This window comes from Bombus pyrosoma, linkage group LG11, assembly GCF_014825855.1.
Source record: "Bombus pyrosoma isolate SC7728 linkage group LG11, ASM1482585v1, whole genome shotgun sequence".
Classification (NCBI taxonomy): Eukaryota; Metazoa; Arthropoda; class Insecta; order Hymenoptera; family Apidae; genus Bombus; species Bombus pyrosoma.
This window is the reverse complement of record NC_057780.1, coordinates 1,005,661-1,258,411: the sequence shown is the minus strand read 5'-3', so window position 1 is coordinate 1,258,411 and position 252,751 is coordinate 1,005,661. Positions and strand designations below refer to the sequence as shown.

At 35.8% G+C, this 252,751-nt stretch overlaps 22 protein-coding genes, 3 long non-coding RNA genes and 5 other non-coding genes across 58 annotated transcripts in view; 12 read left to right on the top strand and 18 right to left on the bottom strand.

Moving 5' to 3' along the window:
- Positions 1–19,080: 19,080 nt before the first annotated feature.
- On the bottom strand, positions 19,081–27,439 carry LOC122573053 (ubiquitin-conjugating enzyme E2 Q2). The gene is made up of 6 exons (XM_043738965.1): positions 27,074–27,439; positions 24,936–25,283; positions 24,687–24,846; positions 24,422–24,573; positions 23,868–24,162; positions 19,081–23,395 (listed from the first exon to the last, which is right to left on the bottom strand). Exons 1-6 carry the CDS (start codon positions 27,233–27,235, stop codon positions 23,364–23,366), a joined length of 1,149 nt encoding a protein of 382 aa, XP_043594900.1. The 5' UTR covers positions 27,236–27,439; the 3' UTR covers positions 19,081–23,363.
- Positions 27,440–29,635: 2,196 nt separating this feature from the next.
- LOC122573050 lies at positions 29,636–45,620 on the bottom strand. Of its 7 annotated transcripts, none has more exons than XM_043738956.1 (7): positions 44,003–45,620; positions 34,344–35,695; positions 33,322–33,500; positions 32,612–32,638; positions 31,554–31,784; positions 31,174–31,431; positions 29,636–30,995 (listed from the first exon to the last, which is right to left on the bottom strand). In XM_043738956.1, the coding sequence occupies exons 1-7, from the start codon at positions 44,097–44,099 to the stop codon at positions 30,797–30,799; spliced, it is 2,343 nt and encodes a 780-aa protein (XP_043594891.1). In that variant the 5' UTR covers positions 44,100–45,620; the 3' UTR covers positions 29,636–30,796. The 7 variants fall into 7 exon arrangements, with proteins under 7 accessions (XP_043594891.1, XP_043594894.1, XP_043594889.1 ...); XM_043738959.1 differs by lacking the exon at positions 44,003–45,620 and adding an exon at positions 37,838–37,970; XM_043738954.1 differs by lacking the exon at positions 44,003–45,620 and adding an exon at positions 37,329–37,467.
- Positions 37,978–43,996, top strand: LOC122573052. The gene is made up of 3 exons (XR_006318647.1): positions 37,978–38,079; positions 38,195–41,506; positions 43,426–43,996. It is a non-coding gene; the product is annotated as an uncharacterized LOC122573052 (long non-coding RNA).
- A 208-nt stretch (positions 45,621–45,828) lies between the features above and the next one.
- Positions 45,829–54,284, bottom strand: LOC122573051 (serine/threonine-protein kinase ULK3). 2 transcript variants are annotated; one of them, XM_043738962.1, is made up of 8 exons: positions 53,895–54,284; positions 52,617–52,768; positions 51,865–52,079; positions 51,102–51,328; positions 49,002–49,263; positions 48,716–48,910; positions 47,775–47,959; positions 45,829–46,132 (listed from the first exon to the last, which is right to left on the bottom strand). In XM_043738962.1, the coding sequence occupies exons 1-8, from the start codon at positions 53,979–53,981 to the stop codon at positions 46,019–46,021; spliced, it is 1,437 nt and encodes a 478-aa protein (XP_043594897.1). In that variant the 5' UTR covers positions 53,982–54,284; the 3' UTR covers positions 45,829–46,018. The 2 variants fall into 2 exon arrangements, with proteins under 2 accessions (XP_043594897.1, XP_043594898.1); XM_043738963.1 differs by lacking the exon at positions 53,895–54,284 and having other exon boundaries at positions 51,865–52,089; positions 52,617–52,755.
- Positions 54,285–55,170: 886 nt separating this feature from the next.
- LOC122572424 (E3 ubiquitin-protein ligase ariadne-1) lies at positions 55,171–59,595 on the top strand. 3 transcript variants are annotated; one of them, XM_043737369.1, is made up of 8 exons: positions 55,171–55,538; positions 56,854–57,127; positions 57,205–57,378; positions 57,483–57,548; positions 57,639–57,854; positions 57,928–58,485; positions 58,562–58,788; positions 58,910–59,595. In XM_043737369.1, exons 2-8 carry the CDS (start codon positions 56,921–56,923, stop codon positions 58,989–58,991), a joined length of 1,530 nt encoding a protein of 509 aa, XP_043593304.1. In that variant the 5' UTR covers positions 55,171–55,538; positions 56,854–56,920; the 3' UTR covers positions 58,992–59,595. The 3 variants fall into 3 exon arrangements, with proteins under 3 accessions (XP_043593304.1, XP_043593305.1, XP_043593303.1); XM_043737370.1 differs by lacking the exon at positions 55,171–55,538 and adding an exon at positions 55,585–56,418; XM_043737368.1 differs by lacking the exon at positions 55,171–55,538 and adding an exon at positions 55,585–56,428.
- A 2,290-nt stretch (positions 59,596–61,885) lies between these two features.
- LOC122572425 lies at positions 61,886–64,470 on the bottom strand. The gene is made up of 3 exons (XM_043737371.1): positions 63,892–64,470; positions 62,860–63,321; positions 61,886–62,741 (listed from the first exon to the last, which is right to left on the bottom strand). Exons 1-3 carry the CDS (start codon positions 64,201–64,203, stop codon positions 62,622–62,624), a joined length of 894 nt encoding a protein of 297 aa, XP_043593306.1. The 5' UTR covers positions 64,204–64,470; the 3' UTR covers positions 61,886–62,621.
- A 173-nt stretch (positions 64,471–64,643) lies between these two features.
- On the top strand, positions 64,644–66,270 carry LOC122572427. 2 transcript variants are annotated; one of them, XR_006318450.1, is made up of 3 exons: positions 64,644–64,861; positions 65,223–65,390; positions 65,474–66,270. It is a non-coding gene; the product is annotated as an uncharacterized LOC122572427 (long non-coding RNA). The 2 variants fall into 2 exon arrangements; XR_006318449.1 differs by having other exon boundaries at positions 64,644–65,390.
- Positions 66,271–72,693: 6,423 nt separating this feature from the next.
- Positions 72,694–98,971, top strand: LOC122573066 (synaptic vesicle glycoprotein 2B). Its single transcript, XM_043738992.1, has 10 exons — positions 72,694–72,888; positions 94,308–94,546; positions 95,132–95,191; positions 95,308–95,391; positions 95,462–95,786; positions 96,218–96,339; positions 96,498–96,736; positions 96,893–97,334; positions 97,845–98,132; positions 98,620–98,971. Exons 2-10 carry the CDS (start codon positions 94,510–94,512, stop codon positions 98,673–98,675), a joined length of 1,653 nt encoding a protein of 550 aa, XP_043594927.1. The 5' UTR covers positions 72,694–72,888; positions 94,308–94,509; the 3' UTR covers positions 98,676–98,971.
- On the top strand, positions 92,537–92,609 carry Trnar-ucg. The gene has a single exon. It is a non-coding gene; the product is annotated as a tRNA-Arg (tRNA).
- Positions 98,972–99,452: 481 nt separating the features above from the next.
- On the bottom strand, positions 99,453–100,659 carry LOC122573068 (60S ribosomal protein L17). 2 transcript variants are annotated; one of them, XM_043738995.1, is made up of 5 exons: positions 100,616–100,659; positions 100,285–100,371; positions 99,993–100,152; positions 99,745–99,915; positions 99,453–99,661 (listed from the first exon to the last, which is right to left on the bottom strand). In XM_043738995.1, exons 2-5 carry the CDS (start codon positions 100,363–100,365, stop codon positions 99,516–99,518), a joined length of 558 nt encoding a protein of 185 aa, XP_043594930.1. In that variant the 5' UTR covers positions 100,366–100,371; positions 100,616–100,659; the 3' UTR covers positions 99,453–99,515. The 2 variants fall into 2 exon arrangements, with proteins under 2 accessions (XP_043594930.1, XP_043594929.1); XM_043738994.1 differs by lacking the exon at positions 100,616–100,659 and having other exon boundaries at positions 100,285–100,595.
- Positions 100,660–100,866: 207 nt separating this feature from the next.
- Positions 100,867–110,031, top strand: LOC122573067 (dual specificity mitogen-activated protein kinase kinase dSOR1). Its single transcript, XM_043738993.1, has 8 exons — positions 100,867–101,618; positions 101,716–101,941; positions 102,018–102,130; positions 102,230–102,341; positions 105,847–106,023; positions 106,799–107,012; positions 107,098–107,264; positions 107,356–110,031. Exons 1-8 carry the CDS (start codon positions 101,497–101,499, stop codon positions 107,470–107,472), a joined length of 1,248 nt encoding a protein of 415 aa, XP_043594928.1. The 5' UTR covers positions 100,867–101,496; the 3' UTR covers positions 107,473–110,031.
- On the bottom strand, positions 102,358–105,837 carry LOC122573063 (sodium/potassium-transporting ATPase subunit alpha-like). The gene is made up of 2 exons (XM_043738987.1): positions 105,234–105,837; positions 102,358–105,091 (listed from the first exon to the last, which is right to left on the bottom strand). Exons 1-2 carry the CDS (start codon positions 105,678–105,680, stop codon positions 102,485–102,487), a joined length of 3,054 nt encoding a protein of 1,017 aa, XP_043594922.1. The 5' UTR covers positions 105,681–105,837; the 3' UTR covers positions 102,358–102,484.
- Positions 109,034–113,061, bottom strand: LOC122573065 (F-box/LRR-repeat protein 7-like). 2 transcript variants are annotated; one of them, XR_006318654.1, is made up of 9 exons: positions 112,928–113,061; positions 112,532–112,769; positions 112,376–112,452; positions 112,157–112,284; positions 111,807–112,075; positions 111,167–111,672; positions 110,549–110,825; positions 109,802–110,485; positions 109,034–109,693 (listed from the first exon to the last, which is right to left on the bottom strand). XR_006318654.1 is itself a non-coding variant. In XM_043738991.1 (8 exons), the coding sequence occupies exons 2-8, from the start codon at positions 112,596–112,598 to the stop codon at positions 110,067–110,069; spliced, it is 1,743 nt and encodes a 580-aa protein (XP_043594926.1). In that variant the 5' UTR covers positions 112,599–112,769; positions 112,928–113,061; the 3' UTR covers positions 109,034–110,066. The 2 variants fall into 2 exon arrangements, 1 of the variants encoding a protein (XP_043594926.1); XM_043738991.1 differs by having other exon boundaries at positions 109,034–110,485.
- A 111-nt stretch (positions 113,062–113,172) lies between these two features.
- Positions 113,173–116,526, bottom strand: LOC122573064 (SET and MYND domain-containing protein 4-like). 2 transcript variants are annotated; one of them, XM_043738988.1, is made up of 11 exons: positions 116,170–116,526; positions 115,796–116,027; positions 115,489–115,672; positions 115,092–115,416; positions 114,767–115,016; positions 114,361–114,689; positions 114,203–114,276; positions 114,019–114,131; positions 113,631–113,922; positions 113,413–113,575; positions 113,173–113,340 (listed from the first exon to the last, which is right to left on the bottom strand). In XM_043738988.1, the coding sequence occupies exons 1-11, from the start codon at positions 116,283–116,285 to the stop codon at positions 113,208–113,210; spliced, it is 2,211 nt and encodes a 736-aa protein (XP_043594923.1). In that variant the 5' UTR covers positions 116,286–116,526; the 3' UTR covers positions 113,173–113,207. The 2 variants fall into 2 exon arrangements, with proteins under 2 accessions (XP_043594923.1, XP_043594924.1); XM_043738989.1 differs by having other exon boundaries at positions 115,092–115,263.
- A 363-nt stretch (positions 116,527–116,889) lies between these two features.
- LOC122572465 lies at positions 116,890–122,170 on the bottom strand. Of its 2 annotated transcripts, XM_043737428.1 has the most exons (3): positions 122,063–122,170; positions 118,237–118,312; positions 116,890–117,820 (listed from the first exon to the last, which is right to left on the bottom strand). In XM_043737428.1, exons 2-3 carry the CDS (start codon positions 118,282–118,284, stop codon positions 117,587–117,589), a joined length of 282 nt encoding a protein of 93 aa, XP_043593363.1. In that variant the 5' UTR covers positions 118,285–118,312; positions 122,063–122,170; the 3' UTR covers positions 116,890–117,586. The 2 variants fall into 2 exon arrangements, with proteins under 2 accessions (XP_043593363.1, XP_043593365.1); XM_043737430.1 differs by lacking the exon at positions 122,063–122,170 and having other exon boundaries at positions 118,237–118,374.
- Positions 122,171–122,763: 593 nt separating this feature from the next.
- On the top strand, positions 122,764–127,486 carry LOC122572463 (solute carrier family 22 member 8-like). Its single transcript, XM_043737426.1, has 8 exons — positions 122,764–122,939; positions 123,785–124,126; positions 124,545–124,792; positions 124,883–125,169; positions 125,590–125,956; positions 126,098–126,339; positions 126,485–126,657; positions 126,896–127,486. The coding sequence occupies exons 1-8, from the start codon at positions 122,805–122,807 to the stop codon at positions 127,202–127,204; spliced, it is 2,103 nt and encodes a 700-aa protein (XP_043593361.1). The 5' UTR covers positions 122,764–122,804; the 3' UTR covers positions 127,205–127,486.
- Positions 127,487–127,638: 152 nt separating this feature from the next.
- On the bottom strand, positions 127,639–130,140 carry LOC122572464 (mediator of RNA polymerase II transcription subunit 31). Its single transcript, XM_043737427.1, has 4 exons — positions 129,735–130,140; positions 129,229–129,318; positions 128,860–129,147; positions 127,639–128,319 (listed from the first exon to the last, which is right to left on the bottom strand). Exons 1-4 carry the CDS (start codon positions 129,799–129,801, stop codon positions 128,282–128,284), a joined length of 483 nt encoding a protein of 160 aa, XP_043593362.1. The 5' UTR covers positions 129,802–130,140; the 3' UTR covers positions 127,639–128,281.
- Positions 130,141–130,393: 253 nt separating this feature from the next.
- On the bottom strand, positions 130,394–132,908 carry LOC122572721 (transmembrane protein 18). 2 transcript variants are annotated; one of them, XM_043738079.1, is made up of 6 exons: positions 132,599–132,613; positions 132,074–132,158; positions 131,676–131,793; positions 131,549–131,603; positions 131,375–131,468; positions 130,394–131,276 (listed from the first exon to the last, which is right to left on the bottom strand). In XM_043738079.1, the coding sequence occupies exons 2-6, from the start codon at positions 132,107–132,109 to the stop codon at positions 131,139–131,141; spliced, it is 441 nt and encodes a 146-aa protein (XP_043594014.1). In that variant the 5' UTR covers positions 132,110–132,158; positions 132,599–132,613; the 3' UTR covers positions 130,394–131,138. The 2 variants fall into 2 exon arrangements, with proteins under 2 accessions (XP_043594014.1, XP_043594013.1); XM_043738078.1 differs by lacking the exon at positions 132,074–132,158 and having other exon boundaries at positions 132,599–132,908.
- Positions 132,909–133,138: 230 nt separating this feature from the next.
- Positions 133,139–136,582, bottom strand: LOC122572722. Its single transcript, XR_006318539.1, has 3 exons — positions 136,449–136,582; positions 135,244–135,682; positions 133,139–135,171 (listed from the first exon to the last, which is right to left on the bottom strand). It is a non-coding gene; the product is annotated as an uncharacterized LOC122572722 (long non-coding RNA).
- Positions 136,583–136,658: 76 nt separating this feature from the next.
- Positions 136,659–145,149, top strand: LOC122572720 (clavesin-2). The gene is made up of 5 exons (XM_043738077.1): positions 136,659–136,953; positions 143,306–143,646; positions 143,837–143,965; positions 144,378–144,612; positions 144,906–145,149. The coding sequence occupies exons 1-5, from the start codon at positions 136,830–136,832 to the stop codon at positions 144,938–144,940; spliced, it is 864 nt and encodes a 287-aa protein (XP_043594012.1). The 5' UTR covers positions 136,659–136,829; the 3' UTR covers positions 144,941–145,149.
- Positions 145,150–146,823: 1,674 nt separating this feature from the next.
- On the top strand, positions 146,824–155,878 carry LOC122572718 (alpha-tocopherol transfer protein-like). Of its 3 annotated transcripts, none has more exons than XM_043738073.1 (7): positions 146,824–146,867; positions 149,215–149,454; positions 151,516–151,607; positions 151,871–152,116; positions 152,769–152,963; positions 153,529–153,700; positions 155,412–155,878. In XM_043738073.1, exons 2-7 carry the CDS (start codon positions 149,253–149,255, stop codon positions 155,447–155,449), a joined length of 945 nt encoding a protein of 314 aa, XP_043594008.1. In that variant the 5' UTR covers positions 146,824–146,867; positions 149,215–149,252; the 3' UTR covers positions 155,450–155,878. The 3 variants fall into 3 exon arrangements, with proteins under 3 accessions (XP_043594008.1, XP_043594007.1, XP_043594006.1); XM_043738072.1 differs by lacking the exon at positions 146,824–146,867 and adding an exon at positions 146,913–147,203; XM_043738071.1 differs by lacking the exon at positions 146,824–146,867 and adding an exon at positions 146,913–147,219.
- Positions 155,879–155,993: 115 nt separating this feature from the next.
- LOC122572719 (alpha-tocopherol transfer protein-like) lies at positions 155,994–171,951 on the bottom strand. Of its 3 annotated transcripts, none has more exons than XM_043738074.1 (5): positions 171,787–171,951; positions 158,382–158,555; positions 157,668–158,221; positions 157,080–157,230; positions 155,994–156,692 (listed from the first exon to the last, which is right to left on the bottom strand). In XM_043738074.1, the coding sequence occupies exons 1-5, from the start codon at positions 171,806–171,808 to the stop codon at positions 156,664–156,666; spliced, it is 930 nt and encodes a 309-aa protein (XP_043594009.1). In that variant the 5' UTR covers positions 171,809–171,951; the 3' UTR covers positions 155,994–156,663. The 3 variants fall into 3 exon arrangements, with proteins under 3 accessions (XP_043594009.1, XP_043594011.1, XP_043594010.1); XM_043738076.1 differs by lacking the exon at positions 171,787–171,951 and adding an exon at positions 168,731–169,196; XM_043738075.1 differs by lacking the exon at positions 171,787–171,951 and adding an exon at positions 159,148–159,169.
- On the top strand, positions 166,771–188,990 carry LOC122572717 (alpha-tocopherol transfer protein-like). 7 transcript variants are annotated; one of them, XM_043738067.1, is made up of 6 exons: positions 173,780–178,505; positions 178,647–178,669; positions 184,082–184,391; positions 184,971–185,065; positions 186,917–187,231; positions 188,569–188,990. In XM_043738067.1, the coding sequence occupies exons 3-6, from the start codon at positions 184,229–184,231 to the stop codon at positions 188,923–188,925; spliced, it is 930 nt and encodes a 309-aa protein (XP_043594002.1). In that variant the 5' UTR covers positions 173,780–178,505; positions 178,647–178,669; positions 184,082–184,228; the 3' UTR covers positions 188,926–188,990. The 7 variants fall into 7 exon arrangements, with proteins under 7 accessions (XP_043594005.1, XP_043594002.1, XP_043594003.1 ...); XM_043738068.1 differs by having other exon boundaries at positions 178,623–178,669; XM_043738070.1 differs by lacking the exons at positions 173,780–178,505; positions 178,647–178,669 and adding an exon at positions 166,771–167,345.
- Positions 188,991–190,355: 1,365 nt separating this feature from the next.
- Positions 190,356–209,205, top strand: LOC122572716 (adenylate cyclase type 3). 4 transcript variants are annotated; one of them, XR_006318538.1, is made up of 10 exons: positions 190,373–191,808; positions 197,229–197,608; positions 199,574–199,858; positions 201,225–201,505; positions 201,850–202,178; positions 202,732–203,064; positions 203,909–204,214; positions 204,525–204,860; positions 204,980–205,722; positions 207,778–209,205. XR_006318538.1 is itself a non-coding variant. In XM_043738061.1 (9 exons), exons 1-9 carry the CDS (start codon positions 191,257–191,259, stop codon positions 205,160–205,162), a joined length of 2,985 nt encoding a protein of 994 aa, XP_043593996.1. In that variant the 5' UTR covers positions 190,373–191,256; the 3' UTR covers positions 205,163–209,205. The 4 variants fall into 4 exon arrangements, 3 of the variants coding, with proteins under 3 accessions (XP_043593998.1, XP_043593997.1, XP_043593996.1); XM_043738061.1 differs by having other exon boundaries at positions 204,980–209,205; XM_043738063.1 differs by lacking the exons at positions 203,909–204,214; positions 204,525–204,860; positions 204,980–205,722; positions 207,778–209,205 and adding exons at positions 203,142–203,320; positions 203,460–203,901 and having other exon boundaries at positions 190,356–191,808.
- A 1,324-nt stretch (positions 209,206–210,529) lies between these two features.
- Positions 210,530–224,549, bottom strand: LOC122572470 (palmitoyltransferase ZDHHC5-A). Its single transcript, XM_043737435.1, has 4 exons — positions 224,440–224,549; positions 215,324–215,539; positions 214,458–214,747; positions 210,530–213,038 (listed from the first exon to the last, which is right to left on the bottom strand). The coding sequence occupies exons 1-4, from the start codon at positions 224,443–224,445 to the stop codon at positions 212,744–212,746; spliced, it is 807 nt and encodes a 268-aa protein (XP_043593370.1). The 5' UTR covers positions 224,446–224,549; the 3' UTR covers positions 210,530–212,743.
- A 14,632-nt stretch (positions 224,550–239,181) lies between these two features.
- Positions 239,182–247,224, top strand: LOC122572953 (chitin deacetylase 1). The gene is made up of 5 exons (XM_043738723.1): positions 239,182–239,567; positions 243,428–243,826; positions 244,249–244,570; positions 244,866–245,165; positions 245,652–247,224. The coding sequence occupies exons 1-5, from the start codon at positions 239,519–239,521 to the stop codon at positions 246,178–246,180; spliced, it is 1,599 nt and encodes a 532-aa protein (XP_043594658.1). The 5' UTR covers positions 239,182–239,518; the 3' UTR covers positions 246,181–247,224.
- Positions 247,225–251,837: 4,613 nt separating this feature from the next.
- Positions 251,838–251,934, bottom strand: Trnay-gua. The gene is made up of 2 exons: positions 251,898–251,934; positions 251,838–251,873 (listed from the first exon to the last, which is right to left on the bottom strand). It is a non-coding gene; the product is annotated as a tRNA-Tyr (tRNA).
- Positions 251,935–252,330: 396 nt separating this feature from the next.
- Trnay-gua lies at positions 252,331–252,436 on the bottom strand. The gene is made up of 2 exons: positions 252,400–252,436; positions 252,331–252,366 (listed from the first exon to the last, which is right to left on the bottom strand). It is a non-coding gene; the product is annotated as a tRNA-Tyr (tRNA).
- Positions 252,437–252,525: 89 nt separating this feature from the next.
- On the bottom strand, positions 252,526–252,629 carry Trnay-gua. Its single transcript has 2 exons — positions 252,593–252,629; positions 252,526–252,561 (listed from the first exon to the last, which is right to left on the bottom strand). It is a non-coding gene; the product is annotated as a tRNA-Tyr (tRNA).
- Positions 252,630–252,718: 89 nt separating this feature from the next.
- Trnay-gua overlaps positions 252,719–252,751 on the bottom strand; it is a 101-nt gene continuing 68 nt past the window's right edge. Inside the window, exon 2 of the tRNA in view lies at positions 252,719–252,751. This exon is cut by the window's right edge and continues 3 nt beyond it. This is a non-coding gene — a tRNA (tRNA-Tyr).

Sequence of the window (252,751 nt, the reverse complement as noted above, 5' to 3'; positions counted from 1 at the left end):
AAGTATTTGAACAGGTAGCGTAAAAAACTTTTATATTCATATCGTATTGAAATGTTTCGCAATTTCGTTTACGCTGTAACGAGACACGCAACTTATTATTATTATATCGAGTGATATGAAAATCTAAATAGAAGTTACGCGACATTTGCTACAAATATATATTTTTTTAAATATAATTCTATTCTATTAAATCGTAGATTTACATTAAAATGTAACTTACCAATAATTCTCTCAAATTATTCGTCACTTGCACTATCGTCCTTCGAGCTTCTCAATTTGTAAGACGAAACAATATGCCTGTAACAATTATTAACCTCTTATTATAAGTTTCAGATTAAATTAAAGAAACTATGATTACAATTAAAATAAATTCTCTCTCATAAACAAACACTTTAGTGATTGAGGTTAACTTACTTCAAAAGTCGTATATACGAATATATAAACGTATACACGGAGTAGTGGTAACACGTATTGAAAAATGAACATGTGTTTGTATTACTATAGAAAATATTTCAAAACTTCTATATACATCTGCCATTTGACAAATTAACAAACACGTTAATGTAGCTTATTACCTCGTTATTATTAACAAACTGACAGACACTTATGAATCTTTGACGTAATTGCCAGTTGTAATTTATTATCGTTGCAATTGCAGCACACCATTTTTCAAATTGTAAGAGCTATGAAACTTTATTGCGTCTGATATCCAAGCTGACATGGGACACTAAATTAAAAGATAAATAAATGATTTACCGATGATATCGTGATACATGTTGAAGATGGATCCTCTTATAAACCACTGAAGGCACAATAAACACGCGAAAAGAATACTTTACACTAAAAAACCGTAAAAATATGACAGCATCACAACGCGCGCGAAATGTGACGCTTCTCTCCGGTGAGCAGACTGACTTCAGCGCCGCGCTTGGTATAGGATTGAACTAACGATTGGCGCCAATCATTTTCCTCGCAATTTTGAATACGAATTCCCGCAAAATTTAAATTCCATGATTGATAAGAAAGAAGTAAGAGTAATTCTAAATTACTAATTAATTGTCTATTATAATGTAAGAGCAATATGTAGAAATAAAGTAATCTCGTAAAGCAAAGCACAGAGATAAATAATATATATACATGTTATGAAAGTATAGAAATTTATACTTCGTTTACCATTATAGGTATATATTTTATTTACTATCGCTATTAACGTTGTAATTAATACGAAAATCACTCGGTATAAAGATAAATAAGTAAAGATATAAAACTGTATCGTTTCATTTATAACTTTATATCTGATTTTAGTTTTGTTTGCAAACAATACCGATACTTTATACTTCTTGTGTCTAATTATAATTTTTTGAATACTGATAATATTTTATAATTTTGTATCTAATTCTAATTTCGATTCTAAACACTATTAATGATGATATTCGAAATAAACGTGTTTATAAAATTTATTATTTTTATCGCCGAAAGACGATATTGTCCAAAAGGCATAGATGCACGAATCAGTAAAATATTTATCCGTTTTTATTTCAAATCCACTAAAATGGTAATAGAAATTTTATCCTCGTCAAACTTAGAAGTTTCTGGTTCTCGAGAAACTCGGTATTCATTGGAGTTTCAATGTTTGCTTGCTCTTTCCGCAAACCAAGATGAATTACGTCGATCCTATTATAATATGTAACAATGAATGTTATGTGAAGTGAAAATTATTAATCGTCAGTTGTTCACAGAGAATTATGCGTCTTGCAGTGTCGCAAATTAAGCCGATATAATTAAAATACTGCGATGCATGTATAACACAAAAACAACTGCTTCAACTAACAAATATATCGGCATACCAGTCTCAAAAGAGTATTTTGAACAAAATTTGTTAAAAATGTATGAATGACGTAGTAATCATGTAAAATATACATATAGTGCATTATGAGGAAATTGAAGTGCAAAATACTTGCGCTCGAAAGAATTTATACAACGAAAATTACAATTTCCATGAACAACGAGACTGCAAAATAATCTATTGAAACTCAAAGCACGATATGTTAATCGCTTTTCCGCGTTCTTTGTCTATTTATACTATATTTCTCTATTTACCATTTACCGTTCAACCGGACGGTGCATTTATTCTTTACAATTAATATCAGTCTAAAAATACATTGATAAAGTTTCGACGATTCTTGACAATAATTCGTAACATACGTTTCGTTTTCGGACAAAATTATTTCGCATCGTAAGATGAACCATTACGATAGATATCGAGTAACAATTAATAGAAGACTAGTTCTCTCGGTTTCTAGATTTAAAGGTAATAATGAGTAAACGGTGATTCTGCAAAGAGAAGAAATTGACGCGGCGATATCGAGCGATCGTCCAAAGTAAGCGAAAAACTTTCAATATCTCAAATATCTGCCAAGTGTACAAACAAGAGATAATAATGATAGAAAGGATGATATCGTTCTATCGATTCTACGTAGAAAACGATATGTTTGTTCGGCAAGAAATTAATTCGAAATTACACGATTTAATAAAGGAAAGAAAATATCAATTTGTTTAATATTGTGTTTTACGAGAAAGAAATTAAATATTCTACTCCGTTTCAATAATAATTTTTTTCTTCCACGTCCACGTTTATTACGAACTATTCCTTTGTACCTATAATTGTTTATAATCTCTTGCACGGTGAAACGAGTTCCGTCAACAATTCCCTCCACTTTGGAAGAAATCTTTTCTTCGGGACACAATTTCATAATTAATTTTTGCATTGAAACGACTGTCTCCAAGCACAACTATGTTCTTTGACGAATCATTTTTCGCACGCAAGAGTGCAAGTACATTAAATTCTCTCTATTTCAAAAGAAATATTTCAACGATTCTTGCGAAACGATCATTAACGATAAATAAAATAAAATATAGAGTAACAAAGGATCACAGAAGGAGCGCGAACGAAATTTTTCATACAATTCCTTTTTAGGTAAGCTACCTGCAGCTTTAAAGTAAATAGAAACCGACGAACTGAATATAAAATTCTTGAATTACTCCGTGAAGCATTTCGTGAAAGATGGTGGATTTTCAAAAATCGAGGTAAAAGGAGCGCTTGACGAATCGAAGAGCTTCGATAAAAAGTTGAAAATCCCCTAAAGGAAAAAGAACACACACACATATATATATATATATATATATATTACTCGCTTTCCATAATAAAATAAATAAACTTTGATAATAATTAAGTTATTTGGAATTAGTAAGAGTTCAGGGAGCTATTTACACGTGACATGAAACCACGTAACTGGTTGATGAGATTTATGCAAATTATCGTCATTATTTGTAGCGTAACAAACGTTCGAAACTAGAATTTCATATGTGTTCCGACTAAAATTAATAATAAAGTGATTGATCGTGTAGAATAAATAAATTACGTGTATAAACCGGCTAACAAGTTACGAATGAAGTGGATACGCGTTCTTTTTATCGATATCCCTTTCATTCGATAGAAATCGTCGATAGAAATCAGCAACGTTTAAAGAACCCGAGTTTTCACCAGCGAAAAATCAATTCGCCGATATTTTCTCTAACCGATGAACATTTCCTACATGTCGCCACATCTCCGAGTTAGAACTCGAACCTGTGTTTCATCGATAAGCGATTGGGATGAACCCCCGAGTTCACTTGAAACTCCAATCCGAACTTCAAACGTTCGTCCGCAAAGTTTTTGGAAGCTGCACGGAAGAGCTTTCCAAGTAATATGGGACGTGCAATCGCAGATTACTTCGATAGTACTTTGATCATACTTTCTTCCAAACTTGCCACCGTACACGCAACACACTGGATAACAGCTTTGCTTTAAATGAATCTATTCTTTGGCTCCGCCGTTATCTGGTAAAACTAATCATTTTTAAACACTGTAATTCGAAAACAAAGAAGTAATTGATATTTAACGTTCGTTGACTTTCCTCCGACGTTCTTCGATTCTTCTATCTCGTTTTACATGCTCGTCGAACATTGTACGAACGTAAATGTACGATTAATATGCGCGTTCGTAAAAGAATGAAAAGTGACCGGCTGAAAATATATTATACCGAATGGAGCGCTCCATTTTTCATAACGGCTTCCGAGTAGCTATCCAACTTCTCTAAATGATTCGACTTTTTTACTTGCATTCGATCTTACTGGGATTTTCGGGTCGCTGATGTAATTGTAGAATTTTATTAAAAGCTTTATATAAATGTACATTTAAAATCACGTGAAACTTTGTTTCACGAATTAGTTTCTAGCTTCTTATTAATTCGACAAAATTTAGAATAATATACGCAGTGCGATAGAGAAATTGACGATTTTACCTGAAAGTTCCAAGTAACGAGAAACCGTCGAGTTAGAAATATTTCAATAATTTACTGAGAGAGAGAGAGAGAGAGAGCAAAGTACACGTTTAAAAAACGCCGTGGTAAAGCAACGACGTAATATTTAGGATGGAAATGCGAAACGGATACCTATCAGAATAGGAGCGAACCAAGAGGACCAGGATAATAGATAGTGTACCTGCGGAGTGGCCATGAACTCCCATAGGAAATTAAACTTCAGCGTGAAAGCGAACCATCAAAGAGAAAGACAAGCTAAATGAAACGGTTTCCTCCGCGTCTATTTTTATTTGACCGTGTAATGCATGATTTACGACTTACGATGGAATTGGAAAATTATTCCCGATTCTATTTAGACGTAATTCTATCGATCAAATTCGTATCGTAATTAATCGATATCGTCGCGGAAACGCGTTGCGTACAGAAAGAACATCCAGGGAACACAATTGTAGGATTCTATTTATTTATTTGAAATGGATTAAACAGGAAACGATGGTTATTTAACGTGAATTAAATATAGCAATGTGCTATAACTAAGACAACTAAATAGTTAATTTACAACTCCGACGCTCTCTTTCGCGCGGACCATCCTCCTCGACAACGATGATGTCACGTAAACTTGTGACTTAGATTATAAAAAAAAAAGAAGATTGAGCCGTAGCCCAACTCTTAACTTTCTTTCATCAAACTTTATTATAAATTTAATGATTACAATAATCTTACAGAGGTAATATAATATACTGAACCAGAGGAAGGCTGAACAACAGCTGCCTGAGCTTGTTGAAGTCTCGGCTTATATATGTTTTGCTTTGGGGATGTTGAGCGGCTCGGTGTAGGTTATGACGATAAGGTGGTGACCTGTGCAAAAGAGACCAAAGGTCGGGGAAGAAGTCTTATCTCTGATGTAGATTAAGATGTGGTCGATGTCACACTCACAACACTCCGACTTCTCAACTAACCATTGCCTGTTAATTCGTCTTTCTCCCTTAAGCATCCCTTTGTCTTTTCTCGTAGGCCCACCACCTACGTGTTCCGCAATTGTCCTCGGCCATGGTCAGGGTGGCCTTTCTTCCACGTAACTATTCGACCGAAGGACCGACGACACATTGATGAACCTGTCGGCACTTAGGCTTTCTCGCGACATTGTTTATGATTCAGCCGATATTTCTCGGACCGTTTGTTCACGATACTACACAATTATACGTCATTTTATTTCTCGTCCGGTCATCCTAATTCGCAAAAAAATTGCATCGACGAATATTTAAATTTACGAACACCCAATTTCGTCTCAACCCATCGCTCAGCCTATCGATTTTCGTATAATTCTTACAAACGTACGGCGCGAGATCGACACGTGACATCGCACATATCGTATCGCAGACGTATTTCGGAAGCGTTGGACAAGTCGGTCTATCGTATTGTCCATCTGATCCTTCCGTTTTGCTTTCCTTCCTGCGTTCGACGCTGTAATCCAGTCGACCGTCAATCATTATCAACACGCACAAACAGAGAAGCGTTATGCGGTCAGTGTGTGTGCGAAAAACTGTACAATCATGGCACAAGGGCAAGAGGATTGAGGTGATTAACGCGTAGGCTTGTTTGATAAAGAAACGAATGGATGAATTGGTAATGGCAAAATATATTGAAATAAGTACAGAGTATAGTGCATGCAAATTTGATCTTCTCTCAGTCAATGCTACAATACCAAAAGAATGTCATAGGGAGCACGTTCTGAGATTTATATTAAATGTATGTTAGCAGAAAAAGTTAAGCTTCTTGTGTAATTCCAGCTGAAAATTACAAGAAACAGCAATAACAATCTAGTCCATGTAACCCAAAACAACGTCAGCATTCAAGGGCACAATAATACGGATCTCTGCCAGTTTTGAATATTTTCCATTTCAACTTGAAACTTTTTTTACGGCCATGTGCCGCCACAGGACTATCGTACGTGGCGAAATAAGTCGAAAATACAACGTACAACGCTTCGCTTTCGAAAATATGAATCAAGTTTGGAAATGTATTAGCTTGTCCGAAAGGTTTCTTTCGTTTTACAAGGAAATAATAGACGCACGATGTTCTTTGTCTTGTATCAGTTTATTGAATTATGCACGAACATAATAATGGAAATAGAACGAAATGGATCGCACCTAATTCAATGAAATAATATAAGACAGAAATTGTTGTTCATCTATCATCACCTTATGAAACGAAAGAAACTGCTCGGACAACCTAATACATATGTATATGACGAAAGTTTGAGAAGCGAAGGACGACCCGTTCCGGAGGATACCGATGAATCGAAAATAGAAATGACAGTTGGTCAGCTATGACAGAGTTACGTTATTAAGCTATAAATAGGGAGCGAAGCAAAGGAAAGAAAGTAGAAAAGGGCGAATGGCGCGTAGAAAGAGGTTGGCACCGGCGTAAGTTGTTTGACATTCGTTTGGCGTGCAATGCCGACCTCGTTCCAAGATTGAATCCCGCAAAACTGGCTGCACCACGGCGTTATAATTAATTTATAATACCTCTAATTACGTGGCCATGTCGGATGCGGCTGCCCCGACGTTTAATTTGTTCGCTAATTAAACAGGATACGCGCGCGCCTTGCAAGGCAGCAAACGCGACTGTCTCGTTTCTCTGCTTTTCTCCGTTTCTCTTCAACCTTCGTCGTTCGCCGTTTCCAACGACCTACCAAACCTCGCATCCACTCGTGCACGGGTTACGCGCTTACGAACGATGAACACACGACCACTCGTTGCGGTCGCGGTTCAACACGCGGATGCATCACTCTGCCGCTTCGACGCTGCGTGCTTATCGACGATCATTTTAATCTTCACACTTTATAATATGCTCCTCGAAGATTACGTTCTCTGCACCGATGGAACGGATGATCGAATAATTCATCTCGAGTTTTGTATCGTCTACCTACGGTCAGTGCTTAACATGGCGAGCTAAAGTTCTTTCTCTATAGGAGAGAATTCGCCCTGCAAATAATTAGCAGAAGGCATTGATAATATAGTATCGTGGACAGAACCATAAACAATGTTGCGAGAAAGTCTAGGTGCCGACAGGCCGAAAGGGTCTGGAAACTTCAATGGGCCGAGCGGCCCATCAATGTGTCGTTCTACCTGACCATGGCCGCGGACAGTTGCGGAACACGTACCTGATGGAGCTATGAAAAAAGACAAAGGGATGCTTAAGGAAGAAAGACGAATTAATAGGCAATAGTTAGTTGAGAAGTCAGAGTGTTGTCAGCGTTGTCGAGGAGGATGGTCCGCGTGAAAGAGAGCGTTGGTACCGTGGTGACGAGAGTTGTCAATTAACTATTTAGTCATCTGAGTTATAGCACATTACTGTAACTAGTTCACGTTAAATAACCATCGTTTTCTGTTCAATTCATTGTAAATTGATCTATCGATCAATAAAAAATCCTACAGGAACAATTCTGAGAATTAAAAAATACCTACATCCGTGCTAAGCTAAAAACGATGTTCTTTAAGGAGAGAACGTATACGTATATCTTGAGGAAAATGCGATTTAAGCAAACCGTAAACAAAGCGTAGTTTAGGCAACTTATCGTTTAAAAATCACAAAATCGCCTATTTGGAGAAACGATTTCAATTTCCACGAAATACGTCTTTCCACCAGATATTATTTACAAGATCGCTTGCGAATCGACTTCCGTAGTTGTTTGAATGATAGAAATGGGAAATTTTCCTGTCCGTAGATTTCTCAAGAAGAGAATTATTTTCGTAAATTCAATCGGTAGTAATCGCGTAGCGGACGATTTCGAAAAACGATCGGATAATTCCACCCGCCTTAAGACAATGGAATCGCATCGACTCGATTCCCTGGAGACTCGCGTATCACCGAAAGGGTGGAGCTTAGAAGTCTCCGTCACAGAATAGAAACCGATTAAGCGAAACAACCAACTGACTGCACCTGTTGATATTTCCCTAGCCACTGCACACTCGTATCCACCTACGTGTACGGTATACAACCGTACACACGTGTACACCAACGCTTCTCAAGCCTCGTTCCGCGAAACGAGCAACGCTTGAAAAAGTAGTGTACGATTAGCCGCGAATGGTCTCTCGTTCCATTCGAATTCAGCAATTATTCGCCGTATCGACGATGTCTTGCGCAATTGAACCAATTGTTATTACCGATATCGTTTTGGAAATCACTGGTTACACGTTACCAGTATTAACAGTCCAATATCTACGAATCCGATGATGTTAACTCTAACACCGATCCGATTTTTTAACGTTCCAATTTTATAATAAAGCAAAACCGTACGCGCAGACACGTACTATCAATTTTGTCCTATAACATCGACTTGCACAAACTAATCGATATTTTATTCGTTTCGAAATATTTTTCGAAAAATACTGCAAAGCTGTCACGCGATAGATTTATATAAAAGCAAGTATAGAACGAACCGGTGTGCACGTTTCGCCATAGTTTAACGCAACACGCCGTAAAGCCGAAATTGATCGAAACGAATACTTTTAATTCTCATTGGCGATGCACTGCCAACAAACTTTATTCGTGAACTATTGTTGTGTGCGAACGATATGCATCGATGCCTCCGCAATATTCGTGTGCCTATAGTATCATATATATAGCAATACAAAATGCATCGACAAGGATACAGCGTATATAAGGTAAAATTACATCGGTATATTGGATTATTGAAAATCTTTCGTCGACCCAGTTAATCTGCAATACGGCGATAGTAGTGGCGGCCAAATAAACGAAACCGAGCGAATAACGGTGAAAAGATCATTTACGCGGCGAGCTAACAAACGTCGGATAGATAGGTCTTAGCAATGATACGTTCGAGGAAATATTATCGAAGAAATCGAAAGAGGCGAGTACTTTAAATTAATAATAATAAATTTCTCTTCGTTCGTGAGAGAAGATATTTTTTCTTGAAGTAATTGCTTCAAGAAAAATTCTACACCTTTTTCATTTTGTGTATCCGTGACCTGGAGACCGCCGTTACGAAGAGAACAGAATTTAGTGAAACAAAAAATTCGGAATAAGCAGAGGTCCGTATTATCGTGCCCTTGAATATAAATTTTGTTTTGGATTACAAGGTCTAGAAACAAAAGAGCTACAAGTAGATTTCTATTGCTGTTTGTGAGCTACAAGGCTAACTTTTTGGTAATGTCCTGTGCTATAAATATATGAACGTGCCCTTCATTGTCACGTGGAATTCAGGGTTGAATGATAAAAGAAGAGAATACTGGGTCGTAACCCAACCACTAAGCTCTTTTATTACAAATTCACCACTTACAATAGACTGACGCTGAACCGGAGAAAGGGCTGCGCAAGAACTGCCCGAGCTGTCTAAAGTCTCGGCTTATATACATTTTGGTTTTAGGATGTTGAGGGGTTTGGTGTAGGTTATGATGAGGAGAAGTATCCAAAGGTCGAGGGTTGATGTCTCATCTATGTAGACTAAAGTGTGTCATAGCTTCTGTATAGGCTATGACGATAGGATGGTGATGTGTCCAAGCGAGTCCGAAGCTCGGAGTCTATGTCTTATCTCTGATTACTGTTTCTGAGCGGATGACCTTCTTGAGCGCGTGACACCATCGTAGCTCTTTTTCTGTTGTATTGCGACACTGTAAGAGTGAGGATCTGGATCAACGTACACTAATACTTATATTTATTTCAATATATTTTTCTATCACAAGTTCATCCACTCGTTCCTCTGTCAGTTAACCTGAACATTTTCTATTCGTTATTAACGATAGAAACTACATAGCACAAGTTGCAGAGGGACGATCCAATTTCAAAAGAAGGTTTGCCTTTCCGTTTCGAGCCATCGTACCAGATTAATGAAATAGCATCGATCCATCGTTTCCCGCCATACAATTTTTAACATTTACTTTGTCCCCTTAAGACGTTAAACGAACGATTGTTCTTCGACGTTGCACCATCTTCGCCGATCATTTTGTGCTCCTTGCCATATTTACGATACTTCGCTTCACAATCTTATGGAAGCGTGTATGTTGTGCTAATTGTGATAGCTTCCTGGCGGTAGATGTCGCTGCTGAGGTACCGTCGTAATTTTCTTCCTATTTACGTAGCATCTTCAATGGATCCTAATATTTGTAGTTTATTTACAATGAATGGATTGTACAAATATAGACAGAAAAACGATGAGATAGTTTAATTTGAACTAATCGCAATAACACGCTACAATCTAGACAACTACTCTCGACATAACGGATCCAACGTTCTCTCGCGCGGACCACACACTCTCTCTCGACAACGCTAACAGCACTATATCGACAACGCATCTCGCACCCTCTCTGACTTCTCAACTCATACTGCCCTGCTCTCGCATGTCTTTTGTCTTCCCATAGACCCACCACACACGTGTTCTGCGACCGCTCGTGGCCAAAGCCATGTAGACCTTTTCTATGAAACTATTCATTTGAAGAGGACCGACGACACATTTACGGGCCCATCGGCGCCTCGGCTCTCGGGACATTGTTTATGGTTTAAAAACGCCTCGGCTCTCGCGACATTGTATGTGGTTCACCCGCTAACTCCTAGGCCTTATGTGCGCGATACTACATTTATGTATCGTGGAAGAAAAATATCGGAACTACGGGCGACGGGATTCGAACTCGGGTCCCAAACGTTCGTAACGTAACCTATGTCGCTAACCACTGCGCTATCGTCGTCCAGTTATTCGTTAGTGTCGAATGACGGTATTTGTGCTGTCGAGTGCCGCCACACTTATTTACTCGGCCAATTTAAGGAGAAAATTATTGCAAGTATTTCATATAACTTTTTATCTTCTTCTCCGTATTAAACTTACGAAATTTCTTAACTGTAAAAAAATAAGCCCCTTTGGAAAATTAACCCATAACGCGGAAATCGTATAAAAGCAGGATTACGTGGAAAATAGACGTGACAGAGCTAATGGCAAAGACAAGGATCGCCCGTGTGTATCTTTGCGCGGAAAGCTGCACGTTCGATACAACCGGACCGACTGATTGCGTCGAAACACATCTCTAACAGTGGCCGATAGACGTTGTTACAAATTCATTCGCCACGTAGCCGACAAGTCTGACAATTTACCGAGTTACTCGCCACCGGATTTGACCATCGCTACGGAAGCAATAAGGAGCAAGGTTGCCCTGACTTTCGTGCGACGAGACTGCAACACCGAACCGTTAAACGTCGAATCGATTCACCGGAAAACTTGACGATGTTGTCACGTGGAATTCAGGGTTGAATGATAAAAGAAGAGAACACTGAGTCGCAACCCAACTACTAAGCTCTTTCATTGCAAATTCACCACTTACAATAGACTGACACTGAACCAGAGAAAGGGCTGCGCAAGAACTGCACGAGCTGAAGTCTCGGCTTATATACATTTTGGTTTTAGGATGTTGAGGGGTTTGGTGTAGGTTATGATGAGGAGAAGTATCCAAAGGTCGAGGGTTGATGTAGACTAAAATGTGTCATAGTTTCTGTATAGACTATAATGATAGGATGGTGATGTATCCAAGGGAGTCCGGAGTTCGGTGGTCGATGACCTATCTTGATGTGGACTAAGGTGCGTCACAGCCTTGATGTAGATTATGATAATAAGGTGGTGATGTGTCGAAAGTAGTCCGAAGCTCGGAGTCTATGTCTTATCTCTGATTACTGTTTCTGAGCGGATGACAATGTCGATGTCACACGCGCAAGAAGAAAGCTACGCGATGCAATTGTCTCGTCCACTCTTCATCACGACAAAATCAACAATCACCAATTGTTTAGCAAGAAAAGGTGAATGGCGAAGTTGATTTCAAAGCTGCTCTTTTTCCACTTTTAATACGACGACGATCGGACGCTAGAAGAATCCTCACTGATCGCAGGTAATTTGTCTTTTCTCGATGCAACGAAATTGGACCATCGAAGAATCAAAGGTGATTTGTCAAAAATTGTCAGTAAACTGTAAAATTCATAATTGATGTTTAATTAGAAGAGCAGTATTTTATTTTCTTTGATAGTTGGGACATAGTACAGACAAAGCTTGTACGTAGACCGAACGTGCTAAGCATCGACATATACATCGTTCGTAAAAGTTTGAAAAATTCTGAATCTAATGATAGCACGCGCGTGCTTATCCACGAATGAACAAAATAAAACTCGTAGCTGGAAACTCTGGCAAGTATATTTTAACAAGACGAGATATTTTTAAACACCGACTCGCTATGAAAATATTTTTATCAACGAGCGGACCCTTTATTGCGAGTTAATAATATAATCGATAATCGGATAAAAGATACGCGAGTGTTTATGTATAAATATGAGGCGGCTGAATCTCTTCGGACCCTTTGAAACCCTTCTTCTAGAACGTCATTACGAAGCATAGCATAAAAAATATCTACGACTCGTACCACGGTAGACATCATTTTTCTCCATGTTACGAAGAAAAGCGGTTCGTTTCCCCGGACGACTTTTTATGCAGGATATATACGCTGAGTAATCAGAGAAAATAGATTCCCTTCTGCGTCCAGCTTCTCTTCCCAAATCCTTCTACGAATACAGAGAAGAAAACGCGGACTAATCGTAACGTGACGTTTTAATCAAATTTCCTAAATTTTCTACCTTTAGAATAAACATTTTTTTCTTGGCAACTAAGTGATTGCACACTTTGTCAATACCATCTAATGACAAAATTCGCAATCACTTAGTTGCCAAGCCAATACATTTTTAACACCCAACCAATTTTCCTGTATACCGTTCTATTTAATCGGTACGAGGTAACGAATAATTAATTGGTTTGATAAAACAATAGTAGCGGCTAAAGGTCGTTGGTTTTAAGGAGCCGTTCGAGGTAAGACAAACGCAGCATCTCATTAGCAATACCGGAAAGAAAGGCGAAGATTTTCGCGCGTGAACGCCACTCGCGGTAACAACCTCCTAACGCGATACGATCGTTATACGACTTCTCTACTGGCCGACTTTTTCCTCTCTTTACTACTTCGTGTCCGGCCAACGATTCGCTGGTTTTTTCATTCGTGTGCACCGCGCGTCCTTTCGCACAAAACCAATGTTTTTCTTGTGTCGGCGAAACAAAAAATGCTCAACGAGATCCCCTGTAACGATTAATTAAATCGCAACGATAATCGCTTCCACTTGGTCCATTGAATTTCATTTTTCGATCTCTTATTTGAATCGTTTAATCGATCGAGGGTCGAACAATAAGGCAACGCGTAAAAGTAAACGCGAAATTGTGGAAAAGAGTAAGTCAAGTACTTCTCATACGTTTCATAAAAATGTCTGGAAATAAGACAATTATTAAAGGCTTCGTCGAGATAGCGGAACAAAGTGTATTGGAACGATAGATTCTTGATAGAAGACCGCTACAACAATTGGAGGCACGAAATAGATTTTTATGAATCGAAAGTTCATTTCCACGATAAAATTATAGAATCGAAGTAAAAGAGATGGCGAGTGAAATGAAGAAATATTCTCATTTCAAAAAGATTTCATTTATATATGTCGGAGACGGAAGGACACTGGAGCCTGCCCTTTGGAACTTTGGCAAAACCCCGTAACATTGTAATCTGGATTCTACCATAGCTGTAATTAAACAATTGTAGTCATCCAGTCAGATTGTAATTGGTCGAAACTTGTGATAGTGAGCTTGGGCTCGAAGCGATAGCCAGTCGCCGAACGAGACCGCGGTCAAGGGATAAACGTTTTGCCTAACAAGAATATGAAGTAATAGTATAGCTCCCCTTAAAAAGGAAATAGTTGTAAACTACTCGACAGTAAACATTCCAACGGTCTCTGTCCCGTGGCCCGCCACACGCAGACCCCATTCTTCGAGTAAGATGGGTACCAGATGTCGACGCATCTCCACAGTACACGTTCAGCTAGCTCGAGGGCCCGTTACAAATCTTAAGATTTAGTTAACTAAATTCCTTCAAACAGACAAACGATCTTTGTCCCAATTACGAGAAGATAGGGGAAACCTATTTTCTCACGAACGGCGCCTCCCGCTAGCAACTTTCCCTCAAGGGCGACTAGCATCCTTTTTTAACCACCGATATGGAAATCGACCAACTAACAGCAACGTCAATTTCCCTCGCCTTCCGAGCGAAGGCTTTCCTCGAGACGAATCCGAGGATCTCGTGTCCTTAGACACACCCCATATAGTTTTCTTCTGCAGCGTCACCGGGACGGAGAAACACTCTCTCGTACGACCCCATCGGCGAGTTACGTGGTGTCTTTACGACCTGTGAATCCAACAGAGAGTGAGTCCAACTTAGACTTTGACGAAAGTAATAAGTTTGCTATCCCGTTGACCGCGGATTCGTTATCGAACCTTAGGCCATTGTCACTAGTGTCCAATCACCGCGGTTACTTATCAACTCTGTAAAATCCATACTTGTGTCAATAAACGTCGCTTCGATTGTACAAGGAAGATGTATAGATGTATAGTTCAGTATATGTATGTGGGATAGTGTGACATCAGAGAAGGACGTGGCGTGAGGGGTAATTGTTTATTAGCGTTGTCAAGATATGTTAACGTTGTCAAGGAGTGTTGTGAACGTTACCAAGGTATGTTAAGGGAAAAATGAGCATGGTAAATGCTTTCAGAGTTGAATTTATCGTGGTCGTGTGAAGATCGTTGTGCCGTAATAGTAGTGAGAAATAAATACGCGAAACGGGGTATTGTATTCGTTTTCGTGTGAGTGCAAACGATATTGTATTTATCATACTGTAACCTACAAACTAATTTAATAACATTCCTGCATGTATATGGATGATTCATAATTTAAGATTCAATTTTTAAGATTCAAAAATTGCAAGGTGGTTTAATAAAATTGATTTCATAGAAATGTTACTGTATTATCATAGTAAGTCCCGTAAATTTTATAGACGGAATTTGTTTCGCCGAAATATTAAAAAATGTAATGCAACGTACGATCCGTATGAAATAAGACACGAAACTTCTTTCATAAATCATATTAAAATCGTAAGAAACAGCGATACGAAGAGAATAAACGAGCAGACTTGCCGGTGGCGAGTTTTAAAAGCTTAAAAAACACTTTTATCATTTGCAAGCATGTCATTAAGAAATACAAGCTGAGTAAATATGTAGCAGGCAAACACTGCAACGTCAGAACACCAATTTAATTTGTACCTTTTCTAATTAGCAGCTTGTTTGTAGAATTTACCCTCGTTTCTTGAGATTAAACGTTAAATTGTCATTTTGTCCCCATTGCGAACTGTGATTTAAACAAAGAACGAATTTGTTTCTTAACCGTGTCGTAAGCAACTTGAAAGATATGCTTCTCCCACGAATAAGTATCGCTTGATTTACCGAAACAAGAGAAAATTACGCATTTCAATACGTTCGCGTCTTTTGTTCGTATCCTTTATCGTTCATTTATTTTTAAAATAATACAGAACGGAATTTTTATTATTGAAAAATAGCTTCGTTCGTGACGTTATTTCGAACGTTCTTCCAATCGATGAAAAGCCAAATATATTCTAAATATCTAAAGTTTTGCCTATCGCAGTTTCAATACGATTCCATAAAAGAAACTCGAAGAAAGTAGAAACAGCGGATGTTTTGACATGATTTCCCAAATTTGTATTCTATTCACCCACAGTTTAGAAGATTCCAAGTTCCGTTACGTTAAAGTTCCAAGTGACCTTATCGTTGGTCACAACACGTACAATCTTTTGGGACAACTTTCGCATAAACAAATAAAAATTTACAAAGCTTCTTCACTGACGCTATTGATTTCCAAAGTGCAAGAACATGCTTAAATCGATACTTCTAAAAATAACAAAAGTATAATTCCCTTAGAATGATCGATAATCAATAATCACACGGAAATATCTTTGTGCTTTTTAGAATTCTCATCCAACGATGAATAAAATAACTCTGCAAAATTTCTTCGTCGTTTAGTAGCTCCATTACGACATTGTACTTTCTTCTTTTTTTTTAACACGTGGGGAAATCCTCATGGACACCCCCGCTCTTCTGGCAAACGGCGGGGTAGTGTCAGACTAAAACCCTACGACGGACCGTTTGACGCTCAGCTGAGATGCCCCGGGACCTCTTTCGAATTATTGCCGAATCACTCCTGCGTCTTCTCCTGTCTGAGGGAGTCATTCCTTGGTTAGTTCGAGCACTGGGAGGGACCACCCCTCTCAACGCTAACCCCTGGGCCGTCGTGCAAGTCTGAGGAGATCCAGATCCTCCTCGGCGTGCCGGTCCCTATTACCTAGGGTGGCGCAGGACCGTCCTTCGACGTGAAACCCTGCAAGGGTGAGATGCTCTCACCCTCTTCCGCTCTGTTCGTTCCTTTACGAGCATTACGTCTTCGCAATATGAACGGACTCTCGTTGCCCCCTCAGCATCGCTTTCACAACTGACGAGGGGTCTAATCTCTCGCCAATCGCTAGCCGTAGAGCACGACGTGGGCCCTCCCACGCCGGACAAAATTCCAACGTGTGCTGGGCCGTGTCCTTGCCCTCACCGCAGTGGTGACAGGTGTTCGTCACCTCTCTTCCGATTTTCTGCAGGTATTCCACGAATACTCCATGTCCTGCGAGCACCTGCGTCATCCGGAAGGATAGCGGAAGCCCTCCGCGGTCCCTCAAAGCCTCCCAATTATTACGACATTGTACTTGCGCGTTGATTAATCGAGTGGTTGTTGCATTGTTCGTCGTAAATTTTCAACTGTTCCCGTTCGCTCGATTCGTTGCAACAAATCCAGGACATTTGCGCGTTTAAATATGAATATTATCCAAGCTGCTTTGCAATATAAGCATTATCGATCGAAATACAATTGAAATGATCAAAAGTCATAAATATATCTTTTTTGACAAAACGTTATTGAAGGAATTACAGCAAAAATCAATAAAGAAAATTTTCTTCGTGTATCTGTTACTAAAAAGCGCTATTAATAAAATAAAATAAAATAAAAATACACTTGTTATGTCGCACAAGACATCTGCACTCCATCCCGCGCGACTTGACCACCGACGGTCTACGCACCGTCCTTTCGACCCTCGATAAATCCAAGGACCCGCCGTAAAACGTTAACATTTTAACGTCATTGTTTCGATATGTTTTCACTTCACATGTTTGACCTGGAGGAATTACTCATCCTAGAAATATTTTCGGTACGTAGCTGGTACTTAAAACGGTCCTTGGGTTTATTATATGTTCTTACAAATTACGGAGAAAGCAGGTAGTCACCTAACGGAAAAGTGGATAAGTGTCTAACAGAAAAGCCGATTTTTCCTATAAATAAAGTCGATCCCGAGTCAGGCCGATCGGAGGCTTCCTCCTCCAATCGTCATCTGTTCACGTTGGCTATAATCAATGGTCATCGCAGATCGTTGCCCTCACTCTGCTAACGAAAAGTGTGAGCAACGAATCCGTTTTCTTAGTTCAAAAGACACACCCATAGCGACCTTTCCTCCGTAATCACACAAGAACGAAACTTACTTGTTCTCAACACGAGAGAGCGGTCGCTCTCTCCGATCTCTATCTCAAGCACTAGAACAGTCGAATTCACCTCCTCGATTCGTATTCGTCGATCACGCTGTATCTCTTTAGTGTATTAAGCGTTGGAAATATATAAATGTATAACCCTGTAAATCGCAGCGTTATACTACAACAACTACCCCTATTATCCTAACCGAAATAAGGGGATCGATCCATTCGTGGTGTCGATTCTTGCAATCGTAACGGGAATTTACGACTCCCGTTGACGCGTATTCTCGCGACCGCGTCTCCCCGCGATTGATCGAAAATACAACACTATTAATAAAATAAAATCACAAAAGCAGAATTTACGATAGATCATATAAAAGAATCGTATTTATCATTATTATTATTACTATTATTATACGTATTATCTCATCCTCGAAGAAATAAAGGGGGAATGAAGAAAATTAACTGGCACCAAAAGAACCATCTTTTTTGCCTTTATTATCGAAATTCTTTATTTTCTGTGTCTTGTAGCCACCTATGCGTAGGTGTGCATGTGTATGGAGTAGGAGGAGGAGAGAGAAAGAGACAAAGTACAATCTTCGTTTATGCTAGAAATATCGAAATATTCAATTAACGAGATATACACACAGATTACGTGGCGGTTTATCTTTACTTTTCTTTCTTCCTAAGACGCGTAAGACCACCTTAAGATCATAGATCGACGATCAAGCGACCAGCGAGCCGATTTCACTTTCCTTTATTAATCGATTAACTCATTAATTGAATAGGCAGATACAGCGGATAGGGAAAGTCGTGTGTAATGATTGTTCTTTGTCTTGTTTCTTCGTTTATTCTACGTATCCTATCTTCGTCGTTTTTTTTTTTGTAAAAAGAAACTGTTTGGCTAAAAAGAAATTTGGCTAAAAACGATAGTCTGCTGCCCGTCCCTAGTGCGGAAAAAAGATGAGTAAAAGAATTAACCCATCAAGAACCGAGCAGCGAAACAATGTGCAAGAGTGAAGAAAGTACTGGAGAACGTAAGTAAAGTAACTGACAACGTTGATTTGTCCTTTGTCAGGCTAAATATATATCAGAACACTACTCATATTGGCAAACGCCGGTGTTCAATGCGAAATTCCTTATAGCGCCACGAATAATGAAATTTGAACTTTATAAAGTTGTAGGATCTAAATGGAAAAAGAAACAGCGACCAAAAAAATATTACATAAATGCTTACAAATCCTTTTTATAATCATAATGTTAAGAGACAGAATTCAAATACAAGTAAACCGACCGCAAATAAATTGCAAATGGAATGTTGGCCCTTAATGGACTAAGAAAACTAGTTTTCAGAAAACCTTTTAGAAAAGCACGGTGTCGGGAAAGCAAGGGAGAACTTGAGACCCTCTAATAACAAATTCACTATTTTTGCCACAAATACATTCGAAAACTAGGCACATTTATATTCGCAAATCTTTCTTCCGATCTGTTTAACCGGAAACACCAGTATCGTCCTATATTTTACACGAAATCAAATACATAAAAAATAGAGCTTTCATTACGATACAGGCCGATCGTTTAGCGTTCGGTTACTCGCCCATAGCAATCAGAGAATAGAACGTCGTGACAACGCACAAATCTTAAGAATGGAAAAAGGAACGCAAGAAGTGTTTTCATTTTTTTTTTTAACCAGTCTTCAAATCGACAGTTCATTGTAAAATCATTGTGAAAAATTCCAAGTTTCGTTCAAGCATATCGCAGATATACAAACTACTCTCGTTATTTAAGAAGCGAATCCGTAAAAAGTCATTTACTTTTACTTACTACGCTTTTCTTTCAAACGCGCTCTTCTCCGTTTTCTTTGTGATTACAACCAAAGGGAAATTCGATCTACTTTGATCAAAGAAACACAGTATATTTCCTTTCTGTAAATTATATTATAATTTCGATGCAAAAGTAAGGAGAAATTTTGCTTAATATCTTTCTATCGTTAGTAAACTCCATCATTTGTTGTAAGATATCTTTTTAATGAATTTTAACAAATCACAAAAGAGCCAAGACTTCGATTTGGAAATTCGTGTGCATTCAATTTTGTATTCGTGTATTTCATCACGAATGTTGATAACGATCAAATAATTCTTTTTTTTTTTTTTTTACAAAAATTCTCATTACTTCTGCATCTACGAAGGAGTTCGTCTCGTTTAACAGCTAAGAAAAATGAGCATGGATTTACGGATAATTGATATAAACCATTAAATATAATTCGCTTTTAATCGATCTTATTACGTCGGTATTTCATCAGCTCTTTTAGTTTTTCTCTAAGAACTTCGAATGAGTTATATGAAAGAAAAAAGAGAGAGATAATAGTAATTACTTTTATAATAATAAGAAGAAACGTAAGAACGTTTAATTTTTAAAAACGGGTACTACTAACGATATTTGTAGCAAAAATATACAAGCCACGTGGCTGCTTACAATATACGCTCCGCAAATTCTTAAAAGGAAAGAAAAACTTAACAAACGCGAGAGAAATGAAAAGTTATTTTTCTTCTTTTTTGTTTTTTTTTTTTTTCTTCTTTTGACAAAGAACATAACGGTTAACGACGTCAAAACAACCATCACTCAGTGTCAGTCAGGTGCGGCTGTACAAATCATTGATACCCACTGACAATGAGCTCATCGATTGTACACCTATACTTAAGAATCTAGATTTTATTACGAAACTGCTCGCACGAATTTCACAAACGATTTCTTATTTTCTTTTTGCTTTACTTTTTTCTTCTTTTTCCTTTAATTACACCACGAAAAAGAAACTATTGACCCATGCTACTTCGCTCGATTATTCCAATAATTATATTTACGGATGCATCGTACATGCGTTATTGCCAATAACATATGTACCGCTTCATCTTCGTACCGTTGTTTGCTGAACAACCTCACAGACATAAACTGAGATACATATTATATTTTCCCGTGCAATTCGGTGTGTCGAACATTAAAAAAAATTAGTTACAATTATTTAAATTACACGATGAAAATATTATATTATTCGTTGAAATTCACGTACGTTTCAAATCCATATCTTTTTTCCCAATTTACAGATACGATAGCGCAGTGATCAAACGAATCGCCGTTCGAACGTGTTTCGTCGACTAATTGATACAAATTTGCATATGTACAACGTACGAAGATGAAACACAAGGAACGGAATATGTATATTTATATACACGAATCGGAGCGTGTGTTATGAATGCATAATATGCACGCATGTAAATGTATATCTCTGTATAATATGACGTGTGTAGAGTCTGTCTGTATTTATGTGTGTGTGTGTTTATGCGTTTGCGCGCGCGCGCTAATAAGCGTGCGTGTATGTATGTGTGTGTGTGTGTGTGTGTGTGTGTGTATCCTTGTAAAATGTACGTCGCGTTTCATGTACGTATGTATGTATGTACGAAACATTTCGCATAGACGTTCTGGGAGTGGAATCAAGATATATCGAGTATATGAAAAGCAATCGTTTTTAAAAATGTAGAAATTCACTTGTTAATAAACGTATACGCAATAGTTTGGCCATCGGTCTTTGCCATACAACGATAATAATTTGTATCGACTACTATCGTTAACTAGGGATGAAGTCATCGTGAAAAAAGAACCGGAAGTCCATAATTGTTTGTTTCTTTTATAGACAGGGGAACGATATCCGTTCAGTTAGAAGAAAATGTTTTCACGAAGAAAAACGCACGAGGATAGCATAGTCTCATAAATTTCAAATACATGTGCAATAATACATGTGTATATAATTTTTTTTTTTTTCTTAAGAAGCGGTAATTCGTTTTTCGCGATCCTAATGGTGCCTTTAATGTACGCGTGTTCGCTTGTTATGCCTTGTCGTTTCGTTTAACTGGCCAGTGTAAACTCTACTGTGGCACAAAGAAATTTCGACGATTACACGCGTAATTTCACGTTCAATACGTCGTGTAAATAGAGCTTCGATTGCAAATAAATTGTCACGATATATATTTATGTGTATATATATGTATATAGAATACCACTAAAAATTCGCTTGAGCGTACGCCCAACATACAGACCAAACCTTCATATCAACCTCAAGCACACATCAACCGCTTTGTAAAGGATATAACAGAAGTAGCTTAACAAACGAAGCACACAACCAAATGGCGAATCCTACATTGTTTTGCATATTTTTAGTTTTAGATTTAAGAAAAAATAATACGGACTTCAAAGAACATTAGGGTTTCGAGAAATTAACACAGGAACGTGTATCTGTACATCTATACAACCCTTAACTGTGTAGTAGTCAATTATATTAAGGAAATACATACTACCTAGTATTGCTATACGATTTCTTTATTTATAAGAATGTTTGACAATTAAAACGTAAATTATAAAATATTTTGCTGAATGTAACCTCGAATAAAGTTTAGTTAAAGATTAAATATGAATAATTAGAAAGCGGACAACGTAAAGTATTAGAAATATATACGTTTATTATTTTAATATATAACAAAATAAAAATGTAAAAAGTTTCTACTTGATAAAAGAAAATATATAATTTCATTAGTCTGTTAAATTAAATCGTTCGTGAATAAGATATTTTCATCTTTTGCATAGTATGTAGAATTACAAGTAATACTATAACCTCTAAAGCCTCGTCGTATGTGATGTTAATTTTCTTAAAATCATGTTAGTACATGATTATGTACTCGAAATACTCTAGAACTGTGATGATTTAGTTGTGTGCTCGTTCACATTATCGAATCATGTTGATCAATGAATGAAAGCATCGAGTAAATACAAAAGGTAATAGCAAAATTCGCTTTACCCCCAGAAACATCGCTATTCTCATATCAGATTCGTTTACTGTCTACCTTTAACAAATGTATATGTCCAAACAAACTTACTTATGAATTGCACAATGAAAAAATTAAGATACAATAAGATAGAATGGAACGAATGAAAGCTCACAATGATAAAAAAACACTTAGAAAAATTGTCAATATAACTATCTAAGTTGATAATCGTCGTGTTCCCTCTGTTGAAAGAAAGGAAGCACGGATTGCGCAAACGCATTTTCACAGAGAATGTTTACACTGTTTCGTACGTACGTACAACATGTGTACTCACAAAAAGAGAACTAAGATTAATGTTATTTGGAATAATTATGATCCTTAGTAATTCCAAACGTAAGAATCAATTCCAGATAAAAATGATTACATCTCACATTCACAAATGCGATTGGCGATTTAATCACTAATTACTGAAAAATCTATGCATACATAATCAAACACTTCACTGTTTGCGCGGCAGCCTTTTCAGCTATAAAAGGAATTACGCGTTAGATTAATTCAGTATCTTAAGTTACCACCTAGTTAATGTTGTGTTTTGTGTATCAAATCATTATCGTAACAATTATTTGTTGGGCACACACCGAATTAAAGTCTCAGCTGTAAGCACGCGTCAAACTTTTCTTTCTCCGTGATTCATGTTCATTAGCCATCCTCTTTTGGAGGGGTAAACCAACCTATAAGAATATATAACAATATAATACCATGTATATAGATATTTCAGAAACAAATATTTCAGAAAGAGATGGAGAAACATATGTCAAAAGTAAAAGATTAAGAGCCACGTGATACAAAGATTTACTAACATAACAGAATCTTATAGAATTGCATCGTTAAATCTCAAGTTAGGAATGCAAATAGTAATAGTAAACGTATAAATATCGACGTTATATTAATGAAAAAAAAAAAAAAAGGAAAGGAAAAAAAGAAGCAGCGTATGATTCTAAAATTATCCTTCCCAAATTATTTTAGTCGATATTGTTAAAGAAACGCGCATTAAAAAACATATTATATAATAACGATAGTGGAAAATTCATCATCTAAATAACACTAGACATTAAACTCATCATCTTCTCATCAAATATTCTTCCTATTGCAAAAGTTCCTATTACATACACGATGAAATGAGAAATAAAATGACCGTCTTACCATTTTTTTCATGTATTTGTACAAGAGACTTGAATGACTGTTGTGCACGGGCTAGACTGTATTGACCTTGACCACACACTTTGCTAGCACTACCTGGTCCTTGAAATTGTATGCGTGCTTTTCCCTTCACTAGTGTCGCTGAAATCTGCATGATAACTGCTTCCACTGTATAAGCTGAACTCCAACCTTGTTTCGTTAAGAGTTCCATGCAAATTGCACCTCCTATAAGGACGTAACCACCAGAGATCATGGGATGCACAACTCTGACAAATGGGGGTTCGAATGGGTAAGTTTCCTGCAATCACAAGAATAGAGAATTTTTACTTAATTTTACAAAATCAATAACCTAAATATCAATATCATGCGAATTAACAAAATTTCCAAAGTATTTACCAAACTACATTGATATCATATGTAATTAAAACATCAAGATATAATAAACAGATTCTTAAAAGTGATGATGTATTACTTATTATCTAAAACACAACTAGAATCAATAATTTTGATTTACACAAAATTCATACAATAAAAACGCTTGCAAGTTAATGACATACCTTAAAAAGCATGTTAAGGAGAATACTGTCTTTGCCTTCCTTTTCTTTTAGAAGTATGAGATCGCTGTGTAAAGGTGAATCAGGATCAACACACATCAGCCTGACATTCCATTCATACAAACTGTCATTTACTAATTCTATGCTGTACATTCCTACAACAAATTTAAGTAAATACTTGAATATGTCGATAAATCTGCATTTTTCTTTTATAATATAATTATTAAGCTGTCTTAATACAACTATAGAATGAAAAACATGTGACTACCTTTTTTGAAACTGTCACTCCGATAAATGTCGCGCAATTCTTTCATAAGTCTGTCTGTGGCTTGCACACTGCCACAGACAGATCCTTTTAAGTAATCTTGTCTTTGATTTTGTCTCAACCTTTCTAACGTTGCAAGATGTTCCAATTCTATTTCTTCACCCTTAAAAATTCAATTCGTATCAATATAAACCAATACAAGTATAATCTACATATTAAAACAATTATTTTATTTAATGTTACTTTATTTACCTTACTCTTTGCATTGGCATCCCCTTCGTCCATATCTAAATGTAGGTCTTCCTCCGCATCGCTTTCTTCATCATCATCAATATCTTCTACATCTTCAGCTTCCATCCTTTGTGCCGCTGCTTCATTCGATCCTCCTAAACGTAATGGATCCAAAGCTGTCCTTAACCGTTCAACATCGGGTGGTTCAGGTAATGAGTGGAGTCTACATAATTCTTTCAAGAGAATCCCAACTTGGTTAATGACATGGTTGTCACGGCCTGTAGTAGTACTTAAAATTTGTACCGCATTTGTAACACTTGTTTCCTCTGATTCCGCAAACCAAACTGGTGGTGTAGAAGGATAGGTTTCCTATGACATTCATTAGAGTTCATATAATCACTTTATAGAGCAAAACCGTAATAATCATAATTTAATTTTTATAATATGTAATATATGTAATGATATATTACTTCACATAATACTGAATAACAATAATGAATATTTATATAATATATTTCCATAAACTTGATAGTTTTCAATATTGCAATTAACTACTTTATTCAAAAAATGTTATAATTTTCCTCAACGTAGTTCATTTGTTATTTCAACTAAAACAGAAAATTGTCTATAAAATGAACTACTACTACTTCAAAGTATATGTACAATAACAAAATCCTCCAACAAATTAAAAAATATGTTTTCCAATTGTTATGCATATAAAAATTACTGATCAAAATTAGTTACTTAGTTGAGTGTTTAAAGCTGACTCATAAAGTAGAAAATATTTTAAGATTCTTAAAAAAAAAAAAAAAAGCTGTAGTAAAAAAGATAATGGACATGAAAATTCTTATATTGTAAAATAGTTGTGTTCGACGATAATTCGTGAAATAAAAGATTACATTAAAAAGCAACTATAATACACGGCGAATGTTTATCGCGGCCGTATACACGATATTTAAATATGGATTTATCGGCAATTGCAGTTAGCTCAGCGTCGGTGCACGTCCATGCATGTGCGTAACAGAAATCACATATTATTAATTAGCAAATACCAGACCGTATCTTCTCAATGAAACAAATGAACAAAAATTGTCAATTTTGTAACAAACGAATAGATAAAACAAGAACAATAACGCGTTTCACTAATATCTATTTGAATCAAATTTTTAAGTCCAACATTTGTTTTGATACACGCAAGATGAGAAGATAGGTTTGAATACGCTCGAATTGTTAAAACGCTAAATAATTTTATTCACAATCGACCTTTAATGAAAGAAAATACAACCATTATAAATTTCGATTTGCATTCAGAGTTCCATAACAAAAGAAACAGAACGTAAATTTTTTTTAAACACACGTGATTATACGCGATGACTTATTGTTTACACAGGCTGATAATAATCTTTCTGCATGGATCCGAATCTAAAATTAATCGCTACAAATTAATGAACTCGACTCTAAATAACATAAACCGCTATATAGTAAAGAATAAACAATTATTTACTTTTAGCATTGATATGTTAACTATCATAATTTCGTAGTAGTCAAATGAAAATTGAAAGTAATTTCATAATAAAAAAGCAAACGATGATGGCAACGATGGTGAGAGGAACGTACATACATGGATATGCTCATTGTTATCTAATTTATCTATAAATATTATCTGGCGTACACAAAATTAGTAAGTAGTTTGGTAATCGTGATATAACTGTCTAAATGGCACCGATTCTAAACGAATGACTTGTTTGTTGCAAATTGCAAACACAAAAATGGACAGAGAGAACAGATACCATTACGAGGGGCTTACCCTCTATTTGTGACATACATTGACCTCTAGCGCAATATTAATTCGTCTGAAAATCTCCACGGAAACTAGCTGATTGAGGTGAGAAAGGATCGATCGTAACTACAACAAAACGTACAGAACAATAAGAAACTATGGAGAGGACAATGCGTACATGATAGACACGGTATACGTGCTCCCGAGCATGGCTCTTGTCAAAAGCCTCAAATAACAACACGACTGTTATTGTTTCTTTGTCCGATCGGTCGTAGACAGCGACGAAACTTAACACGCTATCCATATAAAAATGAAAATACTGTCGATTGTTCCGAATCGATTTACTGTCTCAAATCGCATCCATGCTTGGTACACTTACTGTAATATTGGCGTGTATTTCGTATTTCTTCCCATTTTTACCGACGAACCTGCAGCTGAGTTCGTCCACACTCGCAGACATTATCTGAAATCTCTCATGGCTCTTAGGGAAGACGGACTCAAGAGTTTTAATCTCCTGCTTAAGGGTGTTCAAACAAGCCATTTGGGGGAGCGAACGAACGTGCCGGACCCCAAATTTTTCGGCGATGCTTGTTCCAAAAAGTACAGCAACCCGAAAGAAACACGACGTACCCGATGACTGCCCGACAAAATGGCGACCGCAACTGACCAATTCGGCTAGTCTCGTACAATTTCGTCCTCTCTCGTCACAGATGGCAGCACTGAAACATTCAAACACTCATGACGTCTTTCCGGTACAGCTGAGTGCCGCTCAACGTGTTGTGGCATTTAAAACGAAATCCGGATAATATACAATTGCTCACGAAAGTATTCGTACGTTTATAAAAATGTATTATCAATATATTATTTATTGAAATTTCGTTAGGACGGTAATGAACACGACTATCTGATATGTATTAATAAAGTTCAAAATAAATCTAAAAATTTGTAAAAATATAATCACATATTCTTTATATTTAAAAATCAATGATTAAGTATTTTATTAGTTGTAGAGCTCCGAAAATAATATTGTATTTGTACTTGAGATTACTTGAAATATACTATACGTACTTAAAATATTAAAAATTCGGTTGCTAATTAATCTCGATTTAAACGCTTAAATATTGTATTAATAAACTCTACCGATTATATTATATCAATAAATATCAATAAATCAGAAGTTAAAATGATCAACTCCACTTTTTATCAATTCCACAATTTCATTACATGAACATATTCAATTTTCAAGAGACAAATAATTTATTTCCGTAAGTTCATTCGTTGCAAAGAAAATGACATAAACGATACTAAATTCTAAAGTAAGTTTAAAAAATAGTATTTGTTACCTTCTTCTGTTTTTCATTTTATAGAGTAGATCAATGCAACTTCTGATTAACTCAAATGTAAATCTTCCTTTTAGTCAGTATAATGTATTTAACTTTAACATAAAACAACCAACACTCGTTAATTATATCATGAATTTATTTGAAATGTCTAGTATGTCTAGTTCTTACGATCTATATGTACAGATGATAGTGTGATAAAGTATAATACACGCATGTTAACATGTTAACAAATAAATGCTCTAATCTAACATACTAAAAATAATTGAGTTCTAATTTTTCGACTGGGCCCACAAATTTCTTCCTTCTTTTCCTTTTAATTTCAGAATATAGTGCACACTGCATTCTATGTACTTCATGGGACAACATGAAGCAATTATTAAAATAATTCAAGAAATTCTTCCAGCTTGGATATTTATTTACCAGTTTGTATTCGTATTCTCTTCAGTGGCATACATCTTTTTGTAGTAATATTTTTGTTCTCGCTTAGTTGTATACATACATAAGAAATAATTAATATTTATTTATAACAGCGCTCAATATAACACAAACATATTAGTACAAGAAACGTTGTTCATATTGTACTTAATTTATTAAATAAAGTAGCCATGATGCACGCGCTTAAAATTAAAACGGGCTAAAATGATACTAATTGCAATTGTATTTCCTTCTCTGTTTCTAACAATAAGTTTTTTTTTACGAAAGTACAAAAATCAAGACCCGACATGTTATAAAACGTAAATAATAAATATATTATTTTACATATTGTACAGACGTTTTTCACTGAATGCTTTTCGTGTATGAATTTCTTGGGTTATTTTTTTTATCATCTTTTTCGTTGACATTAGAAAAGAGTAGACACCAGTCCGTGGTACATAGTCTTTTTAATGGCAATAGAATCTTTAAAGTCGTGATATGACTAAGTGTAATTTATAAATAACAAAATATACCATTTCCACCGTAACAGGATGCCTAAGCCTTTTTTATTATATGAAAATCCATAATGGTCAACATTAATTTATCACTAGAATTATTTTCATACATATACATATATATACACATGTTTCTTTCTTTGCATATACATAGCTTTTTCTGTTTCATGTAATAGTAAAAGCGAATGTGAAAGTTAATCAGTCAATAATATTAATTTAAGCCTCTTTTTTTCAAAGTCAGGATCAGCAGAAATAGCGTACTTACACCCAAATTCGTTTTTCTTAGTTACCTTCCATTTAATTAAACGAATTAAAAAACATGCACGTAAACGGAAATTATATTACATAATTATTTCAAATAATTTTACTTCCGTGCCTACATTATTTTTAAAGCGGAAGACCATCTCAGGTGGCTTTATAAGTTTAACAATTTGTAAGTTTTCTAAATGTTTTTTCTGCGATACTTGTTTTCATATAAATAAATGTTTTATATACATATACATATATAAAATATATTATATATATATAATTATTAATATATATATAGTATTTAATTAATTTAATTAATATATATATACATATATATATATTAATAATTTATGTTCGCTTTATGAAATATGTTTTAATAAATAATAATCATGAAATTTGCTAATACAAAAAATAAGACAATTTATGCTTTACGTAATATAAATTTGTATTTTTTTTACATAACTTTCTACATAATTAATAATTATTTTGTTCATTTTATAAAAAATAAAAGAAGCCAATTACATCCTTTAAATGATTGTATTCACATTTGAAATAGTTATGAAGCCTTCACAAACACTGGTAGTAGATATCTCACCAACTGTTAATATGTGTCATATTTTTAATGATATTCTAAATTGCATTTCTTTTTATTGACTTAGATATTTACACAGACAATACTTGAACAAAATTATTTGCATCACTGTGTACGGTGTCTCTGATAAGTGAACTTTAGAAAATAGAGTTTTCCAAGATTCAAAACTTAGAATACTTTTTCTCTAGTAAGATTCACTAAACTTATGTCACAATTTATGTTAAACCATTGTTGTGAATTAGTAACAGTTTTAAATTATTTTTCAGCAATTATCAGGATACATATTAGTAATAACTAGGAACTTGAAGAAGCATTACCTCCGTCTCTTTAAATATACAAATGCCAAATCTTTTTGATATCCGTTAAACGTGCAATATAAGCAAGTTCAAACAACCTCCTTCTTGTATTTCGCATCTGTTAATGAGTTATCGCATGGCGGCACTTTCTTTCTCCGAATCACATTAATGTTAAAACTTTCATTTTATTTATAAAGAAATACTATACGTAAGATACTTTATAGTAGAGGTAGAAAAATAAAATGAGGACAAACAAAGAAGAAAGGAATGGTCTTGTGTGTATGTGTGATAGTCACAGTATTTATATTGTTCGTTCGACAACTTCTAGTTGTAAACGAAAAATCTTAAAGAAAAGTATTAATAATCTTAATATATAAAAGCATATCTAAACTGCCAACTGTGCAACACTAGTTTTATACATCTCCGTTTTATTTACAAGTATTCTTTCGTCGATAGATACACTTTGGAGAAAGAAATAGCTCACAGTATGTCACAGATTCCTTGTATTATAAAAGGTAATCTTCATTTGCGTGCACTCTTTCTGGCACATGACGTCAATACGGAATAATCTGGTTTACGTTTTTTCAGGGCATATAATAATGCTGATTTGTTGCATTAGAGTAAAGGTAACGGCTTTTTTTAAAATGCCGAATGATAGTAATCATAAGTAGGCCAGTAAGGCTGTAGCCAGTCCTAGCTGGTGCGTTGACGTTTTTTGGCAGGGTGTTCCTCAGAAGAATGTGCAGGTGCAGGCATTACCATCTCACCACCTCTATTAAACATATATTTCAATTGAGGCATGTATTTCATTATACTTTTTACTTGTATTAATGGTAGTTCTTCGTTTAAAGATGAACACTTCCCTGCTTCCATTAACATTTTCATTTGTAGCCTTTAAAAGAAAGTATCTTAAATTAAAAGTTATTTACATCAGTCATAATGTGAAATAAATGTACATTCCTATACAATATTTTAAGGTAAATAAAAAGGGATATACTTGCAAAATTCTTACTATTGACAAAGTTAAGAGCATTGTGTACAGACATATGCAAAAAATAGTACTTTTTTACCTATTTCCTTGATATAAGTCTATATGCAAGACATCTGTTAGGACTTGCCGACAGCTATTAATGTCACAGATAGGAAAATACTGAGCGACGAAGTCAGGAAGCGTCATCAGTAATTCAGAATATATATATGGCTTGAAATTAATACAAGGTACCATTTTGTCTTCTACAAGCGCTTTCTGAATTTGATAAGGTTGAACTTGACAGGTTGATATATGTGTTTCTGATATTGGGATCAATGGCTTTCTGCCTCTTGAATCCCTAGAAATAAATACTTCAATACAATAATAAAATATTTATTTATTCCCTTTAAAGTAGTTCAGTTCCTATTAAAAATATAAATATAATAATATGATAATATAATAAAGTAGATAATGTCATACCTGGAACTATTATTACTACCATTAACTGGTATTAATGGTGGTGGATATTTCGCATGAGATGTGTTATGTACGGATGGTGTATGCCTTTGTGAGTGTAATAGCGTAGATACCTGAGTAGGTGACGGCATCAGAGCTTGTACTTGTTCGCTTAAACCTAGCATTTGAGGGTATGTACTTGCTGTAACAGCATTTGGTACACCTAAAGTAGGCGTAGTATATGTTGATGTAACCCTAAAATGGAAACATTCTATGATAAATCTTAAGGAACATACAAATTAGAAAATATATATGATCAACTATAATTATGTAATTTACACCAACTACAGTACTTAATAAAGTTACAAAATGTTTATGTAAGATACAATATTGTACAGAAAATCTACACATTGTTGAATAGTTTGGGAAACTTAAAAGTGTATACTAGTTCAAAAGAATATAAATAGAGAAATATGTACATGAGATATTAATCATTGTAATCAGATTCCCTACAAAATGTATATATTGATTTACTATATTTATACTTAAATGTATAATAGCATCAAGAGTATTTTATGTATTATATAAATTTCAATATTTCATTAACTAATATTTTAAACAACAAATAAATAACTAAAATAAAAAATTAACATAGTTCATTATTTAAAATAATAAACAAAGAAAATATAGAAATCAGTCATATACGTATATAAATAATAATAATAATAATAATAATAATAATAATAATAATAATAATAAATACAAATTATTCACATTTTTCACATATATCAATATCTCATTTAATAGCATTTCTATGAAAAAAGTTTGATAATAATATGATTTACAAAAAAACGAAAATAAAAGTATATCTAGGAAAATATAAAGTAGATATATGTGTATAGTAAATAAAAGAAATAAAAACATTAGAAAGAATGTAAGTACTGTTTGAAGAGGCAACACAGGCAATATATAGTTATTGCAGATTTATATAAATCAAAAATTTGTTAATTATAATGTTCTTGTGCATGCTATCTTACTTTTGTGTAGTAATCATGACTATAGTACATTTTACAGGGACTCACCAGTCATCCTTCCCATAGGTTGGATAACTATACAAAAAAATCATACGTTGTATGTACAAATGCAAAAAGCTATAGTGCAGGTTTTCCAGATAATAAATAATAACATTTTTGCAAATAGTATAATTATATACTTCAAATAAATAAGTGGTTCCCTAAAATTCGACACTGCATGCTCATTTTATTCTAGTATACATCATATTAAGATCACTTTTCAAATAAAGCTATTATGAACTTTTAATATGCATTGATAAACTATATACAGTGTGAGTAATAAATATAATAAACATTTTTACACTAATGTAACTACTATATGAATGAAGTTGTATTGAATTAACGATTAATTTCACCTTGAATTTGAGCAACACATCAAGAAGAAAGATAAATTGTAATTAATTGTCAAATGGTAAACGATATTTAACATATGTGTATGATTTGTTATTTAAATAGATTTGAGCAAAATATTCCATAACATGCTTTTTAACAATAAAAACTCACATCTAATATATAATTTACTGTTTTCAATCACTAAATTGGAAGCAAGCATAAAATATTGATAATGCTGTGTAAGAAGAGAGAATGCTTAATATTAAAAATGAAAAGTTGCTCTGAATATTCTAAAGCTTCATTTTAAAAAACATATACATAGATATCGTATATTAAGAAACAAAGAAGAATAAAGAAGACTTTTAAGAAAACTTTTTATTGCTTACCCAAGATTAGGTTGATTGGAGTGAACTGTTGCTCTGACAAGAGGGGGTGGTTGGGCCTGAACAACATTCTGCATAGTTGTAACTGGATAAACTCCAGGGTACTGAGCTGCTGCACTACCTCCACCCCCTCTACTCCTACTAGATTGTTGTGAATAATTTTTTGGTGCTGTAGATATTTGCTATAATAAAAAATCTTGAACTATTATTAATGAAAAACTCATTAGTATATTATTTCAATTTGTCTTTGTTTGTTAAAATATAATTTTATATATATATGTCGGAGATGAAAGGACATCGGGGCCTTTCTTTTGGAGTGATTAGGAAAATCTCCAATACCCTAGCCCGGACTTTTATTGTAGCTACCCTTAAGCAATAAAAATAGGAAATAATTGTAAGACGCTAATCCGATTATGTGTACTCAGGGTTTATGACGATGGGCTTGGGCTCGAGGTAATATAATAAGTCACCGAACGTAGCCGCGGTCACGGGACGGACATGTAACAACAGAGGTATGAAATAATTATGCAGGTCTCCTTAAAAACAAAGATTGACTCGAGAGGTGGGGAGAAGACTATATAAGGGCAGTTCCATTTGTACGGGGAATTAGTTACCTGTAACCTCTTGTAATCATCAGTTCGGAACTAATAACGATCTGCGAGAATACATAACCACGATGGTCAATTCGAGTGAAGGTTCATCAGACGCCCATACTTCAAAACTTTCTCCGACATATATATAATATATATACTATATATATATTATACTAACGCAACATTGACCCTTACTGGGTTTTCAACTTTTTCAAAAAGAAATAGAAAAGAAATAGAAGGAATAGAAATTTCAAAAAGAACTAGAAAAAATAGCTAATTATAATGATGTATTTAAAAAATATTCTTACATATTCTAACTTTAATAAAATTTTAATAATATTACAACAAAAATGTATAATATTATGAATGTATTTTTAAACAACTGAACACTTGAATTATATAAAAGCGGAAATATTGTAGAGAGCGACTTACATTGTGCATGCTTAGGGACGAAGGCATTCGTACAATAGAACTAGGTTGAGAAACAAGCGCCGCCGTTTGAAAGGTGGGTTGACCACCGACGAGGCCTGTCCAGCCATTAACACTTTGCACTGTGTTCAACATCGGCTGTGTGACGATATTCGACCTGCCTGAAGGTAGTGCTGTTGGCGAAGAATGTGCTGGATGGGTGGTCGCAACGGGTCTAGGTTGGCTGACTCGTTGCTGCACTTGCGATGTGTTTGCGACAGATCCACGTGGTAGCATGTTATGCATAGGGGCAGCACGTGCGTTAACAGTCGCTTTATTCGCACTATTTTGCACGGGAACTGGTTTGGTCGCTGGCGGTGTGGGTTGTTTGGTCCAGCCGCCACCGCTACCACCACCTTTGCTATTCACTAACAACTGAGAGTCCATCACTTTCGTCGGCCAATAATCTTCGAACCCCGTGCCGGGCGGGAAATAACTTTTAATGTCATTCAAACTAATCACTGAACATGTTTCACTGGCGAACAATTCGTTACGAATACCCTGTACTTTGCAACAAAACTTTAAATACGATAAGTCCCAACCCTCGAGCTTTTCCGCTTTCAACTTGAGATTCTCGGTCTCGCCCTCGAAGTAAAAGAGAGGGACGTATTGAAGGCCGTCCTTCACCGTGTAAGGAACAACGGATTCCTTATTTATCCGAATGAATCCACATTTATCAGCCTTTTGCCCATTTGACACGTTTGGATTCGTCCCGGCCGTTAATTTCGTGTAACACACGTCCAAAAACGTATAAAACTCCTTTGCGTCCGAAAGTCGAACCACTAAGTCTTTACACGTGAATGGATCTCTTCCAAACTGATTCTCGCAGTGTTTCACGTTTATGTCGGTGAACAACTTACTCTCCGCTTCCGTTATATAGTAACTCCTTATACACGTACAACTGTAGATATCCGAGTGCAGGTAACTCAGGTACTTGTTCAGCAACTTAGATTCTAAAATTCGTACAGCACAATACTTTTCGCCAGAGCGAAATATATAAGGTATGTGACAATCGTCGAAACTGGTCCATCCGAATCGGCCTCTTTGGCTTTCATCATCAGGCGGTACTTTGCCTTCCGTCGTAGGAGGTTTCGTTGATACGGCAGTTGACGAATCCGCTGGTCGTTTGTTCAAGTATCCCAGGATACCAGGAAGATTTGATTGTGGAAGGAGACATTGTGGGGGCCTTTGTTGTGGTGGTGCCCCTGGTACTCCTGTGACCATTTTCGCCTTGTTTGCTTCCACCATTTTGGCAGCCAGTTCTCGGATCTCCGCCTCATCGGGATGTTCTTGCTTAACTACGACTTTATCAAAAGCTGGAAAATATATAATATACTCTTATTATTTTTGATAATTACAAAATAGAATATTGAACTCTAGATAAAATTATTTTATGGCTTAAATGGTTTGTTATTTAACGCTTAAGTGGTACCCATAGGTAACCATAGTAGTCTAAGTTAGATTACTTAATCCCGACATTTAATTTGAATGTGTATTCTACATTTATTAATAATTTTCACCACGAAAAATGCTTGTGGAATACAAACTAAAATAAAATACTTTAAAATTAAACAACTTAATCCAAATTACTAAACAATACCAATCGAGAATTAATTAAAATTATATTTTAATCTTATATGCATAATTCTTTTCTTTAACACATTATTTACAATAACAAAGCCCACTTAACTATTACAATAACAAAGCCCACCTAACTATTACAATAACTTATATTCGTTATAAATACTAGACCATAACTGAAATACATAATGTCAGTATATTATCAAGTTTTAGTGAATTAAATAACAATAAATAACCATTATGAATTCTATTTATTTCTCAACAAAATCAAAAGATATTAACAAAATCTGTAGAAATCAAAATAATGAAAAAATTAATTATTTTTTATCGTTTTAGATGATTGTGTATAAAAATTACAGACGACGATCGATGGAGAAGAGCGCGGGAAAATACATTTATCGTATGCCACTAACGATTACAATATATGATCAGTAATGAATTCAAGCAATTATGAATTCAAACGATTATTCCGCGGAACGAACTCCCACAAAAATAATAACCCACTAAATTGTCAATTTTATCCATCTTAAACAAGATTTATAAGGTTCGTTTCTACATAAAGACATATTTCGTATTATACGAAATTTGACGCTGTTAATTTGTACGAAAGCATACACGTGTTCAAGACCTACGCGCAAGACACGCACTATCCAATCGAAGTTATTTTTGCACTGTAATCATCGATATTTAATTTAAGTTTATGAATACGAATGACAACTATTCATTTTTCTTATACAAATTTTAATTGTTTTTCTTTTCATACAGAACATAGACAAAGAAAATAAGTATAGAAACATTTTCGTAATAGTTCATTTTCAATTAAACATTACAATTCAACTAAATTGCAAAAGATGAATATAATAACACAGCACAAGATTGGTACCGGCAATTTGCGTGATATATGCACATATCTAAGATTTGTAATGTACACAGGACTGCAAAATTGTCTAATGTCGGATTAGAAACCATATTTTCCGAGAATTCACAAATTCGAAACTGTAGTTGCGCACTCGCAGTTTTGTAAAACGTCAGGCACTTCAAAACACTGTACACTGTACACGTGACATGTGTGAATTGATTATTCATTGTTTAATCGATTTGAATACCCTGTCATTTACATCGACATTTAAATAAAACAACCATAAATTACCTTCTGTAAAAAATTAAAACGTTTCTTTTCTTTGAAATCGATGGAAAAAATACTCTCGCGCTCTTTTCAACCGACATCGATTATCAAACGAAAACATGGGGCTAATCAAGAGTACGCGCACGTGTACATTAAGATACGAGAAAAATTCAGCACACTAGGATTTACAAAGACACAACGCATCTTTCGTTAATGATGGAAAGACGCATTTGAAAACGTACTGAGTGACACTTGATCGGGTGCCGTCTGCAACGGACTCCTTTTCTCGAGCCATATGGCGTCCGTGCTGCTATCAGCGTTCACCGTATGCATGTCTGTAATATCGTTCCTCATCCTTGACGATCAACGATGCTTTCTAGCCGAGTCGAAATCACATATCGGTTGGATGAGTTGTAAACCAGCGAAGAGGTTATACGCGGTGCGTCTACTGATGTGCACTGTCGATGGGACGACACACGACCATGTTACACGACGAGACGAGAAACAGGCTCAGACAGAGGAAAAGTTCTATCCTCCTCCTCTGTTTCGACTCTCTCGGCTTCGAAGTTTTCACGCTTTCCCTCGACGACGTTTTCACTTTGCCTCTGTCGATTGCAATTATTATAGCAGGTGGCGCGAAAGAGTTTCCGACTCGACTCTCGAGGGATACATTTTGAGGGTAGATAAACGTACGTAGACGGTGGTATCGTTCACACTGACTATGTACATGCTGTTCGTAACACGGGCGTACCTCTGGACCCCGGCGAAGCTCTGCCGTTGATTAAGGAGCTCTCAATCGAGGATAGCGCCATTTTACGCGGACTTCGCCTCTGTAAAACTGTGATTTCAGGCCGCCCAGTAGGCCATGCCGTAGCATCGAGCTGTCTGCCTGCAGTTGCACGGGACACTAGGCATTCCGCGGTCTAGCCGACCGCCAATCCTTACGGACTAGAGAGGCACGCTTAGTTTTCCGCGCTGACTGTACTCCGTTAGGTATGTGCCAGTATCGTCCTCCGCGACGTATCACCACCCGTTGGCTTTAACTTTCCATTTTTAGGAATCTGACGTTACTGTTGCACTCCCTAATGTCCATCGATAATTCTTTCAGATACCCCAATTTTATATCATTGCGGTATTTTTAAACGACAACTTCGTAAATCTGCATTGTATCTTAGTGCGCGAAATGTGGAAGTACAAAATACAATGAATTTTATCGAGTATTCGATAAAACACTGAGTTGTATATGTACATTACTTGAAAAAATATATACACAACATACTTGAAAGTATATGTATTACTTGAAAAACAAATGACAATGATTTCTTTAAAAAAGTTCTTAAAAAAAAACACAATTCAGAATATTAACCTATTATAATGTAATTTGTCTATATTTTGTATTTAATTAATTGACAATTTGAATTAAAATTGTGTACAGTATACAAAGATTTCTATTGCTCTGGGTAAAAGGGGATCGGTAGTCTTTCCAATAACTGTCGCCATCTATCCGTCGCATTCAATATTATTAATTATGTTGAATTTTATTTCCATACATAAAATACATACATGTTGCGCATGCGCCGATAATTTAAATAAACATAACGGTAAATATAAATAACTTAAAATTGAATAATATTGCAACAAAATCCTTAAATTAATTCTAATAATAATTCATTCGCTACGAAGAAATGTCCATTAACTTACATGAAATGAATGCTTTATAAGATAGAAGGTAGGTTCTGTTTATACTAATTACTATACTTTGGTGTTCGATACGAGAGCTATATAAGACCGTTGCCTGGCAGCAGTCTTTAGTCGAAGCCGATCAGTGACAAGTGAAGGATGTACTTAACATTCTCTCCCAAAGACAATAAAATTTCGAAGGCGGTAGAAATTATTCCAGTATTTACGATTTTTTAAATCGTGATTATACAATTTACACATAAGGTATAATTTTGTGATATAAATAAATAAAAAGCATAAATAAAATGCGTAAGATCATCTCAGTTTTCAAATTTCGTAGTAAATAAGTATTTAAATACCGGAAATTGGAAAATAAAATTAAAAAATCTTTATACGCTATGTTAATACGCATGCTTGTCACGTGTTACATTCATCACTCATACTTCCAACTAAGAAATATTTATTGTTCCCTCTATATTATCGCGTTTTATAAATTGAGATTTTAATTAAATTTCGGCGATAATACATATAACAAATATGTATTATTAATATGTAAAACTGCACAACGGTAATAATGGAATATACATACAGCAAAATTGGATTTCTTAGATGTTTACGAACGAATAGGTCATTCAAACTTCTTATTTTCATTACAACCATAGCAATATCACGTGGTATTTAATTAAATTTTATCTATAAATCCATATATATTTCATTAATTCAAAATTCTTTTCTGCACAACTCTCAGAAATCATCGAAATCGTGATCAACTGCAATTTTCAACTGCTTTTAATCTTCAGTGTAATATCATTATCACTTGGTCGTACTTCTCACTTCACTTATTTCAAGAGATTCAGGAAATTATGAAATTTTATACTAGATACGTCACTGAATCTTATAAATAGGTGAACCATATCCTCAATCGGATTTCGCATCGTGTGTCAGGGATCGGCTGCAGCAGCTAGGTACATACCGCTCAAAGAGTGGCCAGGGCCAGCGCGTAAGATCGCGCAGACGATGTGACAACGTTGCACGGTCGATATGCTCTTTCAGGCAAAGTGCCAAGATTGGTAAACGCACGCGGCGGTATATAGTCGTGGTTTCAGGTGCCCTTCCCTCCTCTAACGCCCGCGTTTCACCCCCACCGTCATTCCTGGAACTTACCCGTGAGATTCTGCGTGATGGTGGGGGTTAAATAACAAAGGTGGGGGAACTGAAGCTGCGCAGAACGTTGCCAGACATACGTCGCTGTTTGTGCCTCTGCGCAGCCTTACATACATATACTCGACAGCCTCCTATGTACTACATATGTATTATACTTATTATTTTAATCATGATTTACGGCTGCAACGTTGCCGGTTCTCGCTGCAGGCACGCCCACTCGGTCTCCCTTTTTTCACTTTTCAGTCGTACATACTAATACATAGATGTATGCGGGGAAAAGCAACGTCGCTTGATCGATACTTAAAGAAACATATAAAAACAAAAAGATGTACAAAGTTGTATTTATCAGCATCGTATGAGCATATTTACGAATAAAGATACGTCTTTATTGAGATACAAAATAAAAAATCGTTAGCTTTCGTGCATAGATTAAGCAACTAAAACTAAAATAAAGAATATTTAAAAAATCATAACTATATACGTTGTAATTAAAATATTTATATGTTTGTTACTCTTTTATTTCGATTGCGTTTTTCTATAAATAATTATATATATAACAGGAATAACAAAGATGTTAATCTATATTACCGTGCAACGTTGCCATTACAAAATGGCCGTCGCGGCCTTGATTGGCCCGATTTCTTCTATGGCATACGCTGGGCCAGTCGTTTTGGCAACACTGGAAGGTCATAACAATCTATTTATAGCAGCCCTCTATTGCTGCTGTTGCTATGCCAAGTGAAGGCACAGTTCGCGGGGAGGGGAGGCAGTGGAAATGGAGGGGGAAGAGATTACTGAAGAACAATATGGCGTTGAACAGGATATACCCTGTACCGATCTATCCATTCTCTTTGCCATAACTGCATTGTCCTTCTTTCTTTCTAACGTTCACCATCTTTCTCTTACAATTTCCTTCTTCTTCCTAATAGCAACGTATATCATTCATTTTGTTCAATTATGAAATCAAAAGAGCAAACATTACATAACGCTATGAAATATAGTACAGAAGAGACACAATTAAATATGATAGCCTTAATCTTGATAAGACGTATGGGACGAGGTTACCATCGCCTTAGTGTTCTGTGACGAGGAAAACAAGGATGATTCGAAGAGTGGGGAGAACGAATATTCGACATATTCACAATAATGAAAGAGGACCATCTAAATATGTTGCATCATTTTTCTAAATGTAATTTTTTGCGCAACTCAGTAGAATTGCATATGGCGGCGTGCACTTGCAGCAGCTGACAAGCATCGTGGTGTGCGTTTTCATGGTACACAAGCACGCATGCGACTTGCACGAAGCCGCGCCGCTTCGGGAATGCTCGGCAAACTTCGTGAAACTGCCTCTTTGTTACATCATTCTTTAGCTCTTATGTAGTACATAGAGGCGGATACATTATATACTGCGTCTGCACATATTTCCCTCCCAGCTCTCGCTCTCGTATGTACAGTGTATATAGCTGCCTTTGCATATATGTGCCGGCGAAGCAAACGGGCGGACGGTCGGAGGAGTGAGATCAGCTCCATGTTACACGAGGCGCACAAATGTAAATCAACTAGAACGGACACTAGAGTATGTAATATGTATATGCGTTTTATCATCTATAATTTTATCAATTATAATAAAGAAAATTCTTAATAATCTTATTCCATATTAAACTATTACTAACTTCACTAGACCTAAATAAATCGTAACTTTAAATAAATTATTATTTGTTTTCACTGTAATATATAATAGTGCTTTTTGCATTTTAAAAATTTGATTATTCCATTACTCAGAATATATATATATTAAACTTTTATTAAAAAATATATTTTGCTGAAGTACTCAAAATTACGGAATAAAGATAAACGACATTACTTTGAAAGAACAAAATCCCGGGGCCTCTTGCATAATAATTTACGAACTAATGATAGTAGTGAATTCATATGTTGTTGGTTATAAACGTCTCCTTTACGATTTCATAATTTTTTATTAAACAGGATAATCATATAACGCGACTTTTTTAATTTAATTGTAAAACTTGTTACTATTATGCAAGGACATTTATTAATATTGATAATTTGTAAAATTTAGTTCAATTGCAAGAGGGTAAATGGAAGTTTATATGTATCATTTACAAAAGCTAATAAAAAAGCATTATTGAAAAAATGTTTTTACTGATAGATAGATCTATCCTGCAACTAATAACTGACATCAACAATGTTTATTTTTCATCACGCTTTGTGGCGCCAAAAAACTTTTGGAATACTTCACATATAAAAAGGACATAATCTATAATAATCTCAAAGACAATTTCCACATCTTTTTTATTTACGGTTGATTAATTTTCTTTGCTTTTCCATCTTTTTATTTCAGTTATTTCTTTACTTAATAATAACGGAATTACACATCGATACCGGTAGTAATATACATTATGTTATATTTATATGTAATATTATGGCAAGGTAAACCTAACCATAAATCATTAAAAAGATTATAGTTACTTATAGGAAAATAGTTGTAAAACAGAAAGCAAAAATTCTTACGAGCGTTTTCAATAATGAATGACTAAACTTACTTTTTCATTGTACTGATACAAAACAGCTTATATATTATTTTTATATAATAAAATAACCATCTACATAATGTATGTCATACAATATAATAGTATGTTATTTTCTTATCCTAACCTTAATTTATTCGCGATGCACACAAAGCTCAAAAAATAAGCTATCTATGAATAAATGTAACTTGTTATTATCTGACCGTAATTAAATTTTCATAAAAGAATATACCTACATATAATCTTTCATTAATATAAAAAAGTTTTTAATAAAAGACGACATGCTTTAAGCTTCTCGTAATATTTTTTGTTTATGGAAGTTATACGGTTCTGTAATTTAAGTATTCATTACACACTTTCTTCCCAAAAAAATATCTACGATATTGCCAGGATCATCTTACCGTTTACTTTAAATAAACCGTGACGTCATCTTCTGCAAGCACACGCGGATAAAATGAAATGTGAATTAACATCCTTTTATTGGTCATACATCGAAACGTATTGCAAATAAGTCTTGTTATTAACGATTTATCGTTCGTGTAAATATTAAATAGTAATAATCAATACAATGTGTGTATATTTAACAGGATATAGACATATTTTTGAAAACACCGAGCACCGTGCATATGTCACCAATAATGTTTCCTATGTGTATTCTTTACTTTTATATGTACAAACACATAGCGTAAATACAATAATCGGTAAACATAAACAATCTTAATGAGTTCTTTCCCAGCATCTGCAATCGATGTCTGTATGTATGTCATTCAAATACGATAATGCATGCTGATATTCAAACTCAATTAGGATTACGCTGATATGTGTTTTAAAAGTCAATTCACAACAAACATGTATCCACGTGCACGTAAACGAACCTTAGTATTATATTGAAGTTAATAGACATTAGATGTTTTATATAACCGTGAATTTATATATGCCCAAACAGGGTAACTATGGTATATATAGCGTTTTAAAATGACCGAAGAAAAATCTTTAAAAGAGAAAGAAAAATAAAATAGTTTCAATCGTTGCGTTGTATGGAACAAGAAAAGGAATGCAATAGAAGGTAAAAAGTATACGTCAGATTTTAAGAGAACAAGACGTGTATTTAGATTCAATGTGTCGTTGTTGCAACGGTATATTGTCAACACGTGAGATGCAGATGTTGACAGGTAGTCGCATCGGGGAACCACGTTTCGCCGGGTCTGCACGAGGCGCAGCTCATAGAAAACAGAAAACACGACGTGTACCTTCTAGGCACTGGGCGCTGGTACAACCCGTATAACAGAGCGAGAGGGTACTGAGATTGGATGTGGTAGAAAATCAAGCGAGGAGTACACAGGAGTACCAAGAAAGGTAAAGAAGGATAGAAGATGAGAATTTAAACGAGAGAGGAATACAGATGGATAGGAAGAGAAAAAGAGACGGGGAATACTGGGAGAAAGAGAGGGGGAAACGATACGCGCGAGTCTGTTGTCGCCGCCACCGCGACCACCGCCGCCACCCATAACCTCAAAGCTTACCTCTGTTGATTCGGGCTTCGACGATTTGTACGTCTTCGTCGATGCTCCTGTCGTTCATCTTCTCCTTCTTCTCGTTAACCTGAATGTCCATGCACATAATTCCACAGAACAAAATAACACTTCCGCCACACGGATACGCTACCCTTACGTTCCCGTGACATTTACATGAAACTGTGTGTACGCGCGCGCGAAATATAATATACCACAGTTACAGCGGGGAAAGCGAATGGGTCGTCGCACGAGGGCGCCGCGAAATGCGCCTCTGTGAGTTGCGAATCTATTTTGTGGTTGTTGTACTTGACAATGGAGGAGAGATAGACATAGAGACACGACCGATAAGCACGAGGAAGGAAAACGAGAAGAAGCTTAAACAGTTTAGTCGGTTGCCTCGTTCGTTATACACGCAATTCTCTCGCGGCCCGCGTTTTCTGCTGTTTTGTGCGGAGGTGAACCGAGAGGCCGACCGGGTTCCGTCCAGATTTGAATGTGGTACACGTTGCCAGTTCTTTCTCATACCCCCCTTCGTCCCCCTCCCATTCGTCCTTATGTACTTAACGGTTGCGACGTTGCCGCACATCCGGTACCATTGGGCAGGTGGTGGGGGAAGAGAATTTTGCAAAAGAGTGGGGGATGTACATAAGTACCTGACAACGACATAGTGGGGACTGTGAAAGGGTGGGGGAGAGCAGGGGGTATGTACATAGGGAAGGGGAGAGGGTTGTTGCTCGGCAATAGGAATTTTCCATGACGCCTCGGGGCAACAGCGACCGTTAGCTAGATCACGTGGCTTCACCGGAAGTTGTAAGGGCGACGCGCCATGATGCGCGCGCCCTCCTTTTCCGCTTTCAAATTTTTCCTTTCGAAATTTTTTTCCTTTAAAATATTTAATTATATTTTACGATACTTTTTTTCTTTTCCGTGCTTGTCATCATTTATTGTACGAGTCATCCGAAAGTCACATTAATCAATTTCATAAATTGAAAATAGAGGAAAATTTGTATGTTTGTATAAATATACAGCATTATTATTATTATTGTTTGCAAAAAATTGTTGCAAAAAGGTGATACTCTCAAATGTGCCTTTTCAAATTTGTCAGAGAATACAAGTAGTTTTAACATTTTTTTTTTGTATATATATATACAAAATATATATATATATTTGTGACAAGTAATCTTATAGAAATGAATTATCTGCTTTTTGAAGATTGGATATTAAACAAAAGGTGTCATTGTGAATACTTGACGAAAACTATAGTTGATCAATTTTATCAGTATTTGTAGGGTAAATTTCAAAACTATATTTCCTTCGAAATGTCAAGGACGAGTTAACGTGACACCAAGCCTAAGTATGCATACTTCACATTAAAAGTAATGTAAGCAAAGTATAACAAAGATAATATAAACAGTTTATGTAATTTTACTTCAGTTGAAACTACGTACAATATAGATAACTTATAAATAAAACAGAAATTGTATGTGTCTTAAATATTGGTGTTTCGAAAATAAATGTAAATAGGTTTGCAAGGCTCTAAGTGAATTTGATAGAATGAAGTAAATAAATAAACTGTCACACACATATGTGCACATATATTGTTATAAAAAATATGTATGTATACGAGAATTAATTTATTAAAATTGAAAATTAATTAAGTATGATATGTTTCCCTTTCACTGCTCTTTCTTATCTTAATGGAAAACTAGTTACTCTACGCACTATCTTTTCGTGCACCGTTTTAGAGGAGGTTTTAATAAATAAAGAAGCAATGACATATTGCTGCTTTTACGTGCTGTATGATGTTATGGGTAACATATTACCGAGGAATACCATTTGCATTGAAAAATGAAATATAAAATTATTTATTTTTTCCATAAATAAATGGAAACATTCTATATATATATGTATATATAGATACATTATAATACAAGTGACACAGTAAGTACTCATATTTGTCTCGGAAAAAATTTCAGAACGTGCTACCAGTACAAATAATACTTTATATTAAATGTAAATTTTGAATTACTGCATTATGCATTGCTCGTACGTATCAGAGGCATGTTGTGCGGACTCCTCGATATCTTTAGTAGCTAAAAGCCCTTTGGTACTTTCGGCTCCTTTCATCCAATATTGTACCTGTCAATTAGCATAACATTATAAAATGAAAAAAAGAATTGTGCAATACACATATATGTATACATATTCTGTGTTACTAATTACTAAAAGCGCGCAATAAATGTTGCGAGTAATCATAAAATTTAATTACGACGTTGTATCGAATTATTTGTCTCACGATATTGAAATCGTTCGATCGTTGAAATCGTTAGTTATTGCACAAAATAACGTGAAAAATGGCATGGTAAATTTACAATATAAAGAAAGAGTTTCAATACATATGTATGTATACATATTTTTTAACACACTTGTAAATTGTAGGAATTATCTATGTAACAAGATATCTATTAGAAACCAGAGGTACTGAAACGGACACCATAATTAATTACAATAGCCCATCTTGATATGTTATAAGATATTAAATTAATGGTGTCTAATGATCGTCTGTCATTTAATAGATGTTATATATGGTCGTTGGAAATTATTTATTTGAATTGGTATACGCGAAACCTCAGAGATGATGCATAATATATGAATGGCACAATAATTAAGATAACCACATGTAATTTGCTTGTAACGCTGTTATTAACATGCAGTTCTATGATTATAATATAACGTTCACTAAATAATGACAAAAGTACGTTTATAAATTATATTAATTGCAGCGAAAATTATTCTGATATTTATAAAAGGATCAAATAAATTAAATACAAACGATTAACAACGAAGGATATTGAATCGAAGGAAGTTAAATAGAAATGATTTTTGTCGGAATAAATAAATACATGTTCAAATAGTCGCCATGCAAACTGGTAATTAGAAAAGTACACAATTATTCCACGACTTTATATTTAAAGAACTAAGTACAATAGTTAGAAATGAAAAATTTAGCACTGTCAACAATTTGTCCTATTTAAACGTTGTAAACCAACGAAACGAATAAGGAAAACAATAAATATCATAAAGAGGCTTCAATGAAATTTAGAATTTAGGATATCTTCTATGTTTTATATAAAAAGAATTTTTAGGTTAATCAATTTTTCTCGTTATTTTTACAATATACGCCAGACTCTGTAGAATTAAATTGAAAATGATTAAAAACATTTACTGAATTAATTAAAAAGTAGACGCAAATGGAAATTTCGCCCCAGTTGGCGTAATCAAATATTAAAATCAAATAATTTTAAAAGGAGGAGAGATTATTAGATAAATAAAAATATTGATTCTACATCCGATTAATCCGACTTCGAGTTGCCGCATTTATGGCTGAAACGTTAAAAACGCACTATTGTAAGTAAGCCATCAAAGTAGCCGAATTTTCCTCCATTTCGCTGTCCCACTTTCGAGCTGTGTAGGTATATTTTATATCATAATTTTATACTCCGCAAAACAGACCATCAAATAAAAGAAATGCTTTTACATGGTTCCACTTATCCTCAATTTTTTATTCCAACAGTTAACGCGAAAAACCGATTAATACAAGAAAGTGACAATGAGGTTAAGGGATTCGCAACGAAAACAACCCTTTTCCATGATAGAGTCTAGAACATTTAATGTATGTTCTATATATTTGTTGCCTAAGTTCTATTCCTTGAATTGCATTTGGAAAAATATGAAATTGCATAAACATCCACATTCACTATTAATTATGAGAATTAATCACCTGTTTATGTAACAAATCTCTTCTTCGACCTGGAGGTTCTTTTCGCAAAAGAGGTACCAATATTCCTAGACAAGATTGAAATTTTTCTAACGCAAGCGCATAATTTCCTTCCGCAAGATACAGTTCGGCGACTGCTCCTATTTCAAGCCCATCCGCCATACTGGTTGTACTTTTGCTAAGCGTTCCTATCGATAAATAACCACGATAATTATCCATAATATAATAAAATATATCATACACACACGTAATCTTTTAGTAAATAAGAAACAAATCTTTATTCATATACCGAAATTTTATAAATTCGCTAATAAGAAATTATAAAAAATTGACGCTTAGTAAAAAAATAATCATAAAATAATATCTCTTGGTGACGAGACCGATTGTTGAATCAGGAGTTGCTATCAATTACAGGTTATGCTAGATGGATGAAGAAGTTTTCTGTTGAAACGAAGCACACACCCCGTTTCATCTCAAAAGGTGTAATTACTCTTAAAGCCATATTGCTTTTTCTTATTTTATTGGAATTTTATAAGAATATTTTATTACATTTTCGTAATGATGAATAACGAATAAATTGGAAACTAATATGTTGGAAACTTCCTCGTACCTAATTAGAACTATACAATGGCGTGCAACTACTTTATATAGATATTTTTAATTTCAACGAACTTTATGTGTTATAGCACCTATATGAAACATTCTAATTATAAATTCAATTTAAAACGAATTAAAAATCTTATCTGTTTTTGTATTTTACATTTTACGATTCAAAGTAATTATTAAATAATAATAAACTATCTCAGTTAATGTAATGTAATTTCTGCAACAGAAGAAATATTATTCTATGAATTCTTCTATATAAATTAACAATTAATTTGAATAAATTATATTATTTTCACATTTTATTGAAAAGGTCGTATTGTAAAAATTTTGATACAAACGTAGTTCATGATACACAAAAGACGCCTCATTTAAAGATGATATCCTCTGAATAGAATATTCTTTATGCTCCGCAGGAACACATTTATCTTTATCATTACTATTATCTATACAGGATGCTTTCAATACCTCTGCTCTTTTAATATAATCATTTATGCGTGATCTTAAACTTTCTTTCCTCTTTAAATCAGTCTCACCTAATAAATTCATAATATAGTTAAAATATCAATGTAATTAATTAACAGTGAACAACATCAAATTTGTGTCATTTGTATTACTCTTTCTTACTTGTTACAATAGGAATAAAGTATCTAAGAGCTTCACAATATAAATGTAAAGCTTCTTTCGAATTTTTTTCTGCATCCATTTTCACAGCCTTTTGAACTAACTCTACCGCCTTGTCGTAATTTTCCTTTGTTGGCGCATGAGCCAAATCCAGGAAATCATGGGCGAAGAATTCATCAAACGTTATCCTCTCGTCAGGGTTGTGCCTCAACAAGGACATCAATAAATCCTTGCACTCCGATGAGACATGCGAGCCTTTCGGTAACTGTGATTTCACCACATCGACAAACACAAGAATAAATAATTTTCGAACGCAAGAAAGATACAAAAAATATGAGAACTAACGGACAATAAAGAAATAAAAGAGATTCTTTATATTTAGTAATATTCCGTATATTTTGTACAGATCTTATACATCGTACGTTTCTTGAATGAAATTAAAAGATTTATAGAAACACACAGAAACATCATATAAATCATTCGTAAATGTTTGCATAAAAGATACTAAAGAAAAATGCCCGAATATTTCTGATATTTTTAAAGGTAAACTAAAAGTTATGTAGATAATTTTTATCTAATCTATCTATTTAATTTCATTACTGTAAAAATCACTTTCTTCAAAGATATTTAATTTTCTGGTCTTTTGCTTTTAATAGAGCGAATTATCTTTTGATAGTTTATTTAAAGCTCTTCATATCGTTTTATTTATATTTTCAATCCATAATTCTTATCATGGAAAATTCTTTACAACTATTTACGTATTCTCAATTGAAAGAATGTTGTTTAAATAACCCAGATTATTCTTTCCAAATGTCGGCAAACATCAACAGTCAACTACGATAGTTTCCTATCTAAAATGTCGGGTACTTGTCTTTATTAACTAAAGATGTCTCTTGAAATAAAATTGATTGATTACTTGATTGCAGGATTTTCTAAGTTTGTTTTCCAGATGTTATGGTTTCAAAATTAGAAACAGTAATGCTATTCATTTGCATTACCTTTATCCTTGCAATTATATAATAAGTGATTTAAATCAGATTGTCATTGCTTTTTTTACCTGCATATATGCATTATACTACATTGTAACAAAAAAGAAATATATTATACAATACTGAAAAAACTCATCATACTTTCAACGTATACAAACGTCCAAAGTCAACATCTTTCTTAAACGCACAATTAAGAAATAACATATCACCGTAGCACCTCGAACAAATTTATACTTATGTACGTATTTACTTCAATTCACATGTTCAATTCACAATCACACACTGTTCGGACAATTATAATTTTCGAATAATCAAATACTTCACTTTCTTTTCACATAAGGAAAGACTATTTATTTTGGATCATTTTATACAAATATAGTAATATAATATTTCAATGAGAACAATAGCTTTTCACTAAAAACTATTTTTATCCTCACTTTACAATTTCTTATAAGAGACCGTTTCTTTGTCAATCAATGTTGCGTTACTGTAACATTTAATTACCAATTTTCAAATGTTCAAATATTCGAACCTTCAGACTTTCAAATTCTCAAATTTGTTGTTGTTAGATCGCGGATATTTATGCATTTATAAGGAATTTAAAAATCTCGAAATGTATAGGACGCCCATAATACACGAGAATATATGAAATATCCAAAATAAAGTGTTCACTATACTATTTAACGGGTAAAACAAACTTCTATCTATGTTTCATTTTTTTAGTCACGTTACTAAAAATATGAGATTGCATAAAAATCCTCAACCTGGTTATTGTTGCAATTACGTATCTTTTATGCATTATTTATGCGTTATTTCGCAGCTTATTAATTCTTAATAGACCGATCGTTGCTCGAATAATTAAAGTTCTACTATCTTTAATATCTTCTTCATAAAATTTGCCTGATCTTGGAACTTCTTTGAGTACAAAATATACCAAATAATTTAAGCATGCAAAGAGGAGATATAGTTTGAGCGAAAACACATAATTTATTGAGAAACTAAAAGTGACGAAAAATATAAGACAAATACAGTAACGAAGCAGTGCATTCTAATTATTCGATAATACTAATTATTCATTATATGTACACATAAAACAGATGAACAACGTAATCACCTTAATAGGTCGGCAGTCCTTGATCTTCTCAGCTAGCTCCTGGAAGCTGTTGCTGGAATACGGAGCTTCGCCAAAAAGGCATTCGTACATGATCACACCGACGCTCCACAAATCAACACGAGCATCATATTTGTTCTTCAATAAAATTTCCGGCGCCATGTAAAGTGGAGAACCACAAATCGCAAATTTTGTTTGCGAATTCGAAAGAAATTGAGCGAAACCGAAATCTAAAATGAACGTAGACAAAAGTCGTCGAATTCCAATTGAAGAAGTTGATATATAAAGAGGCAGCTCCACTTTACAGCAATTTGAGTATATAACTAGAAATCAATTGAAAATCATCTGCCGGGTTAATCAAAAAGTTTCTAGCGTTTTTAATAGTCTATCTATTTTACTATATATTCGATGAAGCTAACAAGATTGTTTGTTTCACCATTTCCGAATTATATTTAAGAAATAATTTTCCTGATCTTTATTTAAGTAAATGAAACCTAATATCAGGAAAATTCTATTATTGGATAATCTTTAAATTTTTTTAAATTACGCTACAAATTTTTTATCAAACAATCCAATATTTTTCCAAATGTGCTGAAAATTCATAATCAATTAATATTCGTAGTAATAAACTTTTGTACCTTTAAACATGAAACCTACACGTTTCTTTCTCTTCCAAGAAATACAGTTTGAATATTGGAGCTGTCTCCTTATTACTGGAAACTTCAACTGTATGAAACGAAATAAGAGTTCGGAATGTAGAACGGACCTCCAACTTTTAATGTTAATTGTGGCCTTCTCATTAGCAATAAATTTTGGGGTTTCAAGTCCATATGACAAACATTATTATTACGTAGATATTTTAGAGCGAGTGCAAGTTGTTGCAAAAATCGACGACAAATTTGCTCGGGTAACTTGTGCCTCTTCCTTATAAAACTCGATAGATCGCCACCATCACAGTATTCCATTACGATGTATATGTGCCTGTATTATGCTGAACGATAGATATACTTTTCTGCGTTTTTCAGATTAATTAGAGGATTATACCGCTCTTGAAAACGTTTTACAAAGGTATTTCGTGTATATAATTTAGATATTAGTAATTTTACATTAAATAAAAATGAAATTAATGCCTTTATAAATGTAAATCCCCTAATTATTCTAAATAATGATTTCGACTAAATTTTACATATAAAATGACCAGTAATAAAAAAGAACTGTGCCGCCACCACTTGAAAATCTAATCCATCAATTAAGATCCTAAATAATAATATATATTCGAGTATAGTAAATTATTAATATTTTAAACAATATTAATAGAATATTAATGACGTATTTCCTTTCTATTATCTTCCATTTCGGAAATAAAACTGCAAATAAATCTTAACTCCGTATATTTCATGTCATGTATGTTCATATACATATAAATATACATGTACATATGTATATATGTACGTGATATTTTTTTATGGCGTTCATAGTCTTTTTTTACTCTGAATGTTGGATGTTCAACGAACTAACCCTTCGTCCCAAAAAAAATCCCTCATTTCGACGATATTCTCGTGGCGCAGTATTTTTAGGAGATAGATCTCCCTGACGATATTATCGATAGCCGACTTGGAGAGTGATGATTTGTCTACACACTTGATTGCGACTACCTCTCGGCATCCATCCTATAAAACGACCAACAATAGCATAGGGTTAGCCTCGCCTTGAGATAACGCTACTTTCAAACATCTTTTTCTGGCCACCTCTCAATTCTGCGCTAACAATCGATACAGTTCAATGTTCAGTCATAGAAATACATTAAAACAAGTTGAATTTGAATGGATGACCTGTTACATTTTCTTGCTGTGTTTATCAATGCCGGGAAAAAAATAGTGTAAAGGTTAGTATAATCTCGTAAACGATCGACGACGGAAACATCAGAAATATGTGCAATATGTTCTTAAAATTATTTACACGATACTAATGCTGTGGATTATCATTCTTGCTTAAATCAGTTAATATTAATTTATTAATTCTTTTGATAATAAAAACGTACTTCCTTTAATAAAAATCTTACTTACTTAAACTTTTTATTAATATGTTATAAAAAAATGTCAATAATTGTAACCAATTTGTTTATTGTATGCAAAGATATTTTATTTTTCATAAGAGGACCATTAATTAAAAAGTTAAAACATGTGTACTATGTTTCTCCGTGCTGTATGCCACAGTTTTAAGTGTATTATATGCAGCACGCTTAAAATTCACAATAGTCGTAGTACGTACAAAATACATTAATCTTTCATTAAATTCAAATTAATTCAAAACTGTCAGAATCAGAATTCTGTTAAAGTCATTTCGTTTACCGAATTATATGACATACATATATGCATATCTCATGAACCTCCATTATTGGAAATACATAACACAAATATTGCAAATGCGTATATACAAAAAATTAATAATATTAATACATATATTAATCTAGTAAGTTTTACTGTTATATAATAAAATCACTAGAAATATAACTAAATACATCATATAACGTTAAGCAACTTTTTATCTTAAACCAATAATTTATTAACACAGTATTAATTTTCTGCGGTATAGTTCAGATATATTTAAACCTAAACAACATGAAAATTTACTATTATGATTTCATGCATATTAAAGGAAAGCTGTGAAATAGAAATTATACATATTTTATGTTACAATGAATCACATGTGCAATTGTGACGCCTGTTAACCTAATTACAACAATGTCATCATATGATTTGTATGTGTACGTATTAAATCTCAAAATATACGTACCTTCTTAAAAGCTTTGTAAACAGTCGCGTAACTCCCCGCACCGATTTTTTCTAATAAAGAATAATCACTTACGCTGGGTAAACTCATTTTACCCTGTAACTCTTATTCAATTCACTTCGACATTTGTCCCGAATATTACTACACTATGAGGTTAACGTAACTTGACAGAACGCCGCGCTGTGAGCTTCTGCTTCTTCACTTATCGTTCGTACACACATTGGCGTAATATTCCGAAATTTCAAACGATTCTTTAAACTTTAATTTCTCACTCCTCACGTATAATGTATATAACATATATACAGGGTATATACCACGCAATTGTGTCTGGTTACAACTTTGTCACTAGCACAGTTAGAGAAAAATGTAAAAGGAGAAAGATGAATGGTTCAAAGAATACTATACCCATAGGGCCATGTTTGTATAGAAGTGTAATAGTGCACGTGCAATCAACAATTCTATTACTTTTTTTAATGGAATTGGTTACTTCTTTTTTTTACATAAAGAGATTCTACGTAAAAGAGTATTGAAGTACAATGATAAAATAATTATTAGTTATCGAGATATTTTTAAAAAATATCTTTTGTTGATTGCACACATGTGCCATTGCGCTTCTAAAAAGCACATGATCCTACGGATGTAGTATTCTTCGAACCATTCATCTTTCGCCTTTCACATTTTTCTATAACTGTACTGGTAACGGAGTTATAACCTGAAACAATAGCATAGACCACCCTATATGCATACATTACATATAATTAATTGTATATAATCGTCCTTTATATACTCAATTTGGAAAATAAGATTTAACATACTTTTATGCCTCTATATAAAACTGAAGTTTGTATTAAGAAATAGCTTAAACATTCATAGTTTATGTAGAATGTGAAACAATGTTATTACTTCTACAGATTATAAGAATTGCAACTTTATGGTTGTAATCATTAATTTATTCAAAAAATTGACATCTTGACATCTATTTCCCTATGCAAAATAAGTAAGAGAATTGGAGTTTGTATAACGTTCGTAACTTAAGATCTCGATCGAAAGTTAAAAGCTTTGTAATTTATTTACAATTAGTAACTTATTTAGAAACTATTACTCTGAAAGGTTATAAAAATTGCAACTTCATTGTAATAATTATTAATTTGCTAAAAAAAATCGACGTATTGTTATTGTCATATTATAATAGTAATTTGAAAATTATTTTCAAAACATTTTTGTGTAAAGACGCCCATGTGTGTCAGTTGTACGTCGCGTAAGAAGCTAACTTCAGGTAGTTGACTAAAGTCAGTAAAAACGGTACTTGGTGACGAGACATTTCGTTGTCACGTCCCTCTTAGGTTCTCAATTCCTCGGATAGTATCACGTGAAATTTAGTGTCTATTGTCGTCCATCGATCAACTCAAATCTTGCGTTTTTGAGAGCGAGCGCAAAAAAAAAAAAAAAAAATAACGTATTTGACTCGATAGAAGAAAAAAAGTCATCGCACGTACTGCTATGGACGTGACAGTAGTGTTCGAGCTATAAGCTCGTCTCTTTCTTCATGGCAAGCGGTGCATTCTAGATTAATTTATGGTTTTACTCGATTAGTCTACTGATTTGGTGATTTGTCCAGTGCAATGGCTAAAAAGATTATCGTGCATGGTAATATATCTGTGATGTGTTTCAACATCGATATATATTTAGCATAAAGTGTATCTGGTGTTCATTAAAATCCTTAATCGAACTTCAATTTCATCTTACTAGTCTTTTTACATTCAGAACGATATCAAAGTGAATTTTCCTTAGTTATCTTTCTGCTATTCGTGGAAAATTGTTGTGATTGTTATATTCGTCAAGTATATAATAATATTTATATATTCAGTTTATCGTTTTCATTAATTTCCATAATATGTCAAAAGTGAAGTATACTGTACGTCATAAAATAACAAGATATTTTTATTTATTTATATATTTTCATAAACATTACCAGTTACTTAAAATAATTGAAGCGTTTGGGAGTAAAAAATAGTTAAGCCTCAATTCAGTCTCAAACACTAAAGGTGTTAGTATGTCTTCTTTTCCCAATCTAATATATGGATAATGTTTCTTTCAATATAAGATATAGTTGAACAAATTATGTTAAACCAATTTTCTTACGTCGACGTATAATTATCCGTAATTATGTAAATCAGTTGATCACAATATAAAATCTAAAATTGTGCAAAATAAATGGACTTTAAAGGAAAAAATTAATAGTAAGAAAAGGACAATATAAAATATCAATTCAATAAACAGACGATGTCATTGGATAGTATGTATACAGAAGTGTTCTGATTGGCTAACAACACGATGGCTCATTCATCCTTACTCCGTGAAAATAGCGTTCAGTGTATCAGCTGCCGGAGTTCAACTCGGATGTTTTGGCAGCTGATTTTATTCTTGCTTACGTTGATGGCAAAAATATTTTGAAGTTTTAACTGTTCATATTATTTTGAGAATCGTTTAGTATCGTGACTGTAAATTTCGCTAGTTACTATCGACAGTAAGTTAAGGTAAACTCATGACGAAGTTTCTTGCTTTATTCGAGAAGTAGCGAACGATGACGTCATGTGTTGAACATAAGCTGTTTTCACCTTGTTCCGCTACAACAGTATTTCGCGGGTGCAGGTGTGATAGCTTTTCGAATCAAAATTGTGTCGAAATTCATCAAGTGCAATACCAAACCAGTTGCAAATACATTTGTGTTCACACTATTATTTTTTGCATAATTTCGTGGCCATTTAAGTTGGAGTATAAATTGAAATAAAAATGTGTCAGTGTACTGTTTTTATTTAACTATCATATACGTACACCAGACAGTTTAATTGTTTTCAATTACAATATAGTGGAACAAATGAATCAAGTGAACGTTCACAAGATTTGTTTTAAAAGTCAAAATACTGCATATAATATAAATTGTATTTCTTTCTTTATACAGGTACAAAATATATAAAGTAAGTGGATATATTAGTATTTCAATTATTTAATAAATCAGAAGATTCACAATGGATTCCGAAGAAGAAACATACGATGATGTTGATTCTGGTAATGAGTCTAGCGGAGATGATGTTGATTTTGCGATGGAAATTGAGGCTGGAAATCTAAGAGAACGGGCTACGGATGTTGACGATTATCCATTTGAAGTCTTGTCAACAGAGGAAATAGTGCAACACATGGTTGATTCTATTAAGGAAGTTAACACAGTTGTAGAAGTATGTTTTATTCACAAGATAAAAAAAACTTTTAATTTTCGTTATTACAGTTGAAATATTTTATTGTTTGATTATAGATACCAGCCACAACTACACGTATTTTATTAAATCATTTTAAATGGGATAAAGAAAAATTAATGGAGCGTTTTTATGATGGTGATCAGGAAAAGTTGTTTGCAGAAGCACGAGTCGTTAATCCATTTAGAAAGGGTCCATTAATAAATAGAACTCAATCTTCTCAAAATTCACTAGTACATAAAATTCTATACTATTCACTATGTATAAAAACAAATGTGTGTGCGTGTGTATGTGTATGTGTGTATAATTGCATTAACAATATATTTAAAATTTTTAGACCAGAAGAACTTCAACAAATGGTACAGAAGAATGTGGAATTTGTTTTACTGTTCAACCATCTGCAGTATGTATATGAATACCTACAAAATACTAATTTGTGTTAAAATCTGAAATCGATGCTTGTATGCATTAAATATATCCAAAACAAATTTAGATGATGACTGGACTCGAATGTGGACATCGCTTTTGTACTGGCTGTTGGGGAGAGTATCTCACAACCAAAATTATGGAAGAAGGAGTTGGCCAAACGATTGCATGTGCAGCACATGCTTGTGACATTTTAGTTGATGATGCCAGTGTTATGCGTCTTATAAAAGACTCAAAAGTGAAATTGAAATATCAACATTTAATAACAAATAGTTTTGTTGAAGTACATATTTTTTAATCTTTCATTTTATTGAAAAATTATGTGACAACAATACTATTTAATATTCTTTTTATAGTGCAATAGGTTATTAAGGTGGTGTCCATCTCCAGACTGTAATAATGCAATAAAAGTGCAGTATGTAGAAGCAAGACCAGTAACTTGTAAATGTGGACATACATTCTGTTTCCATTGTGGTGAAAATTGGCATGATCCAGTAAAATGCCATTTGTTGCGGAAATGGATAAAGAAGTGTGATGATGATTCTGAAACGTCAAATTGGATTGCAGCAAACACAAAAGAATGCCCAAAATGTAACGTCACTATCGAAAAAGATGGTGGATGCAATCATATGGTATGCAAAAATCAAAATTGTAAAACTGACTTTTGTTGGGTGTGTCTTGGACCATGGGAACCACATGGTTCAAGCTGGTATAATTGTAACCGTTATGATGAGGAAGAAGCTAAAGCAGCACGAGATGCTCAAGAAAAATCGCGATCTGCATTACAAAGATATCTATTCTATTGTAATAGATATATAAATCACATGCAATCATTGAAATTTGAAAGTAAACTATATGCAAGTGTAAAAGAAAAAATGGAAGAAATGCAGCAACATAACATGTCATGGATTGAGGTAAAATTACTTATAGCTAAATCGAATGTAGTTTAATGAAACGAAAAGCAGCATTTTATAAAAGAGTCTTTTTCAGGTACAATTTTTAAAGAAAGCAGTAGACATTTTGTGTTCCTGTAGACAGACTCTTATGTATACTTATGTTTTTGCTTATTACGTGCGAAAAAATAACCAATCTGTGATTTTTGAAGACAACCAAAAGGATCTAGAGGGCACTACAGAACGCCTCTCTGAATACCTCGAACGAGATATTACAAGTGAAAATCTTGCTGATATTAAACAAAAGGTTCAAGACAAATATAGGTAGGTCATTAATTAGTAAACACATTTTTTCATTCTTTTATCATTATAGCATAATTCTATTAAATTATATAAGATATAGAGCATATATATATATATGTGTGTGTATTATTTTTATTTCAAGATATTGCGATAGCCGGAGGAAAGTGCTTTTGGAACATGTACATGAAGGTTATGAAAAAGATTGGTGGGACTATGTCGAATAGAGACCTGAACCAACTTTGTTTTTTGGGCATACGAGACAAGATTTCACTGTTGACACTTTTGCCCCAGCTGTGATAAATCAAGAAAGCTGACAGAAAACAAAAATAGAGCATGTCATCAAGTGATTTACATGTTACATATACTTTAAACGTAATATGATCTGTGGCAACACATATATCGTTATGAATTTTTGAATTTATTAAAATTGAATCCTATTACCATCAGGCTAATTGTAAAATACTTTCGCATTAATTAACGATGCTAATTTGCGCTTGCTGTGTGCTGTTTATCGTTACATATTTCAATCCCTCATAAACATGCCTTGCAATAATATTTTCAAGTCTCAAATGAATTTTATATATTAAATATGTCGAATGATAAATGATGATATAAAAGAAATCGAAGTGTGTTGCTGTATTGAAAAAAAAAGGATTATCGAAAAATTTGCTTAATATATTTTAATGCCATAGTATAATACATTGTGTATCCCTTTTCATACTACTATAAGATTCTCCGGAAAGGTGTTATTTGATCCATGGATAAAAACTTTTCGAGAATGCTTTGAATAGTACATGAAAAGGCTAATATAGAACTAGACTACCCTGATCTGTCTTTTATTGTCAATCCTGTGCACTCGATTTATAAAGGGATAATTGGATATAACAGGATACTGGTGCAGATAAGATTCATAAAATGTCTTACCATTTTTGCTCTGTTTTGGACAGTAATACGTCCAGGCTATAACTGCCAATCTTTATGAGAAACTGAACTAAAGTGATCATGTCGTCAGTATTGTGTGCAATATCTAGATAAAATTATATTTCTTTACCTTTTACTCTGTTTCTGTTTACATAATTTCAATGAAATTATACTCTTAAAACGAATACTTCTTGTATTTGTAAAAATAAACGATTGAAAATTGTCTCACAAGTAAAAAATAAAGATACTTAAATTATTAGTATACTATAATATTTTCTTGCTATGATAAGTTACTAGAGCCGAGCAAGCAAATTATTAAAACAGGGTCCAACATTCGTAGGGATTAATAATTCACATTATTCAACATTAATATACCGAATAGGAAATTGAATGTTATTTATACCCGAACCACTCAATTTTAAAGGTATGGAAATATCAAATATTTTCGTTTATTTCTTCATTTAAAATCAAGAAGAAATTAAACATTTCCCTTTTACTTAATATGCGATCGTTGCTTCTTTAAAATTTATTTCATGTTTGGTGAGAGATATTCTTAATACTGACGATATGTTTCATATATCATTAATCAAGTAATTGATGGTTAATGATTGTGGTACGTTGGTCACTTACTGTTATATAAGTGGGGAACGAAATGAGTTCCGTTTGTATAGTTATATAGTTATATATTCACACGTAAATGCATAATACATACTTATACATAGTTGTAATATCGATATTAGCAACCTTAAAGTAGAAACATTTGAAGGTTTATTAAAAAGAATTGTTGATTCTTACTATTATCCTCGTTAGGATATAACAATTAAAAGAAAATAAAAAAAGCAATTGTGTTCTGTACAGTCACAAGATCTGAGTAGAAATAAGAAAAACTGTTAGATATATTCACAGCAAATTATTCTCAAGTTTATGATTTTGTATTGTATGTTCATGTAATGCATAAAGTTATAAACTATAATCAAGGAATTATTTCTTTTTTTATATTCAAACGTTAAAAAGTATTTAAAGAAATTTAACAAATTTTGTGTAATTTATACGTACATCGATCATTCGATTATTATTATTAAGACCTGTACGATAAATTTCAGTAGTTGGTTTTAGATTTGAATTGTTAAACATATCTGGAAAAACATAATGCATTCAAACAATGCTGAGATTTTTGAATAGCAACAAGAATTTCATAAAAGTAATGGTATTATTCGAAGAAACAAATACCCGGTTTACAAATTTTTTAATAGTTTTCAATAACTGGTGATATGTGTACAGAAATTGCGTAAAGTATTTTATTAGTAAAGTATGTCATTAGTAAAAGTATGTGTTTAATTTTAAATTTAAAAGATTATCTTAATCTAAAGATTAAACATGTCGATACTTTACGCTGGTACCGTATTATTCGGAAGGTAAAAGGATACAGGACATATTATAGATACTCTCTCATTACTAGTTATTCTGTATTTTAGAAATTTTTGTGGTTTGAAATCTTTGCATTCTGGTATCAAATAATAAATCAATATATTTTGAGTAGTACGTAGATTGTATTTACGTTTGAATAAGTATGCTATTTTAAATAAAACTATATCAATAACTACTAAATATATTTTTAATAATTCTGCCGCGAAAACATTAATTCTTCTTTAAGATAATATCTTTTTTAAAATCGAATTTTTTTGGTAGTAATACGATTTTCACACGAATCAGTTTCTGCAAAGTATTATAATACATATAAGCAAGTATATTTAAGAGTAATCGTTTTTATTTAATACATAATTAGTTTTCATTCTTTTTAAATGTATCAAGGTTTTATATTTTTCGTGATATATTTTATATATGACATCGATAACATTTAGAATGTATTATCAAGTAATACTATAGTCAATACAATCGTTAAGTGTACAATAAGACATTAAAATCTTCGATTAGATCCACTGAATGAACATTTGTTATAAAAATCAGCTACTTGGATTTGATTATCTAGCCTCCTTTGCATTTGCTAATGTTTTATATTTAAAAAGTTGGAAATATATCACCTAAATATTTCATTCATGCAAAATATAGTACCAAGTATATATATATATAATATTATATATATAATAATATATATATAATATTAAACCTATCACATTATTTTGTAAATGATTTTTCTTGTTACAGGTTTAAAAATAACTGATACAACTAACAGAACTGAGGTTTTGTGGAAATATTTATTCCGAATACTCATATAAAAATTTTTGCAATATCATTAGAAACTATCACGTATAATATTCATTACTGTTTAAGAAAATGTTGCTGTATATTCAGTGAGCATTGTTATTTTAACTGCTTTTTTTTTAATAAGTTCTAAGCATTTATTATGATGGTCTTTGATTGACAAGGAAATTTATTAATATATTTTCTACCTAGAATAAATTATAAATAAATACATTTAGATTGATTCTACCTAAATTCAATAGAATTTTGAGATTCTTGTTTGGTATAAATATCTAGAACGTCAATTTTGAGTATTATATGAAATTACTTTGATAGAATATCTAGATTAACATTAAATAAAATTTGTTTTCTCGCTAATTTAACTAGTCCATCGAGCTGCAGTTGTTACAAAATATGAATATAATAGGAAACTTGTATCGTTATCGTTCACTTATGTTACATATTTGTTGGAGTTATATAAAATGTAGGATGATTCTAAGTTGAGTGACATTGATACGACAATTGTGCAGGCTGCAAGGTTGAAACTTAATTTATATCCTGTACTTATTCTTTAAGATACCTTTTGGATCACACGATTTCACTTTCGGTGCCAATATAGAAACTTATGTAAGCTTCCAGAAATCGTTTCTCAACATATTTTGGTAAAAAATAAGTACACTGGAAGATCTCACACGAAACGTACCCTGTATACATTAATTTCTAAGAGTATATCAGGAGGTCACTGTTAAGATCGTTGCAACCAAACCAAGTGTAGCACCTGTCATTATAAGACTTCTCCAAATTGCTCCACTTATTTCTTCTGCCACAGGGTATTCTATACACAGTTGCTCCTAAGGAAATACAGTATGTGCATATGTCAATATGTGTATAATGTAACAAAAACTTGTGTGTCCAAACTATAACAATTTCTATGTATTTGTATCCTAATTTTGAAAACACAGCACTTACCCATCCTCCGTATCCTTTGATGAAATGTGCAACTTTCTCACCAATAAATCTAGAGACGTAAAGAGGTAATTTTTTCTTTAGAGTGTGCATTCGTCTATCCCGTGCCCACAGAGCGAGTCTACCCATGAATGCATATAGACAAACGATTCTCGCCCATGTAACTCCACCGTGTAAGAACAATTCGTCCGCAACTCCCATGAATGCTTCGTATGCCGTATCTGGCACAACGTTTAGACGATTTACCATACTTGCGAAGAGAATGCTATGTTTATTCAACATTTGATACACGTTGTGTCTCATACTACGGGAAACTGGGTCTCGAGATATCAGATATATATCTTCCTTTAGTAGATACCGTATCACATCGTTGGCTAAACATTCTGCTGTCCGCTCTATGGAATCTTCGCAGAGAGTATACCGCGAAGACGAAATCAGCTGCGGAAAAAAGTTCTGCAATCGGATCTGAAAGAGATCATTTCTTTATTTTAACAAATTAGTCACACTCAATTTTTTGAAGTAAATACACATATGTGTGAGAAAGCGGAATAGTAACTAGACGATTAACGGTGCTTCGCTCTCATTACTTAGAACATCGAATAGTTTAGTGTTTTCGTATGTTAAATCTTAACATATCATCAGGGAGTCAACAATCTAGGATTAGATTATTTAATTTGGGAATTTTTAATCTCTATTACGGCGAATGTAAAATACGAAATAGAATTAAATATTCTAAATTTCAGTAATTTGACGAAGATCATCAAAGTCAGTTATTAAGAAGACGGTTATTAGTAACTAAGTTACAAAAATAAACAAGAGAGCGAGAGGTTTAATTTTGAAATCCGACTTTATTGACCTTTCCCGAAAACGCGGCAAGAGATACGCGCGAGTTAGAAGAAGAAAGAAACAGGCGCGAAAGAGAGGAAATTCGAGGATATAGCTTATTGACAACGGAGTCGAATTAAATGAAAGTTTAGTTCGGTGACTTAATACCTAAGTTAACTAAAGCGAAAGTATCGATATGTGTGTGGTTACCTGACAAACTTCGATAAAAGACATAGCGGTATGTGCAGTGCCGATAGCATATCGGCACAGAGCGCCGTTATCACCGGCAATCGGTGTTTCACCGCCTCCGTTACGATCCTGTGGAATCACAGTATCAGCGCTTCCGCCGGCGTAGTCGTTGTCGTTAGAGACTCGCTGGCTCGACGAATTCTTGTTACCGGGGGGATCGCATTCCAGGATGCCGCCCACTCTGGAATGTGGTTCCCCCCGCACTGACGCACCCTGCCCCTCTCCATCCGTGAGGATCTCATTGTCCGGTGGTGCACCGTCGTCGCCGGCCATCCTCGTGCACGCACTCTCTGATCTCTTTGAGACACCGGTGTGTGTGTCAGAAGTTGGAACCACTCTCACCAGAGAGAGGGACCAGATTAGTCGTAAGCACTAATCGCGATCCTTAAAAATCGAACCTCCTTTCTCGGTTTTTTAAAACATGGTTGTCTGTTGAAGAGTGAGCTGCTGAACTAACGCTCGAAGCGCCGGGTTAACGAGCGCTCTACACGAAAAACTTCGGCTCGCCTGCCAGACGACGTAACGCTCTCTACTTTCCCGCGGCCATTTCCGAAGCCGAACCTTTAACCGCTCCTCACTCCTCCGTCTGCTTATCCCCACTCCGAGTTTTACGTTTCCCACCAGACTCCACTACTAGTCCATTCCCTTCCATCTATACATCGCGCGTTGTATAGGACGTTGCAAAGTACAATGGCTCGCGAAGGTGTTTGGATTCATATCATAAAAAATTTTGACGAACGTGTTATGTGTATTGCAGTTCTAACAATAATCGTGCATAGTCGCTAATAATTCTGATATTTTACATAGTTCAAAGTTCGTAGTTCTCTAACGATAAGAAAGTTGGAGAGTTCAACTATATGTAATTCGTGAAATATCTGATTATTAATAGTCCAAAACAATGCCAATTTTAAAAGTTCGCTGTTCTAAAAAGGTTAATTCAATGTCGAAAAGTCCAAATATTTCTTGTTTGATTCTGTACATTCTGTATATAAGAATTTTATTACTTTTATTTTGCTTGTACATTGATGTCACAATAATGAAGTTTCATACTTTTGTTATAAATCTTCTTAATATTGGACATCCGTGATATAAATTTCTTTTTCTTTGACACGCTTGATAATTAACGATAGGGCAAGATTGAACGGATGGTATTAACACGCCATATTCAAATTTCAAAGAAACGATATTTCACATTTCTCACTCTGATATAGCGGTCAAAATTTTATCAGCATGGCTTCTGAGAGACTGAAATATGCACTACATATTTTGTAACCCTCTGTATACTAACACAGGTTACTTGAATGGTGCACACAACGGTACAGACTTCTATGGATCATTCACGATTTCTCCCCACCATTGACCATTGGTGTATTCCGGCACGCGGTTCACACTGTTATCCACTGCTCCATACAAACTTACTGTACATGTACGTTTGAATGCAGCTTGCATATTGTAAATGTGTAAGTGACTCAACTATCTCTTCTATATTTCCTCTCTCGTCTCTACCCTCTGTTCACCTTTCTCTCTTTACTCTCCTTCTCAGCGAGGCGCCGTCGATAACCTCCTTCCCCTCGAAAGAGTGCTCTCGCGCACGTGCACGGTCACAAGCGCGAATACCTGTGTGCGCCCTGGGAATCGAACGAACGGAATTTTCGATGGAACGCGGAGTTCGCCTGGTATCGGCCACCGTTCTTAGCCGTATTCTCGCCGCTGTATTATTCACGGAGAATGTTCCTTCAGAGATTAAGCCACTATAATCGGATATACGATACAGTGAGGTTTTGTTTGGAACTAATTTCTTATTGTTCGTTTATCGAATTCGTTTTGTATACATACGCGATAACAAGTATATTATTATAGTTGATACTAAGTATTGAAAGTTAATTGTTATAGTTGCTACAGTGGTTGGTGCAATCATGACAACGAAGTGTGATAATGTATCGATCTTGAAAATTTGATATAGTATTTATTCTTTTCTTTTTGGCAGCATTTGAATCATTGTAGCAATTCAAATTCCATAGAGAAGTAATGCAACGGAACGATATCTATTACCATTTAACAAACTGTTTGCCATAGAGGTTACCAATGATCACCTTTAGATTTATCGATGCTGTTATGGGAGATATAGTGACCAACACTAACGAAATTAATTAGAATACTTGAATAAAAAGGGCAGTAACAAATATATTCTTTCCTCGTAAAAAATTTGTAGTAATTTTAATATTGAAATAACAGTATAAAATTACTTAATGCACCAGGAAGTGCTCACAAAATGAAGCGTGTACTCAATTTAAAATTACCCGGCAGTCAACGTGTTATGCAATAAATGATTTGCTACTATTTTTGTGAAATATAAAATATGTTAATTTGAGAGAAATGATAATGACAGAAGATATAACTTTATCGAGCAATAAGATTATATTGTATTATAAGATTATATTAATCAAAATTGTATATGGATTTCAAGAAATTGCAACACTTATTCCAATGCCGCTGGCGCGCTTGGTGAAAGCCAGCCACGTCACAGTTGCTAACCTAAAGGTGACGTAGAGATCGTTGGGGATGACGATAGTATTCCAGTCATTGGTAGTTTCCCATTTCATTGATGCCGTGCTCCCTGTTATTATAACTTCCTGCTGTGCAGTCGCATGGGTCCACCATTCATATTGTTTGTCTTCCATTGAATTGTCGGTAGATAGCTTTCTTTTTAAGAGAAACTTCTTTTAATGAGAAACGTATTTCAAAAGAATTATTTCAAATGATCCATGAATTTTAAGGAAGCTAACAAGTTTTAAAATTATTTGCTAATTTTAAGTAATGTTATCTATTAATTTTAAAGAACTAGAACTCTATTAATCTCTACTCAAATATATTTTTTTAAATATTATATTTGCTTGTTAAAATGAAATCTGTAATACACTTGAATCTAATTACTTAGTACGTAAAGTTTACAATAAATACAACAAATACTTTCTACAGTCATCAGTCATCTACGGTGTAAAGTTTTCTAGATTCTACGTCGTCATATTAGAATCTTTATTAGTAAGTAATTATAAATACGTTCACCCTTCCGTCGTTATACAATTAAGGTTTACATAACCTTAAAATTTCCTACTCGTACTAAATTGTATGATTGAGAAATTTCTCAATTATCTTTCCTTATATTACCAAAAATATAATGTCCAATTTAAAAAAAGAAACATAATTTTACTTTCGTATGAAATTTGTTTTCACCATAGTAGTAAGATTTCTACGGTTACATAACCACGTAATTGTTTGAACGATATTTCTCGATAGGACAAAAAGAGAGACAAAAACGCCTGGAAAGAAGACGATCGTCGCAAAGTGTTGGCGCGTCGATTCACATATAACGAATACGATTGGTATTCGCGATGGTGCAGAATGTAGTGGTAGTCACGGTGTATTTCCAAGAAGGAATTATTATGTTGAAACTGGTCGGCGCGGCGCGGCGTGCACGCCGACTGACTCTGATCGGCGGCGCGCGACCGTGCCCGCTCTTTTCTGCCTGTGCAACCTTCAAAGGCCACAGAATGCGTCGATGAATGAAGTAGGAAAGTTGCAGAGTACCGAGCCGACCGGATGTGTATACTAGGTGGTCAAGAAAATGAGAGCTACTACGTCATTCAGCAACGAGCTAGTTTTGCGCCCCCTCTCAGTGGTTAGAGTCGCTGTTAGACGTTCTAACGACAATTATCAGTCACTCTATTTTTACATTGTCTCGATATTAACCCATCTTTAATCGCTCTTTGTCTTTTACTTGTCACTTAGCGTATAGACTTCTTTTTTTAATTCTTCGCACGATATATGAAAGACGTAGAAAAGAAGTTTAAGGTAAAATAGTTAGTGCAAAATAGATTAAAAAGGATGGAATGTGTTAAAAGTTGAATAAAATAATGATATATGTTTATGTAATATGAATAGCGGAAGTTCAACTGCTTCTGATGAAGGTTGTTTAAGACTTATTTGCTCCATCTTCTCCAATGTACAGTGAACGCAAAAAGTAGGTTTATATTTTTCTCTTCCTGACGCGAATACGGTAAAGTTTGGTTTATACTTATGGATTTCTCAATGGACGATCGATAATTTTATCTCAGTGTGGCGGTTTTGAAATAGGACTTGAAGTACGACAATTTTTTATAAGCTTCTTGATATTGCGCATAACTTGGCACTACAAATATCTACGATTATTATCAACAACAATCTTTTCAACTTCCGTCTTTGTCCTTGCTTCTTGCCTCTTTGGTTTTCTGCAACTAGTTTATTCTCCTTCCTAAATTATTCAAAGAACAAGTAGTTTATAGGTTCTTCCCACTATTTATGATTTTTCGTTTCTAGGGTAGGAGTTTATTTCAGAATAATCGCGTACCAAATAAAACTTCAAATAGCGTTCAGATAAATGAAATTCATGTAAACTGATTTCTATTGATTTCTATATTCAGAAATATTTAGAAAATATTTGTTAAACTACCGACTTATTAAATACCACCGTTTTGTGTCCCTTATATACTTAAACGCTATAGAAACATTTGCTCAAACATTATACTGTAGTATTTAAACACAGATTCTTTTTAAAGACGTGTATCTTTAAAGGATCAAGCTTGATCTATGAATTTCGGTCTTTCTCATCGCGAATGGTAACTATCTACGAGATTATAAATATTTGCTGATGGAAGGTCTTGTAAGCCGTACGTACGATAAACGATTTCTCCTAATCAAAACTCGCAGGTGTCTATCGACGTTGTCTATGCGTTATTCGAGGCGGTTTACCTTTCTATACCAAATGTGGATAATCACACACGTAAGGCATTAATGCTTGGCAGCCGGACATGGATAAATTGGCAATATGAGTCACGTATAAATGACATCTAATTGGGTCATTATCTCACAGTTGCTTCTTAAAGTGGCAAGAGACGCAATAAGAAGCTTTGTGGATTGGCAACGTTTCGCGCGACGAATTCCTTAAGAAAAATTTAAATGTATCCCATTCTCGCGCTTCTCATAAAATACTATTTAAAGCCCACTTCTGATTTAACTGGCCAAAAATATAACGTACAGTGCAGTTATATTTTACATTCTTTAAAGTATTTGAACATTTATAATAGAATATTTTTATTTATTTAATCGAACTTTTCGAGAAGTTGTATTCAAACAATCTTTTTCTGTTTGTCAATATAAAGAATTGTTTTTAGAAGATGAGCTTCTTAACTTCCGCTACGAATTTTCTAAACATAACCTAATATTATTAGCGAATTGCAAGTTTATTATTTCCCTTGTTGCGTACTACTTCTATATTGCTTTTTGAAAACTACTCTATTACTTCTCATGGTTTAGGGTGGTTTTTGTTAGTCTTTTATTGCATTTGCTGATAACGTTATTTCAATAAAGAATTAAATAAACCAAAATGTTTTACCCATATTGTATATGTACATATATATTGAAAACTTTTTTGTGTTTATAATTCGTAATTGTTAAGCTTCTACATACTGAAGTGCTTCTCATTCTTGTTTTATTTCTTTGTTGTTCGCGATAGGAGATTGCACGCGTATCGTTTGTCTCTCTCGATAACCCATCCGTTCTCGAATTACCTTAGATTGGTAACAATTGTGCTTTATCCTTCTCTGGCCCATTAAAATGTCAGCCAGTCGCTGACAAACATATCAACTAGCGCGACATCCGTCAAGTCGGACCACGTGTCTTGATAGTGGTCTGCAGCTACGATTGAAAATATCGTTTCACTTTGTTTTCTCGCCGCGAAGTGGACCGTGGGAATACAAGTGAGTGAGCGGCACACAGTATTTCAGGGGAACTCGTGGCAACCGGCTCTCGGTAGCTTTTCTTACCATCATTCATGATACTATGGTACGGCAATAGGATGATTGCCTGACGGCCGATGCCTAAAGTGGATAAAGTCTTCTATAGTAATTTAACTCGAACAGGGCACAGGGGTGTGTTAGATAACCAGCCTTTTACATTTTACTATCACTGAGTTGGCCTAACGACCAGCCGTGTTTGACCTCTACGTCCAAAAGCATGTTGCTCATCATTTGGATAGTTGTCCCTTTGAGGTTTCGATATTGGTCGAAGCTTGAGTTTACAATGTTATTGGCTAAGAATGAAGGTTATGTTTATTCATCCGGAACTCGGTACTTTTGTAAGCGTCAAAAAATCTGGTCAACTTATTATTCAATATTATATTGTATGTTTGAAACTATCTTGTATAATTTGTGAATAAACATTCGTATTCACTGAATAATCTGACGTATCTATCAATCTACACGGAATAATCTAAGTCAATAAGTTTGTTATTTAGTCCTTTGGGCAGTTTCACAAAAATTGATATATTTGAATATAAATGATGAATTATAGTAAATTATATCACATGTATCACTCCTGGCGGATGGCGGATCTATTCGGACCTAGACGTACGTCGCAATTATTTTAATGTATATGCTATATTTGCAAAAACGTTGAAGGCAACACGAACTCTTTGCACGTTGCTAAGATCATCCGCTGTTCGAGGGTTAATTAAGATCCGTGAATTATTTCCCTAAATTAGATTTTGGGAGCGACAGATCTCTATCAGATTTCTGTAAATCTTCATAACTAGATGGAGGTTATGCCTGAAGAGTATCACTCGTGTCGAGTGAATGAAAGTAATTTTAAGCCAACAAAACAATCTATGGATCCTACTACAATGGAAAAATTATTTCATAAACCAGCTATTCAGATAGTTGGTTTATTATTTATTTTTAATTCGTTCTCATAGATTAGTATGACTTAACAAATTTTGGCTAAATACAAAATTCAAACAATGGTAAGAGAACTACTTTTAGAGAAGATTTGGTTTCCTGTTGGAATTATGGTAAAAAATCTTTTTAAATCCAGACATACATCTACCATATCTCACTATTCACAGACAAGTGGTGCACTCGTGAGCTACCATTTAAGTAATAAAGACTACCTTAAGCGCTATATTAAACCGAATCAAACAGGCTGGAGCCAGTATATACAATTTGAATATTTAGTTATAATAAGGAACCTTATTCGGTCATTTTTATTCAGTATCCTTCATACATTGCCAAAAATGTATAAATTTAAAAAACGTAGGCTAAAATAAACAGTTAGGTTTTAATTATTGATTATATATTTTTAGTATTATAATGTGCAATTTTAATTAATTGCTAATTTCATTAAATGCTAATGAAAATACTATGAATGCTAATAAACCCTATTAATAAATTTTCCATTTTTTATCTGTATATTTTACATTTTTCTATTACTATAGATAAGCTGTTCCAATGATAAGTCTTACTTGAAATCTGTGTTACTTAGTTAGAGATCGATGACTGTTTCATCAAATTTGTGACATCAATTAATCACTAAATATATTATTTACTAGATTATTAAATTTACTAGATATACCATTACTAGATTATTAGATAACAATCAAGTTCATTTTTTCTTATTTATACCGTTTACGAGATATTTCTGTATCTTTATAGTATCATTTCGTAAAAATTTTGTTGCAATAAATATTTACTAAAAATTCATTAAAATGCATTGTATACGCGTCTATTGAAGTAATTGGTGCATGTTTGTAAACCTGATTGGAACAAGTGCATAGGTTGAGTCGTTCGGTGACCTCTTTCTTTCGCATGGTTACTTTTCTGTCGTGTATGCATACAACGTTGAATAATCACGACAATATAGCAGCCTCGAGTAATTAAGGAGTTATACGCTTAGGAAAATTGAATCAACGTTACGATCGTTTCGCGTAACGTTTCGCTAATTGGATCCTCGGATGTAATTTCATTCGTTTGTTTCATTGGACTCCATCAAGAAGACAATGTTCTATAAAAAGTTAAGATAATTATTATTAACATGTGTAAAACGAATATTACACTCAACAAATCAATAAAATTATTAAGTTTATGTAAATTAAAATAATGTTTAGATAAATTATTCCTACAAAATTTTAGAACAATACTTTTAATAACTTACGAGAACGCTAAAGATATTTCAATATGGTAACTTAAATTGAATTTTAATAAAAATTAATCACGACTTCTTATTTTCAATTGCCAATAGTTACTTTACTAGTTCTTAATCTTCTATGTTACAGATAATGATAATATGAAGTGAAGAGTTTGGAAGAAAAGCTGTGTTAGTAATAAAATCTTTTATTTGAAAAATCTATGCACAAAATTAAATTCTAATGAAGGAAATATCGAAAAACATTACGTATGAGATATGTCGACACTTTGATGCGTGTTATATTCTTCATTTGCTGCCACATATAGAAATGTTACATATTAAGGAAATTCATAATTAGATTTTGTAGATAAATAATACGAATCTACATAACACAAATCTCATATCATTTTCTATACTTTTTTTTTTTTCAAAAAAGAATTTACCTGTGCCACTTTTTCCCTAAAATTCTAGTATACAATCGAAATCAAAAAGTGATCGATTTAGAGGGTGCAAAGAAAGTTCTTCCGGTCCGGCGTAAATTTATTTATCCAGCGACAAGTTCGCGCTTAGCTAGTTATCCTTAACCGTGAGTTTTATTACTTCCGTGAAGCTGTCAATGGTCGTCTATTATCCCCCTTCGCGTGAGGTATACCTTTTTTCTAGTGCTGTGCACAAAGGAAAGGAGGGGGAAGGGGCCGCCTGATTTCGCGGTCCCGTGCGACGTCCCTGAGTTGGCAGTTGTACTAACAGATTGACAGACGTACTCGCCGCGAACTGACCCCTTCGTAGTGATTTAGTTATCTCTCCATCGACGCCTCGCCAACTTCTATAACTTGGACCGTAATAAAAAGAAAGAGGAAAAAAAGTGTTACCGGAAGTGTTGTATCAAAAGGTAACGCGAATTCTACGCTGAATGAGCTCCTGCCGGTTTGAAATCGTCTCGAGACGAGATATTATGATTAGGTGAGTAACTAAATTAGGCTTGATCTTCTTTTGAGTGGTCGTCCCGTCGTTCCGCAATTCAGTGGTTGTTAGAGATTTTTCAGTGACTTTGGTCCTAGTGACAAATTTTTAGATACAACGATACATGTGTGTTCTTCGACCCAAAGTAGTCGCTAAAAATCTGGTAGTTGATGCGACTATAAATAAACGAATAAGAAGAAGAAGAAATTCTACGATATAAGATCGTTTGAATAAAGTTTGTTAGGTAATTGTATTAGTATTAATGATACAAGTTAAATTAAGTAATATTAAGTAATGTTTCAAGTATAATATATAATTCGCTATAAGGAGGTTTTAATATTAACGTGGAACCATTTATTCAGTTGGATAAAACGATGATCATATCGTAACATCCAGTTTCCTTAATCCATATTTAATCTCGGTAATGTTTAAGCTATTAATTACGAGGTAATGTATGATTAGTCAAAACTACAGAATTACCAGTTATAAAATAGTAATATCCTTTAAATATTCTTTTTCCGATATTTCTTAAATAATTTTTTATATTCTTTCCTCTATAAAATTAGATTAGAGTTAATTAATACAATATCGTGGTTGTACTAATTTGAAACTTTATTATCGTGTTTTAAACGTTTTTTAAACAAAATATAAATTGATTATTTTATAACATTTCCAGCAAAAAAATTAGGTTGATGTATAACTCAAATTAAAATAGAAAAAAAGCTCGATGGTTATATATCAGTGTGAAACTTTGTTATTGGCTTGATCTCTTTAAATCCATTACTTAATTCAAACTTCCTTATTGCTTTAAGTAAAGATTCGCTGCGTTTTCGTGAAGTGCATTCCATTCATGAGCGAGTAAATTAAATGAACTGATGTAAGTAGTAGTATTTCGTGTGCATCCTAGCATTTGCAAGTGTCTAATAGGGTGCTAGTAGATCAAATGAATTCGTGGTGAAATCAGCTTACAGTGCTCGATAATAAGTCTAGTGGATTTCGAGCGGAAATAGATCATACCGGTCATTTGTGACACGTATGAACACTCGGGATAGTTGCAATGGTGTTTCAAGTAGCAAGTTCTGATACATTTTATACACAGAAAATTCGAATAATATTTTACTTAAGTCTGCTGTTCTCGCTTTTTCTTCACATTTGTATGTACGTCTTTAAATATTTTCTATTCTTGAGATATTTTATTCATAAAAAGCATGGAATACGCAAAAGGTAAAATTACATTGAATATTAAAATTAAATATTTAAAAACACATTGATCCAGTGAAAGCAACAGGGGTTATGTTGTTTACCGTTCTTTTTAGTTTTTCGTAAACTTACCTGAATCAAATATCATTATGAAAATGTACAACGTCCATTTTGTTTAATAGTCACATTTTGTTTAGTAATGACAAGGATCAGAAAATATTTCGTTTAATTTTTCCTATATAGATAAGAGGCCTATGAGAAATTTAGACCAGCCATATGCGTTATGTAACAACATTAACAAGTCAGAGTTGACGATTGAGTAATGCATTAGATAATTAAGGTTTGAAGCTCGGTGCTAGACACTTTTCCATTCGAAACGACGTAATTTTCCGACCTCTAAATTTGATTTACGTGATTCAATAAATCGATGGAAAAGAAGTTTATTCAGCATTGAAATATTGCCTAACCTACAAAAACCGTATATGCCTATACCGTATATACCGTAAGAATCAAGATCGTGTCTATATCGTAAATTTCAAAATTCTTCTTCATAAGTACAATTTGCGATAGATCGCGAAGTAAGAATATGGCATGATGTGATGCAAATTGTTAATTTGATGGAAAGAATAAAGAAAGCAGAATATTATTAAATATGAAATGATTGAATCTTTCGAAAATTAATTACGTGGTGCTTTATTCTGACTTTTCGTTGATATAAGAGAATAATTTCTTTTTTAGAACTTCCCCACGATTTTATAATTATATTATAATCTGATAACGATACACGAAAATATAATTTTATTATTTTATAACTTTTTAATTTTATCATTTTCCTAAGACTTCTTTCGAGTAGCTTGATTCTGTATCTCACTTTTTGAAAGCACAAATTTAGTATTTTAGTAAACTGTAGTTGAGAAAACAAAATTACAATTGCGGATCTGGTTTCTTTAAAAGGAGTACGTTTTGCTTGCTAGTTTTCGAAACGGTTTGGTAAACACAGATAACAGCCCATTATTATCATATTTTGCACGGTGACATGAAAAGATGAGCACAATCAAATTGCAATTTTCTTTGAAAACTTAAGCAACAGTAAAAAAAATTACGACACCCGGAAGAATGGATTTTAAAAAAAAATCGACAAAAAACAGATGTTGAACAATTCAACGTCTTACAATAATTAAATGATAATTGCGCAAAGTTACAGCTGTTCGCAATTACAGTAGATGCAACAATTCTCAAAATTCTAGAACTTTACATCATTTACTTAAAGATATATCTTCGATTTGAAAAATTTTAATATCGAAAAATCAGATAGATGAATGAAAAAAGAATCGAGAGTCATAATAACAAAAACTAACAGAAGCACGTGCTTATTATACATACTTGGTATGTGTAGCGCAGAGTTGATCCTTTCGAGAAAAATCATACGTCCAACGTCAGAAATTCAAATTTATTCGCGTTGGAAAATCAGATAAATCCGTGAGACGAACAAATTGAAATCTTGCAACAGTAGTAAAACGAGGTAAACGTAATAGTTCACCGTAGGTATGGCGGAAATCTAGCACAGCAACAACTGGATTTCCAGTCTGATTTCCATCGATTGGTTGATTCTGGCCTCATTGATCGACAGATTTATTATCAGAAGTATACAATCGATCTACTGCGATTTTATTCAATTCAGACGGGATGGTTGATGCGATATTTTTGTATCCTTCTGTTTATTCGTTTAAAATTAGCCAATGTTTGTAAAATATCACGATCGTAAAATGTAATTTTTGTAAATAATACTTTGTTTAGATAATACGCACACATATATATATTTTCAAGACAAATATTTAAACGGGTGATCAAAATATTAAAATACGTTTTCCACAATGCAAGTCACGATAAAGCAAGAGTAACCAAAAGCGAGACAGATAAACATACGAAGAGTTTAAATATTTTAAATATTTCATTATATCACGATTGATCGAATCAAGTCATGCATGACAGACACGTGTGGTTTAACATACGTAAACCTAATATAGCATCCTAACAGGCGAAAATATTGGTTTACCTTTAGCTTGAAATGCAAATGCCGCGATTTCGCAATGAAACCGATTTTCTCATATGGATCGCTATTTGAACCAGGATGTCATTGCCAACGAGTTACAGCGTGTACCGCCCTCGAGTCCTAGATCCTAGAAATTCAAGAATGCTGTCTTTTCCAGCACCTTTATCGAGAAAATTAGACTCCTATGTGAATTCATTCAATCAGAATGAAAGATAATCTCTTTGAACTGAACGTAAGTAAACAAAATTAACATACCTGGTTAATTAAATTCTGCAAATTAAAATCCATTTTACCTCGTTTTTTCAACGACGAATATAGGTATAATAAGTGGACGGCGGATTTTTATGTATTTATGCGTTGTTTGAAGGTGCAAGGATGCATAATATGCAAAAATATACGAAATGCTCAAAGTATAGTGCTCGTTGTAATATTTGATAAGTATCGAGATACTTTTGTCGCTCACTGTATATATGAGAAGAGTTTATTGAGAAGAGAACGTTGTATGACGCGAACTGCATCGAATTTCTTGGGTTCCGCCGAAACGACGCGCATTCAGCTCCCATTCAACTCGCAACATCCACCCACGCAATCACGCTGCAACCGTGCAGTACGTGACGCGTGATCCGCAAGATTTTTACGCTGCTTGCCGGTTGATTGCCCCCAGAGCACGTTGATGACGTCAGTACGCTCGATGATTCACTACGAGCAACTCGTGTACACGACGCCGGACACACATGACCGTGCGTGTGCATAATTCGCATTACTTTCACGCGTCTGTGTACACTGTACACCTGAACGCATTTACCGCGTTGATACATTCGGCCACGTTCGCATTTCTTACCATGTTCGATTGTTTTTCATGTTACTACTTTATTCTATTTCCGTCGATTTAGAGCAATCCGTGCGCGATAAAATTCACAGTCATGCGAAGCGTTATGCTTTTTTTTTATTATTTAATTGCGATTTTACAATTTGTCCAGTGGGACATTAGGTAAAATGTTATATCTTATAAATACATAGCATGTGGATGGTTACCCCCAGCGGGGTACCATCTTCGTGTTTGTTAGGTTATATCCTTTGTGAGATCAGCTGGGTTGTTTCCTTTTTTGTCTTCTTTCTATGTTTGTGCTGATCGTTCCCGCAGCCAGCCGGTTTGGGTGTGTTGTTATTTTTTCTCTGTACCTTCCCGCGCATCTAAGTGTTATGTCGCGCAAGACATTTGCACTCCATCCCGCGCGACTTGACCACCGACGGTCTACGCACCGTCCTTTCGACCCTCGATAAATCCAAGGACCCGCCGTAAAACGTTAACATTTTAACGTCATTGTTTCGATATGTTTTCACTTCACATGTTTGACCTGGAGGAATTACTCATCCTAGAAATATTTTCGGTACGTAGCTGGTACTTAAAACAATCCTTGGGTTTATTATATGTTCTTACAAATTACGGAGAAAGCAGGTAGTCACCTAACGGAAAAGTGGATAAGTGTCTAACAGAAAAGCCGATTTTTCCTATGAATAAAGTCGATCCCGAGTCACGCCGATCGGAGGCTTCCTCCTCCAATCGTTATCTGTTCACGTTGGCTATAATCAATGGTCATCGTAGATCGTTGCCCTCACTCTGCTAACGAAAAGTGTGAGCAACGAATTCGTTTTCTTAGTTCAAAAGACACACCCATAGCGAGCTTTCCTCCGTAATCACACAAGAACGAAACTTACTTGTTCTCAACCCGAGAAAGCGGTCGCTCTCTCCGATCTCTATCTCAAACACTAGAACAGTCAAATTCACCTCCTCGATTCGTATTCGTCGATCACGCTGTATCTCTTTAGTGTATTAAGCGTTGGAAATATATAAATGTATAACCATGTAAATCGCAGCGTTATACTACAACAACTACCCCTATTATCCTAACCGAAATAAGGGGATCGATCCATTCGTGGTGTCGATTCTTGCAATCGTAACGGGAATTTACGACTCCCGTTGACGCGTATTCTCGCGACCGCGTCTCCCCGCGATTGGTCGAAAAGACACGAAGACTGCAGATGAAAAGCACGATTCATATTTCTCGTCTTTTGTAGAAAAGGAATTTTAAAAATTAACACGTACATTTTGGCGATCGGTGCAACATCAAATCTGTCTCTGCATTTGATTTTCATTCTGCAACGATTTGTTCAATTTGCTGTGCTCTTTGGTCCATTTCCTACTCGCATTTTCTATTCATTGTCAGTCGTATTTCTCTGTTATTAAGAGATTTCTTAACCCTCGCATAGTATCCTCACAGATTGTACACTACAATGATTTAAATGTCGTAAACTTAAATGATCCAACATAAATTTCGTATTTTTTATTCTCAGTGTTAAAGACTAGTGATAAAGTATTCTTCCATTTCTGTTTCTATCGCTAAGAAAAATTTCTGAAGTATGCGGATAACATAGAAGGATCATTTATCGATACGCTGTTATTTTACATCCCAATTTAATTGCATGTATATGATCAGATCTTCGGGAAATATCTCAAATGTTTGCCGAGACTGTATCATATATGTGTTAACTGGAAAGTATGTAGTATAATGGCCATTTTATTACGTAGACGATATCGTAGGCTTCATAGGACTGGATACTACCGATACATCGCCTTGCGGTCTCTCAAGTTCAACAAAGTTCGATAACATCATCGTTGGTTAGAATGCCAAAGACCATAGTCCGGAAAATATTTATTGCGTATCGTTTCGATCACGACTCCATTGTTTCGCGTTCTTAATCAGCCAGGAGCTAATGAAATCTATTTCTTGCTAACCGATATCCCTAGTTCTTTCTCTTCTTTTGTACTTTTATTTCAAGATTGATATTTCTTATCTTACATTTTCATTTATCGAAATAAATATTTATGCGACAAATATTTCGATAAAATAGTTTTAATGTATTGTTAGAGCCATTTTTTAATCAGAAGCCTCGTCAGAATCACGAAGTTAATTCTTCCTTAGAAAACCAATAAAAATCCTGTATTTGAACGCTAACCATAGAAAAATTCTATATCCACGTTAGGCATATATGTTATATATGTAATGCGACGCAATTTATATCGGTATATCTGAAATTACATTGGTTAAATTCGAAAGTAATCTGAAAATGTATATAGAAATTAGAAGGTATTTGTTGCAAACCGATTATCGAGCTTTATTAAAATATAATGGATAATCGACCGTTTAAATAGATCTGTGATCTTTGCGAAATAATTATACACACGTTTGTACTAAATATTTTGTAACTCCGATATACATCAAGAACCTAAATTCGTAGCACGAGGGAAGTCTTAGCCCGAAATAGGACGAAAATCAAGAATACCAAAATTGCGTTCGGGGCTTCGTTTTCGAGAACATCGAGCTTGAAAAGTTGCTATCGCGAAGGACACCGCGACGAATGAAACAGAAACGAATAGAAACAATCATTGCGCGGCGAGACAATCGATTACATGATAGTCATATATCATTGCGTATATTAATGCCGAGTAAGATTGTAAGACAATGCAACCATGTTCCTGTCCGTGTATTACGCCTGGTATCTCGATGACTGTGAGTGTAAGACACGTTTCATTTGTCCGTAAAAGTTTGCAACAATATCGCGAAGGTGGTGGAAGACACAAGACACGTACGAACAGTTATAGGCTGACGGAAATTCAGGCGACCTCGGTTCTGGAATTATGGGCTAAACAGGTTGACTAAAATTCAATAGAGTAGGATTCAATGAAATGAAATATGGCCGACTATGCCAACAAACTATAACTATATTTCTAGTATTATTATTATTATTATTATTATTATTATTATTATTTATTTTAGTCCGTGCCTTTCGGCTTTGGACGAACTTTCGATTTACATTTCTTACATATATTTCTAGTAAATTCTTTCTTAATTCAAAATTATATGTAAAATCTAACTCTCTTTATAATTCCTCTAATACACCATAGCCAGAATGAATATCAAGTAGTTTGAAATAAATATCGAATTTATCATCTGATTCTATTTCATAGGATCGTAGAAGTTGGAAGTTCTAAAGGTTGGTTCGTACACGGTCAGTAGTTTAGTGAAGTAGCATGTAAAAGCGAATTTACACCGCTTTCATTCTCGTTTCATTCGCAATGATCATCGAAAGTTAAGAGTGTAGATTCGGCTTTACTTGCTATTTGACGGATACTGGCCGTGTCTGAATCAGCCTTTAGGTTAGTGGCGAGCTCGCAACGGTTTGTAGTTCGTGTGCATAAGACTCGAAAAGCTGGTTCCACTTTGGCGCTTGTTAAGCCGCCGTAAGATTTACTACAAACAGTGTCTCCATTATCACGTTTCTTTCAACACGAGTTGACGTGTATCTTTTTAAAGTTGGTAAACCCACATGATTGACGACACGATTGCTGCGCAATTAGCGATACATTCTCGTTCAATTTCGACTCTGTTCTTACCGTTGATTGATTTTATGAACCACCAATTTGTCTTCTGGAAAACGCACAATCGTCTATCCGCGATGTTTTGCTTTACCAAAAATATTGAAATATATTCTTCGAAAATCAAGCAATGTAACTGTTAAACATTCCATTTGCAAACTTGCGTTAAAATTATTTTTCAATCTCTCTGTATGATATTTATTTTCAGATTATTTGTGGATACAACCGAAGGCTGAGTTCACTTTCCCATAATAATTAAAACAGAGAACCTTGAATGTTTCCTAATATATTTTCCTAATTATTGTAATTTCCTAATGTATAATAACTACATGGTAGCTGTTAACTTTAACTAGTTTAGTCGAGGCAAATAGGTTATATGCTTTGTGCCAGGAAGAAATAGCAGATAGGTTAAGCAATAAGATGGATATGGAATATAAACGAATGGGGATTAGGATTTTCGAGATCGATAGCAAGAACGTGAAGACTCGTCGGTGATTTCGGCGAGTCGTTTCCGGAAATTTGTATCCCGCCATACCATACCATGAAGTACTACCATGATATTGTAAATAAATAATTATGGAAGAAGACCAGCATCGATATATTGTCGTGGTTCCTAGTTATTGAGAAAGAAACATATTTTAACGTAACGTCTCTACAAGAGGAAAATCGCAAAAATACCGGTATTTATTTCGGTTTTCGATAATATATTGATTTCGATATAGCTTCGATGGTATAATAGCGGTATCAAAATCATACAGGATTTAAAGTAACAATGAAAAGGAACTCGTGTAAAAAGATTTTATGAGAAGCTGTTTTATTTTTTCGTCGGTAATGCGATTAAGTAATATTGCGTAAGACGAAGAACAAGAAAATAAGACCGAGTATTACGGTACTTTTTATTGTTCGCCAGATACATTTGTCGAATTAATTCAATTTATCATTTGTTTATTCGTTAAGCGACTCGTAAAATTTGCTCTTCTCGAACGGCGAGATTCTTTTTAAGGTGAAATTTTTTTCTTAGCTAATGACCAGCAAAATTGTTGGCAGGAGAGCAAGTTCAGAAAAGTATAATAAATCTGTCTAGATGTTCTTGTCTAAATTTATGATTGCACAACATGGAACAACGTGCAGATGGCGCGGAAGAATTCAAAACGTGTCCTTCGCTGTGCTTCGCGAATTAATTTATACGAAGATACCAAATTAATCTGATACCAATACCGCAATTAGCTTTGATTTTGAATCAACACTGAATTCTACTAGCTGCTGGTCGGAATTCCCATTTCGATCAAACGTCGATAGCCGATAACGCGAAATAACTAGAGAACTGATTTAAAGGAATTGAACGTCTCGATTGATCCTCGTTTCGAACCGACTGTTGGGCCACGTGTGCGATTAAGATTGCCGTTCTGACGAATCAACGCTCTGCTACTGCTCTATTCTTTGCATATTTTTTGCATCTTGAAATTTTCCATATATTCCGCAATTTACCGTAATGTACCGTGTATCTTATGGAATATTACGCTTCTAAATTTCCCACGAATGTATAAAAATTCGCAGTCTACTAATAATTGACCTTCCAATAGTATCCACTGTTTTTCTATATCTTTGCATACGACGCGTATTTTGTGCAATATCGCAGTTTCAAAATTCCCCATAAACGCAGAAAAATCCACCATCTTACTGATAATCCATCTAGTAAATATTATACGAACGATATAATGTTTAGCAGGATAACTTACTAAACCGCAAGAAACGTGCAGTGTCGAACGAAAGATGGTACTCGGTCGTGTATAGTAAATAAGTGTCGGTGTAATAAAATAATTAATACTAATATTAATCCACTGACAATGCATCATCGATTTTCCAACTATCGGTTAGCTATCGATAGACAATCGATTAAAGCGGAAAAAATGCTTTCTCGTGGCCGTCCAACGACCGACTCCTGCTATCGATGTCGTGGCGATATTCGCGGGAATCGTTTACACGAGGTTACGCAACTGATGGTCGCGTCGTCGCGAGTACCGCGAATTTCTTCAGCGCCATGCGCTTTTATGTTTCTCTCGAAGAGCATTCGCAAGCTGACACTCGCACAACACGAAGTGTGTCAGAACGAAACTTCGCTATAAACTCATATAAAGTAATTTATTCATCAAAAGATGGATGTCGGTTTTCGTGATCTCGTTTGCTCTTTTTCCAACGACTCGTCGTTGACTCTCTGGATGCAGATACGTTTGTGTGTGGCTCCTACGAACGAAGAGTGGGGAATATTGGTGCCTCGTGGCCTCCCCTATATAAGGTTTGCGCTCTCCCATTGCCTCTCGGTTCCCCAATTCGGGCAACTTCTCCGAGACTTGGCAAACCGCACACTGTAAGTTTTACAATTCTTTTTTCTTCTATTTAACTACCGTTAAACGTAAAATTTCATGTCGATTTTTGGCTCAGACATGCCCGTTGAGATTGCAAAGAGAAACTTTTCGTAATATTCTGCGCTAATAATACGAAATAGCGCAAAAGACCGTGGTCTATCGATGTCAATGTTAAATGTGAAATTTGTATGAAACGCAAAGAAACGATTGTAGCAGTCGATTCGTATTTATATTTAACGTATTTTTATCGATATTGGTTATACCGATTATCGGTCGATCAAGATGTATCAATATCACGATGTTTGAGTACAGTTGGAATATTTACGTTTGTTGATTATCTTTTGAAATTGTTAATATCTTTGTGTTTTCTGTTTCGTACAAATGGCACAATTAGCTTCTTCGATTCTATCGTGTTATTTTGAGAGATGATGGCGAGAAGGAACGAACGTCTTCTTTCTTGTTTGCCAGATCGAGCTTAGAACGTTCAATAGAAGCAGAGGACGCAGTTGTTCATGATTGTCTATGCTCCTGTTACTTGTCAATGTAATTGAATCTTCAAGAATTAAAGATCTTATAGTGATGTTTACGTTTCGTCTATTTTATTACCCGATTTCCATAATTCGAGCTATGGAAACGAACCAGTTTGTCACGACTCTGCATTCGTATAAATAACGTCGGCCATTGAACTGTTTGAAAAATGTCAGTAAAAAGCCTACTTTCGCTCAATACGCTAAACACGTTATTCAAGATCAAAATTGACCGACAATTACGTCGACTGACATCACGTCGAATGAATCTTAATCTCAATCAATAAATTAAAACCGCACGCCGGGAGTTAGCCATCGAGATGGCGAACGTCTGCGAAGTAAACATACGGCGTTTCATGTAAACACATAATAATTAAAGATGCAGGATCGCGAAACGTGGACATTGAGACTAGAGCATCTTATTCTATTCGGGACGTAACCGGTTGAAACTACTTTTGAAAGGTTTTGGCGTGCAAACACACGTTAAATAGGGTTATAACTTATTCCATGGTTTGTTGATTCGTTGCAAGACGTGTCGGAATATCGACAATATTTCATTAATTTTGACGTTACTGTCGAGAATTATAAATTTTTTAACAAATTTGTCATCCTATGGATACGATAAAGTTTAAAGTCATAACGTTTATGAATAAATTACAGCAGTATTTCAGTAAAGTTTTATTCACCAATACCGTAATTACGTTTCCCTCAAATTCAATTCAAAATCGTTTCGGCGTGCGAGTTTCACGAATGACACGCTAAGATACAGTTATTTGTTCCAGCGATTCTAGGAAGTGATTCCAATAGATTATAGAATCTGGATATGACAGAAATTTATGGTACTTTTAAATTTAAAACTCGGATTCATTTATCTGTAGTTCTCTGAATTTCTACATATTTCTTAAGAACTTCACAGCCTTTTGTCTGTACAATTAATTAACATTAATGGGAAAAGATTAAACTATGCTTTGTTACAGAACATAAGAGAATATAGCGTAAGGAATTACGATGATTCTTGGAGCGTAGACGGAATAAACCTTGCCCTAGTGACGACGAGGTCGACATATTTATTTCCATTTTTTATATCACCTTAGGCGAAAAATCGCTTTCCCCCACTGTCACCAGTTACGCTTACATTTGATCACTCTCTTAATTGATAAGCTAACAAACGATTAATTCATCAGAGGCGTATTTTCGTTAACGTTAGAACGCGTTATAATGATTTTGCAAAAATAAGCGCACTCTTTCTTGCGTAAAAACTAAAAGCATGGCTGCTTCAATAAGAAACTTCATCAACTTCGTTTAGCTTGTTAAACTTAGATCAATCTTCAACATATATACTTACGTACGTTCATTTCGATTCTATTAATCCAATAATATTAGTTTGTTACTTCGGAGATATATATTTAGCGCGAGCGTACATAAATGAGCTGCAATGAACGATAGAACGCTTATCGTAATTAATTAGTCGCGGATATTTATGCAAATTCGTAGATATATTTGCAAATATAATTTTATAGAAAAAATAGAATCTAAACACATGCTTGTTTCGCTTCGAAAATATCTTTAATAATTGGACTGTGAATGTTTATGCGATTCATATCTTCATGAACAACTGAAGAATTAGGATCTGAATATAAAAAATGTGCTTTAGCTATTAGATATCTATTTAGCCGTAATATCGATAATAATTTCTTTTCGTTCTAATGGCATCGTCGGTGGAAAGTATCGTTTGTGTTAACTTTAATGAAAATTTTAATTTCACGAGCAATCGTAACCTACTAAGATCTGCTAAAATTTCGCTAGTAAAATTCAACTTAACTTATTAACATGTTCATCCCTCGATCAGAAACTTTTGTAATATAATTCAAAGTAAACAAAGCTACATAAATGTTAAGTAGATCAGATTCAATCGTTCCGCGTACAAATACGATGCAATTTATTTTCAATAGAAATAAAATATCAGGAAGAAGAAGATACTATTTACTATTGTTCGTAATTCTTGTCTTTCGGCTTGAGATAACTTCCGGTTTACGCTTCCTCTTACAGAAGATATAATTTCCTATAGGATTAAGCGTTGTAATTCGTTATAATTGAAATATAGGAAAATAACAAATTATATCCAAGGAATTAACGATCTACGTATAGCGTAAGTAACAGTTAACTCAATTTTCTCTCTTAACAAATTAATATGATATAGCGTGACAACAGGAGCGTTCACGAGTCGATGAAACAACGAGTCGAAACGAAAGGATCAAAGGATTTGATATCCTTTGAAGCGAATCGAGCAAAGTAACGGGGGCATCTCCCTTCATGGCCACACCATCAGCATGTCATTCGATAGACTAGGAAACGAACGGGAACGTTTGCAAACCGAGTGATAGGAGGTGGCAGTTTGCTTTTACTCTTCGATACTCTCTGACAGTCACTTCATTTCCAAACGCCGCACCGTCTCTCGCGGATCGAATATTATTTTATTATACGTAGAAGCCGCGTGTAACACGATAAAACACGTTCTTACTCGTCAAATCGGTGCGTCGCGAATTTTTGTGCATTTTTATGTTCTTTCTTATTAGATCGTCGATTCGAAGCTTCTTTTCCAGACTTTCGAACAAGTGTATTTTACTTATCGTAAAGAGATTATTTTTGAAAATTCTTAACTTTTAACTCTGTTATTCCTCCTCGTACTATTACATACTGTTTAATAAAAAAAAAAAAGAAAAAACAACTGTTCGAATAGTTTGCTTCGTTCAAGTTTTGCTACTTTTTACAAACGCGAAGAATAAGTGGAACAGTAGCAGAGTTAATTATTTTGTAGAATCATTTGTCATCGTTCGTAGACGGTAGAGGAAAGATCAAAGCTAGAAATTCATCGAAAATCGATGTTTGAATATTTTTCGAAAGAAGGACGATGTCCATAATCGCGAAGAAGATACTTTATTAATTTATTTATTAATAGTAATAAGCATGTTTCGGAAAATTACTTTCGAAATTTTGAGTGCACGAAGTTCTTATCGATTTGCGCACTTTAATCGCTTTTTCTAACAAACCGGTGGTTCGCTATGATAATTACAGCTTTAAACAATTAAACGACAACCTTGACGAAATGTTATATAATTTCGATAAGTTTAAGGATTTACATATGCGATATTTATCATTTCTCAGCGTACCTGATTTTTATCATTCTATTTACGGTATTTCCACGTTGCTTAAACGCGACCACCCTCTAACTGGTATGCAACATCAGTTGATCGATTAATTGATCCTTTCGTTTTGGACCACGGATCCTTGGATCGTAATTTGATGAAATTCCACGCTTCTTCCAGGAGTAAGTAATTTATTTTTTCGTTCTTAATTGCAAAGATCAATTTTTCAATAAAGGCTGTTTTTCGCGTGTCTCGTCGAAGATCTTCGATCGACAAAATTTAATTATTAGAATATTAGATAAGACACGAGATATTAAATGTCAAATTACGCTGTGAGTGATTTAATCATTCGCTGAAACGTCCTTCTTACTTTATCATTCGCAAATCGAGTGAAATACAGTGGCTTGTTAAATCAGATTCCAAGTAGGCTATGGAAGATTTAAAAGTATTCAACGTGTTGATACGATGCGCAATTTAAAAGTATTCCACGTGCGAAATAAATCTTTTCTCGAGTTCCACTTTTTTAATTGCGTTTATTTTCATACAAATCTGAATAAAAATGTGCAATCTACTTAGTAACAAAAAAAAAAAAAAGAAAAAAAAAAGAAATATTATTACTTTGATATCTCGAACGTTCTTCATAAAATATTCAACGATTCAGAAATTTCTGTTCTTACTCGATCAGGCTGGTTTACATTGGTCTATTCCCGAGATAAGGGAAATTATAAAGCATGCAACAAAACAGGAACGCAAAGGAGCGAAGAAATCCATTTACCATAGGTTTATTTTTGATTGAGAGCGATCATGAATCAACGATACGCTTATCGAAAACGTGCCAATTAGTTAGCGGTGGTAGCGTGGTGTGAACCAGTCTTAACGAGTATGATGACACCGCTTTTCAACGACGGCATCGCTTCTCTGCCGCCGGTAAATTTGTCGACAACGAGACTGATTATTATGTCCTTGCGAGACTGACGATAATTATAAACCGCTTTACTTTCAGTGCCACACGCTTGACACGCCGATTAGAGCTTTCGAGAGCAGCTTGACCTCGTTTCCTTTTCGCACCGTTCGATCCGCAATCGCGGTCCACGTTTTTAATCAAACGCGATCCCCCGATTAACAGTCGCGTGACGGAGATGAACGCTCGACGTTGACACTGATCGCGAATTTCACCAATTTTTTCTATCTACAATGGCCTTTATCTATTTCAGTCAGCCCGTTTATCTTTATTTCAGTCAGCACGATGTTCCAGTCGAGCTAAGTAATTTGGTTACGAACAATTTTTAAGCTACCTATATTGACAAATAGATTACATATTTAACTTGGTATTTATTAGCGGCGTGATAAATAGCGAAATGTATCGTAGATATACATTGACAGTTCGACGATCAAATTTTCTGTTTATTTATCATTCATAGTTCTTGCTTTTGCGGTTTCGACGAACTTTCCCATTTACTTCGCGTTATGTTGTATGCGTTTTTCTTCAAATTTACATTCACTTTCGTGCAAAAGACCTTAGAATATAACACTTTCGTACGAGGATGTAACTTGCACTGGTTAAAAGAAAATTTGTTCGACTTGTAATTATCGTAAGTCACCAACGTGTGTAAATTATTCTTATTTAATAATTAATATTTATTATTATTTATTCTAGTCCGTGCCTTTCGACTTTGGACGAACTTTCGGTTTACATGTCTTACATTTAATGTATTGCACTCCTTGGCATATTCTTACCTCTAGCATCTAAAACTAATGGCTACGAACTATTGCAACTTATGACTACACATTATTTAATAATTAACAATTCTTACAAATAAATGGTACGATAATTCGATAGAGCAATATTAACAATAATAATAGAGTAATATTAACTTGGAAGCCTCGAAACGCAATCCTATAAGAGAATTAATTTATGTTAATTCGATATCAATATCGTTTCAGTTCCATCACTTTTATGGGAAAATCGGCAAGGTCGAAGTAGTTCTATGATGGAGGAAGAACGAAGGTGTAGCAACTGTTTTCGTGTGACCGGATTGAAAAACAATAGGTGTAACAGCGAGAATGATCGTTCGATGTAGAATGTAGGGGATTGATACAAGTGTCGTATGTTACGAAGATGTCTTGTTTAAATAAAAAGATATTACAGTATTGCTACTGTTTCACAGATTACTTCGTCTTACAGAAGAAAAGGAAAATATAAAATTACTAAGAATCACGTGGAACCAAAGTTGCAATTAATAAGAATGAACTTCCTAGTTGAAATTACAGCAACTTTTCGTATTTTCTCGTTTCTCATACAGCAGAAATCCCCTCCATCTACGTTAAATAACTAGGAATCTCAGTAAAAACGCGAGGAGTGTTAAAAGATCATTCGCAACTCAAGTAATCTATAAATACACGTTTCACACGTGTAATATTACACAGTTCTTCGCATTTTTCCATTCCGTCGTGCCGTTATTACTATTTGATTATCGACGAAGATTTTTCAAGAAACCATATTTTTCGTAAAAATAACAGGAAATTGTAAAAATACAGATGTCAATTGCTTGGGAATTTATGAAATAGCAAAACAATGGTTCGGAACGTAGTTCGACGATAGTAGAGACTATGGCCTTTGCAGCCGCTTATAGTCATTGCAGGCACAAGAACACTGACCAATTCGAGTCTGTGTTCTTGAAACTGTCGACCTTCCCGTTTCTATTTTCAGCATTTCCGTATCCATCTTGTTAGGTCACGAGATATTTAAAAAACAATTTCATTCAAATCAGTGTTTTCTGAAAATTGTCAACGAATTGGCTACTCGTTCCTATTATCACGGTTTATGATTCATCCTCGTGATAAACAACGTTGTTTTCTATTCTGTTATTCAGCTGATATTTGATAAAGCTGGAAAGAAAAGCTCTACGATTTCTTCTTCAAGGTTTCTCTTGTTTCTTTTTTTTCCTGTACAGAGTTACAATTTGAGTTGAGATCTCTTTAATCGCCTTTCTACCTTAGCTTTTGTCGTAAATGTCGAAAAGTTCGTCGAAGAGCTCGCGATATTAGAACTCTCGCGAGTTATATAATAAATGGAAATAAGAGTAAGATTACCTTTGCATATTCTAAGAAACAGCGTTTTCCTGTATGAAAGGAAGTTTTCACACTCTAAAAGATATTGGTATAAACTATTCCAACTAAGTAAACTTCCAGGGCACACTGTACATGTAAAATTTATCGCACAACAGACATAATTGACGTATATCTAAAAAATTCGAATCGTAAATTATATGCGCAAACATTTATACAGATGACAATTTATAAATATTGTTATCAGCTGAAAGTACTATTATGTCTCGTTTTATGTTTTATGTTCTGTAACGGCCTCTATGTCGATAATGAATCACGTACGAAAAGTTACAATCATTGTAATGACCGATGTAAAACGTGTAATTAACTGAAAAATATATTGTAGCAAATTGGAGAGAAAGAATGATAGTAAATTCTTTTCTGATACATATTCGTTAGAACCTGGGACGTCAAAAAATAATCGTCGAACGATTTTTCTATTTTCTATCAACCTACGATACTTGATATTTTGCTAAATTTAATAAAAATTACGATAAATACAATTTGAAGGTACGAAATATCTTCGAATTTTTCAATGAAAGATCAATTTTCTTTATGTCTGCAAGTAACGATATTTCGCAAAATCAAGCGACGATCAAGTCAATAAAAGATCTTTCAAAAATTGTAAGATTTCTTATAGCAAAGGGGATAAAAGGGAATTCGATTTTTAATTCTCTGGTCGCTGTTTGCGTCGATTAAATTTATTCCAGCGATACCATAGAACACATTCTATCTAAATTCGCTCAGTTTAAATTCCCAAGAAAGGAAATAAATAATTGACGTACTAGATTCTCTATAGATTCTCCGCTTAAAAGGTTTTCTGTATTAGTGCCAAGAGTGCACGTGGTGCACAGATCGCACCTGCAGCACGCATCATCGTAGATGGCAATTACATTACGACGGATCATTGAACTTAATTTCACAACGGATAATTGACAGTTTAACCGATGTAGTTAATTACGGTGTGTCGTTCAACGACCTGAATGCGATATCGCCAACTATTTGTTAAACCTTTTAAAGACACGATATAGTTGATATAAGTCATTTAAAATCGAATTCATCTTTTTGTAAATATTTATTTGCGTATAAAATTAATGAAATAATACCGGAAACAGAAAAATGTTTAAATATTAGATTTTACTGTTAATTTTCACGCGCGAAGATCTTCAAATGTAGAATCACGAGTTAAAGGAATTCTTTTCTCGAGGTAAAGGCATACTTATCTTGCATTATTGAAAAATAACAGGCACGCGTTAGTCCACGTTTTAATGTAATCTATTGGAAGAAAATATTTGTCCAAAAATTTGTTCGCACACGTTTCGCGCAAGTAAAGCTTCTTTACATAAGCGAAATCATCTTGTTATCAAGGAAGAGTAATTAAACTTCCTAATGTCAGCTTTCGGGTGTTACTTTTTACCACTACGATCGTAATTACAAGAACGCTATACGCACATAGTTTGTACGTTTATTTCAATTCAATTGTTTGTTTTAATTCGAGTGAATTAGTAGAGAGAAATTCTACGATAGAATGTTCGACGCAAGACATGCAACACTTTACAAGAAAATGCGATGATACGAGGTACTCGGAAATTGAACGAATGAAATTTCTATTGTTAAATATATACTTTACATTAACCTGATTAATATTAATAATAATAACGTTGCTATTAGGTATAGAATTGGAATACTTTAGACGAAGGTATTAAGTTATCGTACTATTTGCATTTACAATCGAACGAGTAACTAACGCGATTAATTTCCTACCCAACTCAACCGTGCACATAATTTTGTCACGATAATGCTTAAAAGCCTGAAGATTTTGATCGTATAGAAACTTTATATTTATATAGCTGGCAAAACAACTTATCACGATAAGCATCCGAAAAGATGTTTAAATCTCGCTTTTTTCTATTCGGAACGCTCTTATCAATGTTCTCGCGGCAATTAAAAACGTTATAAGATATATCAAGAAACGTGCATATGTTAAAATGATGAAATATATATTTCTGACTGATGAAAATTATAAAATCAACAGATTACGGTGGGATAAATGTTCACGAGGAGAAAATGCGCGCGTAGAACGAAACAAAAGAGGAAGTTAATATGTAAAATGATTTCCGAATGAACGCGATTCGCGAAGTCTGCAGAACGTTTGCAAGAGACGCGCGTGATATCGTCTACTTAGCGAGTATTTGGTACAGGATGTCCGTCAATGTCTGCTAATATTCAGTCGTTTTCTAGAACGAGACGAAGACACGCCTCCCTCGCAATTATGTCGTTGAGCTTTTCAGGGTCTGTAATGGGATTTGCCAAGCTATTCGATTTAACATTTTCTCGAAATTCTCCTTTTTCCTATATCTCATTGCGTTGGATATCGTCTGATATCAATTACATGAAATTCCAAGGTAGCATAACCACGTGCAAACTTATCAGTTCCAAACTTGTTCAATTCAATTGCGAATCTAACCGCAGGATTACAAGATCTAATTTATATCTACTACGATAAAAATTCCATCTTACAATTATGAAAAAGAAACGATAAGCTACGTAATTTAAAGTAGTTTTCAAAATAGCCAGGTCACTCTATAATTATTATATAAATCATCGCTAAATTACCTACATTCCGATAAATGCAGATTTATAATCGTTTATGCGTTAGAGTAGCAACGTAGAGCATTTATTTTTATCAAATAATATCGTGTATTAGAAGCTGAAGTGTTTACGCGATAGCATTAATTCGTATTAAACGATAATAGGGGTGACATTTTCTTTAGCATTGAAATTTCAATTTCAGAAAACTACCCTTCAACGACCGTGTGGCCTAACGGATAAGGCGTCGGACTTCGGATCCGAAGATTGCAGGTTCGAGTCCTGTCACGGTCGATCCTTTCATTTTTTATTTTTTTTCTTTTCGCTTTGATCGCCCAATTTAATTTCTTTCTCTCTACTCGTAAACATAATTATTTTCCTCAAATCGATCGTTTACAACCCTGATCCAGTCGTATCACCTACTATAAAAAATATGTCAGTTGAAATTATACAGGGTGTCCCAAAATATAGATTCAATTCAAAAAAAAAAAGAAAGAGAGAAAGTTTATGTATAAAAATTTCATTCGAGATTTATCTCTCCAGTTGTAAACAATATACACCCCATAGATCGAGTTTGAAGCAAAAATATAATCGCCAGAGACTTCAAAACCAGTGCTTTATTTTAAATAATAGCAGTCGTATAAAATTCATTGATCATAAGATATAAATTTGTCAACGTTGAACAACGTTCTGTAAAAGAATAAACGAAGATTTGTATTTATGTGACACACGTTTTTATCGATCCGTGTTAGAAACGTTGCCAGAGCTTCTATACTCTAACATTAATCACACGAATAGTAAAAACACAAACGACATTAGCAAAAAGTTTCGCAAAAAATTAATAACTGATTTGAAATAGTTGTACTAAAGATAAAGATATTCTTGTTAGAGTAAACGAGAAACCCGGTTTCCCGGCATCCAGTTTCAGGAAAAATTGATTCCAGTTCGTTCCTTTTATTTGGATAAATATGTATCACTCGAGTTTGTTTTCACGTTAGATTGTATCGAGGCTGTTATGATAATTCAAGAAATTATTCATAGCCTGATCTGTTCAGCCATGACGATATTCTCAGCGTGTAGTTTACGAGACTTTGTTCAGTCGAAAGATAGCGCGGAAAACCGACTGTTACGTATGCGATGGCTAGTTGCATCGAGCATAGAATTGTGGGAACACATAATAATTAAAGTGATCATAGTGTTTATATGTTAAACGAGTGCAGTCATCAGTGAATCAAGGTCAATCTTCGTAACTCTATAGACGATACAAATTTTTCGTTTTATTTTAATTGACGTTTCGTCTCGCGTCTAAAAATTCGGTTCTTCGCCGATAAAAGGAACAGTGTCTTAACTTAAAATGAACGAAGATTTCGAAAGGGAAAAATCCTCGACAATGTTTATAAATTACACATTTATACGTAGCATTTTCCTTGGTATTAAAGAGGGACTGAAGCTTAAGTACCCTCGTGACACGCGAATCACGTCCCTCTTGCAAGATGCTTCGTGCAGACCTAACTATCATTTCGTTTCGCCTCTGATTTCGAATCGTTGCCTTTCGGAATGTTACGACCCACGCCCACTATTATCGCTGCAACTACGAATTCGCCCTACTTAAACCCTCGATATTGTTTCGAATGGAAAAAGCAAATTCCTTCCGACTTGTCTATTCTTAATTCACCGTCGAACATTGCAATCTTCGTAAAATATAGTGGGAAATTAATTAATCGATATTGAGGATTTCAAATGTACACGTCAAATTATTAAAGCCAATTTTATTACGAATGTATCGTTTATGGTAGCGACAGATCTGTACATATATCTTGCCTGTATATGTTAATAAGACAATCGTTCGTTTAACGGAGCAAGGCTTTATTACTTTCACTAGCTTTCGTATCTCTGTTTAGTGCTCTTAGTGAAAAGTAACGCGAAATACGTACCCTTTTTCTGTTTATATAATCTGTTGTATACGTTATGTGTTTTTATATCGCGTTTCAGCTCACAAGTGAGCGTAGAACCTAGCCCCGCCGACGAGCAGCAGCAGATCAGCACAGATTCAGCAGAAAGACTTCGCCGAGATCCAGCAGCCCGCAAAAACAACATCAATCTAATATCGAACGAAGCCCGTCGTCGAGCACGAAGATTTCTCATCTAACTCAATTACAAAGCCAAATTCACCCAACTGCGCCGACATCGTAGAATGGTAGAGAGTGAACTTAATTCAAAGCACAATCATAGTACGTAACTTTCAAAATTTATTTCTCAAAGTATCTCATTTTTAAAGCAATATACATAGTATAGTGTGACGAATTTGTTTACTGGTTACTTAAGTTTAGATTTTAAATGTCTTGGATTCGTCTGGCTCGAACCGTGTTATTGATACATCGCGTACAAAACAATTGAAATCCGAAGAGTCGTAATCCAAAAGGATCATAAAATTGCTAAAATTCCGAAAGCAATTCTTTTACAATGGATCTTCGTATAATTAAGTAGTAAATGTCTTATATCCATGCGTTCAACGCTGTGTTTATAAAACAGCAAAGGTTAAAAGTACCACGGATGTTTAATGAATCCTTCTAGAAGAAACTGTTCATTCTTTATTAGAAACAATAATACGATCGATGAAAGATCCGTTTTAAACGGAATGTCCCGAATGTATTGTAATGCGATGTATGAATTTAAAGAAAATATCATAAATATTAAATACGATTATCATATTTCGCACTGATTTAAATAATATGCAATTCTTATTTCGAAATCATTAAGTGGTACAGTTATATAGGAATAAATTAAACACAAACCTGTTTTCTCATTTATTTCAGAGTGTGATGTAAAAGACGAGCGGCTAAACGGCTGTGGCTCTAAGGATCTCGAACTTGCCCGTAAGTATTATACAGAAATTCTGTCTATATATTAAGAAAAATTAAAACGCCATATTATCTAGTGCATCGCTTAAATGTACTAAATGTATTGAATATATTACAATCTTCTGTAACAGGTATTGGAACGACGGGCAAGACCCTAGACCCAGAGAAAGGATCCATCGTTAAAGCTGACTTTGAAAAGGCCATCGAACTTACCGGTAACTTTATTATTTCTTTTCTTTCTCTATATTAGAATACATATATACTAATTTACTTGATTCTTTTCAGACTATGGCAAATTTCACTACTTCCTCCTCACGGTGTGCGGCTTCGTCAGCACCAGCGAGGAGATGGACGTAATCTCTATGTCCTTCATTCTACCTAGTGCACAATGTGACCTAAAGCTCGATACCCAAGCCAAGGGATGGCTCAACTCGATCATCTTTATTGGTATGATGGCGGGTGCTTACGCCTGGGGCTCCGTAGCGGATGCCTTAGGTCGTCGAAAGGTTCTCATCGCCATCTCTTTCACGAATGCCCTTTGCATCGTTGCCTCCAGCTTCAGCCAGTCCTATGAACTTTTCATGTTCTTCCGTTTTTTAAATGGCGCTGCGTAAGTCTATCCGTTTACGCTTTACATCTAAATTATTAACATCGTTCGTTCTTGTATTATATGTATATACTCTGGCCAATTTCATTGACGTACAATAAAATTACAACAAACTGTTGAATATTTGTAACAGCGATTTCACCGACGATTTCGTCGATTACTTCGATATGCTACATACTGAGAAGCATATAGAATAGGGTGGAACGAAATATGGGGGAGAAATTATTTTGCGTTATTCGTAACTTCTAATTATCAGACTTGATATTCTTAGACTCTTAATATTCTTTAATAATACACGCTTGTGTTGAGTTAAAATACTATATTAAAATGGATCGTAGATTATTAAAAGATACTAAAGTTTTGTATTATATTATAGTTTAATAGTGATATTTTAAAGGATATGCCAAATTTTATAAGAATTCACTGATTTTTAGACTTGGCGGCAGCGGACCTGTAATCTGGTCATATTTTGCTGAATTTCAACCAAAAGCGAAACGAGGCTCCATGCTGTCCTTCATGGCTGCATTCTGGACGCTTGGAAACCTCTTTGTTGCTGGTAAATCTGCGTGATCTTCTGATTAAATTTAATTATTATTAAATCAATATCACACTATACTCACGTCATTACCGTTTTCTTCTTACATAATAACATCGTTGTTTTGGTCTAAAAAGAAATTTGTAGTTTAATAAATGTATGCTTCTTTTTATCACCAGGTTTAGCATGGTTGATCATCCCTAACGACATCGGTATCGTAAGCTCATCGTTCACGTACAATTCTTGGCGAATCTTCCTGCTGATCTGCGCTGCTCCGTCGTTTATCGTCGCGGGGCTACTCCTGCTGCTCCCTGAATCCCCCAAATACCTCTTGTCCTGCGGAAGATACGAAGAGGCACTCGATATTTTCCGTGGGATCTATGCCATTAACACTGGCAAACCGCGTGATAGTTACACGGTAAAAACTATATATTCGTTATCTTAATTAGCACTAAAAAAAATTTATATATTTATATTTAGATACGTAATGATATAGACCATCTTATGTTTTATGGATATAGAAATTCAGAAAATTCGAAAGAGTGTAATTTTAATTGTTATGATACGGGTTTAGGTAAAGGAATTAATTTTGGATGACTTCCAAGAACCGGAACCGAAGAAGAATAGCGTCGAAAAAAACAAATATAAAACAATGCTCGCTGACATCGTAGACAATAGCAAGCAACTGTTCGTTTCACCGATACTTCGTTTCACCGTAATATCGATCATCATCAATTTCACTTTTCACATCGGTTATTACGGTCTCATGATGTGGTTTCCGGAATTATTCAATCGTTTCGACGAATTCCATCGTGATCATCCTGATGAAGTCGCTTCGATATGCCAAGTAACCGAATATGTAGTTCAAAAAGGTTCTCAAAGTATCGAGAATTTTTGCTTGGATAAAATTGGCGCTTCCGTTTTTATGGAATCGTTGATTACCGTTGCATCCGCCATACCCGCAAATATCGTTGCTGTTTTAGGAATGGATCGTCTTGGTCGTAAATTCTTTTTAGGTAAGCATTATGTAATATTTGTATAAATACTTTATCACACGCTATTAAATTTCTAACGATTTTTGAGAAAGGTAGAAGAGGAAAGACTTTATTATTTTTTACACTCGATAGATTTTTTAATACTACATACTTAATATACAACATGTTCAGTGTCAATTTTGATATAAAACTTTAATTTTCTATAGTTGTTAATAGATTTAATCTAATTTAGTAGTCTAAAGTAACAGAATTTTACAATTGTACTCGATAAATGTAGGTAGTCTTCTGAAATGAAATCCTTGGATGTTAAAGTAAACCTTCGAACTCTATTGTAATGTATAACTAACAATTTAATATTTAACAATTTTTTCTCTTTATTCCGACGATAGTATTTTGTGTAAAAGATACTTCTAAATGTCCTCTTCTATTTTTTTTAACGAATCTACTATTCACAAGGAGAACGCTGAGAATAACGTATAACTACTTAGCATTTATGCAAATGGCGATGTAAATAAAATACATTATTTGCAGTGTTCAGTACATTTTCATCAGGGCTCTGTTCAATCGGACTGTATTTCGTATACAACAAGCACCATAATCTGATCGTTTCGGCAATCTTTAGCGGTGTGATAAGCTGCGGAAACGCAGCCTTAGACTGTCTAATAACCGAAGTTTTCCCGACGCCACTTCGCGCTACAGGAATTGCTATTTCCATGGTCGCGGCGCGTCTCGGTGGAATTATTGGTAACATCGTAATAGCTCAACTCCTGGACATGTATTGTCCAGCACCAACTTTTATTGTTGCTGCTCTTCTAATAGGTAGATATTTTTAAGTTTTTTAATTGCTAATCAAAATGCCATTAACGTTAAAATTTATGTTACATCGATTTGTATACGTCATGTAAATAGTTACATGGAAATCGATACATATTTTACAAGGAAAATGAGCAAAAATGTCATCATCTTTTATATATTGCTTAAACTCATTTTAGCAAATGAATTTGTTAAAATCTATTTATACATCCATATTATGCCATGGGCATAATTCTTCTATCTCTAATAGTTTCTAAGATAGTTTCCAAAAAATGCACTTCCAATTTTAAACTCAAAACAGAAGAAAATTACTTTTGACTACTTGTTAAGACAAGCTCGCTTACTATACATATAGATGATATGTTTATTGAACAAAAAATATCTTTTTTAGATTTCTACATTTTGAAACAATTTGTATTTTTTTCATTTTTATCTTTTAATTAATAAATGACTTGAATTTTACTAAATAATATAAATTATATTTCTCTTGCAGGTGGAGGATTACTGTGCTTATTCTTACCAAACACAACACGGGAACCACTTTCTTGACACCAGTGGAAAGTTACATCAAACCAACTAAATCAATGTACAATCATACACGTGCCCTTCCAATTGCTAAACTTACCATATTTCAAAACAACACATTATATGTTCATGCATTTGTTCGCATTTACTCATGAAACGATTCATTGTAAACAACGTATGTCGTGACGATTGAGCATCACATTCCTATATTACATATCAATCTCGAATGACAATAAACAAAGTTGTACTAACAATTAGAATTCATAGTAGATAGTAGAGGATATGTTTTTCAAGAATAAATGAAACACGAATGCACAATTTCCTACAGTATCTTTCTTTGTAGAAAAACAAAGATATATTATTTCTATTATATGTTCAAATATTAGATATATTGTGACACTCCAATCGTGTGTGAATTTTGTGTATTGTTCGCTAAACGTGAAATGTAGATACAGCATTTACGCTGATAATTCATGTGGTGTTTGTAAAATTTTTGTTATGTACTTTTGTATCTCTTGTCCATACTTCCGACACAGCCATCATATTTATAAGATGTAACAATTACAAAATGTCTGAAATGTAAAACAACAATGTAACTATGAAAGAAAGTAAAGAAATTAAAAAAAAATTGAGCCTTTTCCTCTATAGTGTGCCCATAATTCTTTCAGATTCTTATCTTAAATTTTATTATTATAGAAATATTATTAAATTTCAATAGAATTTGGCCTGAATTATTTATTTCTTTGTTAAGAAAAATGTACATACATGATAATGAAAAAGGATAGAAATGAAGTGAAAAAATTAGAGACCAATGTAATTTTCATTTTTTCCATTATACATTCAATATCGAGCTAATATTTAAAATTATTCTCTCATCATTTTCTCCTTTTGTCTGGCGAGTTTTTTCTTACTGAGCTTCTTTTTTGATGGCTCTTCTTCCGGACTCTTTACTACAAAATCTTCTTTCTCGGTCAAAATTACCTCAATGTGACACGGTGAACTCATGTAAGCTATGGAAACATACAAAATTTTACTGAACTATTGATTAAATTGTGAAATGCATATATTTTAAATGAATGTTCTAAATACGTACGGTTAATACGACCATGAGCTCTGTATGTTCTTCTACGTAAACAAGGGGCATGATTCACTTGAATGTGATTGATTACAAGACGGTCAAGATCTAGTCCACTGGCATCAGCGTTACTCTCAGCATTTTTTAACAGCTGGAGTAAAAATTCTGCTGACTTTTTGGGCCAACGACCTGAATTTAAATATAATAAAAGTAATTTTAAGTATTAGGAAGAATTAGTAAATTATTAATGATTTATTGTGATTTACCTTGTGTGGTACCGAATTGTTTTGCTTGAGCACACCTGCCAACACCACCATTAAATCTACGGAATGGTACACACTCCTTGTGTTCAATAACGTTTTTTAGGTATTTCTGCGCCCTTCGCAGGGGCATGTTCTTAATAGCACGTGCCGTTTCATGCGTATTCTAGAACATAGAATAGGAGTAAACAACTAGAAAATTTATGAAATAAAACAAACCATTCCAGTATAGAATTTTGTAAACACAACTTAGGCTGTGAGGTTAAGTTTTCTGAAATATAGTTGTTGTTTTATTTACTTTGAAATGCACTCGCAGATTCGATCCACGTGCTTTGCACGATTTGCTTGCATTTACCGGTTCGTGAGAGTAACGTCCCATCGTGTTCTGAAATTACAGAAGATAATTTTTCACATCGGCCTTTTGCAATAGCTGTCGCGACTTAATCCTGCCATCACGTATATTTGGTCTCCGATAATTATCGTTTACCAAATATTTTTGTTACACTTTTTCCACAATATTATTATTTGGTATCACGTCTTTAGAGATTTCACGGTTTTAATGAACTTGTAAAAATGAAATCGAAGATGTAAGCAGATTCCAAAATTGCTATTATACAGGTCATACATACCTTTTAACAGCACGATTTTAAAGGAAAAAGCATCACTCGTGTAACTAGAAACTAGAAAGACATTTCCTGTGACGCACGTACTACCAACCTAAAATATGTCGAGTAAAAAAACCATAAACAATACTATTTACTTTATTTTAATTAAATATGATACAAATGCGGCTAGATTAGACCATAATTTCAATATATAATTTTATTTTGAATTATACTTGAAAGTTTTACATACTTTATATAATTCCATGTTTGAATAATTTAATTCTTGATTGTGGAAATTAATCACATTTTAAATAATAATTTATAATTAATGGATGGTTATTTATATGTTTACATTGATATTAATGGCATTAAGGAGTACTGTATTCTAATTGAAGTCTTATTGTATCAGGTCAAATTATTACAATTTTTAGATAATTTATTTCTAGGAACTTTTTAAACGAGTAATATACGTGTTTGTCGTTGTCCCGGGAAGATTCGTATAACCTCTTCTTATTTGCACAATATTTATAAAAAATGTGCATACTTGTGCTATTTCGTGATTGTTGTTATTAAATTAACAATTTTTCTAAACAAAATATACATTATTTTGTTGTTCGCCAAAAAATCTAATTAAACAAAGAATTTGACAGATCGGAGACTGACAGTTCAGCTTTAACAACATTTCGAGCTGGGGCTACTCCTTACAAAATTTTCGAATGAAATTCACAATGAGAACGTATATGATTGTATATGTATTATAATTTACAAATACGATTAGGAAAACTTTCGATCGATAGGAAAATTTTCGATTGACTAGATAGCTGTATTTAATCTACAATAACATTATTGACAAGTGTAATATTTGTAAGAATTGTGAAAGATAGTTATTCAACCTTACAATCCAAATGTCAAAAAACAAGTTAAATTTGACACTGCCACCTGGTTCGATAGAACCAGTTCCAGTTGTGTCACCGTCCCCACCAGTACCACCATTACCCATTTATTCTGAGCCACCAGTAATTCCAGAGTAATTAATTCTTTCATTAAAATTTTTATTATTAAAGACAAATATTGTATTTATTTATTTATATGCAAATGCTAATTTTCATTTATTTCAATTACAGCGGAGTTATGGGAAAGATGAGCATAGATGCCATTCAAGAAAGATTAAAGGAATTAGAAATGGATGAGGAACAAAAGAAGAGGCTAGAAAGCTTTTTAGGTCAAAAAGAAAAGGTCGGAGAATTATGTGATGAAGATTTTGAAAAGCTCGGAGAACTTGGTGCTGGTAATGGCGGCGTTGTCATGAAAGTGAGGCACAAAAAATATGGACTTATAATGGCAAGAAAGGTGTGACTTATCTACATTCAATGTGTTTATTTGCTTCAACTTGAAATTCATTGTATTATAATGATCATAATTTCAGCTAATACATTTAGAAGTCAAACCTGCCATTAAGAAACAAATAATTAGAGAACTGAAAGTTCTGCATGAGTGCAATTTTGCACACATAGTTGGCTTCTATGGTGCTTTCTACAGGTATGACGTTTTTATCTAATATAGTAATTACCTACAAAGTTAACATATTCAACACATTAACATATTTACATTAAATATAAAATATTTCGCCTGTTATAGTGATGGAGAAATTAGTATATGTATGGAATATATGGATGGTGGTTCATTAGATTTAATACTGAAAAAAGCTGGAAGAATTCCAGAACCTATATTAAGCACAATTACTTCAGCAGTAAGTACACTCACTCTTCGTTATTCCACCCTATTTTGCTTAAGGATACAATTTTAGCTTTTATACTTATTGATAGCATAAACAAAACCATGACATCATTAATTGAATTACTTCAACATTAGTTATGAACTTTAAGCAAATATTCAGTAGTAAGTTTCCTGTTCTATAATTCCACCAGGAATCTTCCGAATACATAGTCTTCTTAATTCGTCATATATCCAAAGAAATGCACCAAGTGGTAGACATGGCCAGTACCAATAAGAACTCAATGGCATGGTTTTAAATATCTTCTCAGTTCCTGGCACATATAGCAATATACCAGTTAAGATAATTTCGAAAATGAAGGCAAAATTTAAAAACCAATTATCCATTCCTTGCTGTAGAATCGAGTTAACTCTCGTTTTGCACATTATCAAATCTATAAGTTGTGTTATAACGATAGTTAAGAAATATCCGGTACGAGCTTCATTTAATAAATCCATTCTAGTATCATAGGTCCAAGTTTGACCATAAGAATCTTGCAAGTCGTTTATTGACTTATTTTCCCAATCTAATCTTAATCCTAGCAAACGATCAGGTAAAAATCCATTTAACATAAGAATTAGGAAAAAAGTGTAAAATGCAGCTAAAGATTGAGTCATTCCAATCTGACCATAGGCTACAGATATTAAACGTTTGTTTACAAGTTGATCATATTGAGGATTCCTCGGTGGCCGATACATGATATCGGATTCGGCTTTTTCATATGCTAATGCTATAGCAGGAAGTAAATCCGTTCCTATATCTATGCAGAGGATCATCTCAAGAATAAAGGGTAAAGGAATGACGAATAGAATACTGCTCAACATTGGCAACATTTCAGGCACACTAGACGTCAAAGTGTAAACGATGGATTTCTTGAGATTGTCAAATATCAATCTACCTTCTTCAATACCAGTCACGATCGATGCAAAGTTATCGTCCATCAGGATCATATCGGCTGCATTTTTCGCTACGTCAGAACCAGTAATACCCATAGCCACGCCAATATCTGCTTTTCTTAATGCTGGTGAATCATTTACACCATCGCCAGTCACTGCGACAATTTCACCCAATCGCTGGCAACTTTCCACAATATACAGTTTTTGTTGCGGAGATGTTCTTGCGAAAACAATCTCTTGGTACTTCTTTATAAGGTCATCTAATTCTATAGTGTCCATATTCCGTAATTCGCAACCGGTAATGATAGTCGCGTGTTCGTCAGAATTGGTTATTTGAGAATACGATTTGCTCTGTATTAACTTACGCTCGTACCTAGTTTCGTGTCCTTCACTTATTATACCGACCTTTTTCGCTATAGCCATTGCAGTTACCGGATGGTCGCCCGTTACCATGATCACTTTGATACCAGCTGTGCGACATTTTCTCACAGCTTCAGGAACAGCTGGTCTTGGTGGATCTAAGAGACTTATTAATCCAACGAATCTGTAACCTTCATTAGGAAAATTGTATGAACTTGGAGAATCAGTGTTAAACTCATAGTCTAGACCATAAGTATAATTGGGCAGATGAAGATCACAGTACGCTAACACACGTTCACCCAGGTAGCCTAATTCTTCACAAGCTTGTCGACATGTTGAGTGGTCTAATGGTGTCATTTCTTTTGTTTCTCCTTCCGTGGTCAGTATGTGAGTGCACTTCTCCAAGATCACCTCTGGAGCACCTTTCAGGATTATAATATATCCATTGCTGTCTCTGTGTATCGACATGTGATACTTATTTATAGAGCTAAAAGGAATTTCTGCAACTTTTGGATACATATCTCGGAATGGCCCTGTTGAGTGGATGTGCTCACAGAATTTGAGGATACCTGTTTCAGAAGCATCACCAATCACATTTCGTTCCTCGATTGGTTTCAATAAGACAGATTCAGTGATGAATTCTGCCCGCAAACAAAGGGTGGCATTCTTGAGTATCACTCGGAAAGCTGGTTTCTCCATTAGTAAAGTTTTTTCAATACCTAACATCTGATCAGGGGGACAATTATATCTGGTGAAGCCAACCCATAAATTGGACACGGTCATCCTGTTTTGTGTAAGAGTTCCTGTCTTATCTGAACATATAATCGATGTGGATCCTAATGTCTCCACTGCTTCTAAATTCTTAACCAAACAATTCTTATTAGCCATTTTCTGGGCTGTTAATGTCAAACTTGTAGTAACAGTTACCAATAAAACTTCTGGCACGTTGGCTATGATGATGCCAAGTAAATAAGTGGATGCTTTCACTATGTTGGGAGTAAGTAACAATGATAAGCCAAAGAATAATACCCCAAATAATACAGCAATAGTGATGATTATTTGAACAAAATGTTTGATCTCTTTGGCTATTGGCGTTTCGGATTTTTCAAGGTATGTTGTAAGTCCAGCAAGACGACCTATCATTGTTTGGTCACCAGTAGTCATTACAATCCCAACGCCAGTGCCATCCACAGCAAAAGAGGAAAAGAAGGCAACATTAGAGGATTCTAAGGGATTCTCGTCGGTAGGATAGTCTGTACGAGGTACTGGTTCGCTTTCACCAGTGATACTCGAATTTTCGACTCGAAGTCCTCGACATTCGATAATTCTGATATCGCCTGGTATTTTATCCCCAGTTTTAATTTCCACTAAATCGCCTGGGACTATGTCTTCAGCTGGAATCCGCATTCTAACACCTTCCCGTATTACCATAGCAAAAGTTGGAACCATTTTTTGAAAAGATTCCATCACCTGTAAGATATTATAGAAAAAGATTCATTAATATCATACTTTGGATGTTTTTTACGTTATATGCATTCTGTGCATTTTAACATGATTAAACTTGCTGTAAATGCATAAACATCCGCAGTATAACAACGAGTGATTTGTTTACCTTTGTATTTTTGCTCTCCTGTATATACGAGCAAAAACCAGAAAATAGGCAGATTAGCATGATAATAAGTCCTAACCATTCTGTGCCACCACCCTCACCTTCTGTTGCCATGCTAATTCCATACAAAATATAGCATAATAATGAACAGACCCACAACAAACCAGCGAATCCATGAAACATACACTTTATAAGTTTGATATATTCCGGAATTACTTTTGGTGGTGTCAGAGCATTTGAACCCACTTCAAGAAGAACTTTGGTTGCTTCTTCTTTAGTTAGACCAGTAACTACATTGGTATTTAATTTCTTACATAACTCTTCCAAAGGAATCATATGATCTTGTGTTGTCAATTCTTGTTGAAGTTCTCTGATTTCTTCATCAGTAAGCTTTTTCTTACTGATTTGACTAGGTGATTTTTTTAGAACCTTATTTGCTGCATGGAACATCTCGAAATATATAAAATTCACCACATTAGGTATAATGATATTGTACTTCTGCAAAATCTGTTTTTTTTTCCTTTTCTTTTTTTTCAGAATTCAGCTTTTTTAATGGCAGACATTTTCATGGCCTCCTTGTTCTACTTGTTGATTACAATTTTGTTTTCTGTCACAGGTTTTAAAAGGTTTGAGCTATTTGCGAGATAAACATGCAATTATGCATCGGGACGTAAAACCAAGCAATATCTTGGTAAATAGTGCTGGAGAAATAAAAATTTGTGATTTTGGTGTCTCCGGGCAATTGATTGATTCCATGGCTAATTCGTTTGTTGGAACGAGAAGTTATATGTCGGTAAGAGTTTATATAGTTATAATTGCATTATTCTCTTTAATTTTAATAAATATCATGCATATATAAGGAATATTAAAATATGTGAAACTGCAGACAAGCTATCTCATCTCTGATTTTAATGACTTTTGCATAGGTTGTAAAACTCAACATTTTGAACAACTTTTTCCTATACGTATAACCGGCGATCTCGCTTACTTTTCGAGATATTTCGTAAAAACCTGTCAGTACCATTGCGTGAATTCTACCTATAGCTGTATGTCAGCGTATGTGTCAGTAATGGTTGCCGGTCGCTGGCATCTTACCTTCTGTTTATAAACGAGAGTTGGGTGAGCTTAAAGCCTCATGCACAACTGCATATACGACGCTGTAAGATATGTCTGTTATAATTTATAACTCAATTAAAAATGAATATCATCAATGTATTGGGTTTGGGTTAGACCTTTCAACGTCGTAAAGAGATCGGCAATGCTTAAGTAAAATAATATCAATTGTTTATTCGTCTATTATTTTCATAACTAACTTGTTATTATTCCATGCTATTGAAAAACCTTAGAATCTCAGACTCACAACCTATAGGCAGAATTCAATGTTATGGTACCAAAAGTTTGCTGTGAATATCTCGGACGATAAGCAAGACCGTCAGTTATATGTATAGAAAAAGGTTGTTCAAAATGTTGATTTATGTGACATATCTCAAAATTATTGAAATTGAAGATGAGGTAGCTTTTCTGTAGTTCCACCTTAAAATGTTTGATATAAATATTTGCATTTTTAGCCAGAGAGATTACAAGGCACACATTACTCTGTACAAAGTGATATTTGGTCCCTAGGATTATCACTTGTGGAAATGGCAATTGGAATGTATCCAATTCCACCTCCTGATGAAAAAACTTTAGCTGCGATATTCAGCTCTCCACCAGGTCAACCACCTGTGGAGAATGTTGCTACAAATAATGCTTCTACTCCAACAACGCAATCACCTGGACACAGTTAGTTTACTATCTTTTTTTTTTTTTTTTTTGTATCTATTATATGGAATGTTTTATACATTTTATTTTTTTATATTTTTTATAGATTCAGGTAGCCCAAGACCAATGGCTATATTTGAATTGTTGGATTATATTGTAAATGAACCACCACCAAAATTGCCTGCTGGTATCTTCAGTGATGCTTTTACAGATTTTGTGGATCGTTGCTTGAAGAAAAATCCCGCTGAAAGAGCAGATTTAAAAACGTTAATGGTATGTGTTTTATTTCACATGGCTGTCTATTTAAATGAAACAATTATTGTTCTTTTGTCTTTCCTAAATTGCTCTTTCTTTTAATTCTTAGAACCACGAATGGATAAAGAAAGCTGAATCTGAAAATGTAGATATCGCTGGTTGGGTATGTCGTACAATGGATCTACAACCAACTACTCCAACCCGTTTGGCGAACGTACAATCCTGAATAAATGTCACTCTTACATACTTGACTACCTATATACGCGTTCAGTACTCTTAAGTAAATTTTCGTTTCTTTTCGTTAGATTAATATAAACAGTGACGTTCATAAATTTCATTTCTTTCTCTTTTTTAGCATTCTAATAATTCATGAAACGAAAATCTCTCGCGATTTTAAAAACAGACTTATTTACTAGAATTTATGGTAGTTCTTTCTTTTACTATATTTTATATAATATTGCTCAAATATTCGTAAACCGTTTGAGCGACAGCATTTACCGAGTAGAACTTAAGAGTATTAATATAGGTTTCGATATACGTATCACTGATTTATTCCTTTTTAAATAATCGTGTTTAGTGATTTAAATGTTGTAAGCTTTTAGTTATTAATTGTATCAGAATGTATTTTACGTAAAGTGCCGAATTTTTGTTTGATATTAAATTATTTTTCATCGTACGTTACAGTCTGATTTTGAAGTCGCGATAACAATCGCGTTAGAACATGGTTGAATAATATAATCATTTTTAATGTATATACGATTATCGTGAAGTACAGAAATATTATATTGACATATTTGCATGCAACGCGTCACTGTGCTTGATCCTTATTTCGTTTTCCGGGTATTTCGTACCTTTATCTTATGATTCTGTTGAAAGTATGTAAGATAAACAATTATCCTTATAAGTTTAACGTTTATTGTACACTCATGGGCAAGTTGTGTTTCCTATGATGATATTAGGATACATATGGGCATCGGATTTATGAAGACATAATTTGAAGAGAGAAGTGTTAACTAGAGAACAAGTTACTAGTATAACATTTGTACCTGACATTCGTAGAGCATTATTCACACCATTGAAAAAGAACTTTTATTTAGTCATTGTGAGAATACTATGAAACATCGGTCCGCGATTGAACAAAATTTCAAATTACAGCTAAATAAAATAGTATTTCAACAAATTGATGAAAACTTTTGTATTTCTATTGTTTTAAAAAGTTCTAAATCTTTCACGATAATAATAATAATGATAATGTATTTAAAATACCGTTATATAAAGATTGTATCATCAACCATAATATTTATTATAATCATTGTATAATATGGTTACAATAATTATGAAATACTATTTTATTAAACATCAACCAATGTGAGATTTTCAAATCATAAGGAAGACATATTAAAAAACGATAAACAAATACCTTTTTAAATATTTTATCTCTTCTCTCAACAGTGCATGTTAGATCCATATCTTTTTAAAAACACGTAAGTTTATCGTATTTTCTCACATATATCGCGGTCTGAGACGTTACACTTCGTAGGTGAAATTAACAACATAACTTTGATGCGCGTCCATGTGTTCACACGATAACGAACATACATGACTGTATGTACTGTATAGCTGTGAATCAAGTCTTTCTTGTGCAATTTTTGCGAACTGTGTTTGAAAGATTCAGAGCCACTGTCTGGCTATCTTCGTATTTACACATACTTCAACAATTACATGTAATTAAAAGGTGTTAATAATTTTTATTGTATCTATGATTAAGGGAAACAATTTGAAAAAGGTTGAAATTTCTTGAATCTTTATTCAAACAAAGCGTTCAATCAAAATACTACAAACGTAGAAATCAATAATTCTTTTTGTTACGAATTATCAGTTGTTTCTCTTAGTCAAACAATATTTGGTCCATAATAATAGACAAATGTTTAATATTGTACAATCCAGTAGACATAGTTGCTTATCATTGTAATGTGCCGATAAAAAATGTCTATATGTACATAGTATAACAATATTATAAGCATTCTTATTCTATTGTATGTAAATGTTATACGTTACGATTTTTGTTTCCTATCGAAAGTATCGTAATGAAATTATTAATTGAGAATAATGAGAAAGATCCGTTATATATATGTATGGAGGTTCTAGTTATAGTATATCAACCCCATAGATATTCATGTTTGCTTAGCCATTACTTTTTTACATGTGCGATCGCCAGTTTAGGTGTTAGCCTTTTTCCGATTTGGCTTAAAAAAATATCGGAGTGTACTACGAGCGTATTGTGATGTTTGCAAGCACAGTGGGAATATCCACTTTGTGCCTAAGCGTAAGACGCTCAAGAACTGATCTTTCATATTATGTTTATATGTCCTATAGCAATGTGCGTTATCCTATTTACTATATTTCGTGATATATCGTAAACAGAAAGAAACATTTTTCGATAAATCCTGTTAAGAAAATTATGTAAGATATTATTAACATACAACCATAAAAAGATTCTATTCACCGAACAGCGAATTTTAATTGTCAAAAGGATAATTACTTCTGGCACTTACTCAGAATATATGGATATTCCTTGTTGCAAATTTGTGCATAATAATTGCCGCTGTATCGATTCACTGTCTAAATGTTGTAATTATTCAAAGAATAAATTTATCCTACATTGAAGCATACTCTTTATACATTGAAATCCGAATATTAGAAATAAAATATACACTACGTATATGAAAATATTAATTTGTCTCACTAAATGCAAAGTAATAAATTTCGTTTTTATTAACATTAATTTGAGCACGTCGCTATAATACACAGTATTCTGATTTAGATTGAGGTGGAGTTCTCTACCTTTACTTCTCTCTTAGATAGATCTATATTTACTATTTGCAGAAACGGTGATACCTTATCAAATGTACTAAGATCTACTGAAGTTCCGCCGACAAATACTTTCAAAATGGTGTTGTTAGTTCGATTAACCGTAATCGTGGCAGCTTCTTTTAGCGTTTCATTCGTAATATTCCGACATCCTGATAGATCTAGTAATTCCAACTGTGGCGCGTATTCAAGAAAATTAATCATTGTTTTATCTGTAAATTTGCAAGCCCGACATTCTAGCTGTTTTAAGTTGCACGTATCTTGTAAATTTATATCGGTTACTAATCCTAAGTAGTTGATTATTAATACTTCTAATTTGGGTAAAGCTGTTACAGCGGCTATACTAATATCTGTAACGAGCAAACATTCTGCAACAGATAAAAAATTATGTGTATTACACGTAAATTATTTTCAAATGATATTTGACTTACCAGCAATGTCTAGATATTTGAGTCGCAGGCATTTTGATGCCAAATTAGAAAAAAATTCGTCTGTGACTAACGCATTCATACTGATTTTCAGCACTTCAAGATTAGTCAATTGCGCAATATGTAACATATCTTTCGATTGTAATAAAAACGAAATACAGGAAACTTCTAATGCTTTTAAATTTGTACAATTTGTACCGATAGCCTGGATAACGTTACCAGATATATCAATACATCTATTCATCGTAAGTGATTTCAAGTTTTGTAATTTCGCAAATGCCTGAAAAGTAGACATTGTTTGTTAAAATCAAAATTTTTAACCGTTTGAGTCCCAAGCAACGCGATCGCGCTGTTTAGATTTTGTGTCGAAAAGTCCCAGCACATTTGAACGCTACGGACGACTGACTGTATTTTATATTTCATTGTTATCTTCTCAATAATTTTTATTGAACAAAACTTGAAATATTTATAAACTAATAGTACCCATATATAATAATATAGATGTATTTCATAAAGTAACAGACGTGACGAGTGCTATTCGGCATTTTTCGACCCTGTTTTTTCAATGACCCCTGGGACTCAAACGGTTAAGAGGTAAATAAAAAAAACTGAGAAGTTTACTTGTGCTAACAGATGTTCTTGAAGACAGATACAATATTCTAAGACAATTTCTTCCATTGCTTCTAATGGCAAATACAGTAAACACCGCCCGTTTATTTTACTGTTATACGCTTTAAAATATCGCAACTTTGGATTCATTTTAAATAATTTTTGTAGATCCAGATCACAAACGTAAGTGGTAGAACCAAGACTAAATTTTGTAATGTCGTGACAATTATTGATTAATGAATTGATACCAGATGTAGAAACTACAAGACCAGTAATATCTATTCTTTGTAAGTTAGGACACAGTTTCGCAACAATAGTTGCTGTACTCTGACGTAAAGGATATGGTACTATGGACAGATTTATTTCGTTTAAATATGAACCACATCGCAGTAATACTTTGCGAATGGCTGATGTACTAATTTCTCTTTGATTTAAGCCAGATAAGCCCCACATAGACAAATCCAGTCTTTTTACACTACTCCAGGACTCTTGACTTAATGCTTTCCATCTTTTGCACACTATAATTATTGAAAAAATTTTGTATTTACTTTGTGTATAATATATACACTAACTAACTACATATAAATAAAATTTAAGTATTAAAATACAATTTAAAACAATAATAATATTATAAAAAAATGTATGTGCTTACCTCTTTCTATTCTAACTCTATCTATAATTGGCAATTGAAGAAAAATGTGTATTAAACAATCGTCATTTAATGTTTGAATATTAGTATCTGTAATGCCATCTTGTGTGTAATCAAAATTATATACAATGTCATTTGATATTTTGTTAGATTTTGATTTATCTTTTATGTTATAACATCGATTTTCTATGTTATCTGGTTGATGCCACGAATCAGCTGGCAAGACTCTTAAATCTCTGTTGTGTAATCTTATTCTTTCATCATATCTAGCACTACGAATCACCGTATATCATCAAAACTATAATCCTCTTACTTGTAATTTCATCTTCATGTTTATTGGAATTGAAGTTTACCTTGCGGCTGCTTCTACACTGTTAAACGTAATGAATGCATAGTTAGTGTTTCCTTGATTTCTTCGTAAGAAGCAACTTTCAACATTTCCATACTTGGAAAATAATTTTATAAGATCTTTAAATGATGTCTAAAAAAGAAACAGCCTGTTGTTAGATTTGAGATACACTGATTTGTATATTTCAGGAAAACATTGTAATGTTAAAAATATATATACAAACCCTCCCTGCTAAGTTACTGACAAATAATTTTCTAATTGGTACACCATCTTCAGTAACGAGTGAAAAAAGTGAAATATCTGTAATAAATGAATCAAACGTGAAAAAGTAGCTATGTCAAAACGTACGAATTAACCAAACAATTTCATATTTTATTACTGGTTTCTTCCATGATGTGACTGTGATATAAACTGTTAGCAAGATATTCCTCTATGTAATCGGTCATTTTTATGGTTGATAATTCCTTTTCTCCCTTACTCTATTTTTATTGGTATGATCTTCGTTCATACTCTTGTAATCGATATAATTCAAAAATAAAGATACGCTCATTTGCTCACATATATATATATATGTGTGGCTGACTCAAGTCAACGTCACGCCATGTAACCTTTAAATCCTTAACATAAATACATAAGAAAAAATAGAATATTTCAAGCATATTTCATTATTTTTTATTTACAACATAATAAATACTAAGAGACAAGAGAAAGAAAGAAAGAATATTAATTTAAAGTAAAATTGTTTACAGATATTAAAATTCACTCAGTTTATTACCTTATATGTAAAGTTACATTTTATTTATTTCTTTTTGCCACTGATGTTCGTAAATATATGTAATAAATTATCTCGTTACGCACGTCGTGAAATGCTTTATTAGAATGTATTCATTGTTTTAGATAAGATAAATTTCTCTCCATATATGTATCTATATATATATATATATATACACACACACACACACACACACATAATAAATGCATGAAAAAGGAAGTACATAAATGAAGTAATAAATATACACATTTTTATAAAATATGTTTATTTATTCATTTAAGTTTTACGTATTATAATAGTCGATTTTCATTTGCTTTTGTTTTATGTCTTCATAAACTTTATTCCACGATCCATAATTAAAATTGGCAATTTCTTCTAATTGATTTAAATAATTTTGAGTTTTCTTTAGTATCTTTCTGTAACAAAAAGCCACAAATATTATAACTTTGAAATACTTATAATTTATAGAGAACTTCAAAAATATTTACTTATATGTGTCTGTATTAGTATTTAGTTTCTTTTCTAGATATATAAGACATATATCTGTAAGATCATTTAATTGGTTAAGAAGTTCTATACTAGAGGAACCGAATTTTTCTCTCATTGTTGCAAGCGTGTTTTCAAAACACGTTATACTATCTATCCATTGTCCTAAAAATTAATTTTATCATTATTGTACTACTATATTATCCTTGAGCATACAAACCCATTGTTTTATATATTTCTCCCATAAGAATTAATGTATCTGTAATATCTTCATTATATTTGTATAACACTGTTCTTCTAATATGTAAACATTTTTTTAATTTATTTAGTGCTTCTTTCATTTTTCCTAAATCAACAGAAACTTGGGCTGCTTCAAAAATTTCTTTAGCTTGTATTATTTTACTTGGGGAATAAATTTGAGATTTGTCACCACAATCCAAACAATATATAGAATCTTTTATATTACATACTGGACCATTACATTTCAGGCATTTCACAGCATTAAATCTTTCCTGTAATTATAATCCTATTATACAATTATAATGTGACACAGTATATATGTTATAACAAAACTGGATTCAAAAATCGAAAATAATTTTTGTACTCACTATAAAATATTGTAATTTTGGTAGAGTGCATGCTTTACACTTACAAGTAAAACAGTATTGACCTTTTAAAATCTTTTGTCTATCTTCTGTTGTCATATGTCTATAATGTGGCCCTAATGATAATTTTATCATATTAGTAAATTCCTTGCACAATTAAAACAAGATACATTCTTAAACAGTGTACCATAGCAGTTGAAGATTTCTTCACTTTCACCAATGTCTCTTGAAGCTCTGACAATAAGATATTGACCCACAAAGCTAAAATTTAATAAGACAAATGTATTTGATATTGAAGTATATAAATAAATATATATATACATATTAAATAAATTTCAGGATTACATGTTAATTATATTGGGATCACACGAATGGTTCATCATACTTGCAGAAGGATAAATTCCTGTAGCTACAATATCTTGTTGTTTCATAGAAGAGTCATTTTTACTTAATAGTGTATTTGATTTTGTAATTGCATGTCCATTAGCAATAAGTTGAAGAATATATCGTAAAAGTAAAGAACTTACATAAAGTTGCTCGTCATTGGTTGTTAAAATATTAAACGAAGTGTTCAATGAATTATTCGGAAATTTTTTCTTTAAACAATCTTCAAGATTACTTGATTGAAAAAAGTTCGTATATTTCAATAAATATATGGTGAGCATAACAGCTGTCTGTAGAAGTTATGGTTAGATAATTACACAAAACTTTTTGTTTCTTTAACGTATTTTTTGTCTTGAAATATACATACAATTCCATATACTGTTAAGTCATCCATAGATAATTTATCGAAATTAGTAACTAAATTTTGTATTTCATTAAATTTGATTTCATCTGTCATAGTTGAACAAGTTAATAAAACTTTTAAGGCTAAATGCCCTATTCCAATTTCTTTCCAAAGTTCCATTTGATTTCCTGGACATTCCCAGCAATGATACAAAGACCATGCTTTAGTTAAACAGTGTTCATTGCAATAAAAGGTATTTAAACATGTTGTACACCTGAAGTAATATAATACTATAAATCTCTTGTACTGTGGAGAAAATATTTAATATCAAAGTGAACATACTACTTACGGAACAGGAATGTCTGTGTTTGAGCAATTACAATGTGGACAAAGATTATATATGTCATGACTTAGTAACACAAAACTTACAGGTTTTTCCAGAAAAAGAATATCACCTTTCTTAATAGATTTGTTTGCTATTACGTGCCTTCCTAATTCCTGGTTGTATATTTTATCTATAGCTACAGATGCATTAGGGAAATTAGTATTTTCTTCAAACATAATGTGGGATTTTAATTTTAACAAATCATCAGTATTTTGTACAGAATTTTGTACAATATTTTGTTGAAATGACTCGGTAAATGTTATATTATTTATCTTTTTTTCAATACTACCTAGAAGTTAATAAAATATTTGATTATAAAGAAATTACTATAAATTTGTAATCATAGTTATTTACTATTTACCTTTCATAGAAGGTGCAAGATAATCAGAATCATGAATCATTTTCTGTATCTTGGAAAGTGTTTCTTTAGCTAATTGCTGTTCGCCTAATTTCAAATAACACTGTGCTGCGCGTAAATACAATTTATACTGCAACTGTCTAGGATAATTTAAATTAGTTGCTAGTTCAATATCTTTTATGCAATCCTTTTTATCATCAAATTGTATTAACCATGTATAAAATGCACATAAAAACAAAATTATAACATAATATTAAAATATATCATATATTGATACATATTTTTAAAATATTATTTACTTTTTACTCACATGATATCTATTTAAATAAAATAATGAAGCAGATCTATTTGCGATTGCAACTGCCAATTCGCAACTATTTACAGGAGCATACAATGCACATTTTGTGTATAATTCTATGCTTTTAATATAGTTTTTTTCCTGAAATTCTTTATTACCCATTTTCTTAAAAATTTGTGCTTTGGAAACAGATTTACATTCTTTCCTGTCATAATGATCTTCCAACCATAAATACACAAGTTTCCTAAACATCAAATAAAATAAAATTTTAGATAGTAAAATGTAATAATATAAATTAAACAATAATAATAAATAAAAAATAATAACAATTAATATAGTTTTATAAAAAATATGAATTATTCTTTAAGATAAATTTTGCTACTTACTTTATATTTTGATCATTCCATAAAATTGACATAAGTTCATCTTCACGTTTTACCTTTTTCTTTAGAACAGGTTTTAATTGATGTGTAAGAATTTCTAATACTTTTTGCCACTCCATTTTAAATACATTGAACGAGATATTAAATCAGAATTTTAGGTTATTTTATTTTTCACAAATCTTTAAAATGCTAATATACTTCATACACTTTTATTATCTATGTTATATTAAACAATACATTATATCATTCATCTATAATTTATACATTGAAAAAACATGTTTTTACATTATATACATATATAAATTTTTATTCTTTATATTAACTGTAATGTATATAAGGACAACATAGTAATCGCGAATATTGTCGTTTGTATCAATTTTGACAGAATGTATATACATATATATATATATATATATATATATATCGAATATTATATGGTGATTTATTATGAATAAAAATTTCAAAATTATTATGATACATATATATAATTATTTTGCCAACTTATGTATAAACTTATATTACGAAAAGTACTTTAGTACAAAAATATATGTACATACATTTACGGTAATAAAATGATTATACCATTTAATAAATGAATAATTTATAAAATGTATATATATATTTTGTTTTTGATAATCTTTTTTGTTTTTAAGTCTTACAAGAAACACAATCTACATAATTATTTAAGAACATAATTTTCAAATTATTTTTAAATTGAACAATTATTAGGTACATAATTTTGTAATATTAGAAAACAAATAAAAGCAGCGATTTGTCTTTTTACTAAAACCTTAATATGTACAAAGAGCAATTTAAATTGCATATTTAATATAAGACGCCTTTTGACGCAAGGTTTCGTTTTTTCATAGTTATGCTGATAAATAAATAATAAATATAAATAATATATTATTTACAAATAATAATAAAATAATTACTGTTTGTCATAGGAAGTGTGATACAATAGATTTAGTTATAGATTTAGTTAGTAAAAATATTAAGAAAAATGTTGAATTAATTTTAAATTTAGAATAAATTAACCAAAATTCCTAATTCATATTAACTAAATTTTCTAAAGATAATCGAGTGTAATTATTTGAAGATAAGAATAAAACAATATATCTTTATTTCTGCACATAAGAATACTAAGTTGTTCGAATTAGAAATATTTTCATTAACAATAATAAAACAGAAGGTGATAGTAGAGACCGCTAATGATGCATCTTCGGTTATTGTACATTTCAAGTGTTGTATACGGAAAATATGACGAATAACGGTATAAAAGCGTAAGTATATACATACACTTTGGTTGAGACTTTGTGCATCAATTTTAGGACGAAACAGAATCAAATGCAAAATCATAATTCGAATTGGTTGATGTTCGCAATTGTATGTTCGAATTGCTGTTTAACGTGCACTATTATTAAAACAAATCTGATATGAAATCATCATCGGCATAGTCACTGTAATCATCTGCTCCAGGAGGTACGAAAATCCCTCCGAGCACACCGGACAAATTTTCACCGAGACCCATCGCCGATGCAACTCCAAACACAAGTCTCATCACGAGTAATCTCATGAAGTTCACTACGTTCGTTTCTTTGCTTTGTAGAGACAACTGTGTTGTCTTCTTTACTTTGCTCTCAACGCATTGAATCTGTCGAGCATTACAGAGATAAATTATTACGAACTAATAAAGGAAAGAATCATTATATTAAATTATAATTTCTTGAAAAAATATCTATACTTTTTATGTAAAATTGTACATTAATGTAAGATATCTGAATTTTTATTAGATGTTACTAATAAACATTTAATTGGAGTTATAAATGTATAGAACAAGAAATAAATTCTTATGATTATACAAAATTATAATTTTGATTACTTCTGGGATTTATATTTTTTGTCTACACATTTGAAAATTTTAAAGCGATTAAATAAATCTTTAACCAAATAAAAATGTCCGATTACGTTTTCCCATGATCGGTGACTAACAAATAGCGGGAACGTACATTCTGATGTCACAATTAATTTATCGAATATGAAGATTAAGTATATTCACGCATTACTTACGCTGATACAAACAATGAGGATTACAGCTAAGGCGAGCGTAACTCTCATCTTGCACTTCCGATGTGTTGATCACTTCCTGCGAATATCAGTGAATGCCTTAACGATCGTTGATGTGTTTTCTTTGTATTTTATGTTTCGTTTCCCGCCGATTCGTTTGTAAGTATCGATGGGATCGTTTCAACTGACCACGCAGAGTGAGCAACGAGAACTGGACTGAACAACGTTTCCGCGGGAGAAACTCGTTCGGTTCCTATTCTCGTTAAACCTTGATACTAATAGAGCACAGGTCGTAACATACAATCGAACAGGTGAACGATGGGGACAAAGTAAAATAAGTGGCATGATCGCAGAAGTTATTCTACGGTAACGGTACACGACGAAAAAAGGCATCCAGGCCATCTCTTCAGGTTACGCGATACGTGCTCGGCCACTGGCCCACTGTGTGTATAGTCACGGCTACGGCTGTTAGAGGATCTATTCGAATTGAGCGCGTGAAAGAAAAGATATACATATGTAAGTATTTATGAATATGTACAGTGCGAACAAAAAGTATTTGCACTTTTATAAAAACTAATAACTAGGATTGTGAAATCACCAAATGGCAGGCAGCAAGGTGCGTGAATGATCTTTTTATCAGGTTCTAAAGTACATGATACGACATTTAATATATTTCGATCTAATTAATAGTATGTAAATACTGTAATAAATATAATGGTGTGCAAATACTTCTTGGAGCTATTGTATGAACATTCTCTTAGTCTGTCAAAGTATGCATTTTACATATTGTTCTAAAGGCTAGTATATATGTAGTTGCTAGGAATTCTTTTTATAAATTTCAAATTTCATTGATATTTGACTTTGAAGAAAATACTTGTAATAATTTTCTTAGTAACTCTTGTTAAATTACCATCTAAAAAACGAATTGTTATATCGAATGTAATATAACTAATAAGAATAAAGAAATTGATACGAAGAATACCAAAAACGTTATACATTAATGAAAAACGGTTTTTGGTTGAAATGAACACAGACTCATCATTTACATATTAGAAGACCTATAACCTAAAATGTGTATTTTATGCTTCGTTTGAATGCCAAGAATTGAACTGAACGTGAGGATATCACATATTAAAAACGATTCAAGAATTTGGCCTGAAGTATGGGTACCATTGCTGACACGAATTGTTGGTTTTTATGTTACTGTTGTCTAACGTAAAAAGTGCTTTAATTTTTAATAATGAACTATTCCATATATATTCCATACATATTTATATACATACATATATATACATATTAATATATATTTATGTATAGAAATCACAAGAGAAAAGCACGATAAGTACATGTTTATGATTAAACAGATTAAAGAATCTGTCCAAATATATCTAGTTCTTTTACGAAGGTATCTAGGTCTTAACGAAATAAATTGATAAATTGGTGAAATTTTACGGAAATCAAAGAGATATAAAGATATTACCAAGCAAGCAATATTTTATTGTCTTCGATATTGTAACATTATGATGAGCAATATCTTGAAAATTTTGAAAAGGATGAAAAAATACATGCTTAACTCTGAAACCAAATATAAAGACAATTTTGTTAATATAGAATTAATTGATAACGTAATGAATTGTAAAACTGTTTTCCTGTAAAAAAAAATAAGAGATATAATTTATTATGTTTTTCTTTGTAATTTTCATATGATCAGTATAGATTTATAATATATCATAAAAAATTATGTATGAAAAATGATGTATGAACTAAAATGTAAATATACGTGATAAACCATAAAATTATTTATAACTTTTTATTTTCATTCTATCGATATCTGTAAGCGTGGTCAATTTTATGGTTCACTGTCGTCACTATACCATTATTGATTGTGCTTAGAATGGTGGTTTCATTACCATTCAATCGTTTGCGATCGTTAAATTGTTCTTCAATCATTTGTCGTCATAATGAGTCTTACCTGTCTACCATGTAGGTTTGTCGGACAAAGAATAGAGTTAATGAATGTTAACAGATTATTTTCTAAAAATGTTTACTACGGGTCTATACATCAAATATTGATAAATTTATCGTCCAAATCTTCATCTTTTTAAAATTTGTAAAATAATGGACATATAGATATATCGCATGTGTATACGTTATATAAGAGAGTTTATTAGCACTAGGAACTTGTAACTTGTGACTTATAAAATATCTTCATACAATAATAATAATAATTCAGTGGTGAAAAATGAACCAGGAGCGTGAATATAAAAAATATAAAACTTTCCTACTTTCACTTTTATTTATCCAGTACTTCTTCCATCTTAGGTTAATGCATCCTTCGGAATCATCAACAAGCATGTATCAATAGACAGAAATAGATGATCACCAACATAGTGGAGAATCGATTGGTTTAAAACGATTGAATGGAAATGAAAGTCGTTCAGAAGTAGCGGCTGTGACAATGGCCGGGGTACGATCACCTCGACGACGATGCTAATGGCAAGGTTTGATTTGCGGTGAAAGACGAAGGACAGCCAGCAGGAGGATTCAGCTGGGGTTTCCTTTGGAATCGGCGATTGGGCGAACACGGGGAGCTTGTAATGAAAGGCAGGATGCGCTCGGGACCGGACGTGATGTTCTTCGCATACAGAAACAGTTCCAGAAACGAAGGAAACACCATCGCATGGACTATGATGATTGGTACCCCTCCATCAAGATAACCGTGTCCTAAGTATGGCATGGTAAGAAGACGACACCGGATAGGTTTTTATGCCTTCTCAACTGTTTGTACATTTATTTATGACGCGATACTAATTTCGTTTTGATCAAGCCGGAGATTGCTGATCTTTGAAGATCTTACTGGGGTTTTATATTTTATTATCGGGGCACGTTGTTAAATATATTTGCATGGAAACGTAACGTAGGAACGTATCTTTTTGCTTAGAATTTTAAGTTTCTTTTATTTGGAACTTTCTGAAATCGAATTCCGACGTTTCGTCTGATTTTGAATTTAAATAAGGGCGTGATCAAGGTCTTCTTGCACAATCAAAATGATATTAGTAGTTTTACAAGTATTACAAATTACAAGTCATCTGATTATCATATTTAGTGAAAAATTATAAAATCGTAAGGAAGAAGTTTAGAATTTATTGCCTCCAACTTGTTAATTTTGTTTTACATTTTATTAATGTTAACGTTTTAAATCTTATTAATAGTAAATGAAGACATAATTAATCAGGACAGGGACTACAAAGTGGATAATAAATTATGTAAGAAAAGCAAATAATAAATCGGCGATTGAAATGCTGCGTGCATTCAACCGTAAGGAAGATTTTTGCTGGGAAAAGCGATTGAATAAAATGAAACGATCAATACCTATCAATGAGACTTTCTGTTGCAACCCATACAGGTGAACATAGAATGAAGTAAACGCGCGTTAAGAGTTCATAGACCCAGTCAGCCTATTATTTCAGTTTATGCATTTGAATTTGCGCGTGTCAACTGGACGACATGTAAATACTATGTGTTTTACATTTCCTGATAATGTTTTACACATTCTCTTGAAAATTTTGTACGTCTTTTGTGTACGATTCTTTTTTCACGAATACTGCAATTTTTATCGACTTTTAATCGAATAATACGATCTTTATTATAAAGTTAAGATTGTGAATGATTATATGAATTAAATGATAGAAGATTACAGTACAAATTATATGAATGATATTTAATCGGGTAATTCATGCAAATTACGAACGTACATCCACATATTTAGGCATTATGTTTTATACAAACATAAACATATTTTACATAAAAAATCAATGACCTAACTTACACCATTCCGATTTTCAGCCAATCGTATATACGTATGGAAAGAAATGAAAAGAAACATATTTCCTTATCTTCACAGACTCTTATGATTCTTCTTGCATCCCATTCAGACTCCGGAAGTAGCGGCCACGTCACCGTGTTTCCCAGAAATGCAAAATTCATATTACGTCAATTTAAAAATCGATTATTATTGACAGAAGATCGTTTTCTCGTGACGTGCGTGCGTTAATGGGATACGTGTCGCCAAGCGTAAAACAATAGCACGGGTTTCTGTCCTTCTCTGATTCACCGCTAGGAATCGGTTCCTCGCTATCCTTCGAGAGAGAGGACCCCGTCTCTGTTAGTGCGTGCTTCACCCTCACCGATGACACTTTGTTCGGGCTCCGCGACAAGTTTCACTTGTTGCCACGAATTTCCATTTTGTCACTCCTCACAGTGACATGCGTTTATCAAACTTCTTTTAACTTTGTAAAATCTCATTCTTACGCGTATTTCTCTCTTTTTTACTCTCTTTTTCATTTTGTATTTTCGCCTTACAAATGGAGAAGTGGATCGTTCTTCGTGTAATAGGAATTTCAGTATTGATTTCTTCACTTGGTTGGACTATCATTGTTCATTTGTGAATTGTACGATAAATTGTGAATTTATTAGGACACCATTATTATTATTACTTTTGTTCTGTGTTTATCATCTCTCGTGATTTATATCCTGCGAAAGACAGAATTGGTACAGGATTGTTTGAAGAAATGAATGCGGAGGAAGTAAAGGTTGGATGCTTTCAAATAGTCATCGTGCTGTTACTTGGCATCAATTATGTCATCGTTGCAATGAGCCACGCGCTCCCGGTGTTTCACAATTATACGCCTAAATTTTATTGTCAGGTAAGTTTCTTTTGTCTCAGTTATCTAGGTATTTCTTTTTTCATTAATTATATCTTATATACGTTTCATAGCTTATTAATTCGATTAATTATGTGGCAAGTACATATGTATTAAAATAGCGAGTGTAACGAATTCTTATTTACAAATTTTGTTATAATTCATTCTTTCCAACACTCTTTTGACCTAAATTCATCTGAAGTGACTCATTTATTTACAATCATAGAAATATTTGACATTTACGTATTATTTACGTATGTGTTCTGCTTTAGCTTACAGAGTTTTGAATAATTTTTCTGTATAACTACTCTCTATCATTGTCTCGCGTATATAAATTATTTCAAATAAAACAGTAAGATATTAAGTGTTCAACTAAGTGAATAAGGTACATGTATCTTGAGAAATGTCATGAATTATTAATTCGAATAATTCGCTAACTTTTGTCTTCTGCAAAGTTTGAGACTCCTTTTGAATTTCAAATTATTCATTAACTTACTGAAAAATGCAAAATTAATTCATAAATTTACATGAATGAATATAAAAGTACATGTGTATTATTAATTACTCTCATTATTAGTTTTGTTATTGTTGTTTATGTGAGAAACTAATTTATGTAAATAGAAATTTGGCTATTCTTTTACTGTTCTGTGTACGAAATTATGTGTATCTATGTAATTAATTATTATTTTTGTAGCGTTATGTAAAAGAAATTACTAAACAGAAGTTTCTCCAATTTTTATTGCTCAATGTTTTAATGTCTAACACAGTGTTGAACAAACATTGAATTATTTAGTTAGCATGAGCTACTTAGTTAAAATTTTACAAAACGATTTATTTGCATATTACAGCCAAAGAATGGAACGAAACGAATATATGGTTGCCAAGAGCTTGGCAACGTGACTGTTGCAGTTAACGAGACTTCCGGTCTTAAAGAATCTTCGAGTACAGACTTGTGCTTCGGCAAGTATCAATTTGCAACTGAATTCGGAGAAAATAGCGTAGTAACAGAATGGAGTTTAGTTTGTGAGAAACGGTATTTGACGTTTCTTGGACCGGCAGTTTATTACGTCGGGATTTTAATGGGCGCTTGGATCGCTGGACTTTTAGCAGATCGAATAGGAAGACTTCCGGTTCAAGCGATTTGCCTCTATACTCAGGGCACGATGGCTGTTGCACTATATGTTGTGCAGGTATAGAAATTGTTCAATTTAAACGAAATAATTCAAAATTATGAAGAAGACGAACAAGTAAATTTTAACTTAATTCTTAATTTATGTAAAAAAATGAACCAAAGTGGAGATTTTATCAAAATTTCTTTTTCATATATTCCATCAAATTTTATAATTTATTGGAAATGATAATAGAAGATAAAAATGAACTGTATTCAAATAAAAAAGGAAACTGATACGTTATTTCGCTCTTAATTTACATTAAAAATGTATTTGAATGTATATAAGTGGAATAATGAATGAAATAAATGTATCGTGTTAATTAAATCTTTTGTTCGATATGGAAAGTAAAACGAGAAAGAAATAAAGAAACAGTCGTTGAATACCAACTTGACGAGAATAATTTCCTTTTTCTTGCTGAATAAAGTGTCCATTTCAGAATTATCCCACGTTTCTGGCTCTTCGAGGACTACAAGGAGTTTTTGTTCAGGGTCTACAAAATTCGACGTACATCCTTTCTTTGGAACTGTTTCCTGTAAAAGCACGGACTTTCGTTGCATTGGTTATGCAAATTGCGTGGGCTATTGGTTTGATGCTCTTAGCCGCACTTAGTTACGTTATACCCGATTGGAGAATTTTACAATTAGCTGTCTCAGTTCCCACTGCTATAACCGTGCTCTACATTTGGTAAATTATTATTGTTTCTAATAGAATGAAAAATAAGATTTTAGTATTGAAACACATCCTTTGGGAAACTATGATAGATATTGCTTTCAGGATAATACCAGAATCACCAAGGTGGCTACTAGCAAAGGGTAAAACCACGGAAGCAGATATGGCAGTGGAACGTATCACGAAATACAATGTCTGTTGCACTAGATCGCGAAGGGAAAATGTTAAAACAGAGACAAACATTTCTGAGAACACGACGCCGGTTAAACCGGAACGAAAGTCACGTGTTTCATGTGCAGACCTAAAGAAATCGAAAACCGATAACGAAATGAAAGAAGAAGCTGCGAATTTACTAAATAGCAACACGGATGCGGCTCAACAAAAAGTTCAAAGTAAAAGACAAAAATTGTTGACGAATTTTATCTATTGTTTCCTTAGCATGTTATCTTATACATACATATTATATAATGTATGATAGTACGAATTTTATCTATTGTTTCCTTAGCATGTTATCTTATACATACATATTATATAATGTATGATAGTACAATGTAATATATTAGGTTGTGACATATTCTGTCCATTTTCTCCATTTATACAATAAATATAAAAACAGGGTGAATTTATGTTACCATTCAATATAATAGTATGGTATTAATATAAGCTTCTTCTTTTATAATTTCAAGTATAATAAAAAGTTTATATTGGAAATATCCGTTAGATTAGAACCAACATTGTTTTGATGAAGGAAATATGAATCGTTATTATTAAAAATGTACATTATATTAATACCTTACATATACACTTTTCAGAAACGAGTTTGAGAGAAATATCTGAATATTTGGAAAGTAAGCTGCCTAAAACGGAATCGGAACCGGACTCTGCACAATGTGAGAACGGAGAAACAAATAAGAGGAATGCTCCATTGAAGTCGAAGAGCCATCGGAAGTCGAAATCGATATCACAGTCTGCTGGTAATCAACGACTTTCCATGAAAAATACTTACGACATCATAGAGCTACGTACCCCAGTAAAAAAAGAAATGTCAAATAAGGATGACGAGAAGAAATTTAGCAAAATCAAAGAAAAATCTAGTAACGCGCAAACGAAAGAAGAATTGTTGAAACTATTTAAATCCACGCTGTTAAAAAAATATGGCATTGTGATCATTTATCAATGGTAAAAAATTTTCAAAATTTGACCACTTCAAAATTATATTCTTAATATAAATTCATATAATTAGACTGTGAATATTTATGCGAATTTGTTTTTATAAATACTACAGTTTTTCAAACTTGTAATTAATATTATCTGTCTTAGGTTCACGTCTTCTATAGCGTGTTATGTCTTCATGACGCTCGAGCCGAATCTTTGGGCAATCAATAGACATGTCACTTTTGCGCTAGGAGGAGCGTTAGAAATTGCAACTTACGCGTTTCTCTACTTCATATTGTCTAGATATGGCAGACGACTACCGATGTCCGCGTATCAATCAATTACTGGTGCAATTTGCATCTTTTTTGCAGTTATAATTATCTTTTCAAATTCCACCATTACATCCAGTACGTGATTGTAACGAGAAATACCTCGTATTAAAATTTCTGTAACATATGAAGCGTAGACATTATACATTGAAAAAATTGATTAATTTTCGATATAAGTACCTACTTTGTAGATTCTTACTAATTTCGTATATCATCTTTGTAGATCTCATGAAGACCATTATATCCTTGATCGGAAGAGTAGCAGTGATGAGTACCGTTTCCATAACATATTTGTATACGATTGAGATATTTCCAACTGTTGTACGAGGAACCTGCTTAGGCTTGTGCACTGTTTTCGCAAAAATTGGCAGTTTGTGCACGCCATACATACTATCAGTAAGATCTGCATACTGTGTTTTTAGAATTAAAATGGAACGTATAAAACCACTACTATTAAATTAAATTCAATGCAATACGAATTTCTACTTCCTCTCTAAAATATTCTAATTCAACACGAGTATGCGAAATAAATTATTTAGAAAATTAAATAAAATGTTAAGCTAAATAAGAAATTATAGTTAAAAAAATATAAATTCACATGGCATAAAACAATGAATACAATTTTCTTTTTTAGGGAGAGCATTTTCCAATAACCATTCCATTAATAATAATTGGAATGCTCTGCTTAGGATCTGGAGCAGTTGCTTTAATTTTACCGGAAACTTTAAGTCAAGTTTTACCTGACGCGATAGAAGATTCCGAATTGTTGACTGTAAAAAGGAGAGAAAAGAAGAATAATGAGAATTTAAATAATGAAGATGCATCTACTACTGAAGATGCTTCAGAAAGGGAGATACTTAGAGCAAAATTATTCTCTGAAGATTGGGTGGATGCAGGAAATGGTATATTAGTGAATTTCTCGGAGAATAAAAATTCTGAATGAAATTTTTAATGTTTTATATAGAAGAAATTAATGCCACATTTTTATATTGATGAGTTATAACCGACAGTTTGACGATCATTATGATTATTGACGTTCTGTTGCAAAATGTGATTATTTTGTATTATTTATCGCAAAGATTTATTGTTAATGATATCTTTTATTGAGTTGGATTACGTGTAATTAAGGATTTAAAATAATGATTTAATTTATAATTAGAAAATATTTTATATATGAATATAAATTGCAAGGGTGAAAAATAATATAATATTTTTTATAAATTTATAGCTGTTTTCATAAACATGTATCATTGTGTATTATATTCTTCACGTATATTAGAATTTTGTAATAGTTTATATTGACAAATATTTATTATATGTTAAGTTCAGTATTTAGAATTTTAGAAAAATTACGATACAATCAGTTGTCACTGCCTATCATAAAGTAAATTTATATAATGCTTAAAAGTTAAGGCAATGAATTGTGAGTGATATAAATTTCTGAATATTTGCAGTTTAGAGGCTGAAATAACGAAGCGTAATAGTTTATTAGCTCTTTTAGATATATTACAATTCGTATACTAAATAAACATATTTGTATATACAATTATGAAACTAATTTTGAAAAATTTTATGGAAGTAATATCAAACTTTCTCTCTCTCTCTCTCCTTTTATTGATTATATACCAATATTATATTAATAATTGTATATATCTATATGTCTAATAGGTGCCAAAGTTTGCATTTACTTGTAATAACTACAACATAAGAATTAAGTATTGTAAAGATAGATTAGTTTTACATAATAATTATTGAAACATACAGATATATACATACTTTTCATTATTCTGTCGTAAATATATTCTTTTATTGTCATCTTTTAGTAAAAAAAAAAAGTTTTATTTATACAAAGCTTTATGTAAAAGATGTACAATGTTTCGAGATGAATTAAATTCTATAAATGAATACAGAGAATGGACTTACTAAAATCATTAAAATTCGCATCTTCTATCCTTGTCTTCGATAATTTCCCTTTTTTTCCAGTCTTGAAGCATAAAGAGTCATAAACATTTATGAACAGCTATTCATGTTTCAGCATCATTCGTCCAAAATCAGATTCTACAAGTGGAGGGCCTTTATTTCAGTTTGTTTTCACAGAATGTTTACAATATTATACTTCTCTAAACTCGATACTTATTATTATTGGAATTATTATAATGTTCTTCGTTTATTTAAAAGAGTTAGTGTTTTTTTATTTATAAAAATGTCTTTTTATAATTATTAGATGCATGAATAAATTCTTTCAGATTTTTATGCAAAATGGAAGTTTTATTGTTGGATAGAATTTATTTCCACACCTATTATTTTAAATATAGTATTAAATATTTTTAAGTTTCCTAATAAATGATATACGAATAAATGATATAGCAACAGATAGAAGGAAAGAGGGAGAAGTGTAATCACAGATATATTGAGAACATAGAAAAGTACTTTATTTATGACTTATCACAGCCAAAAAACATAACTAAAACAATTCTGATAAGGAACTACAGTTGTAGACAACATTATATAGCGTTATTTTAATATTGTAGTTCTGATGGACCCATTTAATAGTGAGTTTCTCATATATTACTCAAGGAACTTTAGGTTGTACAATACCATTATTCTGAGGATTTGCATGTTGCGTTTGCTCTGCTGCAGTCTGTAACAGTCTTGTTCTACGTCTGGTATAATGTTGCCATAATAAAATTTGCTGATCATCTATAAACTTTGTACATTGAGAGTTTACTACTTCTCTTCTAAAGTGCTCGTATTGTAATAAATCTAAGAAATACAAACACATAGGATATTTCAAATACTTTGCATACTCTGGTTCCTTCCAGTATAACAGATATTTAAGGTAATTTATAAATGTTGCATCCTTAAAATATCCACGTTGTGCTAAAACTGAAAAATAATAATTATTAGTATTATCATAACAATCACGTTGGTTATTATAACAAATATACTGCTCATTGTTCAAAGTACAATTTAAGTAATTTGGATTTGCAAGACACTGAACAAACTCTAATTCAACTTGAAATCTTAAGCGTTGTTGATCGTCTGTTTCTGGACCTCCTGAAAATCAAATTATGCATTTAGTAAAAAGTATTGTACTCAACACCTAATATATAATAAATTATCTACGTTTAGTTTCAGCATGAACTAACACTTAAATTAAAATTCAGACTAAATTACGATTTAATAACTAAACTTTATGTATAGTAATCTAACCTAAAAATTATTAAAGAACAAGTAAATTATGACTATTATATCTCCAAAAATTTAATTTTAAAGTATATAAATATGAAAGAAATTTTCTCTTCCAATTTAATAACTTAATAAAATAAAACTTGGCCTAATAGAGTGTCATTCATTCTACAATTATAATACATGCATTAATAGAAATAAGGAAAAATAATAATATGATAAATGTTTTTGGGAAGGAAAAACTTCATTAATTTTAAGAATGGTAAGAACGTAATGAAAAATACCGTTCATTCCAATGAAAGATGGTTTTCTGCCTTTCATGAGACCCGGAGGATCATCCAAACGGTTCATAGTACATTAATTCGTAACTGTCGATTATTTTCAATCACACTAGTTATAGAAACACTATATACTTTCTTTATGATAGAGAAAACGACGTATAGTTAAATTTCTTTGAAACGTTTGTACAGATTTCCGGAGTAGTTTTTCTAAAATTCCTTACGGTTCTTAAGATTTTCGTATACATATCGGAGCTTATTTCGAAGTAGGTGAGTTGTATTGTATTGTAAGTTGTAACCACGACCGTGTTGTAAAAGAGACCAGTGGGAAGATGGCCGATACTTATGGGCGAATTCAGCCAAATGTACGGTCCATGAACTACTGCCTCTAGTGATCAGATGGACGAACTATACACACGTGTTTCTTTCTCCGGCGCGTTTGGTGCACGATTTTGCCAATAAGCACCGGCGATCTGCCTAATCATCTCCGACTCTATCTGATATCATAATCTTGTAATGAGTCGGTAATACAGGAAATGACAGGAAATCCTTGGTTTGGTTCTTGATTTAAAAATTTACTACGTGTTAAATTAATGCTCCTACGATAATATTTGGGTAATCAGAATTAAGTTCGAAAGCAGATAATGAAAAAAAAATACACAATATTAAGAAGAAATATTTTATTACTTAAATTTAATCACGCGTTCAATATTGCAACGGCAAGAAATTTTTCATTTACACAAATGTACAACAAAAGAAATTTTTAACTGTAGATATACTATATTCGTTACATCTTTCAAAATTTCGGTTCTGAGAAAATTATACTCATTCACACGTACATACACACTTACACATATATCTAGAGCCATTATTATGTAATTATGCCTTTTTTCTAATCAGTTTGCGCAATAAGCAATATGTGTTACAATAGTAAGTACACCGGTAATGTTTTAAGAACACTGATCCATAATGAACATTTCAATGCTAAAATAAAAGTAGAGAACCGTTGGAATGTACCTTAATATAAGATAACAGTATTCTCTCGAGAATTATATAATATCTTGTAATTTTCAAATTGCGTGCCATGCCGCAATTTAGCATATCGTTGATTTTGAATAAATAAATTGTTTCCAAGCTTCTGAATTCACTTCCTAATCATTATATATACACGACATAATATTGGAAAGACAATCAACCGACAGTGGAGCTAGTCAATTTCAATATGAATGACAGTAATGATTATGTCGGCAGTAATGTTTTAAAAAAATGCTATGTTGAATATTCGCCAAATTTTACAATGCTGTTATATACTACTCTATTTGAGGTAAAAACAAGCCAATGCTTGTTTAACAGTATGTAATTTACATTTTTATATTTCGTGTATTCCATTCTTATTATCGGACTAGAATGTTATTCTTGCTTTTCTCTTACAACAGTCCCATTTGCGTTCACAGATTCATCTTCTATTTCTCGGTTCCTTGCTTGTTGCCTCAATTGTGCTCTCTTCAAACTGGTCATTAATTGACTAGATTGATAAAGCCAGCTTGCCTAAAGATGAGAATCGAGGAAACAATACATACTGTTAAAAAAATATATACATATATATAGGTTTGTTTTAAACGTTATAGGCATTTTTATCTACTTACAATCATAATCATGCAATTCATCAAGATAGGCACAGAGAACACTACAGATATAAAGAGCCCATTGGAATCAAAATATTGCTGCCTTGAGAACAACCTATTAAGATCAAATAAATATATTATCTCAAATACTTATCAAAATAATATGATAATTCTTAGTAACTTAAAGATTCTTACATCCAGTTAGATGCGGCAACTTCATTGATGCTTTCAGAGAAATATACCAAAAGTACTGCAACATGAACACTTCATTGCAATAACTATATACAGTAAACAAATTATTTTTAGTACGAAATATACTTACGCAGAGCAAGGAATAACATAATTTGAAAATTGGCATGGTTTCTTGTCATTAATGCAGTCATTGTGACAGCAATATGAAAAGTTAACAATAATGCAAGCCATGGATCTCGCCATTCAATCTGTTTAATTCAATTCTTCAATGAATTATAATTTAATTCAAATACGTAAATTGCTTGTTTATATGCTCTTTACAATGGTATATGTCACACAATGAAACAAAAATATCTAATAACAATCAGGTATACAAAATACCAGCAAGTTGTTAAGAGAATAAGACAAAAACACTTTCTACACAGTTACAATTTAACATACATATCTATAATTACACATTTATATATTGTCGCATTGTACATATATATTAAATAACGTGAGTCTGCTGTTCGTGTGTAATATACATACTGCCAAATCACGTTTAACGAATGAACGCGGGAACATGTCACTTTGATGATTGACATATAAAACTGGGCCTATAATTTATCCGCATCTAGAAATGAGACGGAAAAAACGGCTTGTAAGCCGTGCATCGAATAAGCAAACTATGATGCATGCACCAAAAATAAATTCTCGGCGAAAATATCGGTCAATAGTTAATATTTATTCTGTATTTCATAACTGCTATTGCGAGCAAACCCAAGTTAAGCCATACAAACGTGACCGAATAACGAAATAAATTCTTGAAAAATGCAGGTATAATAATCAAATCACCGACTGAAATGATTAACATTTGTGTCAGTATTTTTACATCGATGCTTTTTTGCCGGCGGTACTGAAAATGAAAGTGATCGAGAACGAAAGGGAAATAAGGAACGTCCTTTCAAAAACTTGAACACGTCCAGAGAACAAAATAAATTAAGGGGCATCAGTCGTGGACGAATAAAACGAAACTTACGTAGCAAAAATGAAATGAAAATTTTCGTTACTTACGCTTTGTAAAAACGGAAGAATACCGTCGATCGGAGATTTGACTTGATCCTCCGACATGGTGTCGTTAGTTAATAAAATTTGGGCCACAGCGCCCTACGACAACCTCCTTTTGGTCGATTTGGACGCCAAAAGAAATAACGAACAACGCAAATGTAGATAAATGTCGCGAACACGGCGACACGCGGAAAAAACAATGATCGTAGAGTCGTAGCAAGAACGATTTCGCCTCTTTCTCTTTCGTTGTTCTCGTCTTTCTCGTTTTGACGCATACACACGACTTTATGGAACTTAACAACGTTACCCGTTTGAGACGTACATAGAGAATTCACCGTGTGTGCATACAGCGGCATCTATGAGCATGGTGCAGATTTAAATACAGCATTCGCCGTCGTCGATATGATATCGACATTGTGGTACACAATGGCTTAATTTTCGAGAAAATCGAGTTCGGAGATTTATCAAGTATACTTGTGCATGGCTAATTCCGACTTGGACAGCATTAGATAATCGACGGAAGGTTACTCTATCTGTGAAGATAATGTAGAATAAAATTTGTCCACCTAAGACTTCATTTTTAACAATAAATTCACAAATTTATTTTCCTCGGAAACAAATCGTCTCGTGAGCGAATTTTACCTTCATACGGAGCAATCGATTTCTTTGATATTTTATCGGTAAATGTAAATTAATTCACTAGTTGATAAAAAGCTTGATCTTACGACTTTTCTAATAAAATTGATATTGTAATAATGTAATTATCTTTTTTCCATTTGTAGGTAAGGACATGAATTTAAAAAACAAAATTGATTCTGGAATTCTGAATAATGGTATAAAAATGTGATACTCAGCTTGCTTTAAAGTAAACAATCGATTTGATTGCATTACCAAACACTATGAAGAGAAAAGTTTCTTTGCACGTATTTGGTCATGTGCTGCGCAATGCAGATATGTATATATGTAAATGTGAATGCGGTAAGTTTAATATAGCCTTTAACCCTTTGATCATCCATTTAATTTTGCAGGAACGAGGAACGTAATTTATAATTTGTACTCGAAATAAAAATTTAAAAATCGCTCCACGTCAATCTGGTGTTTTAAAATACAAGAAAGGTATTTTTAAAAAACCTTATATTATGGGAAAGATATAGAAATACCATTTTTTACAATATAACTCTATTTACGAGAAGCATCTTTTTATTCATGTGTTGTTATTGGTTAGTTAGTATATACAAACACGGAAAAAGGATGAAATATGTAAAATTTCTACGAGCCTGTTAGTTCCAAATAGAATTTATAATGGATGATATGCTTGCGTAATCTGAATAATGTAATGTCATAATTCCTAATAATTATGATTCCTATGATTATTCTATTTCTAAGCTAGAAGTAAAGGAATTGAAGCGTCGATTTCGAAATCAGAAAAAAAAAATTGGGAAATCTTTTAATTAATCAAGATAAGTAACGAGGACAGGCTGATTTCGTTTAGTCCTGGTAAATGTAAATGTAAATGTAAAAAGGTAGACGACCATTAAATAAAGAAATTATTTTTTGAACAACGAACCTCGTGTAAATTCATGTCGTTGTTAATACAACTAAATAATTACGATCTATGATGTTTAGGATATATGTTTCTGTATATTACGTACATTCGATTATAATGTACGTTTTCCGTCCATTCGATATCTTCTTCCATTATTAAACGACTAACTAATGCCACAATTAATGCAAAGGAAAGATATCAATCAATCGACGTAATCTGATTATAATAATTACAAGGAATAAAGCGATACATTACCTTAACAACGACATAAAAAAACACTTGAAAATATATACAACGTGCTATTTCCAAGTTGTAATTGCAACATCGAAGTCTATTAGTTGTTGTAACATGTTATGAAGATTGTAACACAGTTAATTCGTTATTTTGAATCGAAGGAATACATAAATTAACACAGTTAATTCGTTATTTTGAATCGAAGGAATACATAAAGTACCGGACTTTAGTCGTGACCTATTTCACTGCTCGGATATACACAATTCATGGAAAACTGCCATAAATGACTGTAACATATTGCTAAAGTATATTATGTTGAAATTGCTCTATAAGACAAATTTTCTGCGTATTTTTGAACGTGAAATTATCGTTCATTTCATTACTATTGTATCTACTTTGTTAAGAAGTAAATTATGAAAATATTATAAGAATACTATTATATTAGCGATTATAATTATACGTGTAGTAAGTATTATAACTTATTGTTTATTGGAAGAAAAAGAAATTGACGTTTTACCAAGAATATGCATTCGTTCGTTGGATAAATCGAAGGACGCGCGTATCGATATATATTGCGTTAATTGTGTTAAAACTTTCTACTACACTTTTATTACAATCGTAGTTTCTTTATTAAAAGGCGAATTTTAGAGAATATTTTTCCGACAGTTGCTTTTTAAGAAAATCAAAAATTCGTGAATCAAGAACGATATGTGATAACGATTAATGTTGATATGATTTTATTAAAATCAGACTTACTATGCACAAATCTTCATAAATGCGCATGATGAATTTCAAATACCTAGAATTTAAAAGTATAAATCTTATAACTTTTTTAATATGCTTTGGTTTAGTATGAGTTAAGTCCTCTTACGTCTGAAGAAATTCAGCTTTCGGTCACCTTCGATTATTCTTACATCTTCGTGCGATTGTGAAACTCGCTGGTTCAAGAAGTCAACTCATTACGTAATTTCCTTATTTTAATGTAATCAACTACATATTCAATTATAAAGTGAAGAAGATCAATTTTTCTATCCGCTTTTCATCATTCGATTCTTCTTCGCGATGCAACTAGTTTCGAGCGACGCAAGTTTCAAAATTAGCTTCTTCAGTAAATCCTTTTTTTCTCGATAGAGTGGAAGAGGCTCGAAATGTCTATATTTATATGGAACTTTCGTTCATTTTCCAATGTAACCAATTTCACGCGAAGGAAATTCCGAAATCTCATTCCCTCGGCTTCCGACTCCATTCCAATTCTAAATTCATTCTCGCGTATCCCACGTAACGATGAAGTCAGATTTAAGTAAAAAAGGCTGAAAAAACCCAATTCTGATTAGTACGAAATTTAGAAAATTTCCTTTTTTCTTCATTTCGCAGATAAGATTATATAGTTCAACTCAATTGCAGACAACAATGGTCACTGAGAGACGCGATCGCGAGGAAGCGCGTCAACGAAAGTCGTAAATTCCCGTTACGATTCGAATAATCGACGCCACGAACAGATCGATCACCTTATTTCTGTTAGGATAATAGGAGTGAATAGGAGTGAGTATAACACTGCGGTTAACAGGTTATAATATATATTTTCAACAACTATGTACGGAAGATATTTACGCTGTTGCGTAAGGTAAAGAGAAGTAGATGGATGATTGACGGGTGGAAACCCGGTAAAGAAATGTCAACTGATCTGTAGTCGTAGATCAAGCGAAGTCCGGTGACAATGTTATCGCAAAGGAAAACACTTGTTCGGTGGTGATCGGCCCACCACTGGTCGCTTGCGGGTGGAATCCCGGGAAACATGAGAGAACCCATACCTATGTTATATATATAAACCGATTTCCCCTATTTTCATCTGATTTTTATTTTATCTGATTGTACAATAACCAGAAGGAACCTCTTGACTCGAAGATGTCTTATGCCAATTGATGGATTCAACGGCAAATCAAAAGGCCTCGTTTTATGAGGGTTCCTTGGGATTATTGCCACCCGATTAATTATATGTGCACGGCTGGTGGACGCCTCGACCGTAGAGAGTCACCGGACGTAACAGTCACTGTTCAATATAGCGATTCTAATTACTTTGTATTGCTCCGATATAAATATAATAGACGATCGGTTCCTCCGTTCGACCGCTGCTTATCAATCGATGACTCGCCAGTGTACGCGATCACTGTGTTCCGGGTGACAGTTTTATCAAGTGACACGCGTCCAATGTGTCTCGGTTTCAGTGTACAGTGTATATTAAGCGACACGAAATCAACTGGCGGAAGAGTCATAAAATCGGACCGTCGTCACTGCGTGCCGATTGGACTTTGAGCGGTCAAAGATTGGATTGAGATGGTGGACTTCTTCTTGTACAAGATATGTCAGGTCACAGATATATCGTGGTTGTCCTGCAGTGAGGATCGTTTTGTCGGTTGTTAGACGTTTGATACACTGTTGTGAATATTCAGCCGAAGCATGTCGTTTGAATTGGATACAACGACACCAGGACCGGAAGCCCTGGCTATCGCTGAGAAGGAGCTTCGGGAGACCGAGAATAACAAGAAAGAGGGGCTCGCAGCCTTAAAGAAGTATATCGAGGGTGAATTTCCAGCAAATTTCTTTCAATGTTCTTTTTGGTGATCCTCTTTGCTTTTGGCTTTATCACATGTTTAATTCCGAAATATTTTCTCATGTAATTCTCTCGTTATTTTTCTGTAACGCGAAACAGCGTGATTTTTATGATCGGGCTTACGAGAGGGATTCGCTTTCGAATTTCAAGCTTTCTGCTATTCGCAGCTTTGCCTTTAGGCGATTCTATCGCCATTTTCCCTTACGCGATGATGGATTCTGTAAGAGTTTACAGAATACTTTTGTTTTCAATATTCGACGGTTGGCTAGGGTTTTAGCGAAATCTGTTAGTTTTTGATATTAATCAAAAATTGGCAGCGATCTAATGGGGAAATGTGGGATGTCCGTGATCTGAAATTTTATCTTCGCCTTGAAACTTTCGTCTCTTAAGGGAAGAATGTTAGACGCACGATGCGATAGTTTTCTTTTATGCGAAAAGTCGAAGATTATTTACCTCGATGTGAAGCTTCTACTAGTCGATACGATAAATCGATGAAAGCGACCTTAATCTTCGCGGCCACCAACGCTCGTAAACAGGTGTACCATTAGATTTTGACGTCGGGTTACGTAGCCGTTGCCGAACAAAGATATTTGACAGTTTAAACAAGCTCGATCGACTATCTCACTTCAGATTCTTTAATAAACGAAATCAGTCGAAAACATTACATACTACATACTGGATTTGTTTTTCTTTCGATTGTCATTCATACTATGTTGAGAAATTATCTTATATTTAAGAAAACAACCAACTGGCGATAATGCGCATAACAAACAGACAGTTTATAACAAACTTCAAAAATATGTCATACACGATAGTCACTTCGTTTTTAGATTCGACTTTTATTTCCAATTGTTTTAATAATATTTGCAATGTAATTTCTCTCTGTCGTGCAATGTAATTCGTATAAATGTAATAGATATAGCACGTTTTATATAACGATTAACATTGTTTATTTGTACGTTCGTTGCTGTAATATGTGAAAACGCGATGTTTGCAACATTTTAAATTTAAATGAAAATCAATATTTAATAGACGGTGTGAATCGATTCGTGAGGACGCCTTATCTTCAACAATCGAAAGAAGAAAACTGTCGATTTTTAATAATTTATTCGCAAAATTTTAATCAATTCCAGTTAATTCCAATAGATATCGAAAAGGGGGAAAAAATATTGAAAAATCTTTGAAAGTGTATAGAATTAAGGAAAGTATAAGGGATATTTTAACATATTCAAAGGATTGACGTTATTCTAGTCAGCTCCGAGTGCATCAGAACGTTCACTGACGGTCATCATCGCCTCTTCGATAAGAGCTTATCGGTGTGGCTGTACAGTAGCGTTCGAATTTTCGTTTAAACGTTGTTTGTGTTTTACAATTCTTGAACGTTGATAAATACAGTGAGTACCGCAGGTACCCGAATGAAAATAACCAAAGATCGTTGGTGATACAATTGGTTAAACCTGCATCGATAATGTTGTGTACCTTGACCATTGACGCTGAGAGGTAAAGAGACTTGTATATCTAAGATAAGATTCTCGTTGTACCGGCATAGAACCGTGTTATTAATGCCACAAATAGTGCCGACGAAAAAACATTGGTACTCTTTGTTTTATACTTCTTCTTCGCAAATTAGATCGATCCAATTCGACATATTAATATCGGCTAAATATGGAAAGCGAGAATGCGGCATAGAACAAGTTTCTTCTTATCTTTAAACAGTTGCGAATATTACTGAAATAGAATTACACTCTGGTTAGAAACTTTTGCCAGTCACTCTAAACGTTGAAACGTTGCCAGTTGCGTAAACTAGAATATACTGGTTATTGCGAAACAAATTTGTAAATCCAAAAAGAAAAAATAATATAATCGTATTTTGAGGTCAATGTGATCGTAGCTTTAAAATTGGTACATTTTACTGTATCATTTAGGGAATACACTCGGAAATATAAGGAAATACACTCGATCGTCCTACAACACACTGCGTTAAAAATACTGCTTTGACATAGTACGGTGGAGAAATTGCGATAGCCCTCCTTATAACGCAATATTCGACACAACACGGAACGAATTGATCGCAATTTTTATGAGAAGGTTTCAAATTCTCGTCACTGAGAAACATACAAGTAGGGCTGATCATGCAATTTAAATCTTAATAGATTCGCAATGGAATTTGCCTAGTTTATTTTCGCGTAGTTTATTTGCGAATAATATCCACAGTAGACTAGGAATTTATCACTATTATCTCGGTCAGTTCAAAAGTTTCTTCGATTATTGGAGATAAAGTGTAATTATAGTTTTTGTTAGAGCTCGAGTGGAAGCAAGAATTTCTGTACAAATTGGAGTTTGATATATTGGATGATAGCATTGCAATGACTTCTTTCATTTATTGACAAAAAAACAATGGTAGAAATCTATCGAAGAAAACACCGATATATCACGCTTAACATTCTCTATACAATTTTAGACAAGTTTTAGCATAATTTTTTAAACGTAATTCAGCATACGTAATAAAGTTCTTTTTTCATTTTGATCGCTTGTCCTGTTCCGCTGCTGACTTCAGGAATGAGTCGCAGATTGTTGCAATTTCCTTAACAAGGAATACCGAGGTAATTTTTTACGGAAGAGGTTTCGCTGTGAGCACGCGAGGACAGTTCGATCTTCCACTACTGTCGTGACTGATGAAATGAAAATTATTTCCCGAGTGAAGTATAGTTTCTACATTGAATTGAATGAAATGAACGAATTTAGAGGATATTATTGAATAACTTGTGTGCGTGTTCAAATAATTTCATAAAATTCAATAGAGCGTTCTGAAGATTTGTATCTATCGATCTAATGGAAGATTAAAATTCTTTTGCTAGTTATCGAAATCTAGTCAATAATTGATCATTTTTCTCATTATTCGACTGCAGATTTTTATACATTTTTTTTAAGAAGATTTAATTGTTAAATAAAATTTAATATATATATGTTTCTAATACAAGTATTTTAGTTATAAGTCTAAATAATATAAAAATATAATATTCTTTATAATATTCCGTGCATAAAACAAGTTTCTACTTTGTTTCACTTTTCTTATAGATTTTTAAAAATATTCTCAATTAAAGTGGTTGTTGCAAGAAGGAGTCAGTTCAGGTAACTTGAGTAAATTAATAAAAGATAATTGAAAGTCAATCAAACTTAAATCATTTTTTGTAACGTGCTACAAGTACATTGTCAATATATGCCCATGGTAATATGCCTTCTTCAATGGTAAATAAACATTGCGAACGAAGATCAAGTACAGTTAACGGACACGTTTTCAAAATTAGCTGCAAGATCTCTCTCTCTCTCTCTATTTACTTAGTACGCTTCGCACGGTAGCAACCATATCGCTTCGATACTATTCTATTTTGTATATTTAGGCAACTGCCAAGACGGCATACTTAAGCGTCCTGATTGAATATTTATGTGCCTTAGTGTTACTCATTCAAATCACTCTATGCTCGTATTCGGATAAAAATACGACAATTGTTACGCCCCGTGAGATAATCCGTACGCCATTCCTCATTGTCTGGCCGCCAAAGGTTCACGTAACGTTATTCAGACCTTTAATATTCTTATTAACTTGGAGGAATCTCTAATCCTGCAGGTATTTTCGGTTTATGGATGATCCTTAGAACAGTCCTTAGGTTTATTGTGCGTTCTTATAAATTACGGAGAAAGCGAGTATCTTTCCTCCGTAATAACACGAGAGCGGACAGTCAGTGAAAAGTCCGGTGCCAACTAAAAAAGAGTCAAAACTTAGTTGTCAACTCGACAAGTTGCTAACATTTATACGAGTCGAACACTTTGGACCTGATTGTAAAAAACATCACGATTCGACATCGTAGCCCAACCCGCAAATATCTTTGAACATTTATATAATCAGTGAAATCAGTTGTTGGAAATAAAATATATACTTTTTTTTTTAACGTGGGGAAATCCTCGCCGACACCCCGCCACCCTCTGGAAGGCGACGGGATAGTGTCGGACTCAAACCGACTAAAACTCCACGGTGGCCATCCTGACGTTTGGCAGAAGTGTCTCCGGACCTCTTTCGAATTACTATCGGGGCAAATAAAATATATACTGTAACCTGTTAACCGCAGTGTTATACTAACTCAACCATTACCATTATCCCAACAGAAATAAGGGGATCGTCCTGTTCGTGGCGTGGATTATTGTAATCATAACGAGAATTTACGACTCCCGTTGATGCGCTTCCTCGCGATCGCGTCTCTCCGCGACTGGTCGAATTTACAATAATATACACAAAATTGTTAGGTTTTTACTTTTTGCGGTTGTCTTTGCAGCGACATTCGGTTTGCATTGTATAAGCATACACGTAAGCCGTAATAGTAATACTCAATAGCGATTAATAATCATGTTTAAAGTTTAAGAACCTGTGACTAAAAATAGTTAGCTATTTATAATCAAAACACTTTCGTGTTTTTAGGCGTTTCTTGTCTAGTCGTAGCATGAGCTTAGTCACTTTTTGTGACGATCGCCGCTATCTTAGCTTAACTCTTTTCCATTCCCCTCCTCTTCTCCTTCCTCCTTTACCCTACTTGTTTTATTTCAATCGCTTCCCCTCGCTTCTCAACAACTTCTTCATATTTCCTGCTTATCTTACCGTCTCTTCACATTCCCGTGCCAGTATCTTCCAACGATGATAAAAGAATGTAATTGTAGATATCAAACAAAAGCATTGAAAGTGGTGAATATTGATATAAGGAATAATCGAACGTTTAAACATTTTTGCGAGCTCTACGAATGCTCTGGCTCTGAGCTGGCTCTGTATTTTGTAACTTTTATGTAGATTCTTAATTTTCAAAGTGTTTCGCATATAATTGGTTATAAAATTCGGGTAATTGTATAGAAAAGGACACGTATCACCGATTTTAACGATCTTGAAATATATTATCAAGATCGATATTCTGCACACATTTTCCTATACATGTTATCGCAAGGCCGCTTGATTTCCGCTTTTCCGAGATATTTGGAAAGATCTTTGATATAGTTTACGTTACGATTACGCTTCGTTCTGGAGTAGCGAGACGCGCTTTTACGTAGTCCAACTTAAACTGAATTTATCGATGAGATAAGCAACCGCTTTTAATGTTGTATAAATAAAAAAGAAAAATGAATGGATCATGGATTGGACTAGATCGCTAGAGTATCATAATTAATATTAAGAAATCATTTTCAATGAATCCATTTATATATGAACTGATATATGACATATGAACGCTATGTCTTATCTGTCTATTCGTTACGTACAATTAACAATCAGAGTCGTGCGTATCTATATATGTATATCAGCCACATGTAGCATAATGATAAGCACGTGCGATTTTAATCTTTGACTTGTACGCAAAAGTGTATTTGGTATACATTATACAGTATACAGGGTGCTCCAAATTTTTTCCAGCCAAACGTTTTTGTCAGTACATTTTATAGATTAAGATTAAAAAAAAAAAATCATATAAACATCATTGGAAGTATTGCCAAAGTTTTATAACAAAAAGAAAAAAGAAAAATGAGCAGCAATAAATCTGCTTTACTACGGTATAAAGTGCAAATAGATCAGGAATATTTACATGTAGTAGTAGTTGGAAGGTACCATAATACTTGTGCGGCTCCAGCTCTGATCTTACTAATTTTGTGATTGACAGCGATAAGATCGAATTTTTTATTAATGTTCAAAATTTTTGTCTTTTACTCGTTGAAGTTGATTATATAAAAATCCAGCCATCTGTATATGGTATATACATGGCATTGTATATATGGTAAAATGACGTGTAGTGGAAATTAAATTTCATTGATTTTTTATGAACATCTCGAAAATTAAGGTCAAGCGATAGTTACACGTGTAGGAAAAGATTATTCGATTGTTAACGCTGACAACATGATCCATGTTCGTTGAAATTAGTGAGGCATGTATCTATAAAATGGATATATTATATCCAGAAAAAGTTTTATAAACGTTCGATAAAAATTTCAATAAAAAAAACCTTCGTTGCAAAGTCTACAAATCGAGGTATATATATATATATATATAATCCTTCCGTGATATAATGATAGTTACACTTATATAATAATGACGAACATTGTGCTTAACAAAATTGATATACATGCTTATATTGAGCAGAAGAAGTTAAAATACTTTTTCTACTTCCTTGAATTATACTTCGTTACTAAATCTTCAATCCTAACAGCTATAATATTATTCGTCATACATTTCATACGTTTTAACGTTATTTATCAAATTAACCATTAATAAATTTCTTATTTTCACTTTCAGACGACAAGACACTCTATTTTCGTACGGACGAAGTTTTTCTTTTAATATTCCTGCGACCATGCAAATTCTACGCGAAGAGCGCCTTCGAGCTGATGAAGAGGACCGCCGAGTTTAAAGATAAAAACGCAGCTCTGTTGTCTAATTTGATGCCAAGCGACGAGAAGGTCGCTATGCTCGAGCACAACGTGGTGAATGCCATCAAAGGAAGAGATCACAAGAATCGAAGAATACTTGTTGTTAACTGCGGAAAGTCTTGGGACCCGTCCGCTGTCAGCGCCGATCAAGTATTTCGAGTGTTGTATTTGGTTCACCAGCTTGCCATATGGGAGCCGCTAACTCAGGCAAGTACGATAGAAATTGTCAACAAACAGGCTGGTTTTATAACGCTCAATATACTCGTGATTATATGGTTATGTAAAATATCATAGACTGCAATCGTAGCTGAGAAATTTATTTCCTCCTTTGGTAGTTCGCGACTTGCTTTTCAAACATGCTTTCATGTTCGTGTAAGAAAACGATCCTCTTTTACAGATATACGGAACTGTCGTCATAATGGATTTCGAGGGCCTAAGTATGAAGCAAGTGATGGGCATGACACCATCTTTTTGTATGAAACTCTTGACGTTTATTCAAGAAGCTATGCCACTGCGTTTGAAAGAGGTTCGTAGACAATTTTGATTTAAAGATTTTGTAATATTTCCTACTGTCTCGTAATGTTGCGCTTTGTTACGCGTCGATTCTGGATTTTGGTAATTCGAACGAAGACTATAGGTGGAAAAGGTGATAAACCGCACCAGTTTTCTTATGGGAAAGGGATCTTTAAATTCAATGCACTGTCATCTACTTTCACCTAAACGAATCTATTCTAAAAACTTTCGAATCTTAAAAATGACGAAAATCTTCAAAATCCGGATTAATGGAACTAACTTTTAGACCTTCCCATAAACGCGCGAACGTCTGTAATTTAGTTATGTATGTGATAGGATATAGAATAGGACCCAGAAGTGAAATTACTTTACGTATAGTTTTAACGCTTTTGATTAATAACGTCGACGATTGTAATCGATCGTAGGTACACTTCGTAAAACAACCGTTCCTATTCAACATGGTGTGGCAGATGTTCAAGCCCTTCGTGAAGGAAAAGCTAAGGAAACGTATGTTCTTCCACGGCAACAAGATGTCCTCCCTTCATGCATACATTCCAGCTAGTCACATTTCGAAGAACTATGGGGGCAATCTGCCGGAAATCGATTACACCAGTGCCGATTGGTATCCTATACTGCTTCAGCACGAAGATAAGGTCAAAGGTAAGATTTAATTAACCTAGTTGAAAGAATTCATTCCTTCCAGTCGTACGTTATTGATGTTGCATTCGAGTCTTCTTAAAATATATGCTTTATATTTAAAAATATAAAATTTTTATAGAATTTACAAAAGACAGAAATATATCCTTCTGTCATATAAATGGATTTAGTAGAAGTGTGTCAATTAAAATATGATAGAAGATTACAGAAAAGTAACACTTGAATAAATCGCGATGAAATAAACATTTTCGATATAATAAAGCAAGAAACTGATACAATTTTTTTTTATTTTTCAGAATGGAATTCGTACGGATATCGTAAAAGTGAATAGAGACTAAAACAATGAAGCATTCGAATTATATTTACTAAAGATCTTATTTTCATTGTGATTACATTCTTGTACAAAGTATTTTAAGAATATCAACAGTTGCTCTCGTTGTACATTTATGATGGATTTATCAAATTATTGTTAAGTGTATAGTTTTGTACGAAACACGGTTATTTCTGAATATTATAAATAATATTTACTCACTCCTAAAATATCCTTTGACAATGAAAAATATATTTTCAAGAGAAGTATGAATGATGAGACTATAGTGCAACATTTTTTAGCTTGATGCACAGACGAAATTAATCTTATCGCGACTTATCTAACATTTCCGATACAGTCGAATTTTTTTCACGTTAAAAATATTTCAAGCTCGCACAATGTATGCAAAAGATTATAATTGGTATACATGGTATACATGATTTTTGTTTGCATCTTCTAAAAATGCAGAGCAAAGAAGAAAATCCGAGGTAAGTATAAGCGTAAAATAAAAAAAGGCAGAATAATGAAAAAAGGAAAGTAATTAGAATAAGACTTTTGAACCAGATAGTTCTGGTGATAGGCAATTTTTTAGTCAGGCAATTTCATCTTCGTAATAATTTTTTAATAGAGGAACCAGGTTTTCGAATCGCTTAACTTTTACGTGTTAAAAGTTCATTTCGAAACCTTCCTCCGTTTCAAGTAAAATCTTCGCGAACCTGTTGCAATAACAGTTACCTTCAAAAAATATATAAATCCATGCAAACTTATTTGTAAATTTCGAAAAATGTTACTATAATATTCGTAAAACTCCAATATATTAATAATCATGAGAGGAAGTAAACGCAATTAGAAATTCTAATTAACAATTCAATGAAAACCATTTAAATTGAGCTTGATGTCAGTTACAAACACTCTAAAATTACAATGCGTAAAAAAGAAGGTAAACTCTTTACGCATTTATATAACGCTTTCGAACTTGACTCGAGTCGTACAGGTCAACTCGATTCAGAGTGCAATTCGAAACTGGGCTAAAAAGAAAGTTTACCGTATAGTACATAACGACGCATAGAAATTTCTACATCGTGTGTGACCACATCTTCGTATTTCTAACTTCATTTTAACGAGGCGAGAATACAAGAGGAAGAAGAGGAAATGAAAATAGGCAAAACAGAGAAACGGATTTTATAAATATGAATTTTATAAACATAATTTATTAACTACATCGAGTTGTGTTATCAACTAAACTTATTAATTATTTCTTCATATTACATATAACGGTATGCGAATAATTCATATTTTTATGAATATAATTTAGAAGATGGAACGTAGGTTGCAAATCGTTTTGTATATTGTACATATATCGGCTATACTGAAAATTTATATACATATAAAAATTCTCGATGAAAAATTATGGATATTTGAACTGTTACAATTTCGTGATTCCTAGAATTTCGTACAACAATCTACCTGGGTTCATTTACAAGCTCGAAGCTGCAGCCTCGTTCACAACATTCTTTAAGCTTCATTAACAATCGTTTAAATTTGTAGAATTTTCGGAAAGGAAAAGTATCCTCGTTTTCCAAAACCGTTACACGATGTGAAAACATCTTTGAGAAATAAAATGTACACAGGATCGAACGAAGGACTCGGATATTTTCTTCGAACATACGTAGAGAATAATATGTAGAGAATAGTTTAATAATACATCTTGCGTCCATTTTTCTTAGCGAAGAAAAGGCTGAATCACAATGAAAACGATATCAAGCAGAAATAATAAATCACGATGACGTATAACAAACGCGAAAGGTGATCGTAAATTAAATGGAATATGCGCATGTCAATTATACATATGTTTTTAATGTTGAGTCAGAAATCAGTTTCAAATTTAATTAGTCGCAGGTCGAGAAGGAGCATAACCTTCGCTGCGGGACTCACTGTCACGACTAAGGTGGGAGAAACGCTTTCGCTTTTCAGCCGATTTCCGACTTGCGAGTCCTGCCTCGAGATAGTCTTCATCAGAGTCTCAATCACGTTGCATCCGTTCGTTCGATCGACCGATCAACCTGTTTCTGTTTTAACAGGCCAGTTTCTCAGTTTTTAGTCGTCCGTCCGACACGATCATCGTAATCGATACTGCGTTCGTGACATTCGTGAATCTTGTCGCGTAGAAACCGTGAAATGACATCCTGCAGCCTCGTCATCGGGATATCGTGAGACGAATCATTATTCTCATAAAAAAATTAATTTCTCAAGGGAGAAGCACGATTCTAACTGAATCCCTCGAGTAAGTGAATCTTCAGGTATGACCATTTATTTGTCGATTCGTTCATTTTTATTCGTATTCGGTTCGATGTTGTCTGCGTTTAATATCGATGATCGAGATTGGTGTGTTATGGGAAGGATTATTGTTTCGCTTTTGGGCATTTTATCGTCTTCGTGTTCGAATCACGGTTCTGAATTAAAAAGCTGAAAGTACGTATTTTGTGTATCCCATGCTAGAAAAACAGGGAATCTTGAGGATAAGGAAATAATTCTTTTCCAAGTTGTTCATTTTGTATCCTTTGTTAGTTTATCGAGCGATATAAAGCGGTTGAAAAGACAAATTTGGAATAAATTGGCATTGGAAAATTTCGGTTGTTGAAACAGATTAATACGTATTTGATAATTTAAGTATAAAACGCAAGGGATATTTACTGCCCGTAAAATATACGACTTTCAGCAAATTCTTATTTTCATCAAACGATATTGCATATTTTATTTTTGGCTAATAATGTGACGCGTTATTTAATTAATGATTGATAATTAAACATATCGTAGTTTATCCTTCCAGTATCTATGTTTTCTAAGTTTCGTATATATATAAATGACATTGCATAAATTGACTAAAAACGTGTTGCTGAAAAGGAAAGGCCGAGGAATGAGGTTACACTACGCTGCACAAAAATCGCATATATAAGAACCGCATTAGAACCACACATTTTGAACTATTTCATCGTTTGGGATAATAGCAAGTCAATATTATCGGTATAAAGCAACTTAAAGACCTTTTATTCGTATTTCTCCATTTGAAGTCAATGGAAAGCAAGTTATGCGACGAAATTTCTGCAATATCAATCGCTGTATACACCCGTCAGATATCATTTGGAGTTTTTAGTTATCTTATCTGCCAGCGAACTACCGGATTAGGATAAGTACGTGTAAAATATAAATAAACGTTGCACAGAATGAACGTTCGTACGTTGCATTTCGACGATTCAATACAGAAGAAGGTAGACATTTATTCGGACAATATTTGCGAACTTTTGTTGTGCCAGCGATAAAACGATAATAGAAAATTCCCCCTAATATTATTTCATTATTCCTGTGAAAACTCTTTGCGATTAATTATTATTCATTTTACGATTTACCGCACGATTTATTGTGGGATATTCGTTCTATTAGAGTCGATAATCGGATCATCGATAGTATTAAAATTGTGTTAATAATCCGGTTAAAAAGTTGAAAAGAAATTTCTTAAATTATGTTTACTTTATACCTCTGAAGTAGTAACTGCGCAAATAGTGACTTAGGTCCTAGGATTACTCACGTTAAATTTAGTTTGTTCCAAGCAAATATTTGTACACATTACGGTACATTCACACAAACACTCGCTTCCATCAATTTCATTAACGGCGAATAAAAACGAAATTTTGTATGCATAATATTTTATCCAGTGTCGAGAGTACTAAATGGTGAAAGATATACATGTAGAGGGAATAAATAAAAATTCTTCTAAAAAAAAAAAAAAAAGAAATAGAGAGAATAACGTAAATTTTATGGCAAACACAGGACTGAGCGCTGTCAGTGGTAGAATAACGTCTTAATTGAAAATTTTCCGCGAAATCAACGTGCAACGCCACCATACCATATCGATTAAAAAAATTCGAGGATCGACAGAAACACGCATCGAGCTGAACAACGTCCAATTATCACCGACGTTAAAATCAATTTATTTTATGTAATTTATTTAATTATAATAATTCATGTATTACTTATATTATTATATTTACATTATTATAACCATATAATTTATGTATTTATTTAATTTATGTAAATATGATATCTATAAACTTGTACATGTATTACGTAAGTAATAACATGTAATACAATGGCAAACGTAATTCCAACAAACAGTAAAAGAAAAGGGAAGAATTATTTCTACATACATATCTGTATGTGTATACACATGTATGTAGTTCCTACGTTTCCAACAGAAGCTGCATGTAACTGGTTTTTCATGTATGTCCTATACATAGAGTTCGTTCAAGAGTAACAAAGCCTTGTCAGCGATCCCATGGAGCGGCTAGGAGACCAGGATGCCTGCACCGTTCCAACCAAATCGAGAGAACTGCCGCATTTGAAGATGGGCAGCTCCGTGTTGAAGGCCGATTTCGACGAAGGCGATGACTTCTACAGGGAGAAGACGAAGAACGAGTTACGCGAGACGCCAGAGGTCGTGGAACAGGCGTTGAAGGACTTCAAGGCGATGTTCAAAGGTACCAGGTAACGGGACTGCTGGGAAATGGTGCCCGGTAGCGCTATAGCGTTGATTTCATGGCCACCTTAACATGTATTCACTCGGATAATCGTGAAATAGAGGGAAGTTTGGTAGAAAATACTTGATTTTACAGTTTGTGCAAGATTTAGGAGAATTTTGCGCCAGTAGAAATGGTAGCTATGAAAGCGATTAGAAAAGTATGGTTAAGTTTAAAAATGTCACGCGACTGGCTTTACGAGCAGTTTAGTAGGAAAGACTCGCTGTACGTATTTGGAGAGGATTTAAGAGAAGTTTGCGTTAATTCGAAGAATAAAAGGAAGCATTTCGAAGATGTTACGTGAATCGATATATGATAAACTAGTGACATTTCAGCCAATGTTTAACACTACTGACCGCTAGCGGTTCAACGGCATACGCACGTCCGACCGGCAGCTCAAGCGCAGATTCTCCCTGACGCCGGCTCTGTTTCGATTTAGACTCTCCAATACCATTCTTTTCGTTCGTCGCGAACGGTAAGTTTTTCAAATTGGTATAAAACTGTGCGAGCTTACAAAGCAACGCAACTGACGCAACTGAGCAAGGTACTTTAGTACTAAATAAGAAATTACTTCTTGAATAACGAGAAAGATCGTCGGCGACAAAAAGCCGATTAATAGGTTGTCGATCGGTAAGTGTCGGCGACGAAAAACCGATTAATCGACTATCGGTCGGTAAAGTGTTAAAAAATCTTGTTGTTCTTCTTACCGGTCTATTGTAGATGGAGACGTTTAGGGAAAGAGAATATTTTTGTATTGTAATTCATTTGGGTACAGAAGCAAATTCTTGGGTTCTTCGTGCAAATTCCTGTCGTGTAAGCATGTTGGAATTCTTCCTTTACCTGCTGTACACTTTAGCCGGTAATATTTTCTTTTAAATTGAATCGAAGAGGATCAAGAATACCATGCGAGACGATTTCTCATATGGAAGAGCGTTCGATAGATTTTCATCGACGTTTTAAAATCATTCGATTCTCTCGAAGTACTTTGAACAGGAAAATTGTAGAAAGACAAAGAATAACAATCGCAATCATTTATCAACCGCGATAAATATTTTTCATATTTTGTTATCAACCAGGTTTAGTGATCTGTGCGATTTCTTCTCGATAAATCAAAATATCCTATCGGCAATAACGAAGGTAAAACAAGATTAATTAAGCAGTCGACAAGGCTAAAGTACAAAAAGTCTTTTGTGGAAATAAATAAATATTTTTGATATTTTGCTACCAGGTTCAATAATCTGTGCGATTTCTTCTCGATAAATCCAAATATTCTATCGATGATAGCGAAGGAGAAACAAGATTAATTAAGCAGTCGACAAGACTAAAGTACAAAAAGTCTTTTGTGGAAATAAATAAATATTTTTGATATTTTGCTACCAGGTTCAATAATCTGTGCGATTTCTTCTCGATAAATCCAAATATTCTATCGATGATAGCGAAGGAGAAACAAGATTAATTAAGTAATCGACAAGACTAAAGTACAAAAAATCTTTTATGAAAATACGATTCTTATGGTCGAATTATACTTTGAATTAGCCTCGTGTTCTTATAGCGAAGAAAGGAGTGCTACGAACGACGCGCGGCGTTGTCGTGATGTTACCACGGTACATTCGCTTTATACGTTCGGAACCGGTTAGGTGAAAATGAAAATTTCACTTTATCGCGAACTCGGTTAATGTTCCTCGAAGGAACTTGATAGAAACTGAAGGTAATAGTCGCAGCGAATAATCGTCAAATAATCACTCGCTTTCTTATTTTAATAAATATTATTTACTTACTTAATTTTTTTTTCTTAAACAAGGAAAATTTTCTTCGTCACTATGAACGAGTTAGCAAACATCTTCTTTTTAAAATTATACCGACCGCAATAAATACTCCAACGGTGGAATAATGCATCGTTATCATCGAATAACCGCTCGGTTTGTCTCACTCGTCGCCTGAAACAATATCAATTTTCCTTTGTAAAGGAACGCTAAATGTAATTGCACGTTCCGAACGTGAAGGTTTGTGTTTTGTTTTCAGATGAACCCGATCTGTTCGTGCCGGATGACGATGAATTTTGTCGAAAGTTTCTACGACCTTGCAAATGGTACCCGAAAAGTGCCTTTGGGCTGGTGAGCTAAATTCTACTTCAACATACATATTCATACACCTACTACCATTGCTTTTCAACAACTGCGTCAATAATTATTGTTGAAACTCGAACAGTTAAGTTTCGAATAATTAAGAGAACGCAACGTATGTGTCCATAGCAGCGAGTATGCTGATCGTCACAAGAATTTGTCAGCTGTCAATGATTTAAAAAATTACTAGAATCGCATTTCATTTCGAAATTAGGTAAGAATTATATCGATAGAAAATCATTGTAACTTCGCAGATGAAACGGTTTTACAAGTTCAAGGTGAACAATCCACGCTACTGTTTAAATCTCTTACCCAGCAACGAGAAGAAGGTGCTGTCTTCAGATATGGTGATTCCGTTACCAGATCGTATGGCGGATGGTTGTAGAGTGCTTCAGGTGAACTGTGGGAAAGCATGGAACACAAAAATCATCAATATCGATGAAATATTCCGATCGATCATACTGTCACTGGAAGCGGCTATGGCTGAACCCAAGACACAGGTATACTCAATGGAATTGTCATGTTCTTGTTCCAAGCCAAGTCTCGTTTTAAATCTCGTCTCTATCTTTTGAATAAAAAAGAAAGTCAGAGAACGACAAAGAAGTTAGACACATGAGAACTGCACGATGAAAATAAGGTGTGAAATGAAAGTATGATATAGAAACGTAAAAAGCCTTCCTTCAAGTATTGGTTGAGCTTACAGAGGAAACGATTGTGTAATACCTGGTATGGCGGCACGCTGGTTAGGAAAGCACGCTCTATCGGAGTCGATACATAACACCTTGAAAAATGTGCAAGCCTCGTCGTAATATTCTATTCAAGTTCTCACAATACCCTACCATGTATTTTTCCATACGGCGCCGATCTTCCAGACGCGTATTTTATACGCATATGCGTACAATCGCGATCACGTGAATATTTCTCCATTTCGTTTGAAAAATGCTGCTGTACCTTTGTGAATATCTTTTCCCTGTATTCTATTCTTCCTATTCTATCATATTTCTGTTTACCGTATTCTGTCTCACCTTATGCTGACATAAGTTTGGACAAACTTTATTTTCCTATTTATTTTCTCTGTCCTACTTGTCGCGTTACATTAACGTTCTATTGCCGTTATAATTTGTCATTATGTCTTTTACGTGTTTTCTGTAGATTGCTGGAATCCATGTAATTTTAAATATGGACGGCCTAACATTGAACCATGTGACACACATCACTCCGAGTTTCGCCGCCTCGGTAACGGATTGGGTACAGAGATGTTTACCCTGTCGACTGAAGGGTATCCACGTAGTGAATCAACCCTTTATATTCAACATGGTTTACGCTATCTTCAAACCTTTCCTTCTGGTACGTGCTTCGACGATCATTTATCAACGAGTTCTCATTAACCCCTTTTCCGCGTCGTTTACGACCAAAGCGTATTTTTCTATCGCCAGAGAATTTCTTAGATCCTATGAAAATAAGAAACAATGGTTATTTGCCGCGCCTAATTTTCCTACACGCATCAAAAGCTCCTTTTCCGGTCGAGAGGAAAGTGAGATCGAGACATAAAAAATTCCATGATCGTAGTTTGATTAATTTTGTGTCTAATATATTTTTATATATTAATAATATTTTTGTGTCTTAATCCCATATCTTCCTATTTGAATGGAAAAAAATTCGATTACGACGGCATATCGAAGGAAAGACTAATTTACATGTATATGTAAAAGTGAATTTTAATAATTTTTCATATTACCTCGTGCTAGATTTTGTACACCTAAATGTTAGTTTGGACACAAATCGAACTGAAAGTAACAATTAAACGATACTGTTGATACTGTTTCTTCACGTGTTTATTAAATAGACGAGGATGATTCGTAACAATATTTGTCGCTCCGTAGAATATTTTAATTTGATCATTGATTTACAGGAGAAAACACGCAAGAGGCTTCATTTCCACGGAACAAACAGAGACACTTTATTGTCTTTCATTGGTGCGAAAGCTTTGCCGATGGAGTTCGGTGGCGAACTCGAGATGCCGAACGAACCGATTGGTCAAGGCATTTGCGATTATTTCTGCTGGTTCGAGAAGGACTTCGAAGGTACTCTACAACTTGTCATTTCTCAATTTCTATTCCATATCCTCGAATATCCTCCATCTGTGGAAATTAATTGCATGCTGATATATATTATAGCGCAATATATATACACATACATATAGGGTGTTCTTGCAATTTAGTGTACAAATTTGTAAAAATAAGATTAATACATTATGTAGCAAAAAGTTGGTAAATGCTTCGTTAGAAAGTTAGACGCGTTATGCGTTTCTACTATGATTCTACTATACTTGCATGTGAAAAAACTAGACAAAATTACCACGAGATTCGGTCTATGATAAAATTAATAGCATACCGATGTCAACTTTGCATTGACAAAGGCGGACGACACTTCGAAATGTACACACACAAGCTTTACGTTGTATGTGAAGTTATTTCCAGCTTTTAATACAGCATTTATGAAATTTTTGCTACATGATCTTTTATTTTTATCTATAGAATACACTGACACAGTTCGGACACTAAATTCTTCAGGACCGAATTTTTATTCATTCGTTAAAGGAGTTGATCTTCTTCAACATCGTGTTGACGCGACGCTTCATTCGCAATTTCCTTCGATTTATCTAAATTACTGAATTCTGCTTTCCAATATTATAGTTGCGGAGGGACGTTATCAAATGTAATTTTACACGTTGATTTTTAACGAGTAGAGTTTTAAGTAAAATTAATCCATTAGTCCATTAATCAAGAAAGGATAAAGAAGGAAAGTTAACAATCTGTTTAGTGGGAATGCTGCAAATTGTGCAATTGTGGCCATGTAATTTGATTTACCGATGCGATGGTTATTATTGCGGCGTCTTATCGCGTTCGATTTTTTAAACAAATGTACAGTTCCCACGTTATGAATTTCACATTCTAATTCGGATCACAGTTGATACTAGTGACTTGCGTAATTACGCACCGTGGTGTGTTTCCTTACTGCGTGCTATTATCGGGTATGGTTTGCGTTACGCAATCGCACCTCGTATAATTTCCCTCGTATACAGAAAAGGATAATTGCCGGACCATGCAACTTCGTTCATTACGTAAAGGGATTAATTACCGTCTTGAAAAATATCTTCTTTATCTCTGATTCTCGTTTACGAACTAAACTCCGGCTGACTTTCTCCTTACCCTTCAACTATCTCCCTTGCGCTAATTTTACGCCTTATATACAGCTATATCGTTAACAGATAATAAATGTGTGGAAATATTGGGAAACTTCAAATTTTAAAGAACAAAGGATTTTTACAGGAACAGCAAAAACGAAAAGAAATTTTAATGAACAAGAAAAAGTATGTTTAGTTAAAGAAGCGAATAATTGTTCTTTTAATCCTTTTATGGAAATATTTTATTTTTTCCAGGGAAAAAGCGTTAGGCAGTAGATAATTCTTAGCGTTAATAAAGATCCTTCTCCTGGATTTTCAGATAGATAGGGTTAAATAGTTTGTTACATGATCTGGTAAAGCAGCTAGTTTGATAACAGGAAATAAACGAAAGGAATAGTTTGTCGAAGCTTGCGATTCGTGTAAATGGTGGACTTATATAAATATCACGCTCGATTGTAACGAGTTTTGCAAGTACAATTAGGGTAATAATATAGTCCCCGGATATGCAAGGCTGCTTAACCTGCTTATCCACTTGTTCATATTAAATTTTCTAGGAAGTAGTTGACTTATGATAAACTCATGCAAATTAAACATTTTTCTCGTTACAGCTTCCAGTAAATATGGATATGTTAAGAGTACAAAATGACGAGGGACAGGGTGTAATAAGCGTTCAATTTGAAACGAGATAACAGAGATTTTAAGGTAAAGTGATTGTTTTCATTGAATAAGTACAACGAAATAGGGGAAACGGGTGATAAGAATTGGAAGAAATCACGATTTAAATATCATAGAAGGAGGAGGTTGGGAGTTCGAATAGTTATCGTTATAGACAGATCGATGATCTTTATGTTCGCGTTGGATAAAATTTATTTGAGAAATAAGAAAGATAGATAAACGAATTACAACGATGAGCGTATGGAAGTGACAACGAGGTTATCTTGTAATTATTTTTGTTATGGATAAATAAATATTTCGTGATTTCAAATGCGACAAGTGTAACGGGCAATATACGTTGTTATTAATATTGTTACTTGGTTTAATAAAATATATAAGCAATAAATACATATAAATCATAGTCGTGGTAAATAATTGTGACATTGATGGTTCGTTGTATAATTGATTGATTACGAATATATTTTTAATAAAAAAATGTCGGTCGAAACAAAAATAATGGTAAAGCCTATGAGCGGTTATTATATGTAATTACTTTAGTGTTTTTTAATACGCATTAAGTACATATTTTACAAGTGTATAACCTTGATAAATGATAGACCCACTTTCTTTAACAATAAATTAATCAACATGTTGATAACTTAATTTATACGAAACATATCAGCTGGTAGATTCTTCTGAAGCTTTGGGGAACTTTAAGTTAAGTAATTAAGTTAACAACACTATAATATAAATCGTATTTCACTTTTAACAAGTTTACAGTATATCATTTTTAAAAAATACATCGAAGTACATATTAAAATAATACGAAAATAGGATAAAATATAGTACCATAAATATCGATTTAATATCATACAAAATTACTCTAATCTATAACGTATAAAATCCTGATAACTCGATTATTTATCTTTTGCAGTAAAAAATAATGATAAATCCACAACTGTGTAACTAATTAACTAAAACAATGTGTCTACTACCTTTCCATTCTTTTTACAAGAGTCTAGTTAATAACGCTTAGTTAAGAGACTTAACTAAAAATTACCTATTATAATCATTTGCAACTAACTAGACTGTATGTCGAATAGTACTTTGTCGGAAGAACCCACAGCCAGCGTCTTTGCTCAAATATCGATTTTCGATCGAACAATCATTTTTCCATCATTTTGAAGGCGTACCGAAGCGCATGAATTATTTTTTATAACCATACGAGTTGATTGCTGAAAAAAGACCAAAGAAGAATCGATAAATAAATAATATCACGCGTAATATACATCCTGGGCTCTCTTGTACAACGATTTATTAATTAATAATATTATTAGGTCGTCCAACTAGTTTCTTTCGTTTTATGCGGAAATAATAGACGCGCAAGGTTTTCTCTTTTATATTATTTTATCGAATTACGTACGATCCATTTTGTTCTGTTGAGATAAACCGCGACATTTCACAGACTTGGCTTCGCGTTTGTACGAAGGTGCACTGTTGTGAAAAACACGTTTGAGAAAGAAGGGCACTTTTCGGACAACTTAACAATAAATTGACTAGTTAGAAACTACGGTTAGATAGGATAGACTTCTCTTTCCCAATTTTGTTATTTTGTCACCTACCGTCAAATTCTTTATCGCACATTAGTAACAATTCCAACCACTGTGATCCCGTTACACGTGGAAGTTGTAGCGTTCCACCGTAACAGGCGGGCAAACATTTCGGCGAGATGTATTGGTGGAATGATTTGCGATCTGTGCCGTGGAAAATCAACTGAAATCACCAAATTATGCATTAAAATCATTAAAATTATCTTTTGTAATATCTAATGCAATGCACTTTATGGATCTGATCGGTTAACATTGCCTTTGAATTTTACAGAAATTCTTCTCAAATATGCTACGACATCGATCGACCAGATCCTGATTATTTACAATCTCGGTTATTTAGAATTTTTAATTATCTATTTACTAACTACAAATGCTTGTACGTATCTTGCAATTCTTTCCTCTTCCAGTGAAATCTTTTTTTTTTTTTTTGATTATTCGTTGCTTTCTCAGGTCAACGATCGTTACTGATACTACATGCTAATTGAAATTCCTAGTTAAATAACAACCCGATTAGAAGGTTAACAAACGATCCTATCAGCCATTGAACTCCAACTTTCTCTGGAGAAAGTTGTAGACATTTTCAAACAGAGGTCAACTCACCCTACTCTTCAGCTTCTCCCTTAAGAACGGCTTGAACAACGCGAACACCATGTTGAACACGTACGGTTGGTTAATAATATGTATATTCTTAATTCGGAGAGGTACCGCGTCCTGCAGCCAATCGACTATTCTTTTCGCGATCGCTGGAGTGAATTGCCAAGCCTGCTGAAGAGTAAGTCCATCCATATCGAAAACGACTACGGCACCAGCGATTTGTGTATTTGGCTCCAACATGGCAGCCTCCACATACAGAACGCAACCTTTGAACACCTCGTCCAAAGAGCACTTGTTGTGCTTCCATTTTTTCCCAAGCTCGATGATCAGTATCCTTCGTCCACATTGATCTCGGTTCGGCAGCACGGTCAAAATATTGTGCTCGAATATGTTCTTCTCTCGGCTGGGTTTCAGATTGTCGTACATGTCTGCATGCTTTATTTTAAAACTGTAGTAATTCTTCACGAGTTTCAATGCTGATTCTGGATAGTATTTGCACGGCCTGAGAAACCGGATCAGCCAGGCATCGTTCTCCAGCGGACACTTCAAGTCGGTTTCGGCTGTGATAGATTAAGAGCGATAAAAACGGATCTATCGTGTTTTTGTCTGTGATCTTTAGATATTAATTATTCGATCGAGCATCGTATGGTAGTCAAATTTTGGAGTTTTTCAACAGAAGGAAATAATATCGTTGATCGGTATTTGCGAATGAAACTTTACCTTTCAGTAATTCCCTAAGTTGAGCGACCGATTCAGTTTGAATTTCTGGCGTCTCACGAAGCTCTTTTTTCGCTACTTCCTGCAACTCCGGGCCGGGTGGTGATATTTCGAACTCGAGCGTGTAGTCGCCGAGTTTCAGAGACGGAATATTATCCCATTTGGTCAACATGTTATCTGCAATGCGTTACATAAATAAATAAATACGTTTCTATTAATATCGATTTAAATCATCGAAATTCGTGTGATATAACGATAATGAAACATTTACAATGGCTCGATAGTTTCTATATAGTTTCTATATATTTTTCGAAATATCTGCGATTGAAGGGGTTGGTGCAAGAAGGAGGCAGTTGCAGAAATTTGAGTAAACTAACAAGAACGAAAATCAATCGATATCAAATCACTTGTTGTCGATAAATATTAGAACATCTATCCGTTATATCTACTAGAACATTTTATTTAGTACTTTCATTATACACGCATTCGATGCGAACGATATAACAGATTTACGATAATATAATTCGAAAATAAAGGCAGCGAAGTAGAGTAGTAGAGATTTCTACTAAAAATCAGTGACCTAATATTTACGGCCGACAGTGTACATACATTTTCGGTTTTGTTTCAAACTTATGATTTATTTATCAAAGTGTTTTATATAACGCACATAATACATTTATTAAATGCCTTTTCACGAGCCACTGTACGTAACTTTTCAAATCATTAAAATCACAAACAAGCAGCGGGTTAAGAGAATTTCAGCACTGACTTTCCACCTCCATCTTTCCCAATTTATTAGTTCCCTTTCTTTTTTCGTTTGCTTATCGCGTCTTCGCAGAAATTACAATTTACTCCGTTTTATGGTGTTCTCACAGAAATTACAATTCATCTTTGAATAATTCAATTTCTTTTCGACAAAACTCTCGACAATTCGTGCGCATCGTCGCGACTGACTGCACATCCGATTCGCCAATTTGTAATTATTCAGATAAGCCGAGTGTGCAGAAAGCGACGATTTTGTCACGATAGTGACTCACTCGCCAGTCAAAGGCGGTTTGATACTGAACAACTCTGCTAACTCCGCGGAATTTAATTAACGAAGCGTACGTTCTCCTTTAGACGTTCATTATCATTTCACCTCCCCCTGCTCGGCGTCTACTGAAAATCCAACCAGAGAAATTATATCGCAAATTCTATCTGGATTTTGTTCACTCGCCATAGATTATTTCATTTCCAATCATTTTTAAGCATTCATATTATTCTTGTTAAACCACCTGTTTGCTTTTCTTGTCTTTTAACGTACTTCGGACTTTGTGCAGTCGCTTCAAAGATTCGAACGTGATTTTGTCACGAATTGTAATTATCGTAATGATGGAGACGTACGACAGACGGAAGTTAAACCTGCTTACAGCGCATGCAACAGATTGTAATAAATATTAAAGAGATCGATAGATACATATAAAAAAAACACTTGACTTTGTAGAGTATAATTTAATGGCATAATAAACAGATCGCGAATGTTCGTGTTAATTCATAGTTTTACGAATAGAAGTAAACGTTTTAATAAAATTCGATTGGAAATTTATTCTAAGCGATATAACGAGTACATTACTTTCGATATGTGTAGCTATCAATCAGGTCAGGCGCGAAGAAATGAACTGAAATGCTTACGGAACGTTAGAACAAAGCTTTGCGATATAATCTAATTCTTTCTGTACGTTAAATATGTAAAATTATTAACACGTTAGACCGAGAAATATCGCAGAATGTTTGATTGTTTCCCAATCATTTGGGTGAAATAAAACTAAAAAATGTAATCAACGTTTAATTGACATAGTCGTTGCGTAAGTGCGAGACCACGTCAAACGCTGAATTTGCATTGGGAAACATTATTCGACATTTTTTTCCAAGCGTTTCATATTCTCGAAGCGGACAAGATTCCTCGTACAGGCACGTGCAACGATTGCCGGAGGATATATCCTCCTCCTTATATATTCTCCTTCTTTTTCTTCCTTCCATTTTGAACAATTACGCCTTGCCGGTCGCAGCTAGAGCGTGGAATCGCGTTGTACGCTCAACGATGCGGAAATCTCTGCGTATAAAGGTGTGCGTGTACCTTCGTGCACATGTTTTCTTATGATTTTACGAGTGCAGATTTAGTGGGTTAGGTGTATTCGCCTCTTTCTTTTTCGAGAAAGAAGCCAGATACTGTAACATTTTGCTTACGAATCGATCCTGGTTCGAAGTTTAAATAAATATACAAATATTTAACAGCTTCATCGACGTTGATACGCACATAGTTATATTGCGTTTTGATTGTTTCTCCAACAATTCTATGGAGAATCGTAAAGTAAGTACAAAGATTATCTCGTAATCGTTCTTCTGCGAGGATGACGGGTATATTCGAAAAAAGTATACGTTTTATTAGAATTTGAAGGTAGAAACAAGATTTTATTATTACTACTAACTACCATTACTATTATTGTCAAGTGATCCAAAATAGAATTCTCAGAGCTTATTTATTCACGTATAAATTTTAACGTCGTTCGATTTCTTCCTTATATTCACCGGATGAAGGAGCAACATTCATTCATTCTCTGCAGACTTTAATCTGACATAAACATAAATCGTATACGAAAATCGAAATTATGCGGACTGATCGAGGCCAAATGAAAGGACAAATGTTTTCTTTTATTATCTGTATAGATACTGTCGTAACAAAGAAACGAATAAAAGTGCATCGATGCAGTAATTTATAAATATTGCGCAATTTCCGCTGACACGCAATGCAACACAACGCAATCTTCTCCTATTTCTCGTGGCGTAGTTCATAGTTCAGATCACGAATTGTGCGCACACTTTCACCAAGAGTGGCAAGAGTTACGTATTTCCACCGGAAAACCATTTTTAGACACGCGTTATAAAATTCACTGCCTAATTACTTCCATGCGAAAGCTTTTGCTATTTAAAGAATTGAAAGATTTTTTCGTACAGTTGGAATAGCATAGTTATATACTTCTTTGCATAACCGGCATATTGTATAATATAGCAGTAATAGTAGTTTAGCATAATGATAATTATATGTAAGTAGTATCATGATAACTTTTATTGGTACGAAAAAGGTAAACGCATGAATATTCAAGCAATCTGTATAATTAATGTTGTTGTAACGTTTCACGTTATAAAGAACATGTCATAAATTTTCCTTTAGTACGTGATTATTTGAAGCGTGTATAAATGGTGTTCGCGTAATTAGTAGATTGACCAGAATTAACTGGAATTAACCAGAGCTTTTCTCGTAAATGGTAGATAAAGAAATGGATGATAACTATCGAATACGTTCTTCGTACCAGGAGTTAAAAATTCGCTACTCCACTTCCATCCAATTCTTCCTTTCAACATTAATTTTTTTAATCGATCGATTAACCTACGCTATCGGAGATGTATAAAAAGTACTCTTTGTTCTTCCACTGCAATAACAAGATTAGAATCGAACTCTGTTAAAAGACTGGAACGTCACCAAGAACCTCTGCTAATCATTGGACGAAAATTCGCGAGAAACAAGTCGCAACTTGAAACTCCTATCTCTCTTTTTCTCGACGACAAACTCCTCTTATTTTTCCACGAGCCGTACATTAACGACGAATGTTGCCAATTCGACTAAAACGAGCACTTTGCTGCGCGTACCCTTCACGCCAGTTACTCTCCTTTGTTTCTCCATTTGGGAGAAACGGAGGGCAAAGAACATCATACCCTGCGAACGACTGCGAATACACGAGACAAATATTTCCTTTGTTTCGCGTCTTTTGTACACCGTCGAACGCGTAAAATGGACGAGCAAAAAAACGTCCAGGGATTTTACGTAACGCAACGGAGAAGATAGCTGCTGTATGTGTCGATCGCAGACAGAAAACGAGATAAAGGAATCAGAAAGGTATTTTGAGTCGATCAGTCGTTTGACATCGATGACAGGGTCCACGTAACGAGAAATGAAAGAGAAGCGCCGAATAAAAATAACGAGTAGTAATTTGGTAATCATAGATAAGGTATTTATAGTCATTTTGTAACAAATAGACGACACTGAATATTGTTCGCGAATTAAATCATTAGAGAGTTAGCAAAATTCTTAATACAGTTACCTTGTTTGAAATCTTAGATTATAAAAAAACCTGCATATTATTATTATCGTCGATTCAATTGTTATTTAAATGATTGTATATTTTTCTTGACTCGTTACTTTTTTACATTCTTTAAAATAAAAGGAACGGTAACGATACGAATGAATGCACAACGTTATAATTAATATGAAAAACGTGACAGCTGTTCGATGTTTGTTTTTGTCTCGATGTTTTGTCGAGGCAAACAATGTCGGATGAGAATTATAATGAAATAGTGAGTGGTTGTAAGAAGAGATAAATTGTAAATGAAAAGGAAACCGTAGCTGGTTTTACACAATTGTGTGACGTAGGTACTAAATTCGAAGGTGCTTTGAGGTGAAATTCGCAGCCATTCGTAGCACACGAAGACAGAGATCGATCCTGTTCCCCTGGAACAACCCGTGAACATGGTACCCCTCATCGTACCGATCAGTTTAATTGAATCGAAATAGCTAGTGGTTGAATTTATGTGCATAAATATATTATTTATTATTCCGTTAGCGAAATGGAAGAATTTTCGACGAGCTGTAAATCTATTTTGATTACGTTAAGTATATATCAAATTTACAATTCCACGTGCCGGATTGATAAAGCGGGCAATATTAGACTTTGAGATTCGTAAAGGCCAATTTGTTTGATTATTCAACCGAGTCCATGAAATATGAATTAATTGGATCGGGTATTTCTCGTGTCACCCAGAGACGGCCTGAAAGGGCGATCGATGGCGAAAGTACGGAGAAAAAGGATCAAGGACGCGATCGCAGAGGTAATTAGCGGTTGGCAGGCGAGCAGAGAAACAAGAAAGAAAAGTGGCGCGCGAATTCCGTCGATTGCGTAAACTTTCTGCTTACGATACTGTGCAAAAGTTTCTGGCTATTTCTGATACTACGCATGACGACTAGTCGCGTATAAAGTGCTCTTAGTCGACGTACACGTTTCTTCTTCAAAGGGACCTGCTATTTAAATATTTATCTTGCTCGTGCTTTCCCAAGAAATCCTAAGAAGAAGGTATTTTTCCTATTGAATCGGAACGAACATTCACGTCATGTAAACACCTTTTTTCCTTATTTTTTAAGCTGTCGGAATAGCTTGTGTAATAAATAGTTATTATGAATTCAAAAATCATCAAGATCTCAAGAGAGGTAAAATAAACGTTTAAAATTCTGAAACGTCATACTTGTCGTTGTTAAGTTTCAAAAGTCGACTCGGACGAGTTAATGGATTATGAAATCAAAGGTTGACGGTGGTCCGTTTCTTTCACCGTGCCCGACCTCGAGGTACACTCAGCCACGAAAAAGGAGACGCTTGTTATTCGAGGTGAACCTGTTTCACGATCAGGGTCATCGGTGTCATATTTTGTTTGCTCCTTTGGAAAAGACACAAGGCGCCTGCGATCTGCCTGGGGACCACGATTGGCTCGGGAATACGAGTCATTTTGGAACCGAGGGCTCCGAATTCGTGGCTTTTGGAATTGGAAATATTAAACGTATCTAGATTTCACCTTGACTGAATAATTAATACAGACGACATGTCACGATGAGAAGCTACAAATCGTGGAACGTTTATTTTTCTCTAAAAGCAGTTTGTGAATTAGCACGTTCGATTTCACATTCCCTTCTCTTGCCAACAACCCTCTGTCAATATTTATCGGCGTGATTTATGAGAGAGCTGAAAGCAAGGGTTACTAGCGCACTTGCATTCGGGGTTGTAAAATTTTATCGAGCAATTCCACTTAGGCGCATCGACCCGCCATCGCAATTGGCAGTCGACCAAGAACTGCTGAAACACAAGAGTGCAACGAGGTAAGCCACCTTCGCGACCAACGCAAAGATTCGTGTACTATTTAAACATCGAAATAGGAGCTGAACCGATGCCAGCATACGGTTTCACATTTTACGCACGTTCGATCGTTGATCGACTTTGCATAAACCGACGTTGCAACAGGCTGCGTCTTCGATGAATCGTTTCTCACTGACAATGAGCGTCTGTACCGTTTGTACGTTTCTACGAAACTGTTTTCTTCACGCGAAAATGGAAAACGCACGTACATTTTTCGTTCATAGTGGAAGTAAAAATCTAGAGATGGTCGTCGAATTTTCATTCAACTCGAAACTCTAGTCAGAGGTTAGTGAGATAACTCTCTTATGTAATAGTCCAGAGACGATTCTCCATAGCAGAGAACTCTTGCTTCATTCTCGTAATAGTTACCCTAGAGCAATCCGAGAAAACTTTCCCATCGTCGAGGGGATGCGTAATACCATTCTCGGTGTTTGAAGGAGATCGTTAACGATCGTCGGAACGTCAGTCTTACGCCTTGCTTCTGCAAACAATTGGCAATCGACCAGACGACGACCATCACCTCCTGCGACGCTATTCTTCTTCATGTTCTTTCAGGAAAATTCCAAATATTTAGTTGACTCGGATATTCGAATATTATTTCATTTAGTTTCGTGTTAACGTAGAAATAAAACAATGGATCGTAACTATTTCAAGAACTGAAGTTTATGTCATAACTGTTCTTAACTCTTAAAAGTTGCGTTTTATATGAAAATTCATTGAAGAATCGAGGATCATTCGGTAAAGTATTTGTCGTTAATTCGTGCAAGGTGATATAAAGAAACTTATTCCGTGCCAATAATTTTGTTTATCGCCGTAAATAAAATCTGTAGTTTCTATTATTCCTACAAGGCAAGAAAGTAGTTCTTGATGGCCTGTCTTTTGTCTACACGTTGATTACAGCACGAATGATAACCGAGAAAGGTGAGCTTAATTTCAGAAAGGAGCCAGGAGGATGAAAATAGAAAGGAAACGAAGACAGATCTCACAATGGGCGTTAAGAAAACGAAAACAGAGGAAAGATGAAGATGAAAACTTGAGGAGAAACAGGAACAAAAGAAGAGGAATAAAAGCTTCCTCCTGCAAGCTCTAACGCGCGGAACGAAGACATGCTCGTTACGTTAACTTTGATTGGGTCTTTAGATAAGAAAAGAACCTGATTTTCAAGACGGCGAAGAAGGAAGCAACTTGAAATGTCAGAGGAACTACAGAGTCTTATTAGTGTGAAAAGAGACGGGAACCTGGTTCATTGCCGTCGAAGAAAGAGGTTTTTAGATAATTAGAGAACCGATGTTATAAAATAGGTTTGCGAGAAAAATATTGGTAGAAGCTCGATCGAAGTAAGGTAAGATTATACAAAAATAACAGAACACTAAAAATTGACGTAAGAAATTCTGCTTTACGATCGATTATAATTAAAATTCTTCGTGATTATGTCGACAAAAATATATCGATGACTGTTCAATGAATCATTATCAGGCCACCTTCAACGAGTAATATTTATCTTCCACAGAAAACAATCTTGCGATTTTATATGTACGTGATTCATAATTGACTTTCCTTTCGGGGAGGGAATTGTATAATTTACAATTCATTCGAAGTTACTTGGACGAATATAGAACGCAGACAAGCAATAAAGAAATCGTTGAATTTTAAAAATATCCTATACACTTTTAGATTTATCGTAAAATACATAAAATATTTTTATTGAAGGAACTTTCCCATTCTCGTCCGAATATTTTCTTACTATTTCGTTACCGATTCATCTCACAAGCAATAACAAATATTTTAGACGTTTCAGAATATTTTCGAACGCTGAATACAGGTACGAATCATTAGATAAAAGATTATTGGAATTCTAATTTAAGATATGTCACAGTATTCAATTCAGGACGTACTTTTCAAAAAGTTTCGCAATTGATCATTAAAATCTTAACTGACACGACTTACATAAGTAAAATTTTTCATTACCAAACTATTAAAACTACGTTACTCTCTAATGACAAAGCAGTCTAAAGAGTCATCAAACAATAGAGTTATCAGTACATGAAGTTAGCACGGATATACGTACACTACCGTTCGTAAGTATAATGAGTTACACATAGAAATCTTTGATGAATTTATTATATGCGTTGTACAAAGTATTATGAGTTTTCGTTAACATCGTAATGAGACAGGATTATCATAATCACATTCACAAGATTTCAAACAAGACCGAAAATACACGTAGAAATTGCAATTTTTCACAAAATTGCTGCACAATGTTTACGTCTTGCTTACATCTTCACTATAGCATACTAACTATTGTATATCAATATTTAAAACTGAGTTTGATCGCGTAATAATATACTATGAAATTCACCTGTAATTATAATAAACGATAATATCGCACAGAGTCTTTCTTTTCGTAATTTGGCGATTAAATTATATCCCGTTAAAAATGAACGAATCTCCGCATACTTTCAGGCGTTAGAGCGCGTTTAATAAATTTCACAAGTACCGTACTCTACATCGCATTTAAATTAAAATCGATTTTTCGGCTAATTCGTGAAGCAACAGGATAAACGGCGATCTTTGGTTCGAAACTTGACAACAACGTAATAGTAGGATCACGGGAAACTGGTTAGGAAAATGTTGTATGATTCTGATGTAACTGTGCACGCGTAACAAACGTGCCATGGTCGCAGAGAAACCGCTGGCACATTTGCAAGACGAACACGTGCGATGAACACAAAGAGAATCGTCTAGCATCGGGACGGTCTATCGAGGAATACCTTGGTCAGCATTTAGTTTTTCGAAAAAGATCCAACTGTAAGGAGTTTTCGCGCGGGATAAGTGTTTTAAATTTTCTTGTAAAATTTATCACAGAATCTCAACAAGATTATCATCTACGTAGGAAAGTGAATGCTGGTTAAGTGTTGTGAAACGTGTGCAATACTTTCATCACTGGCAGAAGTAATATGGACGCTAGAGTGTATGTAAATTGTTGCGTGTTTTCTATCGGCACGAATACATTATCGTTTTACTTGTATGCCTTCCTTTTTTTATTATATCTTCGATTGACGTAGTGCGAATAAAGGTCGGCGATGAGAACAATTTTGTTACACGTCATAATCACCAATCTTAATTCCAAATGAATACATTTTAATTTTCAATTAACGCTTCAAAGAAAACCTTGTGAAATCGATTTGACTATCTCATGGTTGACTTGCTTCTCTGTTTCTGTCGCTTTACGATCTTAGGATAATGTAATCGTCGACCTTATCATCTCTTGTGACGTTACGATCATCATGTTGGCTTAATGTGACTTTACGATCGTCATTTCGATCGATGTGTGATGAAAATCATGTCCGATCATATTAATTCTGTGTAATCTTCGCTGCTCAAGAGGCAGAAGGAAGCAAATAGAACAAGCTTTTTGTTTGTTAATGCAATTTACGTTCTTGAGATCAACTATATTCTTGTTCTTTCTAATGAAAAAATAAATATTGAAACAGCGAAACAAAGAGACAGTCGAGGATTTGAAAAAACCGATCTTCCACGTTGTTCGTTTTCCACTTATTTAATGTTTACACAAAACGATACCAATTTATCGTTGTACGAATAATTACGGGCTTGCGAAATATTACACGGATAATTACAAAGAATAAATACAAAGTAACGATTTTAACAAGGGAAACAAGTGTTTGAGCGACCCACGATAACGCAACCTTTTGCTAAATGGCTTGTCTTGATCAATGTCATGTTTACTTTTAAATTACAAACCCGAGAGAGTCACGATAAGAGGGACGCAAATGTCAAGTTAATGGTAATGTTAGCGTAAATATTTGGTACCCTGGTAATCGGATTGTCGAGTTGACGTTTACACAAATTCGTTCCTTTCTTTTCAAATGACACTCGGGAACAACTATTGAAGATCTCAACACCAAAAAGGACGAAGTAAAAATATAATTAATTCGTTCGCTAGAAATCTTTCCAACAATATTTCATTGTCGGATCAGTTCCCGAAATAAATTCGATCACATCGTAAAGCTAACGAGAGAATTTCTAACAAAACACGAAATTACAACGTAACAATCTTTTGTAAAAATTATAAAATTCAACCTATAATTTTAATACATTGTCGCCGATAATAAGACCGCGCGTCTTTATAGATATATCGACATATATGTTTCGATGTCGGATAAATGTTTCACATAAATGCACGAAAATCCATGGTAATGACATATTATAACGTCTAACGCGATTATAAACGATCGATTAAAAAGACCTTCGCGCGCCTTAAACCTACCCAACTTGTATACAATTCTACAAAAACAATAGCAACAGCGCTTCTACACGAAAGCAAAGAGTACTTACGTTCGATCATAGTAAGTGTTACTTGTCTCGGTTCCTCGGTATCCTCTTCGGTTTTCTTTGTCAACGAGATTTTAGAGAGTTTGACCGATACTTTGAATAAATTCCTTGGAAATCGATCACTCGATAAAATAACTAACACGAAACTGAAGCAAATACTAATGAATCAGCCAGTGTATCGACCAAGACACATCGACGGGACGGAAAATTCTGTCGACGGAACGAGTGAATATCCTCGAGGTGGGGGCGCAACGATCGAGCGAACGAAGGCGAGAACGTTCGCCGAAGAACCGCGACGTGCGTTCGATCGACAAAACGGACGAAAATGCGGTGGGACCGGGCCCAGAGACCCGTTCTTATACGCTCAACAGCTTTGCTTTCAGGGTCGAAAAAGTAAGATTTTTCACGAGCGTCTACGATGGCGTGCCGATTCGTTCATAGAATCGATGATCCTCGTTGAGTAGATTGGATCGGAAGCGCGTTTCTTTTTGTACCGGTACAGCTCGATCGTCGTTGTTGACGAAACGAGTAGAACGAGATAGGAAACGCGACATCGAAACCTGTACTGCGAGGAAAATAGTTACGTTTCACGCCGTCTGGAATTAAGCTGACCGATTCGTTGGAGGGGAAATGGATTTTATTAACTGATCGAGTGGAAATCTTGGTCGAGCTGTTTCGAGAGATTCGCACGGTGAATAGAGAGCCGTGTGACAGGTGGCTGGAGGGAAATTGAACTCCGCTATGGGAAGAATTCGACCTGGAAATCGACGGGCAAATTGGAACGTAATGTCGTCTCAATTATCGTTATGAGATACGGATCATTAACGAATACATGACGCTAACATTTGAAGAAAATCTTAATAATCCACGTAAATCACACGAGCAACGATTGATACGGCAGAAAAATTGCTTTCGTATGAAAGTTGACGGATATAATTATGTTTCATTTTATTTACCGTAGTTGTCGTAATATTTATGAAAGGAGGTATACGTCTTTGGATCTAATATTATAAAAAGGCTATACAGTTGCAGTCACAGGCTGTTACGTTAATATTTCAACATCTTTTAAATCCGACTAACTTTTTTAAAATTAAACCGAATGATTTTTTGAGAAGCTATTTAGAAGGATGAATTTTGCGCATTATTTATGACGTGTAAAGGAAACGTCGAAAAAATTGCAGTTGGTTGGAATGGAAGAATCGCGATGAAAATTGCAAAGGGTAAATGTCCCATTTTACAACCTTTTTATCTGAACTTAATTAATATTTTTATGAGCTATAAACGGTTAGAAATAATGAAAATCGCAGTAATTTACGACTTTCGGGTAACCGTAATAAATTTGAAGATTCTTGCGAGGAATCTTCTCGATGGCTGTCGCTTGTTTCTGCATCGGTAGATTTCAATAGAACGTTCGGCATGTGTCTAACTGGTATAAATCTACAAAACGTATCGTTTCGATTTTCGTTACAGACCCAGCTACAAAGGTTGTAAAACACGGCCATCTTTATTATTTTCCTCGCGATTTCGATCGATTGAAACTTTTTCCGAAATCTTCTTTACGCGTCATCCATTAAACTAATCCTTCCAACTTCTCAAAAAAGTTCAAGTCGTTTTGTCCGATTTTCAAACAGTTGTTCCATTTTAAGGCGTTTCGAATACAAACGCGTGCGACTGCATACTATTCTCTTTCATCTATCGCGTGACAAAAACCAGAACAACGATAAAAGCAGATTTATCATATTTTTCCCATGTGATTTTCATATACACGTTCCTTCGATGTAATTTTTATACTTTACACGCAACAGATTAGCTTTCTTCATCCTATCGATGATTTTGAAATCATTTTTTCGTTGTAAATATTCGAACGACGTAAATATTCGCGCGCCAACAGGTAATTATAATCTTTTCAGACGCGTAGGACGTTTTCGTGAACATCGTAGGAATGACAAACTGGTTGGGACTGTTTGTCACGCGCCAAATCGAAAGGTTCTTGAACTTTGAATTAATATGCGCCACGTTTTCCATTCGGTGGAGCGCAGAACTGTGATTGTTCGCAATACGCGATCGGTATACAGTTTTGAATCTTTCGCGGGTCGGTTTATTATCGTCGTTTGACGCCTTGGCGCTAAAATGCAGCCAGTCCGATTGCGGCAACTCTATGATTAGATAAAACGTTTCGAAATGGTGTTCGGTTGTGGAAAGTTGAAACGTGTCTCTACCTTCCCCCTTTTTGTTTTCTTAATTAAAATCGTGGTTGTTGCTAGTGATGTAATTGGGAACCAGTTTTTGAACGTGTATAAGTCTCTAGATGTGAAGATGACACTCTGAATTTCAAAGCTGGTACAGGTGTCGTGAAAATGTCATGGTCGATTATTAGATAACAAAGATAAAAAGTAAAAAAAAAAATAGACAAGTCTATAAATTCGAACGAAATACGACAATAAAAATATTGAAACTGTAATCAACGGCGGATAAAGGATAAGAGCAAATAGAAAGAATTCGATGAATATATGTTATAAGAAAGATATTTACTTTAAAATAAAATATTCAGAAAAAGATACCTCTGAATCGAAAATACAACGACAGGATCCGAAGTAAGAGAAAATAAATTTCCATAAATTTAAATTAATATGATGATAAGTGCGACGAAAGAGACGCTATTAGGTATATCAATTTTATAAATTATAAATATTTAAGAAGTTACTGCCGAGATATACCAATAGATAGTATTGTTGCTAAAATAGATATTAATTATTCGAACGATTCGTTTCGTTCGTGATTAATATTCATCGATATCACTGTAAATCTTCGCTCATCGAAGATTCACCGTTGACATTGCAACATTAGGTATTCCATTCTTTCCTTATCACTTCAAAGCCACAAGTAAAATTTCAAGTTAAATCTAAAAAAATCTCGCGAATCTACAAGTTGCCCAAACTAGACGAAAACGTTCCCAGCATCCGCACACGTTCCACGAATCGTGATTCGCCCTTCGTCGTCACCACGACCCCATGTATTCGACCCCCGGTGACCGGAAACAGAACGGATAACTCACTCACCGTTTAGCCGTGATTCCATCATTGACTTGACTGAAGGATCGACCGGCGGTCGTACGATTCGACGAGCAGAGACGATGCCGTTGTCGTGTCAGGCAAATACGATATATCACGCATTAGTAGGTGATGTATAAACGAGGTTCTCTCCTCTATATAAACGCGTTGGGGAACTCGGTGACTCGAGCTCTGACCTTCCTTCCTCGTTACGATCGACTTCCCTCTCTCCGTATCTATCGTCGATGCTCGTCGACGACAGCGTGGCCGAGACACGCGCGTGCCGTTCGATGCTCGAAGTGGAACGATCGATCGATCGAACGAACGAAACGGGACGGATGATTTCTGTCGGTCACGGGATTAATGGGGCGAAACAGCCTGTTTATCAGCCGCTTCCTCTCCCCGGCGAAAGTTCTGGTAGGAGGAAAGGGATGTTTGTTTATCGGATGGCACCGCTGGGATCGGGTTATGGGTGCTTATAAATAAATTGACGCTGAACTTGGAGACGGATCGTGATGAGCCGAGTCGCTGTGGCGTTGGGGTGGGTCAGGATGCATGATCGATCGTCCGACACGACGGTGGTTTCATGGTGGAAGGATTTGTTATATGATACGACGAGGGGTGAATATGAATGTGAGCATCGGTGATGTTCAGAGTGAACTAGAGATAGAGGGAGTGTGAAATAGAGATACATTACAGTGTATCGGTGTTGGGACACCTAGTATAGGGATTAAAATAATATGGTAATGGAAATGGTAGATTGCCAGTGTAACTAGTCGGCCGCTATCGAACCTTTCTATTCCATCGGTATCGCCAATAGCGACAGTAACGGTGCGATAATTATTTTGTTGCGTTGCAAAGGAAGTAATTGATTAAAGAAACGATTAAATCGTAGGAAGATCGAATAGTGGAGAATACCGAACCTGAAGATTCCACGAGATTTATAAATTATTGATAAATAAGCTACTTGGCGGAAGGATATATTCTCGGTAAGACGAACCGTTGATACGTAATACTTCGTGATAAATATTTATGCATATTAAGGAACTATGTATCGAGTCCATAAGTTGTATTTCAAAATTAAAAGTTGTGATGTAAACCGTCGAAAAAGAACAAGGATATATTTAAAGGAGGATAATCCGAGGACGCCCTGTGCGTCAGTTACAAATTACACGCGAGCGTTTCCTTGAACTAGGCGCGAAGTCCGATTTCTGTCGCCAGTGACAAATATACATCAGCGGAACTAATGCGAAAGATTGTTTAACTTAAGTAATACTTCTTCTAAGAAAAATCATAATCGTCGATGAAATACTGAGAACCATAGTGACAATAATAATTACAGATTTTCGTGCATAATTCATGATTTCTAGAACATAATGGAAATAGAAAAAAACATAATGATAGTTTGTATATTTTGATACATTTATATTACGTATCTTCTATATATTCTTGTTTTCTCGAATTCCCATAAATGCATAAACAGCTGTAGTTTATAATACCGGTTTACGAACTACTTTTTATTTTTCCCGCGTAAATTATAATTCCTGATTTTTATTACGTTTAACGATACGTTTTGATATAAAATTAAAGGAATTAGATATTAGAAATGAGAATTTGAGGTCGCTGTGACATTATATTAAGCCGAGAAAGACAGAAGGTTGACTATCTATCGTTATTGTTACAATGTTGGGTTGGCCATAGAAAAGGAGCTTCAAAGAAACACGTAGCGCGTTGCAACATTTGTATGCAATGACCGTGTCGTCGTGAAAAGGAACGAGCGTCGTGTTTTGCTCCACAGTTTCGTAGTTCTGCACTTTGAGTACGGCTAATGGAAACGTGTACATTGAAGGAATATACACCTGCCTCGCGAAGACTCAATAATTGAATCTACTAATACAAACTAGTTTCGAACAGGAAGCCGATTGGTTTTTTGTTATACGTTTACTCGTTTGTGGATCGACAAAGTACGTATATTGTTTTTATTCTATGCATGCATTCAAATAAATCCACTCTATCTTATATCTTTATATTTACATATTCATTTTTCTTTCTTAGAAGAATTTTTCAAGTTTTTATGATTTGGACGTGTTCTCAATACGAAACTATGCTACCTTGTACTTGCAATTTTTTCCTTTTCGTTTATTATTGATCTCAGCAAATATGACAGTAGTATATTAATTATTTGTGTATTTGTTCGCGGAACTTTATATAATCGCGTAATTTCCCAAGTATGGTAAAGAGTTTTCTAATTAAATATCTTTCCTGACCGCGTCAATTGTCGTCCCAGGATCATCTTGTCTAACACTTTTGTAAATAATAACGTTAATGACAAGTTAATGACATGTCGTCAAATTGCAGGTTATAGGTAGGCGTTCTTCAACAAATTTAGTATTTTACGTTAAATAGAATTATTAGGTGTTTAATTTCGCAAAATTTACAGTAGGTTAGAGCTCTATCTGCGCGAAATTCGCCATCTCGCGCTCGCAAAGAATTTTACCGTAAAATTCTAACCGAGCCCCGAGTGGTTTGCGGCTGACAGCTTAGCAGGAATTTTGTCTGGAGTCGGTAGATGTCTCCTCCTTTCAGCGAGAGACACAGAACGCGACATCTTACTTCTATCATCGCGAATAACGATTAGGCACTTTTTCCAAAATTTTCATCCTTCTTATAGTGTCTTGCTCCACGAAGAACGTCAATTGAGCAAATGTAGAAGATGATAAGACAGTAAGAGTTATAGGAAAGGTACGAACATTTTTACAATTATGTTTCCTCAAATAAATCCTCGGTAAATCTTCGGTTTACTCTACCTAAATCCTAGGTTTCTTTAAATAAACGTTGTATTTGTCTTTTAGAATAAAAGCTTACATAGAAAGTATAATATGTAGTGTTTAAACGATAAGTTATTTTCTTTCTAATAACCAGTCAAACGATTTCTCCTATGCATTCCTTCCCCTCTTCTTTTTTCATGAAAGTTCGATAATCACGTACGTAATTCTTTTACGTGCTTGATTTCATAGAACGTTTAATTTGTACACGTGTTCATATGTTCAGTAAAGAGCAAAAGATCCACAGATTCACAGATATCGAACAGGAATATCTTGCTTTCCTTAATAAGTCTTTTACGAATAAATTTCAGTAATCATTTTATTAAAATTTATTGTGATCGATGAATCCAAACGTTTTTTTGTGAAATTTAAACATATAAGCATTGTATAATAAATATAACACGGCATTAAAATAGTAATAGAAAGCAGTAGATAATATAAAAATTATAATAAAAGATGAAGTAAGTGAAAACAAACAAATGCAGTTTGTTAATAAGAATCATAAAAACTAACAGGACACGCTCTGTTGAAGATTAATCGAAAGCTGTTTAAAAATCGAGAAGATTCGATAAGAGAAACAGTATCTTCATAATTGTATTAATGTTGATTGTATTAATGTTAATCGTTGTCGAACAAAGAAACGATTCGTCGATCGGCCGTTATTCGTCAAGAGGGGGAACTCTTACTTCCTACACGTTCACGTACGATTCCCCTGCCATTAACCTGTTGTATTATTAGTGTGACCAGTGCCAAGCCGATGTGCTTCGGGCGTGTTTCCGGCTGCCAATGAATTTCACGATTTCCCTTTCTAAACTGCGAGTCGAATGATTCCTAATCCAGGAATAACGGCTATCTGCAGTGAAATCCATAGCAGCGTCGATCAATTCTGTTATTCGCTGATCGTGCGAGCGATCGCGTGAGTGAACGATCGTTCGCTGTAATTAAAGCGGCGCGCTGCTTTACGATGGATGTCTCGCGAATAAACGTGCTCATACGTTCCACAGATTTTAGTCTTTTACTTTTTAGGAATTGGAAATGTCAGGAGAAATTTTCTGGAATTGGACACACTGCTATTAATTTCACTTTCGAATACTTTTGGTATATTTTATAGCATCGGGTTTGTAAAATTCCTTATGTAACTCTCGATACGAATTTCCTACGATTAATTCTGAATTGATGATGAATTCTTAAAATACAAATTTTTAATTTTTAAATCTCCAAGTGCACAATTTTTTCAACTTCTGTAAGAGTTTATCATAATAACGTTTTAAGTTATTTCTACGCGTTTCTGTAATATAATTGCATTGCCATTTTAAAGCATCTTTTGCAAACAGTTTCAGAAATCTTATGCTGTTCTTATCCCAAATTACAGTTGATACGGTCGTACAACCGCGATTTGCAACTTTCTCCATCATTAGATGATATAAACGTATATGAGATATTATGTTATTATTAAGGAATTTGATATTAAAGATTTTTGCCCTACTGATTCTATAACCCAGAGACGTTACGTTGGCAAGAGAAATTAATATGCTTAACGAGAGTAGTATGCTAATAGAAATCGCGAATAGTATGCGTTCAGCTGTTCAAAATGAAAGTTGTTTTACAAGTTTGCTTGCGACTTTTACTAGTAATTAAAAGAATTCTTCTACACGTGCTTCGCGTTATTATGTATTCATCGATAAATCTTTCTTGCACGTCTATCAAATGTTATTACTTATTGCCCCAGAAAACCTGTAATTTTATTCCATTAATACTTAATCCTACCATTTTTCTTACGGTTAGTCTTCCTCGGTTTCCAATTTCTTGGAAACCTTCTTCGAGGGAGATTTCGTTCGATGAACGACTCTGGAATCTTTGCTTCAGCGAGCAGCTTATCCAGCCATTAAGCGTCGAGCAACCCTTGAAACTAAATCAACAGCTCGACCACGAGATTACTCGGTTCTGGGAAATCGTTAAACAAAAAGCGAATGGAAATGGACGGTCGATAGATGGGCAGGATGGTCGTGTTGGACATGTTTATTGAAACTTCGATTAGCTTAATAGGAAAGCTTCGTTCGTTTCGGTATAATAAGCCGCGGTAACAACGTCAATAGAAAATTAAAATCATTACAGTTTATTAAGTTTTTGCTATTTCTTTAGTTCCATCGATAGCGTTACATGATTAAAACATTTACGTATTTTTCTTAATGATATACAAATTATAGACAAGGTTGACAATTATACAATCTTATAATGACTTCTTAGAAGCGAAATTAATAATTCAATTCTGTTATGATTTTGCTATCTTTACGCGAGAAGAATAGACTGCAGATATTTATATTTAATGGAGAAGAAATATGTCTCGAAAACTCAAACAGTATTTTATCTAAACTAAAGAAACGGTTCCTACGTAAAAATTTGTTTTGCTCTCTAGACATTATAAAATGTATCTTATTTCGGGGATTTTAAGCATTTTTATTCACTTTGTATACATTCTGTAGATTTTTCTACATTTAAATATCTTAAATATTCGTAGCCCAATTATTACAGGGGAGGAACAAAGGAACTAAGATCATTCGAAATTTGTACGTCGACAATGCAGGTGGATTTACTAGATTAGAATATAGCAGTGATCTCATTATTCCAGAAGGTTGCTCAATCTCTGTTACTGCAGTATCGCGTATCTCCTTTTACTCAGAAACGGGATTCTTATGACCCAATTAAAGTATAACTCTACAGAAACGTCTTACGCGAATACTAATTAAATTGATAAAAACACGTGGAATATTGAAAATATTTGATTATATCTTTTTTGATGCCGCTCATTATTATAGTATCATTTCTTTTTCTGGGCAACAGGTTTATAAGCGGACGTGTTTTGCAGCCCATCTTGGATACTTTATCGAAGATACGTGTAATATCGAAACACGCAGAAACATTATAAATATCCTATTATATAACATATTTATAGCTTTTCTAGCTTCGATCGTATCTTTGATAGCGCGTTGCACTTTATGACGATATTTCGTGAACATTACAGTTCGTTTATTTAGTTCCTGGAATAGTTTCAGACGAAGAAGCGAACTAAGCTAGTTCAACGTTCACGAAACGTCGGCATCAAGTGTAACGTACTAGCTTGTCCGAAAAGTTTCTTTCGTTTCATAAGGTGATAATAGATGAGCAACGATTTCTGTTCTATATTATTTCATTGAATTAGGTATGATCCATTTCGTTATATCTCTATTATTATGTTTGCGCATAATTCAATAAACTAACGTAAAACAAGAAACATCGTGCGTCTATTATTTCCTCATAAAGCGAAAGAAACTTTTCCGACGACCTAATACTATCGAAAGGAAAAATTTGTAAACGAATATAAGGCACATTTTTCTTGGTGTCACTGAAATTTTTCAAGAGAATTTTCAGGCAAAACCATGTTCCTAGGAATTTGCCTTTCTTAATTTTGCTTTTGGTAACACGAATTTATGAAAAGGTATGAAAAACATTACCGTGTGGATACGTTTGTTTGCATACACGTCCTGTTTATTTACATTTCTCGGTGATATAGCGTACTATCTACCGTTCGCGAGACAAGAAACGTATTGTACGTTCCACCGATCGAATTGTAATGGCAAAAGCATCAAACAAGTAGCAAGATAGTGGCACCGAATGACACAGTGCTAGATCCTGCAGGAAGCATTGTCAGCCTGAGGAACGTTCGTGCATTGCTGGATCGGTGATTGTGCCACAATCGACGTACAACTTTCTCGCTCGCAGATTTACAAACACGGAAGAAGCTTGAAACCGGCCTAGTAGGTTCTACGGTAGTCGCAGTGTACGCAGGTTCGCGCTAGCGCACGGATCAAGTCACGTCCTTGACAAAGCAGCCCTGCTGAACCAGTGAAGTTACAGTTTACCAGAGTAAGTACTTTGAAAGCCTTCGAGTCCTCGCAGTTGCTTCCAAACCTCACTGTTTACTCTTGTCCTTTGTACGTATTCTTTCTACGTTCCATCGATCCTCGTTGGTTGCTAGGGCAGTTTTTGAGTTTCTGGAACTTGCAGGTCTTCCGAAGGTTTTTCATCGAGTGAGTATTAATCGTATTTTTTGATATCTTGGAGTTGCTTGTTGGGTTTTTGTTTTCTTTTCTTTTTTTTTTTGAAGCTACTGAACATTGTCGTTTACAAAGTTAGATGTTAATCCCACCGCAGTCATCGAATTTTTATATGCGAATGTCACCGTCGTTTTGACGAACGAAGAGACTTTAAACGTTGTGACACAATCTACAGGAAAAAATTGAAACGAAAAATTAGTTAAAAAAAGTTAACGATAGAATAATACGATAGTGGAAGATAGTTGAAACAACGTAGCAGGGTTAACAATGGATAATTGTTTGATAAATTTGTCAAGCTTTCTCAAAGATTTAAATAACCCACTGTATATGAATTGCACTTTCGTCGTCATCGTGAGTCGACTAATCGGTTAACATTCACCTGGATTTTACACACGAGCAAACAAATAAAAACAGTGTTCGAGGAACGTAATACCCTGAAAACTGTCTGAAGAATAAAAGAAGCGGCACGTGAACAGTAATTGGAACGCCGCGAGGCTTTAATGACTCGTTGAACGATTGATAGTTACGCCGTAGTTAACTGGTACGTTTGTAAAAAGAGACGTTGTTGCGGTAACGTCTGCGAGAACAGAGAAAGTAGAAATGAGACGTTCTTATGCAGACACGTTCAGTGAAATTGCATCAACCAACGTAATGATGAATTACTGCATATTATGTTCCCATACCTAACTCGAGTTGCATATATATCGCTCTCCTATCTTCATTTTAGTTATTATATTTTATCATCTATTTTGTCTATCGCGTTGAAAAAGATATATTTTCCACTAAACTCCAGAATAAATTTCCATCAAATTTTTTTCAGATATAATTTGGACTTTTAAACCCTGCGATATACATTGGGTCACGGTACATCCCAGTCACGAAAATACCTGAAAATAGAATTGAAACGATTGAAAGATATAACTTTATTGATGCAACAACTACTTCCACGAACTCTGACGAGCAGCTAGAAACGCTAGAAAACTAATAGAAAATATAAACGACAAGATTCGTCGAGAAATACCTGATATCGTATTTCTCAGATATAACTAAATTAAAGACAAGGGAAAGATATCGCATATACGTAAATATAGTTTAGCTAATAAGCGTGAATATCGTTTCGTGATTATACAGTTAATCTGTCATTATGCTAACTTTTGTAATAGCCCGGTAACTGAAAAACGATGGTTTACCATATTATGTCATTCCGTAAATAGAATGGAAAGTGGAATTCTTTAGCAAAGATCGCAGATTTCCTGAACAATTATATTTTCATCGCGAAATTACCCGTTACCTTAAATGTTATTTATAGAACGTTGATATAACGAGGAGATATCACTGGATAGAACGTTCAATCGGTAAGATTCTTACTTTTACTTTCTCCTTTCCTTAACATGTGAATCGTAACACACCCACGACAAAAGTCGGGTACGAGGTTGTCGTTAGTGAAAGCACCGGACCGTGGATGCAGCAGGATGACCATGACACGTTTCGTAATCTCGATGACGTATTATCTTTGGACAGCACGGTATCGGTGTGGCTCGCAACGATCGCTGTAACCGTCGCATGTTGCTAGCGAGTTCAAGCATCTAATTTGTTCGTCGGTAAACGTTCGTTCGTGGCGCAATTCTAACTCTTCCGTGGTTCGTAAACTAAATTTTGTTAGTTGAAAAGTTTTCTATTCTCAGGTTCTTTAATCTGTAAATGGTGAGTGAAATAAAACAGGTTCTTCGAAACCGATGGAAAACATTAACTTAAATCAAAGATCAAGTAGTTTAGACAATACATCGACGAATTGTGTATATACAACAACGATTTTAAAGACACAAATGGATAGGACTTTCAGTCGTTAGTTTTCAACTAGTTTATACATCTATTCGGGGATTTACGACCGCTGGCGTTTGTCAAGTGATCGAAGATGTTCTTTGAACCATAGTGTTCATTGATCCGTAGAAACCCAACTATAGAACACTACTCACCACCCACTACTACCGTCTTCATCGAGTTTCAGCGTGTGCCGTACCCTTATTTTTGTACTACCTACGCTTCCTTTCTACCTACGGATAAACCAGGAGACACAGGAAACGGAAGCTCGGCTTTATTCTCAGTTAGATTTCATTCTATGTTCGCAGCAAGATTCGCTTCTACTACGCTTTTACCTATAAATCTAACTATTTTTAGTTCCCCAGGTAATATCTCACGATGCGCAGCGCAAAGTCTGTCAACCGTGTCTAAGAAATCCTATCCAACCGGACTATCAGCGATCTGTTGAAAGATTGCACCGACCTTGGTGTTGTTTAGTCGTCAGTTACTTCATGCGCTAATGCAGTCGCCAGTGTTTAAAGTCAGCTCGTAACTTTAAACTTTCTCTACGAGAACAAACTGACTGTCTACGATGCTTCTTTGAACGGTAGAGCTGCGCGATCGTTAAATATATAACGATCTGATAAAAAATCGCTAACGAGACAACTATAGGCGAGAATGGCCTCTTTACAAGTTTTAGAAAGCTAATATAATTTAGGAATTGACGCGTACAAGCATAACATTCGCCCCTTAATATACTTTTTGCCTTTTGACGATAATGATACTGTACAGTGATTAATATTAATTCATACAGTACAGGTAAGCTTTTTGCGTGAATCGTTTCTTTCCGAGTCTATACTCTTTTTCCGTAAGGAGACTCGAGTACCTTGAACTTTAGACGCTTGTTCGATTTGCGTGTTAAAAAATGATAGCGACTCACGGTTGTAAAAGTAATCTGGCGACCTTCAGAGTATGATTGTAAATAGATTATACGTGTCTTAAATAGATCTTTCGTGCGCTCTATACGTACAATACGTGTGTTGGTCGCTTTCCCTGAAATTTTGCTTGTCACTAGATTGCGCATATTTACGCGTCTACTCTTTTATTTTATTTTATTTATTGTATTTAAGGATTCAAGGTATAAAAATGCACAGTGCACGAGATAACACGCCTCACGAAAGTATTCGAACAATTATCGTAAAAGGCTTTTGCGAGCGCATTATACGTGTTGCGGGGAAAGTTTTCCAAATTTAACGCAGGTTCCGTTTCTTGGATTTTATTTATGAAAGTATGAACTGTTCCGTTTAAATATTTTCATTTACGAATGTAATTTTACAGTATTCCCGATGTATTACCAATCCATTTGAAACCGGCGACGCGCCTGTGTCGAAGAATACACGTTGTCGTTATCGTTATCAGTCAATATTGGAAAATCAATTGAAGGAATAAGACGTAGTAGGAAGAACATGGCAAACTTTAGACTGCAAAAGTATAGAGGCGCAGCAACTATGCGAAATGATAAAGTGGTATTGATTTGAAGCAAAGAAAAAGATAGGAAGTCTACGATTATTATCGAAATCTTGAATCGTCCATTCCTCAGGATAATCGTTTAGTTAGAGGTCGGTTTCGAATATTCCGATTTTTATGCGTCGTTTATGTGTTTATGAGGAACTCAAAGCTGCAAAAATAGACAGATTACATGCAATATGCAAAAATATAGAAAATATGCAGAGTCGCGGTACTTGCAGAGAGAAACATTTATTCAGATTCTATTTGTTTAGTATGTTCGTAAAAATGAATTTGCGTATGTGTACGTCGGCGATTTAATTATGACGTTACATATATGATGCAACCTGTATTTATCGATTAATGATTCTACGATGTTAATGCGGCAATATTTTACTCTCATAGACGCTATTCAAATAGTTTATACAATAATAATTCCTCGATTATACTATCCGCTGTCTATGACTATGCTCGTTCATAAATAGAGCGTAATATTTATTTAAAGAACTACTTTTGCGGAGTAAACGCTTTCACAGTTAAATTATCTTGGAATATCGTTAGTTAAAAAATATGAAAAAATAACGTACGAATTCGAAACGTTCTATGGAGTGGCGTGATTGTTTCTTTTAACATTAACGTTCTCAGTAAGGCCGCAGGTAAGAGGGAAATTGCAGTGTATTTTGAGTCGATGCAACGAGGTCGGACACCTTAGTTGCAGTCAGTTGCATCACCGATCGCCATCGCTGCTGGATCGACTCTCGTATTCCATTTGCTACTCCCGTAACACCGTATTTAATTCTCTTTCCGTCTGAGAAAATTCTTTTTCACCTAGCGATAACAAAAATCCAATGAAAACTGGTCAAAATTTCGTTCAGCATCTCGCGACTGTATAGCAGATGTTTCCGAACAATGTCTTTCCGTTGAACAACTCGCAACGGTGTTCTTACAAAAAATTCTTGTCGAGTATTCGTTCGTCTTGAAAAAGGAGTTCCAAAAAGTCATCTTGTAAAATTGAGAAACCATGGATCGGTCGTAAATCGGTAATCGTTCTCGCAGAGCGCATTTTTGAGAGAGAAAGTTACGTTGATTGTGTTCGAGCCAGGTGAACAGCAACCGATCGAAAGTCTTTGCAATCGGAACGCGTTGTTTCGTGCAGGAACCGGAAGGATTCTTCGTACACGCATCACGCGATGGGTGATTCACGCTGGTGGCAGTTTTGTGTTTAATGCATGTTCGTGCCGATGATAGACGACGAACGAGTCTCGTCTCTCTGTGCCATTATCGCTACGACGATTTATCGTTAGTCGAATGCGAAACGAAACGTACGAAGAAAAAAGGAAATTTTATAAGCACGTAGTACCCTCTGATGACAATATGAGAAACTCGTATCGTGTTACTCATTGTTCTTCGAACGATTGATATACTCTTCTTCGTAATTTCATGTGAACGAACTCGGTTGTAATCTGTCATCGTCAACGATCTGTCGTGATAATGCAACGTTAGAAGTTGCATTTGGAATTTCTTAAGCCAACCAGTGGTCGGAAATTTCTTAAAACAATTAATACGCGCGATCAATTCGATCTTAGAAGATAATTTCCTAAAGCGAAACCAAAGCGAATAGCAGCGCTTCAAAATATGTCTGCAATTCCAGAGCGTTTCAAGTATTTCGGGAATTTTAAAAATTTGTTGATAAAGTCTCGAAGGACGAGCTGGCCGTTCAAAATAATTCGTAAACGAAACCGAAGTGAATCGAAGTACGTCGAGACGTGTTTCTAACAATCAACATCAAGTTCGTTTTAAATTCTAAACTCGGCCTATTAATTGTCTGAAAGAAAAGCTGGCGGAAAGAGGTCGAATAAGGCAGGGGACGAGTGGAAAGAAACGAAACCAGTCGTAAGCTGGCCGCGAATTGCGGACGGTGACTGTTGCGCGCGGCTGTTACAGCCTGCGACCACGCTGTCGAGGTTATCTCTCGATTCGACGTCGCGACGTTAAATTACGTTGTTCCTCGAGTCCTGGGCTTAACAGTTTCTCAAGCGTAGTCAAACGTGGATTACGTGAAACTGTATCATGCCACAGGATACGGAGGACGTGTCGAATGGCAGGATCGGTGTAACCTCGAAGAACGAGCCGAAACCAGGAGCCGAGAGGGAGCTTCCTCTCGAAGAGGGTTCGCCGAAAAACAACGACATCGATGTTGGAAAGTGTTGCAACGATTTAAACGGTATGCCGGAATTCAAGGACGATCAGATCCAGTCGAACGACGAGGAGGTTTGTTTGGATCTCGGAGAACCCTCGCCGGAAGTGATGGAGTACGCCAGGAGAGAACTTGGAGAGACGGACGACGTTAAGTGTAGGACCCTTCAGGAATTAAGAGATATGATTTATGGTAATTATTATTGATAAAGGAATATTTCTGTTGCTCAAAAGATACAGCGACTCGCGATAATATTTCAACTCTGGTAGAAACTTTTCGTAATTTACCTTATGTGCCTCGTATATCGGTAAAATTGTATTAGTTGGAGTTAAAATTTCATTAAAAAAATTGATTAATTACAGTTAAAAGCCGACTGATATTTGTACTTTATAGCTTTACGAGTACTAAACTCCGAGAACAGTATTATACTTGATGCGGATATTTATGCAATTTCGTATGTTTACGACTATACGTTGTAATACGTTATACACAGGAAGATAAACCAGATATTTGTCTTAGTCGCTATATTTTCTGCATAATGTGTGCATTTTGTATATTTTTGCGTTTTTTATCTTGCCGCGAATGAACAAATTTAGTCTATTAATTATGTCAAGAATTTCATTTATGATAGAGCTGTGTAAGAAATAAAGCAAAGAAGATCAAAATAGTTTAGCTTGTAAGAAACTTATACGTTAGTCAGAGGAATAATTATTCGAGATAACTGGGTGAAAACGTGTTCTTTATCCATCTTGGGAATTCTGTGTTCGACAGAGAGAGGAGAATGTCTGCCGCACAGGATGGACGATGACTTCTTGATTAGGTTTCTAAGGACGAGGAATTTTAACGTTAACAGGGCGCATAGACTGGTAAGTTTCATTAATATAACGAAACTGATACGGTATTTTCTGAGAATTACGTAGCATGGTCGACTGGCTGAATCTTTTTTTCGACTTCTTCGTATGTTCCGAACGCTTTCTTATTAATTTCGTAAAAATGTGCAAATCCATGCAATTGGATAAGTAGTTTCCTTGAAATTATAGCGAACATGCGGTATACTTAACACCAATTTATCGACACTGGAATAAGATAATTTGTGGGCTGACAGAGGTAGGATTCGTGAAACGAGTCCACCTGCAACAGTTGCATAATCCTGTCAAGGTAAACTAACTAAAAACTAGCTAACTCAGTCGACTTGCTGCGATCGAAAATGCCTTTCCTCGAACCTATTTCTTTCGAGACTTTTCATTTCTCATGACTCACGTGCAATTCATTTCTGATTCACTGATACGATACGATTAAATAATACAATTAATTAATACTATCATTTATTTCTCTGGCGGAATATTTTTCGATCATTAGCGTATGAATCATTGCATAAACGTGGTCGGCGACACCTTCTTCGATCCATTGTCTTCTCAAGCGATGACAAAAGCAATTGTCAAACAAAGAGACGGAACAAGCTAAACGTCAGCCGATTAGTTAGCTGACTAGGTTGAATCAAAGTTCACTTCGATCGTGAGAAGCACGAAACTCGCATCCGTCGATTCAGGTGACTTTATTTCTAATGGCCATTCTATTTGCTCAATTATTCGATTTTCAAGTGCCGTAATCCAGATTCGAACGATTCTCGAGAGAGGAGGAAACCATCGAATCTACGAGATTCGATAAGATAAGCAGTTGCGACGTATCTCGAGTTACAACATATCGTTGATTCGTTGAAAGAGCGATACATCTTAAAAATCACCGATAAAACACATATTCCATAAATTAGAAAAATTGAATTAAGTTACATTAAGTTACAAATTATAAGGTCCATTTACTTTTCTCTAAAAGAAGTTGGCGCGATATCACAAGACGAAACGAATTCGCATTGCAATTCCGCGCGTCTTCTCTTCGTGGCCATCATTAACAGAGTTGATTGCGTTTTCGAGGCCGACCTTTTTCTGTCAGCAAACTACGAAGCGCTTAAATAATTGCACGATTTGTACCTCGTCTTCTTTACGGATTAAATCGAACGCTATCGCGTTCGTTTTCTCTCGACGTTCCTTTGAAACGCCATTAATTATTGGTTGGTGCTGGTTGTTTGCTCCGTTTCTATATTTGAGCAACGACGGTTGAGTTTGAACAACGAGATTAAAGAATCTGTTTAATGCTGCAAGGCGTGGTCGGTGATCTTCCGAATGGATTTTCGAAGAATTTAGAAATTAAAATTTGAATTTCCTTCGTCATTGGTAGACTACGGATGTTCGTGGATTTGCGGAATATTTAAGGGTGCAAAAATGTACAAAATGCTTGACGCGTTTTAAAGATCACAAATTTTTCATTACTACCGCTTATTCGATAGCGCGACAGTTTAATCGAACTTTACGTTTGGAACTCAACTTTAAAGCAAAGATCAGATCTCCTTAGGAACAATATCATTGAAACTTGGTTACAAAATTTAAACATTTTTCAGCATTTACGTTACTACTACAATATCGATTAGAGACTCGAGCAGAAAACGAATTCCAAGTAACCTCAATCGCGAGAAAGCCTCATCATACATATACAACGAGGAGCATAACTGAATCAATAATCATAGCGTTGATGGCACGTGAAAAACTTGACGACAGTAAATAATGATTTGCACGAAGCCCGTGATTATCGGTTCAATTACGCTCTTCACCGTACTAACCTAACGAAAAACCGCTGCTGTTTCTCAAGAGATCTTTCCATAGATCGTAAACTACTGCACCTTCAAAGAGGAACATCCGGAGATCCATCAAGATGTGTGTCCACTGGAGATGAAGCATATCGGCGAAGACGATGTGATGTCGGTGCCAGCTTACAGGACGCAGGATGGCAGGAGAATAATGATCTATCGACTAGGAAATTGGGATCCAAGGAAGTATGGCGTGGAGGAGATCTTTAAAGCCACGGTCATCATTCTTGAACTCGGAGTTTTGGAGCCGAGAGCACAAATCCTTGGCGGCGATGTAATTTTTGATCTGGAGGGAATCACTATGGCACATGCGTGGACTATCACTCCTCAGGTATTTCTTTTTATTCTCTTTATTCTCGTAATTTTCTCGATAACGCTGATAATTGACACTGTACGAGAACGAAAGAGAAGGAAATAAATAAAAGAAAAACGAGAATCGAGCACTCGATTAAACGAAACTCCGTCGCGGAAGAAGCATCTAAATCCGAGAGCAAGATGTCTCAGCTACCGGTGTGCTTTCAGCGTTCTTGAAACTTAAACCATCTATAACGTCCTTGAAACTAATCGTCTCTCGTTTTATCCGGCGACCTCCTGTTACGTTTATTCATCCCGGCCGAATATCCAGTCAAGTGGTAGCTGTGTAAAGGCGGCACTAATGGTGTCCTTGAAACTTCAACAATTCCTAAAGTTCTCGACACAGATCTTCTTCCGTGCAACCACTAAGTTCTTCGTCGGACCCCGATCCTTCGTCTAGTCGTTGGTTCGACGACGGAGAAAGATAACGTTGCACGACAACGCGGAAGAATCGGGAACTTGGAGGCGGCCGAACTTTGACGTCACTTTTCAACAATTTTTGCTACTGTTGCGAAATCATTGCAAAATATTCCTTCGGATCTTTGTCGCTTGTATCGGAGGATTTAACGAGGATTTAAGGATTTAACCGAGAGGTTCCAGATATGAGATCATCGCTATTCGAAGTAAATGTCAACATGTGGCCGATGCTACTGCAAAAATTCAATATTCGTAAAAGTAAGAGGATCGTGTCTTAGATCTCGGTTTAGTCTCGTTACTGGAGCGTCTCAATTTTAGAATGTCAATTGACAGTTTATTCCTTTGCACTAACTCTTCTCACAAACACCTCAATATCGATAAAGAGCAGAGAATGAAGAAAATCTGCAAATCTAAAAGCTGCATTATCCTCGCGCTACTTTTGCAAGATTGCGCCGGAGAACGTAGCTGAAAGCCGGCATTAAAAGGAAATCCAGTTTATCCTCCTCGAAATCTCGAAATATCTTGCTGTTTCGATTAATACAATTCCAACGTAAGTTTGATCAAGTTAACAGTTCATTGGGCAACGATCGGGCACGTTTCTGCCTTTATTCGATTGCGGTAAATGATCGAGTTTCGAATGGTAGGAGATACGCGAATGTATCGAGTGTTCGAGATCGAGCGCGAACAAGTTTCGTCTGAAATTAGGATGAAAAAAGAAGATAACGATTTGAAATAATAAACCACTTTATTTATTTTTAACAACTATTTTATTTCTCTTTCGAAAGTATAGCATAAGAATAAGAAATGTATTTAGCTAAATGACCGTAATGTAATCATAAAAAATGAATTTTCTAACAAATTCAATGATCATTGATCTTCTCTTTCTATCTTCGCTAGGTGGCCAGTATGGTGGTAGCTTTGATAGTGTCAGCGTTCCCAATGACGACCCACGCTATACACATCCTCCATCAATCCTGGGTATTCGACGTGATGTTCTCGGTATTTAAGCCACTTTTGGACGTGAAGATGCAGAACAAGATCTTCTTTCACGGTAGCAATATGGAAAGCCTTCACGAGCACATCTCACCGTTCCATTTGCCGAAGAAATATGGCGGAACCAGAGAGGAATTGGCTTACTACAAGTGGATAGACAACCTCAGCAAAGTCCCTCAAATCGTCAAAGAGATGAAGCAAGTCGGCTACATAGTCCCTGAGGAGATACAGAAGCAGTTAGACCAATTGGTCGAGGATTGAATTAGGATGTGCCTCAGGGATTCCTGCGTTGCCAGTTCAATATTATCTTCCATTCTTGATTAACAGTAACTATATACGTTTTATGGTCATTTATAAACACGTCGATCCAGTTAGGATTTAGCTCGACTCTGTTTCTTTTTTTTTATTTCGTTTACTTTTTTTTTTATACCATCGTTGCGTTTAACGCGTTTCTTCCCTGTCAGAGGATACATTTTATTCGGAGTAACTATCACGTTAGACGCAATTGAAGTATTGTATGTTTTATAATCGATATTCCATTATTACGTTCGTTCCACGACTTCCTATATTTTTTACTATTTAGTTGCCACCAGTACTTTTCACTATAGTATTGATTAAACGTTTTAGAAAAATCACTCTCCCTTCTTCTCATTCACCGAATCTCCATTGGACGCTAGAATAAGATCGCGAATTGATAATAAATGGATCCGAGACGAGTTAATGGCTTGAAAAAAATCGACATCGTTCAATTTCCTGGGAAATGGAGGGACTGGCGTTGACTGTATCCATAGATCGAATCGAAACCTTCATTTTCCCGGCAGAATCAAATGAAACAAGGGCTATCAATCTCCTTTACCAAGATACGAACATCGTTCAAACTATGTACGTTAAAAGATGGACGATTTATTAGCAAACGATGTCAAAGAAAAATGAATCTTAAGTTAATGTTACGATTCAAGCTGCTCAAATTTATTCGCTTTTTAATTTTTTCTATATTTAATTACGGCAAAGAGGTTAAATCACACGTATCCCGATGTAAAATTGTGAATATATGGTCGACGGTTAATCGAGACCGATTTGCGTAACAGGTTTGAATAAAAACAAGTTTAAATATAATACAAGCGCGCAGTGAATCATTGGATTAGTCACGAGCGCGAAGTGCAATTATAAGTAAAACCGCAGGTATATATTTCTAGAACTTTCGAAACAAATAACACGTAAGCGACAGATGAAAATTATGACTCGTGTCTATCAGAAATCGACTAACGATACTGATTTTCGTGCTCGATTTCAAATACCACGATCGAAAAGTACGTTCGTTCTACGGTTCCGGTCTTCACCGAAACTGCAACGAAATTTCAAGAACTGTCGTCAAAGTTCGATCTCTCGAAAACAAGTTGCGAGCGTTGAAACTGCAAACGTAATTGCATACGCAGTGCAAGCTAAGAATCAGTAAATCTGCTAATAGTTTCCGCAAAGTATGCTCCACATATATTATTAAAGAAATGAATATCGTACTAAGTTAAAACATAATTAGTAACACGTAAAAGTAATTTAATTATGAAACGAGAAAAGGAAAGATACTTTCTAAAAGTCAGGGATACAAAAGTAAATGGGAATTCTGAAAATGTTGACTTACGTCAGAATGGTTTTCAGTCCGTCAGATAGGTTCATCGACCGACGAAGGACGACAGGTGTACAGGGCAACCCTCTGATCGAAGTCCCTCGATCCGTGCGGCGAAAACAAACGAACGGTGCGCATCGGGTGACCGACATCGAAGCAATTCACGGAAAACGAGCGAACATTGTCAGCGCGGTGGTTTTAGCGAAGGGTGCAGCTAGGTCGGTAGGTACGCGTAGGTAGGGCAGAGAGCGGCGCAGGTAGGGCCTGGCGTGGACGGCGCTGGGCTTTTGTGGTGGTTGATATCGACCCGGCGTTGTGGAGGGTCGGAGCTGTCGGGGGTCGTATGGCGCAAGCCTGGACGGGAACGAGGGCGAGGAGGTGAACGGAGGCGGTAGAAGCGGCAAGGAGCGGAGACGGATGGAGAGAGTGGCGGTCCGCTTCCCTCCGAGGAGAGAAGAAAGAGCACCGGCAGTAGTAACCCGGCCAGTACCCCGCGCGCGGGTGCAGCTGCATCCGAAAACGCCCGTGTGTGTGAGAGTGCGTGAGAGTGCAAAACGAGGCGTGTGTGTCCTGGTGGCGAGCAACGATCGCCACGAGGGTTGCGGTGCAACGGATACTCCGCAGTCCGGTATCCTCGCTGTCAGCATCCAACTTGATCGAGGAAAAGCGTGTACTTAGGCGACGCAAACGCGGTTCACCGAGAAACCCACTTCCAAGGTTGGGTCTGTCCGCGAACGAAAAAACGAAACGCGAGACTGAAATTCGTTTAATCGAAGTTCGTTTAACGCATCGGACAACGATGTTCCTTCGACGGTATCGCGTTCCAAGTCACCCGACCAAGTTTCCATGCGTGTAACGCGTGCCCCAACCGAAAGTATGTGAAACGAAGAGAAGCAAATAGAGAGTGAGTGTGAGAGAGAGAGAGAGAGAGAGAGAGAGTGTGAGAGGGCGAGAGAGATAGCAGCGCCATGTTACGAAGTCAAGAGACCTCGAACGAGGATTCCTACCTGAGCTCGGGCAGGCCGTCGAACCTGCTGCGGACGAGCTTCAGCAGCGCCAAGTTAGAGACGCTATATCGCGCCTCCTCCCTTCAACAGAGGCGGGGTGGCCTCGAGTACTTCCTGTTTTCGGCGCTCCTCTACGCAGCTCACTCGTTGATCACGCCTGGTCAGGAGCTATCGACTCGAAGCTTAACCGCCGTCTTCTTGGGGTTGAATCTGGGCCTGCTGGCCTGGGCTAAACACAATCCTAGAGCGAAAGATGCGCTTTGGTCGGTGATTCCACACGTGGCCTGGAACCTGTCAACCGCACAGCTACTTACTCAGCTGTTCCTCAAGTCCACCGAGGTCACGCCTAGGGACGGACTAGGCTGGCTGTTGCTCATGCTCTACCTGCTGTTCGCCACTTTACCCCTCAGACTGCCCCTCTGCGTCCTTCTTGCCATTAGCACCGCATTGGTCTACATCATCTCCGTCGTTGGACTCTCCAAAGCACCTGCACAGATACCCATCGATGTTTTGGTAGGTGTTGCTTCACGTTCGTACCTTGATGTTTCTCCGATAGAAGAGAAACTGTCGGGTATTTGGGGCGAGGCTTTGGCGACGGGTCGGATCGGGGGTGTAAATTTAGGGGTCTACGTATACTACTTATCCTATAGCTACTCGATACCTTATTTAGATCAATCGAATGTGCACGATTAAAAACAAAATGTCCGATAATTTATAATACCCTATCGACTCGCGCAAAGCAATAAATTGACGAGCTTAAGCGGAACTCCGTGCTATCCGAGCTAAACAAAGAAGCAATAGCAGCCGCTGGGATTAGGACGTTTTATATTCTCAGCGATTGAACCTCACTCGAGTGATCGATTATCCGTTGAACGAGTGTCTCTATTATCCCCGTTGTCAGCCTTTTTAATTGACTTACGCTCTCGAGTTTCCCATCGTGGCAATTAGACCACAAACACGGGGCTTTAACCAGCATCTTTCTTCGAAATCGCGATATTTCACGGTATCGTTCATTCGTTTCGATTTCACTCGACTCTATCGAGTGTCTCGAAGACGAACAACCTTGTGAAAAGTTGCTCGCTTATTTTCACCTCGGTTTCGTGTAATTTAACGATCGAACCGTGCCTCGTGACCTCACGAAAACAACTGTTGCCGCGGTTCAATCCGCTTGAACTAATTTGCCGTGTGGTTGCCGCCGCTTGCTTCTTACGTGTTTCGATCGATCGATACGCAACGATACACAGCGAGGCTGGTCGTGCGCCACCAACGATCCATTGTAAAATAGCCGTGGCCGGCGCGCGTGACAACTTTTCCACGTTCGAGCGACTAAGCCCTCGATTATTTTCTATTCGAACGCCCCTGCATGGAACGTTGAATGGAACCGGAGTTCGCGATACACCCGGGACTGGCTTGCTATTTTTGAAAATACCAAGCTACACGGTTGGAAGGGATTGGTAAGTTTGCGGTCTACGGCGAATTTTAGTTCGAATTTTAAACAGAGCATTTTTCTCTCGCTCGTTGCTCTTGTTGATAGCCGTGGGTGGACGTTCGCAGAACTGTTTTTCTCTTTTATTTTTTATTAATCACTTTTAGCTTACGCTGTACGTATTTCGTTGAAATAATTATTTTATAGGAGCTTCGTGATTTTACAGGGTTTTTATTCTAATTTTAGACGAAGCCCGTAGAATTTATAGAACTCGCCGCGTTACGACGTCGATTAAAATAACGGATCTTTGGATTAGATAGCTTGTTTTATTTTTTAATCAGGATCCCAGGTTGTTTAAAGTTAGCCGATAGAAAATGTAATTTCACGTTTCAACGTGATATCGAGCGATCATCGTCGGGATAGAGTCGGTTTGGCTTCGATGATATTTCGTTTGCTTTAAAATAAAGTCTTTCGAAGAAACGGTAGATCGAAATGGGAAAAATTAATGGAACAAATTGAGAAAGAAAATTTGCGAAGCATGCCGGTCCTGCAACAAGTTAACACTCCAGTTGATTACGTTCCTAGCTCGACCAATTTATAGGAAGCCATTTTCCCTCGCTGTTAATTTTTATGGGACAATTTGTTCCTGGTAATAAATAACTGTAATCTCGGAGATACCACTCTCTTACCATTCTCCATCAACCTGGACAGTCTATGAACGAGAAGTTAATTGAAAGATTCTGGCTTCTCTCTAGTTTTAAGCTAAATACGATATTTTATTTCATCTCTAAAGGAAATACTTAACGTTTAAATGTAATAATCTTAGATTATGCGTGTTACCGGTTTCGCAAGGGCAACGTTACATTTTCATTCATATTTTATTGAATCGTTGGGAGGGTCGCGTTTACGTATATATGCAAATATTAAAAATATGAAAATGAAGAAGAGAAGGATACCACAGCTAAGATATACGGAAACTCGCCTAGCAGCGAACGCTGTTAAGAACACGACACCCTGGCTTAATTGTCTCAGGGAAGAAGCACAGTTACCGTTTCAACGAACAAGGCCACCGTTCCCGAGTTTTTAATCAGTTTGCTCTACGAATATAGGCGGCGTCCAGTTTAGCCAGGCCGCTAATTAAAGCTGCTATGTTCCTCCGTGAAAGGGGCGAACGGACAAGGGAAGTTCGTAATTAAACTTCGCGTTTCTGATCCGTCATCGCCGGAGTGAACGCTCGAATTCAGGGACTCGATGATCGAAACGTCCTTCAATCGAGCTTCGATGAGGCTTCCTAATGAACGTGCGAGAATTGGCAACGCAAATTCTTCGGTCCGCCTCGTGGAAGAGCGAATTATTCAAGAAAAATTTCAGAAACTGGAGCTGACTCCTGAATAATTCATATGTATACGTATGCATGTGAAAATGAAGTTTAAGACGTTTCATCGAAACTTTTGAAAATGGCGCAAATTCTTTCGTACACTCGATGCGAGCGTAAATCATTTCACAAACGTTTCGACGACGAGATTATATTCGCGACTAGTTTGAAAATAATTACTTTGTCTGTCGAGTGACAGGATGATCGATGCGTGGAAGGATCGAGTTTGTACAAAGAGTGAATTAGGGTTGCACGGATAGAATTTATGAATTTTTGTGTTTCTCGGGCATCTATATTGCAACCCTGTTGAATTAGCTTCATTTTTCTTCGTGGCTCGTATATGTTGCTTTAATCCGCAGTTCCGAGGTCGGAAATTATGCCCCGGGGTAAATTTACCGAACGTTCTACCGTCACGAGCTGGAAAATCGTTCGCCAAAGTGAGACGCAACGTCGACGTCACCTCGCGTTGAGGCCTCTGTGAAAGTCTGCAGTGTTTCGCGTAAAAAGTAATCAAGTTTCTATGCGCAGCGTTTTGAAATCTACGAGAATTTTGCGGTGCAACGAGACTCAGTTATCGTCTTCCTTCTGGAAATCCGTGGAATCTTTATGCAACACGGTGGCAACAATCTTCGTTTATCATACATATTTATCTTCTGACTCATATTGTTTGCAGTAAAGAGTACAAGAGTATTTGTCACTCTAATTTTATGATTATAATTATACCTGATCATATAGCTTACACAACAAATACTTAAAATATCATGTACACATAATCGTTAGATGAGTAATTAGATTTCTACTAAAGTAAACGTTAACTTAATGGAGTCGCAACACATTCATACATATTTATCAACGATATCGAACGAACAATATCGACGATATGTAGTGGCTTCAGTTTCGCGAAGTTCAGTTTCAATAGCGCGTACAGTCGAAGCAAACATTAAAATTCTTCAGAGTCTCTGAATATTACAAAATTAATTTTCAAAGAAGCAAAATATCCATCCTGACGATTTCTATCCGTTTTCCACATATTATCGTTCGGAATCGCGGTGATGGCGGTCTACAAATTTGTAGCGAACCGTGACGAAACAGTGGATAGGAACTCTGTTACAAATTTTCCTAAACAAGAACGACCACGAAAGCGAAAGTTCCAGTCGTGCACGTGGTTCTATCGTTAGTAACAGTCGAGTAGAGTTCAGTCAATGGTTGTTTAAAATAGAGAGAGAAAGACAAGAGAAGAAAGAGAGAGAGAGAGAGAGAGAGAGAAAACTGGAGACAGAGAGATGTGCAATGACGCGACATGCTGCCTTTCCATGCACGACATACGATCGGTTTTCAATGGCAGGAACGTTTCTTTGAAAGCCATCGGCTCGATCATGGAAATCAACGGCTCCATCTATTCCACCAACGATTGCAATGATCGTTGATTGTTGTTCAATGAACCCTTTATCAGGGTTAATTAAGGATCTGTCGACCCTTTCATCGAGTAAGAAGCAGGCACAAAATGGGTTGCGTTAAATATCGTTGTCAAAGGATTTGTTAAAGGATTCAAGTTGAAGGACGATGGATTTATCCACGGGACGTAAATTATTATGCGAGAGAGTAACGATCAACGATATTCTAAAACTTATTTTATAACTAATTGGCAATAGGTATACGCAGAAATTACCATAGAACAATCGCAAAGATTTGACAGATCATAGAAACTATCAAAGAAATCACAGAAAATTGTTGCAGCGATTTAGAGAAAACGATTACGAAATCTACTAAAAAATGTTTACAACGCAAATATTACTAAATAATATTCAACAGAGTTATTGGTCTACAAAAGTGTTGCCTGTGCTAATTCCTCCGCTGTGATCAATTACGATTTTCCAATTGTCATCAGGGACACAGAAGCGAACAAAGGCGGTACCGGGTGAATAAGAATTCGTCCGTTCTGCAGTTTTCCGTGTAGAATGCGGAAAATTAGAAACAGCATCGAGGTATGAGAAACGATACAGGTGTTGCAGCGATTTCGGCCAGTCAACTGGAACACGTGAACGGATTTGAAAGCATTCTCCGAGCCGATGCGAAGCGAACAAAAATGGATTATCGATCCGTTCGTTTGCTGTATTCAGCGACGTTTTTCGTTCGGTATTTAGGAACGCGAAACGAAATGCGGTGGGTGGAAATATCTCTCGTATTAATTGTTTCGATGCGTTGCAATTGGGAATTGTGGTTAACCTGGAATCGATGAAAGGCATTCCTAACAAGAGGGAATAATTTATCGGCGAATACAAGAAGGTCGAGAGGAATGGAATTGAGAGCTTCGAGAGCGTTCTATATGTTTTTTTCTCTGGGTGGATTAAGGTGGATTAATTTGTTCGATGGAATTAATCGAGCAGTTCAGTGAAAAAGTAGTACACATGTATTCTTCTCCTAAAAATCAGGTACAGCTACAGCTAGGGTAAAAAGACTTTTAAAATTAGTAATCTTGCATTTTATACGTCAGTATGTATATATATGTTCGTTTTATACACGTATTAATAATTTTTGTAATAAATATTTGTTCTACCATGTTGCTGTCAATTAGCTATTCTACGTAGAATATAAAAGCGACAGAAAAATGGTACCAATGCAGATTTAAACACATTAGATAATTTGCCGCGTGTTCAATGAAATTAACTTATTAATACGACACACTCAGGCATGCAGATTTCAGTGATTCTCGAGACTGAAACACGTCAAATCGCATGTCAAATGCAAATTCGTAAAATTGCTTCGTACAATTTCTGTCTCGAACCATGATGTTTCGAATCAAATTGCAGATTAAGGGACAGATTTCACAGAAATTATTATTAATCGACTGCCAATACGCAAATTTAGTAGGAAAAGAGAAAACGTCGTTATTACATTTATAAAACTGCCATCAACGTTGAAAATAGCGTTCGTTGTATGTTTGTTATAATTTGATCAACACTATCCTTCTCGTGCAACTGAACATTCCCATATTTTTCACACGATGTGCTTTGAATACGATTTTATGAACAAATAGAACTGCAATGATCGTATTCTCTACAACCATCAAGGTGTTTAAAGCGATTTAAAAAAATTAAATGTTCTAGAATTCTTCCAAAATGTTTGTTCCAGGTGCTGACAGTGACGCTATCCATAGGCGCCATGCTTCTGGGTGCTTCCAGTTATTCTCTGACCGAGTTCCAACAACGTAGAGCCTTTTTAGAAACTAGACAGAGCCTGGAAGTACAACTGGTGATCGAGGAACAAAGCGCCGAGCAGGAAAGGCTGCTGCTTAGCGTGCTTCCGGAACACGTGGCTGTAATGATGCGACAGGACCTAGGTGCCTCGCTGGATACGCAGTTCAAGAAGATTTACATGTCCAGGCATGAGAATGTCTCGATTCTCTATGCGGACATTGTTGGATTTACTGCGATTTCTTCCACGTACAGCGCTAGCGAACTAGTGAAGATTCTTAACGAGCTATTCGCCAGATTCGATCAACTCAGTGAAAGGTAAGCGATTCATTTTTGGGAAAATCGTTTGACAGAGCCCAAGGAGCGACGCACGAATTTTTATCAGAATTAGAATAGGACTGATTATTATTAGTTCGATTTGGACAAATTTTTTGAGTAGATCTAAGAAATTGGTACGCGAATTGTTGCTGCAGTTGTCAGTAACGAATACATATAGAGAATATACATGTAGAGAGAGCAAATTTTAAGCGAGATTATCAGGCATTCAAAGAAATCACGAAGTAAATCTGTACCTGATTACCGGAATTTTCGCGAATGTAAAGTTCAAAGGAAACGCAAGTTGCTTTTGTGAACGGTACATGCCTCGAATCGACCAGTTGTCGATAAAAGGTGCGACGAACAATCAATTAATCGACAGCGAAGCTATCGACACCGCGAAAGAATTCGTTCGTTTACAGTCCACTCGGCTGTGACCCGGTTAGAACGAACGCGAAACGCTTTCACGAGCTCCATTCCACTTTTCTCTCCTCTCTCTTTCTTTCGTATGCGGAGAATAATGAAAATCCTGAAATTGCCAGCCGCGAAATTGACTTTATCGGAAAATTCTGGCCAGTCTCTTCTTCGTTTTCTCGATCGTTCTAGAAGAAAGATAGACTCGCGAGTCCTTCACCTGGGCGTCTCCAACAATCGATACATCTGAGGACAAAGTGTTGTATCATTAACGAATTTCTATCGCCTGATATTTCACTCTATCGTACCGTCCACGTTCAAACGTCGCGAGAGAATTATCGGAATTACAATGATTCTTGAAATTATTTACTATAAATGAAAATTTTGTATGGATGCATCTCTATAGCGCTGATCATAAATATTCGTTCCAATTAAATATTAAGACATATTAATATAGAATAATCGATCGATCGTTCGTTGCTGTGATTTCTGCAAAATATGTTTGCATTGTGTGCAATTGTGTTTCATTACGATGCTAATGAAATTCCAAAGCGTCCTGTAAAGCGTGCACAATACATTCACGCACGGTTTCTATAAATATTCAAATACTTTCCTGAGCCACTCTACACCGTGTTTTGATATTCTCTTTGATTAATTTACAGAAATCCTGTGTAAGAAAGAGGATGAGGATTAAAGTCGTCGAAAAGAGACGAAAACGTAACGTTAGCGAGAACTATCGAAATAATGATCGATAATAATAGTTTGATAATATCGAGATCTAATCTCTGGAAATGGAAATATAGAAAATATAAAAGTCGATTATCTCTGGTTAAAATCGGTTAAATCTGGGCTTATAGAAGGTAGATGATTTAGCCCTTGCAGCATCCGTAGTGATACAGGTCAACGTATAATTCTAGCGGAACGTCCTCCGCTTAAGACGCTCCTTGACACGTACTTTCCTCTCATTTGCCAAATAGCGGCTCGAGATCCAGTGAAAAATTAAATCCTCCTCCCTTACCTTCCTAAATCGAAATTCCCGCCACTCGACTGCATTTCTATGCGAACGCTTAGTCACAAATTCCTGGCAGCTTAATCAATATACAGAGTGGATTACGTGTAATCCATCGTGCATCAAACTTTCGACGATTCTCGACTGTATTCTTTTTTTGCTCGAAGAATTTCAATTTTTATCTACTCGTGTTTTATTTTAATTAGAAATTCTACGCCGTACTTCCCAATTAACTTCACCTTTGAAAGATGAAAGCTTGGCAATTAAAAGCCTATTTTCGTATCGATAGCCAGTTCAACTTTCACCGTTATTTACTTAGAGAACTCTACTTTTGCACTTTGTATTCTCTTCTTGTATCTTATAAACTTTGCCTTCACGCTATAAATTCAACTACTATGCTTGAAATTATACCGTGAATTTTACATTCGACTATCATACCGTGAATTTTACATTCGACTATCATACCGTGAATTCTACTATATCGCAATATATACCTTAGGTTCTATTATTATTCTCACGCACAACGATATTTCGAAAACCTTTAGATACGAGCAGCTGCGAATAAAGATCCTCGGCGACTGTTACTACTGCATAAGTGGAGCACCCGTGGAAAGACCGGACCACGCTGTTCTGTGCGTCTATATGGGCTTATCTATGGTGGACGCCATCAAGTACGTGCAACAAAAGACCAATAGCCCTGTCGACATGAGGGTGGGCATACACACTGGTGCTGTGTTGGCCGGTGTCCTCGGACAGAGACAATGGCAATTCGATGTCTACAGCAAGGATGTGGAACTCGCGAACAAGATGGAGAGCAGCGGAATGGCGGGGTGAGAATCTCTTCTCTTCTTTCTGTAAACATTTCAGTATTATTTTGTTGGAGTTGAACAGAGTGTAGTTAGATTTCACAAGGAAAATTCGAACGAACCGTGTATAGGCTTGTTTCTTCTTTGGAAAAGAAGCAAGTGCTCGAACGCATCTGTTTACAAATAAAGAACTATCGAAAAGAATATTTATCAAAGGTGTTTAAATTTTACGAAGAAAGGAAAAAAATAATCTAGCTGATTTATTTATATTGCACCTGTTTTTTGTTTGCAAAATAGAGGGGTATTTAAATATACTTTTCAATATAGAATTATGTCAATAATAGACTTTTATATACTCGTTTTGTGGAAAATTCCTTAAAAAAAAAAAAAGAAGAAAGAAACAGAAAATTCTATCAGTATTGACGTTCTGATTTCTTGACCTTGTCAACCCCCGAAATTCAAAAGGGATAAAGCAGAGGAGAGGCGCGAGAAAGCTGCCTGATTCGGAAACTAAACGATATCGGTGCTGCGACGTATAAAACGCGTCCTTGACGTCGGTAGACACGTAATGAGCGCACTCCGTATATCTTTGATATTAATTACCTGGTGAAACGCCTGGAAAGCAGTTTTTGATGCCCTGTCGTACTTTAATTTTAGCTGTATTAAAGGGTGAGATGCCCGAGTCGCGTGGTAAAAAACTGCCCCTCGATAGTCGTGCTTTAAAAGCACGGTCTGCCCAACCATTGTAATCGTTTCTTTTGTCCCATCAGGCTAATATATATTAGAAATCTCACTGGTCTCGGTCCTCCCTGTCACGCGATTCTCCCGTTCTTTTCTCCGCAACACGACAACGATCTCTTCATTTCGACTTCGCTTCATCCATTCGAAGATCACAGGGAAAAAACACGAATACATTTTTCTTAATTTTCTGATCTTTAATGCCATGCTTTGTGATAAGATATAACCCAGAATTCACGTTAAATGCAAGTTCAGAGTGTTAAGTACATGATACTGCACATAATCGTGTACGCCACGTCACCGACTATTTTAACCGGCAGTACCGTAACCTTATTATTATTCACACGAACTACAATTCACTCGAGAACAATAACGTAACGGCAAGTTGCAGCCAGGGAATCGCTTATGAAAGACGCTCGAACGCCCTTCGACATTACCATGAATACGGAATAGGTACGTGAATTCTCCTTTCAGTCCTATTTTATGGCCACGCCCACGTCGTTGGATAATCAAGACCTTTTTGCCAATCGCGAACGTCTCGAAATTTTCGTTCCTTTCTTCTCTTTCCCGAATAGTCCTGTAGTCAGATTGGCGAGATAAAACTTCGTAAGCGAGGAACGATCGACACGAACGATATTATAATGTCTTGAAGGAGGGTGCACATCTCGAACGCGACGCTGAGCTTCCTGAATGGCGAGTTCGAGGTCGAGCCAGCGCACGGCGAGGACAGAGAAGAGGCACTACAGAAGGCGGGCATCGTCACATACTTCATAGTCCGGGCGTTGAAACCCTTCAAGCCAGCTGCCACCAAGAGCATCGCCTCGCTCACGGAGGACGCCAGGAAGACGATCGACGCAGGAAACGAAAGAAATAACAACAAGGAGGACTCGGAGGAATTTAGACAGAGGCTGAGGAAGGAACTGGATAGCAAAAGTGAGGAAGTTGAAGTATTTGACTGTTGATTATTATCAATGATTAAATTGTTATTCGATGGTAAAACGTCTTGGTAAGTGTAATTCGTTTAAAAATGGAAATTAAAGAGAATCTTGTAAAAAAAAGTCTATAAATTTGCTACAATTTAGAAAACAGCTTTCCTCGGAAATCTATTGAAGTAAAAGAAGTTGTTATCGATATATGTAGCATTAATTTTTCATTGATAATAAAATTAACAGAAGATTAGCTTTGTAATCAATATCGTATGTACGTGTTTTGTATGATTTACTATGAAATTCTTTTCATAAATCTTTCTATTTACAAGTAAATAATATTAATTGTAGCTGGCGGAGCACATTTGAAAGGTCACGCGTACTGGTTGACCTTGCGGTTCAAGGACTCGAAGGTGGAGTCCGCGTTTCACCACGCCGAAGAAGCATTTTCCCCTTTGTCACTGCTCGGTGGGCCATTGGTGATGATCTGTGCCGCCCCAGTTTGGAGGTTTCAGCCCTGGGGACCTTTTACATGGGGCGGTATCGGGATAGTGGTGCTGTTCGCGGTAGTTTTGGCTGGTGCCACGTGTCTGGGCAGTGCCATCAAGGCTATGTGGCTGAGAAGAGCTCTGGCCCTTATGATGACATTTTCCCTCGGTATTTTTCTGATTCTCGATATGGTATGTACATTTCTCCTGGTAATTTAACCAATTGAACGACTAATATTTATTATTATTTATTCGAACAAACGAATTAACATCTTTTTTCTTTATTTTCGTTTTCCTTCCGGCTTTACAGTGACTTGCACTTGCAGATCTTACGCAAAATATAAATTTAAGCATAAATAAAACACGTGCAAAATAAACCGGAACGATAATCACAACTACACTCTATTGATTGTCCATGCAACTACCAACATCTATTCAATAAATTAATTGAGAAGATTGTATTATTTTAATTCAAAAGTAAAAGAATTTTGAATTTCCTACAGTGATTTATAATTGTTCTACTCGCTTGTACCATGGCAACGGGAAAGCGTAATGTTATATTAACGTGTTAATATATAGTTAACCAATTAACGAACAATTCGAAACAATTTTCATACTTGACAAACGTCTTAATGAATAAACACTTAGCCATTGAACTACCATTAAAAGGAAAGCAAGAGGGAAAAAAATAAATCCTTTTTACACTATTTTTCTGAGTTACTAACTTCTCTATCGGATTTTACAGTTCAACTGCGTGGTCATCGAGGAAACTATTCCGCCCCTAAACGCCACCATAACCCTGTCTTCGAGGTGTCCATATCCTTCCTACTACTCGTACATCGGTGTGCTTACACTTGTGGCGACCTCGATGCCGACCTACATATGCTATCTAGGCAAGGCGTACTTAATGTACGGCATCTCGGGCGTCCAGTGTTTCATTAACATCTGTCTACTGAATGCGAGGCTGGACTGGGAGGATTACGCTTCTTCCCTCGAACCGACCCCCCTTCCATCGAAATATTGCCTATCTGCCACTCTTCTCATCGTAGCTACTTCTCTGGTGATCGTGTCCAGATATGTAAGTAATATATGCAATAACGTTATTTAAATTAGATATCAGATAATTTGGAAACATCGTAACATCCTTGTTTATAGAATTGGGAAAGAATTATTTATCATAAATTTCCGTCGAATGAAATACCAAGGTTGGACAAGCTGTCTGTTAAAAGAAAAAGAAAACGTTTCTTTGCAAGACTTACTCGAGAGAATTCATTTCTGCAAACGGCGAAATATTACCGAAAAGAAAAAAAAAAGTGGTGGATTAGGTATATTAGGTATATTATTCAATTATTATCAAGTATTATCTTTAGATTTTTAGAAAATTTCGATCTGTCCAAATAATCCAATATATTTGAAAAATCGAAATACACGATACTTTCTCTGTTCTTTGCAAACGTCTTCTCATCCTGCCAGTTCTATCAGCGAATCTTTACTCTATCGGTATAGTTTCGGTAAATTAAAACGTTCCACGTAGAGATAGCGAAAATTCGATTTCTCCTCGAGCGACGATAAATAATCGTACGAAGCTCTCGAACGGATTCATCAAAGTCGAGGGCTGCACTTGTCCCGACAGTCGAGGGCGCGTCCTTCGCTCCCGTCTGTCTTTCACGAGGGGAAAATCGCGGTTTGCATTTAACGTAAATGAAACCGAGTCAGAGATCTCCCCTTGCTTTCTCGCAGAGTAAACGAAAAAAGAAAAAAGAATAGAAAAACGTTTCACGAAATTGTTCGTCGATGAATATTTTTAAAAAAACTATTAACCTTTTAACGAAACTCTGTTGAAAAATAAATGAAAGGTTACGTTAAGGGTAAAGTTGCTCGGTTTCGACGACTCGCACGATGAGGATTCGATCGATTTGCAGGCGGAAAAGTCGAGGAGGATGTTGTACCTACGAGGAAGGGAGGTGGTGGCGCAGAGAGAAAGGGCGGCGGACATGACGCGCAGAAACGGCGCCCTCATCTACAACATCCTTCCGCCGCACGTGGCTGCTTATTTTCTATCGAGTGCGAGACACCACGATGATCTCTACAGTCAAAGCTACGCCGAAGTGGGCGTCCTGTTCGCCAGTATGCCGAACTTTGCCGATTTCTACAGCGAAGAGAGCATCAATAACCAGGGCCTCGAGTGTCTCAGGTTCTTGAACGAAGTCATATCCGATTTCGATGCGGTAAGTATCGTTGGCGAGTCTCTTCGACCCCTCGATTTAAAGTTCTATTTCTGAAATGTTACGCGATTGAATTTTATCGACTAATACGTTATCGTAAATACGAAAACAGAAGCTTTTGATAAATATAATAAATTTTGTACAAAAGGGTTATACTTGTAAAAATAACAAGGTAATTGAACGGCGAAAAAGATCTTTCCTTAGATATTTTCCTACATTTGCTAGGGATTTTAGATTGGAACTTTTAAGGGCTCAAATATGGCAATATATCAATTTTCCATCGACTTTCTATTTCCGTTTCTTCTTTCGTTAGATCCTCGATCAAACTAAATTCAAGGACATCATCAAGATCAAGACGATAGGCTCGACGTACATGGCGGCATCCGGAATTACAGACTCAGAGGAGTCCGAGGATGCTCCTCGGTGGGGTCACTTGTCCACCCTCGTCGAATTCGCTCTGGAGTTGAAGAAAGCATTGTCGAGCATCAACGAGCAAAGCTTCAATCACTTTGTTCTCAAAATGGGTATCAATCACGGTCCTGTGACTGCTGGGGTCATTGGCGCCAGGAAACCTCATTACGATATCTGGGGAAATACCGTGAACGTGGCGTCTAGAATGGAGAGCACCGGAAAAGTAGGCTGCATCCAGGTAAAATATATGGAAAATCGTAAAACTCGAAAATACCTATTCCGTTAGGTACGGAAGTAGCAGTTTTAGAAGAAACGCTGGATAAATAATTTATATTCAAAGAAATATTAAAATCGTAGGTCACAGACGAGACCCGGAGGATTCTGGAGCCATTTGGCTTCGGCTTCGAACAACGCGGCCTGGTGTTCGTCAAGGGCAAAGGTCAGCTGCTCACCCACTACCTGGTATCCAAGGACGGCGTGTCCTTGAATTTGGACAGTGACCTGCCAGTCGAACCCACCCATCCGATCATCTATCAGTAGGCTAATACTCGAAGGCTCTAAAAACTTCAACGCAAAACCCTTCTTCGTTCACGAAGAGACCTTTCGTCGAGCAAGGTTCCTCTCTCTCTCGATAACCTTCGAAGAGACGAACTAAATCGAGACGATGAAAGAGGACGAGACGTCGATTACTCGAAATCTTCAAGTTCGGATATGAAATAGGAAAAATAGTAAAGATACGACAGAGAGGTCTCGGACGAAAGACGGACGGACGATCTACGAGATCGGAAGAGTTTGAAAGAAAATCGAGGACTGGGCTGATTAGATTGCTTTTTCGACCACAATTTTCGACCTTCATTCCTTGGGGAGAAGTTCCACGCGAAAGATATTTATACAACAAACTGTTTGGTTATTTTTTAAGTAATTGAGATGGTTGTTTGGGTGATTTTATTTATCGAAGAGGCGCCCAGGCCTGGTCAGCCTTTAAAGAAAGTCAGCCACTAGAGAAAAATTCTTACCGCTGTCACAACTTTAGTCTACTGCTGATAACGATTATATCGTTCATTGAAGATGAAGAACAGGGTACAAATCGAAGAAACAAAGTACGTTTAGAGCGAAACTAATCGATATTAAAGAAAGTGTTGTTTCAACATCGTACTATACGTTTTCTCATTGTGGACGTCGTGGATTGTCTTAGTTAGTGGTAGGCCTTCAAAGGACTCCTATTTTACGTAGAACTGAGAAGAAAAATAGGAAACTTCGTTGATAGTTGGCTGGTTTCGACTAGTCGGTTCGATGGAAACGAAAATACAAAAGTCGAAAGTTTCTCGCGTCGAAACAACATACGAAATGTACAAGTTTCCAAATGATAATGAAACGAGAAAGTTAGGAAAGAATCCAGTCGATTCGCGCATATCTAGGATAAGTATTAGTCGAAGGTGGAAGAAAGAAAATGCCATTCAATCGAACATCGATCAATCCTCGTCACTATAGAGAATCGATATGTAACTTAAGAAAGTGTCTAGCTCGTAATCCTTGTGATAGATACACTGATACGGTTCTCGCAATCAAGTCAACTCTATTTTTCTAGATTCCGCGACGAGCACGTTCCAAGACGCGATTAATTAAAAAGAGAATAATTGAAATCATTACGAGCGTGGGCGTGGTCAACTACATAGTGGTAGGTCTTTTTCCTAACGTGGCTTCCGGAGAATCGCCGTTTCTTCTAAATATACGTTCTTTCGGTCATCAACACTGTCGACTGTGTGCTTTCTTACGATTTCGATCCGAATCGTCGCGATACGATGAGAATACAAAATTTTCTGTCAGCTCTGTTTCGTGTTCAATGATACTCGCGAAGAAGATCGTAGACTTCGAAGGTGACTTCACGGTGATCGAGCGCCTAGCGCTTTCTCTTCGCACCAAACGGAAGATCCTACATCGATTTCCTCGGTAATAAAGGAAAATTTTGTCGATGCTTTTCTCTCCAGAAATTTAGAATTTAATCGTTGTAATGATTCGACCACGGATAAAAATTAATCGATTAAAATGGAATTTCGTATGTCTACGGTGTAATTGTTACGATAATTAAATATTGCCGGGCATTATCGGCCAGATTACGCGTTGTAATTAAACGCAGTTAATATGTCGAATCGCAGGTACAGTTGTTGTATAGGAAAATTGCAAGTCGATATGTAGATACTATGGATAGTCGAAGAAAGGGTGTTGTACATTCTATATAATTGAAAATTGAAAGTAAAGGAATTGTTATATATTGCAAAAAATCTTGTAGAGAAGTTCTAAAAAAATATACTTCGTCTGTTATTGGAGCTTTGTTCTCATAGAATTATTTAAAAAAAAGGGCTATAAAGAAGAAATTTAAAAAAAAGTGGAAAAGGTGAAAGAAACATCGAAAATGTGACACTAGCAGGGAAGATTGCACGCGTGTTTAATATAAATATACTCGGAGAGTTTCAACGAATAAATACGAAAAATTAAGATAATCTCAAGGAATACGAAGAGAAGAAATGTAACGCTGTGTAACTCGAATGTTTTGAAAGCTGTCGTTAAATTAAGCATCATCGAGTTTGAATGTATTTCAAATAGCTCGTTACGATCTAAGCAGGTCGTAACGAAGGAAAAGAGCAGGCTGACTGTTTATTACGATCACGAGCAGAATGTTCTCGTCGAATATCTGTCTAGCAAGGTCCGTTAGAACGGAAACAGTTTCTCGATAGTTTCGATTCTACTGTATTTTTCTGCGACCAGGTTCGTCGATTTGTACGGGGAAAAGCTGATTCGAAGACGGTGAAATTTCTTATAGGAGCTTAGACCCGATTCGCTTCTGAACGTGCAAGGCATTTCATCAAGTCCCCGGCATTACTCTCTATTAAACGACTTCTGAGATCAAAATAAGGCAATCTGAAACAATTTTTGCCTTTCTTAATTAAAAGAGGATCGTTTCATGATATTTCCTTTCTCTTTCCCATATAATAGTTTCTCGAGTTCGTCTTATTTTGTGCTCAAGATTCGTTTAGTCGTAATTGTTACGGACTTCGTGAAACATTTGGTATCGTGTCGTCCGCAGGATAATTCCACGGGAACGTAGACTATATACTCGAACACGATCACCGATATAATAATTTATTTTTCTACAGTTTCAGTCGCCGATTTAATAGACCAAGATGACTCGAGTACGTACAACGCACACGATTAACGATGGCAGCAAGCAGAAGATTAGGATTTAATCCTTTCGTCGGCAATTATTTGGACACCTGATGATCGTTCAAGCTTGAAATAGTTGCAAAAGAGAAACGTTGCGGTATCGTAAGCGTAGAGAACGAGAGACAATTCGTAAATACTTACACCGTGATTTTTAATAAACGTTTAACCGAATCGAAATTTTCAATCCGGGATATTTTCATTGCTTTTTTATAACCGTCTTTTTCTAACGATACTTTTAGCAAGATTAAAAATAGTACGAAAGGATTAAACAGAAACGAACAGAAATGGGAACGAAGAGTGAGAGAGAGAGAGAGAGAGAGAGATATGTAGAGTGAGAGAGAGGGAGAGTGAGAGTGAACGAGAGAGAGAGAGAGAGAGAGAGAGAAATTTTGGTGTAATTAGAAAAACGAGAACGCACGGCCTAAGCGCGATAACAGTGGTCAGACTGGACAGATGTAGCGATAGAAGAGAAGAAAGTAGTAAATCGAAGCAAACTCTCCCGAAGGAAATTCCGATCTTTTTTAATACTTCGTCGCTCATATTTTCCAATCACCTTTTAAACTTGTTCGTTCCCTCAGGTTACTTTTCACAAAAAAAAAAGAAAAAAGAAAAAAGAAGAAAAGAAAACGTTTCATTCGAACGTAGTCTAAAGATCGAATATAAATTTAGAATCTTCCTACGTAATAAAAAGAAAAAAGAAATCTTTCTTTCCTTTCGGTGGAGTTACAGGATCGCAGAAAAAAAGGAAGAAAGGGGAAGAAAAGAAGACAAATTGATTACGCGACACTGAATTTCAAACTTTTTCCACTGTTCGCGTACTTCCAATTGATATATTGCGCTTGACACAGTCCACACTGCTGACACATCTCAGCATACACACATATACTACTACATACATAAAATGGTGGCGTAGAAGGTGTAGGAAACGGAAGAGAGTCACACACGTGCGAAAATATTCGCGTGTCCGACCAGACAGAGATCTTGTAAAGTAGCAATAAAGGTTATTTCGTGTACATATATAAAGAGAGAAGAAAAAGGAAAAAGACGGGTCGATAATGTTAAACGGTAATAACGAAACGATTGTTTCATCGATAATTGTCGTCGATAACGAAGAATAAAATGAAGAGACGTAGGGAAGAAATTGACGAACGACCCGGCCGAATGCGTGTATAGTCGTGTAAGAAGAATTATATCACTGTAGATATCTTAGCACCTTAGATGTGAGATTTCGAAGAGGGAACACTTGTTGTAAACTTTCAAAGTATACTTCTTCAGACTGGGATACGCCGGGGACTCGTGAGAGTCGAATGGAATCACGCGACTGTAAAATAATAAACGGCTTCTTCGCCGATGTAAATCGATTGCCTCCGTGATTTTTCCATCACCTTTCTCCTTTCGTTGATAGTTGAAAGTCATTTGTTTAAATATTTTTACGACGTAGATACGTTTTACATTTTTCTCAGATTTGTTAACGAGTCATTCGCAAAATCGAACGTTACGTCGACGTAACGTTCGCCCTTAACACTTTGACTGCCACGCCGAAATCACACGTTTCGCTCAGGACACCGCGGCAGTACTTTTATCATTCAAAGCATACAATGGCAAAATAATAATAAATTGACGATGTATTCGTTATTTCGCAAATGCAAAATTGCATTCGTTATTTCGTCGTAAGCAAAACGTGCAGAATATATCGCTGAAACGTGTAGAAGATATTAGTAAACGGTATCTGTTCGTTCTATATATAATAGTAAGGTATGTTCGCATTTTTAAATTCAATTATATGATCATAAAGCAGCATTTACGATTATTTTCTAAGCTTCTTGTTTATAATAATATTCGCAGATTACCCCTCAAAGATACGGATGCAAACGCGGTTAGATGCAAGATTTCTTCTCATTTTCTTTTTTATCGATGTTCCAATAAAAATGTCTAATCGCTCAATGGGACACATTTTATTTCAAAGCATCTTCTATTTATCGGTTATATTCATAATGCCCTAACTGTGAATTTTCATTCAATTTTTACAATTGTAAGAAGTTCAAGCGCTCCGGTCACCAATGACCAACGTGACAGTCAAAGTGTCAACGAATCGAATAAGACGATTGTCGATGTTAAGGAATAGAAATGATTGGATGAATTATTGGAAAAGACTTTATTTAGAATGTGTTACTTGGAATAAATTCGAAAGTTTTGTACAATACGAAGCGATTGATCGACGAAAACAGCTTCCTCTCGGAAAAGGAATCTTTTCCAGAATCAGAACTGAAACGATTACAGCGGTTATATTGATTTTACGTTTACATTCTACGACGACAAGAACCGTGATCATCCTTCCATAAGTAACTTTTATTCTTCTTTATTTTATTCTATTCGAAACGATTTCACTTCTTTTTCCATTTGTTTCATGAAAAAATATTTCCTCTGAAAATTGACCAGATTCTTTTTTCCTTGACAGATTCTAATTTTATGAAGACTTTATATTTCAATTAAGGTAAAAATTTTCTCATCTCTTCTCCTTTTTACTTCGTAGCACGGCACGCATAGATGTATACATTTTTAATGTTTTACATTTAAAAAAGAAAAAGGAAAACGACAGCATCGTTTTTTCCTGCAACATGACGATTACCTTAGAAACTTCGTTGCTTAATATACAACACAACGTCAAGGAATCAAACGCGCTCCTTGGTTAATACTTGTATATGTGTATATTTACAATATGTATTTTATATAGAATATACGTGTACACATGTTTCACGATTATCTTGTCTTAAGTGTCGACGATCTGTAAGCCTGGAAGGAAGGTTTCTCTCTGCATTTTATCTTGAGGCGTGAACGAAATACATTTCCATCGAATTGTACGGCTCGTGTCAGAATTATAGTAACCTTTAAATGAAAAAGTAGTATTGGATACTACTCTCAGTACTTTCCTACAGTGTGTATTGTAAACGATGGACAACAATCTAAAATCTTATAAATCAAATATGCCACGTAAAACGGCGTGAACGCAAACGGGAAAAGTCCTTCTAACTTTTACGTAATACACTCGAAACAAAAATTTCGAAACCGTTATATTCTACGTTTCTTTTTATTCCTCTACGTTTAAATTCCAAAAATAGGCAGAAATTTTAATTCCAAAAAATGTCATCCTGAAGGAGTAAAATTCAAGCGTTGAATACGAAGGTTGAATAAATCTTTCCATTTGAACGTCGCCAATATCGGCGTACCCTGTCCGGTCGGAAAGAAAATTTAAATTGCGTACAAAATAGGAGAATTTTAATTCCGTGATAAATCAAACGGAATTTTAAATCACAAGCATAAAATCAATACAACATCGAACGACGTATACAAATTTGTGTAATGAGCATTTTAATTACGAAAGTGCACGCCTCGACGGGACGCAAGAGGACAACTTTCTGACGTTTTATAATTTCACATCAAGTCGCTGTTCAATAGCGACGAAACGCTCGAACGGGCTGTATTTAATGTGACATTTAGCGTACGAGACGGGAGAAGCATCTCGATAATATCGCGGTCGCGTTCGCGACATGCTGGCGCGACGATTACATTGAGCGCTTCCGCGAGTTTGAAATCCTTCGCGAGAAGTTCGGCCTCGATTTCCCTTAAAACTACGGTCTAAATGTCGGAGCGATTGTCATCGGGATAGAATCGTGTAAAGCACTTGAAGAGTCACGGATTTGTATCCAATTAACGCGCGCTTGCTTCATGTATTGTGACATATGTTCGCACGCGGACAAGGTTTCAAAGTTCACAGCAAAACTTTATTCATTTGAACAAATATTTCACGAACAGTAGAATCTCCTATAATTTTACTTATTCAAATAGAGATTAGGGAAACTGTAGGTTAATTTTTAATATTTAAAGATATATTCTTTCGATTGCTACGCTACATAGATGACCGTGATACAGCTTCTTTAATTCTACAACGTCTCGTTCAATTTCTCCCACAAAAATTTCTCCTTCAAAAATTCATTTCTAATTAAAGTTCATATTCGAATAAACGACAGCGTTAGTTTATCCGATGCAGCGCTAATTAAAATTCCGTTGGAATAAATAAAGTTCTGCCATAAACTCAAAGCGTTCGATAAATTTCGATAACTTGGTAGAAAGTTCGCTGTTATAAAATTTTGCCAAGCTAATTACTTACTTATATACGAACGTGGCCGTTCGTTATTCAAAAAGGGAGATTTTTATTTAGAAAATGGAAATGTTACATCGACCGATTTGCACGGTCGTAATTCGCACACGCACTTTGCCCGCATGAAAATGCCGCAGCGAACGATCGCGTCGCACACCGGTAAAAATGCTTGTTAGCGGTGTCGTAAAATTCTCAGCGCCGTGATTCTGTTCGCCTTTCTTTCTTCCCTGGGAAATTCCCTAACCATCTTGACTCGCCCGTTCAACATCGAAGCAATCTATATTTCCGGTTTATTGTTTTCTGCCAAGCTTCCTCGTTTCGTTCTATTTTCAACTATCGCGTCACTTTCGTGTTTGTATTCCACGATATTGCGAGCCAACGTTGGCAAACAACGATCTCGACTATTCGACTAGAGATAGTTCTTCAAGGTAGGCCCCGTAACAAACAACGCGCGAAGATTTATCTTCCTTGAACTTTAAAAAGTTCTTGAATTTTAGTTCAAACTTTGCTCATAAGTTGAAATTTTACTCGCATATTCAATGGCTATCGTTGAATGGCTCGATCGTTATTTTACGATACACTCGGTCCCCGACGTATTCGGAAATCGATAAGCTTTTAGCTGATTGCACAACGATTTGATAAATCGGCCGAACGAGTCACTGATCGAAGGCGTCACTGGTGCCCGGTCGATCGAACTCCTGCGTGGAGCCAGCCGGTCGATCGGGCACCAGCAGCCATCCTCACGTTCTCACGAACTTGTACACCACACCAAACACCAACACGCTCACGAGAACCAAGACCAGAGCGGTGACCACCTTTGCGAACGCGTTCAACCCGCTTTCCGTGTGCTGCTGCGGTCTCCTGGTTGGCATGCTCTGCTTCGAAGCTAGACCCCGGGCCAGTGCGGGAAATGCTAAGCTCTGGGTGAAGGTTAGCTTGTGCAGGGATTCCGACAGAGAATAAGGACCCACGGAACCACGGGCTGCTGCTCTTAAGAGGGCGTATTCCAGGTCCAGAGCGTCGAACATGCTGTACCTGTTGATTGGAATAGAAGTTTTTGATTACGCGATGGAAGATAGTTGGTAGGAGGTTGTTTCAAACGAACTGGTATTGTGGTTGCTTTGTAACTGAAGAGACGAAATAAAGGCGAAAAAGGAGAATCGATCAGCGGTAACATTAACGGGAACATATAGAGTGGGAAAAAATACTGAGAAAATTCCTTAGATTTCGTTAGAAACTTAATATTATGTTTCTTTTTATATAAAATTATCGTACGTAATTTGTTCGTTCAAATATACTTAGAATCTGAAATTTCTGCCATTATTTAGTTCATCGCTCGTTGTAGAATCTATGTTTCCATTAACTACGATAGGGATTGACTAGTTCGATAACGTTGTTACAAACAAATATACGAAGCAATAATAAATATAAAAAGCAATAAAATAATATACAAACGCCATGGCCTGCGAATGTCAGTAGAAATAACTGCGTTTGGTACTTTCGAGGGCTGGGACGTTCAGCTTATTTTAGAATCTAGTGCCAACGCGTCATATCTGAGAGATACTCGAACGAAAAATGCAACGTCAGTCTGTCGGATCGATCCACAGTGGGACTCGGCGAAGGTTTCACCTTTGAAAGTTCCGAGTTCGAGGTAGAAGGGTGCGACCAAATCCCGACGATTTCCGGCTCCGTGTGAAAGCAAGCCGTCGGCCAAATCACTCGGATACCACGGCCATGATTAATATCTCTGGATGCATAAATGAAAAGGAGAGCGGCAACCGCACACGTGTTCGTATTTGCATGGTACCAGGGTCGCGCCTTGACACGAGTCAAGATCGACGTCAGACCGTTATCAGCCCGGGGGATTATTTCTAGCCCCGTCCTCCCGGCAATTTCACGGATCGGGAACAGACACGTTCAGGGGGGTTTTCTCCTTTTTATAAACGAGACCGTGACGCGTCTGGAACGCGAACGATCTTTGATATCAACTTATCTTGGGATGCAGATCGCTCGAGGAAGGGAATGAGATGGTATTTCGACGAAGTTCGCCAGCTCCGTTATGCGACGATGAGAATTTCTTCTTTATATAAAAGGTTCGTCATAGTTCATTTTGATGGCATGTGTCGGACGAATGAAAATTTCTTCGTATCACAGAGAAACTTCGTATTATAGCAGTTCACGTAAAATTAGGCGAGATTTAAGTCATCGTTTTTCTGCCTTTGAATTTGTTCAGTGGATACGAAAGTTCGAATTTTGCATCTTTTGCTCGTTATTACGAGAACCGGTTGTATTTCAAAAGTATTATCTTCTCGAAGATTATCCATGGGACCTAGCAGAGTTCTGCTTCTCTTTGTTTTAACTATTTTTTAGAATGTTCGACGTAAATTTAATTTCCGTTGAAAAATCAACGAAACAAGCCGTTAGCTTATCGAGAGAAAGTAATACTGCTGTTACCTGCTACTACGTCTCCTATCTTGCGAATGCATCTGTACATTCGCAGAACTGGGCATCGAACGCAGACTGCTAGTAGTCGAGCTCGATGGACTGGGCGGAAGCGGAGGTTCTTCGTCGATGGACGTTCTGTCTGGCGTCGGTGGACTCTTAATCCCGGAATTATGGTGATTGTGATGCAAATGGTGCAATTGCAGTCGAGCGTGGTCCGGATGGAGTAGACTGGCGCGCCGGGATTGTTGAGGCGTGGTGGCCGGACTAGTGCTGGCTACGCCGCACGGAGACGGCGACGCCTTTTCCGACAATCGTACGAACAAAGTCGTTACAGTTTGGATATTTCTATGAAATTTTTCTAGAATGTCGCGATTTTTCGGACTCGGCGATCGCTGATGTAGAATTGGTCGGATAACCTGATTTCTATTTTTATGAAATCGCATACTTTAGCGAGCGTTGCTACTGAATTCTACGTAATTTGGTACATCGCGTAACTCGTTGGTATCTTCGTATTCTATGATTCCACGGTGTGATTTAGCTTTCGGCCCATTGAATTCTACAATTTCGTTGTTTATTATTATCACACGTTGCAATTCTGTAGTTAACGCCATCGAGTTTTGCAATTTACGAGCAAACGAATCTGTTGCCGAATCCATATTTTCTAAATTTTTACTCGCGGTAGCACGATTTTCTGTTCGTTATAGTCAAAACTCTTTACAATATTACTTTTGGAATATAGTATGGAAAATCTATCTCTGTCTAAAAACTTTTACACGCAACTGTATGCATTTCATCTGCCAACAATATTAAAATAGAAATTGAAGAATCTGAAAATCATTGGGTAACGCTTGCTTCAGCTGTTTCGATTACGTTACCTGTATGGACTCGATGCCACTGTCGTTGACGTTTTCCTGGACATCCGGGAACACGAATGCCTGTGCCTGTCCGTCGGCCTCGCCTCTCGGTGAGTCGCTCGGCCATACCTGCAGCAGTGGAAGTCCGCCACGAGGCTCTGTGCAAACTTCCGCCACGACGTCGTTGCTCTGCTCACCCGTACTGAGGCACAATCGGCCCAGCTCTCTCAGTGGCTTCTGTTTAACGAGACACAGTAACTGTTTGTCCTATATTCACTGTCCCTTTATGATCAGCAATAATTATCAATAGGTTGCAGACTCTGATCAATAAGATTATGCGATTTTTAACATAAATCGCGAGCAAGAGCATTAACGGAGTAGTATTTACTATAATTCAATTTATTTCGTGATATATTAGATGATCCTGTAAGTAGTACGATTTTTCTGAAAGTTAAGTTCAAAACGATAGAAACTGTCGCTAACGGAGTTTTAAAAAATTCGAATAGAAAACTTCATGGAAAAAGATAGCGAATTATAAAAAAATACGAGGAAATTCAAATTTCCAAATGGTAATCGTTTATTTGTATCCAGCAACACGAAAACCAACGACCGTATTACTTTCAAATCAGTTCCTTCTTTATCTTTTATACGAATTACGTGCGTGCAATTATGGAAAATTCAAAGTGTTGCGATTTTAGGAAAAATTTCGTGAAATTTAGAAAAATTCGACCGAGTAATAAAGTTGGTAATTTCTGTGGAATATAATACCGAGAATATTTAAGTATCTCTTCGCTCGTTTAATGTTAGCAGTTAGCAGAACATCAGAATCTCAAGCGTTTCACGACGTGTACGAATCTGCTCAGTATCTGACGTAATCATGCTGAAGCTCTGATAACGCTATTCCCAGATACTATTCCAGTCGTGCACACAACCGCGTTATGCACGTTGCATTTACATCACGCGGGTGCTGTCACTGGTTCGAATTGATTTTGCACGGTATAGTCCACGCAAGGACGTTTCCGGAAATCTCACCGAAGACACCATATGCTCTGATCGTGTCAATCGTTAGATTACATTTACTCGTCACGTTGCAAACGTATCGATGATTATCGAATAACCATAAGGATTAGTTCTCCACTCTAGCTTCCACCGTTGCGAGTTTCGTATAAATATAGCAATGTTTATTAGTCGTTGAAGTGTTATAAACGCACGTGTTTAGTAATCTTCGCTTCACATTTACGTTTTCCCCTTTCAGAGACTAAAACTCGCACCCTTTCCGCATTATATTCTCTGTCCTGATTATACTAAACGTCTTGGATTTTTGACAAAACTTCAAATTGAAATAGGGCAATGTGGCGATCAAGTACGAACACGCAAGTAATTTGAGCATGTTCCAAACAGTTTCGAGGAATTGAAACAATCTTTCAAATAACCGTGTCAACCAATTTTTAAATATACGTAGCTTTTTCAAAACATTATACACGTACTTAGTCAAAGTAAATTAAAATGAAAGAAAGAAACCAGTTTCAATAATATCGCAATCGAAATGGTACAGAAATCGTAGCAAAATTCTAGTTGACAAGATTACGACCGATAAAAGATTGCATTTGAATAAACTAAAGGCGAAGAGTAGCTTCGAAAAATGCTGCATATTGGATTTATTACTTTGTTTGCACACACGAACGAACGATCGATGAACTTTTCATCCCTGCGGAAGTCGCTGCTCACAGAACTAAAGCTCGATTCGGCTTATCGGTTTTCAAAAGGAGAGGCTTTGCGTTATTTCCATTGTCTGCTCATCGAAAGCGTTCCAATTCGATCGTCAATCTACGTTATCCCATCTCTCGTGGCCGTTTTGGAAACATGAAATTTCGATCGATGCACCTGCTAATTATTCAGCGACGCATCATTTATCGACGAACTTGTTATCACAGGTGAGAAAGAGCCAGGTAATATAATGTCAGAAAATATCAAGTGGCAAGATGTCAGAGATATCGAAATACAGGAGATTTGGCGATCAAACGTTGAGAACGGAGTTCCACGCGAGGCTCGCGTAGATTCCACCGATATTTCGCCCGTTTCATCGGTCATCGCCAACGATCATCGCGTTTGATACGTCTACCGACTATTCGCAAGGGAGAGGCACGTGCATAAGTAAAGGTGTTATCGTAATATATCATCGCATGCTTCCAAGTGGAGAAGTAAAATTGGTGAGAAAGAAGAGAAACTTTGGTAAAAGAAATGATACATTTTTCCGTAAATTCCAGTAAGCGAGAAGTGATACAACTTCTCGCAAATAGTTGGCAAGAAATTGAAGAAGACGCGCGTAGAAATAATTGATAGATAACAGAGATGTTTAGCGACGGAAAAGTGTAGTACAAACGGTACGAGAGGCTTTACGAATTGATAAACTTGATCAAGAATTAATCAAACGTTCGTTCCGTGTTTCCGATCGTCTCGAGAGGACTCGAAGGAGGATCGTAGCAACGTTAAACAACCTTCGACGTTCCTCGTAGCCGAGAATAACGTCGACCCGAATGGAGAAGGATATTTCTCGTTTATTTTCCCTGCAAAGTAGGTTCTCGCGATCTTCATTTCACCTATAAATTACAACTACCCGGATGGCTAATTAAATTAACCAGACACCTTTATTGAAACTATCTCCAGGAAGAAGAGAAATTGCAGTTACTTAATTCAAACACAATAGAGAAATCGAAGATTTCTCGCGTGTATGAGTGGAGGAAACTCGTTCTTTAATCTGACTCGAAACTCGTTACAGTAAAGCAGTCTGTGTGATTCGTGCGTGGCTAAGAATATCAAAGTTTAATTGACGATATCGTTGTTAATAATTCGTAATTACATCTAACGCGAACAGAGAAATCTTTTCGAGAATTTTCCTGAACATCGAACGTAAGTTGGAAAGTCTTCGACCGGGTATAGCTTGTCTTGCTGCAATATACTCGATCGGATTTTTATTAAGGCCTGTTTACAACCGGCACGATGAAGGCCTCGGTAACACGCACGTATCTTTGTAACACGATGACGTAGGAAGCTTTCGCTCGAGAATTCTTCGCTAGATAATATTTATCACGGTGTAACAATAAAAGTGCAAAGTTCAAAGCAGCGGCTCGTGTTCTTAGGGCACAATCCGATTCTCGCCCTTTGAACGTCATTTTCATTATTCACTTTTGCGTCATTTTCACGACCTTGGCGGTAACGGGAATCGTCATAGCGAGAAACTGCCAAGCAATTTCGAAAGACCTTCGACGTTTCAGGGAAAATTATCGTTTCTCCTTTGATGCTTATTCTGTCCTCTGATATTCCTTGTTTCTCGCTCTTCGATATCGCCAACGTAAAAGCGAATCCTTTGCCGTTTCGGGAAAAATTATTTATCTATCGGTCACATTTCGATAATCGAATGCGCACTTATTATTTGAAATAAGCTTGCGTTACTGAAAGTTTCTTATTCGATAAAAGATCGATAAAAGAAGAGAAAAAGTTTCCCATTGATGCCAGAATCGTTATCAACGATCCATGTATGAAACTTGTATGAAAGTAATTAAAATGAAAAGCGTATGGAAAAATATATTTTCGTAGCACTAACGCTCAACTAGCGGATAACTGGTTTGTAAGAGAAATCTGAATTTTTATTTACTCTTGTCGTCATAGAAAACGAGATAAATGAATAAATTTAGAAAATAACAAATTTGTATAAATATTCACTGTCTGATAATACTGTTTCTCCGTATTCCAGAATACATACATTGCGCAGTCATTCTTCGAGTTCGCTGGACGATGAGAGCGATTCACGACGCCGCGACGCGACGAGCGATTCTGAGCAGCGACATTTAATGGGATTATAACGTAAATTTATCGGTTCATTTTTATCCTGTTCAGCGTTTTTTTCCACAGGCGTATAATTAGTCCGACCTCGTATAAAAAAAGCCGTTTGGTCCGACAAGCGATGCGAATGCAGATCGATAGAACGCAATCAGGAAGCTAATGAAGCTGGACGCTTCTTTTACAGCTTTTCCCATTCCACGAAAGGCAACGTGGACGTATAAGAAAGAAACAAAAGAGGAGATAAAGAAACATGAAAGGGGCTAGAAAAAACGAACTACCTGTTCCGGAACAGAACGTTACGATAAAAGTTTCAGATTCATCCTGCGAGCTCGTAAAGGATTGTCTGCTAAATTTTCAACGCAGAATGTAAGAACCGTAAAAAATGGTACAGTGATTATCGAATGTATTTGGATATAAAACACGAGAACGCGATATAAACAAAAGATTCATCGAGCGACTTCCTCGGAATTGTATCGCATCTCAAATTTACAAAATCACTACAAACTTTTTAATTCCTGTATCGGTCCTTGGAAGAAATTCCTTTGACGATCTACATCAACCATTACGTTCTATACGAAACCAGCGGCTATTCCGATTTTCTATTTATCAAGAGGATCGTACATGCTTGCTCTAAATGTGCTGTAATTTCGCTTTACAAAGTTAGCCACGTACTGAGAAGATTTACAAAACTCTTCTGTGGCAAATGTTCAAATATTTTCGCGAATCACTACGCGCGTCTAAGAACGATAGCTATGAAATTGGCTACGTTTATTGGATCCTTTCGAAGCCTAAAGGATCTCCTAAGGAATTTATTTACTGCTCGCTAAACATTTTGACAGCATATTTTATGTATCGTCAGTGACACGAAAGTATTGAAGTTTGGCTTCTATTGGACGAAGAATGTTTGGCAGCTGTCGATTGTTATCCTATAGAAGAGCTTCTAGTGCAAACATTTGCCGAATAACGAGAACATATTTAGAGGCAGAATCGAGAAACGAGTTTCTTTGTATTGTTCTGTGTGCAGTGGTTGAAACCGGTTTTATGAAAAATTTCCTGGGACTTTTAGTGTACAAGCCGGATTTGTGGCCAGCACAGCGACAGAATTTGAACGAAACAACAATCTGGCTGCGATCCAAATCCTTTTTGCGTAAAATATAACACGATGCAGAATGTCCAAATACCCGACGCGACGCTAGTATGAAAAGAGATGAAATATGCATTCTTTTCTGCTCGTATATTTTTTTTACGTACTTCTAACGAATACAGAATTTTCTTCACGCACAGTATGTTATAGCCACTTACGTACCGTCACCTACAGTGATTCATGAAAGTGTTTGAAACCACACAGAAACTTTTTACGAGTATGATGCGTGTGTTAAGTAGAAATAAATATATATTCTTTAATTACGATTACCTCGTTCTATTGTCATTATTTCTTAATACGTTAACGGAAGAAGATCGAGAAGATAAAGAAAGAAATATTATTATTGACACTATATACGAAGAGAAGAATTCATTTTATAACTTAGTCGGACATTTCAATATGAAAAATTCCGATGAATCCTCGTTAGTAACGATCGATTTCTATGTTTCTTACCAAACGGCGCTACTGTATTTTATCTCCAAAAATGCATCGTTTTAAACCTATAAATATTAATACGAAACATTACGAATTAACCGCCAGAGCACTCTGGTTTTGGCGTTAAAAAATGTAGATGTCGAGTCGTTTGGTAAAGTGCTTCGTTGAATTTTAAATTGACGGTATCTTAGGTAAAACTTGTCCGGATTTTTAAATATGTTACTCGGTTACAAACCCGTTCGACGAGTCTCGCGATCGACTAAACAACGAATAAAACACCCCATCGTGCTCGAACAATTCTTCCTTCGCTTACAAAGCGAAGGCCCAATTTTATAATGGCAATTCATATTGCTATTACGCGGCTACATTTGCAGTGCATTCACTCGTACTCCCCTTTCGTTTATCGATTTCGTGTTTCGTACGCTGCCGGTATCAATTTAAACCGAATATTTGTTACGATATTAAAGGTATTCGTATAAAGGTAAATAAAAAATGTTCGTGTCCCGAAAAATAGGATTTTTCACTGTTCGTACTTTAGTTATAATTGGACCGCGGATGTTTATGCATTTATAAAAAATCTAAAGGTGCAAAAATGCAGAGAACGCGCGGAATATTGGAAAATTTTTGGAAAACACAACATGTTCGATTTATGTTCGAAACATTTCTCTGAAAAATTCAATTAATAAACTACATTCTCTGTTTATTAAAGTCATCAAGTTCTAGCTACAACTGCCCCCTCCCTTTCTCTCAAACTAATTACCGTTTCCAACACTCTACTGGCTCTTAAAGAAATGTTTTCTTAATTAGTAAATTATGTCGAGCAGCTAGCAGCGAAGCAGCGATTCAAATGCTCAGCTGTTAGCGACAACTCGCGCAGTCCATTAACAATTTCTCGGAGGCAGGTAATCAGGGGTTGAAAGGCGAAGCCATAATCGCGGCCAATGATTTGCAGAGCGAGTCCTACAGACACACGACAACGTTCGTGACCGTGACTGAAAGATCTTACCTTGTTCGGCCTTGACATGGCACGGTCGATGAGGGAAAGGTAAAAGGCGGGTTGCTTTTTCTCGCACAGTACCTCTCCATGCGTGTACACAGTAACACCCTTTCGTTTAATCTTTAACCGTTGGCTAAAGAACATGCACGTTTGCTTTCGTCGAATATATCTCACTGGAATCATTTTTTTTTTTTTCTTACTATCGAAGAGTCCGTGTAACAGTAAATAGAACAAAATGAAATTTCCATAGTTTAACGATTAAAACCGTTGCTACTCGATTGCTAATTTTGACACGAAACTGCCGGCAAACTTTATCATCAGACGGATTGATGTGACGCTAATGGAAAAGTTAAGGGTTACCTGATGTAAATTAATCGAAACCTTTGCCCTTTGAATCGGGGACGAGAAGGTTGTCGAGTGGTTTCGATTTCAAAACTGGTTGCTCGGTACGAGGGCAAGATATCATCGCGATTAGAATTTCCTTTTAATCGATTTACCTAATTTTTATTTCAAAGGCAATAGTTTCTCGTTAATAAAAATAAATAAACAGTTGAACGAGCAATTGAAAAGATAAAAAAGAGAATTATATATATATATATATATATATAAAAATACATATGGAGATATATCTTTCTTTTTGCGATAGTTCTAAAAGTATTTGATAATATACGACAGGGTCGTTGACGAAAATACCACGGAAAAAATTAATTAAAATTATCGTTACATACAACCCTGCATCAACGGCTGGAAGATTTTGAAAAGAAACGCGAAAGATCGACGCTATTTCGCTCGTTTGTCGTCGAAAATGGCGAAGGGTCTCATTATGCCGCAACGAACTAGTGTTCCTTTCATTCGAAATCTCTGCAACGTTGACCGGGAATTGAAGGGAAGCCAAGGGGACCGATCGAAGGACGTCGTTATCGAAGACACTTCCCCGCTTCACCGTAATTTTTACACAGCTTTATCCAGGAGATCGAGACCCTGGAAATTCATTCCCTTCGTCGCTGTTACTTGTTAGCACACTTGTTTCGGAAATTAGACGAGTTTCTCGATATAAATCGAGGCAATGAGAGCGGAAATTCCGCGAGCTTTCTTTTCAAGCTTCCTCGCTATTGAAAAGGTACGATTATATTTTTTGTTCTTCGAGAATACGAAATTTGTAAAAATAAATATTACGTAGGATGCGAGATCTGCGAGAAGCAGAAGTGTTTCTTATTTAAAGAGACGGCCAGCGAATTTGAATAAATACGAAAATCTGAATAAACCATTTATTCCTTCAAAAATTTGAAATTTGAATTGCTAGTGCGTTCGAACAAATTTGAAAATCGAAGGGACAGTTTATTCGAAAGGATGCAGAAATGGAAATTATCAACTTGTTTTCTGAAAAGCGTAGTTGAATCAGTTAAAAAATTGGGATTATCCACTTCTTTCGTAACAATCTTGAATTCGAAGGGTTGAAAGCAAAGTAACCGAGTGCTTTTAATAAATATCCTCGAAAAGAATATTTAGAAAATAACTTTCCAGACCTGGTCGAGAGGCGTCTCATGGTTCAACGGAAGATAATTCACCCTAACCCTCCAGGATAATGAGATTACAATCGAGGGTGGAAAACGAGCAACGATACTAAACGACAAACTCGAACAAACTTCTGAACTTTCTCCGCGAACTCGACGAAGGGGAACTTGTCTCAAACACGAGACAGCTCGTATCAAGCTAACCCTAAATAATTAACAATCTAATTCAAACCGTTCTAATGTCCTGAACACTTCGTAATTTATATATTATCTATCACGAAATCGCGTTAAAAGTAGCAAAAAATATGCAAACTGAATCATAGCGTTGTACCGATGAAATTTAAATAAAATTCATCGCTGTATTCATCTCACCTAAGCCACCACGATCGTGTAATTATAATATTGAAATTCCTGAAGTTTTAATAGAATATCGCGGCACAAAACTTTCAGCGTGAAATCCTCGAAAAATTCCCAATCCTGATTACCAGTATTCACAGACATACATTTCAACTATAAAAGAAATCAAATTTTACGATACTCAAACATCCACCCTAGCGACGATAAAATATTTATTATGAAACTGTGCTTAAAGTCCTCGAAAAATTCCTACTTCTGTATGCTCTTATCCATACACACGCATCACAATCACGAAAACAAAATTCTATAAAATAATGGAACTTTCAAGTCAGTGGTAATAAAATATTCGGTTATAAATCTCGAATCACTCGCGGCAACATTTAATCCTACGTATTTCTACACACGTAGCTCAACTATAAAAGAAACAATATTATATTAATAAAATACCAAAGCTTCCACCTTAGCAACGACAACGTATCATAAAACCGCACTTGAAGCTTCCGATAATTTACGCGTAATCGCTTATAATCTTACTCGTAATTACAAGAAAAAAAGAAATTACAAAAACAACCCCCTGTAATAATAAACTATTCCGATATAAATCTCGAAGCACTCGCGAAATCCTCGATCCTATTTATCCCTATTCACCCGCGCACCTCAATTAAAAAATTAGAAAATACGAAAACCTCCACCCGAGATATTATGAAACAAAATCCGTATGCCTGGAAACATTCCCTCCACCCCTATGCACCTGAACTTCATCCAAAAGAAGCCCGTAGAAACAGCGATTGGAGAGAAGATCGCGTCACGAGGAGTCTCGGACGAACGTGGAACATAGGCCACCCACCTGCATGCTTCCGAGGGCGGGCTCATGGCCAAGAGTTTCGGCACGATCATCAGCGTCGTGCCTGCTGTCGACGTCCAGGATATAAGCTACTCGGTCGGTCTCCTCGGGGTTCGAACTGCGACTGGTTCCGCTCGTCAGGACAGCCGAGACAGCAGCGTGCTCAGGGGGAGGGGGTTGCCTCGGTCCGGTAGCTCGGCGCCGGTGGGGATGGACGGCCGTGTTTCGCCGTGCTTCGGGGCGAGAATGAGCTAGAGAGAGGCGAAAAGGGTCCAGCATCGCCAGTTCTTCACCAAGAGTTTGATTTATCCATGGTGTTACGTGACCAGACTGATCGTTAAGGTCGATCCGACGCTTGTCGCTGCTTGAATTATCGTTAGTGGATGGACGTGAGTAGCTAATGGGACGTGGCTAGGCATAGGGCTTGATAGAACGATGGAATGTTTGAGCAGCACTGGGTAAACGAAGAGTAAGCAGCGGATTTTTTAGCGGTCATTATTTTCGGCTAGCTCGATCTGTGCGGAAAATCGACCTATCGGGGTTGTTGCACAATAGGAGAAGGGTTGGGTGGGGGGCGATTGGAACTTCCGATTCCGGTGGAGATGCTTGTTTGCGCCATGAAATGATTAATCGACTGCGGATGTTTATGCATTTGGGAAATTTAACGCGGACCATACGTGCTATGTATTGTAATAAAATGTTACAAATATTCAGAGTAAGGTGGTCGTAGTAATATTCAATAATAATGGATGAAACATGCTGCATGAAAATATGGAACTATACAAACATTTAAAGCCTAGCTAAAGGCCGTTGTTACATTTCCTGTAGTTTTCGATCAAATTTATTTCCCTATGTAAGAAAAGGATTAGATTCTTCTAACGTTAGGAAGTTACAAGTAATCTATCGAATGTATCTAACGTTTCTACGTTATTATCAAAGAAGAATACGAAGCGATCATCCGAGCGATTGAACAGATCGATCGCCTCTAACCTGTTCCTATCGCTAATTCCAGCAAAGTTACTTAAATGCTAAGAGGAAGATAAGAGAGCAGGCGAAGGAAGCAATTCGTCGGTCGAAGACGGAAGCACGCAAAGCTTGGAAGTCGATTCACGGAGGAAACACAGCAGATTCGAGAAAGCACGCTCTCGAGGTTGGCGGATTGGGAACATGGGAAAAGGCTGGTGGATGCAGAATTTCTCGAGTGCTTGGATTCGTCTTTCCCGATAACGATGGCTACAAAGGAGATCCAGAGGGAGCTTGCCAGACGAACGAACCTGATTTCTCCTTATTAATGAAGGAATTCATGCGATCTAGTTCAGAAATCGAAATTGTTTGAAGCTTGAAATTATGCAATTAGATAGGGAAGAATAAGAGGATCGCGGACGGATAAAGAGAAAGTTTAACGAAAGGTTGAAATTAAACTCGTGCAGCAACAAAGGGAGGACGCACTCGATGGAAAAAGCTCGAATCGACAAACCGGTCGAACGTGGCTATGACACGAAACCTCCGATCGAACGTCCTTTAAAGCCCCACGAAAAATGAAGCCATCGAAAGGACGAGAACCAAAAAAAGGAAAAAAAAAACAGTGTAGAAGGAAAAAGAAGATCGCACGAGCCGGAAAAATCTGTCAAACGCACGAACCATCCCATCGACGTTCCTGGCATTCGGTAGAGCGCTAAAAAATCAGACAAGGCTACTCTCCATCTGAATTCACAGGCAACAAAACTCAAAATTCAAACAGATGTCTGGGTTTTGTTAGACAACGATAGAAATAAGAACTGGCACTGCCGACAAGAAACGATAAAACAAACCGATGTTAACCAACTATGCGGTATATCGGAGGAAGCACGACGATGGATCGTGGTAAGACGCGACACAAAGGAGGTTGGTGAACGAGAGGAAGGCGTTTGAAGAGAAAGTGACAAGGACAAAGAATGGAAATGCGACGTTTCGAAGATTGTCAGGAGCGAGATGGGACGAGAGATTCAGGATATTCGTCGAAGAAACCGAACAGAGAGAAAAGCGGTTGCGATGGAAGAGGGCGAGGACGTGACGCCGGCGCGAGAGGAACCCCGTAGGTCAAGGTCGTCGCAGGTGGCATCGAGCCCCGTGGTACGCCCCTGACACCCCACTCGACCGCCAGAAAGCTTCATGCAGGACGATCTTTGCCTCTCTCGAGATCGATATGCCCAACCCGTTCAGGCTAGGCCGTGTGTGCAGGCAAAACTGGCTGTTCTCTTCTTGACGAACTTGCGCCGGATCGTCGTGAAAATGACTAAAGGCGAAAAATATGAAATCCGATACGCGGTACGTTTCAACGAATCGAAAGAAACGTGAATACAAACACGTCTGATCAGTTTTATGGATTGATTTTCGCGCGAATAGACATCCCTCCGGCTCTTTATTTTCTGCGTGTTGATCTTCATTTTCTGGGATTGTCCAAGTTTGATACGTGATTAGGGGTCGGCGAATCGGTGTGTTTGACTTGGGGTAAATTAGACGAGGTAGATCCTGTGGGATTCTTCGAAATTTGTTGTCACGTCATGGACTTGTGACTGTGGGATCAATGTGGAACGTTTAGTTGTTTATGCTTTAGGTTGGCTATAACCATTTCCTAGATATGCGAAAAGAATGTGAATTACGGGGAATGAAATTCTGGATAATGAGGAATTGTTTGGGTTGGATTTTGTGGATTTAGAGAGATCGGACGACGAAGATAGGGCAGAAGAGTGTTTGGATAGCTGAGTTGTCTTTATTGGTTTTATCAAGAGGATTCCTTAAAACGAGGAAGGTAAAGATCCTGGACGGTATAAAGTTCAACGTATCATTAATTGGAATAATAATTAGAACTAATACTGCGTCTGTATAGATCAATATAGACTTAATATTGTCCTTCTTTAATCATTTATTTACCAATCGTATCGAGATCGTGTGGAGATTTAGTACATTAGTTTCGAAGGGCAAAGATGATTTGTGTTTTGTACTTTCTCAAGATAATTTGCAATTCTGAAACAGCAAAAGTTATAGGAACTTTAAATGGGATGGCTGCTCTTCGAAGTAATTTCAAGGATAAAGTACACGTACGTAACAGGGAACCAGCGGAACTTGTGCAAAATTTTATTTCCACTTAAACATGATTGAAATTCCTCCAAAAATGTAATATATAAATAGAGTTTATTAATTGCGTGAGTTTATTAATATCTTCCGCAAATATCCTTACTACAAATCAATCGTTTATTCATACTTGTCGTTGTCATTACACCAAGAGAAATGCAACAAATGACAAACGCAAAACGGTTTTTTGGTGATGAGTCGCAGAGCAACAAATATTTTGCAATAAATATTTTGCTTCGTATTTCGCCATTCGAAGATTTCACGAAAATTCGATCAAATAATAAATTAACGACGCCTCTTGATATTATAGATACTCTTCCAACAATTCCCCATTAATAATAATTTGCCGTATCAATCTACTTTGTTCGCTTTCGTAACGTTTCATATTCGACCAAATACCAAAATATCCGATTTTCGTTAGAAAAAATTCCTTCGATATAAATTATGCAAGTATTTATGAACGGTAATGTACAGAGTGCGATGGAAAATTATGTAAAAGCAGGCACGAGGCGACTGCTTATGAAGAAATGAGAAGAAAATATGGAATAAAATTACGACGCTTGCTTTTCGAAAAAAAACGAGTTTGACAAATTATCAAGTGTACTTGGACATGGCAAATACTGAACCAGACAGGAGAAACAATCGACAGGATGTTATTCTACACGTGACAGTAAGTTGCGAAGTGTAGAACAAAATACTAAGCCAAGTCTTTACAAACACGTGGGAATTCTATTTTTTTTTTCTTTGTAGAACGAAGTGAAACCTTAAACAAATTTTACTTCACATTTTACTTCAAATTTTACTTCACATTTTTGATTTATTCGGTTCAGGTATGCTCGTCTAATGAACAAATTTCTATATCTCTACATCTTCTTACGAAGAATCGCCTCATGCTCGCTTATACATAACTTTCTTCTCCTATATAGCGTAGAAATCACTATAATCAGCCCCTATTCATTTACTTTTCCAGCGAAGTAACTCACGAATGATTTGTCACGCGATCGGGTATAAAATAAAAATCAGAATTTTCTTTCGTGCTGTTAAACGTCTAAAAATGAACGTCCTTATTATCCATGGCAAGATAGACAGCCTCGAAGACAGAATTCTTCGCACATCCGTTTACATTATGCCTCTCGTGCAGCCGCATACAAACTATAAATATATATCTTTATTCTACGAGAAATTTTTCTAGACAGATAGGCGGTCACGGTGTCTTTCCGCGAGATTTTTCTCTCGAATATAACGCCAGAGGAATATCCGACAAAAGTTGTCTGTCGATTCTACGTATTTCGGAACCGACGTCGCCGAGAATTCTCACGTGATGGTTCACGGGTACTCGTTCTGCTCGCGTGACTTCTCGCTCTGGCGTTCTCCACGTGGAAACACCGATACCAGCAACGATTACATTGGCAAACGCGAGAGGCTGTTGCTTTGCAGGCACGTGCGACGAAAATCGAAACTTTATTCACTCGTGTCGTTTAAAGGGGGAATTTAAATTATATTTAATGAGTTATAAATTGCCAATTTATTTAAATTAACCCGAAGATAAATTTTTGTAAGACAAACGTGGCTTTTTATTCTTCTGGCTCTGAACATGTAAATCTCGCGTGATATGAAATTAACGTTTGGTCTTTCTGCCATTGTTAAATTGCGAAACATAATACAGAAGGCGTGCTCAGGTTTATCTTGTAAAACTGATGTTGATAAGAATAGAATTTAGATCACATTTAATATGTTACAACTCTGAATTTGTTTTAATCAATGCGGTGATAAATTATCGTATGATAAAAATAGTGCATTGTTCTCACTTGGAATTGGATAATTCTCACGTGATACGCAATTAACGTTTGGTCTGCCTTTGGTTATTAAATTGTGGCTATCGTAGAAGAATTTTTGTTTCGAGTGTAATGGAAACGTAAATTGCAAAAATTATCCTCTGAGGCTTTGTAAAATTATCGACGTATTAGAAATTACAAAAAGCATCCTTTTGTGCTATAAAAATGTTCAACCTCGCTTGATTCATTTTTTTCATTCTGAGATCTCTGGTTAACAGCTGGTTCCACATAGATCGATTCCGATCGATACTTCTACGAAAAAACGATACCGCAATTTTCAAACCTCGCCCCTTGAAGGATTATCTTAGCGACCTTGAAACTCTTCCGGAAAATTGTTGGGTTCGTGACGATAACCTGCGATAAAATTCAATTTACCGCGACAAGATCGGCTCCTGAAGCTTTACGGCACGTCTATCACATAATTCGAAGCTTCTTTCGGTTCATCGTTGTCTCTTCCTTCATTCGATTCTTCTAGCACGTTCGAATGATCGCGGTTATGGATTTTGAGTTTAAATCGCTCGACTTTTATCGAAAAATTCCTCGAGAAAGGTGGGCATGTTGGGATTCCGCGTGGTTCGACGATCGACTTTAAACTACGTATGGGAACATGTATTATAGTTGATATATTGGCTATTACTTTCGATATGATTAATTAGCAACGTACCAATTATTACGTATATTCCGTATATATATAGTATTCCGATACATATATCGGTCCAACATAGTTGGCAATAACTTCAGAGCTTCTACCTTTACGAATTACCATTATCCATTATGTCATTAATTTAATTGAATTATCCTTAACATTACAATTAAACCTAATTACTAACTTACTACTATTACTACTAACTAGAAAACCTAATTAGTAGAAATATAGCAAGTGCTATAATTTTGGTAAAACCTTACTTATCAAAGTCACATAATTTCGTCGTTTAATTTTAATTCTCGTCATTTTACATTAATATTATTTAATATTATTAAATATATTGCATTAATCGTACATTAATATTATTTAATAATATTAGTAACATTAGTATTAGTAATATCGAGCGTCAGGAAGGTATTTTCAGCAATATATTATATTTCCGCGGCGTATGTATTGAATTGAATCGGTTGATGATTGTACGTGTGGAAGATACGAAAGGCGATAAGATTGCGTAGGAAACGAGTTATGAATCGTACGAGGAAAAGGGGACAAGAACTTGTGGCTGTGCGCATGGAAGAAAATAGGAATAACACCCTTGTGAAGGTAACTGTATTCAGTTGTTGTATTGAATCGTACTGCCGGGTTGTAACATTAAATTCTATATTTAGTCGGTTTTCTTACACGTTCGAGGTAATACCATTGTTGAGATGTCGATTTTCTTCGTTCTGCGCATCGATCGTACTTGCTTTAAGCGACAAAGCTCGTTATCCTTGACGAGATAAAGGTTCGCCGAGTTGAGACGAGTGTCTCGTACGTGGATCTATCCTCGAAATGTTTCTGCGATATTTCTGCAAGAAAAAATTCTCGTTTCGTATTTCTACTCGTTGATTGTTCATGTTTTTCTGAGCTTCCTGTCGCTACGATAAGCGTATTATGCAAAAGGGAGAAGCTACGTGTAGCTTCCACCGCATTGTTCCGCAGCGTTATCGACTAATGCGTCCCGTTTGTCGAATTTCAGGTAACTTGTCCCATTTATTTGCCCAGTTATTGGCTTACCTAGAAAGTTCTAGTCATTTCGAGCACCTATCGTTTTAAACGGATCTACCTTTGTAATATGTTATTTAACTATAATATGTCGTACTTTAATATTGCGCATATGGCGCACTAACAAATTATTTATTAATCAATTAAGGTTCATTAAAGTTAATAATTCGAGCTAAAGAAATATACTCGTTTAACGGTAATCCCTTTTCTATTTATCAAATGTCAGGAATCTTTCCGATTTGCACGCAAATGCACGGATACGACTAACGATTGATCGACGTTTTGAACGTTCCAGAAAGCCATAAAAATTCAGTATAACGTTGGCATGTTTAAAGTAGCGCGAATATGCTCTGTTTAAATGTATCACCGCTAGTATCGGATAAAGCGTCGATTAAAATTCCATCTCGTCTTCGGACCATTCTGCCTTTTTCCAGCGTCCAAACGAAATTCAGTGGTAATAGCTCGGGTTGCCTCGTCGAGAAATATTCACCGTGCCAAGGAAGCGCGCATGAGAATTAAAGATTCATAGAACGACGCTAAAATTAGCTTTCCAATCTCGTCCAGAGGATTCTCATCTTTCTCCGTGTTGCCGCTACTCTATGAATTTCTCTAGGGAAGCAGTCCCGATTTTTAATTGATATCTTGTAATTCGACAGGGGATTAATTCGAGCAGATGTTACGTCAAAGTATCGTTTCACATTCTGAAGAATTTCTCAAATCCACTCGAATCAGTGCTCGCCGTGCGAAGTAACACCGACCATAGTTATTTGCGCATAATTGTTTGAGAAATAAGAGCACTTTCTGCTTATTGTCATAAGTGTCGGCGATTTACCGATTATCTAATACAAAAATCTCCAATTTCCATCGATCTTTTAAATTACCATCAACGTGGCAGAAATCTAAAACGAACAACTTTTTCATTAAACGGACTGCGATTCTTCGCGAAGCTCGTAAACATCGCCTATTTTACTTTAAACTTTAATTAATTTAGATTAATTTCCATTTTAGAAATTAATCTAAAAGGCTTAATTGTGCTCAAGCAGCGCATACACCATAGCAAATAAAATGGTTGCTGCTTGCTAGGGGCGCCATTAGAGACACGCGTGCAGCAAAGGGGTGGTTCGAGGGTGATTCCAGGACCATTCGGCCAAGGACGAGTGGGGTCAAGTCCTGGAGATGCAACAGATAGCTCCGACTGTCTATACGTAGCTCTTTCACCGAGGGGTGGGAACGAAGGAAAAGAGGCTGGTTCGATTTTTCTCTTCGAATCGTTGCCGCAGAATCCCTGGATTTCAGTGTCGCGCCAATAAACGCTAGCCACGTCGGATTCGATTACAAAAGGCGAATTAACGAGCCAGAGGGCTTGTTTTCCCCTTGCTTTCTCCTCGGTAAACTCTCTGCCAACGTTGCTATTATTCGATCCGCTTTAATCGATGATTCTAATCGACGATCCCTTGGATGTTGCGATTTGTAAAACGTAGGGTGTAATTTAGATCGACAAGAAACTTTCGGAAATTATTAAACGAACTGTAACTATTTAACGATTAAACGATTTATAACTATTAAAGAAATGATTCTTTATTTGGAAGTAGTTTAAAACTGAATTGGTAATGGGGCGTTTACGGAGGTTTATCGCGTGGAAAGAAATACGAACTTTTGATAAATGCTGTATCGCGTTAGAAATAAATATCGCAATTAATTTGCTGCTCTTTTCGACGAAATTAGAGTTTTATATTTAATGTTTAACTTCTTTCCAAACATATTTACCTGTGTACTTGTAAAATCCGAGTCGTGGCTTACGAATCGATCACACGAGCAATACGTTCGAGAAGGAAACAAATATTTTTGACTACAAAACTCGAATCCGATAATTTTGTAAAACTATAAATCGAACGAGCTTATAAACTTCTTTTTACAATTGTTAATTATACCGGTACAATTAACATTTCTGCTGGAACGAGCACTTGATGGCGAATTTATTGTTAGTCGATGTTTTAATGAAAGGATTTTAACTCGATCGTTAAATCCGAATCATGGATCATGGATCACGACATAGAAGATCCAGCAGATCGCACTAGATGGAGCCTGGTGTCTAACGTTCCAGACACCACGAGGCTTCCGCTCGCTTTGGCCGCGGGCAGAGAAAGCTCGAGCCAGCCTCGAAGGCTTCAGCTGATATCGTCGCGGTTGCCTCTTCTTCTTTTCCTTTCACCGTCGCGGCATATGTCACGCCAGGGCCGCACGATTTCCAATGGAATCGTGCCTCGTACCCTGATAACGATCGAGATGGTTTCACGTACCGACCTCAAAGATCATCCGAGAGAATCGCTGATCGTGATCGAGCGCGTCTTTGATCTTGTCTCCGACTAATCGCCATTGTTACCCGTTTCTCCCTTTTGTTCTCTTCATTACGGAAATGGGAAAGTATTTTGAATAATTCGCCAGGATAATTATGTGAATCTTATTCAAGGAAGTAGCCTCTGTTTTGTGGAAGTAGATAATTTAATGGAGGAAATTAAGTCTTGAAAATATCCATTTTAATACGCGTCCTGCCCTCTTTAATTAAAAAACATTCTCTCTGCCATTTCGAAACCGAGGAAATCCGAAGTTCCTCTTCTTATTTCATCTTTGCGTCGTCTCCCTTCTGCTCTTCATTTAATTTAAAACGCGAAGATTCGTAGCGTGAAAATGAAAAAAATGCTAAATAGGACATTTTAACCGAGGAAGACGGCGTTATTAAATATGTTATAACTTTGGGAGCGAAAATTCTACGAAACAAATAAAATGGATTTCCAAGTAAAGAGAATCGCTCATAAGCTAAAGCTTCGGAAATGGAACTGTAAATTAAGAAAAGAATTAAGAACAACGTATCTCTGGAAGCTATTGCGTAGACCCTTCGGCTGTGCTTTAAATCGATGTTTCAATGTCAAACTTTTCTCAGACAATATTCCAATTAATTGCAGTCTGTCGAGTGCAGACTTCTAATTGAAACTCTGTGGATTCGGTAATTTGAATACGAAAGACGGTAGTTGTTTATCCATGTAATAAACAAGATCGTAAATTATGCGCAAGAATGTAAGAGCCGATAGAAACGGACCGCTGATCTCGTTCCAATTAAACGACACGGTAGACGTCATAATAAAACCTTCGTTAAATTGCATTAGATGTCGTCAAGTGCGTTCATAAGAAAGTCTCGATGTTTCACATTTACGACTTACCGTCTTTGAGGAAAATTTATCTTAAAATCCAATTGAATAACCCACAATTATCGTCTTCGTTAAAATGCAGCATTAAAACATGGCATTAAAATTCATTTGCCTTCAAATGCTTCGTTTTAATGTTACTTGGTAAAGTAGATTTTTCGCAGGGAAATTTAGCAAACAACGCCAGCCCTCGAGGATATAAGAACGTAATCGATTAGCGATCGTGTTACGAAGCATCGTGGGATCGCGCGACGATTCAAAAACAAAATTTTCTGGCTCGAAGAATTTGAAGATATAATATTTAAACTACGAACGTTTGTTCATTTGTGAGAAATGTACAAAAAGTAGGAGAATGCAAAATATCCAAGGCAAAGTAGTCGTCGAAACGTTTAGAAGATAAAAAAGGAATTTGATAAATTAATTTTGGCAAAAGTTCCTACACGTTTTCAATAATTGCCAATGTAAAAGCCCGAAATTAATTAATTTGGTAATTCTAGCGTTAAAATTTATTCGTACAAAACTCTCGATCGTTTCGACTACTCAAAGTCCGGAGCCATTACATTTATATCCTGATGCAGCATGCGCCATCGAACAGCCCCATGATGCATTTACCGTGCGATCGACGCGTCAACGGCTGTGGTTTAGCAGATTAGCCGATCGTCAGACAGAATTTCGTTGCTCAGGCACCGGTTTCAAAGCATAGTAATGTTTTCGCAGGTGTGCGCATTTTTTGAACAGCGAGGGAACGATCATTGGCTTGGCATTCCACGCGATCATTCCTTTAAATAGATACCACTCGAAGGATAACGGACCTTGCTTCCTTCTTCGATTTTCTTCCCTGCCGAAGGAGTCCTTGTCACGCGATAAAAATAAAAGTCTTTCGCCTCGAAGGACAAAGCGCTATTATTTGCTGCTCTTTTTTTTTACTTCTTCTTTTCTTTTTTTTTTTTAACGAATAGGTTAATTCGTCGTGATCTCGCGATCCACGCGAAAGAAACCACGATTATGTAATTTGTTACGCTAATCGGGGAGCTTCGGTTTCGTAGCGCCTGGCTACCTTTCGCTTTTAGAGGGATTGGACATTTATCCGTGAACTTTGAAGTTTTGATAGGCATTTTGATATTGATACGTTCGTTCATCCATCGTTGACGTGTGAGAAATTAAAACAAAGTTTGGTGGTTTCGTTTCGCGGAATGTCAGATGGAAAAATACTCCGGTGGGAAAAGCATAACACGATGTTTGCTTTGAAGATCGTAAAAATTTTAGCGATCGTAAAGGCACACGATGGACCATCAACTCGACACGTTAAATGGGAACGAGAGTAGCCGATCGTAATTTACATCAAACATCGAAGTTTTATTAAAAATGTAAGATGTCTGCAGACTCGTGAATGACAGTGTATACGTAATAGAAAAGTTATTTTCATCCGCCTTAAGATACGCGAACGAAGCGAATTAGCCTTACAAAGTTAAGTCGATCGATCTTCGTAATGTGAGACGAAATCTTCGATTCGGAAGAACGTGCGATACGTTTCGTGACTCATAATGCAGATCGTTGTTTTTCATCGCTTTCTAAATGCATCCCGCGACACTGAGAATACCAAGCTGGCTTTCAATCACGCGAATCATTGAGACGAACCCAAGTAGAAGACGTGCACTTCCTTCTTGCTGTCTACCAATTTGAATAACCATCGCTTTGCGGGATCTATACATCTTACGAGGACATAACGAAGATCGAGCCGATGCATAGATAATGATCGCGATTTCCACACGATTTTCTAATTCTCGTAACTCTCGTATATCAAAATCAAGCTTGCAAAGGCTAAAAGAAATTTCCAATGAATTTTTCGAATAAAAATTCTCCAAACTCCAAAGATCGTTACGTATTCAACGTTTCCCTTTAGCTCGAAGATTCCTCGACTACCACTTCTTCTTCCTCTTCTTCGCGCTTTTTTCAAGGAGAAATGCTTCGGTGACACCAGGTCATACCAGGATGAGTAGCATCCGAATAATCGAATAATAGAATCGTTAAGCACGCACACTTGCATTTCTCGACGACGTCGTTTATGCTTCTTCTCCGCCTGGGAAAAGGGCAAATTCCTGTAGCTGAATTTAACGATAAACGCCGGCCAGAGCCGGTTCACCGTCGTTTCACAATGAGATTTCGATACCAATACACAAGTCCGTGACGTGGTTGTTCGCAGAACCGATGTGCCAACGTGAGCCAAGCAGAAACGTGACATAGACGATTTCACTTTTTTCGGACTTGCGTCCGATCTACGAAATGTATTCGCTAATTTTGAAGAAAAGTCACGTTCGCTATGACGCGTAGATGAAACGTTCACGATTTTGATGTTCCTTTGCGCGCAAAAACCTATATATTTCCACCGACCATGGTGTTTTTATTCGAACGAATGAACTAACAACTGATGATTAACATGCTGCCCAGCAATCTTACTACTCTCCTTATCGTTATTAGTATACCGTACTTAATCATATTAGATATTATATCATATTTAGCAAAGGCAATTAAATGAAATTATTGCTACATTTGAAATCAGGAATTTATACGGAATCAACAGCTGCACAAATTTCATTAATCGTCCGAGTATTAATAATTAATACTTAAAGGACGTAATCGTCCAAACACTGTCACAGATTCGATCGCTATCAAACAACACTCATAGGATTGTCGTTCTTTCTCACCAACCTGGCAACCACGCTAACAATTCTATCAACGATGTCACAAATCAATCCCCGATCTCACGGTTACCATAATTTACGTTCGCATAATTGCAGACCCAACGAAACAACGTAACGATCAACTCCATTCATCGTTCGTCACACGAAACATCAAATTATACCATGTTCGATTTGGATAAGAATTGCGAGAGAGAAGAAGAGGACGCACGCTTATTAAATCGTTCTCGCGCGAACGAAATCGTTCACCAAGCAAAGGGTACATTCCATGTGGCTGGGTTCGCGACCATCTCTGGTCGCCAGCCATCGATTTGCCTGGCAACCTGCTGGCGCGGCGCAACGGTCGAAAGATTCGAGATCGTTGGCATTTACGTGCCGGCCCGCGTCGCGATTCCAAGAGACGGACGACGATGGTGCAATAGACGCGTGTGCAGACTTCCTAACCAGGCGGCTCGTCATCTACCCCAAAATGCCATCCGAGCCCTTGCTTCGATCTGACATTTCGACGCCAGCATGAGAAGCCGGGGTTGAACAATTTTTTCCATCTTTAGAATACAACGTTCGCAACATCTTGCTGATAGTCTTTCTGTTTACCAGATAAAAGTATTGCAGGATTTTTGGCATTCCTTTTTTTATCTTCTGCATTTTCTTCCTTTGCAGGATTTTCCGAATCTTCGTTCAAGGCAGTTGATAGCGTTGAAGTAGTTGATTTCAAGTTCTGTAACGTAATCGTAGGTATTTTATAATCTTTCAAACGTCGTAGTATATTTATAATTTATAATAGTTGTTGATTAAAATGAAGTTTAGAAACTTTACTTGAGAATAAAAGGAAGAAATAATTGAAGAACTTCTGAAACAACGTTGCGAAATACTTAAGATAAGGGTACTCCGCGAGTCTCGGGGAACGAGTTTGAACGGTCGTTCGAAGCACGAGCAAACGAATCAGGGCACTTCGTTTCTGAGATGTGTAACCGCGACAAGATCGAATTAGGAAGACAAATGAGTGCAACGGCTCCTGGAATCGCAGTCACGTTGCATCTACGGCTGAATGAGTACAGTTGCATCCGAACTCGTTTCACTTTCGACGCGGTGCCACGCGTATTCGCGTTTCCAAAGCAACGGAAAACTTGTATTTTCTCTGTTACGTAAAAATCTCCGTTGCGAAAAAGTCCAGAAATTTCACCGCCCCCATTTTTCCACCATTGTGTTCTATTCGTAACATCTCCGTTACTCGAGAATACGTTCGTTCGAAAATAACAACCTCTGTATCTTACAAACTATGCATTTTACTGAAATTTTATTTCTACTCGAAGCGGTGTACTCGTGAATCATACTATTTTACAACAACGTTCCAAACAATAAACACCGTATTGATCCTGCGATTTTATCGCTCAAGATCGTTAAACTCGTGAATATGCCGAGAGTCGAAGTTGCTGCAATTCACTGCAGGGAATCGCGACCGTGAATTTAAAGCGATCAAACCGAAGGCAGTTTCGAGACTTTCGACTCGTACAATACGAACGATGGTCTTGTAGTTTGAGTAATTCGATGAATTTCATGTAAACGGTTGATAACGAATCGTATGCAAGATCGAAAAGATAAAACTTTCGAGCGTTTACTTTACGATCATTTATGTCATTTTGACTAGCTTGAAATATAAAACGCGTCGAACGGGTTGTACGTACAAAAATATACGAAATACGCGTGAATTTCTTTATCAAGAATAAAATCATCCCACCCTTTTGTTCGTCGCTTTGTAAATAAGAAGGTTCTCGAACTCTCGAGAAGTAATCTGTACAGTAAATCAAGACATTTTACTCGTTGTATCTATCGGAAAAGATACAAAGAAAAATTGTACTTTATTTATTATTGTATATCTCAAGGGATAGGAGTAAAGTGAGAAATTTACGATAAAATATCTAGAAAATACCTAGAAAATATAAAATATCAGTAGGCGTAGTAGCACTCATGTCCGGCAGTGTACCTACCCCCGTTCCTCCGATTCAACGCATCGTCCACACGACCCACGGGTTAAGTTAAGGCTTGTTGTCTTCCAGCTGAGACACTCCTACGCCACTGCATCCTGGGGAGCAGGAGCGAGGCAACGATTGTCGGATCGACGCAGAACAGCGACGATCGAAGAGCAGGAAAGAGGGGGCCCAACAGGGTACAACGTGGTGGTGGAAATATAAGGCGCGACGAGTGGCGGGCCTCAGTCAGTCCGTTAGTGGTACCTACGCCTTCAAGGTCCGCGTCCTTGAAGCGAATACACTCGTTCTCGATCTACCTGAGAGAGTAGCCAAAGATCTCAGGGCGCCCGCGAGCGCTGTTCCTCGATCTCGACTTCTTTTCCGGAAGTGGTGCCGGGAAACTCGCGAGCTCTTCGTTCGAATACCCAAAACGGCCCCCCTCTGATCATCCCATCGTCGAATTCGACACGAGTGAAACACAGGCCAGTCGGACGCGTGGATAAGTCAGAGTCTCGTGAGTCACGGAACCTCCATCGGGAACCGGAAGCGCCGTTCCTTCCGTTGGACGAGGATGAGGTCCTCGCTGGTGCTGCTGTTCCTGGCAGCCATCGTTCTCGCCGGTGAGTAAGGAATTCGGTGACTTTCACAGCCTGAACAGAACAGATCAGTGTGCCGATCACGAGAGATCGAACGAATTACGGACGAAAGGAACGGTTAGTGTTACCATAAAGATGATTCTAACGTTGGATCGTTAACGAGGTTCCAGAGAATCGTGTAGGAGGGTAGTCTGTCATAGAATATGGCAGCGAGTGGGAACATGGTGGCAGGCGTGATTCGAATTCGTGCGGGAATTTTCAATATGGAATTGAATTTTACCCTCTGTCCCTCCCTCTACGAGTCAATGTCTTCTTTCTTGGACATTGTACCAAGACACGTCGCCTTTTTAGTAACAATTTTTACTTGGAAACTAGCTACCGTCTTCGTAATCGTACTATATAAAAGAAACGTTGAGACAGACCACGTTGCACCACGTTAGAAGTCCTTTAGCTGGTTGATTCTTTCGACCGTTGCGCCATAAGCTTCTCAAGCTACTTACACGCGAACAATAGAATCAGCGTTGTTTGAAATTAGTCTGCAATTTCTTTAAACGTCGGACTAAAATTAGAGTAGACGGTAGTAGGAAAAGTCGACTGAAAATCATCGCGTGAAATTTAGAATTAAGGCGAACCGTTTAAACACGGAGCGCACGTGAGTCTCGAAATGGCGACAGGCGGCAATGTTCGTGAGCCGTGTCCATTGCCCCTCCTCCGCCCCCTATGGCGCTGTTTTCCTCGTTCAGAAATAGCGGACGGTGGACGCTTTCGAAGAATCGGCGGTTTGGACGGAGGAAATCGGACGGAATACGATTCTGGCGGTCGACAGAGACGACAGGTTGCATAAGAGATTAGAGCGTGAAAGCCTCTGGTTCTACTCGGTCCCGGATGGGTGACGTCACTGCCGTGCCCTGAAAAATACACGGGGTGGGGGGGCGCAACTTTCCCCGTTTGTCGCGGCGCTACGCGATGCCGACATGACACCAGCCCGCGGGACCAACGGGGCTCAAACGATTTAATGTGTTGATTCTTTAGCCAAACTTTGGTTTTCCTTTTGGTTGTGTCTGTACGGTGGTTGTTAACATTGCATTTTTGGAGAACTCTTCGCAATATTTTCAGATATTATTTTACGCGATTTTGGATGTTAAGTCTTTTAATCGATTTAATCGAGAATTTTAATCGATGCTTTACGCAGCCTCAGTTTTTGACTTTCGAAGGTATCTGTATTTCTTGTAATTTCAAATATCGATACGTTTCACCCTGTTTGGTTCTTCCGTATCAATTTTTCATTTCGAAAGCATCTGCATATAATTTGCCTCGCGAAAGGTTTTGCAGATGTTTCAATTTAAATGGTTTTTAACGCTGATCTTTAGCTCTGAAAATACCTGTAGATTGTTCGATGCTTGGGAAAGCCTATAGCTACTTCAACGTTGGTATATTCGATTGTAAATGATTTTTCGGAGTCAGCGTTTTGTTTCGAAAATGTCTGTAACGTATCTTGCTGTTATTCTTAAATCTTGTAGGAATTTTAACATAAATTCGATAGAAATTTATTAGTTTAAATATATGAATTCGACTTTAAACGAGTTAAACCTTTCGAGCCGGTTCTTTAATCGATTTTTTAATCGATAAGGTTTTTGAAGAGCTCTGTAAATGGCTTAATGTACATTCTCTTTGAAAGAATGTCCACGTTACGATCTGAGGTAGACCCGCGACTTTGAAATCGGCTACGGAATAATATTAGCTTGCGAAGGAAGTGAAAGAACGATAGATCGACGTTTGAAAGTTTATGACGCCCAGCAAAAGGTCGTTATCGTAGTTACCGTAGAATAGGATGAATCGTTGAATTTGAAGAGACTTGTAGAATTCTCGGTTTTCAAGGAGATCCAGTGATTAGGCTTCGTTGGATCTGTAACCTGCTGACTTCGTACTTTCTTCGGCTCGTTGCTTCGCGACTTGACACACAACTCTTTAAAATTCCTCAAGAATTTCACTTTCCATCGCCTCTTTTTACAGAGAATCTCGATCCTCTGTAGTCTAATTTTATATTCAAACGTTCCCCGTTCCATTTACATTAAATCTAAACACTGTAAAATTCGTCACTCCTAAACTCTACTTGAAATCGCTTCTTTTCAAGCGCTCCAAATCCAAATCACTTTCCATCTAGCCGTTCTTGCTTCAATAACACTATTTTACACTAATGAACTTCCTACTTGGTAAAACCAATCGCCTTTCTTCATCGCGCAACTTCTAGAGAAAGATTCCACTTTCTCTCGAAAAGGTAGCCGGTTGAATTAGCATCCTTCCCATTATACTTTACCGACTGACCTTTCCAAAATTAATGGGGCAATGGACTCCGAAACAACCTTTACGAGATAGCTAGACCGAACAAAGGCTTGATCACTATAATTGGACGTTTGTGCCTACTTGTAGGAATTTTTCAACTACGATACCATATATATAAGTTTGAGCGTATATAGGCCATATTATCGTAACGTTGCATCATTGTTACGAAAAAGATTTCGCCTAGGAAGGGTTGATCAACCTAATGAATTCTATGAATTCGGGACACGAAAAGAACGCTAAATCGCTAATAAAACACGCTAATAAAACACGCTAATAAAACAATGTCGTTGGAAAGGCGCGAGACAGCTTTCTCCGTTCGTTGCTTTGATATAAAATTAACGCGGGGTCGAAACTGCAAATAGAGGAAAGCAACGCGTGTTTCCCCGTATATTAAAAATCAGCCGTTTCTGCTTCCACTTTCTCGAGCGGAGCGCGTTTCCGCTCGTTCGACCAAGAACCATCTCGAAACGAAAACAATGCCACACGTCGTGAATTTCCAAAGCACTCGCAGTTTCCCTTTTTAAACGAACATATAAAAGCACTCGACGTGAAAGGAGTTATATATTTCTGTTAGAGAAGAGATTCTACAAATATAAACAGGTACGGAAGATGTATTTTATAAAACAGCATTCGCAAATGGGTTACATAAGCGAGATAAATATTGGCAAAATCGTATATTCGTAATTCTTACGTAATTTATAGTATTGATTTTCTACTTCCGTCTCGACTAAACGTAAGAAATCGAACGTTGGCTAGAACTGGCAATAGTGTGTTCTGTTGATGGTTGCTCAATAAAATAGTTAAAAAAAAAAAAGAAGGAAATCATAGTTTATGCCAATCGCTTGCCTTTGATCCATCTGGCGAGAGACTGTCAATTCTGTCAATTGGTAAATAAATAATCAAAAGCCAACGTTGTATTGTGACGTCAGTTTCACACTTTCCATAATCTCGCCGCTGATAGTTATCTTCGCGGTTACGCAATCGTACGTATATGTACGCGTCTCGAAATTTCACCGAAGAAATCCGAGTGTCGTTTAGAAGTTTTATGTAAACGTTTTTATTCCTGACAATTTTATATTTCATTAAAAATAATTCACTATATCTGCAAAGAAGTCATTATATTAGCAATAAATCACGTATACGAAAGATAATGTTATATCGTTATCGCATTTCTCACGAAATCTTCGCTGGTATCGATCTTCTTGACGCTGGTCGTCAACCATCGATCACTACAGTATACATGTAATTTAAATCGATGAAGTGAAAATGTAAGATACGCGAAGAGACGTGTGACGATATATAAAATTATATACGCAGATGTGTATATATTTTACAAAAAATAATTCAAATTCTTAGAAATACACTCTTGCAAACTGTATAAACTGTAATGTATAACTTGCTGTGATAGGAATCGATCGTTGCAATTATTCTAGTACCTTTAATATTAAATTCTCGTAACTATCATTCCACGAATACGGTAACTTGTAAATACAAATAGAATACGCATTGCCTTAAAGACGACACGAACCACTTAATTTTAGAAGGCTCGAATCGTGTGAAGCGACAGGAGGAGAAGAAAGAAGAGAGCTTCGAAAGCGAGATCTGCAAGGACAAGGATGCGGGCGAATGGTTCCGATTGGTGGCAGGAGAGGGTGACAACTGTCGTGACGTGATTCAGTGCACCAGTTCGGGTCTTCAGGCCATCAGGTGTCCCGCGGGACTGTATTTCGATATCGACAAACAGACCTGCGACTGGAAAGACTCGGTGAACAACTGCAAACTGAAGAACAAAGAAAGAAAAGCGAAACCCCTGCTTTACACCGAGGAACCGCTCTGTCAAGATGGCTTCCTCGCTTGCGGCGATGGCTCTTGCATCGAGAGAGGTCTTTTCTGTAACGGGGAAAAGGATTGCGCCGACGGATCTGACGAGAATATTTGCGGTGAGTGTGAAATAGAGAAACTTTGTTCGATCGTTTAGGCAAATTTCATAACTGGAAATTCTATTCGTTACTCGTTCTTTTAACGATCACCACCCGAAGGTGAAAATTGGAAACTTAATGCATAGTGAAAACTACGTAAATTAGCGAGATTCGATTTTATCGACGCATCAGGGTAGCCTACTTTCGTTCGCAAAAACACTGTTCGTCTTTCTTTTTCGAAATGATTTTAAACGAAGATCAACGAGATTCAATTTCATCGACACGTGTGAATAATTTACGTTCTTTTTGACACGAACAATGAAGAACACGACAGGGACGGACGACGAGTTCTTTTGCTCTTAATTTCATCATTCTTAGTCGAGGCGACTTGAAATAACGATCTTCGAGTAAAAGGGGCCATCGTGGGTTCGCGAAAATTTCAGATATGGACAACGACCCGAACAGAGCGCCACCCTGTGACCCTACAGTCTGCGTTCTACCCGATTGCTTCTGTTCCGAGGACGGTACCACGATCCCCGGAGATCTACCTCCCAAGGACGTACCGCAGATGATCACTATCACGTTCGATGACGCCATCAATAACAATAATATCGGACTGTACAAAGAGATCTTCAACGGAAAACGCAAGAACCCAAACGGTTGCGAAATCAAGGCCACCTTCTTCGTCTCGCACAAGTACACCAACTACTCGGCTGTCCAGGAAATGCACAGGAAAGGACACGAGATCGCCGTTCACTCTATCTCGTAAGCGAACACTTGTGAAAAACAAATTAATCTCTCCTTATTCTCTTTGAGCTGTTTTCAACCTCGCTCGAACGTTCAGCTTATACTTTGGTCGTAATACATGGAATGTTCGATTTTTAACGATCTACGTATCGTCCAATCTTAAAAAGACGCGCTTTTAAAATAAAATTGCGGCAAAGATAACGACGATAATATAGCTCGAGACTCGGAAGTTCAATTTCTGGCGGTTCAAGTTGTTTTGGCAGCCGATCCTTAAAGTCGGCGTTAATCGCGCGATAAACGCTTGTGTTTCAAGTCACAACGACGACGAACGTTTCTGGTCAGACGCGACGGTGGACGACTGGGCTAAAGAAATGGCTGGTATGAGGATCATCGCGGAGAAATTCGCTAATTTAACGGACAACAGCGTGGTAGGTGTGAGGGCTCCGTATCTCAGAGTCGGTGGAAACAATCAGTTCACGATGATGGAAGAACAAGCGTTCCTTTACGATTCCACCATCACCGCGGCCTTGAACAACCCACCGCTATGGCCTTACACGATGTACTTCAGAATGCCGCACCGTTGCCATGGAAACCTTCAACACTGCCCGACGAGGTAACCTAATTTTAAAGTAGAAAAGCGAATTACTTTAATCTGATTAAAAACTTCGCGCTTCAATGATTACGCTGATACAATTCTGTCGCAAGCTGGTATTAGTAGTGGCTCGAGATAATTGATCCAATTATCCGGTATATGCATCTTGTACCAAGAACGTTTGTAGCTTAAACACATCGATATATATTGACGTGTTTAATATCGAATAATGTTTAATTTAATATCTATATATTGTTGTCAGTGAAAGCTGACAATGAATTCCATTAAAAGTAGCAACCTATCTATTTCCGTTTGTGTACATGTCCGATTAACCTAATCTTTGGCACGTTCTATACCAATATCAAGAGCGGATTAGTAGCATAAAAATATCAAGATATTTTATGTCACTTCGAATCAAGCAGCTACATCTTCACTTAAAATCCCAGGGATAGTAGCGGCTCGATTCAATCCCTCCACCGTCTATCGAGCATCAACCTTTTTGTGCAGGTCGCACGCAGTCTGGGAGATGGTGATGAACGAGTTGGACCGCCGCGAAGACCCACAGAACGACGAATACCTCCCCGGTTGCGCCATGGTAGACTCGTGCAGCAACATCCTAACCGGCGACCAATTCTACAACTTCCTAAACCACAACTTTGACCGACATTACGAACAAAACCGAGCTCCCTTGGGCCTCTACTTCCACGCAGCCTGGCTGAAGAACAACCCCGAATTCTTGGACGCGTTCCTTTATTGGATCGACGAGATCTTGTCCAACCACAACGACGTTTACTTCGTGACGATGACCCAGGTGATCCAATGGATCCAGAATCCTCGCACGATAACAGAATCGAAGAGTTTCGAGCCGTGGAAGGAGAAGTGTATCGTGGACGGACCTCCCGCTTGTTGGGTTCCTCACACCTGCAAACTCACCTCGAAAGAGGTTCCTGGAGAGACCATCAACCTTCAGACCTGCGTACGTTGCCCGAATAACTATCCATGGGTGAACGATCCGACCGGTGACGGTTTCTTCTAAGCCCACAGTGTCGCGTTCCTCCTTCTCGTCTAAGTCAAACCCTCTGATTCTCCTCTTGCCTGTCGTTTTGGGCGTTCACCTTTGATCTTCCTTCGATCCTAACCCTCTCATTCTCGTCCTGCCATTGGTCGATTATCCTTCACGAGTTTCACGGTGGACGTTTTCGATCGGGGAACACGGTCGGCTGGGCTTTCAAAAAGATTACTTCCGTTACGATACAGGGTAGTTGTATAAAATTTTAAACGGAGCCTTTTGATAGACTGTTTTTAGAGGAACAGTTAATAACAGAGGATGTAGCAGAAAGGGGCTCGAAGACGTGATTGTCGATAAAGATGAGAATCGAGCTCTCCCGATCGGTTCGTCGACGAAAACCGTCTATCACGTCACCAACGATCTGTGATAATTTTCATGCGGCTCGAGATTCAGCGACCAGGACGACGAACGCAACGACGAACGCGACAATGAACGCGACGACGAACGCGACGACGAACGCGACGACGAACGCGACGACGAACGCGACGACGAACGACGATACAGCGAACTATTCTTTTTCTCTCTTTTCTCTCCCATTTCTCTCCCATTTCTCTCCCAAACCCACGACGATTTCACCCTGACCTCCGCGAAACCTGACCTGGAGAGAAACGACGCGATCGTAACGCGAACACGAAATAAAAAAGGAAAAGTAAAACAAAACAAGGATTACTATCATCGTGTGTAATATATGAACGCGTGTCTCAGCCTGTCCCTGAAAAAAAAGACGGATCCCTGACACATGGACGGAGGACACGACGGATTTAGCTGGGAGGTCGGGCTGCGGTTGTCCTATTGACCCCAGGAAAAATGAAAATAAAAATCGATGATCCCTCAGCGACCGCCAGAACTCCCTGTCACAAAATGGCGGACACCCTTATTTTTAAAGGGTTAGCCAAACTTTTATATATATATATAAAGAAATATATATATATATATATATAAATATAAAATATCGTGTATGTATATTTTTTAAAGCTAAGTGATAATTATCAATTTTACGTTCTCGATGGAATCTTTAATAAAAGAGAAACCGGCGGAATACGAGAGTCTCTCATTCACACTTCCCATCCCCTTTCAATAGGAATTTCTCGAGGAAAGTGGAACGGGTTCGAAGTATCGCGACTCGAGTTTACAAAGTTCGAAGACCTTTCGTCGTTCTTCTCTGGGTCGATGACCCGATTTTCCAACTATAGTTTCTTTATACATTAACATCAGAGTTATCGGCGGGTAAATTATAAAATTTGTCGCAAATTTGAAACGAGATATATAGAAAGAAAAATTTAGCTACAAATTTTTTAAAAGATTATACGAATCTGCAGAAATGCATCGCCGTGAACCTATAAAATTTCTACCTATACATTGGTACAAATTGATAATTTCAACGTTAACGATCGATAACCAAACTCGTTATTTGGCTAATGGAAGGTTTGTCAATCGTACAAGTTACGAACGTTTATGTTCTAGCTTTCAGCATTAAATTGCCTTTAGACCATAAAACGATACTAAAGAAGTTATAAGGAGATATTTATTACGTCAATCTCTCTTTTCATCTCTCTTTCGTTTAATCTCTCTCTTGAATCGAATCCGAAGGTACCTTCCTCTAATAAAAATCACTCTCGATAAAGCTTCCACTCTGATTGATCATAAATTTTTATATCGATCTTTTCAAATCTGTACGAGTGTTACGTTCGACGTGTCGAGCAATTCGAACTGCAATAATAAAACACGTCTACCTCGAATCGACGAGAAAATTCCCGGTTTCGAATCGGGCGAAATCGAGGCGAAATACGAGGGTGGTTAAGATCAAGGCCGGTCTGGCGAATTCGCCGGGTTAATTACGAAATCGAGCAAGCCCGTTCTTCGTTATTGAAAATTGGAACGGCGCGTACGTGGTCCGCATCGAAGAGGAGAGGTGACAGGCTTAAACGTTCTGGCCGAGAAAACGACGACTGCATTCTTCTGGCTTGTAGGTCGAACGCGAGAAAGGACCTTTCCAGCTTGCTAGCGCCGCGAAATTCTCTTTGCTCGTAGTCTAACGCCCATAATGGCCGCTCAAGGTCTGCCGCTTGGAACCATTTATTGTGTGGAAACTGGAAAACTGAAACGAATCTTTGATTCATTTGCTAAAATAGTCCAACAAATTTTACTTTGTTTAATTACTCGATTAGATCCTTGCATGTCAAATATCGTTTTACACAATAAAATTCTAATTGCTTTTGCTTGAATTTAATCGATATGTTCCGTATAACTCGACATACTTTTTCAGAGATTATCTTGTTTCGCTATTCCACACTTGCAGGAGCTATCACTTTTAGAATTCAAAGTCTTGGAACAGAGCTGTTTCAATTTCTTTATTCGCGAGCCCCTTTAAAACAACGTACGCGTTAAAAAATTACTCAGGCGATGTAGGGAACGTTTTTAACCTTCTCTAAATTCTAATTTTACTTTTTCATCTTTACGGTACTTTTTCGAAATTTAAGCTCGCGTAAGAAAATCACACGAATACTCCAATTATACATTAATACATTTTAGTTTATTTAATTAGTTATAAATCTCCTTCGCCGAATATACTGGTTTTATAGTAAGTTTCTTCTTCTTCGATATACTTGATAGTTAATGATGAGATAAAATTGAATGAGTGATATCTGCGCGGTAAATTCAAACTTCAAAGGAACCTCATTTCACGCGCATTGACTTAATTGTTACAAGGCGCGTGATCGTAATTTCGGATCAGTCTTCCAGATGAAGACGTACTTTTACGGTTGCAAAGCATGAAACTCGAACGCAATCGTCGTCGATCATAAAAGCAAAACGGCTGTTAATCACACAGTAGCAAGGAAGCCAGTTGTGCAACGACGATGAACGGAAATTACAGTGATTAACGAATAGCTCGCTCGCTTGATCGATTGCGATAAGTCATCGTGAAACGATGGGAAAGATAAAGATGTATATTTACATATATTTATGTATAATTTCATTTTCCAGTTTGGAAAAGGAGGAGACGCTACACGACGCGCGAGAGAGAAAATCGCACTGTAGCCTCGTGAAATACCAACAGGCTGACGATCGGTGAGTCGAGGCGACGCGTTTGCATTCCGATTCAGCCTCTCTTTCGTCGCTGATTCTACATCGTTTCCATTCCGAAACCAATCCAGTTGATCGTTTCGTTACGTTTGGTCACATTTTGGTTCGGGAGAACGAATCCTCTAACCATCGAGGATGTTCCATTCTTTTCCGGTCGAACGTTTGCGTCGAATTTTAAAGGTTTACAAATTCTAAAGATTTAAAGAGCTAGAAATTTCAGAGCCGTGAAATGGAAGATAGCTATAATAGGATCGATAACGTGCTAGAGATTATCGACGATTGCGAGGACGTAATGCAGAATCGTTTAATTAATTTCCAGCGTATCGAGGGAGTCGTTTGCACCCACATTCTGCGGGGGCAATCAACGGATGTCGCAATTAAATTCCGGTATCTCGGTCGCATAAATCTGTGGAAGATGTGCTTATTTTAGCGTTTGGTTAATCTTCGATTTTAAAACCTATCCTCGAAACATCGTACATGTTATATACAATTTAATATGCACAATTGTATAATTTGGAAGCAAAGTTATAAATAGCGTAAGTACAGTTTACTTTCGTTACATCCGATGCATAGTTCATAGTCGCGTATCTTTGCTTCTTGGAATAAATAAATTTCTCATTTACATCGCTTCTCCTTTCAACTTCTCGCATAGGTATAATGACGTCTCTCTCGAGAAACTTGATACTCTATCCAATCAGACGCATTTATTATTTTTATTCGCAGCGTTTTCCATCGTAACTCAACGGTATTTTCAAAGTGCGCGATCCACGAGCGAACGTTCCATCGTCGGTGGAGCGTTTCCTCCTTCATTGACTCCGGGAACAAGCCTCCTTCGATGGAATGCACACGAGCCAAAGTGATAAACACCGTTTAAGAATCGCCACGAGTTTGCCGGTAGTCGGTCTGAAAATCTCGCGTGTAAGCGAAAGTAGAGAAAGCTGTGTATCTCGATGCCGTGGCAAGGCCGTCCCTCTGGCTCGGACTCCTTCGATATGGAGGATGCCGGCCGTATCATGCAGGAATCTCGTTAGCATTCTTCCGTGCTGTTCTCCAAGACACGTACGATTGGAAGCATAAATAGAAACGCGCAAATAGAGCTGTATGAAATTGTGCAAGATCACGCAGAGGGAAAAGCTTTTTTTACGGTGTATTCGACAAAGCGATAAGTCAGGATAAGAACGTTAGACGTTTGTTTTAGGGAAATGAAAACAGAGACATTGAAGGGCATGAACTTGGGAAGTAGAACGAACCAGGAATAGATATGCGTAAAGCGTCCGCTTTAAGAAAGCAGCAGCATGAATATTTAAAGAGTCCGACGAAAGTGAAAAGTTCGAAACTAGTTTCTTAAGAGAGACAGGGTCCCAAAGATTCTCGAGTTTAACTTTGTCATCAAAGTAGACGATCTCCTTGACATTTCAATTTTGACCCGATTTCTCCATCGATTCACCACGATATCTTATCTGATCGATACGCGACGCTCGTATTCACGGGCACAATGACGGTTGTTCGCTTGACCTTGAAATATCGCGTTTTACGCTATTAATCTCGGTAACGTCGATAAAGATCGAGAATCATTCATCGACAACGATCCCTAAGCAAACTTCTCCAATGGTTAATGTAATAATTAATTTTCTTCGAAAGGCGAGTCGTCCAACTGGAGGCGCCACAGGTTTCGACTCGCTATTTGAAAGTCAACGACAGCGATATCAGAAATTCCACGTCAGAGACTTTTGACTGTCGTTGGTACGGCGCGCCTTCGAAGAAATGATACTCGGTGAAATTGACTTCTATTAGGTCAGTGAGCGATGGAAGTCGAATACCGTCGCTCGATTATTTGTCTCGATTTTTTCTCTCCGCGTAAGCCCCGCGACGTTAATTGAAATTCTCGTTCTGCAGGTGAGAGAGGTGGTGTACGATGCCGATCGAAGGCGATTAAATTTTCTCAGCGGCGCCACGTTTCACTCGTTGTTATCTGTTACGATCGCTACACGATCTTAATCCTGTACGAAGTTACACGTTTCGACGAGATTTAGGAAAAGTGTGCTACGCCTGATTTGTGAGATCTGAAATTTGATCTTCGATTTCACTATCCGCTTGTATACTGCTTGAGAGAATTAGATGAATGTAATTAACAAGATTTAAAAAATACGTTATCTACGTATACTTTTTTATCTGTTGACCGAAGAAACAGCTATAATTAAGAAATTGAAGATTACCAATAATGATAAACCAATCTCTGAGCTAGATCAGTTTTAGTTCTTGCAAATGTAACCATAACATTGTAATCTACACGTTTAAAAAAATGCAACTATCCGTCAAAATATAGGAGATATTTACAAACGACGAATCGACTCGTTTTCTCTAATCTACGAGTTAAGAAAGATGGTCTGTGAAGATCTGTTTGTCGGTGAGCTTTTTTTCAGCGAAGAAAATGAAATAAATTTTTCTTAAAAGTATGAAAAACAATGTTATAACGCGATTCAGAAAGCTGTAACTTTAGATTAATAAAAAATTGTGTATTTAAAAATATAAAAATATATTCCTTCGAGCCGGATTCGAACCAGCGACCTATGGATATCTCTGAATATATACATTAACCGCTACAGTCCACCGCTCTACCAACTGAGCTATCGAAGGGATGTGACGGAACGTGTTTAAATAATTCTATTAATTGATACATATTATATATCAATAATTTTAATTATTTTGTCTTTAAAATATAACGTTAAAAATTATACAGTAACATCAGTTATTACATAATAATACATATATTTCAAAAAACATCGAAATCGTAGCATTTTCCGACAGAATAACGTTCGATTAAATTGAATCGACAAAATAATCGTTCCTTTGAGCCACATTTGAAATAACAATCTATGGTTGCCCTTTTTTACTGTTCCACTTACACTCGGATCAACTACAGTCCACCGTTCTATGCTAAACGAGTTATTGCAAGGTTATTGTTATAAACTTTCTATTCTTCTGAGATTCAGAAACTTATCTTACATTTTAAAGAATATTTTGCAAAAATATTCCTTCGAGCCGGATTTGAACCAGCGACCTATGGATGTCTCTCTCTTTCCACCGCGTTAGTCCAACCAACTACAGTCCACCGCTCTACCAACTGAGCTATCGAAGGGGTTGTGTGTACATTTACATTTCCCGTTCATGTTCCGACCAAATTGCTCCAATTGTTTGATAGAAGAAGCTTCGTTTTACAAAAAATATTCCTTCGAGCCGGATTCGAACCAGCGACCTATGGATGTCTCTCTTTTCACCGCGTTAGTCCAACCAACTACAGTCCACCGCTCTACCAACTGAGCTATCGAAGGGGTTGTATGTACATTTACATTTCTCGTTCATGTTCCGAACGAATTGCTCGAATCGTTTGGTGGAAGAGACTGCATTCTACAAAAAATATTCCTTCGAGCCGGATTCGAACCAGCGACCTATG

What these genes read in the sequence shown, in the direction of transcription:
- LOC122573053 (XM_043738965.1), bottom strand. Translation starts at nt 27,235, where the DNA reads ATGGCTTGTTTGAACACCCTTAAGCAGGAGATTAAAACTCTTGAGTCC. An exon ending in GAGTGACAGTTTCAAAAAAG is followed by an intron (nt 24,574 to 24,686) that starts GTAGTCACATGT and finishes AATTTGTTGTAG; the next exon opens with GAATGTACAGCATAGAATTA. An exon ending in TCCTTAACATGCTTTTTAAG is followed by an intron (nt 24,163 to 24,421) that starts GTATGTCATTAA and finishes TTGTGATTGCAG; the next exon opens with GAAACTTACCCATTCGAACC.
- LOC122573050 (XM_043738954.1), bottom strand. Translation starts at nt 37,440, where the DNA reads ATGAGGAACGATATTACAGACATGCATACGGTGAACGCTGATAGCAGC. An exon ending in CGTCCCTAAGCATGCACAAT is followed by an intron (nt 33,501 to 34,343) that starts GTAAGTCGCTCT and finishes TTTTTATTATAG; the next exon opens with CAAATATCTACAGCACCAAA. An exon ending in GGTAGTAATAATAGTTCCAG is followed by an intron (nt 31,432 to 31,553) that starts GTATGACATTAT and finishes ATTTATTTCTAG; the next exon opens with GGATTCAAGAGGCAGAAAGC.
- LOC122573051 (XM_043738962.1), bottom strand. Translation starts at nt 53,981, where the DNA reads ATGAGTTTACCCAGCGTAAGTGATTATTCTTTATTAGAAAAAATCGGT. An exon ending in TTTACAAAGCTTTTAAGAAG is followed by an intron (nt 52,769 to 53,894) that starts GTACGTATATTT and finishes GTCGTTTTATAG; the next exon opens with GATGGATGCCGAGAGGTAGT. An exon ending in GAGATTTGTTACATAAACAG is followed by an intron (nt 46,133 to 47,774) that starts GTGATTAATTCT and finishes GCTAATTGACAG; the next exon opens with GTACAATATTGGATGAAAGG.
- LOC122572424 (XM_043737369.1), top strand. Translation starts at nt 56,921, where the DNA reads ATGGATTCCGAAGAAGAAACATACGATGATGTTGATTCTGGTAATGAG. An exon ending in AAGTTAACACAGTTGTAGAA is followed by an intron (nt 57,128 to 57,204) that starts GTATGTTTTATT and finishes GTTTGATTATAG; the next exon opens with ATACCAGCCACAACTACACG. An exon ending in AATCTTCTCAAAATTCACTA is followed by an intron (nt 57,379 to 57,482) that starts GTACATAAAATT and finishes TAAAATTTTTAG; the next exon opens with ACCAGAAGAACTTCAACAAA.
- LOC122572425 (XM_043737371.1), bottom strand. Translation starts at nt 64,203, where the DNA reads ATGGCCGGCGACGACGGTGCACCACCGGACAATGAGATCCTCACGGAT. An exon ending in CTTTTATCGAAGTTTGTCAG is followed by an intron (nt 63,322 to 63,891) that starts GTAACCACACAC and finishes GATCTCTTTCAG; the next exon opens with ATCCGATTGCAGAACTTTTT. An exon ending in TCAAAGGATACGGAGGATGG is followed by an intron (nt 62,742 to 62,859) that starts GTAAGTGCTGTG and finishes GTATTTCCTTAG; the next exon opens with GAGCAACTGTGTATAGAATA.
- LOC122573066 (XM_043738992.1), top strand. Translation starts at nt 94,510, where the DNA reads ATGGTAGAGAGTGAACTTAATTCAAAGCACAATCATA. An exon ending in AAAGGCCATCGAACTTACCG is followed by an intron (nt 95,392 to 95,461) that starts GTAACTTTATTA and finishes GATTCTTTTCAG; the next exon opens with ACTATGGCAAATTTCACTAC. An exon ending in TGGAAACCTCTTTGTTGCTG is followed by an intron (nt 96,340 to 96,497) that starts GTAAATCTGCGT and finishes TTTTATCACCAG; the next exon opens with GTTTAGCATGGTTGATCATC.
- LOC122573068 (XM_043738995.1), bottom strand. Translation starts at nt 100,365, where the DNA reads ATGGGACGTTACTCTCACGAACCGGTAAATGCAAGCAAATCGTGCAAA. An exon ending in ATCTGCGAGTGCATTTCAAA is followed by an intron (nt 100,153 to 100,284) that starts GTAAATAAAACA and finishes TCTATGTTCTAG; the next exon opens with AATACGCATGAAACGGCACG. An exon ending in ACAATTCGGTACCACACAAG is followed by an intron (nt 99,916 to 99,992) that starts GTAAATCACAAT and finishes ATTTAAATTCAG; the next exon opens with GTCGTTGGCCCAAAAAGTCA.
- LOC122573067 (XM_043738993.1), top strand. Translation starts at nt 101,497, where the DNA reads ATGTCAAAAAACAAGTTAAATTTGACACTGCCACCTGGTTCGATAGAA. An exon ending in GAACGAGAAGTTATATGTCG is followed by an intron (nt 106,024 to 106,798) that starts GTAAGAGTTTAT and finishes TTGCATTTTTAG; the next exon opens with CCAGAGAGATTACAAGGCAC. An exon ending in AACGCAATCACCTGGACACA is followed by an intron (nt 107,013 to 107,097) that starts GTTAGTTTACTA and finishes TATTTTTTATAG; the next exon opens with ATTCAGGTAGCCCAAGACCA.
- LOC122573063 (XM_043738987.1), bottom strand. Translation starts at nt 105,680, where the DNA reads ATGTTCCATGCAGCAAATAAGGTTCTAAAAAAATCACCTAGTCAAATC. An exon ending in AGGAGAGCAAAAATACAAAG is followed by an intron (nt 105,092 to 105,233) that starts GTAAACAAATCA and finishes AATATCTTACAG; the next exon opens with GTGATGGAATCTTTTCAAAA.
- LOC122573065 (XM_043738991.1), bottom strand. Translation starts at nt 112,598, where the DNA reads ATGACCGATTACATAGAGGAATATCTTGCTAACAGTTTATATCACAGT. An exon ending in TCACATCATGGAAGAAACCA is followed by an intron (nt 112,453 to 112,531) that starts GTAATAAAATAT and finishes CATTTATTACAG; the next exon opens with ATATTTCACTTTTTTCACTC. An exon ending in AAGAACATCTGTTAGCACAA is followed by an intron (nt 110,826 to 111,166) that starts GTAAACTTCTCA and finishes TCTACTTTTCAG; the next exon opens with GCATTTGCGAAATTACAAAA.
- LOC122573064 (XM_043738988.1), bottom strand. Translation starts at nt 116,285, where the DNA reads ATGGAGTGGCAAAAAGTATTAGAAATTCTTACACATCAATTAAAACCT. An exon ending in AACACAGACATTCCTGTTCC is followed by an intron (nt 115,017 to 115,091) that starts GTAAGTAGTATG and finishes ATATTACTTCAG; the next exon opens with GTGTACAACATGTTTAAATA. An exon ending in GATCCCAATATAATTAACAT is followed by an intron (nt 114,277 to 114,360) that starts GTAATCCTGAAA and finishes ATTAAATTTTAG; the next exon opens with CTTTGTGGGTCAATATCTTA.
- LOC122572465 (XM_043737428.1), bottom strand. Translation starts at nt 118,284, where the DNA reads ATGAGAGTTACGCTCGCCTTAGCTGTAATCCTCATTGTTTGTATCAGC. An exon ending in TCCTCATTGTTTGTATCAGC is followed by an intron (nt 117,821 to 118,236) that starts GTAAGTAATGCG and finishes AATGCTCGACAG; the next exon opens with ATTCAATGCGTTGAGAGCAA.
- LOC122572463 (XM_043737426.1), top strand. Translation starts at nt 122,805, where the DNA reads ATGAATGCGGAGGAAGTAAAGGTTGGATGCTTTCAAATAGTCATCGTG. An exon ending in AAATTCCACCATTACATCCA is followed by an intron (nt 126,340 to 126,484) that starts GTACGTGATTGT and finishes TCATCTTTGTAG; the next exon opens with ATCTCATGAAGACCATTATA. An exon ending in GCACGCCATACATACTATCA is followed by an intron (nt 126,658 to 126,895) that starts GTAAGATCTGCA and finishes TTTCTTTTTTAG; the next exon opens with GGAGAGCATTTTCCAATAAC.
- LOC122572464 (XM_043737427.1), bottom strand. Translation starts at nt 129,801, where the DNA reads ATGAACCGTTTGGATGATCCTCCGGGTCTCATGAAAGGCAGAAAACCA. An exon ending in ATCTTTCATTGGAATGAACG is followed by an intron (nt 129,319 to 129,734) that starts GTATTTTTCATT and finishes TTTGATTTTCAG; the next exon opens with GAGGTCCAGAAACAGACGAT. An exon ending in AAATCCAAATTACTTAAATT is followed by an intron (nt 129,148 to 129,228) that starts GTACTTTGAACA and finishes ATTATTTTTCAG; the next exon opens with TTTTAGCACAACGTGGATAT.
- LOC122572721 (XM_043738078.1), bottom strand. Translation starts at nt 132,655, where the DNA reads ATGTCGGAGGATCAAGTCAAATCTCCGATCGACGGTATTCTTCCGTTT. An exon ending in TATGTTATTCCTTGCTCTGC is followed by an intron (nt 131,604 to 131,675) that starts GTAAGTATATTT and finishes TTCATGTTGCAG; the next exon opens with TACTTTTGGTATATTTCTCT. An exon ending in GTTGCCGCATCTAACTGGAT is followed by an intron (nt 131,469 to 131,548) that starts GTAAGAATCTTT and finishes TGATCTTAATAG; the next exon opens with GTTGTTCTCAAGGCAGCAAT.
- LOC122572720 (XM_043738077.1), top strand. Translation starts at nt 136,830, where the DNA reads ATGTCGTTTGAATTGGATACAACGACACCAGGACCGGAAGCCCTGGCT. An exon ending in TATGGGAGCCGCTAACTCAG is followed by an intron (nt 143,647 to 143,836) that starts GCAAGTACGATA and finishes CCTCTTTTACAG; the next exon opens with ATATACGGAACTGTCGTCAT. An exon ending in TGCCACTGCGTTTGAAAGAG is followed by an intron (nt 143,966 to 144,377) that starts GTTCGTAGACAA and finishes AATCGATCGTAG; the next exon opens with GTACACTTCGTAAAACAACC.
- LOC122572718 (XM_043738073.1), top strand. Translation starts at nt 149,253, where the DNA reads ATGGAGCGGCTAGGAGACCAGGATGCCTGCACCGTTCCAACCAAATCG. An exon ending in CGAAAAGTGCCTTTGGGCTG is followed by an intron (nt 151,608 to 151,870) that starts GTGAGCTAAATT and finishes GTAACTTCGCAG; the next exon opens with ATGAAACGGTTTTACAAGTT. An exon ending in GTTCGAGAAGGACTTCGAAG is followed by an intron (nt 153,701 to 155,411) that starts GTACTCTACAAC and finishes TTCTCGTTACAG; the next exon opens with CTTCCAGTAAATATGGATAT.
- LOC122572719 (XM_043738074.1), bottom strand. Translation starts at nt 171,808, where the DNA reads ATGATGGAATCACGGCTAAACG. An exon ending in GGGAGAAGCTGAAGAGTAGG is followed by an intron (nt 157,231 to 157,667) that starts GTGAGTTGACCT and finishes TGGTGATTTCAG; the next exon opens with TTGATTTTCCACGGCACAGA. An exon ending in GTGCGATAAAGAATTTGACG is followed by an intron (nt 156,693 to 157,079) that starts GTAGGTGACAAA and finishes GTCTTTTTTCAG; the next exon opens with CAATCAACTCGTATGGTTAT.
- LOC122572717 (XM_043738064.1), top strand. Translation starts at nt 184,073, where the DNA reads ATGCCACAGGATACGGAGGACGTGTCGAATGGCAGGATCGGTGTAACC. An exon ending in ATTAAGAGATATGATTTATG is followed by an intron (nt 184,392 to 184,970) that starts GTAATTATTATT and finishes TGTGTTCGACAG; the next exon opens with AGAGAGGAGAATGTCTGCCG. An exon ending in CGTGGACTATCACTCCTCAG is followed by an intron (nt 187,232 to 188,568) that starts GTATTTCTTTTT and finishes TATCTTCGCTAG; the next exon opens with GTGGCCAGTATGGTGGTAGC.
- LOC122572716 (XM_043738061.1), top strand. Translation starts at nt 191,257, where the DNA reads ATGTTACGAAGTCAAGAGACCTCGAACGAGGATTCCTACCTGAGCTCG. An exon ending in TCATATCCGATTTCGATGCG is followed by an intron (nt 204,215 to 204,524) that starts GTAAGTATCGTT and finishes TTCTTTCGTTAG; the next exon opens with ATCCTCGATCAAACTAAATT. An exon ending in GAAAAGTAGGCTGCATCCAG is followed by an intron (nt 204,861 to 204,979) that starts GTAAAATATATG and finishes TTAAAATCGTAG; the next exon opens with GTCACAGACGAGACCCGGAG.
- LOC122572470 (XM_043737435.1), bottom strand. An exon ending in GTGGCATCGAGTCCATACAG is followed by an intron (nt 214,748 to 215,323) that starts GTAACGTAATCG and finishes TTGTCGGAAAAG; the next exon opens with GCGTCGCCGTCTCCGTGCGG. An exon ending in GATAGGAGACGTAGTAGCAG is followed by an intron (nt 213,039 to 214,457) that starts GTAACAGCAGTA and finishes TCCAATCAACAG; the next exon opens with GTACAGCATGTTCGACGCTC.
- LOC122572953 (XM_043738723.1), top strand. Translation starts at nt 239,519, where the DNA reads ATGAGGTCCTCGCTGGTGCTGCTGTTCCTGGCAGCCATCGTTCTCGCC. An exon ending in ATCGCCGTTCACTCTATCTC is followed by an intron (nt 244,571 to 244,865) that starts GTAAGCGAACAC and finishes TTGTGTTTCAAG; the next exon opens with TCACAACGACGACGAACGTT. An exon ending in CTTCAACACTGCCCGACGAG is followed by an intron (nt 245,166 to 245,651) that starts GTAACCTAATTT and finishes CTTTTTGTGCAG; the next exon opens with GTCGCACGCAGTCTGGGAGA.